The sequence below is a fragment of the Macrosteles quadrilineatus genome, unplaced genomic scaffold, assembly GCF_028750875.1.
Source record: "Macrosteles quadrilineatus isolate MER2022 unplaced genomic scaffold, UCM_ALF_1.0 Scaffold_8__2_contigs__length_117827958, whole genome shotgun sequence".
In the NCBI taxonomy this organism is placed as follows: Eukaryota; Metazoa; Arthropoda; class Insecta; order Hemiptera; family Cicadellidae; genus Macrosteles; species Macrosteles quadrilineatus.
In genome coordinates, this window is record NW_026542601.1 from 69462635 (window position 1) to 69750992 (window position 288358).

The following is a 288358-nucleotide window of genomic DNA, read 5'->3' on the forward strand; positions in this document are numbered from 1 at the left end:
AATAATATGACACGATGTAACCAAACAGCCAAAATCACCGTTGCATTTATGTTTAAATGAGTTTGTAAAGTAGCTCAAAGTGATTTGGGATTTTTTCTGTTTTACCGTTTTGTGATGTGAACGAATTAAAAAAAGAATAAGAATGTTGCAGTTTGAACATCTGAAATTTATGCTACCACTGAATTAATCTATGTTATAAGTGTTTCGATGGGTTTTTATATGCAATTTCTTTGTTCTTGGTACTGCCACAAACGAGGACGGAACCAGAAACTAAATCCCAAGATGCTGTAAAATTTTGAGATTTACTTAATGCAAAAGAACATTTTAGCAATCATTTCGTTAATAACACACAGAGTCCATATTTGAATACCTCCAAACTTGTTCCCGCGCAACTGCTACTTCCCGCGGTGGCGCGTTGCTTCGCCGTTGTTTTGTGCCAATCAGCGCAACCTCACGATGATTAACTATCATTATTTATGCACTTGGCACAAAGTGTATTTAATAAAAGTGTGCGGGGAGGGGCCAATTATGGCGGGTATTCATCTGTGTCGTGGTGATGAAGAGGGTAGGCGATTTATGGGGATGGGACGTGTGGTCTAGCCACCATCGCGGTGAAAAATGGAGGGAACTAGAGTCAGGTAGTCGTGAAAGTTAACGAATGTTGCCTCAGGGATGGCCAATATGTGAGAAAGCTTTCCGGATTTTCTAAAGAGACGGGTTGTACTTATAACTTTGATATTTCCTCAGAATTACGCTGGTTCGATCCTAAGAGATTCCAATAGTATTTATTTTAATTTTTTTAATCTAAAGCCAATCATGTGCGTCCCTACATAAAATCTGTACATTTGTAGTGTGGTTTTCACTTAGCATAACCTACGTCAACATAACTTTAAAACGATGACGAAATCGATTAACTTGAAAATTACATCTACAATACCTTATACACTGTAGTAAGTCCCTGCTTCTTGTAGTTGCTGACTTCATAAAAAAATGCATGAAATTTTGTGTTTTACTCATCAATCATCCATCGAACGTCCACCATTAGGACAGTGGAGGTGACCATGTATTTTGAAAGATAGCCCGACCCTGAGCTTTAAACCTCTTCCACATCACCAATGCATGTACTTAACACCAGTTATGTTTACATGACAGTTGAGATGGCCTTGAGTTAACGCTACTTTGTTTCAATACTGGAGCAGGAATGTAGCTTTTGGCTCACATCACAGGAAATGATAATGACGCTTTTTACCTGTTCATTCCCAACATCCCAACAGTACTGGCCTTCGAGCTTCACTTCCTCGGGCCAAACTCTGTCATCTAGTTGTCGTGTTGTCTTGGTATTGGGAAGTCAAAGTTGTATAATACAAATTACAACGAGTTCTTTAAATAACGTAGACAATGGTATTGTTCAATAACTGGACTTATGTATGTTTTCTTAGTGTAATTCGTAGAAATGTCTATATGGATTGAAAACGTACTAATTTTTTAACGAAGGTTTGAACAAAACCGCTTTATTATTATAATGCCCCTTAATATATGCAATTCTAAAAACAACATGTTGTGGGATATACAACATTCATATAAGTGCATGTAAATTGATTGACACCGAAAGTCGACGAAATCACGTAACTTCCTTTAAGTGAATTGAAAGTTGTCAATTACAGGTGGTGGAATAATTACTAACAATCATAACTAGACAGTGCTTCTAGAGGTCTGACATCTTCATCCTACGGACTAGAATTCCATTAACTAACACACACACACTAGTCCGGCTGATGAAGACATCTTTGGTCATTAAGCTTATGAAGCCATAACCGCTAATTATAATCATGAGACTTAGGAGTAGTCGGACCAGGATCAATAAGCCATCAGCTGATTGTTTAACGTTGCTATGCAAACAGCTGTTCTACTATTTGGCTCTAGGTCAACCGGTTATTAAAACAATTTGACGAAACACTTCCGTTGTATCAGAAAGTTCCCATAATTCGAGCCATATGTAGCAGCTGATTAATGTTTATCAACCATAGCTAATGTTTATTTGGCTTTGACATCATACTATAGAAAATGGTCATACAGAATGTTTTAAACAATTTAAAATAGAGTTGTCAATGTTTCAAATCAAGAGAATTATAGTTTACAAAACTGTATGTAATCAATTCTTTTTGTTATAACCCATACGATTGTAATAATTTCTATCCAGTGTAATAGGGCATAACTTCTAATTTAGGATCCAAACAATAGTAACAGATCCCTTACGGGTTTTCATAATTATATCAACCTTTTTAAGAGGTTGGCAACCCTTGTGCGTAGCATTGTAATATATTGTAGTTAACATTTATGGTGATTTAAGCGTCAGTAGACTGCAATCAATGAGTTTGGAAGGCTTGTAAATTTATTAATCCTAATAGCGTAATAGTGTGACGGAACAAGTTATTTTACCACCTTGGAACTTATATTCTCGTGATTTAAGTAACATTAATAAACAAGTAACATCTTTAGTTTCACATCACTACAACTAATTTACATTGCACTTCCACAACTTAATCGTTTTAAAATCGAACTATATTTCTAAACTAGTGTAAATTTTCCTTGTGTTCTTCCAAATACCATCATGCCCAGATAGTCCAGAACCTCGAGCAAGGTTACACATAAACATGGTAGGTAACGAACGTGTCCATACCTATTGCACATGACGCCGTCGACAGATCGCGTTGATATTGCGAATGTCCAAACTGCTCTTGACATCTAGGAATGCATCAAGTCAGATTGCAGATTGCAGAACTAACTATTGCAAATTGCAAGCCGTATTTGGATCCGTCTCTGCCACTATGAATGTTCAACTTGTTTATCTATCAGAATCTCCAGGACTGTCAGGTCGTGAACATAGTTGGTTTCTCAAGATGTTATCTTCAGCTGTGTTTGATAATTTGGGGTGAACAGTTACATTGGAGTATAGCACGTAATTCAGTCGATATTAAATATAAATGGGATTCGACTCATAAACAATTAGAAACTTTTTATTGTTTAAAGATTTGATACGTTAAAAGAATGGGTAGAAACCAATTTTATTTTAGTCTAGTAATCTGTTATGTTAACAATATGTTAAGTGGTGTAATGCAGTTTTTATGAAATTGAGACGAGGTCATGTAAATGTATCCAAAATTCATGTAAATGTATCCAAAATCCATGTAAATGAATCCTAAATCCTCATTCAATGGTTACGTCAAACATATCAGAGACTTAAAAGACACTGTAGTATTCAACACCATCTAAATTTGTCTGCTATTTTATAGATTTAAACAGGAGCGAAATAAAGTTTAATTTTAACGAAACCCACAAAAAAAGGTTAATCGTTTAGCAAACAGCACTATTAAAAATAAATAAACTTCAAACGTTCATTATCATGCATATCAACAGTTCACTCTTCGAGGAATAGCTCTAAAACCACATTATACATGTATACATTAAAAGTTGGTCGGAGCAAAAACACAACCAAATACAGTCTCATATCCTTGGTTTTGTCCCTCATCGACTCATATTTAACAGTAACGGGTCTCGAGGCAGTGTAGCGGTGCGCTACGAATTTCATTATTCAGCAGAAACAATCGCCCGCGATTATCTTTAGAAACGCCGCGTGAAATTCTCTCCCTCGCGGGTGGTCGAGCTTCAGTTGTAGAAACGTCAGTTTTAGGAGTGGTACTAGGGACGTAATGTGTATGAATTTATTTAGTCATTATACCCTTGATCATGATTTCTATTGCTTATACATCTATGTTTCCCCAAACTATTCTCTCAGTCACTACTAAAGGCATTCGAGTATAGCGTATATTGCTATCCAGTACTGAATAGTTCCCCGGAATATTAGAAGTGAATATTACATTTAGTCCTGTACAATAATGCTTACAAGGCCTGAGACATAGAACAGTAATTAGCAAGCAACTTAATAGAGACAAGTTAAAGGTTAGTTTAAAAGTCTGTAATTTTAACAAGTTTAATAAACGTAGTTCAAACCACGAACGCTATAAAATACAGTACATAAGTTGCTAATAAACGCATAAACTAAAGTAACAAGATACGATTTTTATTGTTACTTCATTAAATTGTTCATGAGCCGTTTTTAGTTCTATAGTAAAAGAATCAATCGGCTGCAAAATCATCGTTTTTGGGTAACTTCAAAAGAGAACAGAAAAAAACATATGGTGAATTTTTCCGTTTGCTAACCTTAAAATTTGTTTAGGGCACATGTTGCTTACTATTTGAACACACATGAATAGAATTACAATGATAAAACTACATGTAAGAAGGTATTTCTGGTTTTGTGTTTGCGTCCTAATAAGTAGGGAGGTAAGTGTGAAGCATTGCTGTGTAATTTAATTAGTGCATTGTGAAAACGCTCTAATTACACGTTTGTAAACAACAGTAATGTAAACATTGATGACACTTTTGTATAACCTCAAATTATGTGTTCTAATTTTGTAACGATTAGAAGGTTATTTCCACGACACTTAGCGAATGTGACTTTTTGGTACTAAATCGTATTTCCAAGCGAGGCGCGCGTACCAAAAGAGCCATTTTCGCTCCTAGCGATGATATATACTACAGGTGAGATTTTATGTCGCAGAAGTTTATTTAACCACTATTATAGTTAGAAATTTTGTTACCGAGAAAGTGCCCAGGTCACTACATCCCTTAATCCTTATAAACAAATGTTAATGCTGGGTATGAGATTTCCTGACACAAGGACAGCAAGTCACCAATCGAGGAATTTCCTATTTGCAAGACTAAAACTAATGGAATCCTCTTGACAATTGTTTGGAACATCTCCAGCCAAGTAGAGAAACTTGGAGAAAGTTCAGCCCCAGAGTACCGTGTACCGTGTACAGTGTCGGGTGTTGTGGGTGGTGCGACACGGACGTGTTGCATGCGACAACACGTGGCCAAACACGCGCACGCGCACGCGTCCTCATGATTTACTGTGGAAAGCGTCCGAGAAATTGTTAATTGAATTGAAACTTAGATTAATTCCCCGTGAACATTTTTACCGTGGGGAGAAAGGACCGTGTTCAGAATGTTGGGACACTCTACTTTGGGAAAGTATTAAACGAAAGTAGAACTCCTTAATTTTATGAGATGTCTATATTTCTCAGTTTGGTGTACCACACTATATATTGCAGAGGTTTACTGCATAGTCGTTTGAGAATCATAAATACTCGTAACATGTATGATAATTCTAATGCTAGAATTATTCCCGGATAAAACTTTTTTAATAAACTTCCTAAGTAGTAGGTAATAGCCGAGTTCACACATGCCTCCCCTCCGGTAATTAGTAATTACAATTAGTAATTACAATTAGTTTTTTTGTAATGAGTTTTTTTTTTTTTTGTAATGAGTATTTACAAAGTATTTACAATTAGTTTTTTTTTTTATGGGTAATGAGTAATTACAATTAGTTTTTTTAATGGGTAATGAGTATTTACAATTAGTTTTTTTTTTATGGGTAATGAGTATTTACAATTAGTTTTTTTTTATGGGTAATGAGTATTTACAATTAGTTTTTTTTTTTGTTAATGAGTATTTACAATTAGTTGTTTTGTTAATGAGTATTTACAATTAGTTTTTTTTAAGGTAATGAGTAATTGCAGTGTTTTTAGGTAATTAATATCTATTCTGCCTCACACATGCCTCCGCCTCCGCCTCAACCTCCGCCTCTGCCTCCGCCTCCGCCTCCGCCTCCGCCTCCGCCTCCACCTCCGCCTCCACCTCCGCCTCCACCTCCGAGGTGGTAATGATTAATTACAATTTGTTTTTTTTTCGACAATGTGTAATTACCAATTAATACACATGGCGTAAGTAGCGGAGGATACCCCTCACCACCAGTGTTGTGAACTTCTCACAAAGATAAAAGGGGATGCTTCCACAATCCCTCCCTTCGCCAACCTCGCCACATGTTTTAACATAATTTATGATGTCTAGACACGTGGAGTAGTGCGTAGGAATCAACAGAGAGGGTTCATCGCAGACACTATTACATCACTGTCTTAGCTAAGCTGAGATAGTATGGAATAGTTATAATTATTGGTTTTTTTTGTTTTTTTTTTGTTTTTTTATATTATTTATTTACAAAAATCTAAACTTATATAGTATACAAATAATCTTAAAACTAAGGAATTAGGTTTCATTTAATACAATTTCCGCTTCAGCCCGTTGTTGCAGCAGACATTCCACTGTGACCAGCTTTGCCATTAATTTATTTAGATGTGCCCATTCCTTGGGGCACCTCGGTTGAGCACACCATTTACAATTCAACTCCCACGAATCATCATCATGCTGGTTCTTGAGCTCCTCAGTTGTCATCTCTTGAAATTTTTTATTCATATCTTCAGCTTCCAACGCATTGGCGATATGAATTAGCTCCTGCTCGCTAATACCTCGAAGCTGATTCTCGAGGTATTCTGCCTCAATTGTATTGGCAATATCAATTAACTCCTGGTCGGTAAATAATGGTTCCTGGTCCGACATGTTGATCGAGCAGTGGTGATACTTTCTTGGCTAAAGGATGAATGAATAGTGAGATACGTTTGGATCAGCTCCAACCGAGACGTCCCAACGCTACCTATTGAGCAACTCTTGAACTAACAGTGAGGATTTAGTCAACCACTACAGACCACATATGTTGATATGACGAAGACAGTGGAGATACAACGTCGGAGGGACCACCAGCGCAGGTGTTGACTGTAACCACCTGTTAAGATAATATTTCATGTATGAGGGGAGTAACCCCGTCTGACACTCCCTAAGCATTGTTTGATGCGCATCATATCATACACATCTCTAATAATCAGCAATAAATATGTTTACGCATAATTTGCAAATACCAATTATTGTATTGTAAATGCGTGGTTGACAATTAATAATTTTTCAGTTAAAACATAATACAATGAGTATGCGTTACACGTATTTAGTGTTTATAAGTAACGAATAAGTACTATATGTAAGAAGGCTTATGAATAATTTATAAGGTTATTACTGCACCGGTATATTTAACTTGATTCAAATCATTGGGTTTATTTTTTAAACTCAATTATTTAAATCATACTCACAATGCCAATGTACATAATTTTCTATATACACATCACTTCTAACTATGTAATGATTCAAGTTATTTTTGTTTTCAATTTAATTTGTTCTGTAATAATTAATTATCGATTAGTACAAATGGCGTAAGTCCCCGTCCTTATTTTTTTTTTAAGTATTATCATGTATTAAAACGTGACAGGGTTTTTTTTTATTTCACGATTCTAAATCAACCACTTTACGGATTTTCATCATTTTTTGTGTTGAAAGAAAGATCATTTTTTTTAAACTAGAAAATGTTGAAACCATAATTTTAGTTTAGGGGTTCAGTTTGTTTTGTACATCAAGTTTTAATTTTCAAAAAGTCTAGCAGCCGACGCTAACATTCTAGACAATCTTTTGGTATAATACAATTTGTTTAACTTAACAGTTGTAAACATTCAGCGTTTTCGACACAAATTCAGTATTTGATTGAAAATGAACGGACATACGTAGAATTAACTTATTTATACTATGTGTAATGCTATAATCATCGATACGTTCATTTATTCGGTAAGATGATGAGAGTTTATTTAAATATACATAGTAAAATACTAGATGTTCTAACTTTTTTTAGCAGTCTTAAAAATATTTAGCTTGTTTTAGTGCAATATAATTTGTTATAACTAACAGCTGGTTGATTACAAAAATATTCAATAGAACTATGTGTGATTTTGTATTGATTATAGGAAACTAGCAGAGTACCCGTCCTTCGTACGGGGTTGGCATATAAGTATAAAATGCTTATTGCAGTTAAACTCAAGCTTTGCGTTTGCAATGAGGGAGGACACAGTTTGACAAAATTTGCTTCTTTAAATTTACAGTATTCTATAGTATTACACATCTACCATAGCCATAATGTTCTACCACTTCACCTAAACAATAGAGAAAAATAAATATTAAAAAATTCGCAAGATATCACAAATTATTCATTAAATTAAAAACATAAACATAACTTCCTACTTTGACAGTTAGTTTTCATTGTGTATTACAGTTTTTTTTTTGTTTTTTTTCTGCTTAGTTCAAATTAGCTGTTTTTATAAATGCAAAAAATATATAGTGCTGCACTCTGTTTGTAAATCTTATAAACTTTTAATGCTTTTGCATATCATAGAATCAACTTTTTAGTTGAAACAGCTGACTAAATTCTTTAATTTCCTTTAAATATGAATACTCATAAGGATAACATGACGAACTACAGAGCCACTGGGGCGGAGCTGAAAAGATTTTTGAGATAAGAATATGCCTATATGTTAATCGGGAATGTGAACTATCATCATGCCAAATTTCAGCCCAATCCGTCCAGTAGATAATGCGTGATTGAACTTCAAACAAACAAACACACAAACTTTCACATTTATAATATTAGTAAGATAAGTGAGATTCTATAACCATTGATGTATACGAATCGAAGCTCACGAATCTTCAAAAGAAAGCTTATGACAATTATTTTACTACTACTCGACCTTTTGAGGAAATTATGGGAAAATAACAGTGAAAACATGTTTTAATTCATATTGGCAGTTTTTTATTTACTATAAATTTTGAGCTGCTTAAACTATGCTTGAATTGGGAACAGAAATATTGATATAATTATATATAGTTTTAATGGACTATTCGATTCCCGTACACACTATTCGACGGTCCAACATCTCGTAATTATTATTTTGGAACTAACAGTGAGGTTATTTGGTCAATCACTACTTTCGGGCCAACAGTATTGATGTCACCATAATGTTTTTTTTTCGGTAATGAGTAATTAACGGTAATCTGTTTTCATGGTTACCTTCCTGTCAGATGTGATTAAATGATGACATCTAGACCACGCATAAATATGGATATACCACAGGTCTCCCTCTTTTCAAGAATCAAGAATCAAGAATCAAGAATTGTTATTTCCATAAAATGCAGTTACATTACTGGAAAACGTCAGTACAACTACAGCTCAAATAAAAACTAAAATAAAACAATGGTACAAGGTTTCTTACCAATATTGGGTTGTTTACTTCCCGCACACTTCGTCAAACGTGACTTATAGACTGCATCTGTTGACACACATATGTAGGGACTAGAGCTGATAAATAGCTAACAACACCTGCTACAAACAATTCATTCTCCATCACTCATTTCATCCCCACCAGATCTCGAATGTGAACTTCCAAACTGTTTAGTCCGCAACTGTTACTGATCAAGACAACATCAGCAATGTCGTTCACTTTTGAATTGAGATTTACCGAGGAAGACGACTTGTCGAATTTGAGTATGCTGGAAGAATTTGATTCAACATACGAGTCATGCTGGTTCCAGCATGGCTTTTTGAATCGGAGGATTTCCAGGTATATGAGACCGACGGAAAGGAGGATTGAGGTACTCTGGTACCTAATTGCCGAGGCAATTATTAGTGGCAGGGGTTATTTTATGAGAATCCGTCTGTTTGACCAGGTCTTTGAGGATTTGGAATTCGGAACGACATATGGAGAAGAAGATATGCTTAATTAGTAAAGTTCTTTACGAAAAAGAAATAAACCACATCCTTCCCCCTTCTTCTCCAATAATCGGCCTTTTTCAAGGCCACACAAGCTTTAGTGAGTTAAGTGCACCATAACAATCAAAATAGATGGTGCAATATAGTGCTATTTAGTTTTCGAGTTGGACCACCCACGTAGCTAGGTGGTGACGTCACCTTGTGAATACGTTATATCGTAGTAGTTGTTGATTTATCCGCAACAACACGCTCATTGGTCGACTCATCTATGGAATACAAGGTCTATATAATGCACCCATACTTGTTTAAATCTGACAAATCAACTTAACTTCGTATGAGTTAGCTCCTTTGGAAAACATTTTTGTCTACAAGTTATAAATTGGTCATTTATTAGATTCTGTTGTGTCGTTATACACCGACAAAAACCGAAGACTTTGGTTTGCAATACGAAAATTAAAAAGAACTTTTTCTAAACTAATATGATTTGTTTATTCTTAAACTATTCGTCTGTAAAAACATGAAGAAATAAGGGTTCACTTACATAATCCGTTACCAAAGACATCAGTGTCGAGTATAATTATTTATCTCATACGGCAACACCCTGTCGTAGATATCCATTACTTTAAAAAGATATAAAAAATCATCGCGGTCAATTGTATCATTGTTTGAAAGATTGGTATATCAATCGCATACTCCTCAGTGTTGTTTGCATACACATTCCTTTCACAGGGTAGGTAGACAATAAGAAGCGATTGTTGTATAATAACTTTATTCCTGAAAGACGAATATATACAAATAAGAATCCTTGTCCCTGGAACACTGTAGAGCTTAAAAGTGCGATGAAGGAAAGAGACAGTTGATATAAACGCTATATTAGAACTAAGGATCGCATAATTTGGGAAGAATACAGGGTGTTAAGAAATAGAATCAAACGTCAAATCAGGGATGCTAGAAATAGATATTTCGTGAATAAATTTGACTCTGAATCAACTAGCAAAAGTTTGTGGAAGATAGTGGAAAGTCAGGGAGCGGGTAAAGAGCCTAAAGATATATCCGATCCTGTGGTAGACTTAGAAGAATTGAACACGTATTTTTGTGGTATAGAAAACAATGTTAACCTTGAACTTATTCAATATTATAACTTACTGAGAGATAATGATAATTTATTTGGCTTTAACGAGATTGCTGTCGATTCTATTTCAAAGGTTATTAGTAATATTAAATCTAATTCCGTGGGTAGTGACGGTATTCACATTAAATTGATTAGAATTGTGTTTGATGAAATTAAACAACTACTATGTCATGTGTTTAATTTTTCTTAAACTAATTGTGTGTATCCAAGTCAATGGAAAAAGTCTTTATCCTACCATTACCTAAAGAGTCAAGAATTTTTAAACATTACAGACCTATCACCTATTTAATATATTATGTGTGTTAGGTAAAATAATTGATAAAGTTGTGTTTCAGCAAATCTCTAGTTATATTTGTGATAGTAATAAGTTGTACAAATACCAATCAGGCTATAGTTTGGTTCATTGTCAGAATGGAAGTGTAATCTCATTGGTGGACCCCAGTTCTCTACCTTGTCTGCAATGTTATTTTCTCTATACATCATTAAAATTTGTGATTAATTGGTTTTTACTAAATCTATGCTCTACGCAGATGATTTGCAATTGTATTTACATGCTCCTATTAAAAATATTAATAATGCTATTGATATGTTAAACACTGATTTGGACACTTAATTAGAGTGGTGCAATGGTCATGGCCTAAAACTAAATATAAATAAATATAATTTGAGGTACTAGCAGGCTATTGAACACAATAGATTTGGAAGTAGTCCCTAAAGTAATGATAGATAACAATGCTTTAGAGTATCAAACAACTTTTAAAAACTTGGGTTTAAGAATGATGAACAGCTTATCATGGTCCGAACAATCTAGTTACATACACAGAAAGGTATATCAGTGTTTATACCAGTTAAAGCGCATGTGCTTCAATCCCTCTGAAAAGTTAAGAAAAACTTTTATTTTAACATTGGTTTTTCCCATTTTTCAATTGTACTAGTGTAGCTTTTTGTGATATCAGTAATGCTCTGTTAACTAAACTTCAGAGAGTACAAAACGCTTGTATTAGATTTATTTTTAGATTACAATTACATGAACACGTGACAGAATATTATAAAAGATTAAATGTCCTGAAGGTTAAAGAGCGATTAGAATATAATACTCTCGTCTTAGCTCATAAAACAATTAAAAGACACGAACCAATGTATTTATTTGAGAATCATAGATTTATGAGGAATGTTCATCTTAGACGGACACGTTTTGGTGATAATATTTTACAATTTCCTAGACACAAGACAGTCATATATACTAATTCTTTCCGTGTTCAATCAATACGTTTGTTGAATTCCCTCAATGATGAAGTAAAAAATAGTATTAGTGACAAGATTTTCGCAAAAAGACTCAAAGCTAAACTCTTAGAAAGATATAGTTTGTAAGATGTTCAATATAAATATGTTTATAATAAGAATCGTGACAATTTGTTTTCCTTTTTTTGTAGGCCTATATAGTATACTAAACATTGTTGGGTTTCTTTTTATTTCACTGTCCAATTGTATAAAATAGTGTTGTTGTATTATAGCTACAACATATCATTAAACAACTTGTGAATTAAAATAAAATCGGCATTGTAATAAATATTTTATTGAGTGTAACCACAACAATGTATTGTGATGTGCTTTTCGTGCCTGTTGTGATGGAAGACTGGACCATCGAGGTCTAAATCACAGCAGGTGATATAAAGAAATGTCAAATGTCAAAATGTCTCTCTCTCTCTCCCTCCCTCCCCCCCTCTTTCTCTCTCTCTAATAGTAATATCTGAAGAGTGAATTTTGAATACGTAAAAAAATATTTAATTTTTTGACTTTTTTTATGCGGCTGCCGGCGGTGGCCTTGCGCGATAATACAACGCGTTACGCGTGCGGGTAACGCATTACGCGAAAAAGTAACGCGAAAAAGTAACGCGAAAGAGTAACGCGAAATGCTTAACGATTAAGACTTCCGCGAAACGCGCACGCGCGTAGGAGTAACGCAAAAGTGTATGTAAGACTTCCACGAAATGCATTTCACAAGCCCTCTATTTTGCTGTCCCACGCATCAATCACCTTGTCTAGACGACGTTAATCTCTTGACACATGTGGCAAGGGTAGGGGCGATGTAGACACCCCTTATCTCCTTGTGAGTTCCACATCACTGTGAATTCCGGATTAAAATTTATTTTGAAGTTTTTTTTTTACCATTTATTTTACTACATAATCTTAAAACGCTTAAGACTTCCACGAAACGCACCCGCGCGTAGGAGTAACGCTAATGTGTATGTAAGACTTCCGCGAAACGCATCTGCGCGTAAGAGTAACGCGAAATGCGTAAGAGTAACGCGTTACGCGAAATCCTTCAGAGAATCGAGCCCGCGCGTTTTAATGTATGACTTCCGCGAAACGCTTCACGCGAAAGAGTAACGCGAAAGAGTAACGCATTACCCTCACGCGTAACGCGTTGTATTATCGCGCAAGGCCACCGCCGGCAGCCGCATAAAAAAAGTCAAAAAATTAAATATTTTTTTACGTATTCAAAATTCACTCTTCAGATATTACTATTAGAGAGAGAGAAAGAGGGGGGAGGGAGGGAGAGAGAGAGAGACATTTTGACATTTGACATTTCTTTATATCACCTGCTGTGATTTAGACCTCGATGGTCCAGTCTTCCATCACAACAGGCACGAAAAGCACATCACAATACATTGTTGTGGTTACACTCAATAAAATATTTATTACAATGCCGATTTTATTTTAATTCACAAGTTGTTTAATGATATGTTGTAGCTATAATACAACAACACTATTTTATACAATTGGACAGTGAAATAAAAAGAAACCCAACAATGTTTAGTATACTATATAGGCCTACAAAAAAAGGAAAACAAATTGTCACGATTCTTATTATAAACATATTTATATTGAACATCTTACAAACTATATCTTTCTAAGAGTTTAGCTTTGAGTCTTTTTGCGAAAATCTTGTCACTAATACTATTTTTTACTTCATCATTGAGGGAATTCAACAAACGTATTGATTGAACACGGAAAGAATTAGTATATATGACTGTCTTGTGTCTAGGAAATTGTAAAATATTATCACCAAAACGTGTCCGTCTAAGATGAACATTCCTCATAAATCTATGATTCTCAAATAAATACATTGGTTCGTGTCTTTTAATTGTTTTATGAGCTAAGACGAGAGTATTATATTCTAATCGCTCTTTAACCTTCAGGACATTTAATCTTTTATAATATTCTGTCACGTGTTCATGTAATTGTAATCTAAAAATAAATCTAATACAAGCGTTTTGTACTCTCTGAAGTTTAGTTAACAGAGCATTACTGATATCACAAAAAGCTACACTAGTACAATTGAAAAATGGGAAAAACCAATGTTAAAATAAAAGTTTTTCTTAACTTTTCAGAGGGATTGAAGCACATGCGCTTTAACTGGTATAAACACTGATATACCTTTCTGTGTATGTAACTAGATTGTTCGGACCATGATAAGCTGTTCATCATTCTTAAACCCAAGTTTTTAAAAGTTGTTTGATACTCTAAAGCATTGTTATCTATCATTACTTTAGGGACTACTTCCAAATCTATTGTGTTCAATAGCCTGCTAGTACCTCAAATTATATTTATTTATATTTAGTTTTAGGCCATGACCATTGCACCACTCTAATTAAGTGTCCAAATCAGTGTTTAACATATCAATAGCATTATTAATATTTTTAATAGGAGCATGTAAATACAATTGCAAATCATCTGCGTAGAGCATAGATTTAGTAAAAACCAATTAATCACAAATTTTAATGATGTATAGAGAAAATAACATTGCAGACAAGGTAGAGAACTGGGGTCCACCAATGAGATTACACTTCCATTCTGACAATGAACCAAACTATAGCCTGATTGGTATTTGTACAACTTATTACTATCACAAATATAACTAGAGATTTGCTGAAACACAACTTTATCAATTATTTTACCTAACACACATAATATATTAAATAGGTGATAGGTCTGTAATGTTTAAAAATTCTTGACTCTTTAGGTAATGGTAGGATAAAGACTTTTTCCATTGACTTGGATACACACAATTAGTTTAAGAAAAATTAAACACATGACATAGTAGTTGTTTAATTTCATCAAACACAATTCTAATCAATTTAATGTGAATACCGTCACTACCCACGGAATTAGATTTAATATTACTAATAACCTTTGAAATAGAATCGACAGCAATCTCGTTAAAGCCAAATAAATTATCATTATCTCTCAGTAAGTTATAATATTGAATAAGTTCAAGGTTAACATTGTTTTCTATACCACAAAAATACGTGTTCAATTCTTCTAAGTCTACCACAGGATCGGATATATCTTTAGGCTCTTTACCCGCTCCCTGACTTTCCACTATCTTCCACAAACTTTTGCTAGTTGATTCAGAGTCAAATTTATTCACGAAATATCTATTTCTAGCATCCCTGATTTGACGTTTGATTCTATTTCTTAACACCCTGTATTCTTCCCAAATTATGCGATCCTTAGTTCTAATATAGCGTTTATATCAACTGTCTCTTTCCTTCATCGCACTTTTAAGCTCTACAGTGTTCCAGGGACAAGGATTCTTATTTGTATATATTCGTCTTTCAGGAATAAAGTTATTATACAACAATCGCTTCTTATTGTCTACCTACCCTGTGAAAGGAATGTGTATGCAAACAACACTGAGGAGTATGCGATTGATATACCAATCTTTCAAACAATGATACAATTGACCGCGATGATTTTTTATATCTTTTTAAAGTAATGGATATCTACGACAGGGTGTTGCCGTATGAGATAAATAATTATACTCGACACTGATGTCTTTGGTAACGGATTATGTAAGTGAACCCTTATTTCTTCATGTTTTTACAGACGAATAGTTTAAGAATAAACAAATCATATTAGTTTAGAAAAAGTTCTTTTTAATTTTCGTATTGCAAACCAAAGTCTTCGGTTTTTGTCGGTGTATAACGACACAACAGAATCTAATAAATGACCAATTTATAACTTGTAGACAAAAATGTTTTCCAAAGGAGCTAACTCATACGAAGTTAAGTTGATTTGTCAGATTTAAACAAGTATGGGTGCATTATATAGACCTTGTATTCCATAGATGATTCGACCAATGAGCGTGTTGTTGCGGATAAATCAACAACTACTACGATATAACGTATTCACAAGGTGACGTCACCACCTAGCTACGTGGGTGGTCCAACTCGAAAACTAAATAGCACTATATTGCACCATCTATTTTGATTGTTATGGTGCACTTAACTCACTAAAGCTTGTGTGGCCTTGAAAAAGGCCGATTATTGGAGAAGAAGGGGGAAGGATGTGGTTTATTTCTTTTTCGTAAAGAACTTTACTAATTAAGCATATCTTCTTCTCCATATGTCGTTCCGAATTCCAAATCCTCAAAGACCTGGTCAAACAGACGGATTCTCATAAAATAACCCCTGCCACTAATAATTGCCTCGGCAATTAGGTACCAGAGTACCTCAATCCTCCTTTCCGTCGGTCTCATATACCTGGAAATCCTCCGATTCAAAAAGCCATGCTGGAACCAGCATGACTCGTATGTTGAATCAAATTCTTCCAGCATACTCAAATTCGACAAGTCGTCTTCCTCGGTAAATCTCAATTCAAAAGTGAACGACATTGCTGATGTTGTCTTGATCAGTAACAGTTGCGGACTAAACAGTTTGGAAGTTCACATTCGAGATCTGGTGGGGATGAAATGAGTGATGGAGAATGAATTGTTTGTAGCAGGTGTTGTTAGCTATTTATCAGCTCTAGTCCCTACATATGTGTGTCAACAGATGCAGTCTATAAGTCACGTTTGACGAAGTGTGCGGGAAGTAAACAACCCAATATTGGTAAGAAACCTTGTACCATTGTTTTATTTTAGTTTTTATTTGAGCTGTAGTTGTACTGACGTTTTCCAGTAATGTAACTGCATTTTATGGAAATAACAATTCTTGATTCTTGATTCTTGATTCTTGAAAAGAGGGAGACCTGTGGTATATCCATATTTATGCGTGGTCTAGATGTCATCATTTAATCACATCTGATAGGAAGGTAACCATGAAAACAGATTACCGTTAATTACTCATTACCGAAAAAAAAAACATTATGGTGACATCAATACTGTTGGCCCGAAAGTAGTGATTGACCAAATAACCTCACTGTTAGTTCCAAAATAATAATTACGAGATGTTGGACCGTCGAATAGTGTGTACGGGAATCGAATAGTCCATTAAAACTATATATAATTATATCAATATTTCTGTTCCCAATTCAAGCATAGTTTAAGCAGCTCAAAATTTATAGTAAATAAAAAACTGCCAATATGAATTAAAACATGTTTTCACTGTTATTTTCCCATAATTTCCTCAAAAGGTCGAGTAGTAGTAAAATAATTGTCATAAGCTTTCTTTTGAAGATTCGTGAGCTTCGATTCGTATACATCAATGGTTATAGAATCTCACTTATCTTACTAATATTATAAATGTGAAAGTTTGTGTGTTTGTTTGTTTGAAGTTCAATCACGCATTATCTACTGGACGGATTGGGCTGAAATTTGGCATGATGATAGTTCACATTCCCGATTAACATATAGGCATATTCTTATCTCAAAAATCTTTTCAGCTCCGCCCCAGTGGCTCTGTAGTTCGTCATGTTATCCTTATGAGTATTCATATTTAAAGGAAATTAAAGAATTTAGTCAGCTGTTTCAACTAAAAAGTTGATTCTATGATATGCAAAAGCATTAAAAGTTTATAAGATTTACAAACAGAGTGCAGCACTATATATTTTTTGCATTTATAAAAACAGCTAATTTGAACTAAGCAGAAAAAAAACAAAAAAAAAACTGTAATACACAATGAAAACTAACTGTCAAAGTAGGAAGTTATGTTTATGTTTTTAATTTAATGAATAATTTGTGATATCTTGCGAATTTTTTAATATTTATTTTTCTCTATTGTTTAGGTGAAGTGGTAGAACATTATGGCTATGGTAGATGTGTAATACTATAGAATACTGTAAATTTAAAGAAGCAAATTTTGTCAAACTGTGTCCTCCCTCATTGCAAACGCAAAGCTTGAGTTTAACTGCAATAAGCATTTTATACTTATATGCCAACCCCGTACGAAGGACGGGTACTCTGCTAGTTTCCTATAATCAATACAAAATCACACATAGTTCTATTGAATATTTTTGTAATCAACCAGCTGTTAGTTATAACAAATTATATTGCACTAAAACAAGCTAAATATTTTTAAGACTGCTAAAAAAAGTTAGAACATCTAGTATTTTACTATGTATATTTAAATAAACTCTCATCATCTTACCGAATAAATGAACGTATCGATGATTATAGCATTACACATAGTATAAATAAGTTAATTCTACGTATGTCCGTTCATTTTCAATCAAATACTGAATTTGTGTCGAAAACGCTGAATGTTTACAACTGTTAAGTTAAACAAATTGTATTATACCAAAAGATTGTCTAGAATGTTAGCGTCGGCTGCTAGACTTTTTGAAAATTAAAACTTGATGTACAAAACAAACTGAACCCCTAAACTAAAATTATGGTTTCAACATTTTCTAGTTTAAAAAAAATGATCTTTCTTTCAACACAAAAAATGATGAAAATCCGTAAAGTGGTTGATTTAGAATCGTGAAATAAAAAAAAACCCTGTCACGTTTTAATACATGATAATACTTAAAAAAAAAATAAGGACGGGGACTTACGCCATTTGTACTAATCGATAATTAATTATTACAGAACAAATTAAATTGAAAACAAAAATAACTTGAATCATTACATAGTTAGAAGTGATGTGTATATAGAAAATTATGTACATTGGCATTGTGAGTATGATTTAAATAATTGAGTTTAAAAAATAAACCCAATGATTTGAATCAAGTTAAATATACCGGTGCAGTAATAACCTTATAAATTATTCATAAGCCTTCTTACATATAGTACTTATTCGTTACTTATAAACACTAAATACGTGTAACGCATACTCATTGTATTATGTTTTAACTGAAAAATTATTAATTGTCAACCACGCATTTACAATACAATAATTGGTATTTGCAAATTATGCGTAAACATATTTATTGCTGATTATTAGAGATGTGTATGATATGATGCGCATCAAACAATGCTTAGGGAGTGTCAGACGGGGTTACTCCCCTCATACATGAAATATTATCTTAACAGGTGGTTACAGTCAACACCTGCGCTGGTGGTCCCTCCGACGTTGTATCTCCACTGTCTTCGTCATATCAACATATGTGGTCTGTAGTGGTTGACTAAATCCTCACTGTTAGTTCAAGAGTTGCTCAATAGGTAGCGTTGGGACGTCTCGGTTGGAGCTGATCCAAACGTATCTCACTATTCATTCATCCTTTAGCCAAGAAAGTATCACCACTGCTCGATCAACATGTCGGACCAGGAACCATTATTTACCGACCAGGAGTTAATTGATATTGCCAATACAATTGAGGCAGAATACCTCGAGAATCAGCTTCGAGGTATTAGCGAGCAGGAGCTAATTCATATCGCCAATGCGTTGGAAGCTGAAGATATGAATAAAAAATTTCAAGAGATGACAACTGAGGAGCTCAAGAACCAGCATGATGATGATTCGTGGGAGTTGAATTGTAAATGGTGTGCTCAACCGAGGTGCCCCAAGGAATGGGCACATCTAAATAAATTAATGGCAAAGCTGGTCACAGTGGAATGTCTGCTGCAACAACGGGCTGAAGCGGAAATTGTATTAAATGAAACCTAATTCCTTAGTTTTAAGATTATTTGTATACTATATAAGTTTAGATTTTTGTAAATAAATAATATAAAAAAACAAAAAAAAAACAAAAAAAACCAATAATTATAACTATTCCATACTATCTCAGCTTAGCTAAGACAGTGATGTAATAGTGTCTGCGATGAACCCTCTCTGTTGATTCCTACGCACTACTCCACGTGTCTAGACATCATAAATTATGTTAAAACATGTGGCGAGGTTGGCGAAGGGAGGGATTGTGGAAGCATCCCCTTTTATCTTTGTGAGAAGTTCACAACACTGGTGGTGAGGGGTATCCTCCGCTACTTACGCCATGTGTATTAATTGGTAATTACACATTGTCGAAAAAAAAACAAATTGTAATTAATCATTACCACCTCGGAGGTGGAGGCGGAGGTGGAGGCGGAGGTGGAGGCGGAGGCGGAGGCGGAGGCGGAGGCGGAGGCAGAGGCGGAGGTTGAGGCGGAGGCGGAGGCATGTGTGAGGCAGAATAGATATTAATTACCTAAAAACACTGCAATTACTCATTACCTTAAAAAAAACTAATTGTAAATACTCATTAACAAAACAACTAATTGTAAATACTCATTAACAAAAAAAAAAACTAATTGTAAATACTCATTACCCATAAAAAAAAACTAATTGTAAATACTCATTACCCATAAAAAAAAACTAATTGTAAATACTCATTACCCATTAAAAAAACTAATTGTAATTACTCATTACCCATAAAAAAAAAAACTAATTGTAAATACTTTGTAAATACTCATTACAAAAAAAAAAAAATACTCATTACAAAAAAACTAATTGTAATTACTAATTGTAATTACTAATTACCGGAGGGGAGGCATGTGTGAACTCGGCTATTACCTACTACTTTCCTATAGTTAATAAAGTTCTACGTGTGTTCAACCCAAATGAAAATTAGTGTCACTTTTAGCTTCTGTAAATTATATTTGTATCACCAAATTGTACCTGTGATGTATACTTTTTTTGTCATACCGGATTCATTATTAATTTATAAAATATGTTCCAGTCTAGTGCTGGTAAATATTTTTTTCGTGCGTATATTACATGATTCATTAGTTATCCGATACTGAAATAATTCTCGTACCTAAAAAATATAGAGAAGCATAAAATTTGCCAAAAAATAAAGAAATGTAAAAAAATAATACTCCAATCATCCTCACTCCAAAAACACTAAAATCAGGAAGAACTGTTCCTGTCATTTAATAAATACACTGTATAAAGTAATATATATACATTGTATCACTGTTTCACCCTGTATTCTGCGATTGTATACTCATACTCTTATACACAGTCTAATAAGGAGGAGGGAGGGACTTTTACTGAAATACTTCTATTCCGAGACGCATCCCAAGGTGCAGCACTTAACACGACCCGCGGTCGTAATTGTTACCGTAAAGCTGACATCTCCGCAGCAAATCTCGGATACGACGGTTTTAACGTGTCAATACCGGACTGGATCGAGCTTGAAACAGAGCCAAACATCTCGGTCGTCAATCGTCCTCCCAACCGGATCTGTGGCTTACTGTACCTCTGTGTTTGGTTGGCGATAAATATTCAGTGAGGGCTAGTGTAGTACTGTACATCTGTCTTTAGTTGGCGATAAAAATGTAATAATGGCTAGTACTGTACCTCTGTGTTTGGTTGGCGATAAGTATTCAGTGAGGACCAATGTAGTACTGTACATCTGTCTTTAGTTGGCGATACAACTGTAATGATGGCTAGTAAATGTAGCTTTTGGTTTGGTTGTACGATAAATCAAACAAGCGATAACTTAATCACACTCCTACACACCCCAGGTTACACACCCCGACACCCCTATATAAGGTTAGGTTGCTGTAGTGAGGGCTAGTGTAGCCTACTACTGTACATCTGTCTTGGCACTGTATTTAAACGGTGGCAGTCAGTTGGGAAGTTGTGATAGTTGTGTACCGGTATCGTCTTTGTGATAATGTCACTCCTTGTTGGTTTTTAAAACTTTTGTGTTTGTAAGTAAGGAAAGGCTTATAGCATACTCTCTTGTTTGGTGGTATTTGGTAATGATAAGGTGATATAATGTACATCCATGTTTAGTTGGCGATAGCACCTCACGCTGATATATAACTTATGTCCACGAAATGTGATCGGCGACATTAAGTGAGAAGATTTATTTTTTTTGCTCCGACATTTCCTGCTACCGTCACCCAAATGTCTATTCGGAGTATTCCTTAATCACTTGCGAGAATGTATCAAACATCCAACAGCATGAAAGGACCGCGCCCAAGATGCGGCGGCACTTTCACTCTTGACACTCCGAAGTCCATCTTTGACGTCGCCGCCGTGTCTGTCTATCTCTGAGGGGATCGCCGTTCCCGCCAAACCGTCCGTTTGCCGCCAAAGTGAGCGTTAATCGCGCGTTATACACTTGTTGATCCCGTCATGCAACACTAGAGCGGCATCCACTGCTACCAGTTACCAGCACCAAGCACCAACGGACCTCAGTTTAATGTCAACTTACCGCCGGGGTTTATGGTTATGGCACATTTGAGTTTTTTGTCGGCCTCGGTGCATAGAGCTGCAGTTGCAGCGGCAGCCCCTCAGGGACCTGGAATTAAGTCAAATTTGTAGCTGGTTTAAAACTAGTATTGAGATTGTGAAAAGTGACATTCCCATATTTACACAACAACATAAAATATCCTACAAAAGTGTACAACCTAATTTTTAAACATATTTGTATTTACTATCATTTATTTAAGTGTAAGTCAATTAAGTGGCATACCATTAGTGTTAACCATAAACATTACATGTTAATCATCATTTACGTTATCTTCCAAATCAATTTTAAGTATTTTCTTTTAACTATTAATACTACAAAAATAGTCAAGAGAATACTAGATCAGGTATGATTCTTTAACATAAACAAATGATGTTACTAGCCCGAAAGTAAACATTTAACATTGCTTAAATAGTACGGTTTAAACCATATTCGGACCGGTTACGTCATTTCTTTATGTTTATGATCCATGCAGTTTTCTCAAATATTTGTGGGAGTAAACAAAAAACAAACAAAAAATAGACGTTCCATTGACTAAAGTGCAACACAGTACTATAACAAAATACGGTTGAGGTTATTTATTTTAAGTTTGACAACCAGTTTTTCACTATTATTTACTTGGTTTCAATTGCCACATTTACAAAGGGCAAATCTTGATATATTTTATAGCTCTAGTCTATATCAACAATGACATTCTTTTAAGTTGTTATTTGCCCATTTACTTCAGTAATTACACCCGCCTTGCCCCTAGGATGTGGTTTGATCAAATAAGGTTTTACAGGGGCATCAATCACCAAAGCACAATTATCCAAGATTGCCATCAAATAAGGCAAAGCTTAGGAAGGTTTTACGAGTAGTATGTTCACTTACGAATCAGATTTACAGTTGAGTTAGTACACATTAAACACATAATTAAAGATATAAATTTCCAATAATTGGTTTACTAGTTTACACTGCTTCGATCTACTTTGGTAAGACCTCGAGTTAGCTTCCTCGTTGATCAATGGTTTGAAAACTACTTTTTGATCTATAAGGGAAATTTTAAATCACACAGAGTTGGAGAAGCAATATGGTAAATAAATAAAATATATTACAATGCGTTTATTCGGGCTTTGGAGTTTAATATTGTTTATTGAATCAGTGATTCGATTAAAAAAGCTTAACAGCAGATTTGTCCTCACGGGAGAGGCTTGTGTGGTAACCAAAATATGTGTTTTTCATACTTAACGTTTTACAGTAATTTAAAAAAGCCAGGATATTCTAGCGACTCTCTGGTATCAAATATTCGAACATTTATTGTTTGCATTTGACCCATTTTTATAGCAAGTAGGATAACTAAATAATCCACACAATCTACAAAACCCTGAAATTATCCACGCCTTTTAATCTTGGCAGCAACAAAAATAGCGTATGACACAATACAAATTATATTCAAGGCGCAATCTCGCTCAGTTTCAACACGAAACTGTAGAAAAGGAGGGAAGACAATCTCAATAACTTTTTACTGCTAATAGAACAAAGCTCGGCGTTGTTCAATTTTGCGCGACACCGTCAACTGAGGTTAGATCAGCTCTATATCTATCAGCTGATTATATATGTAGATAATCAGCTGTATAAGGCCTGTGACTCACAGAGCCCTGGGCCTGCAAGCGGATTGGTTCATTTAATTACCCCTCCCTTATCCGGACACCCTGTCAACCTTGTGATCCGTGACACATTTGTACGGTTGACGAACACCATTGTTGACTCAAGGTCATTGCAGATAGATCTTGTGAAAACACTATTATACGGAATAAATGTGTATTAACAAATTTATTTATATCTAGGAATATTATTTAACCCTATTAAATGCCTACGTGTTTAATAGAATTAAATACAATTGATTATAATCAAATTAAATACAATTCCTGTATTCAATAGAAGATTATTAATCATTTCCCATCGGTTTTGTTAGCATTATCTGTAGCCTTTATAAAGCCTTGCCTTAGTATGCCTCTTTCTTTGTGAATAAGTTGTATTCTCGGAAAAGAAGACAAAAACTCTCCGATATAAATTGAAATATGAATACCTTCCGAACCTTAAGAAAGGTTAATCAGCGTTTTTGTGTGTTCTGATAGGACCATAAGATTTGTATCATCAATTATTTTCATTTTAATATTTGAGCATTGTAAGCATTAATGGTGATTTGTGAAAACACCATGAAACTATTTATTGCTATTCAGTTCGTGATTGCTCTTATTGTTTATTGTTTGTAAAACAAAAATCTATTCATCGTGATGACTGTGATGCTCAACATACTGTACTTCCCAAGTGTATTTCCATAATGTAAATGCACACAGTGATTTCCCGCGAAAACTAAATAAAATTGTACATAAAATGCATAACAATATACGACCTGCTAGTGTCAAAACCTCTAACTACACCTTAGTACTCTATGTAAAATCCAACAACTGGGTGCGTTACATCAAAACCATTCCACGCCCCACGAGTACGGTATTTGTAGTTAGAGTGACTTACGCCTCTTTCACACGACGCGGCGCGCGCCGTGCGGCGCCCGCCGGATCCGGCGTAGGGCTATGGGAGTATATGAGTCCTTTCACACTATGTCCGGCGCGCGCCGCGCGGCGAATTCGCCGCACGGCGCGCGAGTTACCGCCGGATGCACCTTGAGCCGGACGACAGCGCCGCGCGGCGTCCACGCCGGACAACTCGGTGAAGGTGCATTGGTTCTTATGGGAGCTTTCACACGGTGCGGCGCGCGCCGCACGGCCCAACCCCTACGCTGCCTCATTTTAGGCAAACTACCTGACCAAGAGGGTGCAACAGTTAATTAAGAAATTATATATCGTTGTATCGGAAAATAATATATTTAAAGTTATTACAAAACATACATTTTTATGTTAATCCCATGCAAATCGACCAACTTAAAGTATTAAAACAAAAATTTTCCTTTAATAAATAGAGGAGAATATTTAGTATTAAATTAATTATTTAAAAAATTAAATTAGTAATTTATACGTAATGAAACATTTTTTTTTTACTTCTAGAATACAATATTTTCAGATATGACGAATACTTATATATAATACGTGAAAGTGATTTCTACGAAATACTACTCCTCCGTTAATAATGAACGTATTTTTACAAACGATGTGTCAAAATTAAGTATTTGTTGTGTACACGCCCCCTTTCACCAATTCCTGTAGTTAAAGTCCTCGGGCTTTGCCCCTCAGGCCATCAAAATCCCAATGTATATATTTCCCAACAGACTAAAAATTGTGAAAGTTCTTGAACTCCCATACCGATTTGCATAGTTTAAGTTACATGATATGACTATTTATTTTTCCAAGATCTTTCACTGGGGAGATTCTTGGTCATGTCATTTACTTATATTATGCCTTTTACTAATTGTTCACAGTTGTACTGAACAGATTGTAAAATAAAATAAAGTTAAAAAAATCTTATGAAGACAAGATTTTGTTTAGTTAAACGGACGAATAATTTGTATTAATTACAGCTGTTCATAGTACACACATGATACACACAAGAGTTTTCGTTTTCAGTTTCGATAGATGGAGTGGAGTGAGCGTTCGTTTTCAGAGTGAGTTCGTTTCCAGTTTCGATAACTGGAGTGGAGTGATTGGTTACATTATCTTTGAGTTGACTCTCACACGTCAACAGAAATAGTGACAGTTATTCGTAAAAAAAACTCCTTTAATATTTTGCAATTGCTCAAATTCGAGCAACAGGTGCACTAGTTTATTATATTTAAAATTATCCTATTCATTTAATTTGAACTTTTAAGTGGAGTATTAATTTAAAAGCCACAACTGAACAGAAAATAATAAATATTTAGGAGGGCCGTACGGCGCGCGCCGCACGAAACCATACTAGTGTGAAGACACACGCTTGTCCGGCGCAGCGCCGCACGGCGGACGCCGCACGGCGCGCGCCGCTTCGTGTGAAAGAGGCGTTTACACCAACACCTACAGTAACCTGCAGATATATAGAGCGGTTATGGTCAAACACCCACGACGAACAATTGTCTATAATGGAGGCAGTAAACTGGACTTAAATATCTCTACATTGTCTGCAACCGACTGATTGAACGGTTACTGGCCTGTGTTTACGGTAAGCTGGATAGAAACAAGTGTCTTTATAGGACCACCTTGTGTATGGGACTGTAGGTGATTCTTGTACTTGGTATTTCACAAGGAATCGAATCGCTTGGACGACGCACCGGTGGAGAATATAACTGTTGTTATCGCAAGAAGGTACTTTACTAGTGTAAAATTTGGGTATTGCATTGAAACGTTTATGCAAACGATAAAATAGAATATTTCATCTCTAGAACGTGAAAAGACACTTTTTGCCGGTGGTATGAACAAAATGTTTCGTGACATTGCAAAAAACTAAGAGGAAAGCCTTCAAAACAATTTCCAACTTTTTTAAATTTTGCTAATGCAAACAAGCAGCTTTTTAGTAAGTGATTCAAAATGCAACAATAAGTTACAGCCGAAAAAACTATCGATTCATACTTTCCATACATGTTACTGTTTACAATTGAAATTTTCAACTGAGTTGATAATAACTTCTACTCCCTAGGGACTAAAAACTCTTTTTACAAACTAGGGAGAAAACGAGAAACTTTAGACCCGCAACGCGTGAATTAAAAACAGCTATTTTAGCAGCAGTCTGTCGAAAAGTCTGTTAAATCGTTTGTTTGTTTTATCTTTGATTTCAAAGATATTACGTGTGTAAATGAGTGTCTTTCAGAGTGAGCTAACGTCTTATTTTATTTGCCAACTAATGTCACTTTTTCATATTTCTTCCTCACTCTAGTTGTTTTTGTAACATTAAAATGTTAAATTTCATAACCAGGTATCCTTTACAAGTTTGAACAAGTTAAGAATAAGACAAGCTTGAACATAAACTATTACTCAAAATAAAGTAGGCCGGTTATCACCAGCTGTTTACTCATATCATTCCATTTCAGCGTTCAGCGTTCCAAAAAAACGTGTTAATACTTAAGTTTGAATTGCTCCTCTACCCTAGATATTTGATAGAGACATAAAGATTGTATAGTTTATAATAACAGTTATTAGGAAATGAATTTAACACGAAGGCAATGTTACTCTCAATACAATAGTTATACATTACATGTTTCCTATAGTAACTATAAAGCATATAAATAATTGTAATTTCATGTTTATACAGGTTAACTTGATGAAATTTTCTCTCTAACAAATCAAAACCACAATTAGATAGTTTCATATATCAGCAATTAACAAAATTAACATAATGAATTACAGTAAAATCTGAAAATAATTTATGATTGTGTTAACACGCAACAACAGGTCTATTGGTTAAGTAAGTCATAGTATTAATGATCAAATAACTGGGATGACAATAAACACAGCACCAGTTGATCGATTTTGCAGTGTTGGTACCGTATTATTTTTCTGACACTATTTTGTGTTGTTTGAGTAAAGTACTGGAGTGCGGGAAAGTAAAATCAGTGCGAAAAAGTTAAATGAGTGCGGAAAAGTAAGTAAATGCAGGAATCGGCTACTTTGCGTACTAAAATAAGTGTAGGAAGGTCCGCTTTGACAGGTAACTTTAAGAACAAAATATTAACGCGGTAGTTGGTCAATTTTAGTGTAAACGTAAATTATGTCCAATAACATTTTAGACGATCAAATATCCAGTGTTAAATATTTACTGGAATGTTACTTTATTTTAGATCCTGGTTTAATCTCGTAAAACCCATTGATACCATTTCCCTGCTAATACTGCAGGCGTTACAATATTAATAACTTTCTGACATATTCCATTACATTTTGGTTTACATTAAAATAAAATAAATAAACAAGGAAATAATCATCGTAAATTAGTCAACGCTGTAAAATATTAAAACGATTTACTGAAATGTATTATTATGTAACGCTTACAATGGAAAAATATCTGAGGATTTGTGGCTGTCATTAGTAAAATAACACAATAATAAATGTCGTAATTCTCAAAATACTTAAACAGCTATATAAACATTAAACTTTGTCCTTGACGGTATAATAGTTAATTCGTATAAAGTGTGACACTACTATAAAGGCGACGTTCTGTGTATTGAAGTGAAGAGTGTATGAAGGCGCGGCAGGCAATATGGCTACACGGGGAGATGTATCTCGATTGCCTATGTAGGTTGGTACGGCGCTGCGCAGCGCTACACTAGGTGCTATGAAGTTACTGACACAAGAGAAGAGTGTATGAAGGCGCGGCAGGCAATATGGCTACACGGGGAGATGTATCTCGATTGCCTATGTAGGTTGGTACGGCGCTGCGCAGCGCTACAAGTTACTGACACAAGTGAAGAGTGTATGAAGGCGCGGCAGGCAATATGGCTACACAGGGAGATGTATCTCGATTGCCTATGTAGGTTGGTACGGCGCTGCGCAGCGCTACAAGTTACTGACACAAGTGAAGAGTGTATGAAGGCGCGGCAGGCAATATGGCTACACAGGGAGATGTATCTCGATTGCCTATGTAGGTTAACGGCGCTGCGCAGCGCTACAAGTTACTGACACAAGTGAAGAGTGTATGAAGGTGCGGCAGGCAATACGGCTACACGGGGAGATGTATCTCGATTGCCTATGTAGGTTGGTACGGCGCTGCGCAGCGCTACACTAGGCGCTATGAAGTTAATGACACAAGTGAAGAGTGTATGAGGCCGCGGCAGGCAATATGGCTACACAGGGAGATGTATCTCGATTGCCTATGTAGGTTGGTACGGCGCTGCGCAGCGCTACAAGTTACTGACACAAGTGAAGAGTGTATGAAGGCGCGGCAGGCAATATGGCTACACGGGGAGATGTATCTCGATTGCCTATGTAGCTTGGTACGGCGCTGCGCAGCGCTACACTAGGCGCTATGAAGTTACTGACACAAGTGAAGAGTGTATGAAGGCGCGGCTTGCAATATGGCTACACGGGGAGATGTATCTCGATTGCCTATGTAGGTTGGTACGGCGCTGCGCAGCGCTACACTAGGCGCTATGAAGTTACTGACACAAGTGAAGAGTGTATGAAGGCACGGCAGGCAATATGGCTACACGGGGAGATGTATCTCGATTGCCTATGTAGGTTGGTACGGCGCTGCGCAGCGCTACACTAGGCGCTATGAAGTTACTGACACAAGTGAAGAGTGTATGAAGGCGCGGCTTGCAATATGGCTACACGGGGAGATGTATCTCGATTGCCTATGTAGGTTGGTACGGCGCTGCGCAGCGCTACACTAGGCGCTATGAAGTTACTGACACAAGTGAAGAGTGTATGAAGGCGCGGCAGGCAATATGGCTATACGGGGAGATGTATCTCGATTGCCTATGTAGGTTGGTACGGCGCTGCGCAGCGCTACACTAGGCGCTATGAAGTTACTGACACAAGTGAAGAGTGTATGAAGGCGCAGCAGGCAATATGGCTACACGGGGAGATGTATCTCGATTGCCTATGTAGGTTGGTACGGCGCTGCGCAGCGCTACACTAGGCGCTATGAAGTTACTGACACAAGTGAAGAGTGTATGAAGGCGCGGCAGGCAATATGGCTACACGGGGAGATGTATCTCGATTGCCTATGTAGGTTGGTATGGCGCTGCGCGGCGCTACACTAGGCGCTATGAAGTTACTGACACAAGTGAAGAGTGTATGAAGGCGCGGCAGGCAATATGGCTACACGGGGAGATGTATCTCGATTGCCTATGTAGGTTGGTACGGCGCTGCGCGGCGCTACACTAGGCGCTACAAGTTACTGACACAAGTGAAGAGTGTATGAAGGCGCGGCAGGCAATATGGCTACACGGGGAGATGTATCTCGATTGCCTATGTAGGTTGGTACGGCGCTGCACAGCGCTACACTAGGCGCTATGTAGTTACTGACACAAGTGAAGAGTGTATGAAGGCGCGGCAGGCAATATGGCTACACGGGGAGATGTATCTCGATTGCCTATGTAGGTTGGTACGGCGCTGTGCAGCGCTACAAGTTACTGACACAAGTGAAGAGTGTATGAAGGCGCGGCAGGCAATATGGCTACACGGGGAGATGTATCTCGATTGCCTATGTAGGTTGGTACGGCGCTGCACAGCGCTACACTAGGCGCTATGAAGTTACTGACACAAGTGAAGAGTGTATGAAGGCGCGGCAGGCAATATGGCTACACGGGGAGATGTATCTCGATTGCCTATGTAGGTTGGTACGGCGCTGCGCAGCGCTACACTAGGCGCTATGAAGTTACTGACACAAGTGAAGAGTGTATGAAGGCGCGGCAGGCAATATGGCTACACGGGGAGATGTATCTCGATTGCCTATGTAGGTTGGTACGGCGCTGCGCAGCACTACAAGTTACTGACACAAGTGAAGAGTGTATGAAGGCGCGGCAGGCAATATGGCTACACGGGGAGATGTATCTCGATTGCCTATGTAGGTTGGTACGGCGCTGCGCAGCGCTACACTAGGCCCTATGAAGTTACTGACAAAGTGAAGAGTGTATGAAGGCGCGGCAGGCAATATGGCTACACGGGGAGATGTATCTCGATTGCCTATGTAGGTTGGTACGGCGCTGCGCAGCGCTACACTAGGCCCTATGACGTTACTGACAAAGTGAAGAGTGTATGAAGGCGCGGCAGGCAATATGGCTACACGGGGAGATGTATCTCGATTGCCTATGTAGGTTGGTACGGCGCTGCACAGCACTACAAGTTACTGACACAAGTGAAGAGTGTATGAAGGCGCGGCAGGCAATATGGCTTCACGGGGAGATGTATATCGATTGCCTATGTAGGTTGGTACGGCGCTGCGCAGCGCTACACTAGGCGCTATGAAGTTACTGACACAAGTGAAGAGTGTATGAAGGCGCGGCAGGCAATATGGCTACACGGGGAGATGTATCTCGATTGCCTATGTAGGTTGGTACGGCGCTGCGCAGCGCTACACTAGGCGCTATGAAGTTACTGACACAAGTGAAGAGTGTATGAAGGCGCGGCAGGCAATATGGCTACACGGGGAGATGTATCTCGATTGCCTATGTAGGTTGGTACGGCGCTGCGCAGCGCTACACTAGGCGCTATGAAGTTACTGACACAAGTGAAGAGTGTATGAAGGCGCGGCAGGCAATATGGCTACACGGGGAGATGTATCTCGATTGCCTATGTAGGTTGGTACGGCGCTGCGCAGCGCTACACTAGGCACTATGAAGTTACTGACACAAGTGAAGAGTGTATGAAGGCGCGGCAGGCAATTTGGCTACACGGGGAGATGTATCTCGATTGCCTATGTAGCTTGGTACGGCGCTGCGCAGCGCTACACTAGGCGCTATGAAGTCACTGACACAAGTGAAGAGTGTATGAAGGCGCGGCAGGCAATATGGCTACACGGGGAGATGTATCTCGATTGCCTATGTAGCTTGGTACGGCGCTGCGCAGCGCTACACTAGGCGCTATGAAGTTACTGACACAAGTGAAGAGTGTATGAAGGCGCGGCAGGCAATATGGCTACACGGGGAGATGTATCTCGATTGCCTATGTAGCTTGGTACGGCGCTGCGCAGCGCTACACTAGGCGCTATGAAGTCACTGACACAAGTGAAGAGTGTATGAAGGCGCGGCAGGCAATATGGCTACACGGGGAGATGTATCTCGATTGCCTATGTAGCTTGGTACGGCGCTGCGCAGCGCTACACTAGGCGCTATGAAGTTACTGACACAAGTGAAGAGTGTATGAAGGCGCGGCAGGCAATATGGCTACACGGGGAGATGTATCTCGATTGCCTATGTAGCTTGGTACGGCGCTGCGCAGCGCTACACTAGGCGCTATGAAGTTACTGACACAAGTGAAGAGTGTATGAAGGCGCGGCAGGCAATATGGCTACACGGGGAGATGTATCTCGATTGCCTATGTAGCTTGGTACGGCGCTGCGCAGCGCTATACTAGGCGCTATGAAGTTACTGACACAAGTGAAGAGTGTATGAAGGCGCGGCAGGCAATATGGCTACACGGGGAGATGTATCTCGATTGCCTATGTAGCTTGGTACGGCGCTGCGCAGCGCTACACTAGGCGCTATGAAGTTACTGACACAAGTGAAGAGTGTATGAAGGCGCGGCAGGCAATATGGCTACACGGGGAGATGTATCTCGATTGCCTATGTAGCTTGGTACGGCGCTGCGCAGCGCTACACTAGGCGCTATGAAGTTACTGACACAAGTGAAGAGTGTATGAAGGCGCGGCAGGCAATATGGCTACACGGGGAGATGTATCTCGATTGCCTATGTAGCTTGGTACGGCGCTGCGCAGCGCTACACTAGGCGCTATGAAGTTACTGACACAATACTCAACGACAAGCCTTACGACCAAAAAGACACTTTCGTATTTTGATACCACGGCCTGCATATTTGGTAGCTAATAATGGACCTGTATTACAAAAAGACTAATTCGGTACGGTAATTGTATGAAAATGTAAATGTAGTTATAAGTATATTTGGTAAACAATTATATTTCGTGCATAGTCATATACCGTATAGAACTAAAGAGGGATGTTTTTGTCACATCTTCAATATTAGTGTGAGTGTTAAGAACTAATTAAATAATATATAAATAATAAAACTATTTTAATGCTTAAGAAAGTGTTATAATATGTGGTTCAAACGTTTTTTCCCGTTCGTCCTAGGTCATCATTTCAAGTAATTGTTTTTAATACTTATTAAATATACAACTTTTGATTAAATCTGAATTAATTGTAAAATTTACAAATTTTATTAACTTAGTACGTTATGTTTTTTTAATTCTTTAACAGCTGATGATTGCAAATTTATTTTTTAAATATTAATAAAATATTATCAATATTAAGCATAGTACAAAATTCGTAAAATAAAAGTATATATAAAAATTTATCGACACACTTTACTTATCTCTAGAGACTAAAAATTAACCCTCATCAACATATTTTTACACAGTAATAAAACAATAATACATTAGTTAAAAGCCATATAGAATATGGTTTATCCATTCGTCCGACGAAGTAGTGTATGGGGAAGATTATTACAAATGTACGATAAACCTAACAACTTCGATAGTGGACACAAGCCAGCCCGCACTGAGACTAAATGCAGTTTGCAGTATGTAGTGTCTAGTGGGTGGTCGGGGGTAAACAGCTGATTGTCTCTCTCTCTCTCTCTCTCTCTCTCTCTCCCCACCCCTTGGTCGATACGACCTTGCTGTCACAGGTAGATATCGATCGATTACCTCTGTCTCACCCTAGGATACTCCGTGAAACATTCTACCGCCCCTTTATACTGCTTGGAGAAAACTTAGATATCAAACATTTTTTTTTAGGTAAAATGTTTCAAAATTCACGTATTTTTTCATCATGGAATTTCCGATTACCTACCACTAACATACACATACGATGACAACCAAATACATTTAAAAATACTAATAAACCATAACGTAACGATTTAGGTTTACCTTGCATATGTGTTGTTCTCAATCGAATATAGGCCTAAATCCTAAAGGTGTAAACCAATTAGTAATCACCATTGTTAACACCTCGTGTATTTTGATGGTCCTCTTGTACATCTTAAATACTATTTATGTAAACTAAAAATCAATCCGAACCACTTCTCAAGTACAAGAATTTACTCTGATTTTAGAATACTATCGTTTACCTTCCACTAGTATAAACTAAACGTGTTAACAACGTAAGAACTTTACAATATTTTATATATGTAAAAATGTAAATTATTTTCAAACCGCTTCTTGAGTCAAGCACTCAAAGCCTTGGTTGGCTTTAAAAGTACTAACATTTCACGATATTTAACATTATCTTTAAAAAATGCAATTTAGCATTCATAATTCTAATTTATAGTCTGCCAAAAATGACCATTACACCCCAATTTCTCACGCCACTCATTCATTCATAGATGAAAGTACTTGCGACTGTATCAAGCCAATCGATCCCAGTCCAGCTGTCGGGCGCGGGGGTGGGAGAGTACCGTTGGGAGGTGGGAGGGGTGTGACGTCACAACGATGACGTACACGAGCCAGCCAATGAGCGCGTCGCGTGACGTCACAGCACGTCACGGATGGGCGAAAGGCGGTGTGTTTTATAATAGTGTCTGTCGGTCGGTCGCGCCGCTCCAGTACAGTGCGGACGCGCGTCGCGTGTAGTTGTCGTATAGTATTGTCGGCGTCGTATTTTCGTACCTACAGTGTCATCGTAGACCTGGAGTCGCCCTCGTCCTCCCCAGGTATGGATGTGTATGTGAAGTGCATCAATGTTGGAGTGCGATGTTGAGCCGTTGTTACAAGAGCGTCTGCGACAATCAACATCAAAGTTTCGACGACAACAACAATAGCAAACACTTCTGCTGTAAGTCGACTGTAGTGGTGACAACTAACGGTGGAGGATTACTAACACGCATGTACACAACTACTCAGATATAGAGTCGAAGGCAGATGTTTAGATTTTGTTTGGTAAATAAACATTCAAACAGTTAGAGAAATAGGCTACTATTAATTTAATGATTAAATATAAAGGTAAAAAAGTCAATCAAACCTTAGTGGCTAACCTATACTCAATAAAGTTATAAAACTGTATACAAGTCAAATAATTTTTTTCAGTAACGGGGATATAAATATAAATTTATTATGAACAAATTACTCTATTTTGTTTAGTAACCCAGTGGTCAACTAACTTAAATCTCAGAAACACTTACAATAGGAATAATATATGTTTTTACTTATTAAACTGTTACCTATAGTTCAAATAACAGTGACCAACTAAATCTCAAAAACCGATACAATACGAATTATATAAATTGTTTTACTTATAAAACTGTTACTTATAGTTCAAATAACAGTGACCAACTAAACCTCAGAAACCCATACAATACGAATTATCTAAAAATCTTAACTTATAAAACTGTTACTTATAGTTCAAATAACAGTGATCAACTAAATATCAAAAACCCATACAATACAAAATATACAACAATAGTATAATGGCATATAAGATGCAATGTCTCTGACCACGTCAAAAATACAGAGATGTCATTTCTCTATCATTCCCTACTATCGCCGAAATCGCTCAATACTACTATAGTAATAAAAATACTTACCAATTAAAATTTTGCATTTTATTATTTTATATGATTATATGAAAAAGCCTAAAATCTTACCGATGAAACATTTTATTACTGTACGTGAAAAATATGAATTTTAATATAACATACGGATTTTAATGAATACATAAAAAATATTCGATACTTTAGTTACTTTGTAAAATAATGAACATGTTAAATAATATTTTATTTTTTAATACTTCCTCAACACCTTAAATGAATTATAACTGGTCATAAGTACCTATCTAAATTAGCGGTGTATCTTTCTCTATAGTTTATCTGAGTTCATTATATTTGCGACAAATAGTTGTACGTACTTAATAGTAACAAATATTCATAATCCAAAAGGTACAATGACCAGTTAATAATTAACTGCAGTAAAAGATCCAATGTATAAATACATTGAACAATTGCATTGATATAACTTAAACAACATATTACGCGCATATATTAAATATTTTCGTGTGTTTAACTTGTTTAAGTAGTTTTAATAGAACTGATATTGTCAGTTTACGGATAATTTTAAAAATTATAATATTTTGTACTTAGATAAAAGAGTAATTTCATTATCATTATCTCTATAATAATCTTCCATCTTACAAATTGCATCAAAATGGCCAAAACATTCAATGAATTGCAGTAAATGTATGAATAATTTCTAAGTTATGGTAGTTTGTCTATCATATATGTTTTAGATTGATCACTATTCAAACATTCAACGAAGATTTTACCATTCCGATCTTTTCATTTGCTAGTTATCTAGCAAATAACATTTACTTTACTTGACGTAACATTTACTTTAACTGTTTAGTGATTAGTTTGGAATAATAAAATAGAAGTGTTTTCTAAGAAATCAACTTTCGTTTTTAAATTGATTCAAACCATCCATAAAACTAGACTTCTGATAATATAAAATTAACAATTAGTTATCGTTTCAGGGGGTTAAAAGACAATATCACTTTAGCCTTTAGTGCGCAACGTATTTTATTTTGTTATATATATCTGTAAAATCTTATTAAATTGATAAACTGGAACGAGTCTTTAAGTCATATAAGTAAATTTTCAGCTATACTAAATATCTGTAAGATTTTCTAACCAGTAAAAAGAATTTAATTGAACAAACATCAAACAAACATGTTTAATTGAATAACATCCAATTGATTTATTTGAATGAGGAAAACATGTTTTAACTCTACCCAAACCATAAAACTAACCACGTCTGGAGATTTCTTACCAAAAGGTCCACCAACATAATTCCAAATTATTTTAAGACAACCCATTAATTTTAACCTCTGATTTTAACTTACATTCGACACACACAGGTAAGCCCATTTACAAAATGTTAACATACATAAGTCTATTTTAACGACGGCATAAAATACAAAACGGTTTAGAGAATAGGCAAGAAGTCACGTGAATAGAATCACATGTTCTCTTGACGAGACAGTGGTGGCTTGTGACGTCAAATATGTGACGACAACCCTTGCTGACGTCACGGGGTGGGTCGATAAGGGTGGCTTGTGCGTCACTGAGTGGTCTGGTCCATATTGAAGGGGTGGTCGTGACGTCACTCGCTGGTACAGTCCAAGTTCAAGGGGTGGTCGGTTAGGGGAGGTTCTCTGACGTCACGGGTAATGACGTCAAATCGTCATGACGCCACCCTGTCCTAGACACTCGTTCATTCATATCGGCGACGTCGCTACGTAAGTCACTACACAGTTTCTTATTTTTACCGATATAAATATGTGTTCTTTCATGTTTATGTGTAAGGGTTTAACTAACTGTTGTCATTGATTTAACTGTCATATTACTGTATTCATCATAGACTTTCATTCTTATCTTGTCTATATCTAACATTTACCTATAATATTCCGTGTAACTAAGCTTTAAGGTTTCTATTGCAATTTTCTCAGTCACTTAACTCGTACTACGTAGCTTTTGCATTTCCTCCAAATCATATAAATCATATTCTCATTGTTTCATTCATATCTAGACTTTTCATGCGATTTGCATCCGTTTACCTCCCAAAGCTACATGAATGTGTTAAACAATTTCAACAACTTTTACCGCAATTTCTTTTAAAGTTGCATAGTTACGATCTAAAATGCGTCCGGGTAAAAAATACGGAATATTTTAACTTATACGCCTATAGTGTTTTGGTATAGTTTTTTTTCATACAAGTTTCGACTATCTAGTTCAACCGCGTAGTTGTTTGTACAATAAAATCAATAGTATTAATGTAGGAATGACAGTAAGATTGCCGCTTCCCTATGTCTGCTAGTTTCAAGAATATGAAATGAGCGTACAGTAATCAATTTCCTTAACACAACGTTCTTCACCCCCTGCCACCCTTAGTAGTTCCGCGATCCGCCACTCTCGTGTTGTAGCGCTAGTGTGCATCGTGGGCGCACCCTCTATAATTCCGCATTTTCAATTCAACATATCTTACTTTCCTCTTCCGGCTTTATTGATATTCCATAAATTTGAAATACTGTACGAGTACCATAATTCATGACATTTTAGCTAGACTTTAGTAACTTAGGTGATGGAGAAAAAACTAGTGATAGACAGTAGGTGAAAACAAATTTTCCTTTTGGTGTTGCTAACTTCATAAGGCATATTCATAAATCCGTTTAAAATATTTAAGTAAAATATAAACAATCTATTGTTAGGATCGGAATTTCTATCGCAAACTTTTAAATCGCGTGCAGAAATAATGAAAGGAAGTTTTCACTGATGGATGTATAGTGCTTATTTACGATTATAAGAATAATCATTTATAACCGCCATAAAAAGACTAGGTTCTCCACCCATCTCAATTGGTAATAAAAATAATACAGTAATAATAATAATTGCATTATATTCTTTAATCGTTTATCCGCATAAAGCATAGTGCTTTGTTTGTAGCAACAGACCTCATTGATACATGTGTTATACATCAATGTAGGAATAACTCACGAGTAGAGTATTATACATTGATGGTTTTATACTACGTGAAAATCTTAATGTATATCGCAAAATGAACCTGTTTGGATCAATTGGGATCAGGGAAGTTTCAATATTCCCATTTAGAGCTGCCAATTAACGTCTATAATTAATTCTAACTCGTTGCTCTATTTGGAATCAAAGATTCAGGATTATTAAATGGTTTTCACAACAATATTTAAATATGGACTACAGGATGAAAACAAGCTACGTAGAAAGTAATATAAATAGTTATCATTCGATGGGGAAATATTCAAACACTATATAACATTTTTTAAGTTCGTTTGACAACAATATTTTTAATTGCAATTTTATTTTTTTGTAATTTTGTAGAACTTAGTAATGATACTAGACACTAATACAGCCATACTGTAACTAAAATAATAAAAGATCGAATTAGTACGTAAGACTATAGGAAAGAAATTATAATAAACAAATTTACGATCAATTAGAGAGTAGATGATCTTATACATTAAAATCTATATAAACATAAACACATAAATATATAGTATGAATGTAAAATAAATGAAAGAAAATGTGACTTAGTTTGAAAGCTGTATCCCTTTGGCCAAGTAGAGAAAAGGTTTGGCTGACTGGCGTAAGTTAATTTATGGAACCCTATTTGGCTGACTATGCGTCTATTTTCAATCTCCAAGTACCAATAAAAACTGTTACAACAACTGTTTAGTGTGGATTATTTTTGTTTTAAGTAATCTAGCCTAATTTGTCCTTGCAAATACATACCTATTTCTGTAATAAAATCATTTGTAAATCTTGTATTGCATTCTAGTAGTTTTACTACATTAAGTTGTTTAGATTTATACATACAAAACGGTTGTTTTAACTGTCGATCAGGACCTTTGGCAATTTTTTAGTAATTGTATCAGTAGGCCAATGTAAATACACAGATCAAAAGTGGAAATTCGCGCATGTATTTGCAAATGTTCATTTGTTTAGGGAATCTTCAATTTAGTATTTTTTTACTTGGTAAAAGTAAATTCCCTCGTAGTAATATTTAACATGTCTTAATCGAGCTTAGTTTAAAACTAAAAATATATAAGAGTAGCATAAAATTTGATGTATCCTGAAATCTCTTACCGAATAGTTGTTAAGGTGTAATAAAAATTGACAACAAATTAAATGAAAGGAAGCACTTCGTATGAATAATTGAAAGGATAATAAAAATGCAACGCAAGTTTTCTTATCTGAAAATATGAAGATGCACTAAACTTACAATTTGCAACACAGTGCGAACTACAAGAGCCAAAATGACCGAGTAACGCGACGTAACGGGGCTGTTTTTGCTCCGTGACGCGGGATTTTGTGTTATGTAAACCAAACAACGCACGATCACAATAAGTGGCTCGTTTTGCTAATAAAACGTGATGACTTTGGTTTTTGTTGGACCGTTGGTCTTCCTCCACTTATATAATTACTAGCAGAGTGCCCGTCCTTCGTACGGGGTTGGCGTATAAAATGCTTGTTGCAGTTGTACTCGTGATTTGCGTTTGCAATGTGAGAGGGCAAAGGTTTCAGAAAATTTGGTTATTTTAATTTACGGTTTGCTATAGTTATAGCACATCTACCATAGCCATAATGTTCTACCACTGCACCTAAACAATAAAAAAGTGAAATTCTAATTTTTCACAGCTTTTTGTTGCTAGTTGGTTAAAAAAATTAATATCATAGAACCTTTGACTATTAGTACAACAGTATCCAATAGTCAATTATTGTCAATGATAGAACTAACTTGTTTAGTTGAAACAGCTGACAAAATTCTTTAACTCCTTTTGAATACTCATAAGACTAACATGGGAAACTCCAGAGCAACTAGGGCAGAGCCTAAAAGGATTTTTGAGATTAGAATGAGTATATATGTTAATCGGGATTGTGAGCTATCATCACACCAAATTTCAGCCCAATCCGACCAGTATTTCTCGCATTTACTAATTGTCACAAACATCCATCCATCCAAACTTCTTCACTTATAATATTAGTAAGATCACCAAGACTCAAACAGCTGCATTGGTGATGCGTTGCATTTATTTCCTTGCCGCAACTTAAAGTCAATCGTGGTGTGAGGTGAGGTTAACTTGGTTTTAATTGCAATTACATTCCAGACATTTACAATCTGTTGCCTATAGGTGTGTGATCAATAGTGTATTGCACCTGATTGTTGTTCCCGTTTTTAGCATGTCCAGTCAACATTTCTAACTACATAATGTCTTTAAAACTAGGTGAAAATGTGTATTTGAACTATCCCAAACCTTATAGTAAAAGTCAACAAGTTTCGGGTGTGCCACGGTCATTTATAAATGCAGCAAAAACCAGCGTGTATTATATATTACAACTAGTTATAACGCACACTATAATCTCACACTCAAAACGTGGGCAATATGGAAACGAACAGACGACAGTTTATCATTGACTGGACAACCGCAAAGTATTCACCGCATTTGCGTTCTACTTTTATTTGAGAACTAAGATTTATTTATTGCTATCACTTGCTATTTTATCACACGATTCTGCACCCAACTGTGCAAATCGAAACTGAAATAAATCCCTAGCAAATAATGTCACATTTTCCAAAACACCATTAAATAACACTAACGAAGAATCTAAAAAATAGTATCATTACCCTATCGGTTATTTTTAACTTTTTTTCTTTGATTCCTGTCCTATTTCACAGCAATTCAGCTACACCAGGAGCAAACATACGGAATGTTCAATAACATTTTTACATTTAATCAAAATGTTTCTTCGCAAACAACTTTTTTTATATGTTACCAAAGTTTTCCGTCACCTGTTCCATAGATAACTTCTTGTACCTCATCAACTGTAAATATTTACGTTATGTAACGGTGATTGTAGATAACAGTTTCGCCCAGACATTCCCTTATCAACCTACGTCATCGATAAGCGTCGTCGGTTGCCTGGATACGCACTCGTCTCTGGATATATCTGTGAGAATGAAGCTGTGACGTTGTGTGGGGGCGATGCAGTATTTATAGTCCTGACGTCACAGGGGTGACGCGCAGGTTATGACCACTCCCGCCAAAATCATCACCTGACCGCGGGAGTACTCGTCACGTCACCCGTCTGGAGTAATGCTCAAAGTATTTGTTATTCTGTTTTAACGCCTTTTAAACAGGGTTATTTTGATTTATAATTAAAAACAAATAATAATAGGTGTTTTGATTTTCAACCGAAAGAAAATGGCATTTTATAAAAAAATATTTATGTACCTTCGTGTTGATAATTACCCCGAATTTAACCCAGATATGTTTACTAAGGGGACTACAGTCTTTATCCGGTAGTAAATGCTACATTTGACAGATTCTTGTATAATTTGAAATGTTTTACTTTTTTGATGGCGCGAGCTATGACCGATTGTTTTAAATTTTAATAATTGGCTTATGAGGGTATTAAAATAATTGCGATGTTTATTTAATCTCATATGTATTATTTACTACACCAAAATTTTGAAAATAGCATTAAATGCTATTTTCAATAACTACATCTATTAACTACTTTCTTATTTTCTATAACTAGTTCTATAGAAGTAGTATAGAAGTTCTAGTTAATAGAAGTAGTTATAAATGAAAAGTACAACTATAGAAGTAGTTATAAATTAAAAAGAGCACTAATTGATTGAAAATTACGCAATTGGCACAGATACATTGGAGATGAAAAACAAAGCTAATTTTATTGTCTTCTATAATAAACAAACTTAAATAGAATGTTACAAAGAAAGTAAATCAATAGTTGTGCCCTCAATTCCACTCTGCGTTGAGTGAAAAATTCATCAAAGTAGTTAAAATACATTTCCTAAGAACAGATATTCACAAGCTGTTAGATTTCTGCATACGTAATACGAAATCATCTCCCTTTTTTCATAAATATATCGATTGACCAATATATTGATATATTTTGATTGATCAATATTTTTTATAAATATATTGATTGTATATTAAAGAGTTTTTATTAGCTCGCTTTCTTGTCCGGTACAATTTTGCAATCGATTTTAAACTTCCCTATGAGCTAGAGACCTGAAACTTGAAGCATAGGCTACCTCACAAACTGAATGACGATGCATTTTATTTTTGTATTAGAATGCAAAAAATGAACTGCATATTGCGACTGAAAGTGATAAAACTAGAAACCGCAAGAATGCAATCAGAACCACTCAGTGCAGGTCCATGTCGGTAAGTAGTCTGCGGTTCAGTTAGTTCACGCGGTCGCCGACAGGTCGCACTAGCTACTACGTCACTCTCCCTCTCCTACGATCCGATCAGCTGTTTATACGCTGCCCGTTTGAAAAACGTCCTAATCGATTACACACATTCCGTTTCTTTCAGCTCGTTTTTTTAGTTCCAGTTCCAAGGCGAGATTTAAATCTCGTGTGGACTTTAAATCGTCTGCTGCTACAATTAAAGACTCGACTCTACAGTTTATTCCTGGGGATTTGCATAAATCGGTTGGATAATTAACCAGATAGAGATGTCCTCGGGGACTACGACACTTTTATCCCTTAGTTAGGTATTTTTACTAACTGACTGGATTTCCAGTTCCTATAAAAGTTTTTGCTAATTTAATCAATTTTTAATTACGTACCACAGCACAATCCTGTACCCTGTATATAGTAAGATATATTTAATACGGTATACATGCTTTTACTTGGTTTGTCACCATACCGAGGCTTAATGCCAGTAATATAAAACAATTATTTTAAGTTGTTGTTAACATCTGAAATATATATTATACTGAAAACAACACACGCTGTAAGATTATGGACGGTTACCGTTAAAACTGAAATAGGTAGTCTAAATGTATAGACACCATAGTAAAAATAATGTTGTTGTTTCCCCTACCCCATGACAGCTTCCATAACACTTAGACCGTGTAGCCTAAACGACCATACAGCTCTAGAAGTCGTTTAGAGCAGTAAGATTAGTCGCAATATTCTATTAAACGTCCAAATAATAACAGGTTCCCCGGCGGTACTAGGTAATGGTAATAGGAACACGGTAATAGTCGGCCCATGGATAGCTTGTTGTGAATACATTATTCGATTGCAGAATCTTTCACATGAGATCGGGAAACGTTGAATTGTTTCGACCTCGATTTTGTAATTTATTCAATTTCAGCTTTTTGTACAGCTTGCTTTTTGTAGGGACAGTAATGTTTTCATAAATATGGATATAGCTTTGTCTGTAGGAGTAAAAGTCTCAATAGTAGTTGTTCAAAAAGCTTACACACTCTCGTCGACAGGGAAAAGGTTTTAGTTTATGAGTTTGTGTCACTTCCAACTAGGAAACTGTATTAAGTGAACAAAAACACTAGATATTGATAGAATCATAAACGTGCCCATTGTAAATGCACTTTAGAACAAAATCTTGATTTTTAGTACTGTATTATCACTTTAGGGGATTTAAATGAGTTGAACTACACATTTGAGCATATGAACTTTATACTCTAGGGTTTAAGTTGACGTCATCTGTCTAACAGTAATGGTAGAATGCAGCCACAAAAAGGAACGTACGAACTTAATTATCTCCAGGTGAACTTGCTTTTAATGACTTCTTACTTGTGATTGTAATTGCGAAAAAGCGTACACGCCGTTATATACATTTCGTGGTGGTTTATAGCGGGTACATATTTGTTTAAACTATAATTATGTGACAGATTGATTTTTTTACAATTCTTTTATTTCCATGCCTATTTTAATTATTTAGAAATTATTTGGGTAAAGAAAGATCGTATATGTGAGGTATTTCTTTTAACAACTAAAATAATTATCAATATATCTAACATAAGTAGGAATTAAATATATTTCAATCCAATGTATGTATAATAAAAGACAAGTCTGTATGTCACATGGACATATTTAAATTAGGAAATAAAGACATTGACAATTAGGACATTCTTATTAAAAAGGACACTATACATGAATTATGCCATATTTTCATACGATCATCAGTTTTTAAATATATTTTGCAGTCGATTCGTAGCCATGACCGTGGAAGCTTATACAGGATGATATTTTGCTGTCAATCAAGAAGAAAACTGTGTATTTAAAATCTTCCAGACCAATTAACTATAATTTGCTTTCCACACGTCCAATAAAATACTCCTTCATAGCAAAAGTGTTTTAAAAGTTTGCACTCTTGCGTAAATTTACCACAGTTAAAACTCAACTGAGCTGTGGCCATAATTTAAGACCCTCGACTGAGATTTGGTCACAGATATTACGCTTAACTGACCACTGGCCACAGTTTAAGTTCGTTAAGGGCGTCAACGTTTGACGTTTGACACAGCAGATCTCTATAACGAGTGAGCGCTGAACGCGCCACAATTTGACGCCATTCACGTCAACTTTCGCCAGTTGCGGTCTGCAACTGCAACCCACTGTTGCAACCACTAACATCGTGGGAGACGACACTACAGTATTGAAGTATTGAAATGTGGTTGCATCCATAGACAGACACAATGGCTGGTCTGGTAAAATGAGGCGAAAGTGGCTGTAAAACCTTATATTGCTGTAACGGACGTGTGGAATATTACGAAAGGTGTGAGAAATTATCTGTGACTCGGGTCAATCGTAACGTAAAATATATTTCATTGTTCAAGACAATTAAACAAGGCATTTAAATTTTCAATTAGTTCTATACAGCCTGGTTTCTCTTTTTTTGGTTTCAGGAAATTGAATGCGAGTAGGCAACAAACTTCACATTTTGAAAAAAGTAGCCTATATAAAAAAAATGTAAGGGAAATCAGTTTCAGTGGACTAACTGAAAAACTGGCAACGAATTGTGAGGTAGTACCAAATCTACTTATTTGGCTCGTATGATTTCGTATATTTCATACAGTTCAAGTCAACTGTGCCAGATTTATTGAAATCTGCTAGGGTGTGCTGTACAAGCACACAGTCTGTGGTACAATCTATGAACATTTGGCGTGATCTGAAAATTTAAAAACTATAAAAATCTGACTATTAGACTACTTTAAAGTAACCAAAATATAGTAGGCCAATCTGGGAAGGTATGTACTGTAGGGTTTACTCTGCACTCCAAATTGCTTCTAACAGTTTTACGACAAAGTATCAAACTTGAGCAAACTTTCCGAAACATCGTCGTCTGCATCTGTACGGCAGCAAACAACAGAAACAACCGGTAAGTTGCGAGAAAGTCGGCTCTCAAAATATCGCTTGCCTTATACGAGACTGGTCCTGTGTAAGCGTCGATCTCTGGCCTCGATGGCTCCGTCAGCTGATTTATAGGTCCATTGGAGCCCGAGAGTTCCCACTGAAAAACCGGGGAAGCGCCCGCGATTGTTATTCCAGGTGTAATTGAAGTGATGGACTGGCGTTTGACGAGTTGTGGTTTATTATGTGTGGCGACCGAGTGGTTTTTGACCGCACAAGTCTGCGTCTGAATGGTGATTCGTGTGAGTTTTTGGGTTAAAAATTTTAAAGTGCTGTATGATTTTGATCGTCTCGCTGTTGTTCCGATTTTGTGATTGAGATTTGGTTATCCTCCTTGATTACACTGTATGTTTCACTATCAAGTTGGGAGCGAGCTGGGCTCTGGTCCCCGACGTCCTGGGTGCAAATCCCGCCAATCACGAATAGGTTTTAATGGTTTTATCTAAGTGATAATGCTGCAACTCTCTAGGGCAAGCCTGAACTAATGTATAGTATGGTTTCAATCTAGAACATAGCCTACTAGGATTTTAAAGGTGGTAATTGGACAAATCACTAAAGCTTTATCAGTTAAAAACGACTACGTTAAGGGTTATCAATCCGGCGGTTCGCATCCTGGACCCTTCCGCACACATCTTCATCTACAGCACAGATTTACTACGAGAAAGGAATCCTGAGATGTGGATGCTCGGAGACGAAGGCTGATTGCGGACAATAACGCAGTAACGACCGAACCTTCCACCGGTCGTTGCGTCCAGAAGGTCGGAAACATGGCATAAAGACCGCAGGAGCCCATAAGTCCGCGAAGCTTGACGTAAACTGGCCGTTGAGTCTCTAATGGTTTGATTCATTTGTCGAAGAGTGCGGCTAACAAGCCGGGGATTGCGTCATTTAAATAATCCCCGGGATTAACTGTCGTTGAACGTCCAGGACACGCACGCACGCGCGCAACACGCACGGCCGCACAAATGAGTGAGATGTTATCTGTCAGAGGATTGGAACATCAGTTGGAGATGGCGAGAGAATGCCTGATCAGCTGGGTAAAAGAACACTAGTGAAGGATAGACCGGTCGACTGTGCTGAGTTACCTCGCTATTTTCATTCTCATTAGACTTCCGGCAAAAACTCGTCTGATTTGTTAACACAGGATCAGTGGAATCGTTGACTTCGAATGATCCTCGGTCGTGCTAGAATTAATTAGGTGACAATGTTTGAAGCATCCTAGTTTTTTTTTCTGTTTGATTTGTTTGATAATCCTATTAATCTAGAATAGTTTATGCATATGGATTATACATGCGCCAAGTTGTTGTTAGCACTGTTAAATCCACAAAACATGCTTCCATCTTAATCCGTCATCAGGCGATCCTTCCTCGTGATCGAAACATTGTAACAGTAGTGTTTTCTTTAAATTTACTTGTCAACTGATAAGAACAATGGGTCTGAAAGCGCGATTTTCTTGAAGAAATTACTTGCTATAACCAAATTTAACGACTTGCGAAAAGGACTATGCACAATAATAATCCTTCGAGTAGATGATGCAAATAAGGAAACCGATTACTGTCCACAAAAGCGTTACACGACTGACTACATGTTTTATTCACTAGAAAACATGATTTAATACTCAAATAAAAGTTTGAAATAGTGTATACATGAAATTCCCCGCTGTGTCTAGTTTCGATGTATAATCGTTTGGCAGTGGTTCAAGAATGCCAATGACGGATTCTCTAGCGGCTTGAAGTCTTAAACCATTCATAACCCTACAGAGTTGCAGTAATATAAAGAGCCTAATGAGCCTACAGAGTTGCTGTGTTCAGGCCCTCGCAAAAGTGAGGAAGGCTGTATAAAGCACTATACAGTATAAGGAAATAACATCCGTGCTAAATAGTACAAAATTATGCCCTAGCATGCCAAACATGTCAAATGCTTCCTTCTCAAAGGCCCAGCTGTGATACAGTCCGCATGTTTCGGTCACAATCCCAATACGGCGCTTCGTGCAGCAAACAGCTGATTAACAACAGGTCTCGCAGCCCGGTTGCGCAACCCTTACATAATTCACAGTCGAAACATTAGCCGCTGATTACTGTTATTCCACTAATGCAAATCACAGAGGTTAGGTTAAGTTTATGTGGCAAAAAGTGCTCGGAAGGTGGCTACTTGCGCAAAAACCGACGCATTAGCGATTGTTGGGTCTAAGTACCCGCGATGGCTTAGCCTAGACTATAGTTTTGATGGCGTGAGTAGAGTGAGATAGTCGGTCGCCGCTACTGTCTTACAATTATCGCTAATGGAACACACGCGGGAGTTATGGTTCCATAACACTGTGATTCTGGGCTCTTCCGGGGTTTCGTCTGGAGGCTTTTACATTTATTATGAATAGCGCTCAAAGTGTTTTGTCTGGCAGTGATTTGCCAGCGTTACGATTTCATTACGGTCCTGCCTATCATAACGTGTCGCCTCCTTAAAATGCAGTAGAACGTCCCTCAACACACACAGATCGGCCACACAAGTTGCCATCGATTCCAAATGTACGAAAAACGCCTCGAATGGTTACAATCCTTAAGCAGCAAGTATAATCAAGATACAACTAGTTCTCATGATACGCCGCAGTTTGAAAGTGTGAGGTACAACAGGTATATATAGTCAATGGTACAACTCAATCCCTCACCCACACACTGTCTTGGCCGCTTCGCCGCGGCGTACAAACTGATAGGAAATTATTGTTTGGCTTCATACAGTCATTGCATCGCTTGTTGGCATTCTGGCATATACGAGAACATTCGTTCTGGATACGACACTATTTGTTTTTCTTTAGTTCAGATCTACAACCCATTGAAAACGAGGCTCAGTTTTACATAACCTATTGGGAATGGATATTTGCCATTACAGGACCAGTGTTGAGGTATCTTGGGTAGATCTCGCTTGGAAAGTGTAGGCCTACATCTCTACAGTACACATAAACACCATTTGTATATAATGTGAGTTAAAAGTGAACAGTTAAGTTAATGTTTGACTGGCTCACGAGCTCGATACTCGACACACCACGTCAAAGGACTTGTTCTCCAGTATTGTATACAACTATCGCGTATGGCTACCCCATTTTTCAGTCACAAGGTCACGCCTAAGCGACTATTATTAAAGTAATAGTTGGCAATTTGATCCGTTGTGTCTGAGTTATTGCCGATCTCTCTGGTAATTTCAATGTTGATTCGCCAATTTAACGATAAATCTGTCTAATGACTTGCGTCGTGAACACGCCCGGCTCGGCTGCGAAATGGGAGAAAGCTGCTTTATTGTTGAAGTTTCCATACGAGAAATAACTCTATGGACGAAGGTGTGGAATCACGAAGAAATCGGAGGCGGCGTTAGCTACAACGTTGGTATGAATACAAAATCTGTACAAATTTGATTCTTTTTATAGCTAAGTTGTATAACTGATTTTGAACATTGAATTGGCTTCACGGTGTGCCCGTGAAGGAAGTTTATCTCCAATATCTAGTTTACTAGACATAATCACACTTATCTTTTTGTTAACTATATTACAACAGATATTTGTGCCTCATCTACTCTTAAGAGAACCTCTGGAACCACTTTATAGACTAAATATTTGTGAATCAATAGCAAAACGTTTGCAAGATGTGTTTTTGTATAATCAATACTATTACTATCTAATACACATATATTAAACGCATATACTCTAGAAACCCTCTGAGATACCCAATCTACACGAATACACAAGGTTGTTAAGCTCAATGGGGAAACAGTCTTTGCACAATCGCCGAAGCACAACTAAAACTTTATCAGAATGGCATAAAGTCACTGGATTTACTAGACAGTGTGAAGAGCAACTTTGATAAAGCTGAAGTCTTGAGTCGCCTTATTGCAGCTCCGATACACTCTTGGCCCAAGATTATCGAGAACTTAGCATAGGAACGACCCCTCCAGAGATACTACACCTGCTGGCGCTAGGTACACCTGTTGCACCTCGGATATCTGGATAAAAGGAGTTTGGCTACAAGACGACCATATGTAAATTTGAATGTCAACCCGTTTATCGATTCCTTGAGGGTCAAAGGCTAGTTTCCAAATCGACACAATAACTTATAAGATAGTGTGTGCTGTGTTACATTAATTTTATGTTATGTTTTCCTCTAGTGGATCCTAAAAAAAGGGGTTTACTCACATTGATACTTCAAAACTGAGTTCATTTCTTTTTCAACTCTATAACATTCAGATGAAAAATATTATGTTTGTGAGCTTATGTTCACCTCTAGTGGATAAAAAAATTGTTTTATTCACATTGATATTTCAAAACTGATTAAAGAAGTCCTTCCAAAGAGTCAGGTGCTCTTCGTCAGTAACAACGCTTTCAAACTCTTCTACGGATACTATCAAAACACGTTTGGACCGTTCCCATAAAAAAAAAATTATACATGCCACTGACGTGACACAAAAATAATGAATCTAGCCTACCTTTATCTCAAACTGTGCACAAAGAAAACGCAGAAAACAAAAGACAGTTCTTAACATTAGTTCTTAAAATTCTACAAGTTATGAAGTACCCTACCATAAAACATATATGGAAACTCACCAATTTATGAACGGCCTACATGAATCACAAGTCAACGTTTCAATGGGCAGTCCTCCATTTTTTAAATCTTTCACAAGTTAAGTCTAAGGATAATTTAATGAACCACCCAAGCATTGAGCTGTTTAAATTGAATTTCCTCTTAGATGCTTTACTGCCGCTAACAATGGGACCTCCACGGGGACCTGGTTATCGATCGGTCGATTTCGAAAGGATCGATTAATCGATGATCGGATTGGTGACTGGGGCCGGCGGAAAGTTATTGTCCTCGTGCTGTCCTCATATTACAACATAATTGCAGACTACAGACTACAGACTACGAACTGCGCCGGCAAGGCTGTGCCGCGATCGTGAGACCGCCCTGCCTCTGTGACATGTTTTACGTGAAAGATAAGTTTTGTGGCCAAAAAGTCCTGTTCATAATAATTTAATAAATGTTAAACCAAATATAACTAAAGTTTTAAACAATTATATAAATGTCAACCGTAGCAATCAAACGTTTGGTGGAATATCACTCGGTTTGTTTTAAACATCGGCATGTTTTATGGGATTTATAAAAAGTTAACAAATTATGTTTTTGGTCAAAGTGATGCATTGTAGGTAAACCCCACCAGGTAACCGATAGCCGAACTCAGATAGTGGCCATTCCACTCTGGACAGTCTGATTAACAATGTATGTCTCTGGCGTCCTCAAGAATGCATCAGAAAGTAGCACTGAAAATTGTTAAAACGACTGTATGGTGGTGAGGGAAATCAACACGTGCTATAATATATGAGAACCTAAAGCATTAACTCAGGTTAAATATAATCCTGGAATCTGCTCTTCACAGAAATATATAACAATCTAACGTGGGTCCAGCATAAACGCTAAAGTCAACATTAGCGACTGATTACGTAAAACCCTTTCATACGTAATACTAAATATTTTAGTTGGAAATAAATAAGCAGTGTCTGGTCTAAAACTTTCAGCTCTAGACAAATTTTCATGTTTATTGAATCACTATTCTATGGGCTGCTCAAATATGCATACGAACGATTTCATTAACTCCAGTTGAAGTAGTTGGCATATTCCACACATAATAATCCAGTAAGCAGTCTTTATAAACAACCATTGTACTATCGGGAACAGATATATTTGTAAATGTTCACCATAATTTACTCAATTTTACAAGTAGCCTTCTCTGTGGACATAATCCTACGATATAACGCCAGGCTGGTGCCATTACGCCAAGAGTAAGTTCTCTAATCTATGCATAAGGTTCAGCTAAGAGAACCTTGTGGAATAGCTGTCAGAACATTACCATTCAAGAGCTTTACAGATTCATACATAACGTCTCTATTGCAGCGTTGAAACTGTCACAGAACCAAGCACAAGCACTTATTACGGTGTTGTGTTTGTTACCGCGTTAGTGTTACGACAACGCAACAACTTTTCAACTGTAACACGACTGTTTTATATGTACGTGTCGAAGGATATATATTTAAAAAATCTGTATTTCCATTCTAAAGTATCTAAAGATAAACTTTCTAAAGAAACATCATAATGTGACCCATGTTTCCTCTTCCAATTTCTACTACTAAGATTTATAATTGTAAAAGCTAGCTTTACATTTAGACCAGACGGATTCATTTCGACTAGGAAATGTGTTCAATAATCCAAATCCAGTACATCGATATTTTACCTCTATCCTTATAGATGACCTACATCTCTACAGTACACATAAACACCATTTGTATATAATGTGAGACCACCACACAGAAGAATAGAAGAGAGGAGTAGAAGATATATGTGAGATGTTTCTACCTTACTGAATTTGTAGATTTAGTGTTTTGCAGTACAAAAGCCAATCTATAAGACATAAAGCATCACACCCTTCACTATTCAACTAGGATCTTCTAAAGCTCGTCAAAATATTAACAAGTCAATTGTCCCCTGGTGTGTCGATAGTGGAGATAACCAACCAAATCTAAAACTCTCGCTCAAATCTAAGTTTAAAACTCACCCTGCCACCGTGCGGAAAAACAACAATGCCTTGTAATGCTATAACTCGCCTGTTACAATGGTTATATACGTTGCATAGCAAAGATCAAGAGAAAAGGATACAAAAGTCCTATACAATACCCATTCAAGCATAATCTTTTACTAGCAAACTACTGGTTTTAACATTGATTATTGATAATACAGAACAGTTCCAAACGGCTCTAGCTGGAACCACCCTGAATGATGACAAGGTAATGGGGATCTAAGAACTCCTCCACCTAGTAGAATGCCTGTTAGGACAACATGTTCTCGAGTTGAGATGTTATGTTCAATGGATCTTGTTCCGGTCTGAACAGGTCATATCAAACGTGCTAACCCGCGTTACAAAGTTGACTGGGTGTCCAGAGTGCAGCGGGGGCTAATTAATGCAAATCTATCCAAGTGAAAATGTCGGAACGGGCATTACAATAATGCGTTGCACCGGTGATGCAGAGGGCAAGATAACTGCCATCGTAGTACACATTAGCATCCTGCAGCACTTACCTGGTATGGGCTCCTAGATAGCTACCTGGCAGTCGTAGAATACCAACCTATACTACACAGACGTAGAAACAATACCCAGAGGCGTGTTTTCAGTTGAGAGGGATATGGTTGTTTTCGATCCATTTTGTTGGGTAGTATGTGGTAAGAGCTTTGAGTGGGTCATGAAGTGTTTGAATACAACACATTTAGATAGTTAACTAGTGAAACTTCCTTGTTAAGTCACTTGAGCTTCTACTAAAACTTAACTGAAATCATATATTTAACCACTGAAATTATACGGAATTGAGTGGAAATTGTGTTGGGAATCCACATTGTAAAGATATATATAACTATTTTCAGAACAACTACTGTTATAAGACTCAACATTGCAGTCGAGTGTTTACTATTAGCATAAATCAAAGTAACGGTCTAAAAACGTGGTCAAAGAAACAACCGAATGATCTGGTTCAGAAAACAACTTAATGTCTGGTAAAGGTATCGACCAAATAGTTATTTGTGTAACTAGTGGTGAAAGTGGCACTTTGCTGCACACGAGAGCAATGTTTACGCACGAGCCGCAGGCGAGTGTGGAATGATCTCGAGTGCAGCAAAGGCCTTTTTCACTCGTGTTACACATTATATTTTTCCTACAGTCACTATAAAGCATATAAATAATTAGTCTTTCAAACACTATGCAACACGTTTTTAGGTTCAGCTGGCAACACAAATGGTGCCCTAGAGAAAGTAGTACCCGCGGTCCATATCACTCCGCTATTTTTCCTCGGCAAGAAATGTGCTCCGCGTTTTGAGAATATAGTTCCGTATGTTTTTGTAATTTGAAGTGGTTTCCGCGCCTAAAAAAATGCTTAAAAGGTATTTTCTTGTTTATTAAGATCGTAGGAAGGTTTTAAAAACGTTTAAAAGAAAAGTCTAGAAAGTTCAGAAATACCGAAACTATAAACACGAAATGACAGGTTAAATCGTAGTTATAATAGTCAATCAGCTGCTCATAGTATAATTATCTTTAAGTGTTGCCAACCTATTTCCAAGCTACACGGATTACGTGCATAATGGAACCACGCTGTTTTGTGTTGTTTCGTTGGAGTCCTGATGTGCGGCAAAGTATAAACCGTACGGCAAAGTATAAACCGTACGGCAAAGTATAAATATGCAGCAATTAGCAGCTTTCTGTACTATAAACAGTACAAGGAAGCCAACTTTGTCGGGTGACTGTAGGAAAAATATATTACACTAAATACTAAATGGTCTGGTAAAAGTAAAAATAAAACAATCTGATACACGGAAATCCAAACAGCAAATCACCAAAATGCCTGGCAAAGGTAACTATTAAAATTTCTAGTCCTGGTAACAGGCATATAGTAGGCTATTATACATGAAAACGTAAGGTGTTGGTTGGCATTCCATCAGGCGGCTCCAGCTCTTGTAATGGTAACGAACTTGAGATCTGGTAACGGCAAGTCTACTATATCTGGTAACGACCGCTGAGTCAAGGTGTTGGTTGGCATTCCATCAGGCGGCTGCAGCTCTTGTAATGGTAACGAACTTGAGATCTGGTAACGGCAAGTCTACTATATCTGGTAACGACCGCTGAGTCAAGGTGTTGGTTGGCATTCCATCAGGCGGCTGCAGCTCTTGTAATGGTAACGTACTTGAGATCTGGTAACGGCAAGTCTACTATATCTGGTAACGACCGCTGAGTCAAGGTGTTGGTTGGCATTCCATCAGGCGGCTCCAGCTCTTGTAATGGTAACGAACTTGAGATCTGGTAACGGCAAGTCTACTATATCTGGTAACGACCGCTGAGGCAAGGTGTTGGTTGGCATTCCATCAGGCGGCTGCAGCTCGTGTAATAGCAACGAACTTGAGATCTGGTAACGGCAAGTCTACTATATCTGGTAACGACCGTTGAGTCAAGGTGTTGGTTGGCATTCCATCAGGCGGCTGCAGCTCTTGTAATGGTAACGAACTTGAGATCTGGTAACGGCAAGTCTACTATATCTGGTAACGACCGTTGAGTCAAGGTGTTGGTTGGCATTCCATCAGGCGGCTGTAGCTCTTGTAATGGTAACGAACTTGAGATCTGGTAACGGCAAGTCTACTATATCTGGTAACGACCGCTGAGGCAAGGTGTTGGTTGGCATTCCATCAGGCGGCTGCAGCTCTTGTAATGGTAACGAACTTGAGATCTGGTAACGGCAAGTCTACTATATCTGGTAACGACCGCTGAGGCAAGGTGTTGGTTGGCATTCCATCAGGCGGCTGCAGCTCTTGTAATTAACGCAATTATCTTTGGTATTTTAAACCTGACGGGAGAGCTGATTGGCGATAGAGAAAGAAAGATGAGAACACACTCGCATTGACAAGTGATGTGGAATGAATTATGGGATTGCAGAACAAAACCAGCCACATTGTATTGGTGGACATTTAAGGCGATCCTTGTACAATAACATTCCTTTATATTGTAAATGTGAATCATTATTTTTTAATTTTATAAACAAAATGCTCGTTAGATTTACGAATTTAGATGGACACAAGTACTTTTACCAGTTTTTTTTTACTTTTTTGGGAACGAATTCCTTTCAATGCACTAATAGTAGTATAGTAGACATTTTTTGTTGAGTTGCATAGCAGGACCCCATTGTCCTTTGTCACAGTTCCACTTTTGTACGTAAACTTTCTCAATACATATTATATGTATATTTTAAGATACGTTTTCGCACACTAAAACCACTCCCTCTTTGCCAATAACAATAACAATACTCCAAATACAAGTTTGGGTTACTTTTATGTAACTAATACTATTGTTCTAACGCATTGCTAACCATCTAGACGATTACAATAAATATTTTAGTTTTCAAAAGCATGTAATCAATCACTTCCCTATCATCTCCCATTTCACAATCACCTGTGTATTAACACGAAGGCTCAACCTAGGACCTAACATGGTCAGAACAGCTCAGACAAGACTGTTATTTATAATTAATTCTCCCCCCTCAGATCTTGCAGTGTAACATCGATTAACTTACCTTCCTACCGGTCGTGTTATACGCAATTAACGTGTTGTATGGACTAATCATAAATTGGATTCACTTGATGACGGTGTAAACATCACATACGGTACCACTAGAGCTGTACAGAATACTGGTACAGTATGTTACGGGTTATTTAGATGATTATATTAGCTTTTCTGTAAATAATAGGACGCCTGTAATACCTGTAATACTGTAATACTAAATAATGGCAATACTTGGATACTGGAAATGCGGTAAACATTTCCACAAGGTCTTCCGATCTTAGTATTTTTGCGCTGAGTTTATGGAAGGGTATTCATGGATTAATTTCTTCAGCGTTCCTTGTTTATTTCCTGCAAAAATGTTGTTTTGAGATATGCAGTTGTTGGAGAACACTAGCGTTTGTTAACCATGCGAAAGAAAAACTACGCTTTCGCTTTTCTGACTGTGTAGAAAACTTCAAATACGGTAATCTGCTAATCTTTATAAGAAATAACCCCTATTAACATAATATTGTTGGGTTCATTTCCTCATCTGCCGTCCGAATTACTAAACTTAGGTTACCACAAAGCATTCTGATCATCGGCCTATGCATTTGATACGGCAAAGTAATTATTTCCTATGAACAAAATGTAGTTGAATTCTTAACAACATTTAGTCCTCCATTAATACATGGTTAAGCCTGTAAGGAGTGTAGTTACAATGTAATATCCTTATAAAAACCAATTTGAAAAGCAAATGTAGAATATCCCATTGAGTAAAACATTAGTTTTGACACGTGGTTAGTGTAGTCGGTGGACTATTCCCAATCTGAAATGCATCGCTCTATCAGCTGTCTGTAAGTTCTCCCGCCACTTTATGCTAATTTGGCGCGAATGTATCACAAGTCATCCATAATGAAACAATAACGTCTTGTCAAGGTTGTATCAACAAATCGGGATCCGGTCCGATCCATCATCTTTGGGGGGGGGGGGGGGGAGAACCCCGGGGGGCCAGTGGGCGAAATTCGGATCCCCTTAGCAATGCTGTGCTTATGTCTGTCTTGATGCTAAATTGCTCATCTATTCTAAAATCAACTCTTGTAACGAGTATCAAAATAGTATTTTAATCGAAAATATCACGAATACTTGAAAATATACTTCACAATTTTTGTTAAAGAATAAATATGAGTAAGACATTATTTAGTTGTAACATTTTAAATTGCATTATTTTTTTACTATACTAGACTTCAACAACTGGCAAATGCTGATGATTCAAACGCAAGGTAGTACGGATGGTCCTAATTGATAAGACTTATCGATTAATTAAAAACAATTTGCCTTTGATGAAACAGCGCAAGTTTTTTATGGTCACTTACTGTTTGCTATACAAATTCTTTTGTCAGCCGCATCACTGTCTTTGTACACCAAATTGATAAATGCGACACAATTTCTCAACATATTTTAGCTCTGCAGTTGCGTTGGTCGTCTTGTCAAATTAAATAAATTATCAGAAAACTCCCAAGCTGTAAAGATAGTACGCTGTCAGGCGGCTTGCTAATCAAAAATTGAATAAAAAAATAGCTAACAGTGGGAGTCAAAATCGTCTTTTGCCACCCAAATCTTGGAGAGTGCATTTATACAAGTTAACAGATCGCATTTAGGTCCATTTGATAGTTCAGTACCTCGCGTGTAACTTGAAAAGTGACGAATGATACAGTATAGTTGTAGGCAATATTTATATTCCACATACAAAGGTCCCTCTAAAGGCCTCTGGCCCGCCATCTTGAGAATCGCATGTTTTCCGAGATGAAGTTGTGTTCAACGTTGGAGGGGCGAAGGCCAACTTGTACAAGAGGAAAAAACGCGACTTGGACAGTTATGGACTTCGGTTCAATGTATCTGGAATCTATAACGGCGATGTGCGATTCTTGGCAAGACTAAAGGCGACGCTTTGAATTATAAGGTTATAACTATGGTTATGTCCTTGACGGTAATTGCCGAGAATCTACTTCGGGTGAAGAATAAATAAACTGAATAAAAGTGTATACTGTACACATAACGGCCATCGTCGTTACGAATTACAAAATATTTTGAGTTGGATTATGTATACATTTGGTCTTGTATAATGTCTATAATTTTGTATATCTACTATTTCTTTTAGAAATTACTTTCCATATACTGTTCGCCTCAGTTAGGGTTCGCACTTGATGTTAAACTAATAGTGTTGGGTTTTATTACATAACTAAATTAACTATCAAATCAATGGTATAAATGAAAACATACGTTCAAAATATAGCTTTTCACTGATGAACGAGATTTCAATAGTTGAAAAAGAATTTCTTTTTATTACAACAGTCTTACAAAATACTACGTATATTCAGAATATCTCATTACAGTATGCAAAAGGGAAAAAATGTCAATTTTATGAACGTGCACACCAAATAATTTTTGGAGCGAGTGTACCTAGGAAGTCCATTGAAACTGTACTTGTATCGATTGACCACCCTATATACTGTATTGTAAATTTAATAATATTTCCACTATTGTACTTTAACATTGATATTTTAACACAGTTTCATAAAAAAGGAAAGGTATGTTATCTGAAACTGATTTATTTGATAAATTTACGCCAACAGCCAGCATTTAAATAACGGTATTTATTTAAGTGTTACTAATTTAACACGTCTAATTTCAAACGTGTTATGAAACCATTTCAAAAGCGATAATGTTTTCGTCCACTGCAATCACTGTGACAGATGCGATTATAATAGCAACTGATGAGAATTTGATTAACTTCAAACGTTATTTTAAACACATTAGGGACTGTACTTGAAAATTACAAGTGAGTGTGTTTTTAAGGACATAACCAGTGGTTCGGTAAGGCGATAAGTGCTACGATTATTTCAAATTTGGTTTTTAACATTACATTTTCAAAGGTTACGCGTAAGAGGCAGTTTATTTGATTGTAGGCCCTACCTTTATTTTTGTGTAACTTTCCAGAAATTATAGTAGTAGGCACTTCAGTAAAAAGTATTTCTTTTGTAGTTTCGTCTGTTTTTAAAACATTATATGTAGACTATAAGTAAATACGCGTATGTAAGCATATCATTCATTTTTATAGCACGTAGAGAGCCCTTTTCATAAGCTCGTGATCCAAAATACTTCTAATATACTAAATTCTTAACGATCTTTAACTATCCAATTCCATATGCAGTAGGGTACCAATTGAATCGTGGCGAATAACATTTCTTTGGACATTTAGTAAGTGGATTTGACACTATATTATGAAATTTATATCCATACAAAGACCAAAAGATAAAAAAAACATCCGTAGAATCTAAAAGTGCAAAACTCAATGCTTAATAACTTTTCTATATTTACTCCCCAAGTCCCCCCCCCAAATCGTAAAAAGTCGCACGATAAAACCAAGGCCTTCCTCATTACGGCCAACAGTCGCTCCTATTTACTTTTGCCCAAACAAGATCTGTTATCCTTTTCGTTCCGGTACCGCACAAACCAGCACAATCGTGTCCTGCGATGATTGCGATTGCAGACCAATGACCTTGGCTTGGCCGAGATCAGCTGGTCCTGCCATAAATCCAGCTGATCACAACCTCGACGTTCATTAATTTGATTTCTACCGGTAATCTCTGTAAGCGCCTTCTAACTGAATGGGCTTTAATTATAGCCCGGATACCATCGCCTGATGCCCCTCGTATTATTTGAGCGCGAAAAAACTTGATCGAACTGTTCGACACGTTTTTGCTGGTGGATTTGACAGTATTGAACACTTAGTTTGGAAATAACCAATGTCTTTATCGACAAAGTGATTTTGAGCGTACTAATTTGTGTGGATGCCACTTCAGCTAGAAGATAACAGATACATTGTATCAACTCTCGGTTGGTGTAGAAATCTGAACTGATTTGTTTAATTGTGCACTTAGTGATGAGACGTTTATTAAATATACATCAAGAATTATTTTTAAATAATTTATTCTTTCTAGAGTGACAATTAAATGTTTCTACCGCTCTATTCCCTCTACATTCGCGCCAGCAAAACAACGTAACCTGTTGAAAAAAATACAATTAGATTTTAGATATTTTAAGAATAAATTAAGTAAACACCAAGTAGGCCAAAATGTAAAACATATTTTTTAAATACCCTACGAGTTTTAGGCAAAAAACCCAATAACATAGTCCTTAAATTAAATGTGAGTTACCAATGTAAATAAAGTCTAAAATACTTCAAATAAAGTAAAATGTTGCTATATTTTATTTCTTGCTACATAGTTTAGTAGAGAACATTCTTATACACAGACGAATTATTAAATTGTGTGTATTCGGTATAAGAATCAATGTATTTAGATCATCTCCAATCAACATAGTAAAAAAAGAAAATACAAACATCTAATATATTTCATAAACGTCTGATTTGAGTTAACGAATTACAAATTACAGATCGGAACCAGTTCGATCCAGGAAGGTGTCGAAATTGGGAAATTGATTACACCAAACGTAAAAACCAGATTTATTCGATCTACGTGTTTATTACTGAGTGACGTTCGAGGTTAGGTTGTAGAGTGGTTGATTTAATTCCACATTTAACAGGTTGCGCTGAGGCTTGTTGATATAAAATTATAAATCAATTAAAATGTGTTATAAATGAGACGGTAGATCATTCTAAATACCAGATTGATCTAGAAATGCTTGTATGATAGCGGAGATTACATTATGATGAATAAGTTCGCAGTTTCCTCGCGACTTCTCATTACCTATAATGATAGATTATGAGGTTTAGTTGTCGTAATGGAAACTTAACTGGAGCACTTTCGCATTCCATCGCGTCAAGTTCTGTATAAAGTGTAGAGACAATATACAGTCAACGGTAATACAACGTGTTATTAGGAGTAGCCTACTCCTACTGCAGATCAGCAAATTCGAATATTTTGTGACGTTTACCCACCAAATAACTATTCTTAAATGAGGAACACCACAAAACTTAAGTACTTGCGTCATGTATTAACAGATCAAAGTCTTTCTCGTCAACATGCAGTATTGTGCTAAAAAAAGAAAATAAATATTACTATTTTGTCACCTTGAAATCAGAACAACTATGAATATTTTGTAAACGTTCCAGACACACATTTAGACCTTTCATCGTAATTTAAAGGCAACTTTAGAACCTCCAAATTCCAATCTACAAGCAACATGTTTGAGAGCCCCAAAAGGTTTCCTCACCGCTGTTTGAGTCTATGGTCAAACCCCAACCCATGTCTATCTACCAATGGATGTTAGGCTAAAGTTATGTATCTTTATTCCCACCTCTCGGTATTAATTGTCAGCCAGTCTCTGTTCAGAAGCCTCGCTGTCCCCCATTACAGTAATGGCCCCCTTCCATGACCCCCCTCCCCCCCCTTACCACTTGATTTACTCTGTCCCATTTCCAGACGACCAATTATATCCAACTGTCTCCCTAGCCATTATAGCCAGGGAAAGGAATGTTTGCGAATGCTTTTGATAGACTGATTTCTTCCTCTTTTTTGATTGAAAAGCAATGGGTAAAACTACACCGGTCGGTAGGAATTTTCCTTCAAGCCAAGTTAACTTGATATGTTTAGAATTTGTCATCTCAGTAACACAAGCTAAATGGTTTAAAAGCACATAATCGGAACTGACGAAGGAGACTAACAAAACAAAACTCCAGAAAAATGTGTGGGTCAGAAGACTGACAAGTAGTTTATGCACAGAGTTTATATTTTCATGTCACGGTAATAAACACATAACAGAAGAAATGTTCTGCCCCTTTTGAACTAAATTACAATCCCCCTGAATAAAACGAAATGAATAAAGTAATACTTAAAATTTATGGGTTCATACCGATACCATTTGTTATTGCACATCAAAATTGTATTTTTTTTTTCACATACGTGGGTAAAAGCCACATAATTAATCATTCTAGATAGTTTAATCAAGGTTAAGGGTTCATAGGTAGACATATGAAATTCTGAAACCACTCTCTTCTATCTATCTCTTGAAAATGCTTAGACGTTCATATTAGCTAATCATATTTCAATTTGCTCATTGGACTTAGTTAAACAAAATTCCTTTAAATACGTTTTTTCTATACTGACAAACTGCACATAAATACTAAATCATTTGCTTATGCTCATAAGGGTGACTACCATACCGTAGAAACTAATCAACTATAGTATAGATAGAGGGGTCATTAATTATCGTACAACTAGGAACTCTCTAGCGGCAGAGACGCTCTGCGCAGGCGTTGTGACGAAGCACACGAAGAGGTCGTCCAATCGTGGCTATTAATCTTTACTAGCAGCTCACACGCACACACACAAACACGCACACTACACGTAACACACACGCGAGAGGACAAACTGGTCCATGATACTGTACTTAGGGAAGGTCAATGAAAACCGTAAAAAATTAATTTTCTTCTCATATGTATTTGTAGGGTATAGGAAAACTTGGATTGCTAACTTCTGGCAAATGATTTGGCTTGAAAATGCATTGTCGTATGTAATTTATACTATCTTATAAGTGAGGCTGCAGATCTTGCTTATCAGAGTACACAATAAAAATGAAATGTGTACAAATAAAAAGTTGTTTTTCTGATCCAGCACACAAAATAGCATTGGCAATTTATGTTTACTCAGTTGCAAAATCAGGGACCGCGCCGACCAATGTAAATTTCCTTGCAAGATTAGGAAAGAGTCATTTGAAGCTTGTGCTGTGTTTGCCGTGGAACTGTCTTGCTAAAAATACGCCTTTTCCACACCATAAGGACGTCTGCTGTTGTATGGGTTTTAAACACGCATGTTTTGTTTATTGATCCATCTAGAAAGATGGAAATTTGCCAAGAACCATGGTGATTTTTAGACTAACCATATGAAAAATACAACTCAACTGCAAATGTGCGTTGAATCTTCGTCCAATACATGATGACCTTTGAACAGAGTTGATTGTGAATTTTAAATCCCTCCCTTTATCATTGCATAACCCCTAACCTCGTAACAGCAACCATTGCTTCAGAACTGCCTGTCAAAATAAGCAAGATCCTCAAGAAACAAGAATAGTCATCCTCTTCTTGCAAACCCTAACATACGTGAAAAGGTGGTAACATTTTCACAGTTTATTATAACATTTCCTTCATGATTAACACATTAACGTTTCCTAAAGAAATGAAAAATCTATTAAACACGTTTTATTCTTTGGCACTCTCATATGGGATAGTAGCGTAAAAGAATATGAGTATCGTAATGTTATCATCAATTATAGTTTAAACTTATTCGTGGTGTTAAAAATGTTATTTTGACAAATTTTAGTCAAAGAATTTCGAACATCACGTGCAAGTTTAAACTTGACTCGTCTTTATGTGGTTTAACTATACAAGTTCAGCAGAAAACGAGGTGACCTCATCGATAATGGTTACCAGAGTCAAAACTGTACATGATAAAAGCCACCTTAAACCAAACCCACAAACCCCACCTGAAAATAACAGATTATTAATTTCTATTTAATAAACTCCCATCAATTAATCTAAATTCCAATCTCGCCAACGATAAGCATTCAAGCAGCAATCACAGAAACCGGTTTCGAATAAAAATCTCAATTGATAAACTAGTTCTCCTAGACAATCAATTTAGAATAGCACAAACGTTTAAACAATAAACAATATAAATGTCCGTGTTGAAACGGCAGCGCGGATACCATTGAGTTTAACTACTGCTACAAAGTGCACATACACCTGCGCTGCTATTTTATATATGATCACAATGATGAAATTAACAGTACATAATAACACCAGTCGCACTTGCTCCATATAGCAACGGGAACAGTCGAGCAGGCTAGCAAATAGATAGTGACGGCGGATCGTTTATATAAACAATGTCGATAATACCGTCTGTCCATAAACAAGCTTTTTACACCGACTCGAATTGCTCAATGGACTTAACCGAGGTTTATGTTTTGTGGGGTGAAGTAACCGTTTATCTATTTGTTTGCGAGCTTCTTTGTGCGAATGGTTAGAAGTCCGTTTCAAACAACATCGAATCAATGTCCTACAATACTGTCACGCCATTGTGTCAAGTGTAAGGTGATGATGAATGGATGAAATACAAAGAAAGGTTGGACGTAAACGCTCCATCATCTACTAACACTTGCTAGGATCGCCGGTAATACAATGACACTCTTCTCAGGTTCGAATCAAATGTACATCAATTAAGGTTTGATCCCATTATACTCCGGTTGGAAGTGAGAATTGTGAAAAATGAACACCTTAAATCGTCCTGACAAGTCACAAACCACTTTCACCTACTAATGCTTCTATGACGCGCGCCTGCAACGAAGGAAAACCGCATAACCACAATGAAGCGGTTAGATCGAAGACGCGACCTCATTGACACCGTAACGAGAAAAGAAACGGTCCGAACACAGAACCCTGAGGTACTCCAGGAGACGGTGCCTGCAGACGGTTGTTACAAGGTCGACTTGGCGATTTTCTCAAATATGCGGGAAATTTACTGACTTCTCGTGAACCAGTTGATGGCTGGCAGTGTTGATTATGTCTGGTTTAACTCTTGGATTTCTTTATAAAGTCGTAGGGATCTCTGGGAGATTGATAGTGTTGTTCTTCAAACTACGAGTACGAAATCGTGTAGTTTCCAATTTTTGGAGGTGATGTCACTGCAAGGTCGCTTACTTGTTTGTAAAATTCCACTTCTTCGCGTAGGTTACGTGTATTTTTGTTAATGGTAAATATGGAAGGCTTTGTAGTTGTGAAAAAAATTTTTTTGTTCATTTACGATGGCTTATGATTATGAAGCTAAAAGCCAAAGGGAAGATAGAAACATGTAAATCATCAAACACTAGTAAACTGCTAAAGTTTAAATCTATATTCAATAATCAGCTATAATTTCCCTCGTATTCAATTGCGTTATATTTATTCATTCCGGCTTATAACAACCTGATAAATATTTAACAGTAGTTATCTCGCCGTAAACCCTAGCGGATGCTAATTCAACATCGTATTTCCATCTGGCACCAGGAAACACGGCTAAACTTCAGACTCGAACTTGGAACATCTGTAGAGCGGTTCGGGACATAAAACCACACAATAACAACACCGCGAGGCGTTTAGCATAGAGATGGACAGAGAGGGAAAGTGGCGGTGATCGTCAGACAGAGTAAATCAGACGATTTGCATGGAGGGCGAGGCCGAAGATTCCCCATAAATATCCGTGAACAGCTTAGAGATAATAAAAGCCCAGAGTGGCTCACACAACCCGCCTTCTGCTATCCTCCCACCGGGCTGGTCCAAGGTCCCAGCTGGTCTGGTCGTTGTCAATGGGGTCGGAGTGTAGTACAAAACATCCTCCGTGATATACCCGATATATAACTAAAATATATTTTCTAGGAATCGTTTTCAAATTAATTATTTACTTATGTACATTCAACGAAGATGAACTCTCTTATTCTTGTTGAGAGGCAGATTACACAATGCGCAATCTTACTGTTGAAATTTCACTCCATGCTTTCCATTCAAACTAGGATAATGTTTTCAAGTTGAATATTCAACAGTGTCTATATTATAGCCATAAGTCAGTGAACGCGACATTAGTATTCATGTCCAGCGCCTGCAGAACAATTAAACAGCCGGACTGAGTTACGCCTCTTTCACACGACGCGGCGCGCGCCGTGCGGCGCCCGCCGGATCCGGCGTAGGGCTATGGGAGTATATGAGTCCTTTCACACTATGTCCGGCGCGCGCCGCGCGGCGAATTCGCCGCACGGCGCGCGAGTTACCGCCGGATGCACCTTGAGCCGGACGACAGCGCCGCGCGGCGTCTACGCCGGACAACTCGGTGAAGGTGCATTGGTTCTTATGGGAGCTTTCACACGGTGCGGCGCGCGCCGCACGGCCCAACCCCTACGCTGCCTCATTTTAGGCAAACTACCTGACCAAGAGGGTGCAACAGTTAATTAAGAAATTATATATCGTTGTATCGGAAAATAATATTTTTAAAGTTATTACAAAACATACATTTTTATGTTAATCCCATGCAAATCGACCAACTTAAAGTATTAAAACAAAGATGTTCCTTTAATAACTAGAGGATAATATTTAGTATTAAATTAATAATTTAGTAATTTATACGTAATGAAACATTTTTTTAACTTCTAGAATACAATATTTTCAGATATGACGAATACTTATATACAGGGTGTTTCAGTAAAGCGTAGCGGGCTATGCAGATTCAGATTCTACATGCAAAAATAAGTCGAAAATGTAGAATAACTTTTTTCGATTTCGGCTTAGTTTGGCCGTAATCCGCCATTTTGTATTTTTTTGAAAATAATTAATAACTCAAAAACCCTTGGAGATACTTTTATGAAACTTGGTACAAACTTTAATTCTACAGGTATAAACATTCTCCGAAAATATCTTTGATCAGGCTCATCAAATTTCAAAATGGCGACCATTTAAAATTTTTGTTTTAATGGCCGGTTTTCATTGTATTTACTTAAAAAAATTTAAATGGCCGCCATTTTGAAATTTGTTGAGTCTGATCAAAGATATTTTCGGAGAATGTTTATACCTGTAGAAATAAAGTTTGTACCAAGTTTCATAAAAATATCTCCAAGGGTTTTTGAGTTATTAATTATTTTCAAAAAAATACAAAATGGCGGATTATGGCCAAACTAAGCCGAAATCAAAAAAAAAGTTGTTCTACATTTTCGACTTATTTTTGCATGTAGAATCTGAATCTGCATAGCCCGCTACGCTTTACTGAAACACCCTGTATAATACGTGAAGGTGATTTCTACGAAATACTACTCCTCCGTTAATAATGAACAGATTTTTACAAACGATGTGTCAAAATTAAGTATTTGTTGCGTACACGCCCCCTTTCACCAATTCCTGTAGTAAAAGTCCTCGGGCTCTGCCCCTCAGCCCATCAAAATCCCAATGTATATCTTATGAAGACAAGATTTTGTTTAGTTAAACGGACGAATAATTTGTATTAATTACAGCTGTTCATAGTACACACATGATACACACAAGAGTTTTAAAATAATAAATATTTAGGAGTGCCGTACGGCGCGCGCCGCACGAAACCGTACTAGTGTGAAGACACACGCTTGTCCGGCGCAGCGCCGCGCGGCGGACGCCGTACGGCGCGCGCCGCTTCGTGTGAAAGAGGCGTTTTGGTGGTAAAACAGGACGGCTCGTATTTGCATAAAAACCGCGTGCAGTAGCGACAAATTTAAATTCGCTGTTGGTAATCTAAATTGAAAAATAACACAAATACGCGTGAACCACGAGTCAGGTAACGCGTTGCTGTTTTCCGGGTGTTCGTTAAGGCACAATTACCTTGCGGACTCGTGCAATCCCCAGTGCATAATAAACCCGCGCAATTTGCGAAATCGGGTGCAAAATCGGTGGGTAAAAAGTGTGGCCGGATCGCGCTCCGAAGGAAATTGCTTTTCGTTAAAATCCGGTCCAAGTACGTTGTTTAGTGGTATTAATTAACGGATGCCCGTGGCGACGGATGTTTGGGCTGACGTCCGGTGGCGGCGTGCGTGTTCCGGCGTGCTAATTACTACACGAGCGTGTCATTATCGTTTACACCGGACTACCGGATTGAGACGCGTGTTAACTTGTCGTCACAGTTACACAGCTACGGCTGCTTGAACATGGTTTATATGGGGTAAACCTGTCACCCGCCGCTCTCCCCACCACAGCTAATCTATTTAGACTTGTAAAAATTACCAAATATTAATTATTTGTAGTGTTTAATAAGTCATTGATTAAAATTATGTTAACGCTGAAATCGTTGAAATACTGATTGAATAGCCCTACTAATCTGACATTCATTGTTCTAGACTTGTCTTGACCTTTCTTATCACCAATATTCGATACCACTTTCGACATAGAATAGGATAGTTTAACATGTAATTTTGCGAGTTTGTTTCGATGGGATATTTGACAATACACATATAAAAGATAGTTATTCATAAGAACGATTCTAGTATTTGCATTTACAATCCAAACACAGCACATGAAGACATGATTGAATATGAAATAAGCCCAAACTTTAACCTTTTCTTTCAAACACAAGCCCTGATAGAAATAGGGCTCCATGCAAGAAAAGCATCGGAGCAAAAACACGTTGCAACACCATGATGGAATAGGACTGGTTTGGCTTAGATACTTCCGGCCTACTACACGGACCGGCTTCATTGCAGATTGGGTTTCGCTAATAGTAGAATTTATCAACAATAAAATCACTCAAAGTGTAACTTTGTTTTATTTATCCATACAAACTTAAACTCATGTTTTTCGTCTCTCTCTTTCTTTCTACTTCAAATCATCAGAACTTGTCCACACTTCTTCACCATCACGATTTCAGTTCCTCCGACTTTCTTCCCTCAGTTAAAGGGATCGGAGATGTTAACTCCAAGTTGTACGTTTTCCAGGCGAAGTTAAATCCCGAGTCATGCTTGAACTTCGGGTTCTCGCCACAGTTTCTCCGTGGCTCGACGATGATGAAATCACAGATAAAAGTATGGATTCAGGTATGAAAAGCGAAAGTGCAAGTTTTTAACTCTAGTTGTTTTTAAATTACCTCTATTTGTCTGGTTGTTTTTTATCTAATTTTTTTCTTACTGTATACTTTTTATATCATTTTTACTCGTCACACATACATACTTCGTACATTCGTATGCATTTTTTATACATGGTCATACCTTTAAGAAAATAGGATTTCAATAGTAAATCTGTTCAGCAGATCCAAACGATCAGTTTAAGAAATAATCTTGGTCTGCAAACCATTACAAACCCTTGATCAAACCTACCAACCTAGCAGCGTTTAACCCGTCTAGGTCACCAATCCTGACCCCAGCCCATGTATGGCAGACACTTCCACTTCCCTGTCCATTCAAGCTCACAAAACGTATAATCAACTATTGGCAACGCTTAAGCGCGCTTTGTTTCAGATACCATTCTTCATTTATTGCTCGGGAATAAAAAAAGACATTAAAAACAGATCAGTATCTCTGTGTCTCTAACAATCGCCAATCAGGAGCAATTAATACACGCTGGACTAATGACGCATTCATGTACTACTACTACAGTGTTGACTGTTTGGTGCTCTGATTGGCCAGGATGTGTTTAATTAGATTAATGATACAGATTAATGATGGGGGTTGGGACCCATTTACAACTTTTTAGATATTTTAACCACAGGTAATATACATTATTGTGTGCAACGGTAAATTTGTGGAGTAATTGGACCTCGGCTCGATCGGACGTCACCTTCTGAAACATTAAAAAAAATGCCTCTATGTTTTTACTCCTCCAACTGCACACGAATACTGTATAGCTTTATAATTCCTCATTTGTTATGCCCAAGCTTCACATCCGAAGACGCTAGCCTCTAGCACGGAACTGTCGTAGGCCCTCACAGTCTTAAGGCTAGTCACATGTTCACTTAGATAAAATCCATCCATGATAAGCGTGATTTAAACCCACGACCTCGGGGGTTAGGTAAGGTTAGGTTACTTATTTATATTCTTACTAGTTATAGTATCTAGGTTACACTTCATCCATACATATTAAATAGACATAATGCGAACATACCAACCATACATTGTGCCTCTAAAATAACTTTTCGTTTCGCTAAGTTTCAAACAGAACTAGAAGATCTCCCAACACCCCACTAATTTGATTTACCGGGCGAGGTGTGGATGATCTGAGCCAATTAAGCTCACGACCGTTGTATTCCCGTCCAGCAGACCATGGCGACCACGTGATAAGACGGTCGTGATGACGTCTCGACCCTATAAACCAGCTGCTTCCTACAGACCCTGCAAGGCTTTCACCCAAAACCCCCAAGTTCCCAGGGACTTTCTCCAATAAACTTGATCCCGTCCGTGAGATGCTCAGATGTGCGGACGGATATGATATGTGCTTTATGGTCGGTAATCTCGCCCGTGCCATTCGTCTTGATGAAGAATGGCTCGTGGTTTGGCTAGGCACGTTTCGGGCTTTTGGTTTCTCCGAAGTGGGAATTTTGTTCGCCGCAAAGAAATCGAGGAAATCCTCACTATGTTATGATCTTATGGACTGGTAAATGTAGAAGTATTTTGCGGGTTAGAAACTTAAACTAAGATATAACTTTTTCTAAGGTATAAGATCGGAATATCTAAAACCCCATGCGTTTTACTTATAGCCATAACGTGTTCATATCCAAAACTATAGACTACGTGCCTGGTAAATAATTTAAGATACCAATTATGTTCCTGTATAACCATTAATTACAACTCTATTGAACTAAAGTTACTATTTGTTTGTTTTAGTACTGATAAACATTTTTGTAAAAGCGTCCCTCTTCTTGCCGAAAATGTCTCGATCTTGCATGTACCCGACTCAGGGGTCTGTGTAACTAGGAAATAGTTGCCCGGTTGTAAAGCATCACTACTTATACAGCAGGCAATGTAATTTCACCGCAAAAACTGTAGAATCTGAATCACGATAAATGCAACAAACAAGCAGCATTCTTCTTCTATCCATTACATCCTTGTAGCCAGATAATGTCCCCGGTGGAGATTTAATCGCGTCAATCGCTCCTCGGCAATAATTCTCCGGTGCAAACACATTCAGGACATTACAAACAAGTGCTATCCATCGGTCCAGATGGTAGGAGAACTGATTGTGTTGCGCCTCACGGACTGTGCAAGCGCGCAACCACGCATGATTCACCTTTGACGGCGATTTCCTATGTTGAGACATCTCAACTCAGCGCGCCATTGGTAACACTACTAGCTTCTCAAGGACGCCTATGGTGTATGATTTGCAGATCAAAGGATTTCAGTTTTCCTCAAGGACCGTTTGGCTATGATAGGTATAGCCCGAACGAAAAATCTTGTTCGGATTTCCAGTTTTATCTTTTGCCAAATATTTATTTAAAAAAAGGTACCAACTGATTTACCACCTATATAAAAATACTAAACTTATAAAGATACTAAACTTATATTAGTTATGAACGTCTCCAATCTATAAGTTTCTTCAGGCATGGATGGAAGACTGACCAAAGTCCAGTAGAATAACAAGCTGACCTCCTCAGTCTGCTGCTCAACAGCTGATTCTAGACACTAGACACACTGACATACAGTAACGACGAGAAAGTCCACCCGTCCCACACGGTCTAATTGTGGCCCCGTGTCATTCGTTTCTCCCGGGAATATGCAATGAGATGATTATGGAAATTTGTTGCCGCCGATGCGGAAAGGGGAAATCAAAATCGCACGGTCAAACTTGTGATAGGGTATACAGGAGTTGCAGGTTATTGGTATGATTGAGAACTTAAAGGTTTCAAAATGAACGTTTTGAAATCGTTAGAGTGTTTAGATGGGCAAACCCTAGTCTTTGATCACCGATTTACAACTAGATTGATAGGGGCAGCTCAACTAGTCCTTGCTGAGGTAACGCTGTTTGCTAACACTATACTGAGGTATTAAACCTTATGTGACATGTGTTTACTACACACTACGTGGGTTAGCCACCCTAGTTAACAGTATGGTAATACCATCTTTAATGTGTCATAAATTCTAGCTCGAATGATTCCCCAAGTCGTTGACCGTTTAGACGAGCGATTTCACCTCGTGCCCGCAAGATGGTGCAGTTTCAGCCCCATTCCCATTCCTGCACCTACCCCGTATGTAGTTTGTAGTTTATGTCCTCATCAATCGTTTATTTGTCATTTGGCTACGCAGCTTGTGTCATGTTTCACCCTACTCTGGTTTAATGAAAGATCATTAATAGCTGTTCGTTTGTCGAGCCTTAGGTAAGTTTAGTCCTTCTCTGCCATAGCTATATCTTCTCCTCTGTAACATTCAACAATGATTTTACTGACAAAGATTTTAGGTAACAGCTGGCTCATGGACTGAAGTGGCAATCCTAATTTCATAGGTTTTTCCAACTCACGATCTACTAACTTTACACCTCATTTCTCCAGGCTGAACCTCCGTTTACCTTTTTCCTATACATCCTCAGGCACGTTGGCAGAGTCTTCTCGCAGGTGTTAGACTCAAATCACTATCCTTGGAGTAAACGCTATCTCATTGATATTAGAGATAGTAGCCTAGCCTGGGGAAGGTAACACTTGCCGTAACCACCGCTCTAGCGAGGTATTCAATAACTGTTTGTGCCATTGCCATTGTAACAAGCTACGGCAAGCCTGTGGCGAAGATGGCAGATTGCCCCTCAAGTAACGCCCTACTCCCTGCGGCTTATAATGAATTCCGCCTGACACAGAATGAAGCCAAGTGCTCTTTACAAAAGGGTTAACATTTTTTTTTTTAACTTACATTACTTTAGGTCCCCGTGGTTCTTTTGTTTTGACATTTTGAAATTGGTCAACTGACTTGGTCAACTTTGAAGTTGTGATTTTCATGCAATTAGGGTTAGTATACTTAACGTTAATTAGGGGAAATGACTAAAAATTCTTCGTCCGGTTTTTCAGACTTCCTAAACATTGATAATGAATGACGTTTTACATAAATAGTTTATACATATATTTGCCAAACAATGTTAAGTTATATTCATGTTTGCAGATTTAATTTAAAAACTGAAACACATGATTTGTTGAAAAACTTTTATAAATCCGTACGATTTAATCTGTACAGCAATTATTTCATTGCAGATTGTACTATTTTATAAACACAATAATGGTTGTCTTGTCTTATTAAACTGGTCTATAAACTACAAACAACGTATGGTTCTGTAAACCTATAGGAAATCTAACAGGCTCTTACTCCTACAGCCAATCTTACTGACTCAACTGCCAATAAAGGTGGTCATAACAACTCCCTAATCAAATGAACCTGTTACGCTCCACAAACACGTTACCCGTTACACGTTACACGTTGCAACGTTGCAACATAACCATCACAGTCACAGTAACATTGTCGTTACATCGCGAGCTTTCCTCGTTCCAATCCGCGTCGCCGCTATCTCAGCGGATCTGGCTCGACCATTACCCTATCATCAGCTGTACAATTAGCGATGTAGGTTACCGTACACCCTGTACAAGGGCTGTTATCTACGGTGTATCACTGTCTTACTGCCTCCCCCGTGATTGACCTCTGTAATAGAAGTCAATGTGGCAACCTACCTTGTAATGTTCAGCCATAAGCTAATCTTGATGGTGGAAGAATGAGACATGGAACTCAACTATGTGAATTAAACTTGTCGATCAAGAGTTTGCTATTTGATTAGCGGAATCAGCGGGTTCTGGTCACGAAAAAAAATAATAATCACTTAACATCATAACTTTACTCTCAGTCCAGAGTCGAGACAGAAAAATTACGAGAACAGAGATATTCCTATAGCGATACACGTCATGAAAGACGGAATCACTAATACAATTCGTGCTTGTACTGTATAGTTACTATACAAACATTTCTCACTTAAGTAAGAAACCGTTCTAGTTTGTGATCGGTCGCTATCAAAAATCTAAGTTTAGTAGACAAGACGGGTATTTGATTTCTTGTTTAGATAATTCTCTCGCCGTCAGAAGCTCAATGGAGCGATACACTGAGATTGAGCTCCTTCTTATGACGGCATTTGGGTGTATTTCATAAGATTTGATTTTACGTGTATTGTTTTTGAATAGGTAAATATACTATATAAACAATACGATGGTTGTCTCAACAGAAAAATCCAATAATAGTTCATTAACAATATTAAATCTTTGGGAGGTTGTAGGCCAACACTTCCATTTAATGTAGAATTTCTATATTATTTTGGTTAAGCTGTCGTAGACACAATATTTTTATTTGATTTCCTAAAATCGTTGCTCGATAATGTATTATTTCAGTAAATTACTAAAGTACTCTCCAAAATGTTGGGGACACTTGTGAATCATTTCCAGCAAAATGTGCCGCATAAATTACTAGTAAATGATTTCGAAGCTATTTAGGAACTCCAAATGGACAAGCAGGGTAACGAGTTTGCAGCAGGTTTTACCGCAACCATAACAAGTCAGGTCAAAGTTGAAACTTGTAAAAGTTGCCTACGGCGACATAGACAGGAATGTTTCACATACCACAGTTAATTTAATGGAATTTATATATCGTAGAAATGTGTCAATAAAACACTAGACAGTAAATAATGTGTCGTCAAATAAAATTAAATGTCGTAAACATATACATTCACTATTAGATATCAGTATGTACTTTCAGTGAGTATAAAAGTCATATGTACTTTCAGTGAGTATAAAAGTCAGGTGCACTAGTGATACTTTCTACCTGCAGAAAACGTCGAGTCCGTTCAAGGAAATGAATAAATAGGGGATTGTGTAAATCTATTAAGTTTGTTTAGTGTAGTTTGAAAGGAGTTTATACATTACTATAAAAATATCCAGGAAATAATATTTGCACATTGCACAATAATTTTATATGTGTTTTTAGATGTGAGGACAATCTTATTGAGTGCAAACTTGTGAGAGATTTTATATTGTAGAGACCTTGTTGAGATTTGTGGAGTAACTCTACTTGCAACTGTTTACAACTGAGTTACTGTTTTACAACTTTAAATAATGTTTTTTGTAAAAAGTAAATTTTTAGATATTCATTAAAGTAGTACTGAGGAAGTTAAACTATAATATTTGTGCATCATGAAATTATATTCTCATTCCTTTTATAATAAAATAAAAGGCAATGTGATAGTTCTTTGAAGATAATACCGTTCTAATTGCTCAAAGAACAGCTTACCAATCACTTATGCCCTGAGGTCACAATTCTTAACACAAATACGGTACAAATCTTTCGTTCCGCCATTCTCACGATTATCAGTCAATAAATAAATCACACGCATTGTGTCGAATCATATCTGCGGGCGGCGTAATGTATGTATTTTAGCCGCAAACAATTTAGCATTTCACAACCTCTACATTGCTCTGTGTATCCGCTTGGCAGCTTTGCAGTTGTGCCAACTTAACGGAAACGTGTTGTTATTTATTGGCCGGAGATTCTCATTTGATAAATGTCGATTATCTGTCACGCTGATAATTGTAGTTGGTAACACTGATCTGATAGTGAGTAACGGATCAATTAAGGAAATTGCTCACCAGGAAGTTATAAGCTGTGTTAACACTGGTCTCGACTACGGAAAAGGGGTTTGTTCAGATATTGGCTTTTACGCGCTGCATATTATTTAACGATTATATGTTATATTCGGTAAAACCAACATTTTGCCGAAGCCTCTCACCAAATAGCTTACTATCGAAACGCCAATTAGTCCTCCATCCCCATCTTTGAAAGTGCGAACCAAATTGGCGAATAAAGAAAACCGGTCCAAACACAGAGCCCTGCAGGACACCAACGCTAAGGAGCCGCGCTAAGGACAAATTGTGCCATTTCCGATAAGGATCAGTGTTGGATCTCTATAAGGCTCTCGCCACCTATGGCACCGCAATCACTGATTTATTTTGTTATGCAACCAGTGCAACTGTTATAATTAACGGAGACAATGTAACGGGCTTGAAGAAGGTTGAGAGGCAAGCGTAAATCATCCAGTGTGTGGGATTGTGGTCAGTGAACACGTGGTCTATGACGTCATCTAGTGTGTCATTCTGGGATTGCTTTATACCGATATGCAGAAGTTTCTATTGGGCAATAAGTGACAAACGCCTTTTACTTGTACGCAAATCACGTTGAGCCAGTTGTAATAGTTTTACCACATGTATATGCGTTGGTTTATGCGGGTGCTTCAAAGATACTCTAAGGCTGAAGATATTAATTGAAAAAGTTAAAGCTATTGCATGATCATAGCGAGTTTGAAAAAATATTAATTGATAGATTGCCTATTTGGATTTTGATCATAAAATATGATTGAATCATACAGTTTCATACTAAATCAAATATGCTAACAAACCAAACCTTTAAGTTACATCGTGTGTAGTTTTACTTAAAAGTTATGTTAACCTTTTAAAAGCCGTATGTCTTTCTTACATTACCCTTCTTGTTTAAAAGGCAGGTAATTGAATTTTAAAGATTTACATAGCTTTTAACGAAGCAATATGATGTCTTGCTTGACTAAGATGGTCTATTGATGCAATTGTGGTTTTGATAGTGACTACTTACGTTCTGTTAAGAATATTTTTAATCGCCAGGTTTCAATATTGTCAATCCGTAGGTTAGCTCTGTACTTATTATGATTAGCACACTAAATGCATTGTAATATAATATTAGGCCTCAAAAATAGATAAAAACAATCCCTTAATTATTTTCAAATAAAAATTGTTCTGAAGTAGCTAATGTTGGTTGAATAATAAGTTACTTGATTATCATTATCTAGATGTTAATTTCCCTATACAACTTTGCTGAATACAATTGATATATTACTGGCCGAGGAACAATTTCCGAGCCAAACTTCCCGAGATCCGAAAGAAACCTGTAAAGGAAAATCTCAAACGACAATTTTTAAGGATTAGAAATAAAAATTGCTAAAACATCCATAAGTTCAGAACGTATTTCGGTAGTAAAAGCATTAACCGCAGCTAAACTGGCAGAGTGTCTCGTGAACAGCTTGAGTAATCGGTTTGCCCCAATTAATTAACCTTCGTCTCTTAGCTGTGGTCGCCATGATAGATGTCTGTGAGATGCAAATGCCCTGCGCTACAATAGATCACGGGTAATTGCCGGCAACCAGGCAAGGAGATCAGCTGGTACCCGAGTCACCTGATCGCTTAAATCAGCTGGTTGTCAATTGTTTGCCACGCTCCGTAATTAGCTTTGAGTCGTCATGATATATTGTCGAGTTGAGTTTTACAGGTTTTACGCAAGAATGCAATAATTTAAATAGAACGTTTGGTACAGCAGGTTTGAAACAGCAAAGAATTTGTTTACTGGCAGTCAACTGTAAAACTATACGTGCTTGGTTCACATTTGCTTCGCTCTACAATTTCCGTTTCAGAAAATATTTTCCAAAATTAAATGTGACCACTCCGACTCGTACAATTAGAACAATAGGGATGACTTTTCAATCTCATATTGTAATCCAAGCCTCAACAGCGGGGGTTATTTTGACTTAATTAATTTGCACTTGTCACGCCCCATAAGTTGTCCGCCATGTTGTTATGTTGGTGGCGCGCGCAATACGCTGGGGACCGACGTCCCCCATATAAACCCCCGCGCCGCGGCGCCTCTAAGAGGAGATGATCAACCCTACTTCCGGTAAGTCATAAGTTTGAGTTCTCCTGGTTTAAAAATATTTCTTTCCATCTAAAACACAATATTTTGATTTGGCTTTGTAAGCAAATTATAATTCTTCTCACTTATTTTTAGCGGGTGTTAGCTTTTTTCAGACTGGTTTTAATATAAATACAGAGAAGTTTAATAAACCAGTTTCTTAACTAGTAAACCTGTATAGTTTAGTATTATAAATAAAATGTGTAGATAATTATTATATATATTTTTTTATTTAAAAAAAGACAATAACAGTTTTAAGATAACAACTAAGTGTCTAATGTTATAACGAAGTACGTACGTTGTGTGAACTCTTATTCAGTTTTCAAATCCTCAGAATAATAGAGTTAATGGTTTTCTTACAACGTCTTAACTTTCAAAACTGCCTCAAAACGTGTGTCTTTAGTATAGGGATGAACATTTCGCGATTACTGGAAAGATATCCTGATTTACTTAATGATTTTATGGATACTGTACATAGTTAACCATCTTCATTTTTAAGAAACTTTTACCATGTAAAAATCAAACTTTTGAATATAGGCCCGTAGTTAAATGAGCATCATAGTATAGATGTGTGGTCATTTGATCAGTGCTGCATTTGTGGGGTTTTTATTTTTCTTATTTACCTATTATTTTCCAAATGGATTATTTTGATTAAAATATTGATATATTCCTAAGAAAATACCAAAAATAGTAAATATTTTTATCATCTTCATCACCTTTTATCATCTTTCATACCAGTTCAATTATAAAATATTAATTTCCACCAGTTTAAATGTGTGTTTCTAAAGCTATTTTTGTGACTGTAATCTTTGCTCACTCTCATCTACTCACAGAAAGCTTTTAGGAATATTAACAAAAAGAGCAATAAAACGTAAACTTATTTTATAAAAGTACCAAATTGTAGATGAAGAGACTTCATCAACATTAAGTTACTTATTGAGTGTTCTAAACTTGTTCTTACCACTGTGGATTTTTTGTCTAGATTTATTTGTGATCGGAAACACACATAGTTTATTTTATTATTGCAACAAGGAAATTACATCCAAAGATACGAAAGATTACATCCTATTTTGAAAAAAAATCATATTCGCATCGCTAAAAGTAACCCACCAAGGAGGCTTCTGTATCAACGTGATCGCAATATTTAAAAGATTCACCTTGAACACGATTGGTGATTTTATCTTAGTTGAAAACCCATTAACTTCAGATCGGTGCGAAATCTGTTTATTAGCGCGCTAAACCAAGGCGTGATCTTCGTAAATATTGGAATAGATAATAAAGATGCAAATGATAAGAGAAATCCGCTTTTGATAAATGGCTCTATTGCGCGGCAACTTTCACACTGAGTAGAGACTGAACGATCCATCCTCATTCTGCGAAGAAACGTGGAGTTTAGGAAGTATTGAGTAGGTCTAGTGGAACATTGCACAAGGCAAAAATATTGCAAAGGGAGAAAATACCACACTTAATTGACAATTGTGTATCACTTCCATCTTGGATTTCTTACCATCATTTACGTAGAATGATAATACTGAATGTTCTTCAGCTCTTCGTTTTTACATCATGAGACTATACATTGAGTCCGACACATCCTATATGTTGTATCGTGTAGTGATTCGATAGTTAAACTTGATTAAAATAATGGGATTTTGCATCCGATCGATATTTTAAGTGTTTATAAAAAGTAGACGTTTGCGAAAACCTAGAGACCTACAGAAGATTGTATTGGTGATTCTAATTGGTACTACAAAAAATTATATCTTAAATTCTTCATACACACTCTAAAACTTTTTATGAATACAAACTGTACTTTTATTTACTGAAATAACTTATCCCTTGTATCAAACACAAGATCAATCTAAGTAGAATCTTATTTGCACAAAGAAGACAAAAGAACAACCCGACAACGCTTGCAGTTTCCCTTTCAGCCACAATTCAGGTTAGGAGTTGCAAGACAATTTTACGGTCAATCTTCTCGGTGATTACCATTCCTGCCTGGCGACTCAAGCAGATGCTGAGATGCTAAAACCGTCTGCAGCAAAAAGTGGTCACCTTCGTGTCAACCGCGTAAAAATCCAAATTAGACCTATAAATCCTCCTTCTTAAATTCGGATTTGCTAATTTGTCACGCCTTAGAAGGCGACAAGGGTTGGGTCTGGTAGTTTGCGATAAATGTTCAAGGTCTGGATCACTTGGGTGGTCCACACTTATCAGGGGTTTAACACCTCGTCAACTGTGTATTGCTGAACATTACTGCGAAGTTGGTCACTCTGGTTTAAATGGTCCAGGTAATCTCACAATGAGGATAAATAAAAAATATTGCGATTAAAGGATTATTCTTTAATTTTGTTTCTTCGTAGTTATAATGTTTTTATGTAAGGAGGGCTTTGTGTTATTTTGTTTTGTTTATACTATTTACCCAACATATACGTCGTAAATTTTGAAATAGTGATCTTTTGTTGAGGAAACCCTAGTGTCGTGTCGTTGACGAGCTCGAGCGTCCTTCAGTTCTTGCAGTTGTGTGTCGTAGCTGTTGTACTGATTTTGTCGTGTTGTTCCCATGTCCGGAGGAGGCCCCCCAGTGACGTGTTGTTGACGCGCTCAGGCCCCCCTCAGCATATACAGTTTTTGCTATGTGTTGTACGGTACTGATGTTGTCGTGTTGTTCCCAGGTCCGGAGGAGGCCCCCAGTGACGTGTTGTTGACGCGCTCAGGCCTCTTAAGCATATACAGTTTATGCTGTGTTGTTGTTGTACTGATGTTGTCGTGTTGTTCCCAGGTCCGGAGGAGGCCCCCAGTGACGTGTTGTTGACGCGCTCAGGCCCCCCTCAGCACCCCGCCTCACCAAGTATGCTGCTGCTGCACACACAGGTACGACACAAATGTATGTTTCATTTTGAGTTTTATTTATTTTACATATTATATTTCGTTATATTTCTTCAAGATGTACTATGTTGTGTCTTTAACTAACGGGCGTGTGTTTCCTTGTCTTATTTTCTTCTTCCATAACACGTTATCGAATGCTTAATATAACAAATAATATCCTGATTTATAATACATTTAATTGGTTTACATTGTGCTAGATGCTTTGGTAGTTTCTTAAAAAATTATGGTAACTTATTTCAGAATGTTAAAGAAATTGTTATTTCCCTAACCGACATTGAAATTACCCAAGGAAACCCTGAACGTAAATCAAAACGTCACACAAATCCATTTGTAAAAGTATCCAAGTTGTATTGTAAGTTCTTTCCAACTATTATAAAAAAAACTTTAATGTTAAAAAAATTGTTTACGTTATTATCCTCGAATTGTAAACATCTTTTAATTTGGCTTAAATTGAATAAACTTTTGAAACCAGTGAAGGTTTTTGGAAAACCCCAATAACAGAGCGTTGGATTATTTTATTTTGTTTTTACTATTTGTTATTTATTGTCGTAATAAGTTCTTGGTTCAAATCATCATATCCTTTGCTGTTACATTATGTAGTTTTGCTACATTTACTGTCAGTTTGTTTGTACCAATACGGCTACAAAACCCGATTACCCTACTTAGAATCAGACCCTCACAATATTTAGTTTACGGTACAACTCAACACCAAACATCAGCGAGCAGTGGCCGCGTTCTCACCGCTGTTGCGCTGTCAAAGGATGAAATGCAGAAATGAGGGCGGCAAAAAGTTGCGCCCGTAACGAGTCTGACGGCCGGGGCGGATAATCAACCAGTATTGTAGCGAGTCTATTGCACCTTATGTAAATATACATGTAAATGTAGTGGTAAATGTCAGTAAAAACTAATTATGTTTTATATTAATTATATAAATTATAATTATATTTTATTCTCTAAATTATAAGTAACCCTCTAAAATGTATTCTTTGTACACTATAGTAAGCTTTTAATGAACCACCCTCTCGGACCCTGGATTTCCTTTTTTAGTAGTCAAAGAAAATTATTTTCAATAATTTTAACATAAAAACGTTATCACCAGGCATTAATTTTCGAAAATTTTTTATTTCAACTGTAAAACTGATATATCACTTTAAGTTAAAGAAACACAACTGATTCAGCAGTCATCGCTATAATTTAAACACCAAAACGCTTTCACCATTAAATCGGATGCTGTTTTGTTCAATTTTATTATTTGTTTGGTCCTGAAATACTTCCGCCTCAATAATAACCGATAATTTCTGCTGTAATGTTTGGTTTGTATCACATTTCTCCTCGTACGACGCAGAATGCAGTGTGGGAGGCGCATAAACAACTGTCAGTTTACTCTCCAATCTGGCTTTTCTGACTTTTCAATATGATTTACTTACATACCCTACTGTCAGTTACGCTTTACAGGGAAATATTATAACAGGGAACCTTGTCATGTCATGTTTGTTTGTTTTTCGGAAAGTAACAACTCATCGCTGTTCAATTAATCAGCGTTTGCAAGTTAATGTATTGCAGTTGAATTTCATATAATTCATCCAATATCATAAACACGCTGAGATACATTTTTTACACTGTCACATTTTAAAATTATTTGGTAAGAGACCGTTGTAGCCTCAACTCGTTGTTAAAAAGCCCATCTCATGTATTTTTAATGGCAATTTTTACAAGGCAAAGATACATTTTAATAGTAACGGTAAAGAAAATAGCTCGTGTTTTGGACGAACGGTAGCTTTAAAATATTGTACAAATGTATTTTCAAGGGTGATTGAACTATCCTAGCACATATAATTGAAAATAATTCCTTTGGAAATTTGTAATACTACCGGCATTGTATTTAATCAATACTGGCCTAATCAATGTTATTGTAATTTTCCATTTACAACGAGAGCCTAAGATTTTAGCAACAACTACTAACTATGGTGTTCTACTGTTATTCTAAAAACTATTTAAGATATATTTCCACTAACTCGTTCTGTTTTCGTTTCCAGACTGATGTTTTTCTTATACAAAAGTATAATAAAATTGAATGAAATTTACCTGTTAAATACTATAATAAGAGATCCTATATTATTACAAGTTTACAAGTTTCTATCGCCCGACCACTGATGTGCTCTTGTTTGCCGTTATACACTACCTACTTGTACCGAGTCCATCCAACCCACTCTCTGACCAATGGGTACACGATGTAGGCGCAGCCACACTTCTCATCTACATAAGCGAACGCGCTAATATCGTTGTATATAAATAGCCTTTACTGGCAGTCATTACTTTAATATCTGGTCTATTTGCATCAGACGTCTACAGCCAAGCATTTACGTCGGAATTGTTGCATATAATTATACCCGAGTGATCTTATGTTGCTTTTGATTGATTTTAATTCAAACATGTCGATGTTGATAAAATTCAAATATACAGTAGGAACACAGAAGTCGATACATTGCAATTTTTAAAAAATTCTTCTGCTTCTTCAATAAAAAAATTTATTGTTTCTTCTAAATAGAATTACCAACTAAATTCTTTCGTACGTAGGTATTAAATTCTGGGCGACCACATTACCAAAATATTCGTAAAAAACGTATACAAGAGGACTTAAATGCGTGGTATAGCTGAAGTAAAGCTATCACCAATTACTAAATAGTAAATTAGAAAAATATAGTTTTTAAATATCTATTTGAAAATGTGAAAAATACTTTTACGACACCCTATGCCATTTTATTTTTATTTGAAACATTTATTCCAAATTTCCCCATTGAAATTCTATTTCTAATTTTTTTTCTTTCAAAATTTTGCCGAAACATAAACTCGACAATGGTGATGAGAATCAGTTTAACCAGCCACTTCACCCTAACTACATTAATATCTGTAGGGATGATAGTTTGCTTCACGCCTCAATGTTTTGATTGAAATGATTTATCCGAAGGGTGGTGTCGGCTTACACCCCAACATATGGGACCCGTTAGCGCTGTTTTGATGGCCCCTCCCCTCCCCTTATCAAACCAATATTGTTTCTTATTGTCCCCGATTTTACCAACCTGTTACGATCTTTGGTTTTACGTTCAGATTAAACGCTCCCCTAGTTATGGATTGTGTTTCCAAACTGTTCGCTCAATGTTATATATCGTCATGTTGGTAATCACTGTTGACGATGCTGTTTATGTTTGTGTTCATTTAGAATTTGGGAATTAGATTTTTGTAAAATGAGGGTATCTAAGTTTCCTGATTATTCTTCCCAATGTTCATAACTCAGTGATTCCTGTAGCTTTATCAATACTTTTTTCCCACCTTCACATCCTAGAGTGTTAGGGAACCTTTTTACATTACTCCAGGCTAGGTGATTGGCGAGATTTGATCCCGGAACCTTGGGGACGAAAGTTCCGTGCACTACCACTAACTGCACTAATGCAATTGCTCAAGATATACCGAGGACAACTCAAATTATTTCTCTATCATATCCTCTGACCTAACACAACGTCTCACGTCCAAGCAACTCCTCACCAGCTTGCCCAACACCTCCGCCCTATCATAACATCTAATCCGACCAATCTGTACTGGACACTGGTCAGTTTATTTCACGCATCCATCTCATCGTTGCAACACCGGTCAAACCAGATATTCGTGATCTGACCACGAGATGGATGGTCGTGTCGTGGTGGTGACGCGAGCCCACTTTGCATAGCTTTTAATGTGCTCCAACTGACACAGTTATCATCCGCCTCGCCCTCGTGTCTCCATTTGTACACGATGATGTTGTCAAAATAGACCTTCGGATTAGCAAAGCTCATTCATCAGTTTTGTCCAGAGTAGGTTTTCTTGTCGGTCGTTTTTGTGTGAAAGATCGCTGTGGGTATGGTGTGGATATTGCTGTTGATAGTTCTAAATTGCAAATATGACAGTTTATATGTTGATGAACGGATTGAGGAACATTAAATGAGCTCTGGTTGCATCAGCAATCAATGACAGGTTCCTTAAAAATTAATCTTGAAATTAATTTCAAGTATCAAGTGATCAAGTATTTTATTGAAATAATAGGGAACATAGATTACAATAGACCTCGTAGAATAATAAATTAAATGCTTGTAAATATATATTTACCACACTCAAATTACATTAAACCTCTCAATTTAAAACAGTGCTTAACAAATAATATCACAGTTCATTAGAAGGTATAAACGCATGAAGAAAGATAAAAAAAATCATATTAATTATTTATCAAGTTCCACATCAGATGAAAAGACTTGGGGCGATTAGTTTGTGTTTATAATTAATTTTTACGTACTCTTGGAACGAAATATATTAGTGATTTTATCAAAATTGAAAATAAAATAACAAACATAAATTTTTATTTTGAACAAATCTTAGACAGTCATCAAAGTTAAACACTAGGTTGAGTGAAAGTATATAGTATAAACGTCGTTCCACGTTTTACTGGGGACTTTGATCCTAGTCCAATTAGCACTTCCCGGTGCTTAAATTTAAAGTCAAGTATCAGATATAATAATTTAAAGTTAACTCGACTACTTTTTATTCAACACTGTAGGCCTAATGATGTTTCCGGTTGTCCACTGATGACCGGAGTGCGGTGGTGGAATCAGATGGGAATGGAGTGAAGAAGGACGAATATAGCGAGATTGAAGGGGTTCCCGAGGGACCCATAGCATTGTGCAAGTAATCAGTGGCGTCATGGCTCGCTGAGCAAGCAGGCAAATGTCAGCGCCTTCTAGGCGTCACACCCCCGTACCTCCCCCATACTACCCCAAACATTATAGAACACTCACGTTACACCGCACGTGGACTTGCTTCATGTTGTTCAGCTGAGATCTTAGAAATTAAAGTTTTTCAGATGACGAAGTAGGGTTTCGATGGAATGCGAAATAAAAATTTGGTGTATCGGAGCTTATACATTTTACCGGTGTCCTCCAAGTATAACATTTTTCCGTTACAACTCAACAAAAGTATACATGTAAAGGACCAAAATTACAATATTATTTTTTTTATATAAAAATACGTATGATATTAATATGATTGATTATATACGTTCTATCTACGTTCTATTCTATACGTTCTATCCCTTAAGGGCCGGCGCGCACTATCCCGACCACGACCACGACCACGACTCCGACTGGTCGGATACGACCAGTTTTATAATAGGAATAAATGGAACAGCGCGCACTGGTCGACTGGTCGGACCCTGGTCGGGCCCTGGTCGCACGACCAAAATTTTCCAGTTTGGTCGGGCCCGACCCGCTGGTCGTTGCAGCCAAAAATAGCACACAATGTAATGGGACGACGCGCACTACCCCCGACTTGCCTCCGACCCGACCAGTACACCACTCAACTCAACCCCCAGTATTCCTAGACCAATCAAACGGTGAGCACTAGTTTTTTACGCCGTTCTGTGAAGTGACTCATTTGACAAAATGTCGCAGGATTTTGACACTTTTGAAACCTGTCTTCATATTGACTTAGCTCTTCATAAAATTTTGCAAAATGCCCTTTCAGACCTGACAGTTTACATTGGATGTACCCAGTATAATTTCTTCTTCCGCTTAACGTACTTACGATGCAAATGCACCATAACAACTACTTCTTCAACAATCATCACTGAAGTTTGTAAAACATGCGTTGCCTTGGTCGGGTCGTGGTCGGGTCGTGCTCTAGTCGCATGGTGAATGACAACCACTTGTCGGGCGTTTGGTCGTGGTCGTGGTCGTGGTCGGGATAGTGCGCGCCCGGCCTAACTCTAATTCAAATGAAATTATACCTTCCGTTGTGAACTTTCACCAGAAGAAACTGGATTGTTTAAAAAATTAAAACATCACTTCTTACATCAAAAATTGAATATGAGACATTTCCCATTAATATTTACAAGGCACAAATGGCGAGCAGGGAGGTAAGTGAATTGGCAAAAAAACTCATCAATTGACTAAAAAAACCCCATGCCTTTTAGCCACCGCACTAAAAAACGCTCAAAGAGGTTCTTTTCAAGTAGCCTAACATGACTAGGAAGTCTGTTTAACATCTTCAATGCCAAGTCCGGGAATTGCTTTGAATTCGTCACCAGCTTGCACCTCGAAATGTCCAGTTTCGATCTGCTTTTTCGATAGTGGTTTCTGGCGCTGAATTTCGCTGAATTTCTGGTGAATTTCGCTTCTGGCGGTGAAGGAGTTTGAAGGCGCCAAGATGTAGTTGGAAGGTATTCCCAAATTCCTGCGTGCCGCCAAAGAAGCAGTCTATAGCTGATGTGAGCATGGAACAGGCATGATAAATCAGCGGCTTTATGAAATTATATTTCTCCGAGACTGCAGAGTTGTAACTGAATTTTAGACTCATTGAGTTAAGTTGTAACATGTTACACTGGAACCATCACGATTGGTGATCAACTCATCGAGGTTTTACCGAGAAGAGTGGTGTCGTCTGCGAACATTAGGACCCTACTCAACGCTTAGGTCGTTGATGTGTAAGATCAACAGTAGGGGACCCAGCACTGAGCCTTCCGGCACCCCATAGGGCACCAGTTGAGTCGCCGATGTCGAGCCGTTAATCGCAACACACTGCATCTTTCCATTCATGTAGGACTCCAACATACTAAGTGGCGTGCCACAAAGACCATAGTGTCGAAGTTTATCCAACAGAAGGTTATGTGAAACGTGATCAAAGGCCTTTGTTAAATCACACAATGTCAGAACAATGGAATCTCTATTTTCAAAGGCATCTGAGACTTGTTGACAAGGCCCATAGCCTAACATGACTAGGAACATAACTGCTGATGTGGTAGACTTCCCCGACCTGAGCCCATGTTGAGTGCTAGACAAAAGGCTATTTCCTGCAAAAACCCTACAAGGAGTTTTTTCATGATTTTTTCCAATTATTTTGCCTAAAACAGGGATTATCGATATCGGCCTGCAGCTACTTATTTCATCCGGGTCTCCTTTGCTAAGAACTTAAACAATTACCCTTTTACAGTTTTCAGCTTTAATGTTGTTTGATATACTAAAGAAAATGTGTGTTGTCCAAATATTAAGTTGTCTTATGAAGATTTAAGAGAAGCAAAACGTGTTATCGCACTACTCAAATATGTATTGTACGATTTTAATTAACTTTCGTTCTATAAATGCAAACATATTTTAAATACACAAGATGCATTTTTAACACCCTACTACCTTCGAATCGCTATTTTTCTACTATTTCTTTCTACTATTTTTTCGTAAGCTAATCTCCGTTTATACAGGTCAGCGGGCTGCCACCGAACTCGTTTTTAAATTATTCCGACCCAGAATTGATTATTCGACTCGAAGGACGCTCCGATATGTCACGCCCATCGCAGTGATATCTTCTAATTGTGCAGGGGCAGAGGTGGAGGTACAACATTCTGCACTCGCTACCGTCCTACATGCAAACAAACACACGCACAAACATGCTACGTACATACGTTACTGTACTTCGCGGAAAAATCCAGAAGTCTGTGTTGAGCTATGAAATTATTTAGTAATCTGGTCATTCGTGCCGAATTAAATATGGTCGTCGTTATAATCATAGTTGTAGAAAGTGCATATAACTCTTATTATTGTTTACCTAGCTTTAACAAATAGCCTATGTATAACTGGCTCAATCAGCACACAAACCTGGATGCCTTCATTTTGAAATTGCGATAAATGTACCTACACTTAAGAATTATCATTGTTCGCACAATTTTCTGATAAACCTGTTTCGTTATTCTGTATGTCACTCAGTCAAGAAACTACAATAGTTGAAAGGTCATATCTCAATAATTATAAAATATAGGGGTATTGTGAAAAACAATTGTAACAGTAAGCAATTTTTACAAGACACTTGGAATTCAGAGAGCATTTGCGAGCCGGTCAAAAAACTACAAAACCTAATTCCAAATTACTAGTAATCTTAATATTATCTAATTAATCTCAAGGAACCCCCAATCAAGCACGCGTTGTACAATGGCAAATGGCAATAAGTTGAACTATCAAACTTGACAGTAACACAAAGTACGTTTACCGGTTTGAGAATTATTTCGAAGGTCTCCGCCGTCACACGTCAGAGTCATTTCACAGTGGCTATTAAAGCGACCGCAACATTCGCTGTTTGTTTGACCCAAATCTGCAAAAAAACTTGATGGATGAATTTCCAAGATTGCGCCAATTATGACCTGTTGGCGCTCAAGTGCATTTCTTGGAAGACAAGTTTTGTTGATTGCTGTTTCCAATTAACTTGAAGGTCTGGGTTGGATTGTATAGAATATGTCTTCCTGCATTCCTTTTATTTAGATAAAATGTTATTTAGACACATTGAAAAGTATAATTTTATAAAATTAAGTGTAAACTAGGATCTCTCATACAAATAACACACTATTGTAACTGTAAGTACAAATACGTGTTATGATATGGTAACAACTTGTGACATAACGAAGTGTAGACAACGATAGACTTTTGGTTAAAAGAAATGTGTATTACAACATAAGGAATTAGATGTATAAATAAGACTTTGCTTTCTGGTTCAGCTCACCACATATTCGCACCTCAACAACTTTTTGAAACCCATACGAAGAAATATTATGATTGAATTAAAGCCAACACACGGACATAATGAAATCCCTAGCACAAAGAGTCAGAAAACTAAGACTGTTTATATTGTATCCAGAGAATACATCTATGAACAGTGTATTTGAACGTTTCACAACACAGCTCGCCACAATTACTTTCTATGCAAACATTAAGTGTTAATAGTGTTTATCTGAGCAAAGCAGGCAATGGACCGAGTCATGCCTCAGGAGAGTAACACTGACATAACCTCACAATGTCCCGTTTCATCACACATGTTGCCGAATTCCGTGATTTTCACGGTCGGTTAAGTCTCGATTACAGTCATCCCAACCTAAATTAGCATCCCGCTTCGCTACAGACGTTGGAGCATGGTTAGAGCACAGGAGCAATGGTGAAGTGAGTTGGTGACTGTAGTAGCAGTAGCAGTCGGTCTAATAAAGTACTGTCGGTCCGTTTGTCCCTAATGCCCTCATAAACTTTGTCAATATTACAATTATCAGTGAAAGCAAACCTTTTACCGCCGCCGGCCGCCGATTTCAATTTGGGGCCTCCATCGCGCTCGGTCACTGATACTGCATTACATTTTAGTCAGCCGGTTCTCGTGACTTGGATAAGTTTCTGAACAAATCCTATTTTGTGTAACATACATGGAAATAAAAATACCCTCGCCGCAGCAAACCTTCTCAGACTAAGCGAATTTCCATTTACCTGACTGGATTTCTACTAAATTATTCCCTTAAAATTTTCAGATTTGTTTGCTGCTATAAGGAAGAAAATAGGGGTTTTTTATTGAAATATTGATAGCTTAGTATGAAGTAAACTAAATTTCAAAATTTCACTAAAATATGTCCATAGAAAAGCTCGCTACAACAGTTTATTTTATTCTCCATAAGAATAACATGATTATTTAAAATTTTTAACTTTTTTGGGATTTTTTCGGTACCCGTTAAACATACAACAATGCTTCAATATGCTAAATTATTTGTTGTTTTGAGCTCAACAAAATGGTTTGGAAAGAAATGGTAGAATTTTATGTTTACAGGTTAAAAAATCGAAAGGCCCATTTTAACACTATAAAACCCCCCATAAACCCCTGTTCCCATAGTCCGATCATGCTGGTTCGCGAACTAGGTGGCTAGATGTAGGCTAAGTTTACACATTTATACCAAATTTCATCAAAATCGGATCATTTTTGTTCGAGTTATCGCACTAACGAACCCCACATCTATATACATAAATTTGAACGGATGGTGTTTTTGGCCTCTGGGGACCTCAAAACGAAAAAGTAAATCGGTCCCGGGTCTAGGTCTTACCATGAGACCTACGGTGATAGCTTAAATTTGCAATTTTTTTTTTTTTTTTTTTTTTTTTTGTAAATGACAACCACAGTATAAAATCGTTAAAAACGTAAAATGTGTGACTTAGGCCTACTCCACTACCGCGTCAAAAACAACCACCACTAGTCAATATACATATAAATACAAAATTACTCTTCTTTGTCACTTCACATGTAAATGTTGTGCTACTAGGCTTGATCTATAAAAATCTTGGATTCATGTTAACAGCATTACACTAAACACTTGTTGATGTGTTACTAGACTAGTAATTCTTTTGAAATATGTAAACGCGTCAAATTTGAACCACACTTTCTGTGTAAAATATCTTCCCTATCAGAAATTGTATCAGGTACACAGCACCTTTCCTTAAACTCGATCCCTGAACACAATTGAGTCACTGCTAAAATATTGCTTTAAAATAATTAATGATCTATCTCTGCAGTATCTCATTACTTGTCCGCCTGTCCGAGTCGCACTTAGACATAAAAATTAGTTGCATCATCACCTCAAGCCAGTGTGCCGACTTTCAGCTTTCTACGTCGCCGACCCCCCCCCCCCCCCTCTCCCCCGCATCAATCTGACATGCCCATGATCTCACAACTTGTCCTATTATCATACTTTGTTTCCACACGAAGATTTCTCACACACTAAGTCATAGTGGGAAAAATTGCGAGTCTCAAACACTTTTTATTGTTCAGTGCGCCGGTCATTGAAGTTCTTACTCTATACAAACGTAATATTGTGTTGATGAATGTTACAAGTTATTCAATTAACAAAATCTTTGGGAAATGAGCACCTATGTCAGTATTTGATATATTTAATCGATGGGAAATGAAACACTATATTAAAGATCTGTAACTAATAAATAAAACAAAACAATAACATTTTACGTCTATGAGCTGCTATTTTGTGATTTAAGCCTGACCAGTTTTTTTTTTTTTTTTTTTTTTTTTTTTTTTTTTTTTTTTGTTCATTTATGGTTATTTTTCTTATTTATTTTTGTAGGATTTCAAATGAAAGGTTCACAGTGGGTTCGAAGAAAGTGGTAAACGCAGTAATAATAAATCTTACCAATTTGTCTAAATAAAAATAAAATAAAAATTAACAATAGTTTCGAAACTTAAAAAATATTATTATTTTAAGATTATTTATATAAGATTATTTATATAAGATTATTATTATAACATTATTTTCGTTTAAACAAATATTTGAGCTAAACGCTGCTTCAATCAGGGAGGAAATAACCATTATTGGTATCTAATGAATTCTGGAAATGAAGGCAAATCATCGACTCGACCGGATTTCACAAGGAAATTAATTTCTACGCCCAGTAAATTAATAAGCAGCAAATTAGATCACTCTGATTAAAGAACAACACTTTCTGAGCGGTCTTTCCGATGGAGTGAATCATAATTAATCGATTTCTGCTATCGATCGAGATTAGGATCGATTGATCGAAAAATCTATCAAACGATTCCTTTGGTGATTTTCTCGTCTAGAGTTGCATTCCTTTTATTCAGATTAATCAGAAAAACAGATTGATAAAGGTTGTGTAGAATTTACCAGTTTAATTGCTGTGATCGGTAAAAATTAAAACGAACTATGTTTAACCATTGACTGATATTCAAAGGTTTAACATAATTAAATGGAGAAGGGCTTTATTTTTAAAGTATAATACACAAAGTAACCCCAAACTACACTTACAGAAACAATAATTAAAGTAGCCATCTGTCCTGTTAGTTTTTAAGTCTGTACACATAAAACTGGTGTAGCTAAAATGGTAATTGCATGCTGATGTACTATAATAAATACTGTATACACAATTTTTAAGCTTATGGTATTTAACAAATGGAAATTAACATTAGGGCCTATATTAATGAAAAGGTAATGTAATATTGTATATTGTATTAATTGTGGACTCTTGTCATAAACCGCAAAAATTGTTTTAAAAATCCCCCCGATATCTGCGATTTCAAAAATTACCCACAAAATTATTTAAACCAATAAATAAATCACCCCGGTGCTGCCACAATTGATACCACATTAATGTTACATCAGGGAGTTTGCGTGTCCCCCCCCCCTCCCCATGTAAGGGGGCGGAGCGTCGTCGCGTCGACTCGCGCGTCCCGACGCCACCGCCAACCAACGCGGGCAGCGTCGTCACACTGCATTAACCTCCGCACAGCCTATAGCGTCGCTCCGCCAGGCCATTGTTACTGTAATTACCCCGTGTGTGATTACCCTGTTAATTAATTGTGTTTCCATTAGCAAATGTCATGTTTGTTGGGCCATTACCTGTTTCGGTGTTTTTGTTTTAGAAAACCAAAGGAGTTTTGTTTGTGGTTTATGTTCGGTGAGATGTATGTGTTGTTCATTGTCCGTCTCTAGGCTATCGATATTGTACTCGCTTTGACTGTTTACAATATGACTCTAACAAAAATATTTTTAACGCGAATGAAAGTTTTCACGTTAAAAAACGTATTTAGTTTCTCCTCGGTCTCAAGTATGGCACAAGAAACACAGAATTTTTGATTTTTTCCACTTGATTTGTTCACTAACTGCGTATCTTTAAATCTATTCAGATTAGTTTGAAGACCGATTTCTTCTCATTTATCATATTTGTAATGTAAATAAGTAAAACATTAGGATTCCCGGATTGAAACAAAGTCCATAAACATAAATGTGTCTTTAGCTCAACTGATTTTAACCATTATTTGTTTAATTTTGGTTTCTTATAGCGGTGTTGTTCCCGAGTAATTGAACTTATTTTAATACAGTTGCCGATTTATACAAATTCGTGATATGAAATTTTAATTTTTGTATGTTACAGCCTATTTGAATAAGGATCTTGTTATTTGCTAAAATATTTGTTTTATGTTAATCAAAACTATATCCTACCGTGTTTCGTAATGAAAGAAAAGAGAAAAGACATAAGAGTGAGGTTAAGCAATTAAGTCAATATTTGAGAGCGTTAATTGACATTTATGTTTTAATTAGTAACCCCTGATAGTCATATTGTGTTAAGATAAAAAGTATTTGTAATTAGAGTCAAAGTGTCTACATAGTTTTACACTTTCTCATTCATATTCGCATTAAACTCCGTACCAAGGAATGTTTAGTTACTACGATGATTTAACTGATTTAGTTTTTTTCAACTATCCCAACAAGATTTCTCGACTTATGTTTGAATGTTTGTTCCGCAGACACCGTTTGGAGCGTCCAGTTTTGCTGAGTTGTTGTCGGCGCCGTATCCCGACCCGGAGGAAGCCACCGCGTCGCTGCCAGAAGACCTCGACCCCTTCCAGGACGTGGCGCTGGAGGCTGCGCCCCTGCCTAGCTTCCAGGAGACTTACGGTTTCAAGATGGATGACGAGTGTTACACTCCCGCGGTCCCCGCGGCGTACCACCACCACCACGCGGCACCTCACACACCACACTCTCAACCACAGGTAGCTATGAAATAATATTGTCAAGTAGTTGAAAAAATAAGCCCTAGCGTGATTTTGAAGGGATCTTAAAACGTCTAAGCTAACTAAGACATGTGACAATATTGATCAACAGTGATACATACATAATTGAAGTAGATAAAACCTGTGTTTGAATATTGTTAAGTGTTACTTTAATATAATTCTACACTTCTATCCGTTTTATTTGACAGTAACCTTCGCTCTATGCTATGCAATGTATAAATTTGTTTTATAACATAAGTATGTATCACGCAAATATAACAATTCCAAAGGAGGTATCAGTAATACCATGATTCGATATTTTCCAAAAGTACACTTTTGAAAACGTCTTTCTAATAAATCGTAAGCATTTTTACCGTTTTCACAATCAGTTGTTTGGATTTGAGTTAATCACTGGATGTGTACATTATGTTCTCATAAGGAGTAAGTTCCCAAACCAATGTTCCATTGGACGGATGATGGTTGTTCCTTCTGTGCAGTTCAGTCAAACAATCAAACTACTGTAAAATGAAAAATATTTTAATCATATTCTAGTTATTTAACAGATTAGTATATTGCGGACATTTTCCATGACTGTTAGAAAAAATGAAAGTTTCTGCGACTTTTCGGGATTTGGAATCTACCCGTCCTCAGCTGAGAAAGTAGTTTGTTGTTTTATTTTTGGTTTTGTGTTTCACTCCTATAATGTTCTGTGAGTGGCTACTATTTTACTTCATCTGGGTTCGTGTATAGTACAATTGTAATGTTTTGTTGTTTCCCTCCTGGGGGCCGTATTAGATGCCAGATCCCAACAGGTGGAAACTTTGTTTTTTTACTAATTTAATTGTGACGGATGTTTGTAGCCTGTTAGAAGATAATGTAAACTCGCCATCAGCAAAAAATGAGCTTATAAAGTTACTCGTGTTTCAGTACGAGTACCACCAGCCTCACTACTCGTCGCCAGCTACCCCTTACTACCCGTCACAACCCGCCACCGCCTTCGAGCCAACGCAGCACCCCCAGGACTACCTGAGTCACTCCCTACCGCACTTCCCCTCGCCTGCTGCCGAGCTCGCCGTCAACACCGCCCTAGGACCTCGCCAGAGACGGGCATCCCTGCCTCTGCAACGGTCTGAGTCCACCAGGTAACAACACTTGCAATACTACTGTACTTGTGTTGTGTGGCGACAGCTGAACACACGGTTGCTATGACAACGTTTTGTTTTCTCAATCGATAGGGTAAAGGTCGTGGCGTGATTGACGGATAACGAATCGTGGTGTATCTTTTAGGCAAGATTTCACCAGTCAAAATACAGTGCATCGGTGCTAAAGTCTCAAATATGTTTAACATGTTTCGCAGTTTTGCTAGAAGATGAAAAACCCTGCAAATTCGTTTGAAGTTTGAAAAAAAAGTTTAGAACTCTTACTGAGTGATTACAGATTTTAAAATTGAAATGGCCCTGAAGGAAACCAAGAGCAGATTATGTACAAAAAAGTCACGAACCGCATTCTCAAGACCAAAACTTGGGCTGATGCAATATTTAAAAATGATAATTCTTTACAACATATATTTACGGCATTTGCTCTAGGATGTTAAAGCTCAGGCATGAAACTCAGGAAAGTTTTATAAGACCGATTTTTAAGCTACATTTCCATTTAAATTAGTCTAATGTCTTCTTGTGAACAATAGTCTCTTTTGTTTGGAGAATGAAACAAATGTACATAATAAACAAGGATCAGCAATAAGCAATCAGTTAATCCTCAAACATCCACAAAAAATTCAATTACAAGAAAGAATGTTAAATCTTTTTAGCTTTAAAAAAACCCCCCAAGATTTAGTAAACTGGTCAAAATTGAAACGTCTCAGTATTTTATTTAATTACAAATTCCGTTATACATATTAGTCAATCCCCTACTTTACTAAATCGCGTTTTTCAACTACTTAAGATACCGATCGCAAACCGAAAGTCCGAACATTAAGTGATTATGTTATTAACCGCAATTTTACACAAAAACTGATCGTCAAGAATGTTTTGCACAATCTAAATAAACCGCCCAGAGCCGAGACGGTAACCAGAATCTTGTTAAGAGTCATGAGCAATCTGCGGTGGGAATTACGAGGGAATTGCAACAATTACATTCCGCCTGAGACCGCAGTCGAATATTGTTTAGTAATAATAATGTTTAGAAATGTTATTGTTTCCCTCATAAATGGGTTCCAAAACATTAACTCAATAACACAAAATGTTGAGACTTCGCTGCTCGCACACGGAACACAGAATAAATAAACAACTTCCACGTTTTAATTGCACGTCCAAGCAATCAAGTGCAAGTGTGGCTAATGTAAGCTTGATAAAGTCCTCAATTAAAATTAATCGGTGGATGTCAGAATTGTTTATTGCTGCAGATCGGACGTCTTGCGCCCCACCCATAATCAAGAATTACGCGAGGTCCTTATTAACGATGTAATTCTTTAGGTTTAAAATTATTTAGGCTTCAAATTCAACTTGTAACGGCGTATTGTGAATATACTGGAAACCGTTGAAACATGAATCATCTATTTAATAAGTGGCATATATTAATAAATGAACACATAATGTGTATTTTGTCCATTGTTGTAAGATGTAAACAATCTTTTATTTTCATAATTGGAGTAGACCAGCTACAAAGTGCCACCTCAGACAACTTTGGCTGTGGATATTTTCTAGTTCCAATCTTTGTAGGCTCGTTTTGCTACATTCTAAAGGCGTTACACCTAACCTTGTTTCCTAAAAATAGTTCTGGACTTTTTGTGTGGCAAATTGCTCAAAAGCTTTTGTATTATTAATTATTGTTTCATGACGATAACGCGATGCAGAATAGTAACTGTACGTAGCTTTAGAAAATAACCTTCCGCATTATATTTCAGGACAAAGTGTTGACCTGTATCTAGTTTACGAAATAATTATTTCAACAAATGACATTTCAATCAGGGTTAACCCCAAGGTACTTTTAAGACGTATACTTCAATACTTTTCAATTTGGTACACGTAAAATTAAACCTCTGCACCAAAATTTAATCCTATGTGGTTGTAATTGCTTAACGAACCAAATTTCCCAAAGCTCTGCTCTGTTGTCTTCCAAAAATACAATGCTTATGAACCAGATAATATTCCCCATTGATAAATTAGCCAATTGGCAACCTTATTGAGATGTCGGCTGTGTAAAACAATAGTAATAAATGATCTGGACATTTTTCTAACCATAAAAACAAAATTCTATATTAATATTGGTTCTGTTTCTAGTAGCCGGAATAACTTATGTCTACGCTTTAACTATTTAAAATTTTTGCATTAACGTGACTTAAATGTTTAAACAAATAGTATAACTGAGATCAGTTACATGGAGAAATGGAGAAAATCAAGCACTATACAGTAGATTTCAAACTTACCCTCTTTTAAATAAAACATATCCCAAGATCACTTCTGCGCGGCATGGCGGGAGTTTGACACATTTCTATCAGCTGTTTCGTCATTGTTGCTAAGCAACGCTTGTTTATGGGTTTGGGGGCGTACCATAGCCCAACACAGTTATGCAAATTCCCATGATGTATGCTACAATTTACATACACATTTGTACATATTATACATGCCGGGCTGTGTGTGTGGTCGTATATTTTACATTTATTTGCTGTTAAGATATTTATACGACTTGATGGTACCTGTATTATATCTTAACTAGTTTAGTATTACGGTCTATATTGCATACGTTTACTGGTAATTTTAGCACCGTCCGATTTACGAGCCCGCTTTTGAACTGTATTCAATTTGTATTCAAATTGTATAGTGTTAATATAGTATGTGTTAACAAAATCCAAACAATTTGGAATCGCACGGTTTTGAGATTTTTAAAATCGTGTTGGTTCGTAGAAAGTGTTTTACTAATGCAGAATATTTACCGAACTTAGGCTTACTGTAAAGATTGTATTTTCATATTTATCATGAGATTGTATTACATTTGATCAAATTGTACAGTTTGACCAGTCAATAGCTTAAAAGCTATGATGCATAATCAAATATGTCCCTTTCTTACATGTATAAAACATCGACTTTTAAATAAATAGTTAATGTGGACTTAAATCAACATACTTTTATGTAACTAATAAGTTGATTACTCATTATACGATATTTATCATAGAAACCTCTCTTAAAATCAAATTGCTTAATAGACTCCAGTTAATTATATTTAATACAATTACGTTTATACAAATTGAACTACATAACAAATACCAAACCCTTCCAATAAATTCAAACATAATCATAACAAAATAACACAACATAAAACTGCATTGAAAGAAAAATATAAAGAGGAAAAGCCCTAAGAGAAAATAGTCGCAACCATCTTTTATTTTCAAATAAAAAGCCCACCTGTGCCGGAAGAAGGTTTTTACGTTTTCTTCCAAATCATTTAAAAACCATTGGCAGCATCAAATTTTTAAAAAAGAATGTAAAAATTATCTTACAGAAATCGCTCCTTACTCCATTAAAGAGGTGTTTCCTCACCTGATTTTATTGGTTGTTTCTAAGTATTGTACAAATTGTAATTTTAGCTTATAACTGAATTTACTAGGTTAGTAATGTAACACTATTCAATGTACAATGTACAATTATTGAACAAAAGATATTGAAATTAAATTAAAAATAGGCCTACACTGTCTCGACTGAGGACCTTACCAGCAACCTGATAATGATTTTAATTACAACGTAGCTCCTACTGACCTTGGCGTCTCTCTCGGGGGCAGAGTGATGAATATATTAAAATTCTTGCGCGTAATTTCATTTTAAGTCGCGTTACACGCTAATTCTACACGTATTTTAGTGTCTTGCACGCTATCATTAGAGGGATTGCGCCGCGCCGGTTGGTGAACATAATATAGCACAACAGGCAAATCTTGCTAAATCTGGCTCAGCTGGAAACTGAGTTTGTACATTGTACACCAAGACAGTATTTTTATGAATAAAATGTTGACAAATATTTACAAATATATTTATAGCATTATTGACAAACTAACATGAGTGTCAGGGAAGGAAAGCTGCTTGCCTATAAAATATCAGTAGTTTAGGAACGCTAATGCAACAGGAATAGAACATGTCCAGGTTTTATCAAATACAGCTAGTTTCCAAAAACACAAAAAGACCTCTACCTCTTTCGATGGCCTCATTTACCCAAATTTGAAAAGGCTAACCATTTCGATAAAGCATTTCGTAAGGTCAACAAAATAACCCGACTCAAAAATCAACCCGCCAATTCTAGAATCACTTTGCTCTTATCGGTGCAAGAGTATAGCGAATGTCGATGCAAAACTGTCTTTACAAAAGGAAATCCGCGTGAAAAACAACAATAGCCTTTGATTTGAACAGTTTATGTCTTTCAAATACTCGTAATCCCTTATATATTACGTGTAAGAGCTCCAGGTTTCACGTTTTACAACGCCGCCGTCCTTGTAGGGTGCCAACACACACACACACACACACACGGGCCTCAATGGACGGAGACTTTAACGATATCCCACAAAATGTGAGTCGGGTCATTGCAAGATCGTAAAGTGTTTACGACTCGGTTTTTTGGATATTTCCCGGATGATGCATGATTATAGTGCCAATGTGGACGCCGATTCCGGACTGAAAGATAAAGAAGTTGCGATACAATAAAACTTGTTTTGAAGGACCTAATTGACTTGGCAATTGCAACGGTCATTTATTATTACTGGATTCGATAATGTGTTATTACTTTAAACTCTAGAATGATTTTAGTCATGTTTGTATTTAAGTGGAATTTAATATGTGTAGGATTTATCCAAACCAAGATAATTTCTGACGTATATTTCGTCTCAGCAATTAAAAGATTATTGCAATCAGTTTGCGCGATCAGTGAACAAAGCCCATTTGCAAGATAGTTCTATAATTATGTCCATCATCACTTATCATAGCCTACACTTGAGAAACTTACGGGATTCATACTGGAAAGAAGAAATAAGTTAACATTGAGCAGAATAAATTTAAAAGATCGGTTTAGTATTTCCCGAGACTCGATGTTCGACAGATTGCTCTGTGGTTCTACCTAGCCGTTCTAAAACTATTATAGACTAAATAACACAAGTAGACGTCTCATCTCATTGTAAAATCTTAAGCATGTTTTAGTCCGGCTCATGTTAGTTAAGTTACGTATTGGTGTCGGTGAAATTTAATTTCTCTTTTATAGTTTGGTGCTAACACTAACCAGAGTTAATCGCCAATCACTACACCCACTAACAAACTATCTCGGCATTTATTACTTTGGGCAATTAAACATTTCTGATTCTGATTTCTGCCCTAAACTCAAGGTCGTGGTATATTTACAGCAGCAGCGAGTCTCCCAAGCCACGACTTCCAGTGACCGCCTCGTGTCCGCCGACCTCTGTGTCGTCCTCCGCCTCGTCGTCCCCCACATGTGAAGGTCCTCGCCCTCCCCACCTCACCACTGGCCCTACACCTCCCTCGCCATCACAACTGTGTGCCGTCTGTGGCGACACTGCAGCATGTCAACACTACGGGGTCCGCACCTGCGAGGGCTGCAAAGGTACAACCACCCGATATATAATGAGGAATTAGTTTTATTAATTTGTGGAGCATTTATATTTACAGACTGTGATATAAGGCAAGGTGCGTAATTGTTTATTTCCTGTTATGAAAACTATACTCTCTGCGGGCAAACCCAAGATGGCTGTCAGCTTCCATGGACTCCCTTGGAGAACAATTCAAAACTACAACAAACATTTATAATCTCACAGTATACTAGATATTACAATTATAATCAATTTGGTGTTTGAACAAAATTATTTTTGGACGATAAATAATTCTTCAGCAGATGTTTGAAATCATCCAAGATGGCCACTAGCCTCCAAGGACTCTTATGGTAAAACTGTTTAAGATACAACTTGCTTATAGGACTCTTAAAAATCTTGTATGTATCGGTTGGTAAATTTTACAGACCTGGTGTTGTAACTTTCTTCTTCATTGGTATTTTCAAACTTCTAAAATGGAAACCCCCGATTTTGTCTTTACCATTACGACCTGTTGGAAAGCGACATTAATTAATCAGTTGAACTACCTTTTAGGTTTCTTCAAGCGAACGGTTCAGAAGGGATCCAAGTACGTGTGTTTGGCTGAGAAGGCCTGCCCGGTTGACAAAAGACGGCGGAACCGCTGTCAGTTCTGTCGCTTCCAGAAGTGTCTCGTCGTGGGGATGGTCAAGGAGGTGGTGCGGACGGACTCCCTGAAGGGTCGCCGTGGCAGACTACCCTCCAAGCCTAAGAGTCCGCAGGAGTCTCCGCCCTCGCCTCCGGTGTCGCTGATCACCGCTCTGGTCCGAGCACATGTAGACACCAGTCCTGACCTGTCCACACTAGACTACTCCCAGGTGAGATATACACTTAAATTATCTGTCGGTTATGTAAATGATTTCCTGATATCTCTGAGAGCACATGGCATCCATAGGAGATATCTCCTCCTTTTCTATCCTACACCAATGTCTTCAATTCCCTCCACATTTTCCTCTCTTCTTTGACATGTTTTACCGTTCGTCTCCATGTTTGTCAGGGTGTACCTCAACCTCATTTTCTAGTGTCTTGAAAACTCTAAGTTATCCCTTTCAATAGTGTCATCTAGTTTCCTCAAGGTATGTTTCAGCCGTCAACATTTTCTCTCGTATCGTATCTGCAGTTTTATTTCGGCTTGGCCCGTCGTTCGTCGTTTGAGATGTTGTCTGGTCAGTAAATGTCCCTTGTACGTCAAAGGCATTTATTGATGAATACCCGCAGACACGAAGCAATAGCAGTCGTTGCTTTCCACGTTTCACTAATATCCAACATAGATGTGAATGAAACTAACATGGAAATTATGTCGAAATTAATATGGAACATTGATTGTCCGTAGTCGGTCTTGAAGATGTGGAGCTTGGCCTTCTCTCATATGTTGCGATTGCACCACGCAGGTCTGGATAAATTTTAGTCCAACAGTGAGTGCTATTAAGTTTAAGAATTGACTGTCCGACGGAGCGTGGAGACGGTTTATTCACGAAAACGATATAATTTCCATGGCTATTTTGTTAACATGAAAGTAAAATAATACGTAAAAGAAGCCCAATGCCGGTTTTGTGACAACTGTGTGTCTATGACTCAAACGGCCCTGATTTCTGAGTTATTCCTCAGCATAGATTCCTGTTTTACCTTACCATAGTCCTATTAACATACCTGTCAAACTGGTATCTCCTTTTTGGACACTAGGATATCACAGTACAGCGGACGAAATCTTTGAAGAAGAATATCTGCTATACAAGTTGAATTGTTTCTAAAGCAAGAGAACTAGTACGGTACTTCAAAAATTAGTAACTTACTTGTCAACAACTTGGACTTAACAACTTCACACCGCCAGTGCCAAGAAAGGTGTTAAAATTTCAGCAAATAAATCCATCAAGGGAAAACTTATTTCCACGTTTCAACCAGACCCTCTGACACTTATTATAAATGTCCGTTTACCGCGTAACAGATGACAGTATAAATCTAAACGCCGTCGACAAGCGAAACATACAGGACTGGTCTAGTCGAGCCGCGGGCAAAAATCAGAACACACGTTAATAATATATTATGCCTTCGCGAAGTATTGTCAACATAAATTATTCATGGCAAACATAATTTGCCCTAAGTTAATGATCGGCGCCACGGGCTCGCTGACATAATGAGTGTAAATCAACAGGCATTATCGGATTTTCTGGGTAATCAATATTAATCGAGATTTAATTACTAACATGAATTTTTATTGCGTTTACTTAGACAGTAGTCCGATTCAATTTGCATTTCAAATTTCGATTGATTTTCATATTTTGTTGCACGACGACTATAATAAGTTTCTGTCATTGACCGAATTGACCACCCAATTGTTTTCCACTTTCAGAAAAGAAATTGTGAGCGAGTTTCGTTTGTATATACAGGGTGTCCCGGAACTCTCTACCAATATTTTAGGGCATTGCTCCTGGGTAAGAAACATGCCTAAATATCATATTTAAATTGTCCGGAAGTCCTTAGTTACTCACACAGCCGCCATTTAGTTTTTTTCAGTTATTAATTTTTTTTCTAAAGACTGGTTTAACATACCGGTATGAAATGGAAACTTTGCACAAACATTTATGACAAATAGGCAAAGCTACAAAAAATTAGGACAATTTTTCAAATTCTTAAAACAAAATGGCGGCCATTTAAAATTTTGTTTCTTAATTAACTCAAAAACCGTTGATTTTACAAAACTTTTTAATGACCGCCATTTTGTTTTGTGAATTTGAAAAATCGTCATAATTTTTTTGTAGCTTTGTCTAGTTGTCATAAATGTTTGTGCAAAGTTTCCATTTCGTATGTTAAACCAGTCTTTAGAAAAAATTTATAGGCCTAACTGAAAAGAAATGGCTGCTGTGTGAGTAACTAAGGACTTCCGGACAATTTAAGTATGGTATTTAGGTATGTTTCTTACCCAGGAGCAATGCCCTAAAATATTGGTAGAGAGTTCCGGGACACTCGGTATATTGCATTCAATTGAAAGCTACGATTTCTGTACATTTAGTAATTATATTTTACCTACCGTTTTGTAAACTAACCGCTTCAGTTCAGTTCTTAGAATAATTGAATATATTTACATAATAGCGTTGCTTAGCCTACTTACTTAACAACAACATTGTTTTTTTTTTTTTTTCTTTTTACTTAACCCATTGGAGACTGAATATTCTTTGGCATAGCATGACCATCAGACCCCTGTTAAAAGTGGTGAATTTGTAAGGTTAGTACGTGATATACAAAAAAATTAAGCAAGGATAAAAAATATGTTATTTTGATGTGCTAGAGTTTTATAATTGCCATACATGTATACCGTATTAATTTCCTTACGTGGAAATATAACATATATTTGTGTATCCTATCTCTAATACTTTTATTATTATTATTTTTGTAAATTACGACAAATATGGAAATGACGTCATTTTTCACTATCTAACCAAAAATAAAAGTCAAGATATTTTCCTGTTGTAATTAAATTATTACTTGACTTTTTTACTAATTTAACACTAATTAGTTACTAATTTTTACTAATTTAAATTAACAATTATAAACAATAAAACTAGGTAGTGAAAAGAAAAAAATAATAACAACAATGGAATCTTACCATAAACGAGTTATCCATTGCACTCGATTCAAGTTGGCTGAGGCACATAAATCTAGGATCATTACTGGAGGAGTTTGTCTATTCCACTCGAAAATACACGGTCAAACGTACTTTTTAAGGTCCCGCCATTTAGAAAACAATTAAATAAAAACTTAACAATACACATACAATCACTTGTTTCGTATAAGTAATGTCTCGAACGCATCAAAACAATACAACTACTATTAAGTCATCTGTTTTACAGGACTACCAACACTACAATATTGTAAAACAGATGCGAATTTGTCATAGAGTCTCAAAGATAACATTTCGGTTTCGGAAAGAACAACTTAGATATATAAATATTCATATAGTATTTAGTAAGTTATACTGTAACAAATTTATACGAAATCAAAATGTGACGCAAATTATTTTTGGGAAAACAAAACTTTGTAGTGTATTTTTGTCAGTAGGGCCTAATATATTTTTGTTTTGAAAGTAAAAGTCTTTATTTACGATAAAAAACACTAATTTAACTTATTTACGTGACATTTATTTACTGTAGATAAAAAAAGTCAAGTCGTCATCACGAGAAAGTCTCGTGAAAAGTCTCCAATGGGCAACACGGACCAATGAAGGATTGAAAAAAAAAACGTAAAATTAATTGTAATGGTTCGAACTTCAACTAATCAGCTGTTCAGGCCAATTTAATTGTTGAGTGGTGCAATTCATGTTCAGTACAGTTACAATGTTTCGTTACATCACTGTCAATGGCAATGAGAGGTTATAAAACGAAACCATAACCTCTCTTTATATAGAAGTTATGAGTAGTGATTTTTAGTAAAAACACACGTAGCTAAAGTAGTGTACGCAACTCGCGTAAAAAGTCTTAAACGCAATCGTTGCGTAAACTACTGTAGTTAATGTCCACAGCGCTACTAAATAGGACTTTACATTTTACAAGACAAGACGTCATATTGTTCCTACAAATGATTGCTAATTAAGCTGCGCCTGAAATTTGACAACGCAAGAGCTGCTCAGTAATGCGTTTAACGTAGGCTACCATTTGTTTATTTAAGGCACTGAGACGTTTTTTGACAGTGGCAATTCTGTATCTGTAATTGTATTTACTCCTAATCAACCCACTTGATCTAATTGAGGTTTTAATGTAAAGTAGCGATTAACAGAAACAATTTTGGTATGGGAATTGGAAAACAGTAGTGAAAATTTAATATAAGATACTGTACAAGGTTTGGTGATGGTGAGAATAAATCATAATGGAATACATAATAACACAGTATATCAAATTATCAATCAATTGATAATATAACTATATAATATAAATATTTGATATAGGATAAATAAGCAACAAATACAGGGTATAAAAAGTCCCGGGACGGTTAAAATATTTAAAAATGTAATAAAGATATAGCTTTAAAACCTGGTAAGCTGGTACATAGTTACCGGCATTAACACCGGTTTAACACATGATTCATGTAATACCTCTTCAGGGTGACGGCCCACTAGGAGTCAGAAGAACATTTTAAGTAAGCATAGGTTGATTTTAATAGCCTTGGATATGCACACCAAATTAAGGGTTTTTACTAGTAGAATACAATGCTGCAAAATGAAATCAAACTGATAGCCGAGTCAAAAATGGGTAAATGGCAGCCGTTCAAAAATTCAAAATGGCAGATTCAAGAAATCTTTGGCCGCTGCCATTTTTTACTCTGTTGTTCTTTTGAGTTCAAATTTTAAGCATTGATTATATTTTACTAATGATGTGCATATCGAACTATGCATACGTTTATGAATTTCTTCCAAATTCTAGCATATTCCCCCGTTCGGGTTTTTTTTCTTCTGGTTCTTGGGGGGCCCTGAAGAAGTAGATCATTTCTGAATAATGCGTTAAAATTATCTTAGGGCTTCAGAACTTCTATCTTTATTACTTTTTGAAATATTCAACTGCCCGGTAGCCTACTTTTTCAACCCTGTATGATTTATTGCTGGACACGCTTTTAATTTGTTATGATTTCTGGTGAAAACCCATCCCTGATAACTCTCCCTACTCTACTACTGCAGGTTAAGTAGGTAGTGTGTCTCATTTTATGCATTATCCTAGACTCACCTCTGTGCGGAAACTTAAAAACGACTTTGTAAAGAGATTCCACCGACTCACTCTTACCTGTTTTGTTTGCAGTATAGAGAACCCAACCCGATGGAGCCTCCAATCACGGAAGCTGAGAAGATCCTGCAATTCTACAACCTCTTGACCACTTCAGTAGATGTGATCCGTCACTTTGCTGACAAGATCCCTGGCTTCGGAGACCTCTGCCGAGAAGACCAGGAACTGCTCTTCCAGTCAGCAAGTCTAGAACTTTTTGTCCTCCGCCTAGCTTACAGGTTGGTATCCGTGTGATGTTCCCCCGGAACCTTTTTACATTAGTCCAGGATGGGTCTAAAGGATTTGGGAATTACCACTTAGATCAAACCTATTGGTCATTGGCGGGATTTGAATCAGGACCTTGTGGACCAAAGTCCTGCAGTCTAACAGGAGCCTGGCCTACCACTACCAGCTTGCAACCTAAATTAGTATTAAAAATACTGAACAAAGGAGCGTCTTCAGCGCTGAGTTAAAATTTGTATCTTGATCAAGTTTTGTTTCTGATTGAATAGATATATGTTCAGACTATGACCATTGACTATCGGATGACTATGAAGAGTATCATCCTTCCAGAAGAAACACAAGTTGTATTATTCCACAAAGACTTAGTACCACAGTTTAATTAATTGTATATTCTTCAATTTTTGATATTTATTTGTAACTCAATATTAGGCTATAATATCATAGACTAAGCAACACAAGGGAGTGTGTTTTATCTGTGATAATATTATTATTAATACCTAAATTCACTTTGAGGATTTAATGTCTTGTCCTTCAAAAGTGAATGTGTAATCTGTCAATACCCTTGTAGGTTTAATGAGTATGTTTTATCTATGGTTTAATCAAAGCAGTCTGTTCTAAAATATGAAAATATGCAATACGAGTTTACATTTTTTCAATTACTACAGTATTTACTACTCTCAAATTTCATTTACTACTATCAATTCCCTAGTGGAAGAGATCAATATATATCAATACAAAAATTGTATATTGATACGTATGTGTATTTGGGCCAATACACATCAATACATATCAATACAAGTAAATAGGATCCGAGTCATTAGCTTGTTTGAAAATAATTTGTAGCTTGTTAAAAAACAATTTTTAATTTGTTTCAAAACATTAAATTATATCAACTATGCACTAAAAATAAAATAAAAATAAAAAAGTAAAAAATTCTTGGCAAAAAGTTCACCCGGTCCCGAGATTTGAACCGGGGACTCCAGCATGGAAACTGATTTTCTTAGCCACTACACCACGGACGCTTCATGTTAGACTGAGTAATGATTGCCATTTTGAATGGGAGAAGCTGTATTAGGCCTCACAATTTAACTAAAAGATTTTTCAATGGCATGTGTGTCATTTCAACCATGTATATGCTTTAACATGTTTCAAAACTGTTTTATCACCAGTTAAAACTGTTTTCATGCTACTTGGGTGATATGAATAGTGTCAATACAATTTATTTTTATTGATTTCTAGAAATAAGGAACTCAATAATGAATTTGTGAGGGATTTTTATCCCTAACAATAACCCAATAAGCAAAAAAATTGTTAAAAGTTGTCGAAAGCTGTATTACAATAATTGTTGTATAACAATTTTAAAACATTTTGATTTAAACTTCATATTACAACAATTTTGATATAAGATTGAAACAATTTTAAAATTGTTTAACAATACGTTTTTTGGAGTTGAAAAAAATAAGTTCCAATACGAGCTGTAACTGTTTTACAACAATTTTAAAATTTTTTTACAACCACTTTTTTGAAGTTTAAGAAAATCAGTTTTAATACAAGTTGTAAACTGTTTTACAACAATAATTTTAATGTTTAGCAATCATAGTTTTTGGCAGTTTAAAAAAAAGGTTTAATACAAGCTGTAACTAACTGTTTTACAATAATTTTAAAATTATATATTTTTAAATTACCTATATTGAGTTTTAGGTACCTCAGCTAAAGCCTATGACCTAGAACTAGAGTTTTTCCTTTTTTCAAAAAATAACATTTTTATTACTGTTTATTTCACAAAGTTTACATTGGTATTGTGTATAATCCCCAATATTCATATGTGATAGAGATATTTTGCATTTTATTTACCCGTATTGATGTCTATTGATTTATATTTATATCTAACATATTCAAAAAATATTCTCCATTGATATCAATGAACGATTTGTTTGCTCTAATGATCTATATTGATATATTTTAAGTTTATAGATGTCTAGTGATATGTATTGACTAAGTTTTCAGTGATGTCTATATTTGTTTGTATTTACTTGTAATGATATCCATGAACATCCTATTGATATCACTAAGCATCTAGTGATATCAATAGATTTTTTCTATTGATTTCTATTGATGTCTTCCACTAGGGTTACCCCCTTCAATTTCCTGGTAAATTTCCCTTTGAGGAGTAAAAGTTAAGAAGTTGAAAACCAATCCTGTAACCCAGTTACTAATTATTTGGCTGCTAATCAGAAACATTCCTACAACAGATAGGATTTAACCCTTTCAGTGCTAGGCCAATAATTCGTATTTCGTAAATTTTTTTTTAATTTTGATTTTAATACAATAAATATGAGAGATAAAAGATAATAATTCTAATAAATATAATGAATAAAATTTTGCCGTTCCCATACAATAAATATAATTTTAAAATTCATCAGGCGTTAAAATGCACAAAAGGCCCATTAGCAAGTTTTTAATTTTTGAAATCATTACTGCTGCTAAGTGAAAGTGTTATGTGATCCCATTTCAACAAAATAACACGAGTCATTTGATCATTTAATTTTATATTGCAGAACACGAGCCACAGACACCAAGTTGACGTTCTGTAATGGCGTGGTGCTGGACAAGCAGCAATGCCAACGCAGTTTCGGAGACTGGCTACACGCCATCCTAGACTTCTGTCAATCACTGCACGCCATGGAGATAGATATCTCTGCATTTGCCTGTCTCTGCGCACTCACTTTGATAACAGGTATGAACTACTCTCGGCAAAACAGGTTGTTCCAGAGATGGTTCAGGGAATAGTTCCTTTGCTAGGCTGGGTTTGTCTTTGTGATCCCCTAGGATGGTTCTGCTGAATTGGTAAATTAGTTTCAAAAATAATCATTCAATGTTTCTTTTGATTAAAAATAATAATGAACCTTCTTACACTTCCTAAAAAATGTTTTTCCCCTATTTGCAGGTGCTCAAAAGTGGTCCCTTTGAGGTCTGAATACATCCACTTTTGTTATAAATATTACACTTTAGTCTTCTTATTATTTCTTAACTCCTTATTGTTATTACAAATTTTGGCAGGTAAATTGTTTCTGCCCCGAAAATTAACATCACGTAGTAGGGATCGAGATTAATAATATTGTAATATCCAATATATCCAATACAAAGATCTGTTTGATTTATTTTTATCATTTAGTTTGGGTAACCTTATAATCTTATCAGTTTTTCTAAGAACAATTAATTTGATCACACACATGTTATCTAACAAAATACTGTTAATATTGTCTGAATATTGCTTTATAGGCCTGTTTTCTAATAAAAGAGTTTACACAACTCATTCTCCATCAACAAACATTGTTGACAAAAGAGAAACCTAGATCTTGTTACCTAATTTCAACTATTTTACAGTATATAGGAATAGGTATATTGCCTACCAAGTTTTGCGTTGTCTAAATCATTTCAGAGAAACATGGATCTTAAAACGCAGTTTTAACCATTTTGTGTAGAAAATAAAGGTATATTCCCTAATAAGGGTAACATTGTCTAACCCCAAATCATGTTTACAGAGAGACACGGACTAAGAGAACCCCATAAGGTAGAACAGCTCCAAATGAAGATCATCAGTTCTCTGAGGGATCATGTCACTTACAACGCTGAGGCTCAACGCAAGATGCACTACTTCTCCCGACTACTCGGTAAACTTCCCGAGCTGCGATCTCTCAGTGTACAAGGGCTTCAGAGGATCTTCTATCTGAAACTAGAAGATCTCGTCCCGGCTCCTCCTCTCATTGAGAACATGTTTGTGGCGAGTTTGCCGTTTTGAACTGTTCAAGAACTCGCTCAGTGAATCTCATGAGTCGGAGCTTTCCCAACTCCAAAGTGGACTTTCAAATACTTTGTTGAACTTTTCAAGCATTTATCCCGTGATTCTTGGTTCTAGTTTACGTTGCCACTGTACAGCTGGACTGTAGTTTTCTGTGGCGAGACCAGTTTTCGGTTCTCGGCTTTGGATGTTGACGCACAGTTTTGTTTCCAGTCTTACTGACTTGACCCTATGTGTCTTTTGGTGTGATTGTTAAAGCAAAATATTTGTGAAAACATTCTACATTTGATGCATTTCTTAAACTTTAGCAGTAGCTATTGTTAACCTAAAAATTTATAATACAAAAAAAGACTACACAAATATTTTGTTTTGAACTTGCTAGTAAGATAAGGTATGTGATATTTATCAATATTATAACCTGTAATGTTTATGTCATCTTTCAAATTTATATACAATTTTTAAATGGTCTATCCCAATGGAATACAAACATACCCTTGTTATATTCCCTTCCTAAATTGGCCTGTCAAGAAGTGATACAAATCCCAAAAAAACTATTTTTATAAAGAAGTTAAAGTTTAATATGATTATTTTCTAATAATACTCAATTGTATTTTTTTAACATCTATATCACAAAATGATTTGAAAATCATATTATAGCATATTAAGTCCTTAAACATATTGCAAAATCAATTGCTACAGATATCATGAAAATTTGGTGTTCCTACAAGCATAATCATATTTTTAAGTCCATATTATAAATTTTAACTATGTTAATTTATTTACTATATCTCAGCAAGTATGTCAATTTAAAACAAAGAATATTGTACAATTTGTAAACATTGCAAGTTTTGTTAAACCAAAGACAAAAAGAGCACTTACTCGCTTGTCTATGGTTTGAGTTACGGCCCACCAACATTCGTTCAGCCGTTGAAATTATTTATAAGTTTGAACTGTTCTTAGATTACCCATTAGCAGGGGTATTTTCGTTGAGTAATATTTACTCTTGTTACTTACTTATAGTTTACTATTTATTGTATTACTCACCACGAATATTGAAACTAGTTTTAAGGTGGTGGAAGGAGGACTGAGCCGGAACAGTTTTAGTTAATCAAACGAGATGCCTTGATGAGAGATGGTACAAATAGTGACAGTGACTGAGCGCAATACTCGTCGGTGGCCTTGTCTCTAGTTTAGTGTGCGTCAGGCCTGTGAAGTTACCACGTCAGAGCGTTCTGTGATCGGCCGTCCTTCAGAGTTTATTTTCACACTCTAGTGGTGACGTCATCGCATCTTTTGTACAGATTTATAAATGACATTTGTTTGTAATTTTGATTTTTACATGTTTTTTATTTAATATTTTATAAATGTTTTCATCGATTTAGAGAGTTTGAGTTACCATTAATGCCATAAGAACAGATTTTAATATAAAGGATAGTTAAGGGTACTTTTATAAAGACAATTGAGACTGATCGGTAAGGCGGGACGGGCATGAAGGATATCCGATATCTCCGACCATATCTATTGTGCTGCACTTGTTATGTTGTATTCGAGCGAATATTTGTATGTTTCTACTGCCTTGGATAGTTATTGTCGATGCCTTTGGATTTCCTCATTCTAAACTTGTTTTGGCTTACCAGTTAGAAATTGTTTTGACAGTTTATGTTGCCAGTGCAGACATCATGTTGTACATGTCTTACTGTCGAGGACTCATGTTGTTTTACCTTTACCAATTAGTAGCCCAGTTCTGTTGATCATTTGTGTGCTATATGTCTCAATGTGCTATGTCTTATCGCACTTTATTTTACAGCTGTTTCTTGCCATTATTTCTGTGTGAATCACAATTTATGATTGCCAATACATACTGTCTGTTTATTTTTACCCACTCTCAGTAACAGTATTAATATTTTAAAAAGACGCAGCTTCACAGAAAATATTGAATGATTTAATTACACAAATTAAAACATTATCAAGCTGTTTTGAGTTATGTCCAATCGAGAGTAGAAAACTCTTGTTTTATCTAGGAAACACCCATGGACGTAATACCTTCCTCAAAATATGTAATACTAATAAATGTAATAAATTATTACAACTACAAAAAAATTCCTATCTGTATTTATTTTGTCCAGTTTTAATGAGATGTACAAAACAAAGAAATATTTATTAAGATAAACTTAATATAGGCAGGCTAGTACATATTTTTGATTTGAAAACTTATTTTGGAACATCAAACACAGCTGCTTAAGAATACATGCAACTTATTTTGGTTTTAAGTTTAATCTACAACACTATTATGCAAATATACAAATAATTACTTCTTGCTTCTGTTAGTGGCACATATGACAAGTGCAATAAATGCCATTGCTATATAAGCAAGATGTTAAATAGGTATTCATACGAGCTGGTCTCAGAGAATTACAAATGAAGATGATCATCCGGGATCCTATCTGGAACATCATGTTAGACCAAACTGATCTTTTGGCACAGGTCGTAATATACAAGTAAATAGGGGGACAGCTCACTTACTCTACAGATCATAGTGTCTATGTGCCAAGCGTACGAATTATTTTATAATTCATGAATCGGCTCGTAGTGTATACAAGCCAAAATACAGAATTAATATAAATTAAGAAAATGGCGGGTTTAAGGTAATGGGTGTACACTCACTACGAGCCTGAGACGGGGGAAATATTATGGCTTGCCTACACTACAGCTCATCATATCTACAAGTCGCGCGGATGGGATCGTGAAACTGAAGTCATATAGCCCGGCTTCGACTGCTTCGAGTGCCCAGAAATGTATATTGCAACATCTTTTTACATAACAAGTAATGTTAGGTTATGCTAGGTTATACAGCGGGTCATACATTTCCCGCCATTTTCAATGAAGCGCTGCAAACCACGAGACGAGTAGACATGTTGCACTGCAGTTTAAGTGAGCCGTCTACTATTTTTGTGATATTTATTATGAAATAGGCTCATTGTATTTATACGAGCATACATCTATAATTTATATAAATTAAGTATTTTAGCTTGTATACACTTCAAGCTGATTCTTGAATTATAAAATAATTTGTTCGCTTTGCACTATCATATGTATAGTAGGTGAACCCTCTTCATTTATTTAATATTTTCGATAGGCTCGTAGTGTATATAGGCCTTTAGTGCAGGTGAAACTTCAATATTATTTTACGAGGCTCGTATACACTATGATCTGTAGAGTAAATGAGCCAAGTATTTAATAAATAAATATTTGGAGGCTCATAGTGTCTATGGTTTGTAGTGTATGTGAACCCTAAGCGTAATAATATGTTAAATTTTCTACCAATCATCCTCCAGGACTGAAAGTATCTTTAAAATTAACCATCCATTAGACATTTTTAGTCCAAACAAATGTTCCGTCTAACACAACTTGGCTATAACCAAAGTTACGTCCAGAAACAAAATTTGCCACACATTTGAAAGCTGAGGTGAAGGAAATTTAGAGATCACATAGTGAAGCCTGAAGTATTTTATTAGTTTTAAAGAAACATTTCACTTAGGATGTGCCTATTTGGGTAACTTACCTTAAACTATTGATAAAGAAACATTTAACTAAACCCTGTTACATTAATAAGCCTATTAAAATTGGTTTCGTTTTTAGTTATGGTAATGATAGAGGATTTTGTAACCGTCTCAATTCATAGAAACACACTATGATTTTAGAACCCCCCTTCTTTAAAAAAATTATCCCAAGAGAGAAAATAAACCAATAGTTCTACTAACAGATCAAATCACATTAAAGAAGGCAAAAAAACCAAAATGTAGAAAAATAATGTGCATGGAAGAATCAGATACTTCAGTTGATAACGACTACCAATTCATAAAGTACTCCACACATACTTGCTTTCTTAAAAAAAACTTTAAAAATAAAAGGCACACAAATAATAATGTGCAGACTAATACTTATTGAGAACAACATAATGTTTCACATTAATAGTAACTAGTAAACACGTTGCTCGAAATCGAGCAATTGCAAAGAAGTAAAGTAGTTATTATTATTTTAAAACAAATAAAAGTCATCATAATTTCCGATGAGTTTAAAAGACTTTGTATTCATGGTGGAAGGAAAAAACATAGGTGTGCTATTCCCATCATATTCTGACGTCACTTGGATTGCAAACAAAAGATCACCTGATTATAACTGTCAAATTAGTACATGTATTTGTTTTGATTTGGTTTTTATTTTGTAATGTGTGTTCTTATAAAAACAATAACAATCAAATAAAAAAAAATACAAACTAATTTGACAGTTACAATCAGGTGATCTTTAGTTTGCAATCCAAGAGACTACAGCTGATCAAAATGTAAACAATTATGTTCTTCATAAGGATAACATGGGAACTTTAACAGCCACTGGGGCAGAGCCCAAGGAACTTTTTCAAAAATGTAAGGTCAGTTTGCAAATCTAAGCGACACGCTCTTTTCAATGAGAGGTCAATGGATAAAATCGGTTAAGAAATGGTGGAGGAGTTCAACCGACAAAGTTTCATGTAGAGTATTAATTATATGGATACCAATTTTTAATTTTTACAAAACAATTTGCTTGGCAGTAACAAAAAGAATAATTTCTTTATATATGCTTTTATATAAAATCACGGCATTGAAACAATAAAAATGAAGTGGCCATACATCAGTACGGTAAATTATTTACTGCTATAATAAAATCTGGGGTCTCAAAGGATTTTAGTTTATAAAGAAAATCAAGTTTAACATGAAAATTATAGTTAAAAAAATATTTACTCACTAGCAGCGTATGTGAGGTAACGGTCTAATAGACAACACTCTAAAAATTATCACTATTTTGACACAATGAAGTTACACCTCCATTATCTTTTATTACCTTAAAGATGGTTAAAGTAAAATTTATTATTGATTGATTGAACTTATACCACCACATATGTTCATTTTGACTTAATTACATGTTATAAGTCTTACAAAATGTATGGCTATGTCTTGGCTACTCAGACAATATGAATTTTTTCCCTCTAACTTCCCATGCCACATAACACTGCATCCCAAAACCCAAAGAAGAGCAGAAAGATGCTTCTCCTCTTAACTGAGGCACTGTTTATTTATTCAAATGAAATAAATGATTTGATTTGAACTTTTAAAATGGAGTCAGGATCCCAACCAAGCACACTGTACTGCTATAGGTTAACATTAAAAAAATTAATTTGCTCAGTAAAGACTTTTGTGGTTAATGTGAGAAGGGACTCTCAACACATAAACTGAATTTTTGAGCTAGACCGGATAAAAATGTGAGTTGGCTTGTAATCAAATATTTGCTTTGTAGAAGAAGGTCGTCAGTAAATTTATTTACTGATATAAAACGTTTTGTGGCATGGCAGAAATATCTTTAACTCAACAAATGAATTTTGGGACCTGAAAGAGTTGACTGCTATAGGCTATACCATTTCAAAATCGTCAAGAGCAGCTTCAATAAGAATTGTTGTTTTTTTTTACCAAGGGTTATTTATACTGTTTATTTTTTTACTTAGATTTTAGATATTTAAATTATATTTTGACTGCTCCCTTCAAAATTTCGTTTTTTATATGTATTATTTCATTCCTTTCATTAAGGCAAACCCAAGTTTTACAACAGAGAGACCCCTTTTTAAAAGCTTAGTTTTTTAAATTTTTTTTTTGTTGTTACGACGGGATATATTTCAGAAAAAGATTGGTTTAGAACAGTCTTGAAGTCTGGCTAGGCACTGAAAAGAATGTTTTATATTAACAATAGTTAAAGAATTACATAAGTTGACTTTTACCTGTTTTGGAGTAAGGATACAATGACAGTTTTGTAACCTTAAGTTTATGGACCGATCAGTACCTCGAGAAGGATCTACTTACTTTACATTCAAATTAACAAGTTGTCAGGTAGGAAGTAAATCAGGAAATAGAATAGAATGTTTCTTTTAAAACGTCAAAGGTGTCTTATCTTTTAAGTTTAAATACCTCTTATAAAATGGTTTGATGGATGCCAGTTATAATATTAACCTTTATTAAATATTATATGAATAATTTAATGAAAAAAATAAAATAAAAAAGTTGTCAGCTTCTTCAGTTAAAATTATGTTAAAATTAATGTTAATTAATTCATTAAAAATAATGTTACAATTAAAACCTTTTCTTCGACAATATATTTACTAACATATTTTGTTGTTAGATGAAAAATATACATAACAATTTTTTGTTTAATAAAATTTTTCTATAAAACTGATGTTGGTTAACTTTAACAGTAGGCCTATAGACAGTCGATGCCACTAAACAAAATGTTTTGCTTCAATTTTAATTATAATAGTTACCTACTTTAAGTATAATTAAATGTTTTTTAAAAGTCTTAAAGAATTATAATTTTTGTGAGTTATTGTGATTTGTGAAAAGTAAAAAATGATAAGCTACATAATTTATATGTATTATTAAAACATAACACATAATCGAGATAATGCTTAATCAAAATATGTAACTGAACACAAGTTTTCAATTAACAACAGTGATTGTGAGCAAATTACAATCTCTAGTCAGTAAAAATAACTTACATTCAACTTAAACCTATTTTATATTTACACATGCAAACTAACTACAATCTCACTAGACGATTTCTTATGTTGTCGGTTTCAGTGAGAATGATAATTTCGGTCTTGAATTGTTTTTTCCTAATATTTTCTTCTGTTCTTCCTTTATCCTCTTTTCATGCTCTTTCTTTAACCTTTGACGCTCTTCTTCCATTTTTCTATGTTCTTCAACCATAGCCAATCTTTCTTCAGCCTATAACAAGTATTGATGAAAATTTGGCTGGTATAAATTTAACTAAAAGTCTTAAATATTGTCTTATTGACAAAATTTAAATTACATTAAACAAAAATACATATAAACTGAGATGAACTTTGAACCTCATGCACTTACAGTAAACCTATAAACAAAAATGTATAAACCAAAAAAGTTATTTATTACCAATTAAGACGAGGACACAGCTGGGTGTATTGTACTCAAAAATATCAGAGAATGGTAACAAAACCTCACGAGATGTTCTCGATTTTACTGTGACTGCAGAAGAGTTCACAATTTCGCTGTGATTGTGAACATTGTTAATGATTTCACCGTGAAGACCGATGATAATATTGATTTTGTTAAGACCACATTTCGATTGGACATTCCAATCATCTTCAGACCCAATAGGCGAATGACAAGAATCTTGAATGGCGTCCTTACTTATATAATACTTTCCTATTGGCTACCGGAAGCACCGGCCAATACGTTTGAAATATAAGTACAACTGGAGTCAAAATTTACTTGTTCAATAATCAGTTTATTTTTATTTTTACATTATTTTTATAAATATACAATTCTTCTCAAGTATTCATCATTTATCCTTTATTACAATTCTTTAAAATACATAGACAATTCTGCATTTTTCTTAATGAGTGGCCATTTTGTAACAGGTGTTGTGCAAAATTTGATCTTTGCGGTATGTTGTTCCTCCACGCAGATATGTGGTTGTTGAAGTGGTTAACGAAGTTCACAGTCTGCCCAATGTAGAAGCTATCACAATCGTTACAATTGATTTTGTAGATGCCCGAAGCGTCGAATTTGTTACAATCTTCTATTTTAGGATGCAGAATTTTACTCATGGTGTTCTGAGTCCTGTAGGCTATTGAGAGAGGATTGAAAGAGGAAAACACCAGATATGTCACATTTAGCTGCACAGGGACTACAACCACGGCCTCCTTTAACTACAGGCCGCGGCCAGCGAGAATTGGCAACGTCGCACCGAGCAGTAACTCCCGGCCGTTTCACCATTACGGTAGTACGAAACTAGTGGTCGCGGTTTAAATATACTGCATTTTTATACCCTTACAATTGAGATAAAATTTTGAAATTTGGTACAGAGCTAGGGAATAAACTCTTCATGCCAATGGTATGGTTTTGAAAATTAAAATTTCACTTGGTAGTATATATAAATGTTTTTAAAATTAACACATTAGAAAAAGTTAGGTAAAAAAGTAAAGTGAAAAAGTTAGTCGCCTACTAAAATTTTTGTTTGTTGGTCAGAGAAGTTTCGTCTGTGAGAAAGTTGTAGATAGGCTTAATTAAATATACTTCTCTGTTTGTATTTAACTTTTCTTTCTATCATGCTTAGTTTTGTTAAAATTTTGGGTTAAACAGAGCAACCAAGCCTCAGTTTAATGTCGTGGCGCGGCGAGTAGTGCTGCCCACAAGGTGTAGTGTAGTATTGCGTAGCTAATAATTAATTTATGCCAACTGAATTATTTCAAGCAAGTTGATATGCCGATATGCCTTTTAGTTATCCTAAAGAATATTACTTTTGTATGAAACAGTGCTTTAATACACATTCCCAACCAGTACTAGTACAGAAGTTATAACTGAAAGCTCTACTTGTGTTTCTTACATTTTCCCGTAGTAAGTAATATTATTACAGCCAACAGCACAGCATTGAATGCATTTTGAAGACAGGTTAACTATTTACTACAATCCAACCAACAAGTGTATACGTACACGGTGCACACTGCACGACTTAATGTCTTCATAATTAAATACGGTAGCCTAAAACAGAAATGCCCTTTTCCTTTAGTTTTAATAATTTTGCTGTAGTTTATTATGAATTTTAATATGTGGTTTATTTACATGTGGTTTTTATTGCGCTACCATTAATAACTAATCCATTGATAATATTCTTGCAACAGACAATCGGAAGGCAGAGCTAGCGGAACTTTTAGCTTAGCGCTCATCAACCAATAGCGGAGTGGCGACCACCATCTTGATAGTTAGGTGGAATTAGCGAATAACTAAAATTAGCGACGACCTAAAATAGAAGATTGTAACAAATTCGACACTTCGGGCATTTAAAAAATCAATTATAACGATTGTGATAACTTCTACATTGGGCAGACTGTGAACTTTGTTAACCACTTTAACAACCACATATCTGCGTGGAGGAACAACAAACCGCAAAGATCAAATGTCGCACAACACCTGTTACAAAATGGCCTTTCATTAGAAAAATGGAGGATAGTCTATGTATTTTAAAGAATTGTAAAATATAAAATGTAATGAATACTTGGGAAGAATTGTATTTTTTTAAGGAAGAATTTAAAATAGAAATAAAATAAGCTGATTAATGAACAACTAAATTTTGACTCCAGTTTTACTTATAAAAATGAATTGGCCGGTGCTTCCAATAGGATATAAGAAAAGACGCTATTCAAGATTCTTGTCATTTGTAACTCCCGGTTTTCTATGAATTTTGGTTCTGTGGCCACCCTGTATTCAGTTGGATTTTTTTTACAAAAAGATTAGAAAAAATTTGTAGACTAGCTTTACATAGGACAGCATTCACCGTAATCATAATCGTTTGTGCAGAAATCTTTCCCATTGGGAGCCAAGTTTCACAGTCTTAATGAGTCATTATCGATGTGAGTCTAAACTAAGCTAATCCAAAGCTATCAACACAAACTCACCAGTTTTCTCTGAGCTTCTTCCATTTTTCGGTTGTTTTCAGCCAAAATCTGTTCCAGCTCCTCCCTCTTTTTTCTTTCTTCCTCCTAAAACCAAAGAAAACGATGTGAATAAAAAAGTTTAAATTGAAAGAAAGCATCCATCATGAGTCAGACAGACGCTTCCGCTAGACCGAGTCATTCATCTACTCTAGTTTGACGGACAATTTTACTTTAGTTAGGAGAAATCTGTTTAGGAAAAAATGTATTTTGAATCTAAAGGATATTTATGACTCGTTCTAATTGATATATGTACAACACTAATAATAACAGTTCACATATAAATAGAAGCGAACACGAAGAAAAGTCGAAGATGCTGTAACAATAAAACACAATAAATAACATGTGTGGTAAACATAAGTTATCATAGATAGGTAAAACCACGACATTGGCTAACAAATGTTGCTGAAGTTTTTACAGCAGCTAATTGTAACATTTAAAACTCAGGCATCTCATATACTAGTCACAAAACTCAATTTTTTAAAGATGATTATCGAACTTAAATGCTATAATGTTTTACTCAATGAATTATACTGTTGGATCTTCGTTAAATCTTAAATCCTTTTCAAAACTGAACCAAAACTATGTTGATTAGCTTAGTTTTTTTTTATAAAAAAGAGGTTGGTGACCATTTTTAACTTTACATTTGCCCGTCCACATAGACTACAAATCTGTGCGTGGAACGTATCCAGCAAAGCAAGGGATGAGCCGGTACAGTACGAAGGTGAACAGTACTGATAAATTTTAGTGGCAGCGACCAGGATCCGAACCCACGACATCGCTGCCTTGGGCCCGAAGTCCGTGACGCTACCAACTGAGCCACCGACTCACCAACCACTCACCACTTACTAACCCAACAAATCAGCAGTTGTATATGTGAGGTTAAATCAAGCTCAAGTCTTTTAGAAATAAAATCAACCCCACAACCCTCTTAATACCAGCATCAAAACCATAAAAATATTAAATGTAAGAAATTCTGTGTGAGGAACAGAAATTATAAATAAAAATAATGAGAGCTAATGATTGATATGCTGTCTTACTGTAAATTAGAGTACCCTCTAGATAAAACTGTTTTTTTTTGTTTTGTTTTTTTGTCGGCTCTCTGTATGTGTGATGCCAGACAATTTTAGATTATATTACATTTGTCACTTGTTAGCCAATGTGTTAAAATAATAAGGGGGTACTTATAATTTCAAAAGATATTACTCAAAATTTAACTGTTTATGAGTTTTGTGACCCTTCTCATATTTTGAAATCTGAGCTTAGATTATACAATAAAAGTCTCAATTGTTTAAGAGGAATTATAATAATGAACATGGCTTTAAGTTTTGACTAAAATAAAACCAATAAATTTTGTAAAGGAATAGCAAAAAACCATTTATAAAGGGTTTCAAAACATGTCTAATATACTGTAACTTAGTTTGGGTGATCATAACAAGTAGGGTCTTAAAAAATTGTAAATTGGTGCATGAACCAAAAAAATACAATAACCGGTCCCACCATCTTATTTTGAAAACACTTTCTAGATATATGAAACTTAACAATTGAAAACAAATAACAATCAAGCTATCAAGTATTTAGATTATATACAAGACATTCTATTGTAGGCTATATGATTGTCATTGAGAATCCTATACCTATTGCGGTTTAATAGGTGATAGGAAATCAAAAATAAATTTTATTGAAAAACAGATCTTTTAAACCTAATGTAGGTCATCTCCTATTATCTAAACAAAAGCTTATCATATTCCATGAATTAATAAGAAACAAAATTTATAAAAATTAAATATTCAATCTGGAAAACAAGGCTTTAGAAAATATTTCAGGAGTTAGGGCTACTTAATCTTTAATCCATCCTCCTCTTGTTCAACTTACCAAATGATATTAATTATTTATCAACACTCAGTTGTGACTTTTTGGAAATGAAAACTAACTCCAAACTATTTTGCTAAGAATGGCAATATGTTTTAAAATCTTTAGGAAGTTTAGCAACTTTTCACAACTACTGTTAAATTAACTGTTATAGATGTGCATTTTTTGATTGATTTTTTTAGGTATGTGACAAGGGAGAGGAAAAATTAAAACAAAATCATTAATGAAAACTAAACACTTCTAAAGTTTATGTTTGGATATGAAGAGCTGAAATGTGACCATTCGTTTTTAAAATAATGGTTTACTTTGTGATATAAAGTTACTAGAATTGTTCTAAATGTTATTTAAACAAAGTAGGCTACCTAGTCCTATTTCTGATTGAAAAAGAAGCAGAGAAAAATTCTTAAAAGACTCATTTCTTGTCATGGGATAAAAGTTCACATAAATTATTAAAAATTACCCGTTCAACTAAAAAAAACTCTGTACTGCTTTAACCCTAAGGACTATTCTGTACAAGCGTATCTTGTGTTATTGATGCTATATTCTCCCAGATTAAGATATAATGTTTTATGGAGGAAAAACATTTGTCTGGAAATTTGCTGTAGGTACATATTTTGGTCAACTCAAGGATATTACTGTTGCAACTGTAGAAATAAATGTAAAATCTGTGAAACGCCCATACAGAATAAACCCCACCCTTGATACAACACAAACTAACTAAATCTACACTTACCACCTCGGAGTACAGAACAAAGCCACTCCTGTAAATATCGACCAACAAAAGAAACCATATTTAAGTAAGTAAGTAGTAATGATACATACATCACAGCTATACCTTGCCGAGTCGTACCTTCCCCGTAGTGCCTCTGCTGCTAACCTCCGTCCCTGCGAGTGTCTTGAGTCGGCCACTGCTGCACGCGGAGATGCTTTACGCATCCCCATTCATTACTTAAATACTAACACATTCAAGCTCCGCCCTGGAGGGGGCTTTGCTTTGAAAACATTAAAATAGGTACTGCAATTCCTCAAAATATAGACTTAATGTGAAAACTATTTTGAAAATCTGAATTTATTGAGCAAGATTAAAAGACTTTCGAATAATTTAACCAAACGTTGTGATTTTACAAGCTTTTAAAATACTTCTCGATATCTCAACGTTGTATGTCTAAAAAATTGACTCTTTGTCCAGATTAAATAATTTTGGAATGAAGTTATTTAACTTAACAGGCAACCTGAAATTACCAGTGCCAAAGGCAAATCAAAGTATTAAATTAAAATAAACGTTAAAAGATGTTTTATTCCAGCGATGCACTGATTTTGATTTTTTATTTGAATATCATTATGATGGATTTGTTGACAGCTAACCAGATAAAACAAAATCTTGATTGCATAAGAACAAACTGAACTAAATAACAATAACAAACCTTAATATGTAAAACAATCAAACCAAACTTGTAGACCACAATTTCAATTCATTACGGAAGGACCTGTTAGTAGTTGTGCATTATACCATTTGTGGTTTATGTAAATAAATGAAATTGCAAGTACAGTACCGGTAGTTGTTGGAAATGAATATGAGTTTTTCTTACACAAATGTATTAAATAGCAAGATGATAGAAGAATGCGAAAGCAAATTAATTAAATCAATTGCATGATCTGGCAGCAATTATAGGTAATAAAATATAGGAGCTAAATTTATATGAAATAAACATTTGTATTATTCTGTTATCAAGTTATGTTGGCCAACACAGTTATTTATACCAGGTTTAAAAATACCAATCTGTAAAGCATATTTATGCAAGGTGTGAAAGAAGGTAGATCTTCAAAAATAATAATCAACAGAGAATTAAACCAACACCAATCTGAGTGCTCAAAAATAATAAATATTGATTGGCAAAAGGTGTTCGGGAAAACTTAAAGATTTATTACTATACACCTTGAATAACATCAAACAAATTTGTCTCGATATTGCTAGAGCAAAAAGAATCACAATCTTTTTACGTACTACAAATTGGTAATACGATTTAGGTAGACTCACTAATTGTCTTTTCGCTGATTAAGTCACAGTCTTTACATTAGCTGATGGTTTTAAAAGTGGTTGGAGAGCAAAATATAGTTCAAAGAAGAGCACGAACAGGAAAAATACATTTATTTGTAAGGTAAAAAAAAATAAATTACATTTATTTATTGTTGTCAACAACCTTAATTGTATCTAAAATGTTCTCTTTTTCAAAGTCCACTTTTTATCAACAACAGTTCATGTCCACAAAATTCTAAAGTAAATGATTTTAAAAGGCAAGAATGTATGGCAGCAAAGAAAAGTTGACTGCAAATTGAATAATTGTCTTGCGGTATACAGTACGTACACTTCATTGCTTGAGCTTAAACACACAACGCAAAAAAATTAAGAAATAAGAACAAGATAAAATGAAGATTTTGTAACACATTCTGATTCAAAAAATCAAGAATTGGCCTAGGTTGTAATAGATTTAAAAAAATTATCAAGAGTCTTTTATCCACTGAAAAGTGGTTACACCTTATCAAAAGAGATTGGCTTTATGTTATATTTTAATGTAAAAACAAATAATATCAACTAGACTAACTTGTATTACTTAAGCCATACAACAAACAAAATAGAGAGAAAATTTAAAACCACTTAAAACTTAAAACATTTCAAACTATCTTTGCAATCAACTTTCAACATTACTGACAAATACCACTCTAGCCTCTTAAAATAAATTATAGATTGTTCCCAAAATGAATGAATTCCTACCTCTCTTTTCTTTTCTTCTTCCAATAAAATCTGTCTTCTCTTTTCCATTTCTTCCATCATTTCCTTCTCCATAATCTTTTTCGCCTCCTCGACTCTTCGTAACACATCTGCTTCTATTTCCTCTTTCCTCTTTTCGAGTTCTTCTTCCACTCTTTTTTGAACCATGACTTCTATTCTTCGAGCTGTCTCTTCCTCTACCAGTTTCTGTTCGATCTCTCGTTGCCTCCTACAAACCAACATCTATGATTAGCATTTTATCTCTTTAAGATACAAATTGGTATGGTATAAACAACATATGGCAAAACCTATTTATAATCATTATTAAATACATTCGGTATAAAAGATTATGTAAACCCATATATGACATGACGGGGGACACAAGTGAAGTTGGAGTTCTAAGAGGCCGCCAACCTCTTAAAAAAAATAAATAAATAAATAAAAAAATAAGTAGGCTGACTGGTTAAGTGGAAACAAACTTTTTAAATTCATCTACTCTTTTAGAGAGCCTTAATGACAAAACATTATAATAATGAATACATGGGATGGTTAAACTTCTCACTAAATAATTTACTAATCAACAAAATATAGACAGTTTTTATTTCTCTACCCTAATTTATTTATTTTTTGTTAAGAATGCATTTGGATTATTTTGTTACCTTTGCCTTTCCATTTCTGCCAAACGTTCCACTTCGTCCATTTTTCTATCGTGGTATTTTTTCTTGTGCAGCTTTGTTGTGTCGATGGAAGCATCTGAACTACTACTAGATGAGGAGTGGGATCTTTTCCTGAAACAGAAACAATGAAAATAAGATTTAAGTTGCTTTATTTTTCACACAAGGTTTACAGTAGGCCTACCTACATGATTGTGATATTTCACGATAAACATACGGGCTAATATGATAGCAGTAAATATATATACCATATCATATAGCCTTGTGCAAACTAAAACCTGTGAAATGAAAACTTATGTTAAAAATTATTCATTAACATAAAATATAAAATTAACATTTTGCTTGGTTAGAAGGAAAGCTTGGTTTCAGTTTCATTCACTTTTGGAACAATAATACTCCACTAAAAAAACTCATTGGTTAAGTACAATCTTAAGTAAACAGTTATTTTAGCTATAGTAAGTTGATTTTTAAGCTTGAGGGAAAATTTTTAAAATATAAAAAGAAAAAACCTGTCATTCTGCAGATGAAATTCCATTGAAAATAGCAGTGAAAATATTCGAGTGAAATAACTTTTTGATAGTAACACAATCACCAACTGCCTGAGTGGAGAATGGAACAAAAGCAAATTTATTGTAGTTCTACAGTTAGTTCTTTACTGCTCGTTTTAATGGAAATGATAAGATAAAACATGAGAAAATAAATTGATAACTTAACATCTTACCAACTTTCACATAAGTTACAAACTCAATGACACTATTCCAGACTAAAACGAACTCCTGCTAATTTTTTTAACTAGAATTTATTTTTTAAGCGTTAGCAAATATAAGTTACACATTTTTAAAGGTAGGCTGCATCTTTAAAGCCATTTTTCAAGGTTTTACCAAATCATTTAAACATTTTAAAAAATTTTCAAAATTTGTCTTTAAATCTAATAAGTAAATAAATTATGTTTTCCTACAGTTACCTAACAATCTACATGTTCTCTCACTGATTTGAGAAAGCAAAGTGACCAATTCGCTCATCAGTGAGACAATGTTAACATTGTCGCACTCTAATTACTTTGTCTCACTCCAGATTTACAACGTGAAGGCACGAAATAGTGAGCGCGTAACATGCAGACAAGGTCGTATGCGTGCGAAATACGTTGGCAGCACTGGCTTTAAATCAGCTGGAATGTCATATTAAAAGTTCACTTCTGTGTAAAAATATGTTACGTTTCTTTACAAATTTATTTGTTCTATGGTAACTGTAGGAAAAATATAATGTGCAACTCGAGTGCAAAGTGTAATTGCCTCACTCGAGAAACCATTCCTCACACGCCTACGGCTCGTGAGTAAGTATTTCTCTCGAGTGAGTCAATTGCTCACTTTGCTCACTAATTGCACAAATAACTATTTACCACTGTAGGCTATTATAAAATTTACTGACTGGTATAATTCCGACAATTTAATGTTTAAATGCTTTTATAGTTTAGTATCAGCAGCTTAAAGCATAGCTTAATAAGCTTGTTTTAACCAAATTTTATAAAATTTGGCTGGTTAATAAAAAAAAAAATGCTAATTTAATTGCTTATTGCTTGACAATTAATTGTTAACCCTAGATCTGGTGGTAATTTTATTCACCAGTGGCGGGTATATTTTGGCCCTTTTGTGGTGGCCAATAATATATGACATGACTTCCAACTTACCATTTACACGAACAGAATTTGCTATACACCTTGAATAACATCAAACAAATTTGCCTCGATATTGCTAGAGCAAAAAGAATCACAATCTTTTTACGTACTACAAATTGGTAATACGATTTAGATAGACTCAATATAAAATGTGTATATAACTTATTGTCTTTTCGCTGATTAAGTCACAGTATTTACATTAGCTGATGGTTTTAAAAGTGGTTGGAGAGCAAAATATAGTTCAAAGAAGAACTATAGATTTCACGAACATTTATTTTTATGGGGTTTTACGAGGCATGTTTTTTTAAGTAAGTACCGTTTTTAAATTTCTCCGTTCCAACACTGGGATTGGCAATTTCGACATTTGCGCTGTGTGTGGGCATCTATTGGTAAGACCTAGCCGGAAATTCGAGAAAAATCGGCTGTGTTTACATCCGGTTTCGAGCATTCAAAATGGTGCCGCCAATTGAGACTGCCGCCGACTGTGAATTGCAAGCTGTAAATAGATTTTGAAGTGCTTAAGGTGTGAAAGCTATTGAATATCATCGACAGATTAGTGAAATGTATGGCGAGAACATTATGAGTGACGGAATGGTACGCAAGTAGGTAAGGGCATTTTAAGAAGGCCCCACCAACGTTCATGATGAGCAAGGCACTGGGTACGGGAACAGTAATGACGCCGCCCAGTGCGTTACTCATCATGAACGTTAGTGGGGCCGTATTTAAATGCCTTTATCCACTTCCGTACCATCATGGTACTCGTAATGTTATCGCCATACATTTCACTAATCTGACGATGATATTCAATAGCTTTCACACCTTAAGCACTTCAAAATCTATTTACAGCTTGCAATTCACAGTCGGCGGCAGTCTCAATTGGCGGCACCATTTTGAATGCTTGAAACCGGATGTAAACACGGCTGATTATTCTCAAATTTCCAGCTAGGTCTTACCAATAGATGCCCAAACACAGCGCAAATGTCAAAAATGCCAATCGCAGTGCAGGAACGGAGAAATTTAAAAACGGTACTTACTTAAAAAACATGCCTAGTATATAGCCACAGAACATTTATTTGTGAATATAAGTACACGCATATATAGGGCCTATATATATTTTCTGTCTCAGTGATAAATGGAATAATATAAAAATAATTTTTTCTTAGCAATGCGTTTAGGCGTAGTAGCAAAAGAATTTTTGGATTATGCAAATTATAAATTTCAAAATCAACCCACAAGAAAACCACAAAATATTTTGCATTTTTTTCTAAATGTAAAGGTTGTTTAAAATATGATTCCCTACGTATTAATATTAATGTTTTTTAAATACTCATAAATAAAATTATTTAAAAAAAATTTTTTTGTCACTTAGGAAATAAAAGATGCATCAACCGAAAATAAAATGATTCTGTACAATAGGAAATAGAAGATCTTTCTGAAAATATATAGTTATACAGGGTGATTGATATAAGTGTGCCAGCCGTTTTATTCGAAAACCATAAGAGATATCAAAAAAAGTTAAATGGTAAGTCCCTTGGATTTTTTATTAAAAAAATTGTAGTAAAGTCGAAAAAATTATTTTAGCCGCCATTTTTCCAATATGGCCACCAACTTTGATTTTTCTTATGGAACACCCTGTATTTTATGATGTATTCTGGTAGAAAATGTAATTTTAAGACGAATTTATTCTTGTAATTTTTTTCATAAACCTAACCGTTTCAAAGATAATAATGGTTTAATTTGTGAAATTTTGAATGGTTTTCGAACAGCTGGCATGATTGCTTGGGCCTTTATCGAAACTCTTTCTCATGCAGAAATTTCAAAACTTTAACCATTATTATCTTTGAAACGGTTAGGTTTATGAAAAAAATCACAAGAATAAAATCGTCTTAAAATTACATTTTCTACCAGAATACATCATAAAATACAGGGTGTTCCATAAGAAAAATCAAAGTTGGCGGCCATATTGGAAAAATGGCGGCTAAAATAATTTTTTTGACTTGACTTCAATTTTTTTAATAAAAAATACAAGGCACTTACCATTTAACTTTTTTTGATATCTCTTATAGTTTTTGTATAAAACGGCTGGCACACTTATATCAATCACCCTGTATGTATGTAGTTGAATTCTAACATTTCTGAGTAATTTACATCAGAATGTAAAATTTTGAAGATTTTTTTTACAAAAACATAATTTTTATGACATTTTTGAAACCAATTAACATTTTTACAATCAACCTCGTAGATTGAGAGGGAATTGTAGGGAATTTATTTTAGTTTCAGAATATGTACTAATATTGTAGGTATACAATTTAATTGACAATCGCCAAAAACAGCTGTTTATTGTAGTCAGGTGACCAAAACTTTCCACCTCCAAAATCTATTTTGAACCCTCTAGTTTTTCAAACTAAGCTATGTTTCTCGCTACATAATACTTACTCAATAATGTTTTACACATGAAAATGAATCCTAAGAATCTCATCTTTCTAATGGTATAAGATTTATTGGGTTTTAAAATGGTTTTAATATTTTAATAATAGAAAAACCCGACCCATGTCGTCTTGGTCGATAAACGACGAGCACCACTGAGAACTCACGTTTTAGTGGTCGAAAATCGACCAGCGCCATATGTAGGGTTAAAGCATTGACATGAAAACATTAGACCCTTTGCCTTCTTGTGGCCAGCAGTCAGCTTGTCATTGTTCACCCAGCACCGTGCCTCTCAGGTTGTACGGCCGCTGGCCATTGTGGTTTCTCTGTTAGGTTGGTCACCATTCTGCCAACCCAGCTACAGCAGCTTGTATCGAGTATTTTTTTTTTTTATAAGGGTAAGTTTTACACATTGAAAAAAAAAATAAATTCAAATAAGTCCAATATTATTATATTTTATTGAAAGCTACCGGTAATGAAATAATAAATACAATTAAAATTAAAATTTGCTGTTTTAAGTTCATACTTAATAAAACACTAGCAGTCATACCCGTGCTTCGCAACGGGAAGAGAAAGCTAAGAATAATTATGTTCCATAGGATTTGCTGATGTAGATAAACTTTTAGTGATCCACTAAAAAAATTAAATGGCTACCCCGTTTCCCAAACATTTTTTGGGGGGAAATAAACCAAACACAATAGAATTTTGTTGACAAATTTAGAAAAAAAGAAAGTCAATATAACTCTGAAAAAAATCATACTTTGACAGTTCTCATTTTGTATCCCAGCTTTTTGTTGCTGCTTGGTTCAAATTAGCTGATGTCATCAATTTAAGCAATTAATAATGCTGCACCCTGTTGGTAAACCTTAAAACATTTTAATGCTATTGGATATCACAGAATCAAATTGTTTAGTTAAAACAGCTGTTAAGATTCTTTAGTTCCATTTAAATATGAGTAGGTACTCATAAGGTTAACATGGGAAACTTCAGTGCCAATGGGGCGGAGCCCTTTTGACGGATCTGTGCCAAACTTCACACAAACCATCCTTAAATGAAGCTTAATAATGCCTGAAAGTTTCATGGCAACGGTGTCCGAGCTCATATCGTTCAAATATATTTAGCCTATATATACAAACTTCCTCTTTCATAAAAATAGGCCTATAGATTGAATATTACAAATGGACAAAAGAATTACTGTTGCTATGGAAACAATATCCAATTGCACTTTCTTATAACAGATTAACCTTCCAGTAGGCCTACACACACGGCTAATAGTTACACCAGTAGCCTGTGTATATTGGTAATCCAAATATAGATACAAATAGATATAGGCCCTAGATAAATTTCAAAATAAATACAAATATTTCAAATTGAATATGTCGTTTTGAAAACCAATCAGTCAATCGCTGGCCTGTTCTTCATCCTCTAGAAAGATGACACGCCTAACTTTACACCCTCGTAGCTCACGGCCAACTGACGCTAAGACAGTCAAAACACCACCATTGTCCTTGGAAAGGTACGGTAAGTTAGTGGGGGAAGGTAGATGGGGCGTCATTCGCTTGGGGATTCACTTATTTCGGTGCGCTTTTTCGAAAATGTGTGGCCTCTGAGTCCGCGGCGTGTGTACTGGAGGGTTGATCCAAAAACCTGTTCCAGTCATCCTACATACAGGTTACAGAATAAATAATCTTTTATCCTGGTAAATATTCTTTTATCCTGGAAGAACTTTCCTAAAATGGCTTAGAGACCCCAAAGGGTTACATTTGGTAGGGACCAACCACAATATAGGTACTGTGTGTCCCACAAAGGGGTTAAAACGTTTGATTTTATATTACGTTCCCATTCATGCACCGAACTTTTTTAAACTTTACATTGTTTACAAAGTAGGTTCTAAAAATATTCTGGAAAAATTTCAACTCCCTAACCTTAGTAGAAACAAAATGGCGGCATATTGAAAAACAATATTTTAATATTTATAATGGTTTAAATACCTGCATTCAGTAATCCATTATGCTGCTTGTGGCAACTATAGTTTCGGTTCACAGGGAACCATCTTCAGGCCGTACAAGGCGTCGTTATTCACTTCCATATATGAAGGTCGTCATAAGTACATAAAACACGAACACACGAAAACATACATTGACACGAACATTTAACATTAAAAATACCGAGTACTCGGGAACACGAGACAGGTGACGCGACCGGGTGGAAGTTGTATAGTTGTTAAGTTGTTACAACTTCCACCCGGTCGCGTCACCTGTCTCGTGTTCCCGAGTACTCGGTATTTTTAATGTTAAATGTTCGTGTCAATGTATGTTTTCGTGTGTTCGTGTTTTATGTACTTATGACGACCTTCATATATGGAAGTGAATAACGACGCCTTGTACGGCCTGAAGATGGTTCCCTGTGAACCGAAACTATAGTTGCCACAAGCAGCATAATGGATTACTGAATGCAGGTATTTAAACCATTATAAATATTCAAACGTAATCCGGAGGCTAACAACTCTTAAAAACAATATTTTAAAAACATTAAAAAATGTATTTTTGGTTTTATAAAATATTGTTATTGTTAGGCCTACTTTCCAGGGCAATAAGACTTTTAAATAAAAAAACTAGAACAAAGCCAATCAACATTACAATCAAACAGCTGTTCTTCAACAATGAGCGTTAGAACCGCAACGTAGTAAACAAATCAGATAATAAATCATGAAAATAGTTTTTATAGGAATCAAATTGGTAAATTTTTCAATATGCCGCCATTTTGTTTCTACTAAGGTTAGGGAGTTGAATTTTTTCCAGAATATTTTTAGAACCTACTTTGTAAACTGTGTAAAGTTTAAAAAAGTTTGGTGCATGAATGGGCACGTAATATAAAATCAAACGTTTAAACCCCTTCGTAGGACACCCAGTATAAGTGGCCAAAACATTTACAGATCATGCACAAAAGTAGTACGGTAGGCTAAGTTATAAAGGCCTTTAACTTAATGAACGTTTTAGAGAGCTTTGAAATTTATAAAGCCACAAAAAATTCACCACAGGATGTTTTGAATGAAAATATAAATTTTGGCTCAAGTAGGCCTATTATTAAGTTATTTGAAAGTCGGTTATAGAAACCATATCAGTTAAAGTACTGGTAACTGCAAGCACTATCAGCTGACACACTCCCACCCTACGGTCAATGTCACCAACGGGGCAACAGCTTAGTTGTGTTTGTCGTATCAATAAGTTAGCCTAAGTTATATTGTCTTGTCAATTAATAGTCGAATAGGCCTAGTCTTTTAACGAGTGGTATTATTCACTAATGTATTCCGTAGTAAACACTAAACCTTCCTCTGTTTTTCGAATGAAGTAATACTTAAGCTTAGAGCTAGACCTCTTATTGGGGAAAACAATCCCCGGCAGATGCAATAAAAATTGGATGATAATAATTGCCGCTGCCGTACTTAACGAAACAATCGCCATGAACATCTCGCTAAAAAGACTCTTGGTAAGGACTTCTCGCTTCTCGGTTCTCTAGATGAGATACGAGAGAAGCGTGCTGAAACGAAACAATCGTCACAAGCATCTCGATAAAACCTCTCGGTAAGAACCTCTTGCTAAGCAAAAATACAATCAAATCGAGAGTTTCAAGCAATCGAAACGTTTCGATTGTAACATCTCGCAATCGCGCATCCCTACTGCAGGCCTATGTAACTTACTCTCCCTAGTAGGCGTACTAGTACTAGTAGGCTATTATATCTATCTCTAGGCTATTAGGCCTAGGTAAGAGGTAATTTAGCCTACCTTGTTAGCGGTATTTGTATGTAACTTAGCTGAAATGAAATTAAAGCTAGCAGATGCTTACCTAGTTTTTGAGCTTCTTTCTCTAGTTTTATCACCATGCTTGTGTGAACTTCGTTCACGAGATTTTGACCTCTTGTGAGAATGTTTATTTTTATGATGTCGCCTTCTAGGAGATTTACTTCTAGACCGTGAACGCCCCATGAAGGAAATGGTAGTTCAGGAAACCTCTATAAGTTAGACGAAACCAGGGAGTAACCAATAAAATAATTAAAACTTCCAACTAACTTTTGATATAGTTCCACGTTGTAAAGGTATGCGGACTTAATGTGCCACTATTATACTTAAACAAAACTTTAAAATGTCACCAAGAAGACCAAGTTTGATAATACATTAACTCAACTCTCCTCCTGAAGAGTGGAGACTGGAGAGAAGAATCAATTCGTCCGCTGTCTATAATGTGGGGCACACGGGAGGGACTAAGGCTAACATATATTGTAGTGTCAGCGTTCGCCGCTAGAACCGCTAATATGAAAAATTTTAAATTTTTTTTTAATTTTAAGTTTTAAAATTAACTTTCCCCGTGTGCCCATTCCCTGTCAATGCTATGTCCCCTTCCTTGTCGTCTCGTCCATGGTGGAAGTCATGGGTCATGGTCTCGTCAGTCGTCGTCACCCAGTCACCCTAACCACAGAAAACGTACAGTACGTTTTCTGTGCCCTAACGCTCTTAAGTTCTTTTTCTTTATCTTCTCCGTTCTCCATGACAGTACAGTAATACAGAATTTCAGTTCAGTGTTGCCACCCTGGACCCATGAAAGCTCCCCACCTGACTAAGAAAAAAATTCCCAATTCATCCCCAGCTAAAGCAAAAATCCTCCAATTAGTTTTCCTCTATCCAACCACCAAATTCTACAAAAATCCCTTTTAACTAGCAATTATACCCAATTCCAAAAAGGGGCCTAGTATGAACCCGTCCGTCACTAACGGTGATGATTCTTAAGGCCCATTTCTGCATCTTGAGAATCTCCACTGTGCCTGGTGAACGTCCCCACAAAAGCAGTCCATATATGTGACATGGCAATGGAATAAGGCAAAGTAGACCATTTTAAGGTAGTCCTCTTTCACAAACGATCTCAGCTTTAGAAGAAGGGCGCAGACACGAGAGACTCTATTTATAGTCTGGTCGATGTGCTGATCCCAACCTTAGCCTATTGTTCAATACAATACCCAAAAGCTTTACCTATTTGGTTCTGCTCTACGGGAGGAATGTAACCCAGACTGCAAACCATCCTCTCTGGGTCTTGTTGAGGTTAAGCTGGAAACGGTTTGCTACAAACCATTCCATACTACGACAATGTCAAGAATCTTGGTATATCTTTCAACTCTTCACTTTCTTGGGACGTAGCAGTTACGGACACACGAAAAAAGGTTTTTGCCTCCATACATTCATTGAAAAGATTACAGAATTTTTTACCACAACACACTAAACTACATTTGATCAAATAATCACTTGTACTAACCCACTTCAATTACTGCAACTTATTGATCAATGACTTGACTGCGACTCAGGCGGGTATGCTCCAGCGCGCTGGCGGTCACAGAATTATTGTTTGAGATTTGTCTATGGTCTGCGACGTATGGAGCATATCACGCCATACTACCTTGAGGCACACATCCTGAAATTAAATGATCAAAGATTCGTTAAAATTTTGTCATTGGTTTTTTCAATTTTGAAAACAGGCTCCCCAAAATATTTCAAATCCGATTTTAAATTTGTGTCTCAGGGTAGTTTACGAATGTCTCGTTATTCTTCGATCACATTGCGTATACCTCATCATGTGACCACAGCTTATGGCAGGGCTTTTGTTTTTACCACGTGTCGTCTGTGGAACGGCCTACCCCTACACATTAAGACCCTTGAAAAACGTTCCCAGTTTGTGTCGGCACTGAAAAAGCTCTATTTTGAGAAGATCGTCTCGGCTGGCGTGTCCTAGGGCTACTGTTGCCTTGCGCGTTTGCTGATGCGTGTATGCGAGAGTGTGTGAATGTGTTTTTCTATTTGTTAATTTTTTATGTTTTTTTTAGATATGTATAGGTACTTGAATTGTTAAATATTTTATGTTTAATTAGATTAAGTTATCCCTATGTCACATTATTTTTGTTATATTTTTAATGTCAGGTTAAGTGTAAGAAAGGGCCATGTGGCCCTAACTTTGCCTGAAAAAATAAAGGATATTTCATTTCAAACCAGGCTGAAGCATTTCGCAGTCGAAGCTCCATATCTTCATTTATTTCCCGAAGATTTAAACCAGATAACATTAGGGTGATGTCGTCCGCAAAAAGAAGGATACCGCCATCATAATTCAGGTCATTCATTATAATTATGAATAAAAGTGGTCCCAGAATGGATCCTTGAGGAGCTCCATGTTCTAGCCTGCAAGAGGAGGAGGCACCTGCCAAAGTCACCAGCTGTGTACGATGACGATCTAGAAGGTAGGATCGAAGAGTAGATAGCACGACTCCGTCCAGCTCGTAGAAGTAGAGCTTCTTCAGGCACCTCATGAGACACAGTGTTGAAGGCACGGCTCAGATCAAAGAAAGAGAGTAAGCGCAGTAGGGGATCGATGGTATTCAAACGCAGCACTGACTCAAAAAGATCGAATTATCTCGAGCTGGCAAAACCTCATTTTCGGCCCTAGGTTAGAATTTGATGGTTGGATGGGGGGACAGTTGCCAGATGGGGACTTAGATTTTTATGGCTTGGCGGATAGTTGGATGATTTTCGCTTTAGCTGCGGGGATAAAAATACTACACATTTGATATGGAGTGAATAAATAAATAATGTATGTACGGTATGTTAGTGGTAATTATTCCTACGTCGTGAATAGTCGCAAAAGTGAGATTTTTGGGCCAAAATTACCTAAAATTTACGCTAAATCCGAAAATGACGTTTTTGTTTTTCGGAAAAGACCGGAAATCACAAAAAACGGAAAAATGGAAAAAAGTTTGTCAGCAAAATACGTTGTGTTGGTACTCAAAATGACGGGGAAATTGTGTAGATTAATATACAAAACATTAAAAGATCCGATGAAAACACCGGAAGTATGACGGAAAACGGAATAATCGGTTAGGTTAGGCTTGGTTAGGTTAGGTTTGGTTAGGTTAGGTTGGTTTAGGTCATTATGGAAAACATCTCTCTTTTACGACTAGTCACGACATGGGAATAATTGAACTAATAATAACTAAGAATAACTGAACGGATGGTGTTTCTACCCACTGGGGACCTCAAAACGAAATAGTAAATCGGTCCTGGGTCCAGGTCTTACCATTAGACCTACTGTAATAGCTTATTACAGTAGATATGTGAAATTCGCTAAACATATTTGAATACATTAATCCATAGTAAATAAACTGTATCAGCATTCTGACACATACTTTCTCCCATAATCTTGTCAACGACCTTTATCATGGGCCATTTTAGAAAAAAAATTAGATTTTTCCTTCATTTTATGTGGTTTTTATGGGAAAACCCCCATTAAAAATCAAAATTTCGAAAAATCAAAAAACGCCTGGAGTGGAGATAGATGAACCATAATAGATGTATCCACTCAAAATTCAAACTCGAAAATGTTGACGAAAACGGAGAAAGTAGCCTAACGTGATCACGTGATCAATGTTCATGAGTATAGTATTCAGTTTTCACTCCACCTCCCACACCACCTCGTCTGTTTGTCTGCATCAGATCAGTGCATCATCTCCTCCCTCAAGCCTAGCTCTTATAATCTTATAGCTCAGTCAGTGAGCTCTTCTACCTAGCTCGACCTCTGTCAAATATCAAATAACAAAATAACAGAATTAGTCTAACCTAACCTGTCGCTGCGGTAGTTGTTTATTTATTTTATGATTATTAGTTGTATCTGTGTGTGGTTATATAATCAATCATCGTCATTAGTGTCCAGTAGTCAATATCTAATAGTATTGATTAAGATGGATATAACTTGTGAATTTAAGCACTAAAGTTAGTAACTTAGCAGGCATAACTTACCCTTTTCATTGCTATTTATAACTCTTAAAGTGTTCTAAAGGCTGGAAATTCATATTTATTTGTAAATTATTTATAACATGAAACACCTCAGAAGACCTATTTCAATATTTAATTGCCTTAAAATGAATAATTTATTCGGGACTACCACTGTAACACCTAGGTCTAGGACAATAAATATAATGGTTCATCAAATCAAATTCAGACAGTTTCATGCCACAATCCAATCGATAAGAATCACCAATAAATTTATGATGGGATATACCTGTAAGACTCTTGTTTCAAACAGCTCGAAAAATGTGAATCAACTTTCAAAGATATTCCAGTGTTCAGAGGAAGAAGTAGTCAATCTCTTTTTAAATTACAACCTGGAAAATTTAAATGTCTATGAATTACAAAACTGTTATGAAATATTACAAACCTATGGCTTAAACACAGTCACTATCAAAGAAAACATATGGATTTTATTCTTCAACATACGTAAGTAACTTAAATGAATTTTGTAATTTTTAGGTTATCTCCATGGTGGAAGATTTTCCTTTCACCATGGGTTTTCTCCATCTAAGTTATCTATCTATCTATATTATTAATACGCTACATGAAATTTTGTCAACAAAAAGGTTTTTTTGTTTTAAGATTTAACCCCACACCGTACCAAAATGTTCGTCAAGGTGTGTAGATTTGCAAACTGGCCTTACATTTTTGGAAAAGTCCCTTGGGCTCTGCCCCAGTGGCTTTTAAAGTTCCCATGTTATCCTTTTGAAGAATATATTTGTTTACATTATGATTAGCTGGATAATTTAACCCTCCGAGCGTCACTCGTCAAAAAAATCGACGCGCGACACACTTTGTGTAGTGTCACGCGTCGATTTTTCGACGCACGAACATCGTTTACGGCGAAGGCTCTATGACTGACTGAATCGGATTGAACTGGATCGAGTTAGGTATCGTTCTTTTTGTTATATTCTACGCTTTCTCCAGAGGTCTGTCTCTAAGCGCTTTATGTTCTCCGAGCCGATCGTAATTGTAGCAGACAGCTGACGTGCGTTTGTAAACAGCTAGGTTACCCTCGGACCGATGACTGATGTGTTTTATTACGTTTATCATTGTTTTAGTGTTAAAAATCAAAAGTAGTGATATACGTGGTGCATTATAAGAAGATTTAAGTGATTTTGAAGGGCTGGTTGATGATCCTGAAGAAGTAGGTAGTGATATTGATGTAAATTATCAGCCAGATTCCTAGCTATGGTTAGGCTATGCATTCTTAGCTAAACGCTATGTACTGAAATCTGTTTTTTGCCCATAACTTATTTATTTGCAAATCTACTTCCTTATATTATTATATATTTGTAATCCTCATAAAATTTAGAACAAAGTGGCTATATTCAAATATTTATAGGCCTATAATTTATACAATTTCATTGAGCGCGAACTTATTTTTTTTTTGAAAGTTTTCCAAAATATTTTTTTTTACCTAAAACTTTTTTTTTATACAAATGTTTCTTATGTTTTATGTATAATATTGAAGCCCATGATTTTCCAAACAAAATGGTATATAGAACAGTAGAATTAACATGGTTTTAAGCTTCTCAGATCCGTTTTAATAAAACCTTGCAAATGCGCCAAAAATAGGCGGACATTAAGGCCTAAACTATGGACACCCGGAGGGTTAAGTTAATTGCTACAAACATTTACTGACTTATTGAAATGAAATATTTACTACTAGGTGAAACCCGTTGAAATTGACGGTTACTTTCAAGGCTTACATTAATTCATCTAACTGCGATAAATTTGGTGAAATATACATATTTTAAGCATTTAGCATTGTATAAAGAGTAATAAGTGTAAAAAAAATAATGATATTAATTTCGTTAGTTTCCGAATTTGGTTAATCATTCAATGATTAAAATATTTCCCATACCGTACGTGATCGGAGTTATTATTAGTATGTTGTATGATATCTCTTCCTTATCCTTTGGAAGAACATATTGGTGGGTCTTTTGTAGTTAAACACTTCTGTGATTTCATCAGTGTAATATGATTTTATTTGAAAAGAAAATATTTTTTGGGAAGACATATTCTAACTTCAAAGGGAGGTATATCCGTTACAGTGTAAGTTTGATTTTTCCTTTGTCACGTGGCGTCAGTTCATATCGTACTTCTGTGCCAATCAATGAACCCTTTAGCATAGTTTTGAGAAATTGATTGTGGGGTTACTGTTGAGGCTGGAATTCCTTGACATGGGGGATGTCAGTTAGTTGTCTCAGCCTTATCAATAACATAAAGTTGTCAAAATAATCTCTCTATGGAATGTTAGGTGTAGTGGAATACTTGAAGTGAAGTTGGCGGCTTCATTGGCAACAAATAATGCAAATGACATAGCAATGGGACATTTCCAAAATACAAAAATAATGTAAATTGGCTGTTACGTATATATTGACATTTACATAATGTTAATCAACGTATCTTATAAAGGATTATGTGATCTAGTTTAAAAGAAATATGACCTTTCTGTCATGACAGTAGCTGCTTAAATAGTATTTTCTCTTTGTACCATATTTTACAGCCAAAATGTCGTGTTATTTTCAATAATGTTACCATCCCAGTGCGCCAAAGTCCGTAATATAGACAGGTGCAAATATAATTTGTCGAGATGGGTACCATTTTGGGCAAGGTTTCTATGTTTGGATGTTATTAGGTAAGAGCAGATATTTCTACATAAATATTTGATATGTGTAGAATAATACGATAAAATGTAGGCATAAGTGGTGAAAAAGGCAGACACCAACCCGTACAATAGATATAAGATAGTTCAATAAGAAATAATTTAAGAATTGCTGTGATAAAAGGATTTTCCACTGATTTTGTAATGGACCGTTATATTGCAAAACATGACATGATAAAGAGGAAAATTAATTTTAAAATCTGAAAATAACATTGCAAATACTTATTTGGTAGAATTCAGTAACTCCCAATAAATATGTGTGGTAAGTATTATTCACATGGCCAAAATGTAAACAACTCTGTGGAGGGATCTTTAAAGGCTTCTGGGACAGAGCCTAAGTGATTTTGCTTAGTTTTTCTTTTGATAACTCATCTACAGACCAAGACCTTTCTTTGGACACCTCTACCAAGTTTCTACGCCCAGCCGTTCTCTCAAATTAGTGGGGACAAAGTTTCCAATTAAATATTTAGATTCCCCCATGTTAATTTTAAGGGAGAAACTCCAACTTTGATGACCTGTAGGGCAAAGCCCGAGGATTTTTACTACAGGAATTGGTGAAAGGGGCGTCTACACAAAAAATACTAAATTTTGACACGTTGTTTGTAAAAATCCGTCCATTATTAACGGAGGAGTAGTGTTTTGTAGAAATCACCTTCACGTATTATATATAAGGACTAGGAAACCCGTGCGGCTCAATGAGCCGCATAGTATGAAACATAACACAGAGGAAAATGTTATGCTTAAATTTGATTAATTCTAGTACATCTTAGAGTTGTTTAAACACTGGTTAGAAACTAATTTTAAATATCTCTATTTGTGTCCTCAAGGTTCATCTACATTATTTCTGCTCTCAGTTTTAACTGATAACTTCTAATGAGTGCTAAACTATCTGCTTTAATTTGAGTTAATATGTTGCAACAAAGTTTTTCCAGCATTGAGAATTGAAGAAAACTGTTGAATTAATGATAACATGTGTTAAGTAATTTAAGTTGGGTCATTTTAGTTCTTTCATTTGAGACATCCCCCTAATCAAACAAATTTTCTCCGTAGAGAATCCTGAAAAGTGGGGTGATATCAACCATTTCATGTGCTCCATTTTTTACCCACAAACTCTGGATTACCAACTGGACAGCCATAATCTGCTTTGAATAGGCTAAAGCAGCAACACCATTAAAAGTTGGTTAACATATTTTAACGGGTTATCTGTCAGTCATAGGTATACTAGCTGTACCCGTGGGCTTTGCCCCGTTTAACTTCATATGTGAGCTCGTTCGCATGGCTTAATCACGTCCTGGTTGAAGTTCGTTCGCTACGCTCACTCACCTTTAGGTTGGAGCGCGTTCGCTGCGCTCACACGTCCTGGTTGAAGTTCGTTCGCTGCGCTCACTTGCCTTCAGGTTAGCTCGTTCGCTACGCTAACTCGCCTCCGGGTTGAAGTTCGTTCGCTTTGCTCACTCATCTTTTGGTTTAAAATTAGCTGTTGTCAAATATTTAAAAAAAATAATAGTGTTGCACTCTGTTGGTAATCCTTGTAACTTTAATGCTATTGAACATCATAGAACAGAACCAACTTGTTTAATTGAAACAGCTGTTAAGATTCATTTATTCCATTTAAATATGAGTACTCATTAGGTTAACATGGGAAACTCCAGAGCCACTGGGGCAGAGCCCAAGAGTCCGATCAGAATAAAAACCACTTAGTTTTCCTATTTAATGCCTAAAGTACCAAATTTCAGCCTCCTAGGTAGTGGGAGAATTAGTGATGAGTGAGTGAGTGAGTCAGTCAGTCAGTGAGGGCTTTGACTTTTATATATATAGATGCCCCACATCAGAACGCGCTCACGTTGTTCAGTGGAGTTTGAGTATTGAGTATTATTAGTGTTACTAAATAAAGGATTTTTTTAAATAAAAAAATTAATTTTGTTGCAGATAAACTTACTTCACGGCTAGAGCTCTTGGTCAAGTGGAGGTTCAACGATATCAACAATGCAGTCAGATTGTTACAGCTTCCTTTTAGAACTTTTAAAAGATACACGTTTCAAACTGTAAGAGACTTTGACTATTTGAACGGCCAAAATAGAATGACTTACTTCTCATCATTTACCAAGGTAGGCTCTAGTCCACAATGACTTCATTGAAAATAAATTTTAGGTAGGTACACTCGGCGGGGCCCTCAACAAGGCTGAGGGGGTGTTTCCCACCTGCTGAAAACAGCTAGTCCTGTGCTAGTACGGAAAGGGAAGGGAACCTGATCCTTTTACAGACCTCTCTGTATGTTGGACAAGTCCTCAAGAACCTGAAAGTAGCGAAAAGTCAGTCTTGGTTGTTTATTTCCCGCGTCCATCCAGATGTCTGCGAGGAAGGTTGTTGAGTCTTATATAAAGGCCGGTGGAATTGAATCTTTTGAGTTCTGTGATTTAATAACTATAAGTCTTTTAAAGTTGGAATTCCTGAAAAACGTTGGGAATATGTGTTCTGGGTAGAGTTCTGGCCCAAGGGCACCCTAACAAAAGAGTACACAGTGAACAAGAGGACAACCAATACAATGGTTTGGTTTTTTAGGGAGACAACACCAAAAAACCACAGTTCGGTAAATAAGTGTTTAATTAATATACTCCAACAGAACATGCAGAATAACAGTCATAATTTCAGATGACTTTAAAATAGTTGACTCAAAGATTATAAAAATACTCACGATGTACATAACAGTTTGATATAATAAAAATTTCTTGTATATATCTTATCATTTTTCAAAAGCTGGTCTCTTTTTTTAGTGTTTTCTACAAATGTTTCCCACTCATAGCCGCTGTTAGGCTGTCCATAATAACGACTTTAAATAAATAAAAAAAACCTTATTTCTATTTCTTCTACTTGGTGGTTTTCTATGACTTTCCTATGTTTCCATAGTTTGCAAATCGGCTCTTTCAATGATTGCTCAAGAAATACAGCACAGTATTAATTCAGTTTTCTTTTTAGTATATCAAAATGTCCAGGCTTTCTCGCTTAATTCCATTGTATTACGCCAACCCAAATTCAAATAGTAAATATTTCATTTTAACCAAGTCAGTAAATGTTTGTAGCATACGTTTCCTTAAATTGCAACTAAAATATTAACAGCAATAAATTATTCAGCTGAGCATAATGTGTGAACAAATATGTTCTTCATAAGGATAACATGGGAACTTAGAAAGCCACTTGGTAAGAGCCCAAGGGACTTTAAAAAAATGTCAGGTCAGTTAGCAAAACTACACACTTAGACGAACATTTATATATGGAGTTAAATCTTAAAACAAAAAAGCCTTATTGTTCACAAAGTTTCATGTAGCATATTAATAATATAGATATCACTTGATGCTTTTGATTTTTTTCAGTGCAAGGAAAAAGATGCCAGTGACCTCTTCTTTAACTATCGTTTCATGATGACAATAAATTTAGATTGTTTCACAAGAATTCTAGAGGTGACAAGAGGTAAAATAATTGTTATGGACACTTTCTCTTTTTATTTTATTTTGAATTCTCCAAAACAGAATACAAATCCCATTTACATTGCAGCTTTATCCTAGTTTATACCGTACACAATTGAGAACATGCTATGAGTTCATGAAATTGAATATAGCCTTTAAAAAAATACTCTTTTAAAATACAATAACTAAAATGCCCAGAAAAATTGGAGTAACACAGAAATATCCCGCCACAGCAAACCTGCAGACTAAGCTAATTTCCATTTGCCTGACGTGATTTTCACTAAAATATCTCCCTAAAAAGTCACATTTATTGTCCATTTCAATAACATTAGTTTAACAAGTATACTTAGGTTTGCTGCTACCGGGAAGGTAATAAGGTGTTATTATAGTTTAATGTTTATAGTACCTATAGTAAAAAATAAATACATTTTCTAAATTTGATCAAAATGTGTTTATAAACAAGCAAATTACAACAGTTTACTGGTTCTCCATAAGAATAACATGGGAATTTTAAATTAACAGTTCTTTAAATTTTCCGCGTAACCATTTATTGTTCAAAAAAACTTTAGGATACTAAATTATTTGTTTTTTCAAGATCTATAAAACGGTCTTTAAGTATCAAAAATGAGAAAAACCAATCCTACCCCATAAAGCCCGGTTCCCATAGTCCGATCATGCTTATTCCCAAACACGTTTGAATAAATGTAGGCTTAATCGTTATATATAAATTTGAAAGGATGGTGTTATAGTTTTTGGCCTCTGGAGACATCAGAACAAAAAATCAGTCCTGGCTCCCAGGTCTTACGAGACCTACGGTAATAGCTCATATGGGAAATTCTCTAAAAAATCTAAATTTAAGTCTCTCTCTTCTCTTTTATTAATTATAAAGATGTAGGATAGCAATTACAACATAGCATACTTTACTTTAAAATTACTAAGCTTTTTAATTAAATTTTGTTTGTGGTGACAAAAAATGTAGCCTATATAACTTTTTAAAATATTTTTCCTTTTAGTATTTATTTTTTGATAGGAGTAATATTTATTATTTAAATATAAAATAAAACATAGTTGTATCAATGGTAATACAGTGAAACCTTGATAACAAGACCCTCGATAACAAGTCACCCTTGATAACCAGTGTCATTTTCAAACTCCCTAGAATTTATTTTACCTTTTAATTACATGTTATTGTAAACCTCGATAAGAAGTCAACATTGATAACAAGTCCTATTTGATAATCCCCATGAGAGTCTTGTTATCAAGGTTCTACTTTACTTGGTTTCAAACTAATCATCATAGTTTATTACAGATGTTGGTATATTAACAGAAGATTTACTGAGTGACCCTTGGTTGTTCAAATATCACCCCCAAGTAATTATGAAAAGAGTACAATTCCTGAATGCGATTAATGCTACAGAAAAATGTAAAGTTATTAAACCATGGATGCTACGATGCCCGCAGTCAGTAGTCAACAGGTAAATTTTATAAAATTGAGATAAAATAAAATTACAAGTCATGCGTAAAAGCCAAATTTTTAATCCAGCAAATCTACAAAGATTTGGATTAAGATTCGATATTGTAAAATCATTAAAGTGGTATTTAGCTATACCTGTACTACAATCTGCGCTTTGGCTCAAGGCAGTAACCAAAATGGTATTAATCCTTCAGGGGTGTAAATAATGTAGCCTACATAGTTTTTTATATTTTATTATTAACAAATAAAACACAATCTATCAGACTAGTTCTGTCAAAGATGAAGAATTCAAGTATACAAGTAAGTAGGTGACCTAGATTTAATAACATGGGATATGACTCACAGAGTTTTTTTCCAAGAGTAAAATCGTAGACTAACAGTGATATCTTAGAAATAAATAGATACACAGCTTAGATTAATGAAATAACCATATATTAAAAACTTGGTACGCTTCAAAAAGTACACAAATAATAATAAAGCAAAATACAAAAGGTGACACATGGAACTAAACCCCGGGAAATCTGGACGCAAGAGGTATCTGTGTTTCGCAACCCATAACATTTTGATTGGATGTAAGTGGCAATGGAGAGAATTTTTTGAAGTGAAGTTAGGTGAAGCCTGCTTCTAGATGGGCATTAGCCAGACCTTCAGGGCTATTTGATTTATTATACATTGGTACCAGATTTTCCGTTTACTTTTTATTCCTCCTTTGTTGTAGATGACCCAGATTTTGGCTTTTGCTAAGGCATAACCATGTCCATCATGGCCTTTGATTTATCCATCTCTCGATGTCGTCAAAGATTAACACATTTAGAACTCGAACAAACAATAAAGAGATACAACAGGAAATAACCACTAGTCCTTAATATTTAATAAGTACTGAAAAAATCCAAGTAACAGTTCAAATTGCAGAATGTTCCCTTTTCTCACCATGGTTTATATTTCACAAATATGCCAGTTCATTTTTACATTTTAGACGATTTTCATTAAATTTCCTTAAGCAAAATAAATTTGAATTCCTATCATTATTGAACTCCTGTTATTTGTTGTGGTTTCTAGTAGGCCTATATAGTATTACTTAGTGATTCCTATGCTTTTTACCTTGGTTTCTGAATGTTGTTTATGATTCTGTTTACAGATATTTTGAGTTGAGGGACGAAAACATAGCTGCATTAGGTTCGTACACTAACCTCAAAGATCTCCTGACCAACGAACTGGAACTGAGTGATGTTGAAGTTGAGGGAATGTTAATGAAACATCCACCCCTCGCTAAGATCAGCTACTCCAAGGCCAAGGAGATGATCGACTTCCTCAAGTCACAAGGATTCTCATCAAAAATGATTTGCCAAGTGCCACGGGTCTTGTGTCACAAGCAGGCTACGTTATTGGTGAGTTGCAAGTTAAAACTCTTTCTGTTACGGTTTAGCTTTCTTGTCAAGTTTTATATTCTTCTGTAACGTCAAACAAATTAAACGGAAAGTGTCTGATGTAATGGTTTGGATCACAATCCACCACCAAGGAAATAGGCTGTGGGCATACTTATGTTGATTTTTATTTAATAAGTTTGTGTGCTTTTTAATATTGATACTGAATTTATTTAGGGAGTAGAAGCTGAAACATATTTCACTAAAGAAAGAATAAAACTATGAAAGTCTCCATTTGTGAACTGTGGGTACAAAACTGCTCATTTGTTTAAGCTGGATATATGCTCATTCTACAATGTTAAAATGAGAAGATATTCTATGCATCCATGGTTGTATAGTCCTACATTAAATTATTCACTTTACTTAATATGGTTAGGGGGGTTTTGTACAATTTTAGAAATCAAATGAAGATTTTGTACAATTAGCGATTCAAAATCTTTTGGACCCGTAGGAGCTGTGGGTGGCTTGAATGAAGCCCATCCTTTAAAGTCTATATTCAGCACCAAAGCCGTACAACAGCAATATTGTGTCAAACCTTAATTACGAAGTAATCTTTTATGTTCTTAGTTTCACACCATGTTACAGTATAGTTCCACTATACTATAATACAGTATGAGTAAAGTTTGCGCACAATGATTAAAAAACGGCTCCTACGATTTCTTTCAATTGCAATGCTATTGGGGGAGAATTGCTTATATAATACATTCGCATTGTATGATGTATGATATGACCAACCAAAGGGATAATAATTACGACTGTTCAAAAACATTAACTGTTTTACCGCAAAACATTATACACTGATATTGAACTAAACATCTAAAGGAAAGGCCAAGGACGTTTTATAGTTTTTGACGATGCGCCGCACAAATTGATGCGTTATTACACCAACCCCTAATTATAGTTGCGACGTCCCGCGATCCCAGTGACTTGATGCAATACAACAGAAAACAGATATTATGTATCATGAGTTTTATATTGATGGAAGCTTATTGTAGACATTTTATAGATTGCTCGTCCACATGAAAAAGTTTGTAAGGTAAATTAAGGATGAGTGGATGTCTAACAAAAACGAATTGACTTTACAACTTAATTAATCTTAGTAAGACTGAAAATATTTTAGGCTTATAAGCTCTATTTTTTACCTCTTAATTAAACACCTCAAACATCTCGGTCCCCTGGTACTTGTGTTTTGATCAAACAATGTCACATTTTACATTACTACAACAGAAACAAATGACTTAAAACTTGTCAGATAATGAACATTAACTGAAAACAATGTTTTGACACTTGAGATGATATATCAATCACCAAACAAAAATTCCCCCTCCCCACCCCTCAGTGCTTGGGGTGTTGATAATGGCCGTCACTGCCCTTCCACAGGCACTGCATTCCAAAGCAACTGGACTTTGACTTTCTCTTTCCCCACCCCCCCACGTTGTTTGTCTTCAAGGGCGCTAACCTCTCACGGCCGCATGCAACCCTCACTGGTCACTAGAAATAAATAACCCGTATTTGAGATGCTTCCGCATAATTGAGAAAGCTAGTTAAAAATTCTAACTAGTTAGAAGTTATTAGTTAGTCCCGTAAAAAGTAACTGATATAAGTTATAAGTTAGTTAGTTTAAAAACTAACGAATAAAATATAAGTTAGCCAAAAAACTAACGAATATTGCTATTCGTTATTCCCAAGTATGCCAATAAGCACAACTAGCTGTTGGATAACTTAAAAGCTGCATTCATAATAATTTGTTCAAGTACAAGTCTAGGTGTTGAATATCAGTATAAAATAAATGCCCAATGCTTGAGAATGATTAAGATTTTTGTTTTCAGGCAAGATTGTTGGAACTAAAAAAGATCAACCCAAGAATGTTGAGCCTTCAAAATCTCTGTAGGAATAAAAAAGACTATCACGCTTTTATAATCAAGGTGCAGAATACTCATTCTTGAAATAGAAGATGTCCAGGTATGTAAATTGAATTATTAAAGTCAGTACGATTGGTTTATCCAATACAGTAGAACTCTTCATATCTGACCATGACGGAACAGGACAATGGTCGAATCGGATATCAAGAGGAGCACAACTTGTGGCAACACCGGTATTTATTTATTTATTACATGTCATTACATCATTTGACAGGACATAGTGTCATATGCAGGATAATACTAAAACTAAGAATAAGAAATAACAAAAATTCATTTTCATTATTTTTTGTTAATTTAGTTCTCTGAAACTGATTGGAAAGATAAGATGAAATAAATGAATTTCTTTGCCTTTAATACCAATTTTTTTTGTGGTGATGAACCCAATCAAACGCCTGGGACAGATCACAGAGAACACCAGCTGCTCTCTGAGATCCATCCAGAGCCTGTGTGATGCAGTTAACCATTCTTGCCATTGATGTTTGACAACTGTGCCCTTTTCGAAAACCAAATTGAGTATTGTTTATGATGTTGTTACTTTCTAAATAAGATCTTAATTGAATATCAATAGCTTTTACAAATATTTTTGAAAAACATGGAAGTAATGCGATAGGACGGTAATTGTCTAGGTTGTTTTTGTCGTTTTTCTTAAACTAGTGTCCCTGTTGCTCGAAATCGAGCAATTGCTAAGTATTACAGGCGTTATTTTAAAACTAATAACAGTCATAATTGTTGATAACTTTAAAAGATACGACTCAAAGATTATGGAATACTCAAGATGTACATAACAGATCGATATAATCAACCTTTCTTGTAAATATCTTATAATTTTTCAAAAGCTGATTTTGTTTTTTAGTGTTTTCTACAAATAGCCTTACTCATAGTCGCATTAGGTCGTCCATAATAACAATTATAAAAAAAAAAAAAAAAAAAACACATAACATATTTCTATTTCTTCCCCTTGGTGATGTTCTATGATTTTCCTATGTTTCCATAGTTTGAAAATCGTCTCTTTCAATGATTACTAAGAAATGCAGCACAGTGTTAATTCAGTTTTCTTTTTAATATATCAATTTATCCAGTTTGTAGCAAACTAACTGTAAATTAGCAAACTTATTGACTGTTTACAATTAACATATGTCCTTCTTCTCACTTTTAATTTCTGACAACAGCTGGAGTTTCATAACAATTTTGTTGCCCATGTTAATCTTATGGAGAAATACGAAACTTTATAGGGCCCAGGGCCTCACCCTCTAATTATTTCCCTAAAAAGAAAGTTTCCTGCACAACTTCACGTTACGCTCTTTCCAATGGCACCAAGAACATGTAAATCGGTTCAGTAGATTCGGAGGAGTAATTGTCACAAAAAACCTGCTTGTGTATTAAATAAGTATAGATAATGGTCTAATTTCAGAATATTCGCCTCCTGCGATTACGGACACACCCGTGTGCATATCTTATGGTCTCTGCGACACCGTTAATTGCCACCCCCGACCGGCAACACCTGTGGACATGTCTTGCAGTCACTTGGCAAAATCGGTAATGATATCCCAGGCACGTGGCAACACCCGTTGGCACATCTAACGGTCTCTGCGACAGTGGTGATTGTTTGCCGCGATTATGGCAATATCCGCGATAGGCCTTTTTTTTAGTCAACCTAACACCTCCCCCATGCCCTTCATTATATTGAATTTTAGCCTCCTGATCACATCTAAATACTAAATAATTGGTGTAAATACCTGCATTTATGTGATCAGCGTGTTGCTAAATTGCAACTGGTTTCGACTCACAAAGGAGTAATTGTCGGGCCAGTACAACAGATGTCTTCTTGCTTTATTCGAAGGTCGTCAATTCATAATAAATAAATACATTTAACACGCACACGTACATAAACATAAAAACGAAGGGTAATACTATAACGGTAACGGGACAAGACGTGATCGGGCGGGGGTTATGTCTAGACTGCCGGTTAGGACCAGCGTTAAATTGGACAGCCAAAACATCATCGACAAGAATTCATTTCAATCAAATTACATTTACGATACTGCAATCAAGATACTAGCACAAGGGACAGTTGTGGATGATGTTATCAGCTGATCGGGAAATCCAGGCACAACGTCATCACTGACCACGCTGATCCTGACCGGCAGTCTATAAATAATCCCCGCCCGATCACGTTGTGTCCCATTACCGTTATAGTATTACCCTTCGTTTTTAACCCTAAATGTTTGTTTTTATGTTCATGTACGTGTGTGTGTTAAATATATTTATTTATTTTGAATTGACGACCTTCGAATGAAGCAAGAAGACATCTGTTGTACTGGCCCGACGATGACTCCTTTGTGAGTCGAAACCGGTTGCAATTTAGCAACAAGTTGATAACATAATGCAGGTATTTACACCAATTATTTAGTAACACGCTCTGCGTTTTCGCCTCAGACAGAAAACAATTACATGGTTGGACAGTAGGTTGGATATCCCGAGGAGTTGGTTATGCCGAGGTCAGATATGAGGACTCTACTGTACATCTGTTTACTAATCGACTGTAATAAAACCGTTACAAATAGACTAGAACTAAATGAGCCGAGGTGTTTTTTTCTGCTTCAGACCTATGGCTCATAAATGAACCCAACCATTAGCTAGTTTATGATTATGACTTGTTGATTATATTTAACTTTCTTTATATTTGATTAATTTTCAACTTAAAAGATCCATTTATACACACATCATTCAGTCCAGTCAGAGTTCTGTCTCAGTTTTATTTGCAATTACTCAGTCAATTGTAAGTTGGTTTCAGTCAGTCGTCCAACACTTTATTTACAGTGACCTATTATTTACAGTCAAGCATTTTTTTCCATTGAAACACAGTGTTCTATCAATTTTTCATCTTCCATCTTGATGATTGTTTTAAACAATACTTAAAATATAAACACAAAATAAACAAAATTTAATGTCATAGATAGGTGGTACATTATATGACCGTCAGGCGCCCAAACAACCCCAAAATATGGGTGGGTATCTACCCATATCTGATAGAAATATGTGTGGGTATTGTATGGACGCCGGCAGAGTGACCAACGGACCTGCATCGGATAAGTGTGGATATAAAAAAGAAAATAAAAATAATAAATTTCTTGACTGTGATGTGACTGAACTGTGACATGCCGAAAATGATGTGTGAAAATACCTTGATTCAACATGTTGGTCTACAAAAAGAATGAAGACTACATCATTTGCTACAGAATTTTCATTCTTCTATGGGAGTACAGATATTATATTATGATTATTATGTACAAGGATAGGGATCAGCTAGCTTACCTGGTAGACAGAGTCCAGATTAGCCTTGATTACACACAAAACACATGACACAACACAGAAAAACTTAATATTTCGTCCCAGTTTGGGACTTCATCAGAAGGGAGAAGAAAGAAATGATATTATGTAAGTTTCTTAGATTGCCCAAGAGAGCAGCCCCATTTTGGACTGGGAATTCCAATACATCCATAAGAATTTGTATAACCGGTTGGACCATGGTATATACTGTAATACATACTGGTAATACCATTGGGATCTGTGCAGCTAATTTTTGAACCAATATTTAGCCAAAGTACTGTCACTATTTTTTGTTATTTGATGCTTTTATAATAAAGTTTCATGAAATTTTTTTGTTTGTTAAAAAAAGCAAAATTGTCGTTTGTGTCTAGACATCTTTTATACTATTTTACCTTTTGGTTAATTGAGCCTGATGGCCAAACTGACTGCTTCAATTCAATCACCGTTGTGACATCTTATTTACTGTCACTTTTTTTATATTCATACTATTTTAACTTGAAGGTCAAGGGTATTAAGTAAAAGCAGAGAGAAAAAGAATTAAATATAGACAGTCAGCTGTGCTGCGGTTACCATAGGTTCTGCCATACATCGCTGGGAGCCCCATGTAGTTACGGCGTACGCGCTACGTAACTAAACGACACTTCCAGCGGTGTGCACTAGAACCTATGGTAACCGCAGCATGGCTGACAGTCTATACTTAATTCGTTTTGTCTATGGAAAAAGTAACTATTAATTGATCAATAATTTAATGCCTTATGTTTGGTTATAGATGCTGAATCAACTGTTTACTGAGTTGCTTTTCGTTTGGCAGTAATGTGTTCCGACATAGAGTTGAGGTGAATAAACAGAACAGCTGCCGCTACACGGGATTGTAGATCCAACTGACTGAGATCATGAGCCCACTCCACACGGCCCCAGTGACCGCACTGCAACACACGGAGGGCTATGGTTAAAATTGCTACACACTGTATGTGCAATTTTCAACATTTATTTTATCACAATTATGTAATTTTTTTATACCCAATATATTTTTTATTGTTTTTTTTTCAGAAAATGATCATAAATACCAAGCTGTATAGTTAATTTTTTACAATTTGAATGAGTTGTTTTTGCCCATTAAATATGAATTGTTAATTATAGTGAGTTGTTTAAACCTTTTAATCCCTTTGTTTATATTTTAAAAGTTCAAAAACAACAAAAACAACCTTAATCATAGATTGGAAACTTTTTCTTCTATAGAGTGTAGTGATTTACCTCTCACTAATATATTAGTCTAAGTATTAAGCTGTGCAACTTATCGAGTTTAGTGTTGAGCGAAGCAGAACGTTTGCACGCAAGTGCGTTGGCTTGTGCTTTCTTTTACGTATTTCATAAATCCTAGAATGACTACCCTATCAACATTTTATGCACTGTAAAATAGAAAGACGGGTGATGAAATCCTATGTGGTTATTTTTCTCTCCTTTAGAAAGACGGAAAAATTGTGCAGTATGACATTGGTAAAGCTAGAGGACTCAACAAGGTTAATCCACGGTCATTTAAAATGGCTAAAAAGCTAAAATAATAAAATATGATCCCGGGATCGGCTAAGACAAATCCCAAAATCCTGGGATTGGACTAAATCCCCGGGATTGAGACTAGGGAGATCCAATAAATATTTCGCAATCATACCTGAAACTCCTCCTCCAGCCTGGTCAGTAACACAGCCTTCTCTACAGAGATCCTTCGTTCAACACAAGCATGTGTCAAGATGGCGGACTTGAGTGCTTCTATGGCAAACAGGAAACCTACACAAATTAGGATGGCGCATTATAAACTAATATAATTTGAAAACAATTCTGTCTCTAAAGGAACAGATTTAAATGCCTGCAGCCACCCTTGTCGTACCAATGTGTATCTTCTGAGAACTCCCTAGTAAGTCCCTACACCAGCACTTGCGCACATTTTGAAAAATGTATTTATGTGACAGGCACATTGGTGTGTTCCCATCATAAAAGTCTAATCTAATCTTATGTTACACTTTTCTCCATACAAGAGAAAAGTGTATGTAGTTAACTGTTAGCTGTTCTGTTAATTGGACATACATCTCATTGGGGGTTAACCACTTAAACTGAAAAAGTCTCATCACTGAATGTGATTCATACTTGGGCGGATTTACTTTACTATTGTTAATGGCTATTATTATAACAATACTGAGCATTGCTTAGATGTGAGGGACTCGTTAAATTTATGAAACTAAAGTAGTTTAAACAAGTTTTAATGCTATTTGAAGGTTAAAATACTGATTAAATTTATTTCTTTGTTTTTACAGCCAAAATAAACAGTAATGAAAAATGAAACTGAATCAGCCATTACCATTCCAGTACTGTTTATTTTGGCTAAAATAGCCTCCTGTATTTATTTTATAAAACTGTGTTAAAAAATATTTTTTTTTTTAGATTCAAAAGTTCTTCTTTTTCGTCTTTGGATAATTATTAATTTTTTTTAAAATTATTAATTAATAATTATTCGTAATTTGATGATTATTATCATACTAATACTAAAAGATCATTGTTGATGATCTTTTGATTCGAGATTGTCATATAGCGATTAAAATGCATTCGGTTGTAAATAATCAAAACATTCATTGTTATTATCCAAACATTCATTGTTGTATTGTTATTATTTTTGCGTTGTTTCCCGTACACCACTGGTGAGTGACACGATGGACAAAGTTAGTAGGCCTAACGATTCGTATCGAAATATAAAAGAAAAAGCCCAGGAAAATATTTTATAGTAGGGCCTACTGGTGTACGTTTCTATTGTTAAGTGCGTTTAGTATTTTAATAAAATTATTTAAGAGAACAGTAGGGTTTTGATTTAGTTACGTATAAATAAAGGTTATAAATAAAAGGAATTCAAGGTAAATTTAGGGTTATCATATTTACACGAAAGAAAATTTTGAGGTTATGAAGACACAGTACATCAATTTTACTTTTGTTTTTATTTAAACCTAAAATTGTTGGCAGTATGACAAAAAATAAAGTTCGTCACTCGGGTCAAAAGTGTCTTTTTAATACTCGCTCAATTCCCAGCCTCGGCAGTTAAACTGGAGCTCGTATTAAAAAGATCCACTTTTGATCCGTGATGAAATATACTATTAGGATCAAGATTCTAGTTCTAGCCATAATAAAGCAATTATGACTTTTCCTTTATTACCCATGACTCAGATATTATATTTCTTCCTTGTGATATGAGTTACCATGTATGGCAGCAAAGTTGTAAGACATGAGGTGCCTCTGTATCTGAGCCTTGATGTCATCAGAGACTTGCGGAGGTCCGATGTTGTGTGTCGCAGCTATCGTCACTCCAAACCTTTGACAGAACCAGTCTATGTGGGGCTGCCACTCATTCTGCTGGATTGAATACAAATTCTCATCCTCCTGTAACATATTGAGTCTACTCAAGTAAAATCTATTTCCTCTCATCTTTTATTACTAGATGGATCTATTGATATTGGTGGATGGTTTTAAAACGGCTTAAACTGTGACACATTATACCTCACTAATACTTGGAGTTCCAAATCTTCCCAGTTAAATTAAATACAACACCCATTATTTTTTTGTTTTGGGGATATTATAGCTTGAGTAATATAATAACCATGTCAAATGCAGCTATCGTATACCATAGTACTAATAAAAATCTAGAATCCTGTAATATTACATACTATTAAGGGTCTCCGTTGAAGGTATCTAACCCCTTACACCAAGCAAGCATCTAAGAGTGGTGCGTACTTTACTTCCTCCATCACTATTCTAGTCTGTTTCCACTTCTATGAAACAATTAGTGTGTTCAAAACCTTATAAAGGAAAATCTCCGTTTCCGACAAGTATGACCACCTTCTGTGATTAGGTTTCTCTGGGTCTACGGCATCAACTGCTATTGACGTTCATTGTCAGTTTATACCAAAAGTGGAGTTCTTAGGCATAGAAAATGTACGTAAGGGGCTAAATGAGTTCGGATGTCATAAAAATCCCCACGAAGTTGACCAAACGGCGGTCGTTCACCGGTCTTTTTTTGATGCAGTGACCAAAAGGAGTTGAGGTGATCTTGCATGCGGATCGCGGTGTGACTTAACAACGGATGGTTGAAATGATATCAAACATCTTGCGACTATCAAGGACATAGGGGAAATCTCGTAGTCACATCGACCAGTAAGCTAAGTTTTCTTGCCTTGTAGTCTAACACTGTCGGGATAGAAACTGATGCACATGCTGATGTTGTGCAAATAAATGTGTACATTATTCTGCAAAATATAGTCCATTCGTTTGGCTATGATACCCAGTGGATTAGGGACCTTCTCAGAACTCAACTCACCCTCTGGACCCGCTCGTCGGGCTGGCCAGAGACAAACAGTGACTCACCCACTGTCTCACAGTCCCGCAGATCTGTCACTTTTTTGTTTTAGTTCAATTAAATTTTTCTTTATTAATTTGAGTTATACATGAAATTCAAAAATAGGGAGCCCAAACACGATGTGGATACTTAATATCTATGATATGAACGTAGTACAATTACTCTGTATCGTCATCAGCTTAGTCCGACTTTCAGATCGTAGATATTTGGTATCCACATCATGTTTGGACTCATTATTTTTGGAATTTCATGTAGAACTCAAATATACATAGAACAATTTTTTTTTTTTTTTTACTTAAAAAAAGTTACAGATCTGTGGGATTGTGACAGTAGGTAGGTAAACTGGTACTTACGTATTATACGGAGGCCACTTATTTTACAGCGCGCTGCGGCGGTTGGGTTAAGTTGGGTTATCATAAATATGTTTGTAGAACTTTCCTAGTTTCGTTATGAATCGAACTATACGAGATGAGTCATAAAAACTTATGATAACCCAACCTAACCTAACCGCCGCAGCGCGCTGTAAAATAAGTGGCCTCCGTATAATACGTAAGTACCGGTAAACTTTTTATCAATGGCCAGCTTGGCGAGCGAGTCTGAAGGGTGAGTCAAGTTCTGAGAAGGTTCCTAATCCGCTGGGTATCATAGCCAAACGGACGGACTATACCAAAGCAACCAATGCACATAACGTCTTGAACACTTTGCTGCATACACTTCCTTTAATTGGCCAATAGGGGTTAATCTCCTTCTCACAGAAACCTAATCACAACAATCAATCATGATTCATACTTGGCGGAAGCATCGTTTTTGGCCACTATGAGGAGAATAGGCCTAATCGTCAGGCCGGCTAGAATAGTAGTGCACGAAGTGAAGAACACGGCAACTGTGTTAGATTTGAGCTAGCTTGCTTGGTCTCAACAGTAAATTGTTGAAGATCCTAATTAGACAATCCCCGTAGTAGGATGTTAAGATTTTGAGAGATATAATATTAAAGGGTGCACTGAAATGCAATATATACAAACCAAGATAATAAATAGATAAACCTAAATAATGAGTTCTGATAGAAAGATCGGCTGTAGAACTGTGTTAAACAATGGTCTTTATCGGTTAATGTATTTTTAAAGGAACAAGAAGTTGGATTTTTAAACTAAGCATTTTAATAAAAGTTATAGTTACATTTGCATTATTTCTTTAAAAATTTGACCTAAGTGAACTGTTAACTATATATTATAAAATTTGCTACTTTTCATCTTTATCTTGTTTACAATTTTTTTTTATGAGTTCAAAAGCTTTAAAAATTGCCGGAACAAATAAGCTTTTAGAAAATGAATTGAATATGTAACCAAATTATTTAATTTTCAATTTTGTCTTCAAAAATTTTCTGGATCCATGTTTTTTCCAGATCTATAGAGAAAAGAACATTTCTATTCACTCTGGAAAACTTTCCTTCGAGTGATGTTGGCTGCAATTGAGTAATCCAAATTATTGGCGATATCATTTAGTTTTAAATCTGAAAAATGAAGTCAAGTGCTGTGCCTACCTTGGAGTGAAAGAGTATGGTATCTGTCTCCAGGTAGGATAAAATGCCTTGGACTATGTCAAACTTTGTGAGGTTGTTTGGGTTGTCGATTACAGTGCTGCACAAGGCTGTCTGAAACACAGATAAGGTCCTACAAAAAATTATGTAAACAATAATCGTAAACTACAAGCACTAATTTTAACAACTAAATTGTGTCATTTGTAGTGTTATGTTGGGATGTGGGTGTATGTGTGTGGATGTAGTGTGGAAAAGTGAGCCTAGTTTAAGCATGCTGAATCTGCAACCAAATGATTTCCATGAAAGACGTGTTGGGGACCAGAGGACAGAGATCTTTTACCCAGACCGGAAGCTTGCATTGCCAGCGTTGATTTATCCTTCCTAATACAACTAATTTAGGCTACTTAAACTATCCTTCCAAAACTTGTGAGCTAGAAAATGACAATATATGAGATGATTTGGTTGTGAATGTACTACTTAAATCAGAAATAACTATGAATGTACTGGGATAAACTGTGGAAGCCTACTGGGGGAAACGTGTTACCCTTTTCATGTTGAAAATGGTCACCGGCAATTAATTAATTAATTCCTACATTACCAATGTCGGGGTGACCCTTTTAGGTCTCACACTTTAGTTTGCTAACTAGCCTGACATTACTATTTAATTAATATCTAACGTATACTGTATAATAAGCCTAGGGACTTAGCCATTTATGTAGGGTTGCAGATGATCCAATTTTCAGTGACAGTTCCTTGAGAAGTCGTGAAGAAGTAGGAAGAGAATTAGAAAAATAGGTGGGGGAAAGTGTTTCTGCCACGCTAAGCGCTGACACTATAAGAAATATAGCGTGCCGCTATGCGTCACACTTTAATTTTTGTGTTTGTCTACGCCAGTGGCAAGGGGTCTGTTCAAACCCTGGTCTCGATACTATCTAACGTAAACCTCTTGTTAGAAACCATCAATAATTAATAGCCCAACGATAAATGGCATCTGGGTCTGGTAACAATCTTGCTTGGAAGTGAACCAGCGACGTTCAGATTTGAAGGCGAGCTCTATAACAATTTGACTACTTAGACAATTAAGGAATGTATTTCTCATTCAGCTTATGGTGTACATAACTCATAAGTAAGCGTTGTATTTTAGGCTGGTGACAAGTTTTTTTAAACAGTAATCTTGTTTCAATGCAGGTTATTCTATGGTAATAATCTTAATACAGTAGAAATTAATTACCATTCAGATCCACTGGTACCGTACCATATTAGGATGATCAATAATTTAAATAGTTGGGTTTGGTCCAAAATTTGGGGTATTTCATAGCAAAAAGGCCGAGTATAACTGAGCTGTTACCATTGCGATTGCAGAACAAATGTGCAAGTATTTCAGGATTGAAAGCTTTTGACGTGATTGTTGAGGACAATGATGATTTTGTACGACCTTGGGATATGACGATGAAAAGTATTTAGGTACACAAGCACGGGAGATATTCAAGATTTTGCCGCAATCACAGAGATAATTATGTCTACTTGACCGCAGGAGATATTCGGGGTTTTGCTGAGATCACAGAAAACCAAGGAGATTTTGGTCTGTGACCGCAGAAAACGATGATGACATCTACACGACCAAGGGAAACTTTCAAGATATAAAGCCGCGATCATGGCTTCTTCCTTCATTAATAATGATTCTTATTACTATAGTTTTTTTAAGGATTTTTAAAAATCTTTCTGTAAGTGATTCAGATAGTCGGAGTTCTACTGTCATATCCCTGAGTCTATCTTGACAACATCTGATTTAATAAATATGTCATTTCAAATAATGGTCAAGACATATGTTTATTGATTACTTTTTACATTTAATTTGATTAATTTATTCACGGCATTGAACCAGTTAACAAAATGATAACATAATTCAGTACAAGCATTTTACAATGAACAAGATGACAAGCTACAAGCGGATTTAAAATTTTAAAAATCAACAACTTAATTATTAACCATCAGTTACAAGATTTAACACACTGAAAAAAATATATATGATCGACAATTTTAAAGAAATTGAGGGCAACAAAAGAGAGATAAGAACAAAACAATCCAAAAGACCGGCAAAGAGCCAAAAAGAGACTTTAAAACACAATGAAACCAAAAAAACTGCAGGCATTAATTGTTAGCGGTTAGCATTATTCAGTTGATCATTAGAAATTATACAAAGGGGTTTACTTTATAGTTACCTATTTATTAAATTATATTAGGCCCCTACATGTTTTCTAGTGCGTGCATTTATTAGTAGAAAGTATACTAGGCCACCAATTTTGAGTCACAATAATTATTTGGCGATGAAGGAAAAACAGAGTTATACATGTTTCAACCATTGACTATTGGATAAGTTACTGAAGTTGTATCAATAGTCAAAGATCTAACTAAATCTTTCAGAAGTTGTGCTCAAATCATAAATTTGTAGGCTAAATATTGATTCTAAACATTCTTTTTATCAAACAGGAAAGACTTAAAACTCATGTTAAAAGGAATTAACTTAACTGCATGTCTTTAACGGCTCTAAAAATGTTATAGCTTACCGTACCAAACTTTTGTTACTGTAGCTAGATAGACTTATTGCTTAACCTACCATACTGTTGTCAACTCCTCTATGGTGCATAAGGAGCTTCAAGAATAATTATTTTCAGTACTTACCAGATGCATGTTGCTGCGCTGAATCTCTTCTTTTTGGGAGTCCCATTCTGTAGCAATAGCCAAAGCAAGAGCCTCATTGTCCACTTTCAGAATAGCTCCCTTTGGTGTTTTGAGTTTTCTTTGATCCAGTGTGATCTCAAATTGTCCATCACCACGTAATATACTGGTCTTCCTGTAGAACCTTTTAGGAAGAGCTGAAAATAAAATAAATAAATAAAATCTTTATTTAGCCAGCGTACATCAGATACAAAGTTCTATTTTATGCAAACTTTTGTCAAATACAAGTAGGCCTAAATAAAAATACAACAATCTTAGAGAGAAATAAAACTACGAAAACACACTTAGGCTACAGTATATTTAACATTCTCTTTGAATGCCTGAAGGCTACTTTTTTTGTTTTACTGTTGAATATGCTACCAACTGCTGTCAAAACTACTTAAACTTAGGTCTATAAAAATATGGTTTGGATTAGACTAGCCTATAAACTGTAGGTCTCTTGGCTGCCATTGACTTTGGCTGTATGGTCTATTAATTACAGTCCTGTTTAAGGAACACATTTTGGCGTTAGTCAGTAACAAGACTAACTTATAAGATCGTGCCACTCATCTACATACATAGGCCTACTTGGCTTAAAATACCTACCTTCGTATGGTCACCATTTCAACTGAAAGTAGGCCTATTAAAGTAAGGAAATATGGGAGGATGGCTTATTATTTTTTTTTCTTTTGCTTCCAACGGTCCAAACAAAAAAAATTACAATTATTTTTACAATACATATTCAATGTTAATATATCTAAGGGTCAAGCCAAACATGCAATGGGACCTCTGATAACTACTTAATAGAAAACCTGAGCGAATGTAGACTAACAATGATAAATCTTTGTATAGGTCGGCCGATTAGAAAACGACCTGCGTGAAATTTTTAGCTCATGTAGGGGATGTAACGGCGAGGGAGGGTATGTTCCCCCTCTCCGCCAATGGCCGTTTTCACACTGCACGACACGACACCGACACGGCGCTGCCCCGGTGTCGTGGGAGTTGGAATCCTGTGTTACCAAACGGAAGTGCTTACACTATGATATAATTCATGATGCTCAAATATTGATGCAATTTAGGCTATACAATATTTTTTGCAGGACCTATTTTCTCAAGTTATGAAGAACGTTATTGTTTACATTTTGATCAGCTGTATAATTTAATTTGATTAGCTGTGTTTGGGAAGGTTGGGGGTGGGGTGGCAGCGGAGTGGAGGAAGAGCCATAGTCTGTCTCACTCCCACAGCTCAGTATCTCTCTCTCTCGCACCAATGCTACGAGGAGGACGCTTTCTAACCGGCCGACCTATAATAATTAACATTGAATAAAATTGTGTAACCAAAAAGGATAACAAAAACAATAGCAAAAAATGCAATAACAACAATAAAAAATAACAACAGTAACAAATACTAGGTGGCGTTCGCAGACGCATCCACAAAATTGAGCGGAATCATCAAGGGTTCATATTATATTGTTTTTGTCATACTGCAGTAAAAAAAGTAGTTTTTAATGTATGCGTTGCGGGTCTAAAGTAGCATTTTTAATACTTAGAGAGTAAAAATCGTGTTTAGCATCTATGGAGTAAAAATCAGCTTTTGTCAACTCAGTTGTAAATTAGATTGTAAACGATTGCTTTATATCGAAAATATGTAGGCTATCGATTCGTGCTTCGTAATCATTTTAACATACAGTCTACAGTCTCTTCCCGTAGCATTTTAGCATTGCAGATATATTAATCCATTCCCAAACTCAACACTGCTCACCTTTACTACTTCCTTCACCACACCCTACGTCGTGGACCTGTTTCCCTCTCTTCCCATAGCATTTTAGAATTGCAGATACTAATTGCCAAAGACAGTTCCCAACTCTGCACTGCTAGCCTTACTACTTCCTTCACCATTTACTACATCATAGACCTGTTTCCTTCCTTTCTCATAGCATTTAAGTATTCCAGATTCATTTATCTAACTGCCCAAACGGTTCCCCCACTCTGCACTGCCAGCCTTTACTACTTCCTTCACCTCTTCCTACGTCGCGGATCTGTTTCCCTCTCCTCCCATAGCATTTTAAGATTGTAGATACCTAAATCTAATCTTCATAAACAGATCCCACACTCCGAACAACTCGCTTTACTACTTCCTTCACCACTTTCTACATCGCGGACCTGTTTCCCTCACTTTCCGTAGCATTTAAGGATTGCAGATACCTTAATCTAATCATCATAAACAGTTCCCACACTCCGGACAGCTCGCCTTGACTACTTCCTTCACCACTTCCTACGTCGCGGACCTGTTTTCCTCCCTTCCCATAGAATTTTATTAATGCAGATACCATAATCTAATCGTCATAAACAGTTTCCACACTCCAGACTGCTCGCCTTTGCTACTTCCTTCACCACTTCCTACGTCACGGACCTGTTTTCCTCCCTTCCCATAGAATTTTGGGAATGCAGATACCTTAATCTAATCGTCATAAACAGTTTCCATACTCCAGACTGCTCACCTTTACTACTTCCTTAACGACTTCATACGTCACGGACCTCAAGCTAGTGTCGTCATTTGATTATATTTATGATCCATACCGTTTCTGTTCTAATATCTGTGGAATAACGCTATCAGCTATTTCTTTTACTGCATTCAAAAGTCAACAGCTGATCATATGTCTTTGTTTATGTGTCAAATACTGCTTCCATCAGGATTACATTGAAACTTTGAGACCCAGTGGGGCGGATTCCTGAGAGACTTTTTTAACGCCATATAGAAGTTGGCACTCACCGATATGGTCTTTATCACCATGCAAAATTTGAAAACGATTGATTCAGCCATCTAGGAGTTTGCATATTACGAAATGCATAAGAGTCGACGTATAAGAGCTTCGCTTGCTCCGCTCAACAATGACAATAATATATACAATAATAATAAACTACAATAGAAATAAATAACAATAGTATAAATAAATAACTTAAACTGATAACTTATATTAACTTAGGCTATTTATTTGAACTTGATATTCGAAAACAATTAATTTGGTATCAGACCCCCTAAGTACTGTAGGTACTTTTAAGTTGACTTTAATATCAACACTTAGGGAAATACTAAAAGGAAGCAAGGGAATCGTTGGTGATAACAACTAGGGCCTAGGCCTAACTTAATATGCTTACCGTACCTTAATAACTCAAACAAGTGCAGTTTTAAACATTACTTTTAAAATACAGTAGACTCCCTCTTATCCGGACACCTTTTAACCGGACATCGGTTTATCCGCACTACACTCGGCGGAAATGACATCTCTTTAACCGGACAATTTTTATCAGCACATTGGTTTATCCGGACTAGATCGGCAGGAAGTTGGCAGTACTGAAACGTCTGTTCTCGTGGGAAAGATTTGAGACCAGTGATCACGTGTCTTAATACGATGATCTCCTAAATTTTAGTCAAATATCACAGTAAACAGTCCATTTTAACGAGTTTTTGGGAACGTCGGTTTAACCGGAAAACCCGTTATCCGGACTGGCCTCGGTCCCGAGTAGTCCGGATAAGAGGGAGTCTACTGTAATTAGTTATAATCTTTTTGATGCAATCCATCCTATGATTAACTTACTGGTCATGGGTAGACTTCTGTATCTGTTGGTACAAACAACCGAATGAAAATCTATATAATTAATACGCTACATGAAACTTTGTCGGTTGAACTCCTCCGCCATTTCTTAACCGATTTTATCCGTTGACGTCTCATTGGAAAGAGCGTGTCGCGTAGATTTGCAAACTGGCCTTACATTTTTTAAAAAGCCCCTTGGACTTTGCCCCAGTGGCTGTTAAAGTTCCCATGTTATCCTTATGAAGAACATAATTGTTTACATTTTGATCAGCTGTATAATTTAATTGCTGTTATTTATTTTTCAATCCTATGAAACGCATTGCTTACATTTATTTACTATTTGAGTTTGTGTAAACATAACCCCCAAGATGGATCGTGTTAGTATGGTTTTATCTTAAATTTGTGTATTTATCGTTGTTTTGTATCGCTATGACGGATCGTGTTAGCATGATTGTAACTTAAGTTTTTGCATTTATCGTTGTTTTGTGTAGCTATAATTTGTTTATTTGTTGTTTTTTTTTCTTTTAAATGCCTCCGACGTGACGACAACGAAACATAGACAGGAGGCGTAATCATGATAACGACCGCAGCTACAGAACAGTGGCGCATAGTAGACTTAAAGCTTAAAGTCAGCATCTGACCCTGGACAATCTCAACTATTAGGTTACAAATGCGCCCTAACACTACCCCAAAATGACTTTTCGTTCTCAATTGGCCCTCTATCAATGACCTGTGTTGCCTGTACAGCGAGGCATTTTGAGAAGGAGAAAACCGGCCGGAATGCTTTAGGTTTATCAATAACGAAGATAAACACACCGCAGATACAGAGAGTTACACACCGGTGTCTTTGAGTTGACTCTTTTAAACTCATTGTAAATATCATCAGAAATCAGAAATCAGAAAATCTTTATTGTTTCATATTTTTTACAAGCTTTTACACAGAGTACTTAAGAATAACTTAGATTAACTAACTCACACACTTATTTATAACTATGAAACAATTCATCCCTAGGTCAAAGACCTGTTTGGGATGTTCTATTACGAAAAAACACATATAAAAACAGCTCAAAAGATGGGACTGTTATTCGTTTTGAAATGACTCCTGTAATACTTTGGAATTGCTCGAATTCGAGCAACATGTACACTAGTATTGATTATTCGATTATGTCATTCGATATATCGTTTGGTTAGTTCTTATACCTAACTAACCAAACGATATAAATATTCTATATTTTCATTCGGTTGTTTGTGCCAACAGATACGGGAGTCTACCCCTGGTCATTTATGAAGAGTGAAGAATGAAGTTAACAGTAAGGCTAATGACATAAGTCACCTAGTAGCCTATGCAGACTCAGTTTACCCAACAGTGCCTATTATTAGTTAACTTAATATCGATTTATCCACAAAACTACATTAATAATGAGAAACAATAACGTCTTTAATAATGAGAAACAATAAGATATAGTCCTATTAAAATATTTATTTACCTGGATGGTTCCTTTCAACTGTCAAATGTATTTTCCTGCTTAAATAAGGAACGTTTACTAATTTTACAAACTGAGACTGGCAAAATGAATGAGAACAATTCGCACCAACTTGGTGTATCAAACCCAAAGAACTAATTTTGCGAAACATACTCATTCCATCTACAACTTATAGGGTTTGCTTTATTTATTTGGGTTTAATTGTTTGCTTCAAAACATATCTTTATCTTTATAACCTATCTGATGTATCACTAGTAACTCCAATAAAATATAGTACCTTCTGTATCAAATAGTCAATGATACCATCATAATAGTAGTAGCAATAGCAAGGCGTTATTTTGTCGTCTGTTAACTTTGTACTTTTTTGAAAACAGCTGTTAAATGTTTTTTAGGTAATCAGAAAACTCTTGACAACAATCGAATCGATAGTTTCAATCGATATTAGCATAGCCAGCCCAGTTAAGAAACTGTGCCCCGTGAAACTGCGCAGTGCGCTCGCGCTGCAGTTTAGCATCTCAGCTGATATCATCTCTCTGACGAGACAATATGGATTTGGATATGAATAGTTGCTAGGTATGCGCCGTTGCGACTATCGAGCGGAGCTGGAGCAGCTCCGATGATTCTCTTAACAGCTCCTCGCTCCTTCTCAGCTCACAAGTAACGATGCTCCCGGGGCGGCCAGAAGCTGACGTCATTTACACAGCACGACGCTGAGTGGCTGAGTAGCTTTAGCTCTCCAAAACACTGATCCAGCTCGGTGAATTATTATTCTGATTCGGTAATCTAAGACTCCAAATCATGATCGTGATTCGTCTGGGTCAGACCTAGAGAGCATTTATTTATTTAGCAAGGCAATCGGAGTAACCGGAGCGGTAGCCACAGCTGGAGCTGTTTGTGGGGCTAGCTCCGCAACAGGAGCTGGAGCTATTTATTGGAGCGGCTCTGCTCCCGGAGCTACTAAGGAACACCTCTAGTTGCGACCATCGATTTAAATAACTACTTACTTATAGTAGTTATATATCGATGGTTGCGACTGCGTGCGAGCGAGACTGGAGTCTAAACCTTCGCTGTATCATCGCGATGTTGTCCCCTGGCACTGTGGAGGGGTCGCCGGAATTTTATCTCCCTGGAATTTTACCCCCTGAGTAAAGCTGACGTCACTATGACGTAGTAACCTGAGTGGCCAAAAGTTTGTTCTTGGCCGGAATTTTACCCCCGCGGATTTGGAAGTCTAATGAAAATAGCCAGAGCGTGATTAATTATATTAGATAGTTTCTTTAATATTTCAAAAGACTGTATTGATAAGGCACAGCAACATTTCTAAAGTTTACAACAGCTGACTTAGTTTTGCTAATGATTTATTGTGAGTGAAAAAAACTGAAGATGAATGGATTCGTGATTAAATATAAAGAAGAGTTTAATTTAAAGATATTTAAATTTAATAATTAGTATTTTTGCAACATCAAAATTGAAATTTAAAATGTCAATAATAAATTAAAAGATGTGTAATTAAGTGAGATGAAGGTAAATTTAGTAAATCATGTACCTATGTCAAAGTTTTACTCAAAAATTTGGTCAGTTTTTCTCATATCAGCCTACACAAGATTTAAAATAATCAAAACCAAAATGGTGGTATCCACTACTTACCAGATTTAAAAGTCATAACTTAAACGTTTCTATTAAGAACATAAAAGTTGAATTTTGTTTCTAAAAGCGTTGGCGGATGTGTAACTATTATATGCAAGAGATAAAGATTAAAATGTTTCTATTTTGTGTCCTCTTCCGTTGCAAAGCACGGGTACAACAGCTAGTTAGTGATAAAAACCGGAATTTTACCCCCTGTCCATATAACTAGCGTTTAGACAACTGAAGATGTACGGGCCGGATTTTTACCCCCGGAATTTTACCCCCTGCCGATTTAAGAAATAGAATTATCGATTTTCTCATTTCTGTTTTTAATTAATTGTAAACATTTCATTATTTAGTAGCCTATCTTTATTTATTTATTTTGTAAAGAAATGTTCGAATCAATTATCATTCAGTTGATTGTTTATACGTCATATTAACCAACTGTTGGCTTCAAAGATAGAATCCTAATATATACTAGAATCTCAAAATTAAAATTAAAAACCTGTTCGATTAGTTAATGTTACAAAAAAATAATATAGGCTACTTAATAATAAAATGTTTACTATTAAATTTAAACAGAATGAAGATAATCAATAATTCTCCCTAATTTATATATCTGGCCAGGGGGTAAAATTCCGGGGATAAAAATCCGGGCCGTACACTCTAGTCTTTTATAATTTAATGTGTTCTGATAAATTCACAACCGTGAAAATATGTGTTTAATTCTGCGTTTGAATCCATCGAGCTGATGTCGCGAAACTCAAAAGTTCGCAGCCGGAATTTTACCCCCTGGTTTGTGTCGTCACGTTTGCCCAGGGGGTAAAATTCCAGGGGGATCAAAATCCGCTACCCCCTGCGGAGTGAGGGGAAATGATTCTCCCTCCATCCCCCCTCTAGACGGCGTCCAAACAAGCCTGCGTTGTTTTACATACATAACCTATGCTGCAGTTTTTCAATAAGGACGAAAATGAGAGTTAATAAGGACGAAATGAAAAATCAAATTAAACTGTCATAAACCAACCTAACCAACCAAACTTGCTGATTATATAAAAGAGATATAAAATAAAAATCGAATGAAGGTTTAAACTTACAAACCGGAAAAAAGTTCTTTTCATAAAATAAAATTAGAAATGCCTCAAATTCAATTTTTTAATTTCTTAATTATAGAATTGAACTGTCATAACCGATAACCTCACCAAACTAACCAAACTTGCTGATAATGAAAAAATCAAATGAAGGTTTACTAATCGAAAAAAAATATTCTAAACCTATAATAGCTCAAATACAGATTTATAATGTTTTAATCATGAAATTTAAGTATCATGACCTAACCATAAAAGCCTCAAATTCAATTTTTTAATTTCTTAATTATAAAATTAAACTGTCATAACCGATAATTTCACCAAACTAACCAAACTTGAGGATAATGAAAAAAATCGAATGAAGGTTTACTAATCGAAAAAAAAATATTCTAAACCTATAATAGCTCAAATACAATTTTATAATGTTTTAATCATGAAATTAAAGTGTCATGACCTAACCGGGTATCGTAGCGGGGTCATTTTGTCCGTACCTATTAAAAAACTGCAGTGGAAATAAAAAAATGTGCTTCCCCCACTGGCCCACTCCTCAGTGCCAGGGGACAACATCGTGATGATATAGCGAAGGTTTAGTAGACTCCAATAGTCCAATGCGAGCGAGGCCGAGGGCCGAGGCCACAATCTGAAACTGACCTGAAATACCAATTGAACAGCTGATTAATATTGACCTTGAACAGTGTTATTGACTTCGATCTGTTTTGTTTTGTTTAGCCGTTTAGCCCCGAGTCCGAGTGGGCAACCCCAGCTCCAAAGCATAGCAGCCAGAGCCAGCACCATTATCATCATCACATCACACACAACACAGAACACAACTAACTATTGTAACCACCTCTACAACAACTCTATTCTCTGGAAATTCTCTCCTCATTCACAACTTTACAGGAGCGGCTACCTTCAGATTTCAAGGTTACTTAGAGATTTTCGTTCAAGGTTGGGTTTTATCAACATATAATATTAATTTATTTTGATATTTTATGCAGGACAAATTTAAGGTAGGCCTAACTTACTTAGGCTAACCTAAATCCATAGATAAAGTAGTATAATCTTAATTAATATTAGCCTACTTCAACTAAAATACAGTAACTTAATTATGTCTTGGCCTCGCTTATCATAACAATCAGGTTCACGATACATTTTAGATATTTTAACAATCCATCACTGACAGTTTTATTTTGTAAACAAAAACTGGTCCAATGAATGGTCTATAGGCCTATGTATCAATTTGATGACACAATTGAAAGTAAAACTACCAAACAATAACATAAAACTGGGGTACAGTTTCTTAACTGGGCTATGCTAATATTGATTGAAACTATCGATTCAATTAGTAAACCTTCATGCGATTTTTTCACCATCAGCAAGTTTGGTTGGTTAGGTTATGATAGTTTTATTTTATAATAGATGTATTTATAAATATCAATTATTAATCAATTATTTACAATTCGATAGTTTCAATCAATATTAGCATAGCCCAGTTAACACGTACGCTGCGGGCCATCAAATGGCAGGCGTAGCATCAGCGCGGCGCAGCCCGCAGCGTCGAACAAACCCGATTGCCGGGTGTTTGGCTCTCATATTTTGGTATGACGAATAGCAAATAACGTGCGGTGATGTGCTGTTTTATAACAAGAGTCGACGTAGTTTGCTAAACACTCACATATAGCAGCACTGCTTGGAACGTAGCCGGTCCCATCGTATTGCCAATTGGAGGGAGAAAGACGGGACAACAAGTTGATTTTTAAGTTTGCCAGACGGGGCTTTATGGGGAAATTTTACTACCAACCTACAACACAACAAAAAGCAAGTCACCCACTACACGCTAACGTGGAATTGGTCTGCCTTCGACCGACGCTAGAGCAAAAACGATGATATACGAAAGGCATTGCCGAGCGTATCCGATCGGTTACGGCAGCGTCTGAACAGCGCTCGGCCCGTATCCGATCGGATACGCCCGCAGTGAACGTGTTAAGAAACTGTACCCAAGAGAATAGGAAAAAGAGAAAAAGAAATATAATTAATCTTGGGTAGGCTACACTTCCATATCTGTTGGCACAAACTTGTTTAATTCGATACCGTATGGTATATTGTTTGGTTAGTTAGGTTAGGTTAACCTTACCTAACTAACCAAACGAAATATCGATTGATATTTTCATTCGGTAGTTTGTGCCAACAGATATGGAAGTGTAGCCTTAATCTTACTTATCTAACTTGGTCTACCTAAGTTATTGGGCTCAGGTTTGTTCAGACATTGTTCGGTCTGGATAGTTAAACTGGCCCATTTTCATTAAGCCCTACCATTGACAGTAGCGAACTGGGGGACTGAATGTAATTACATCATTATTAGGTTCTTAAACAGATTACTTATCGGTAATACACATAACCAACGATGTAAAAGAAAACTACTAAGTTAAATTGCACTCTAGTGGCACTGTGGTCGCTGTTTTCGGTCTAGCTCCCCCCACTCCCGACTGGCAGAAGCCGACGCAGCCCATACATTCACCATTATAAAACGCGACCTGTTCAGATTCTGCTCTGTTTAAATAGGTATATACAGATAAAATATTACTAAAGCATTTCAACCTCTTTCTAGGCTACTAATCAAAGCTTTACGTAGCCTATGTTTTGTTTATTGCAGAAAATAACCCATTTGAACTCTCTAAAAAAAACTAACTTACACATTCACTATAAACTCAATTTAACTTCAGGTAAGTTAGTGACCTATTTTGTATGATACATTGTCATTACACAGTGAAAGAAAATACCCCCGCCGCAGCAAACCTGCAGACTTAGCGAATTTCCATTAGTCAAAGTCAAAGTCATCTTTATTGTCACACTAGCAGAGTACCCGTCCTTCGTACGGGAGTGGCATATAAGTATAAAATGATTAGTACAGTTATACTCAAGCTTAGCGTTTGCAATGAGGGAGGACAAAGTATGATACAATTTGCTTCTTTAAATTTACGGTATACTATAGTATTACACATCTTCTACCATAGCCATAATGTTCTACCACTTCACCCAAACAATAGAAAAAAATAAATTATTAAAGATTCACAAAATATCACAAATTATTCGTGAAATTAAAAACATAAACATAACTGTAAACAGACAGTTCTCATTATGTATCACAGTTTTTTGTTGCTGCTTAGTTCAAATTAGCTGTTTTCATAAATGAAAAAAAAATAATAGTGCTGCATCCTGTCGGTAAATCTTATAACTTTTAATGCCTTTGCATATCATAAAGTCAATGATATCATAGAACCAACCTTTTTAGTTGAAACAGCTGACTAAATGCTTTAATTCCATTTAAATATGAGTACTCATAAGGTTAACATGGGAAACTCTAGAGCCACTGGGGCGGAGCCCGAAAGGATTTTTGAGATAAAAATATGCCTATGTTAATCGGGAATGTGAGCTATCATCATGCCAAATTTGAGCCCAATCCATCCAGTAATTAATGCGTGATTGAACTTCAAACACACAAACAAACAAACAAACACACAAACTTTCACATTTATAATATTTTAGTAAGATGCCTATATGTTAATCGGGAATGTGAGCTATCATCATGCCAAATTGTAGCCCAATCCATCCAGTAATTAATGCGTGATTGAACTTCAAACACACAAACAAACAAACAAACACACAAACTTTCACATTTATAATATTAGTAAGATAAAGTTTTTTTAAAATTTTTTTATTAGCCTGATTGGATTTAAAACCACTAAAATGCGTCCCTAAAAATATAACATTTATTCCCTAGGTATTTTTAAATAGAATAAGTTTAACGAGTATGTTTGCTGCAACAGGGAGGGTATGAAGGTGTTTTTTTTTTGTTTTTTGTAAAATGTTTATAGTTTAGTAAGAAATGAATTTATTTTCCAAATTCGATCAAAATATGTTCATAAACAAGCAAACTACAAGTCGACTTATTCTCCATAAGAATAACATGAGAATTTTAAATTTACAATTTTTTTGAATTCTAATCAATTTAATCATGAATTAAATAATTTGTTTTTTAAGCTCTACAAAATGGTTTGGAAAGAAATTGTCAAATTTTGTGTTTTAGGGTCAAAAGTGGGAAAAACCTATTTTTACCCCATAACACCCCCCATAAACCCCCGTTCCCATAGTCCGATCATGCTGGTTCACGAACTCGTTTGAGTAAATGTAGGTTTACACGTTTGTACCAAATTTAATCAAAATCGGATCATTTTTGCTTGAGTTATCGTGCTAACGGACACATACCGTATATATATGTAGGCCTATATGAATTTGAACAGATGGTGTTTTTGGCCTCTAGGGACCAGGTCCAGGTCTTACCATGAGTACTACGGTAATAGCTTATTCCCTATATGGGAAATTTGCTAAAAGGTAGGCCTATCGCGTTTACGATATGTAGGCCTATTTGTATTTGCTATCCTTTATTTGACATTACTTTGAAACTAGCAATATCATCATTTGTCTAAAAACATCTAAAACCGAGTTTAGTGAATGTGCAGTTTTAAAGAGTTCAAATAGGTTAATTTAGCTTATTTCCTGCAAGAGAAACAAAACAAAACAAAAACATAAAGTTTTCAATACTGTAGTAGGCCTAAGTTAACACGTTCAGTGCGGAATACCTTCAAACAGGCGCTCAATAATGGCGGCGAGGCCCGGGCGAAGCCCCGCAGCGCAACTGAATTGGTGAACGCAATTGGCATTAAAATATTTCAGTCTGACGAATAAAAAAAGAGCAGCGGTGATTGTGCTGTGTTAGCCCGAGAGTGGACGTAGTTCACTGAAACACCCAAAGGTAGCAGCACTGCCTGGATTCGTAGCCAGTGTCTTTGTAAAGTGGCTCGAAAAGAGAAAATTGCCGGAACCGGGACAAAAGTATTGCTAGACGGGATTTTACGGGAAATTTTAGTACCAACCTACACCAGACTAAAGCTACATAATCTAAGCTACAGGCTGGCAACGATTATAACGTTCCCCGGCAATGGCTGAGCTCACACTAAACTAACGTGGAGAGAGTGGCATGACGTCAGCTTTAGCTGATGTCCGCCACCAGTGCTAGTGTCGGACATCATCTATTGATGATGCCCGCACTCAACGTGTTAAAAAGAGTTTGACATGCGTTAGCTTTTTATCTCCAGGCTATATATTTCAACAGAGTAGCAACTAAAAATGTGAATTTCATAATGGTGAGTGTATAGGCTTCTGCCATTAGGGAGTGGGGGAAGCTAGACGGCACGGCCAACACTGAGCCAGCGAACCATGAGTTGTGTAAGTTATATCGTTAGGAGTACCCACACCTAACAATTACAAACATATAATTGTAAATAGCCTGCGGTAACTTAAGTTATCACTAAAATCTATTAGCCTAGAACTTGGTGTAAACAAATTAATTAACCTAACTTAGTATGAAAAAATTAACTAGCCTAATTGTAATAATCATTTTAACTCTGCTAACTTTATCCTCTTCTAAAATTGTGTTTTTCTTAAATTATTTTCATGGTTTTATTAGTAACGAATATTTTTTTTTTTACTAGTTAAGTTACAAGTTATAAGGTAATTAGCTATATGACCCACTAAGTTAACAGTAAAATTAATCACATAAAAATTTACCAGAAAGCATATTTTAAGGGATTTCCACTGGATGACAGTGGCGCCGGACTTATACAGGGGGATCTGGGTAACCCCCAGAAAAGTTTTGCACAGGCTAAATTAAAGTGAAAATCACACCTTTCTATGTATCTTTTTAATTAATTTTCCGATTATATTTGCTTATAAATAGTCCTTATAGGTAATCTCACTTAAATATGTATTCTAGAACGTTGTAACAGGCCAAAAGGCTCCCTTCACGACCTCTTGGGCCAAAATCATTGTCAATTTCAAAAGTGGACTACTTCAAACCTCAAACAATTTGTGAACACAAACATGTTTAAATAAAAAAATCATAACCTTAATTATTATTGTTACCGGTACAGATAATTACAGATTTATGTAGGCCCTGTCATAAAATAAAAAGCAGAAATCTTTTAACTATTGTTTCCAAAATTGCATTGTTCGCTCTAGAATTCTGTACATAAATGGGAAAGAAAAACAATTACAATTTTAAGCTACGTTAGTTAAGAAAAGTGCTCAGTTTAAGATTGGATCATGGTGCTGGAAACGACTTTAAACGTAAAGTGCTAGTTTAAATGTAACATTTACATTTCAAAGAGCATTGTACATAAATGTTATACCTTCACTTTTTTTTTTTTCTTTTAAGGGAGAGGAGGTAAAAATGCTTTTACGCACACAGGTAGCCAGCCTGTAGTGTGAGACTCCTGAGCTTGTCAGACTACTCACTAAAAAACCCCCTCTACTATGTTGGACACAGACCTGGGATTGTTTGTCACATTACTTCAGGTCAGGTCAACGTGTGACCTAAGCCCTCAGGGCTCGCGCCGTTTCTGGCATTCAATATCTTTATGACCTAGACTGCATCTAGGTCAAGCTCTAGCTTCTTTGTGCGGAGAATATCCTGGACGAAATGTGACATACAGGTCCAATTGTCCTCACCCTCCGTCATCATCGGAATGACCGTGTCTACCAACAACTGCCCTACATGTTGTTCAGCCTCCAGGCGGGAACCTTCCCAACGCTGGCAGCGGAAGAAGGTGTGCTCCGCGTCGTCGGGAGTGCCTGGGCAGTAGATGCAATCGGGTGACACGGCTTTGCCCATCCTGAACAGGTACGACCGAAAAAACCCGTGACCTGTCAGAAACTGGGTCAGGTAATAGTCCACCTCACCATACCGTCGGTCAACCCATGGTTGGACTTGCTGAATCAGTCTCCTGGTCCAGCGTCCCCGCGACTCCTGTTCCCAGCTCTCCTGCCAGAGCTGGTAGGTGCGGTTGCGCTCCTCCATTTTTGTGTGGTCCTCTCCACGCCGCTGATAAATCGCTTTCCTCTCCGCCGCCAAAAGTTTGATGGGGATTACTCCAGCAACCACCAAGATGGCAGGTTCAGACACTGTTCGGTAGGCGGATGCTACCCTGAGTGCTGCCTGACGCTGCACTCTGGAAAGCCGCATCCTATACACCTCCTTATTGAGCGCGTCTGCCCACACCTCCGCACCATACAGGAGCACAAACTGAACTGTAGACATCAACAGCCTTCTGCGACTGGAACGAGGACCTCCGACATTGGCCATTAACCGGCTAAGAGAAGAGATCACCTTAGCAGCCTTGTCCGCCGTTCGGAATATCTGGTCCCGCCAGCTAAGCTTAGAGTCCACCATGACACCAAGATACTTGGCGGCACGAACGGACTGGACTTCGACGTCCCCCACCCTCAACGGCACAATGGTGTCAATCCGCTTTTTGGTCAGAACCACGATCTCGGTTTTGTTCAGCGCGAGTGAGAGACCGTGATCTGCCATCCATGCGTTTATAGTTCGCATGACTCGGTTTAATTTTAGCTGGGCCAGCTCAACACTACGAGCAGCTATTAAAGCTGCAATGTCATCTGCGTACCCAACTAAAACGGTTTCTTCAGGCATTTCAGACCTAAGGAGGCTGTCGTAGGCAACGTTCCAGAGGTCCGGGCCGAGTATGGAACCTTGGGCAGCACCAGAAGTGACACTCATCGTCCGCGGGCCTTCTGTAGTATCATACATGAGGAGGCGGAACCGGAGGTAATCCTCTATAATGCGCATGAGGTATGCCGGGACGTGGAAGTTGTTCTCCAGAGCGTCCAGCATATCGCACCATCTTGCAGAATTAAATGCATTTCGCACATCGAGTGTAACGAGCAGCACAACCCTACGAGAGTAGTGATTAAAATCCTCAGCTCTCATCACGGCTTGCTTCACCTCCTCAATAGCGTCAACCGTTGATCGCCTCTTCCTGAAGCCGTATTGGCGAGGGCTCAGGTCCCCCGCAGCAACCACGGCTGAATTCAGTCGGGAACGGATCAACTTCTCTAGGACTTTCCCAGCCGTATCCAACATGCAAAGGGGTCTGTAAGAGGACGGCAATTCTGGGTCTCCTTTCCCCTTCCCTACGAGCACGAGCCTAGCTTTTTTCCAGCATAACGGAAATACCCCCTCTGCCAGGCAGGCGTTGTACATGCTCAGAAGAATCAGGGGATTGATTGAAAAAACCTTCTTAAGAGCCTCGCCAGGTACCCCATCAGGTCCAGGAGCCTTGTTGTTTTTTAGGGATGAAACGGCAGTCTCCAGCTCCTCATGAGTGAAGAGTGGGACATCGTCCATCATCTCAAACTCACGCAGTGGGCGCAGAATATGTTCCGGAAAAAGGGATTTGACGACCCTCTCCATAGCGGCCCCCTCCATGACGGAAGGTGGAGAGCGAGTGGTGAGTTTTTGGGTTACTAGTTTGTAACCCAGGCCCCACGGGTCGGAATCGACATCATCCCTTAGTGTTTTCCAGCAATTGTGTTTGCTCCGGTTGATGGCCCGGCGGAGAGACTTCCTCGCCACCTTGTAGCTCTCCAGCTTACGGCGTCTATCCAAGGGTGCCCTGGCCCTGGTAGCGAGTCGTCTAGCTCTCAAAGCAGCTCGGCGCAAATCCGCGATCTCTGCAGTCTACCAGTATACGGGTCTCCTATCGCAACGGAGTCTCTTGCGGGGCATTGACTCATCACAAGCCGAGGCAATCAGCCCCATCATCGATGTAACTATAGCCTCTGCATGAGCCATGCCAGGTGCGGCAGGCACCGCTGGCACTCCCCGCAGGATGGCCTCGGTGAATTTAGCCACGTCCAGTTTTTTGGTGTTCCACCAAACGGGGAGATGCAGCAACTTGTCTCGGGAGGCGATCTAAGACATTGAAAATAATGTATTGATGGTCGCTGGCCGTATAATCCTCCAAGACTCTCCAGGCTGTGATCCTTGGCAGAAGAGACTCAGATGCGAGGGTTATGTCTGGGATCGTTCCCCTCATCCCGGGTCGCCGGAACGTTGGCGTGTTGCCCTCGTTGATTACAACGAGTCCGGCCCTGGCAGCAAAGTCCAGGATGTACTTCCCATGGGAATTAGTGAGGGTCAGTCCCCACTCGACGGCCCTAGCATTGAAATCACCAGCCATGACCACATGCCCTGTGGTGTCCTGCACGCTCTCTTCCAAGCGGTCTATCTTCTCGCGGAAGTCATGGATAGCCTCGTTAGGGGTGAGGTAGACACTGTAATAGGTGACGTCCTTGCACCGAACCCAAACAAATCCACGGCCCTTTCCATGACCCCGCACTTGCACTTGAGCTGTATTACGCACCCAGAAAGCAGCAGTACCAAGACTTATACCTTCACTTGTGAGATTGTAAAATAAAACAATTCTTTTGTAGTTTTTATAAATGTTTTATTGCACACAACATACAATTGTCAGGAAATACTCAAAGTTAGAAATGGCAGTTCAATTGTTGATCACTTGTTTACTTAACGGAAGCTGAGAATACTCTAAAATATTTTCACAAATTTTTAAATACTTTTTAAATTCCAATACATTGAAAATGTGAATCATAAAAAAAAATGCCGGCACCACCCATAGCCACTGGGCGACAAAATTTCAGCAATGAGTTATTTTACGCCCTGCCAGAAAGTGTCTACCTTAAATGTAAAATTGTATCCCACTTTAACTCAATGCTTTGAAATGAAATGAAATGAAATGAAAATCATTTATTTATACAGGCAAAGTTAGGGCCACATGGCCCTTTCTTACACTTAACCTGTACTTTAAAACATAATATAAATATTTTAACATAATCAGCTTATACAATAAAACAAAACAGAAATCATAGATACAGAAACTTTTATCAAAAATCAGTAAATTTTAAAAATACTTACACCCACACACTCACTCACACATACATACAAGTCAGCGACCGCCATGCGCACAGGCCCCTACGACAAACTTGCTTAGGCCTATATCAGACATTTGATCTTTTACTATATATCAGACTGTTACATGTATTCATTCCACCACCTTGTAGATGAAGTATTGTGATATTGGCATTGCTGTGATAAGATAAATGCATTTGCATGGTGACAACAGTAACTTACTTAGCATCATATAGGAGGCTGGTGTTAAGGTGAAAAAAACCTCTGGGAACATCAAAACAAAAAAAGTAAATCGGTCTCGTGTCCAGGTCTTACCATGAGACCTACAGTAATAGGATATTCCCAAGGCTATAACTTATGGGAAATTCTCTAAAAGGTATTAGGCTTGAATATGTAATTGGATAAGCATAACTAAAGAATTGAAGCCATGAAAAATATTTTTATCATTGTAGATGGAACGTCCCCAACTAGATTGGCAGATTCATAAGACCAGTCTAATATCTCGATTTAAGGAGCTCCATCTTCAGAGTCATTGGTCAGACTGTGCCTTCAGAGCAGGAGATGAACAAACAGAGGTAATACAAAAAATATTAGCTTCATCAAATAGGCTAATTGTGTATCCAATGTATATTCATTTGATTTATACGTAGTACCATCTTCCTCTTTTCTCCACACTCACTTTTCTCTTTTTGGTTTTGTATCTAGCCTAACTGAAAGAGCTGACATAAACTAACCAAAAAGTATTAAGTTAGCCTATATTTTTTAAATAATAAGTTATCTAATGCTAGAAGTTAAATATTATTATTGTTATATGCTCCTTTAATTTCTTTGTATTAGAATAGGGTTGCGATTTGTTTTATCGAGGTCGCAATTATTATTCAATAAATTATTTAAAAACACGAGTTTACTAACCATAACAAAACACATTTAGCAGCTCAGTTGATGTTTCAGATTCTGAGAGCTCACAAGTTGGTGCTGGCTGCTAGTTCTCCTGTGTTTGAAGCATTGTTTTATGGCACATTGGCAGAAAAGAGTGAAATCATCAACGTACCTGATCTTGAGCCGCAAACTTTCCGTCTTCTTTTGAAGTAAGTAAAAAAAACTTGAATTGTAAATGGTTTATTGTATCATCTATGTTTGTTATTCAGTTGACAAAATAGGCATCTTAACACCATCTATGGTTCTAATGTTACTGACTTGTTTCCGTGTTTAGTCTACTGCCGTAACCGGATCTGATCAGTTACCACTATGTCAGCGCTTTTCTTGTTAACTACGTGTTATGTTGTACTTATTCTAATCTTTTGATGTGTTGCCTGCGTAGACAATGTTGCAGTTGCAACAAAACTAGTCAGTTCAAGGGCTACAATATGGATTGTTATGTTATTCTGTTACTGTATTCTTGTTTTTTAAAACTTTTGTGTTACTTTTTCACCTAGCACCGAACAGCGACTCGCCAAATTGCAAGTAGTGTGAATAGGTGTTTGTCTATTTGGCAAGCAGCAAACATTCGTGGTCGTGTTTTCCCATTCATTCTCGTTATTTTTGCACACATCAAAGTGAACAAATATTTTTGCTATTCCCCAAATGAACAGTTGCTCGGAAAACAACACATGTGTGTAGACATCTACTCGTTACTCGGCGAATAGCAAGACAACTAGATTGCCGAACGTAATGTATTTTGTGCTTTGCGAATGGCGCATGTCTGGAGCGGGCTTTAGAGTAACCATTTCAAAACTCGGTTCCAAATTTGGTAGGAACGAAGGTGATACACATACAGTAGAACGTCGATAATTTGTATATAAAAAATCTAGAACGTCAATAATCCAGATTTGTCTTTAGAAAAAATACAATTTTGTACTGTCTTCTGCAAAAAATAACCACTAAAGTTACCACAGTTCAAAAGCCTGACAAACATTTTTTTAAAGCTCAAGTTTGTAATGTCATGTGAATTTACCATGCACTGAACACATGTTCAAAATTAAATAAGACAAAGTGCTTTAACATAAAAAAATGTTAGACCCTTTACTGTACCTATAGTAAAAATATATATAATTTTTAAAAGTTTTGTACTCAAATAGTGTGTGCTGGCTCTTCCTTTTTTAAGATAATTCCGGATAATTTGACAACCCGGATGGGGTCCGGTCCCAATCAATTCTGATTATTGACGTTCACTCATCACTGTAATGAAGCATTGTAAACTATACATATTTACCGACATTTACCCCAGTTCAATAAGATTTCTGATGTCAACATGGTATCTTACCTGTGTTTTAGATACATCTACTGTGACAGTACAGAGTTAGACTGTATAGACACTGCAGGACAACTGTTGTATGCAGCTAAGAAGTACATGATTCCACACTTAGCTAGAGTGTGCCTAGACTACCTACTGGATCACCTGTTCATCAATAATTTATGGGACATTTTGGCGATTGCAGAAGAATTGCACGAAGAGGAACTACTCTCTTCTTGCCTCAAGGTGAATTTATTTTTTTAATAATTTTCTTTTAAATACGCCATACATTGAGGATATGTAACCAAATTAATCAGAAAAATACCTGATACTTGTATAGTTGATACAAATAAAAATCAAGTCCATTATTTTTTATGTAATAATGTAATCTTTCTCTTAGTATTACAAATAAAGTTGATTGATCAAACTTGGCAAATGTATTGATTTTATACTAAGCTATAATTATTTTACTTAAAAACACACTTTATTAGTTTCATTGTAGCAGCAAACCTAGGTGCTCGTTAAACCTAATGTTATTTAAGTAGATCAATTATTGAAAATCAATTCAGCCATACAAATTCGTTTGACGGTAGGTTTGCTGCGGCGGGGGTATTTTCAATGATAAGTAATTTATTTCACTCTTGATTCCTGAGGATTGGACTCTTGGTAACCCAAATAGGCTTGTATGTTACAGACGGCCATGAAACTACAGCCAGTTTATTGGGGTTTTTTTTCGATCTCTAATGTAACTGACCAAATTGAATTAGGTAATCAAAGATATATTTATAGCTTTTCACCACATCCAAATGGTTGCAATAATGTTGAAGGACAGAAGGTTCATTTTTGTGTAAATCAGCTGAATATCCAGACTTAACAGCTGATATAATCGTTTAACAGGTGATGTGCCAGTACCCTGGTGATATGTGGGTCAACCCTGATGAGAACATTGGTCTGGTGACATTGAGTCGTCTGCTAGACCAGCCCAGTATCAACCTACTGGAGGCGGAGTTGTATCAGCTGATTGCAGACTGGGCGTCAGCTCAGTGCTCTATAAGAGAAATCTCGCCGTCCGCCGCAAACAAACGAACGGTTGTCAACCAAGCAGGACTTCTTAGCAAAGTGAGCAAATAATGTCCAATGTATTATATCTTAGTAACAACTGTCTTTGATTTTCAATTTAAATAGAATAGTTTTTGTCCTTTGGTAAAGTAAACAAATTAAACTTTTTGTTACAGAAAAATTACGTCCAATAACACAATAAGATATTTAAAGACACGTCTTCAACATATGCCTATACATTTTTTCCACATAAAAAAAATCACGATCAGCAAATTTGCAAAATGGGTCAATTAAATCTTAGATGTAATTCTTTTGTATTCATTATCTTCATCATCAATGAACGTTTGCATTAAGAACCACCCTCTACAAGTATACTACCGACTCCTGACATCCTCCTTACCTTAATTTTAGGCAACAATTCCAAACTTTCCTTTCATCTAGCTTTGGTTTAAAAGATACACATCTTCCTAACTGAGCTATTGGTGTAAATGCATGAAATAACGTCTTTATGTTTATAGTTGCTCATGGAAATTGGTACTACAACTAGCAATATTGATGGTGAGATTTCTTGTTAATTTTCTCTCACTTAAAAGTCCTACTCTAGGGGAAAATATCAGTGCCACGTTGTGTCGTCTTTTTGTGTATCAATATCCCCCTGGACGTATTTTCTCACACCAACTTGCTGATTTTTTCCAAAAATTGTCCTTAACAGGAGCACTACCAGCCGTTGCTCTCATGTAGAGATTCCAGTTGTAACGGGGAAATTTGGGGCATTAAGTATTAGTTAATAACTATTCCTATATTACAAAATAAACTACAGATGCCTCGGATGAACTCACAGAGAAGATTCAACCCTATAGTTATACAAAATTTTACCTGGTGACATTTAAGATCTCAGGTGCTAAAAATATGAACCACATCGAGTTATCAATAGATTTATTTATTAGATGACCAATCAATTCCGAGTAATAGACGAGTATGATATAAAACAATATTTAATTACGATGGTTAAAAGTTTGTCACGAGTCATGTTTCACAAAGATGATTAGTATGTTCAAAAGGTTCTGCTTTCACACACATAATCAAAACAAGTTCACAGATATCGTGGATGAATCGTGACACTTTAATAAATTAATGTAATTTGTTATTTCAAATAACGGATACATAATGTATTATTAAATTTACAGAATGAATGATAAATCTTGGATATTAATTAATGAGACATATGCCTCCCTGATATTCTACACTCACTAACTTCCACATATACACCAGACGAAACTTTTGATCGATATACATTGGTGGTACAACACTGAATGACCGTGGTCACCTTTAAGAGAAGTTCCTGTCCACACACTCTTTATGTAGAGTCTCCAGACACCTGGTAAATGTGTTAATATAACTGGTCAATGTGTTATCTTTCATACATCTTGAGTTACTCTTTATACTTGCAGGTTCGTTTCCTCACCCTGTCTCTCACGGAGCTATCCGACGTTGTGGAACCATCTGGACTGTTGAGTGAAGAGGAGATCAGGTCGATTAAAACATGCATCAACAACAACAGCCTTGACAACATCAGTTTGCCTGTTGGGTTCAACACAACTCGAGAGATGCGGAAGCGCTTCATGTCAGTCTCTTGTCGCTGTTTGCGACACATCTTGACAAAGCGTAAGAGGTACATGTACTCGGGGACAATCAAATGCAAAGTGAGCTCGGACACCAAAGTGATGGTTACTGGCTTTGAGGTGTTCACTCGTATAGCAACTACGGCTGACTACATTATGGGCCGAGGATCAGTCAGTCATTATCCGGAAGATCTAGTCGTAACTGTTTGTGACGAAGAAGGGAATGTGATCAATCGGACCGAGTGGAGCGGAACGACAGCTTTCTTCAACGTCACACAAGAAGTGAGGCTGTCCCAGCCGGTGTGGTTTATGCCGAGGCACGTTTACATCGTAACATTTGAGTTATCTGCGGGACAGTATCCGTTGAGCGATTTATCGAATATTGCGTTCACAAAGACTGTTTGCTTTCGGTTCAGCCAGTGTGAGCCGTCTTTTGATGACGAGAGAGCTTGCCAAGACATTGATGTTAGTTTTATCAGTGGTGTTATTTTTAACAGGTAAATGAATCACTATAAGTGATAACAGGGTAAGTGTGATACTTGTGCTTTAATAAGACTAATATGTTCAATGTATCGTTTGTTAGAGTTAAGTTTGTTTAAAATTAACTAGGGATGGACGGGATTGAATTTTTAGTTCGGGACGGGACGGGACGGGATTTTTATTTCCTTCCCGATTTTCGGGACGGGACGGGACGGGATTTTTTTCTGTGCATAAAAAGAAAGTACTGTATTGCAGTTACCAAAAAAGACATACGAAATCAATTTTTACCATTGTGGCACTGATCTATAAAAACCAAAAAATGGGTAACAATTTACAGGTACCTATAGAAACTTGTGACTCGCGGGTCACGAGGTGATTGTCTGTATGACTCACGGTCATGGCGCGATCGTCGTCATGACTCGCGGTCACGGCGCGATTGTCAGTATGACTTCGCGGTCACGGGGTTATCGTCGGTATGACTCCACGGTCACGGCGCGATCGTCGTCACGACTCGCGGTCACGGCACGATCGTCGGTATGACTTGCGGTCACGGCGCGATCGTCGGTATGACTCCGCGGTCACGGGGTTATCGTCGGTATGACTCCACGGTCACGGCGCGATCATCGTCATGACTCGCGGTCACGACGCGATCGTCGGTATGACTCGCGGTCACGGCGCGATCGTCAGCATGACTCGCTGTCACGGGGTTATCGTCGGTATGACTCCACGGTCACGGCGCGATCGTCGTCATGACTCGCGGTCAAAACGCGATCGTCGGTATGACTCGCGGTCACGGCGCGATCGTCGGTAGGACTCCGCGGTCACGGCGCGATCGTCGGTAGGACTCCGTGGTCACGGAGCGATCGTCGGTATGACTCGCGGTCACGGCGCGATCGTCGGTAGGACTCCGCGGTCACGGCCCGATGTCGGTATGACTCGCGGTCACGGCGCGGTCGTCGGTAGGACTCCGCGGTCACGGCGTAATCGTCGAAATGACTTCGTCTCCTGCGTTCGCGGACCTATCGCTCGCAATAACGGCGTTATCGGCACTCGCGAAGCGGAAAAATCGCCGACGATCGGACCAAATCCCGTCCCGAAAAATTCCCGAGTCAAATGTAATCCCGTCCCGATAATCGGGACCCGTCCATCCCTAAAATTAACTTTGAAGCCAAAGTATGTGTAGCTTTTAGTTGCTTTATCATGGATTATTTAAACTTGACGGTGTTAAATCATGTTTGTTTTGTAATTTTCTAAGTAATTTTAACATTACACGAGTCAGTATGCCTGGCCTTAATGGGTAGAATGTCCGGATTAAAAATAAAAACACAAAGAATTGCACATAGGGCTAGGAATCAGACTACTTCAATACACCAGAAACTCACTATGCAATTTTGTAAATACACATTTGTGTATATTTATGTCAATAATTATGAGCCGAACTATACATGTTAAAGATGATTTCAGAAATGTGAAGTCTACTACTTTGGATCCAGTATTAGAGCCTGTGCTCGGTTCTCTAAATCATATTGATTTCAGCCAAAATGTAAATTAATACTATTACTATTTAGTACCGGTACTGTACAAAACTGATTAACTAATTCTTGATGACCATCTTGTACTTTACATACTTATAATAGTGAATACTTTTAAAAAAGTTGAGAGAGGGTTTGCTAGTTATGATTCAATTTTAAATTTAATGTTACTATTTAATTAACTCAATAAGGCGCCTCAGACAAGTTTAGTATACAATTTTAGTCTTGTTAATTTATCTACAAAATAATACTTTTTATAAAAAATATCCTCTGTTTCAATGCATACCTTATTCCTTATCTTATTTTTTTTAGATGTTACCACTGTTTTAATACTGTTTTCATAGCCCAACCAAATCCAAAAAATCTTGCTATAAAAAATATAACATAAAAAAAACATAAGATATATTAGTAAACCCCAAACATATAGGTACTCAATAAAAAAACATAACTGATTGCATTCTCAATCAAGTTATTCCATTCAAAATTTGACTTTTTTCCCTTTTTCAAACATTTTACTTAACTTAATCAATTTGAATGTTTCTATGTCAAATGTCTAAGATCCTCTGGATCATAAAACTATTTCTGTTGAGCCCCCCTGCCCCTTCCCTTAATTTTTATAGATTACTTATCTTAAGTCTTGTGAATTTTACAGGTAAGCCCATCATTATTAAAGTAATCTTGCACTTAGTTAAAATATAGAGAAATCATGGGTGCTCTATGCAATTGAGTCAAGTAACGTAATGTTGCCCTAGAGTAAAACTTTTACTAAATTTTGAGAAAAATATAAAGAACATTTGCGGAGAATATTTTAGCTTATTACATTACTAATTATGGTAAAAACGTACCTTGTCAGACAATCCGTGACATCCTTAAAAATGAATTATAATTATTACATTAGTCGACACAGTTTAAATTATTATTAATATTAATGCTGAGGTACACTTTTTTTAACCAGGTTTTATTGTTAAAATACCCCCGCCGCAGCAAACCTGCAGACTAAGCGAACTTCAACTTGTCTGATTACATTTTTGATTTTTACTAAAATATTTCCATAAATAAGACATATTTATTCCCAATTTAAATAACATTAGATTTAACGAGTGCTTAGGTTTGCTGCTACGGGGAAGGTAAACAGTGTTTTTTGACCGAACGTCAATAGTATAGGATGAAATAAATAAATTTGCCAAATTTGATCAAAATATATCCATTAACAAGTCAACTACAACAGTTTTCATTTTCTCCATAAGAATAACATGGGAATTTTAAATTTGCCTTTTTTTGAATTTTCTTTGTAACCCTTAGGCATACAACAATGCTTCAATATACTAAATTATTTCTTTTTTCAAGCTCTACAAAATGGTTGGGGAAGAAATTCAAAAATTTTATCAGTTTAGGGTCAAAAAAGGGAAAACCCCATTTTTACCCCATAAAACCCCCTATAAACCCCCGTTCCCATGGTCCGATCATGCTGGTTCGCGAACTCGTTCAAATAAATGTAGGCGGATAATTTTTGTTCAAGTTATCGTGCTAACAGACATATATATATAAACATATAAATATATATGAATTTGAACGGATGGTGTTTTTGGCCTCTGGGGACCTTAAAACAAAAAAGGAAATCGGTCCCGGGTCCAGGTCTTACCATGAGACCTACGGTAATACTGTAGCTTATTCCCTATATGAGAAATTCGCTAAAAGAAAAGATCAACTGACCCTTGTCTTTTTTGGACTTATTAGTGGTGTAAATACAGGGTGTTATAAGTCAAGGGCAAAAGTAAGAGATAAATAAATTTGATAAATCAGTTAGGTATATATTTACCATGTAGTGTTTACAGTTAAAGATTGCTTACATTATTTTTTATTGATTGACCTTTTTTTATTTCTAATCTGCAGATTAAAAGAGTATTATACTAATGTAAAACTTATTTAAAAATGGGATATAGTTCAGTTAGCCTGCAGAGAAAATTAGTCAGAGTCCCAGAAACTAATAGATGGATACACAAACTTCACAAAACATAACAGAAAGATTATCCTAAAACATGTAATTTAATTTGGTATTTCATTACAAAATTAGAGCATTAAAACAAATTAACATAGGCTTCTTCTCCCACCAGATATATCACTAATGTTTACCTGTGCTATAATGGGCCACGTTAAGCTTACAGTGAAATTGCATTTGTCTTGTAATTTCATAAGAATATTCAACTTTACAATCCATTCATACATTGAATTAGTCATTACATAAAATATTTCTATAGGCCTATATTGCATAATTCTGTTTAGTAAGTGTTTATAGTTCAATTATGTTTCAATAACAAATTGCTAGAGACTATACATCTGCGTTTTGCATATTGCACAGTGACCACAAATATATTATTGCAATGTTTGTTTCTTAACTACACCTCTGAGGGTTTGTGTGCTTTGTTGTTCAATCGAAACTGCATCAGCTCACCAGCCAAGGCTACATGTCCCAGTGCCAATGTTACATTCAGTAGAGTAAATCCTCTCTGGTTCTCACAGTTCATCAAAACTTGCAACATTTCCTGCTCATCCGACTTCTTTAACTTGTTAAGTACTTTTAACACTTTAAAATCTCCCTTCTTGGCTAGCTTGAAACATTTATAAATCAGACTAAACAACTGACTAAGTTGATCACTCTCTTTTACAAGGATTTTTACTGTTCGATTTTTGGGCAGTTTTTTACATCGGTAATCGAAACAAGCTCCGTTTTGTAAAAGCACCTTACACATTTGCAAGTTTTTCTTTTCAACGGCTACATAAAGAGGTGTTTGTCCTATTACGTTGATTTTGTTCACCGCCAACCCGTGTTCTAAAAGAGTTTTAGCAATGCTATGACTACCACTGGCTGCGACATAATGTAAAGTAGATGGTATTTTTACACTGCTGCCTTTAGGCTCTGCACCCATCTGAATAGCGTTTACTACGGAATCTAATCTATTGTTTTTTATTCCATCCATGAAGTCAGCCTGGACTGAGAGGAGTTTTTTATCTCTCGGGTCGGGGTTGTACCATAGCATCTCTTTCATCTTGCCTGGTTTCAGCTCCGGTAGGTCGTATGGACATCCGTGTCGCCAGAACGCCCTCACCATGTCAGGATTGTGTTTGGCCATGGCACAGTGATACGGAGATAGTCCGTGGTGATCTCTGTAGTTGTAGTCTCCTCCTCGATCTAAACACATACTTATCAACTCAGCACACTGGAATGCTTTAACACAGCAGATGTACTCAAATCTGTTGCCACTCCCGGTGACATTGATCCATCCATCTCCATGTACTTCTGCTCCCTCCCGTAACAGTAGTTTACAGAGTTCAGTATTTTCCCCGCATATGGCACCGTCCAAAGGAGTTCTACCTATGATGTCCTTGACATTGACATCAGCTCCTCTGCCTATTAATGCTTTTGCGATTTTCAATTGTACAGCTTTTAATGTCTCCCCTTGGTATTTGAGTCCGATGTAAGATGCAGTGACATGCAAGGCTGTCTCCCCGGAGCGACAATTTCTATCGTTGACGTTTGCACCTCTTGCTATTAGGAGCATTACTATATCGACGTTTAAATAGTTTATAGCAAATTGTAAGGGTGGAACAATTTCTTCTTCGACCCATCCTTCTTGCAAATTCGCTCCTAAATCAAGCAGAAGCTCCACCATCTTGATGTGTTCAAACCTGATTGCGAGGAACAATGGACAAAGCGCAGAATTCCTACTGTTCAGACTCGCACCCTTGTCCACCAGGAGCTTGACAATCTCGACGAAGTTACTTCTGATAGCAATACCCAGTGCGGTTTCACGAGAAGCGTTTGAATGGTTGAAATCCAATGGATACTTGATCAAAGTTTTAATAGCTTCAAGGTTGTTCTCTAATACTGCACATTGTATTGCAGTCATTCTTTCCTTCTTCATGACTAGAGCATTCACAGGAAACCCTGCAGCTATGATTACATCGATCATATGAGGAGGTAGCTTCGTATGAATCACCCAAAAGAGAGGATAAGTGTTTTTGTCCTTGTTAAGCAAGTTGACATTTGCTCCAAACTCTATAAGAAGTTCTGCAATGTCTGAATGTTTAAAGTGCAAAGCCAAACTGAGTGGATGCAGGCGGAAATACTTTTCAGATTCTCCATTAAGTGAGTGTCCGTCCTCAACTAGCAGACGACAGAGATGGTAGTTTCCGCTTTGGATTGCCAATGTAAGTGGAGTTGCATTACCATTGAATACTTTGTACTGTACAACTATGTGTGGGATGTTGACCTTGGCAGAATCTGGGATGTCTCCAGAAAGTTTCAAAACTTGTTCAATGTCCCCTCTTTTGAATGCTGTAAGAAGGCCACCTTTTCCGTCGTTCCTAAAAAATACAATATATTGTATAGATCAAGTATAATTAAGTAATGTAGCTACAGCTATGAAATTATGGCCAATTTTGCGACCAATCCTTAAAGTTTCAAGTACAGTAGAAGCTCTTTAATCCGAACTAATTGGGACCGGGGGTAGTTTGGACTATTGAATAGTTTGGATTACAGAACATATTGTTGTCTTTACATAACAATAGCTTAGCTAAAAGGTGGTTAAAATGGATCGTAATTGTTACGGGAAAAGTAAAAAAATAGTTTATAAAGTAAAATACAGTGTTTATATAATACATTACTGTAGTAATCATAGTGAATAAACAGTACCGTACATTAAATACAGTATACAATATAGAACTTCTGTACTGTGTATAGAGTACAGCAATGAGGTGTTCGGATTAGTGGATGTTCGGATTAAAGAGGTTCAACTGTACATACAAATATTTTTTTCAATCACAGTTGACAACTACCAAAACCACTTTTGTCGACAAATTCTCTCCTAAGGCACTTCTCAATAAGCAAAAATAATTGTTGGATACGAAACTTAAAGGAACCAAATAGTTCTCTGTCTAACCTATAAGTGCCTGAAACACCTCTGATTTAAAGAGCCCTGTACTTTTTTTGCATATGCTTTCACATTCACACTCTTAGTCATGTATTTGTTATAAATGGTCTCGGGTCTTGAGGCAAGGACAAGCTGTCATAGGACAACAGGACGCTGGGTTGGCCTTGCAGGTAAAACCCATAAGTCACACATCTCTGAATACAACATTTAAAAGTGTAAATGTAATCAATAATTTGAAAATTCAATTTATTTCTTATCTTGGAAAAAACATTGGCCTTCTGCATTCTAAGTCATCATAAGACAAAAGATTGTGTTTCTGTCCCATGTTAATAGGCGGTCTTGAATTATGAACCGACAGTTCAATTCTACCGAGTAACGGGACAGACATACGATTGTTTGTCTTATGAGATAACCTAGAATACAGAATTCTTAGGAAACGAATTAATCATTTTATAAAATTATTCATTACACATTTTCACTTTTAAGTGGTGTGTTCAGTAAAGCAAGACATGGGATATACTTGCAGTGTTGGCCCAGTTTTTGTCCTGTTCCTGTCTTCTGAAGGGATTTAAGGTATACAAATTCGCCAAAGGGATAATAACGCTAACCCTATGACCTAATAAATGATCTCAAAATAATTCTGACATTGAGATAGCATTTCTACAAGGTTCTAGAAGCTGAAACTAATATAACTTGCATACCTTAGTCATGATAAACAATTTTATAAGAACAATTATTTAAAATGTTGTACTGTCAATCACAAAGATGAAGTAGTCTGCATTAAGGGTTAAGTTTACATTCAAACAACAAAGAAACTAATCTTAGCTGAGTCAGCCTACTTTATTATAATCTTATCAGGTAAACAAAACTTATCTTTCAATTGATAAGGCTGAGTAAATAAATTAAAACATCAATCTTCACATTTTTAGTTTAGTATCAACACCGTATTCTTTTAGTCATTTCCCTCTATGTAATGTTTGTCTGTGGAGTAAAGGAAGTAAAGGCCAAGTTATCAGCTGAGGACGAGAAGATTATCTGAGAATGGCTTAAGTTGTTATAGTATAAGAATCAACACAATTTTATAACTCTAATGATTACAAGGATGCATTTTAAAGTGACCTTGCCCCAACATGAAATAGAGGGTTGTGAGAATGTCCCCAAATTAAAGACCTTAGAATTAAAGAGGATACAATTTGGTCTTCCTGGCAAATAATTGTTGGTTAACAATGGTTAGTTTTAAAGAGCTATTTCAGTTCATAGGAATCCACGATCCACAACTGTTCCTGGTGTTTTGTGATGTTTCATTCCAGGGAGCCTAAACCGCACTGGACTGAGGCTGTTCTAGGACCATCTCTTGGCAAATTTCCTATACCCTAGGTCTCATGGTAAGACCTGGACCCAGGACTGATATACTTTTTTGTTTTGATGTCCCCGGAGGCCAAAACATCACCATCCGTTCAAATTCATATATGTTTCCATTTGCTCCTTTAACTTATTTGACAAAATTTGGTACAAACAACAAACGCCTCAATCTACTTTTATTCTACGGAGTTTGAAAACCAGCACGATTGGACTTTGGGAACTGGGTTTAATAATGAATACCGTATTGGGTGAAAATATTCGTTATTCCTAATTTTGGTCCTCAAAACATAGAATTTCATCTAATCTAGCAACATTTCACCAAAAAATCACACCTTATTACTTTCTCTTTGGCAGCAAACCTAAGTAAAGTACTTGTTAATCCTAATGTTATTTGGTTTAAAAGGGAATAAATGTGACATTATCAAAGAAAATATTGAAGAGAAAATCCAATAAGGATGAAAATTTGCTTAATCTTCAGGTTTGCTGCTGAGGGGTGTTTACGTTATTTTACTGTATTTATAAAATCCATCTCTAAAATAATGGTTGATTATTCTGATTTCTGTTTTTTTATATTTTTGAGTTAGTCAATGGTTGAAATAAAAGAGCTATTTCAGTTTACAGAGATCTCAAACTGTCGGTTTTAACGTTCCGATAACTCATGACTGTAGGAAGATAAAGAGTATTGTTCCTGATACAGAACAGTTATCTCACTTAATTATTACCCTCAATTAATAACCATTCAATAAACTGAGGCATTATGTGCTGACTCACTTTTCACCATTTCATAGTTCCAACTACAGTAGTAATCGTCTGGATAGCTAGACACTATGCCAGTGGTCACCTATAAATTTAAAGGTTGCTGGTCCCATAAGGCCAATTATGGACCAATATGTTTTATAATTGGGCAATCAATTAATGATGCTCTCTAACAAAAGGTTGGCATTAGATATTATTTAAACACTAGGTGAAACACGTCGAAATCGACGGTTACTTTCAAGGCTTACGCTAATTCATCTTTAACTGCGATAAATTGAGTGAAATTATACATATTTTGAGCATTTAGCATTGTTTAAAGAGTAATACGTGTAAAAGCAATAATGATATTAATTGCGTTAGTTACCAAATATGGTTGATCATTCAATGAATAAAATATTTCCCATACCGTACTTCATCTGAGTTATTATTAGTATGTTAACTGGTATCTCTTCTTTTGGAAGAACTTTAAATAGTATTAAAATCATATTGGTGGATCTTTTGTAGTTAAAAACTTCCACGATTTCATCAGTGTAATAGATTAATCTAATATTTTATTTGAGAAAAAATATCTGTTTGTTGAGAAGACACGTTCTAACTTCAAAGGGAGGTCCATCCGTTACGGTGTAAGTTTGATTTTTCCTTCGTCACGTCTCGTCAGTTCATATCGTACTTCTGAGTCAATGAATAACCCTCTAACATAGGTTTGAGAAATTGGTTGTGGGGTTACTGTTAAAGCTAATAAGACACTTCTGCACTTGTATTATTTTGTATCGTATTACACAATCGAAGATTTTTCCAATGATAGTAAACATGTATGACAATAATATTATGATCTTATGTTGATCTGTCTAGAATAATACGATAAAATTATTTGTTTTTTTAAGCTCTACAAAATGGTTTGGAAAGAAATTGCTAAATTTTATGTTTTTTGGGTCAAAAATGGGAAAAACCTATTTTTACCCCATAAAACCCCCCGTAAACCCCCGTTACCATAGTCCGATCATGCTGGTTCGCGAACTCATTCAAGTTTATCCCGCCTTACACCTTCATACCAAATTTTATCAAAATCGGACAAAAATTACTCAAGTTATCGTGCGGATGGACACATATATATATATATACATATATAAAAATTTAAACGAATGGTGTTTTTGGGCTCTGGGGACATCAAAATGGAAAAGTAAATCGGTCTCGGGCCTAGGTCTTACCATGAGACCTACGGTAATAGCTACTTCCCTATAGGGAAATTCGCTAAAAGTATTATCTACATGGCCAAAATGTAAACAAATCTGTGGAGGGATCTTTAAAGGCTTCTGATGCAGAGCCCTAATGGAATTTACTTCGTTTTTCTTTTGAGATCTCATCTACAGACCAAGACCTTTCTTTTGACACCCCTACCAAGTTTCTACGCCCAGCCGTTCTCTCAAATTAGTGGAGAAAAAGTTTCCAATTAAATATTTAGATTCCCCCATGTTAATCTTATGGGAGAAATCCCAACTTTGATGGAAGGTCCTGCCCAAACTAATAAAGATTTCAAAAAATGAAAAACACTTTGCAAAACTACAGATCAGGGCAATTTTTTTGACACTTTAATCATTAAAATCGGTCCAAAAATGAGGGAGGAGTTCTGTTTACAAAAATCGGCTTAGCGTATTATATATATAGATGTTTGCCACCAAGACTGACTTTTGAATATGTGTAATAAGTTACATACGTTAGTCCATCTTCAGCTTTAAATTAGTCTACGGATGACTATATTCGGGTCAAAGACCCATTATCAAATCCTTGTCAACGTAAAATTGGAGTTAGTCATAAATAAATCCGACGGAAGTCTTCATCAAAACGTAAATACAGTTCACAATTAAAACACAATTTAAATACATTTAAAAGACGGTAGGCCGGGCCACATTAATACACAGGACAAACCGACACAGGTTGTACGGCGGACACGACAGAACTATCCGGAGGCAGTGATGAAGGCCTTATGACAAATGCAGAGTTTTTGTCACAGTTTCGTCAACCATCATACAAAACTGTTGAAGTTTTTATGCTGCTGTAAGGATTGTAAACATTTTAGAACACCCTGAATTTAGTTGAACTAAACTAGTGCCCCTTTTGTTTCCATACAGACATAGCCTCATGACAACAAACCTGCACACCACACAAATTTCCAACTTCTTTACTGAATTTTTAACATTTAACTCCCTCTGGTTGGATTAGGACCACATGAACAAATAATTTCTAACATCAAGAGTTTCAACATAATACCGCCTTGTTAAGTATTTTAAATTCACATCTATTACTGAAGGGCATCAAATAGACTTGAGATCATAGAACATTTAGCACCCAGTGGTGGTTCCAGGACCTTGTCAATGGGGAGCTACCTGGGGGTATCCTACGACCCCCAAGAAATAAGGGGGGGGGGCTCAGGGGTCGTCCCCTGAAAATTTTGTGTTTTAAAGCCATTTGGTGACTTCAAAAAGCGATATTTTCTAAAGTAATTTTTAACATCTAGAACTGCAACAAAAACCTCTGTTACGTTTTTTAGGACAAAATGTATGTTTACATATTTATTGTTCCAGGGTCCAATGGGAGGGGCTTTGGTCTTTGTACCCTCCCCCCCTCATTGCCCCCGCTGAGCACAACAAGTGTTTTCCTTCTTAATTTACAATAACATTTCTAAGAGGCATGACTGCAACCAGACATCATGTTGAGAGAGAATTAAAAAGATATTACCTAAATGGGTCATTATAATAATTTTTCAAATAAAATATTATAAATCTCACAAATACCAATCTGCTTTTTTTATCACAAAACAGATATTAACAATTTCATTATTTCAAATTCTAATATCTGATTATATTTTAATGTGCTTATCCTTTCCTACTTTGACTAGGAATTTAAAGCAGGTTGTCAATAGCAAAATAACCCTTCCATTTATTTAACTACTCAATCATATATTGATAAATATTTCTAAATTTAAAAGCTCGCTTAGTTAATATACATTATAACTACAATGCCAGTACCTTACCTGCTCATTTTTATTGGATGAATTAACTATCACATAAGAAAAAATTCATTGAGTCTTTGTCATTTTCATGAATCACAACATTACAACTTCTTCCACCCTTCACCTCCACTCTTCCACTGGACTAGACTGAGCCGACGTCCACACGACACAACACTAGGATTAGGTTATATCTGGAACTGGAACTATTTGAAAGCTATGACTAAGGGCGATATCATTGACTAATGACTATTTACACTATTCGACATCAATGTTCGATGTGTCTCAATCTCAATTCACTGAAGAAACATCGACGGTACAAGAGATCGATGGTTTTGCCATCGATTGTCAGCTGTCGATGTTTCTCTAACATCGATATCCATGGTTTGGATTAGACAGTGGTTTACATCAATTAAATTTTACACCTGTTACCACAGACTAATAGCATTAACAAGTTGTTTATGCACAGCTCAGCAGACGACAGGATTTTGGAAACAAACAATTAATCAGCCATTACACAACATGCTATTATATATTGACGTAATTTATTTGTTTCAAATATGCGTTATTTTATAGTTTTATATCCAGGGGTGCCCACAAGGGGGGGCCGTGACGCAGACTGCGTCATTGAAATTCTTGGGGGGGGCTGAAAAATTCAATTGGGGGGGGGGGGCTAAAGTTAGTTGCAACAGTGTTCAATGTGACGACAATCCAAAATACATTACGAAGTCGCCAGATAGAAAGTCGATTAATTAATGACAATAGTTATATTATTGAATTAAATTAGTTAAAATAGGATTTTAGGATAGTTTAGGATTCGTGTAGAAAGTTATTATTTAAGATTAGCAAGACGTGAGATCTGGAGCGCACGGGATGGCTCAACTGCTGTGATAGGTAAGATAACGCGTGGTACAGACACGTCCAGCTACACCGCGACTAAACACAGCAGGACGCTTTGTTGACATAAAGCTCGTTAAAATACAATCAAGTAGCAAGTAGCATAGGCTACAATACTTTACACTATTGTGTAGATACTCGATTACCTGAGTTAATAGTGAGAGGGGGGGAATGAAAAATACGGTTAATCCAATATAGTATAAAAACAGATGACAAACTCATTAAAACACTGTAAACAGCCATTAACGTCACGATTTACATTTTTATAAACGAAATTCAATATTGCACAATCATTATTATTGTAAATTTCAAATCATTTATCTTTGTTCAGTTGTACAAACGGCAACGTTTAAAATTGTAGCTAACTCAAACTCAACTAATCAAACATTGCATGCAAACATTGCATTGCTATAAATAACGTAAATATTAAAGGAACCTTTAGAAAGTGTTATAAGGTACTGCTCATGATAGACAGAGGCTACCGATAGGTGCTGTATCACAGCATAGGAATTGATAGATAAGTAATAAAAAAGTGTAAATTATATTTAGAGATAATTAAAACACTCTTAAAAAAGGATGTAACGAGAACAATATTGTTGTTCTCTTTCTTTGTTCTTGTTCTTTAATAGGTTTCTCTTCAATTCATACACAAATTCAACAAGTCGTCATATTTAGGCCTACTCATTGGCCAATCACAGCCTTACTAAAGTTACCATGGTTATCACTCAATCACAGTGTACTAAGCATTATATCGTCATCGTTCCCCAGCTGTTGGACCTGAAATCTGTTGTAACATAGTGCACAGCAGACAGAAGTGTATAACGGAGCAGACGATTGTTGGCGCAAGCGTTGTTTCCATTTCATTTTCATCAAAGGAGCTGTGATGTTTCTAAAGGGAGGGAGATAGGATCGTTACACTGAGCTATAATTCTAACTGGAGGTAGCACTGAATGTCAAAGATGCGTGTCGCCAGCCGCCATGTTTGCGTGAGGTGGGTGTCCATAAGAAGCCATATTATTGCTATAACTATTATTATACTTGGCTTAAAATACCTACTTTGTATGTTCGCCATTTCAAAGAAAATTATTAAAGTATTAAAAGTATTCAAGTATGACAAAAATACTCACTGCTATACCAACCTAGTTATAAGAAGCCATGTTATTGCTATGGTAAGAAAACTTACTGCTATACCAACCTAACAAAATCAGCGACTCGCTTTTGACAGACTTCTGCCATGGCAGTGCTACCTCCAGTGCTCCAGTTATAATTTTAGCTCAGTGGATCGTTATATCGAGAAAGACGCTGACAATTCGTTAAGCAGAGGTTACGAACGCTATATAGATATTCTAGCAATAAAAAAAAATCCTTTAATTGATGTGACTTATAATACTCTAATTTTATTTATATAGGAAGATAAGTTTTCCAGTCCTGTACAACACTGATTCACGGTCTTTTCCCTGTAATCAAAATTCAAGTACAACTTGATACACACAGAATCTCCGGTTTCCGACCTGGATGATGGCTAGTTATTTAATTTAATTTACAGTTACATATTAGTACTCGTGATAAATCAAACCCGTTATGTAAGCCAAAGCCACATGGTTATTAATCTCACTTGGTTTTGGATTTGCTTACAAACGTGATCGGAAATGGTTAGGGCCTACACAGTATTCTTAAAGAACTTATGTAAAAATATCAGTGACAGCTAGGAAAAGGAATCTTTATCAAAACAGCTGTTCGTAATTTCATATATGACGTGTTATCTTAACAGATTATTAGCATTTCATAAATTAATGACGTATGTATTAAACATGGAGAAAATAAACTAGAAAAATCACACAAAATTGTGTTTTTGATCGTCCGTTATTTTATTTCCAAAATAGTGAGGCCATATTTTAATGGCTATAAGGACTCTCTCGCCAATCCTGTGGATACAATTAAACCATTAGAATCATAATCGGTACTCTAGTTTTCTTTAGAGTAGGCCATGGTGGAAGGAAAGAGTAGGCCATGAGTAGGCTGCATAAAATGCCTTCTGGGCCGTGACAGACGGACATAAATTGAGATAAGACATGTTTCAACTTCTTCAATGTATAAAACATAAATAACCCAAAATATGTATAATTCTGAGCAATGTACAGACAAAACTATAACTTTATTGATATAGATTACCTGGGTTTGAATTTTAAAACTTCTTTTATAGTTTTACAAATAGTGCTGGGCGGGGGAATAATGTTTCTCATTTGTTGTGTACATTATTTATGGGGGGGGCTGTTGCTCAATTGGGGGGGGGGGGTGCGTCATGAGTCTAGGGGGGGATGGGCACCCCTGTTATATCACGTATAACAACGTGTAATTGTATTGTAACTCGCAAAATTAAATTATCCTACATAGTAGAAGATAAGGCTGATTTCCATCCAATTTGGTATACTTTTTTTATAATTTATTTTTGCTAAATTAAAAAGGTCTAACCAATTTATTGCTAGCCCAAACACTATGCAAGGAAATATATAACAATATTCACTTTGATATGTTCACTATGATGTGTTCAATATGTTCACTTTTTTAATTTAGCTTCAAATTAACAGTATTGACATAATTGGATGGAAATTAGCCAACGTACTATGTAGTAATTTTGCCAGTTACAATGCAATACAAGAAAGTAAAGTAATACGTATCGCTTAATTATCGATGTTTTGGGTCGATAGTTTATTAATTTCGATATAGCCATGTCGATGTTGGTATCGATGTTACGACTCGATGTCCACTTGAGCAAAACAACTAGAGATAAGGTTCGTCAACACATTAACAAATAATTTGTCTATTTCCCCCACTCTACAACTTTCTCCCTTCCCTTCTAATCCTAGTATTCTTCTTAGTCAGTGACAGTGTGCAAGGTAAGTTTAGCGTGGTGGTTGTTGGTTGGTTGCAATGGTTGCATCTTGGTGACCCAGTTTCAAAACTGCATACTCCACCATTGTTGCGTTGAACTCTTGAACTACACAACACAACTATAAACACGCAATAGCAAGTGGAAATTCAAGTTTGTCACCGAAATGTGTAGGCCCTACTGTTATGCTGTCTGCATGCTATATCAGTACCAAGACATGTTTCACGCATCATCCAGAGAATATTATCTTGATAACACCTTTACTGCTCGTGTGCTCGATAACGGGCTATTTAGTTTTATGTAGGTTTTTTTATTCTTTTGCTTAGCGAAAATAATAAATTCTATACATTAACAGGAATTTTTAGGTTACTGTATTTTGTAGATTATGATGAAGAGAATCCGGAAATGATTTTGTATTTACTTAAGTAGTTGCATCAATTGTAGAAGTACATCAATCGGTTATTCTTCCTCTTCGTCTCAGTTTTGCAAAGTGACTACATACTTCCCGAGGTGAACTAACCGTATTTGATGAATAGTATCTTGAGTTTTACAGTATATTTTATAAACTAACATAGACACTTTTCTCATCTCCTACGTTCCACGCATCAAATTGACAGCTTAAAGCTCTCTTTGTATTTGATTTCTGAAGGCAAAGTTCATATCAATGGCAAAATAGTGTACACTTACTGTACAACATCATGGCGTTGTCTTGCTTGCTGGTAATCGGAAAATCACCTGTTAGATCCTGAAATGAGTCAGTAACGTTATCGTTGTGGTTAGCAATTGGGTCTAGCAGTTCTTGATCATTGGGCTTGAAATATGATCCTGACTCGAAACAGCTGATCTTAGTCAGTAATTCAAAGTTACAAAGATCATCCAAGGCCAAACTAAAAACTTTTTAGTTTTTTTAGTGTGGCCTTGGATCATCTCACTTGTTTCTACATTCACATTGCACTTTATAGTTGTCGACGGATCTTGTGTATGAAAAACATATGAGTTTAAAACGATTTTATTTAGAAACGTGTTAAAACGTCCCTCAATAAAAAAAAAACTGTAATTTATACTAAAGCGCCTTCAAATATAGAAAACATAAGGGTCAAACTGCTGGAGTGAAAGAACTTACAAGGAAGTATTACCCACCGCAGAATAAGTCGTAGCCTATTACGTCTAAGTTCCACTCCAACGACCAACAGGGGATTGTCCCATAGTTTAAAATTATTAGTGTCTAATACAACAAGTACTTAGCCGAGCGTTTGTTTGCAGCACAAGGTAGGCTACAAATAAATAATTCGTCCACGTTTTAATCTTTGTAATCAATTATCTTCTTCAACTAGCATTGACCTAAAATAAGTTTAAACTCGTTCAACCACTGAATCATGTTTATACAAATAAAAATCTAAAGCCTGTTGTACTGTTGAATGAACTGGTATTTGTCAGGCGACTAAATTTTAACGGAAAAGGTTCATCTTCAAACTCTTATTTCGTATTGGAATAAATCCTCTTCATCACCGCAGCAATGAAGAGTCGTCACAAACTTAATTGTGTTGAATTTTTACGTGTTCGTATAAGACTTACACAAATTATAATATCTGAAAGGCGGATGAGTGGTGTAACCGGTAGATGGCGCGTCAATGACTCGGACAAAGACACACACAGATGTTTTGTACTTTTTTTAATTTTTACATTTAAATAAGATTTTATTACAAAATAAAATTAATTTTACAGTTGGATTTCTCCATATATAAGTCTAAATAATATATTAGGGGCGGTGGTGGGGATATTCACATGGAGGGGTGGGTGTGGGTGAGCCTACAGACGGATGCCGGGGTTGCGCGAGCGGACAAAGTTGAGGAGTTCATCGCTGTCTTCACACACGAAGGGCTTCAGATGGTGACAAGCAACATCGTGCCATTTCACTCCGTCCTGGTAGAAGTTGTTCAGAATTGCCAAGCAAGATTCGTCGTTACCCTGAAATGAGGATCCAGAGTCAATGTGGTTTCAAAATGGAACACATCAGGTTTTTCTTTTCATCAAAGTTGTGTAAAATATTAGATTCAAAGAAAAGAATGTTGTCATCCAACACGGTGATCACTGAAATAGTATCCCTATAGACCATCAAGAATTTTGATCACCTTAGCTCAAACTGAAGAGATAACGATAAGAATATCGTTAACCTCTGAAAATAGTAACCCTATAGAACACAATAAAGGACCAGCTGGAAATAAAATTAATACAATTCGTCTCGCGCACAGGTTTTGCGTGTATAGGCTAGGCATCTTAGGAAAATTAACGGAAAGTTTAGGTACAGTCCTAATCACACCTTTTCTTTATATTTTTTGGGTCGCTGAACACGAATATGAGGTTTGCTGACAGATATTATGCCCGGAACATTGTTTTTTTGACGAAAAAAGACTAAATTCGGGTATTTTTTTAGGTTTTTGGGCTAAATCTTGGTGTAAATGGGTTTTCTGAAAATACCCGGGTTTGTAAAATTAAAGAGCATAAAATTTACTACAAGTTTCATACATAACACTTGTTTCTACGACAAACCGTTACGTCACTAGAGCACACTAAAAATAGGTAAAAATACCAAAAATGTAAATAAACGCTAAAACGTGCCGTTTTACATTTAGTCAGAGAAATATAGGATATGACTTAAAAAAATTGCAAGAAAACGTTTTATGGTTTTCTTTTGTAGTGTTGTGTCTGCAGAGTGACATACTAAAAGTTGCCAAAAATTGGTCCACAGGAAACCACCTAAAATCACGATAAAAAATGGCGGATTTCCCAACATTGGTCAAGTTTGAAAAAAAAGATACCACATGCATTCTTTGTTTAAAATTCTTTGAGATATTGAATTGGGACGGCCACCGATGTTTATTGGGTGGTTAGTCCTTCATTTCAATAGCAAACTCATTTTTGGCCGCCATTTTGGATCCGCCATATTGGATATAAATAAAAATATGTAAAAGTAATGATAACGTTGTGACACATCATTACAAACGAAATTTTCACGCTGATGTCAATGCCAAAATCCGTTTTTAAATATCTTTTTACGTTTTGAAGATATAGGTATTCAAACGAAAACTCTTCCCCATACATTTCTTATGGACGTATCGTACTTCCGTAGATTTTTTAAGATAATTTTTCTTACATCTCCAGTTCTGATCAACGCTTGCAGTTCAGTCAGCCTTTAAATATTCTGTGATGTAAGGGCTTTCATTTGACCTATTGATCATTAAAATTGAACGAGTTAGAGACGAGCTACAATCCTCAAAACAATATTAAATTTAACTTTTTTTATTAAAAGATTTATATCTTGAGTCGATTTTGAATTACTTAGTAAATGTTTGGCTTTAATTTTATTAATCACTATATAAATCACTATATAAAATCTTACAAATCTAAAATGAGTCGTGGACTTTCATTTAACATTAAATTATTTTTATTTATAAATTTGTCTTTAGTTTAAGACATATATACCCAATTATAAATAACAATCAATAAGTAATCTTTAGCTAAAATAAAACTCAATACTTTGACGAATTATTTAAGATCATAAAGAGTTTTGGAAGTTATTTATAATTGGGGATATATGTATTTAACTAAAGACAAATTTCAAAATAAAAATTATTTTATGTTAAATGAAGGCACACGGCTCATTTTAAAGTTGTCAGATTTTATTAAATGATTAATCAAATTAAAGCCAATCATTAAATGAGTAATTTGAGACCACAAATAACTTGGTGATGTATTAACAATCCGAGATATAAATCTTTGAATAAAAAAAGATTTATAAAAAGTTAAATTTAATATTGTTTTGAGGATCGTAGCTCGTCTCTAACTCGTTCAATTTGAATGATCAATAGGTCAAATGAAAGCCCTTATATCACAGAATATTTAAAGGCTGACTGAACTGCAAGCTTTGATCAGAACTGGAGATGTAAGAAAAATTATCTTAAAAAATCTACGGAAGTACGATACGTCCATAAAAAAAGTATGGGGAAGAGTTTTCGTTTGAATATATCTTCAAAACGTAAAAAGATATTTAAAAACGGATTTCGGCATTGACATCAGCGTGAAAATCTAGTTTGTAATGATGTGTCACAACGTTATCATTACTTTTACATATTTTTATTTATATCCAATATGGTGGATCCAAGATGGCGGCCAAAAATGAGTTTGCTATTGAAATGAAGTACTAACCACCCAATAAACATCGGTGGCCGTCCCAGTTCAATATCTCAAAGAATTTTAAACAAAGAATGCATGTGGTATCTTTTTTTTCAAACTTGACCAATGTTGGGAAAAGCCGCCATTTTTTATCGTGATTTTAGGAGGTTTCCTGTGGACCGATTTTTGGCAACTTTTAGTATGTCACTCTGCAGACCCAACACTACAAAAGAAAACCATAAAACGTTTTCTTGCAATTTTTTTAAGGTCATATCCTATATTTCTCTGACTAAATGTAAAACGGCACGTTTTAGCGTTTATTTACATTTTTGGTATTTTTACCTATTTTTAGTGTGCTCTAGTGACGTAACGGTTTGTCGTAGAAACAAGTGTTATGTATGAAACTTGTAGTAAATTTTATGCTCTTTAATTTTACAAACCCGGGTATTTTCAGAAAACCCATTTACACCAAGATTTAGCCCCAAAACAAAAAAAAATACCTGAATTTTGACTTTTTTCGTCAAAAAAACAATGTTCCGGGCATAATATCTGTCAGCAAACCTCATATTCGTATTCAACGACCCAAAAAACATAAAGAACAATGGAGATTAGGACTGTACCTAAACTTTCCGCTAACTGCCACTTTTATTCCTAATATGCCTAGCCTAGTATGCGGGATTATTTTTTCGTATTCCAAACATTGTATAAAGATCGTCAATTATTTTGAAAATAAAGATAGTAATAATATTAATATTTACCTGAGGAGCCTCCCTGTTGTCAGGCTGTGCTTGTCCGTAGCCACCAGTAGCGCTCCAGTCGCCTGTGTTTCTCTGTGTCGTTGGGCCGATCTTAGCGCCACTGCCTGACCAGAACCATCCGTTCACATTGGGAGGTTGCAGATCAGGACGGTCGCAACCAGCAAAGTTACACTTGCGACCAGAGGTCCAAATGTACCTCACATTACCTGAAAAACATCACACTCATCTTAGAATTTATAGTCAATGAAGCAATGCGTATGTTAAAGCAGCCTTCAAAATGTCGTCTGCTAAGCCCGCAGTGCATTATTGTGTAGGACTTGCGTTAGCTTTTGTGCAGGCGTTTCGAAACTTGTAATTCACTATTGTCAACTTGGGCTAGGTGTGATAGGCTACTTGTAAAACTATCGATTATTCCAGCTTTGTTCGCACTCATAACCGAAAAAATTGGACATTTTCAACGCTACAACACTCTTCCACCTTCGTTACCCGTTATCACATTTGAAACCTATTTATACAAAAGACGTGAGAGTATTAGGGTTTTTTTTCTGAAATTGAGAGGCATTTTAGTAATGAGTTCAATGACGTTGACTTAGTTAAACCAAAGATTACATATGTTAAACGTATTGTAACCTGTAATTAATATTATAGATCGTAAGAAAAAAACAACATACAGTATAAAATAATTTTTAAGAAATAAAATACCGTACTCCAATTGATACTTAATTGTATTACTTTCCGACTGATTCGTATTATTATAATTTATTATTATTTACATTTGTTCCAGAAAATTATTTTGTTTATTATTATTCCTCCCATAAAAATCAAAACTAACTACTATCACAACATTTTTGATTGCTCAGCGAGGACTAAACCTACACCTACCTCTGGTTATCCTCTGTTTGACAAACTCGTTCTCCTGGGGAGTTTCCAGACTGACGGCGTCCATACAATGTCTTCTGCAGATGTTTCTGGAGTCCAGCCAGTCGACCTCCAGGTTCCTGGTGGGTCCGTGTTCCCAACTGAAGAAGTAGCTGTGTGCGACGCCACGTGCGTCCCTGTATGTGGCGTGTCTTACTCCTGCAACGCGAGAAATGCTGGTTGGTGGACATTTTGGTATTCATACATTCAGAGAATTTCATTAGAACGTTCACAATCACTGTCTTTGTATTCTTGTATGTGTAGAAAGTGTGCATCTATAACTCGGAATCTCGACATACAAACGTCCAGAGAAATGTGTAGAATTATTAAGACGGTTCTTTGATTGCTGATCTGACCGATGATTCAGACAAAAGGGATGCGGGGGTGGGAAGATATAATAAAATGATATACCTAGCTCAAGAGGGCTGTGGCAATTCGTGGACTAAGGGTTTCATCGGTTATGTATAAATATTTTAACACGATAGTAGGTATACGATGGATTCTATGTTACGTAACAAATAGAGAAATGTAAAGGTATCGGTGGACAGTTTGTATTCAATACTCAAAGATCTTCACCTTATTTGGAAGGTTATTTGGTTAGGTTTGCATTTCAAACTCCAATTTCATACACGTGGTGGAGTCAAATGTTATCCTCACTTGCAGTTCAAACCCAAAGGTTTTCGTTCGTATTTGCATTTCAAACTCCGATTTCATACACGGGGCTCATGCAAGCAACACAACAATACGGGTCTCTTATGCAACAATGTAACAAGTGTAGGAAGACCCTGGGCTCTGTACAGTGTACAGAACATCTGTCATTGGCCTTGTCGTCAGTTCCGGTGGCGCGGGTATTCAAAGTGGTCCGTAAACATTCAGAACACATCCCACAGTTTTGTTCCGAAGTCCTTCGCCACTAAAGACTGCATTTACACATCGGACATAGCAGCTCGTTAGTGGCGCGGCCGTGAGGTCACCGGACCGATCCTTAACATTCACAAGTAAATGAGTGTTTTGATTGTATACGTGTTGTATTGCGAACAGTTTGCGTTGTCTGGTGGATAAAGCGAGTGGTTGTTACAAAGGTCTACGACGCGCTTATTTTCATCATTTGGACCAACTATACTTGTGGGTAATAAACCGACATTCGCTTGGAAACTACCATAATTGACTATTCGATAATGTTGTACCAACAGTCAAAGCTACCATACTTGTACATAACCTGTCAACCTGTATTCATTTTAACGTTTACTAGCTGTGTACCCGTTCTACGGACGGGATCTTTTAGTCAGTTGAAACCTTCTTATAATCAGAACAGCAGTTGGTTTGCTTATTTTAATGTGCAATTTTCCAGACAAAACTTCGTATACAGCACTGTTTTAGGGTATTTTTACTGGTTATCAAAACCCAAGTGGAATTTGATACACACGCACAGAATCTCCAGTTAACGACCAAAATAATGCCTAGAAATTTAATTTCATCTACAGTTACAGTACACGTTATTGCACTTACGGTTGATTAAATCCATTATTTGAGGCACAACGTTTTTAATCTCACTTGGTTTTTTATTTTCTTACAAAATGTGATCGGAAATGGTTGCAGTATTTGTAAACATATCCAGTGACAGATAGAAAAAATAATCTTTATCGAAACAGTTGTTCGTTATTTCATAGATGTCGTATTCTCCAAACAGATTATTAGTATTTCATAAATGACGTATGAGGTTAACATTTGGAGAAACAAAAATCGCACGAAATTGCGGTTTTGAGCGTCCGTCATTTTATTACAAAAGTAGTGAGGTCATATTTTAATGGCTAAAGACACTCTCGCAAATCCAGTTAATACAAAAAGACTCTTTTTATCCCTATCGATGCTTTCGTTTTTCAGGAGAAGGCCGCGTAAAATGCCTACTGGACCGAGACATACAGACAGAAATTGAGATAAGACTTGTTTCGGCTTCTTTAATGTATAAAACGTAAAAATAACCAACTAATATATAATTCTGAGGAATGTACAGACAAACCTCTAATTTTATTTATATAGATTATAACTATAAAAAAGTCTTAATAATCTGACACAGCACCGAACCCTTTATAGACCTACCTAAATCTAATCCAATAGTGATAAATCACCTACTATTATCCAAAGTGTGTACTTAACTTTTAATAGTCTTACGCAAAAACCTGGAGCCATTGTCTATGATAACGCTGAAGGGAAATTAATTAAATCAGCTGATTCCAACGAATAGATAACCGACTCTTCTGTGTGAGTCTTGATAAACATTAAAAGTTAAAACAAACGTTTTAAGTCATTCAATAGAGTTGCTCAGTGTATTTCTATATAAACAGTAAAATGCTCTATACACGTTTTAAATATAACAAAGAGCAACTCTTCTTATCAGTAGTAGTACAAAGTCCTTATAATAATTGGTTTTACTGGACTTGTGACACTCACTGTTGGCGCAGCTCCTGGGATCTGGTAGTGCTAGTCTTCTCTGTGCGACGACGGCGACAGCGCCGAGCACCAGCAATGTTAATACCCTTAGCATATTCTGTAACAAACAAATACGAGGGATTAATATGTATAGCCCATTTAAATATTATATAAATAATTATCTATTATTTTAGAGGCCACGCATATTTTGCACCGGATCTCCTCCTATATTTTGCAACAAATATTTATGAATTTTCCTTAAAATCGCTTATTACACGACGAATTGACGATAAATAGCGGATTAAAATACTCTTCCATTTCCCGCAAAATATCACAAAATCAAAAAATTAAATACGCAAGTAAACACAAATTCAGAACGTAAGTTTGTCCCATGAATCCAACGTTAAATCCTTACTTCCTCTGAATACCGAGTAACTGTTCCCACAATCTCGACAAATCGTGTTAGGCTCTAAACGTTGCCGAGGAATTTGGGCGTTCAAGTACTTGAGCCACCGTAATTACAGACTACGTTCCCCGTAGGAAGAAAGAAGAGGCAGGTGTAAATAGAGAAGAAGCAGAGGAAAGATGAGTAAAGAGAGGGATAGGAGGGGAAGGGGAATGCAACGGTGTATCGGAGAAGGATGACGTGATGCCCCAGATTTGAGAGGATCGGCTCTCGAATGAACTTACAGGTTGTATTGCGGTAACTAGACCGACAGTCTGGCGTTTCAAATAATATTCTTTGAAGTCAACAATAGCTGGTTAGCCATCTTAAAAGCTCAATTCCGAGTCTCAAGAAAGAGTTTTAGGTTTCTCTAACCAACTTAAAATGTTAGGGTCGTGCCTTTGTTCTCCTTAAAAACTATTGAAGGAAATCTCAAACCAATTGCTACTTTTTATGTGGACAACAAGATCTACCGACCCCTATAACAAAAAGCCTATAGTCTACGACAAGTTTTCTCCGGACCACTGGGGAGGGTTGGGTCTGATAATCCGTTACACTTACACTTATCTATAACACTAGCCTATGTCTACCTCAAAATATAAGGTACGTAGGGATCACGTTTTGAAAGTTTTCGATGTCTAATTCATAGTTTGGAACCAAGCCTCCTAAGGTATTTTTTTTTTATATCTACAATGAGTTTCACGAGTTTTACGCAATTAGATATGTTACAAAAACATTTTTTCTACGTTAAAGATAGATTTCAGCCATTTTCTCGCTAGAAAGAATGAGTTAATATCCTTGGAACAGCGTTCTAATTGAAAAATACCAGGATTCTACGATATGGGACCCCCCATTCAAATAGAAAAGGAGGAAGGCCTAGTTTGTAAGTATACATGTTTCTTTCCGACCCTTTTTACACGGTCGCATACCATAAGTTAAATTACTCAATCAAGTGTACTGATATTTCCGTCAGGACATGACTAACAGGTCATGATAACCCCCTACTTGTCTCGTTTCACCGCTGACGACAACGTTATCACATCAGCAGCTATTGCAGCTGATTGCGCCTCAGCCAACTTGCTACACAAGGTTTAGAACCGTTGCCATGCAACTAGCGATGTACACAGAGTAATTTGAGCGGTTACCTCTAACGCAACACTATACTCTATGCACTTCACTTCATCTCATGTCGCATTGTAACACGTTAGCTCGTACTCTGTGTAATCTGGTTATTGCTGTTATGACGCAATAGTAAGAGTATCTGTCATTTCATTTTCTACGCTAGAATGAAACCAGTTCCTATCGTTATCTGATAGGAATTGAGCATTGATTATATTCGCGTCCTACAGTACTGGTTTTGATTGCACTATTATGACATTATTTGCATGGTGTTTGTAAGTTATTAATCTTCTGGTATGATTGCTCCCTGCTACTAGAATTGTAGGTTAAACAACGTAGTCTATACACCAAACAATTGGACAAAGTCTACGTATCAATAGATATTGGTCATGTGTTTAATTCACTTGGCGTTTGGGATATTCAAACATAATGTTCCATTATCTGTTTATAAAAGCATGCCCTGCCAATTTTCAAAACCATTCGGAGATCCTAGCATATATATCACACATATATTGCAAAAACTATATTGCAAATACTTTAAGTATAATTATTGAACGATTGTGGTACAAATCATTATAAGTGACTCAACCAAGGAACAAATATTAAACCCATGCCTGGATCAGTCCGGAGACCTATAAAGTGTCTGCCCATGTAAACGCTAGTGTCCACCATTAAAAGTTTTGAAATAATATGTTGAGTGAAATTGAAGAAATCCAATCAAAATTTACAACACGACTTTTTGCCCAAACGGGATGGAAAGTATGTACAAAGGACACCAACTCTCAAAGTAGCATAATTCGTTAAGTTTGGGTAAAAAAATCTTCGTAATATCTCATCTGTACATAGTTTATCGTCGTATTCGAACATTTTTCCCTTCTAAACGAACAAGTGTTTTGTTGAAAGTTAATTGATTTGTTTCAGTTTTCATCACAACTGCATGCTAATTTTACATTGAAATTGAATGTGAAACAAGAAAAGAAGAAAATGATGACATAAGTATAGACATAGAAAAATTGTATTCCAAATCATTCAAAGCGACCCAATCAATGAACAATTCTAAAAACTGTTGATGAATCAGTCCAAAGACCTACTACTGTGGAGTATCGTGCGTAGAACGTAGGTTTCATGACGTTGCATTCTGCATTGTACGCGTGAGACGCGAGAGAGGTGCCTTGACCGTTGCATTGCAACACTACGTTGTGTCATCGTCTGTGCATTGTGTAGCATCATGCAACATCGCCAGCTACTGTGAGCCGAGATCGCTTCATTAAAGCAATTAAGGCGACGGTTAAATCTGATGATACGTGAATTTCCAAAGTGGAAAGGTCAAACGGTGCACGTTCTTTCTCTTTCCCACTCATTTTTGCGTTTAAAAGAAAGTAGAGTACGGTGTCCTATCATATTACCTTTTTCATCATACTGTCCGGTATAAGCAGTTTTTGGATCTCTTAATCGTCCGAAAATCATAGTTTTGGGGTATCTTCAGGGAAAAGAAAAACATATTATGGTAAATTTTTTTGTTCGCTAACCTCAAAGTTTTATAAGTAGACCAACAATATGGAAACACTGCCAATCATTCGATATTTTAAGTTATGTTTGTAAACAACAGAAGTGTAAAAATTAAAGACGAATTTGTATAACCTCAAATTATGTGGTATAATTTTTTAACGGTTTTTAGAAGGTTTTAGAAGGTTATTTCCACAGTACGATGAAAATAGTTGTTCATCACACGGAGCGAAAGTGTATTTTTGGTATTTAATCGTATTTCCAAACTCGGCTGCGCCACACTTGTAAAACACGATTGCGAAACAAAAAGAGACACTTTCGCTCCTAGTGATGAAATGTACTATTGTTTTAAAATATTGTGAATGATTTTGGTAACAGATGTTTATCCAACAGTTTATTTGACACCCAAATCATGTTAGAATTTTAAGAAAGTCTGCAGAATTTTATTGAACCTCTGATATACGTTGTTTTCAAATTATAGTTGTTAGCACTCAAATTCACAATTAATACAGGTTGAACATTAAATTTTAGTGTCTTGTCACACACTTGAAATGTACATAATTATTTAACCTAATTTATTGGGAAATATCACTTACTACTTCCATTCAATATGTATTCAGCATCGCTTTAACTTTTTACTATCACTACACTATACTTACTTCAGTAATTATAAAAGTCCGCTAGGTAAAGGAAAGCGTGTTGCATCCTTAATAGTGTTTGACCCACGAGCCCAGTCTCAATTGAACATAAATTGGCTGTACCTTATTGTGTATATAAGGGGGTTTCGAAGCTATATATAAAATATTGTATAGAAAGTCCATATGGACTATACTCTGTAGGCTACTAAAAGTCAAGCGATGATTTAATGTTAACGTTGCTGCTCATAACCTTGAAAATTATATTCTGATGTTTATAAACATTTCAGATTATTTCCTAAGTAACTAGTAAGTAGTTAGTTAAATGTTCGCAAGAGTGACATCACTCACGACTCAATGTCGCGACTAACACAACTAACTCGTGACGTAGTCTACCTTCTCAACGGGATGTGCTCAGTGATCGCGTTGCATCGCTGATCTGAAATGTAACTTGAGACGTTTTCAAGTCAATGATACCGTATGTAACTTTACTTGCAGTGAAATAACACTTTCCAATTTATTACGTTTACCTATAATACTACATACACAGAGGTGGAAAGGGACGCTCCACCTCCCTGCCTGAAGTAGCTCTGTGTGCCTGAAGTATTACTGATTTTCTTTTGTTGTTCTACATTGGCCAAACAGAAACTACACCAGCGACTTCAGTGCGTCCGACCACTCAAGTCTCCGGTAACAACACTAAACTAGTTCGTAATGCACAGTGTTGTGTAGATACAAACTTTAGACAGCAAATATTTTGTAGATTTTACAACTGACACTGCAGCGTTTTTTACCAAACAAAACATGAAAACTCCTCCACTGTTAATTTTTACACCCAACTGAAAAGAAGTAAGTGAGATACTAAAAACCTACTTGCGAATCAACAATTATTGTGGGTGGTTAGGGAGAAAAAGAGATAAATGTGACCCTAAAAGGTCCTCTGGTCTTATTAAACGTAGGTCTTGGGTAGATAAAGAGGTTATATTCAAGAATATGGTATTTTACCCTGATAAAAACGCATTACACACAAAAACATCCCTTCCGCTAGTTTTAGAAACTCAGTTTACAGGGAAATTACTGCCACAGAGATTCACTTTTTTAGGACAAACAAAACAACCTCATATGATGGCTAAATAAATGAGCTTCTTTTGTCTGGAAACAGTGACTTTGTGTACTTGTAATTTGGTTTCCGTTTATAAAAAGAATACACCATGTGCAGTGTACACGTCCGGAAGATTTGGTAAAATATCCAAATGTTTACACAAACCTGCAAATATAGTTTCGATCTTAAAGCATAGAAAAGGTACTATTAAACATAACACCCTCTGCACCAGATTCTGCTCAATATTGTTACACAAGTAAACAGTTACTTTTTGTCACTGTTAGATAACAGATTACTTCCGCGGCGGAACCGTTGTTGTTCCGGCACCGTGACAATATAACCGGTGACGGGGGAAAGCGATGTTACAATAACACTGTCAGGGTAGATCTAGATGTTTATCTTGAGACTTGTAATGCTCATACTTATTGTGGCGTAATGCTGCATAGAGCGAGCATTGAGATTCAAATGTAACATTATAAATTCAAAGTCACCATCACTATTACTACTGTAACTTTCTGATTTCGTAAACCGGATCTGAAGTGACGGATTCACCAAAGGTTTCTGAGTAGAAATGAACACTCAAGCCTTCGAGATCCATAATGAAGGACTTACAGTGCTTCTTTAATTGTGGAGGTTAGGACTATTTATAATGAACCGGTCAAGCCGGTAAGTAGAATATTGTGGCCTACTACAAGCAATATGAATTTGTTTACTGACCTGAGATTTGAGTAGTAAGATTAGTTTTTATTGAATTTTTATACCATTATACACCTTAATGAAAATGTAACTATTTGGTGTTGTAACTCATCATACTAAAGTGGTTCATGATGTTTTAAATCATAAGTGCAATGCATAATTTATTTAAAGACTTACCTAAGAAAGCGTTATTTTTTTTTAATAATAAGAAGTGTTACACACATATAACCCATTATAGTCTCGAATACACGTAATTCAGCATTTCTCGTAGGCGTCGTACCGTAACCAAGCGGAAAACTACCGTGTCTGAACGTTATAGCGGATAAACTGTACATGCTACTGGGCGTAACGTACACGCACCGGTCATGATACAAACGTTAACCAAGTCTGGCAGGTGTCTGCGGTACATGCTACTGGCGTAACGTACACGCACCGGTCATACAAACGTTAACCAAGTCTGGCAGGTGTCTGCGGTACATGCTACTGGGCGTAACGTACACGCATCGGTCATACACATGTTAGTCAAGTCTGGTAGGTGTCTGCGGTACATGCTACTGGGCGTAACGTACACGCACCGGTCATACAAACGTTGGTCAAGTCTGGCAGGTGTCTGCGGTACATGCTACTGGGCGTAAAGTACACGCATCGGTCATACAAACGTTAGTCAAGTCTGGTAGGTGTCTGCGGTACATGCTACTGGGCGTAACGTACACACATCGGTCATACAAACGTTAGTCAAGTCTGGCAGGTGTCTGCAGTACATGCTACTGGGCGTAACGTACACGCATCGGTCATACAAACGTTAGTCAAGCCTGGCAGGTGTCTGCGGTACATGCTACTGGGCGTAACGTACACGCATCGGTCATACAAACGTTAGTCAAGCCTGGCAGGTGTCTGCGGTACATGCTACTGGGCGTAACGTACACGCATCGGTCATACAAACGTTTGTCAAGTCTGGCAGGTGTCTGCGGTACTACCTACTGTCTAATCAACTGCTTTGGACAATGTCAGGCCACGAGCGGTTCAACCTTACACTGGAATAGCATACCAATGCTTAATATTGGATTGTATACGTTGTCTTGGGTTGTATATCCTATCTATACTCTTGGAAGTTGTTTGGACATGGTAATACGAGTAAAAAACCAAAAATAATAAAAAATATTCTACGCCCAAACACTTAACTCCGTCCACGTCCATCAACAGACGATGGACTTCAAACGCGATTTACGACTGAGATCACAGAAATCTTATCACAAAATGCGATTCTGACTTGATCAGAGCGTCCGTTTAAACTATACCGAGACTAATCGTTCTGTAGGGGTCGGGTGGCTCGAAGAGAAGAAGGTGAAGTAAGAAACACGTATGTCAACCTTAAATTACGGACAATCGACATTTCGAATTTATTTGTTTCACCGTATTTCGAAACTGTACACCAAAGCACCTGAGAACATGTAATTTCTTTTTAATCGTTCATTACGTCACGGTAGTCAGGTTTTAACATCACAGTCCATTTTCCTATCTGCCGATAAATGCCATGACAAAGAAAATCGCTTCTAATTATACTGTAACCAACCTGTAACTCTTTCACTACTCATTAGCCTTTCCATTTTCAGGCACCACTTTCTAACGCAACTATATACTTAGATTTAGCAATAAGTTATCAGGAAAGGTCAGCAAGAGGAAAACAAGACGTATTTATCGGGTGTCGAAACGAAGAATGTGGCTTGAACGAAATTACGGAGACGGTGGAGAAGAAAAGAAAAATACTTATTGGTGATATTCAAAATAACTGGAATTTGTCACCATAATTCTGACCTACGCCGAGATACCACCGTGCAAAATAACCGACGACTTATTACACTTATTATTATTATGGTACTTATTACACGACTTATTATTATTATAGTACGTGGTTAGCAAAATAAAAAAAATGAAGGGGGTGTTTTCACTTAATATGAAAGGGATGGGTATTGGGTAAACACCAACCTTTGGATTACCAGACGAAATAAAGAAGTGTGGCCTACGTACAACTACAAAGCATTAATAATCCTAAGATTGATGATTTACAGGGATAACATTTTCACATTTTAGGAATGAAGGTTGAAGACTGCCGTTAAAAAAGTAGTGTGTATCAAGTGAAACTGATTGAAAAAAATATGTTTTAAGCAATAAAGACAAGTTTTAACAGTACGTGCATTCTTTGTGATATTTTTACATATACATTTGTACTAATCTTTTGTGGACACCCTGTATGTGTGTGAGAGAGGAGATATGCTGGAGGCTGTGTCCCACATACAAGTCAGTGATCTCTGCTTGACACGGTTAAATCTCTCTGTCAATGGCACGGATGGTACACGGCCCAGGTGTCTGTTCCGGGTACAGTATCGGGGTTACCGTCCACCAAACTGGGTAAACGACACGGTACGGAAAAGAGTTTGTCATTATCATTATGATATGGAACGCCAGGGCCGGATTTAGCATTTTTGCGCCCTTAGGCCCAAATAATTTTCCGCCCCTAGCACAGAAAACAGTAGTATGTTTTCTGTGCCCTAGTCTGGTCACAGTTACTTTCCTTCAAACCTTTATTAAAAACTACCTATATCATGCCCATAGGCCTAAGTTAATTGCTTGAATACCACTCCTCGTCGGAATCATTGTAAGTTTTTTGTTTTTATTGACTTGTTTAGCCTTAACAAAATGCCGTCTTAAACACTGTTAGCAATTTTATGCTTTTAATAAATGCTCAAGTTTGTGGCCGTGGGACTAAAACAAAACAACTCAAACCACCGAGAATTCCTGAAAAAAACATGGCCATTGATTCAAATTCCAGGCCCAAAAACCTGAACTCCATACAGTACGTGATACCATAGATTAAACATAATCCTTTAGTAGATTTGTCATAATTTTGGATTAGCTGAAAACAATTCTTGTTATTTAAGGAGTATGTTTTATCTGTGTTTAAACATAGTTTATCAAAAATAAAACGATCTAATCATCAACAATAGGTCGTTTCCCGTTTATATTACAAGAAATTAAAACACACATCCTAGAACTAACCCTAAAATAATAGAAACAAAATTACGTTAAAACTAACGTCCAGTATCACCAACATGAACTAGACATGAAAATATTTTGAATTAACAATGTCATAAGAGGTCGACTTGAGTTATATTTAATCTATGGCCATACTGCATCTAGGTTATATTTCCAAAGCAAAACAGAGCAATATTCCGGCCAACCATACCGATCCTTAGGTCTGAGGAGAAAATGACAGCATTAATGGTGCTTTGGAGGGTATTGAATGTTTCTAAAATCTAATGCAAACTGAGATTAATATTTTTCGTTAATTTTAAACTTAAATTCATCGTTGTTTTAATATTCAACACGTATTATATATTTTAACTTGATCCTGCAGATTGTTGTAAACTAATCAAAAGACTAGTTAATAACTTTTGTTTTGTGAAGTGAGGGTGGTAACAATGTCTAGCACGCATGCGCCCCTAATCACTCTGATCAGTAGTGCCAAGCCTGAGCCTGAGCCAGCATAGTGGCCCAGTGCAGTGACAATACGATACGTACCCCTTGGGCGCTCGTCAACGTCAACATCCCTACAGCCTACTCCCGTATAACCAATGTTCGTTAGTAATTTTGTAACGAAATTGATGCGTAGTTCTGAAAAATATTTTAAATTTTATAACAATAATTTCTTTTTATGAACTTCAGAAGTTTTTTTTATCAACTATGACTATTTATGTTTATTTTTAGATAGCCTATAAAAAAATTCCTCTTGGCCGTGCGCCCTCTGGGACCTTGCGCCCATAGGCCCGGGCCTACCGGGCCTATTGGGAAATCCGGCCCTGTGGAACGCCCCCAAAATATGAGTGTAAAATGTAAGCTGGTCTGTGTAATTTTGTTACTGAGTAAGATCAGCTGTTTCATCAGTCAAGATCATAATAAATATATCATAATAATACACCATTATGATATATTTAAAGCCACCCACTAAACTTATGCGACCTCTGAATAGTCATCAGCTGGGTGTATTGTGAAGATATTTCTATGTTTACAATTGGGGTTTAGGGTGACTCGAACTACCACCGAATTTCGTAGACCACTCTTGAATGTAAACTCTAGTAAAAAATTGATATTTAATTAAATGCGCCCTGATGGCCTTAAATTTGAACTAATCCGGTCAATTACTGTTAAACATTGAACATTAATTCAATAACACTGTTGCCCAAACAGCCAGTTCAACAAGTTTAAATGGGCTCTTACGAGGACCATAAATATAAATTTTAATCATACTCTATTCCTTCGTCTCAAAGTGTGACAGAATTCAACAATTTACTGCTAAAAACTAAATATTATTTAGAAAATATTCCGTCTCATGAAAAAGTGTTTTTCCCTTGTTAACATGTTTTTTCTGTGTTTTCCGAATACTCTATTTCCTATTGTAAAGGGATATTCAACTAGTCAACAAATTATATTGATTTCACAGTTTGAAATGTTTTTAATCATTCGTGGTTTTTTGCAACATTTTAGCGAATTTCCCTATAGGGAAGTAGCTATTACCGTAGGTGGCACGGTAAGACCTAGACCCGGGACCGATTTACTTTTTCATTTTGATGTCCCCAGAGGCCAAAAACACCATTCGTTCAAATTTTTATATATGTATATATATATATATATATATATATAGGCCTATAGATTTATATATATATATATACGTCCGTGAACGCGATAACTTGAGTAATTTTGGTCCGATTTTGATGAAATTTGGTTTAAATGTGTAAAGGGAGATAAACTTGAATGAGTTCGCGAACCAGCATGATCGGACCATGGGAACGGGGCTTTACGAGGGGTTTTATGGGGTAAAAATTGGTTTTTCTCACTTTTGACCCTCAAAACACAAAATTTCCCAATTTCTCTTTAGACCTTTTTAAAGAGCTTAAAAAAACAAATAATTTAGTATATAAAAGTATTTTTGTTCGGTTATTAGTAACGGAGAAAATTTAAAAAATTGTAAATTTAAAATTCCCATGTTATTCTTATGGAGAATATTGTCAAATGTTGTAGTTTGCTTGTTTATGGATATATTTTGATCAAACTTGGCAAATTTATTTATTTTGTACTAAGCTATCAATATTTTACTCAATAACACACTTTATTAGTTTCCTTGTAGCAGCAAACCTAGGTACTCGTTAAACCTAATGTTATTAAAATATATTTAACTGAAAATCAATTCAGACAAATGGAAATTCGCTTAGTCGGCAGGTTTGCTGCGGCGGGGGTATTTTTTATTAAAATTAATACCATTTGAGTGTCCTTTATACATACTGATTAATGTCAATTGTTTTCTGGTAAAATATACAGTTGGTGTTCAAAGTATGCTGGTGTTCTCGATCCAATGTAGGAGGTCCTCGACAAATCTTCTGGCCAGAACAATACGGGAGAGTTGTGATAAAAGAAAGCTGCCAGGAGGGGCTAATAAATTAGTGATCGTGAAAGCGGCCTTTCTGCACCGTTGTAGGTCGCCCCTGCGGTACTTCCATCATCCTTCAACAGGACGTATCCATATACCCTTTCACCGCTAAAACTGCAAACGGTCCTTGTCCACTCAAGTGCATTACGATATGCTTTTCTAGCTCATCTAGTTAAGTGTACAAATAAAAAGAAATAGCCAAAATCAAATTTTTTCATTTTTATCACACATCTTAAAGCTAAAGTATTCCACTTTAGAGATAGAGTAAGTTGTGTTTAGTTGAGTTTAAGTTGAAAGTGCAGTAAGTTGAAAGTGCAGTAAGTTGAGTTGAGTTGAAGTTGAAGTTGAAAGTGCAGTAAGTTGATTTGAGATGAAGTTGAGACAGTAAGTTGAGTTGAGATAAAGTTCAGTAGTACAGGAAGTTAAGTCGAGAGTGCAGTAAGTTGAGTTGAGTTGAAGTTCAGTAGTACCTACAGGAAGTTAAGTTGAGAGTGCAGTAAGTTGAGTTGAGTTGAAGTTGAGAGTGCAGTAAGCTGAGTTGAGTTGAAGTTGAGACAGTAAGTTGAGTTGAGTTGAAGTTGAGACAGTAAGTTGAGTTGAGATGAAGTTATTAACGCAACCAAGAACGTGAATATTGCTGGTTGTCTACAAAGAAACTATTAAAGTTCATTGAAGAAATTGAAAAAATCGAAGGAAGGAACGAAAAAATAATCAAGATGAATAACTTCCGCGTGTTAATAAAGAAACAGTACACAGTTCAGAAAGTAAATTCAAGCAAAGTTCGCTAACGTGTAAAACTTAAGAAAGTGTTCATTATATGTGGAACACCGAACATTCAAACATAAATGGATCCGTGAGTTTAAAGCAATACATATTTACAAATTGTATTATTTTGCCGTTGATCGTTATTATTTGTCCCCCACTCAGTTTTCTAGACCGGAGCCGAGTGGGCTTGGCGGTGTTTATGGTGCACGACCTAGCCTGCAGTGACATCACGGTGACACGGTGACACAGAAGTGATTGTCACTAACCGGCTGATGGTGATCTCCTTGACGAATCACCCATTGTCATCACTGAAGCAAGCACGGACGTGTTGGTGATCAAACGTTAGCACTAAATTTGATTTGTATGTATGGATCGTTACAACGCATCCGGAACATTGGCAGTATTTCAATAAGTTGAGTTCAGTAAGTTGAGTTGAGTTAAAGTTCAGTAGTGCAGTAAGTTGAATTGAGTTGAGTTGAAGTTAAGTAGTGCAGTAAGTTAAGTTTAGTTGAAGTTGAATAGTGCAGTAAATTATGTTGAGCTCTGATGAAGTTCAGTAGTGCATTAAGTTAAGTTGAGTTGAGTTGAAGTTCAGAGTGCAGTAAGATAAGTTGAGTTGAGATGAAGTTGGGTTGTACCGTTCCAACCCAATGAGTCAATGGTTAAGCTATGGTCATTCGCTATTTATTTTAGTATTACAGTTAAATACTGAAGTTTTGCTTGTATTTGACATACACTGTATAAACATTGATCATAAAATCACAAACCATGGCTAGAAACAGGATCATGAGTCTAGATTCTATAAAATGTGTTGCAACGTAGACATTTTAAGCGATTTAACAATGTTTGTATCAAGTTTTTCTAGCCAAGAACCATATAAATATTAACGAAACAAATTACGAATAAGTAATATGTGTTTTACATTATGGACAGCAAAACAATTTAAATTTTAAATACTGTACAGGGAAAACCCACCTTCTTGTCTACCCACCTTTGTTTAGTATCGTTCGTCTATGAAAATTTTTAAATCTTTGATTACGTAACGCTTTTCTCCACTTTACTTCTCAGTTGTTACAACAGTCACGTTGAAGTATTCGTCACAAGAACCGTAACTTGACCGTTGTGCTGAATACCGACGGTAGCACTACTGAAGAAGAGGTATCTTTAGCAATTCAAATACACCGGGAAAGATGTGTAAAACCACACTTTTGCAACGTTTCTCGCACCTGAATATATCCGATCAAACTAAACCTGTTGTGCAAAAAATATAATAAGCAATTATTTCAAACGTCCCAAATTTGTATAAATATGATTAATCAACAAATTTTGCAATAAGGTGTTATAATTGAAAAATGTTAAGTACCTGTAAAATGATCATACGTGGAGGGAAAAAGTGTTATTGCTTAGCCGTGTGCAACGAATTCAACATGAAAACGATCACAGAGTAAACTATTTGCAACATGACCGCCCCAGATTATTGTTGCAAGTAAAATACCAAACTACAACGATGATTCTGTAGATATATATTTTGAAGCCCTCGCCTAAATTATGGGCGTATATTGGGAATCATCTAAATATATATAATGCATGTGTATAGTGAGAATTGTATCGTGTATAATGTATAGTCCATGTATTCTAGGGTAGCGGACATCAGACGGAAAGTGTGATACTTTCTAAAGAGGCCGACATTCGACACTTGGCACTCGGAACTTGTAAGTCAATACTGGGGCGAATACAGATGAGATCCGGCATCGCTCAGGCATGCCACCACGTCGCTGACCCACCGGGTTCAATACTAGCTCTAACTGTAAACAATATTGGGAAACAGCTTGTTCGATAAAACCAAAGATCCTATTTTAGACGCTCATCTTGAGCTATTTACCGATTAAATAGTATGTTGAGTGAATCAAAATAATGTATTGAATGATTACCTATTTGTTTCAGCTGTTATTTATTTTACACGTGTTTTTAAAAAGGCCATACATCTAGATATATTTAGTCAAATAAGAGCTTTTTGTTTTACTACATATTTTACCTATTGAAAAAAAAAATAGAGGAGGTACTCCATAAATATAAATTAAAACTACAAGATCTAGACATTTCAATGTGTTTAACCAACGACTGCATTTATTTGGTCAATCAATTCTAAAACGGACTAATTAGAAAGTAAAGAGTGGAAGGAAAAGGAAATTCCCCTTGTCAATAGCTATACACAGATCGAATAAGGACAAAACCATCATTATTCATTACGTGCACTTATCGAGGATGTTACTCGGTAGCAGTACCTGAAAACTCAAGGAACGTCTGTATTTGTTTAACCATATTCAAATAATACTCGAGGTATAAAGAAATTGCCAATCACTATTTCATACCTTCACAGCTAAAGGTTTTCTAACGACAATGCAAGTTGTCCAATGCTGCGGGTTAGAATGCATTGTTGCAACATACTGTTTAACATAGCGGTGTAACGGACTTGGCAGATTATGTTACCGCCCGTATCTACAGTCGATATTATTGCAACGTCCGAAATTTTAAATATATTGTTACGTCATCGCACATATTAATTGAATACGATTATTAAGATAAAATATATGTTTAAAGAATAAAGATAAATGATGACCTAAGTAATAACATAATAATAAGTTAATAGAAGTAAACATTTTGGAAGGTATTTGTATTTTTTAACTATTTGATTATTGTTAATCACTGTATTTAAAGTGGTTTCATTGCAAGGAAGTAATGCCATAGTTAGCAATCGATTTCGATCGGTTATCATCAAGTCCAATCGTATACCAGAATATAGTCGTTTTGACATATTTTATTTTATTTTTTAAATAAGGTGACATACGTATAAATAAACATATAATAGGTGTATCAACCGGGAAGGCGTATGTATTTATACTTGTAGTTTTAGTGCTTACAAGCAAAATGCTTGTTTAGAAGTTATTTTGAACTCTTTAAGTCATTATGAAATTACGATCCTATTTAATGATTTTAAAATGACAAACACTATCCAATATTAAACTTGTTTTATACTTATTTGATATTAAGTACGGAACAGAAATATGACATTAGTGTCACTTATGCAACTACTTAAGTTATAAAAACTGTTATTGCGACATTACTGAAACAATCAAAAATATAAAAGAATAAAATCCGAAACAAACAAAATCTGTAAACATGTTTTTCTTAAATTCAAAATAAGCTTAATTACATAATATTTTCCGACTAGAGACGAAATCTGCGACGTGGATTTGACTGTTTACCTTGCAAGGTCTTCGGCCGCTTGTGAAAGTCTTGGCAAAGTTTGATGACTCTTGGTGTATTTGAGTAACGCCAAATGTCTGTTTGCCATTAATTAATTAAAATAATCTTCTGTAATAATGTTAACTAAGCTTGGCTCTGTAATAGAATCTATACACTGTATGAGATGTATGTAGGCAATGTTAAAAGGGATTATAATCTTAGAGAAGAATTTAAAACTTATAAATATTTATCAATCTTCTTCATGAACTTGTACTTTGAAATCGTATAAACATTAGTAAGTAGTGCAATGCTACTTGAATCACGACACTACTTGAAATACGAGTTTCGGCCATTTTGGTTCATAAAATGTATTAATGAAATATTTCGTTCTACCACACTATTGTTAAACCACCAATTATTCGACTGACGATTTTTAACTGTATTGCAATCATTCTTGTTTAAATTAAATATTTAAAACAATTCAATGCAAATAAATCCTCATTTTGCGTTAAAGCAAATACTACTAACTATGTTTGGACAGGTATACAGTAGTTCCTATGTTATCTTATAAGAATTAGAATTCTTGTGTCCTAGAATTATAATGCAGATAATTGATGCAAGCTGATCAACAATGCAGTATGCTGATGCTTATCAAACATGTTTTCATAAAAAAAGCTCTCCTGGAATTCTTCGGTGACGTGCAATTTTTAAAATATATGGTAATTTTATTATTTGTAATAAATGATTTATGGTAAGATTTATAGTACTAGTACTAATATAATATTAAAGGAAACTTTATGAAAATGTATACGTTTTAAAGTTATTCTAATAAGTTGTTAAGCTTTTAATTACGCAGTTTTTAATACAGACATGCAGAGAAAACTGTTATTTATAGTTTATGAAACAATTTTTGATGGTACAATATCTTAAAATTTTTGTTTAGTGATAAATTAACTGCTGATCTCAGTCAAGTATTTACAGAATCAATAATTTATAGAAATGATTTTATACACTAATCTCTGTTACGGTACTTCGTAATCACTCTAAGGGGTTATCTTTGGATATCTACTGATTGACGAATTAATTTACATTACGATTTCTAACAATAATATTTTTCATTAAATTTGGTATTGGTTTTAATTTGTACATTGTCCATTCACTGTTTGGCGGAAATTATTGTGCATAATCTATTTTCATATTAGAGTATAAATAATGTTTCATGAGTGTGTAAAATTAATCAATTTGGGGAAGGTTTGGTATACTGTTTAGTAGTATTTAGTTAAGTATGGTTTCTTTTAGCTTAAGAAATTCAACTTAGACCAAACAAAAATTCAAATTTTAACAATTTCAATGACAAAAATGTATTTTTTTAAGTAAACAGTACTGGTAGACGTTTTAGTAGATTTTAGGTAAGTATGATTTCTTTTAGTTTATACAATTTAACGTAACGTAGACCAAAAATAAAAATAAAACCAAACACTCTCTACAAAAAGATGTATTTTTTACTGTACACTTTTTTTAGTATACTAGACATGAAATAAATTTACCAACGAATTACTAAAATTAACCTACAAAAAATAATAAAATTCACAACATTTTGTAGGCCGAAATTCCAGGAGACTTAGAAACTAAAGTATGTTTGCACTTGCACCAATCACCTGCACCTGAGTTGCTGGTCCTAAACACTGCACTAGTCACTACACTGAAGACACTGACACCAACCTGTGTTTAGCTCGCAGTCCTTCGACGGAGTGTTCGCCGGTTCTCTCCACCTCGCCTCATATACTGGCCTACATCCATGCAGCTCAACCTTCGCCCTTCCTTTCGTTTTCATCCCTCCTTCTTGTTCCGTCTCATCCTCATCATAGACTCTTCGCTCTACAGTATGGACGTTTGCGTAACTCATTGTTTGACTGAGAAGTGTCTAGACGTTGGCCAAAAGAATTGGTTCTACGCGAGTTTTAATCTGCTCAGTTTGATTAATTTTGAGTATAGTCTCGTATTTTGTTTCCTCTTGTTCCGTATTCTTCTACACACATTCATCTAACATGGCTTGCTAACTATGTGAGGAGAGTGATCTAGGAATGCTTAGCATTGTGAAGATGTTAGGAGTCTGGGCTACCAGGAATGATTTTTCATCCTCTTACTTTTTACGTCTCGTCTTCTAAGAAGCTACATTATTCGTTTTACAGTAAGGACACCTTGCGTGCCCCGGAAGTATGTGACTGGATAACAGCGTCTGGATGATGCGGGTTTCTAAATCATTTATAATCTTTTCCCCCTTCACCCCTTCTTCTATGTCTCGTCTCATCCTAGACTCTTCATTCTTCATATTGGTGATCTTTGCGAAACCCAGTGTTTTAATTTATAGCCTAATACTGTCCTACGTACACGAGAGATTGCGAATAAGAATTGGTGTAAAGTCTTCTTGATTATCAGACAAGTTGGTCATTCTTCTTCTTATGCTAGCGCTTGGCCTTCCTTGTTTAGCGCATTGTTTGACTGCTAGACCCCGATAACTGTAGTCTTATAAAATACCTTTGGATGCCTTAGTACTCAAAATAATTACTTAGCCTATGCATGTTCTTGTTCCGTCTCATCCTAGACGCTAAGGTCGTTCGGGTTGGGTCACTTTTACTTCTTCTTACTCATCATAGTACTTATCATTACTTATCATTTGATTTTATAGTTTAAGAGTATCCAAGAGATTGCAAACTAGAATTGGCACAAAATCTTGGTTGTCGAAAGAAATCCCCGTTAATCACCTCCTCCTTTAAATCATCTGGTTCCCTTCTATCCTAAGTTCCACTACAATCTTTGTGCAGCGGATAACTTGACTGTGTTGGCGAAAGAGTTTATGTTAGTGATGTGGGACATTGTAAGGAATCATTTTTAGTAGAATGTATTCCCACCACATCTTATACACTCTTCACAGTATGAGTGCCATCGCTGAGCTCAATGATTTGATTGAGATATAATCAAACTTGTGACACTTAAGTTTAAGTTTAATGAAGCTAAGTTAAATCATTCTGTACAACTTTTCACACATCATTACCTGTGTCCACTCCCTCATTTTATTTTCATATGGCAAATGTACAATTTTTATCTGCCAATTGTTTCATACTTAAAAACAGCATATAATGCAATATACATAGTTCCTTTTCGCTGTATTAAAGCCATTCATGGGGAAACCGTTTGATTGACTTTTTGCATCTCGTTGATTGAAGATGTTCTCAAAGAGAAAAATTCTTGTTGATTTGTAAAATCGTGTAAATGTCATAAAGGCAGCTAACTTTTACCAGAGATTTTCGCCTGTAAATTAACTTATCCCAGAGAAAAAAACCACACTAAATAGTTATAAATAATTTTACAGACACAAGGAAACCTAAATCTCCACAAAATGGTGACAAAAACCTCTTTAGGAAAATAACCGGCAAATAAAAGTAACCGGTTTCTCAAAAAATTAAACTGCTAGACAGACGACGACCAGCGGCGACAATAAAACCAGATTTTATTCGGAGAAATTGGAAAGTGGTGAACAAATATTGACAAGGCGTGAGGCTTTGAACACGGATGTGGAGTCGGAGGTCGTGGGGAGACGGAGGCATGAACATGAGGCATGAGGCATGAGACGTGATCAATGACAATCACCTGGAACAAATTGCGGAGTTCTATTCTTACAGCATGAGTTGTACGCGGAGGCTGTTCATGTTTGACTGAAAATAAGTTTTTTGCCTTCTTCGATTAGTTCTCAATCCACATGTTTGTATTTCAGTCAGTTTGTTTGGCTAGTAATTACATCATAGACAAAAAGCATTAAATATAGACTGTCAGCCGTGCTGCGGTTACCATGGTTACCATAGGTTCTGGCGCACACCACCGGAAGCGCCAGTAGGGTAAAAATGAGAGAGCTAGCACCACCGTGTTATTAAACGGCTGAGAGAACTGGCACGGGGAGAACGTACATGGGTGAGAGAGCTGGCACGGTGAGAGAGCTGGCACACGGTGTCGGAAGTTTTCGTCGGCGTGTCGGGGTGGACGGTTGAGAGAGCTGGCACCGCGGAGGCTGGCACACGGGAAAGGTGTCGGAGGTGTGTCGGTTTGGAAGGGTGTTTGTTACCTGATGTCGGGCGTACGACAAGATGTATTATAAATATTTTTATTTAAAACTCGATTTTTAAGGTGGTAACGTTTGACTGACAAACGCTTCTCGCTTCTGCCATTTAGTGTTGAGTGTAGATAGTTTTCCAAATGTGTGGAGTAAATAGAATGTTAAATTGTTAGCCTTATGTAAGAAATAATGGATAAATAATAATATCTTAATAAATTAATTTAAAAACACTTATGGTGGACTTAAAAGCGCTTTTATGGCATGTCATTTAACGATGACGTTGTTTACCATGAAAACAATTTGTTTAATAAGGATATTTGTACATTTATATCTGAAATTCATTTATATCATAAAACTACTGTTTGTATATTTAAATAAATATTTAGCGCTGAGCTGATAATTATCCTTGATGATGCAAGGCTTATCGTGGCGTGCAAAAACTCTTGATAGGGATTATCATGGATGCAGCATTAGTTTATCAAAACATAATAATTTGCGTAACCATTACAAAGTGCAGCGTTGCAGCGTGTGTGTTTAATGACTTCCGACTGATAACGTAAATACCACGTGTGGAGGTTAAGGTCAAAGACGTCATATCTTATCAGTATATATATAGATATATAATTCGCGCACACAAAATCATTATCATCATGTCTTCCTCCAACGCGCTGACCACACCCTCCACCTGGGACGTTTCCATCGTCGAGGGATCAGGCCTGGAGAGTCTTGAAGACCTCTACATTATCTTGAAGGCAGTGTTCCCTCAACCTAATGTTCAGGTAGGAAAAAAATAAAAATATTATTGATAAAAAACTTTAGATTTATAAACGTTATACTTTATATCTTTAAAATGTTTTCAACCAAATTCACCTAAGATTCAATAGTGATGATATGTTATATCACTATCTGATAAATACACTGTATATTAAACTTATTTGCAAGTAATAATACCCTAAATTAAATAATCATACTTATGAATTAAATTATCAATGTCAATTTCTATTTTTATATCTACATTTTGAATTATGATTATTTCAAAAATGATTGCCCAAAAAACTAAATTGTCATTGTATGGAACAAGAAGGCTTTAATTTATCGTTTCATGTTCATCATTATTTTCTTTGTTAATTAATGTTTAGGTTGATTAATTATTTTTTTACCTATAAATTAAACTTATGACTAAACCTATAACTAAACTTTGATATATTTCTAGATAAGGTACAGAAGATAACAGCACTTAATTTATTTTAACACACGTTTAAAAAATATTATAAATTAATTTTATTTTACATGTTTGTTTAAGTTTGAACGGAGGGATGACCAAACATACAGAGTACGGCTGCCGTATTGTGTGAAGCTCACATCGCTCCAGGCCAGGTTTGGGGAGTATGCTGGGGCAGTGACAATAATCTCCGCTGCGGCAGACCTCACGTTGGCTCAAACCAGACGCCTGGCTGAGCTGCGCTCGAAGATCATCAATAGTAAGAGATAGTGAAAAACCATCAATTACTATAGTACAATTCATCGTAGGGACTAGCCAATTATAGAAAAATACATTTTATAATTTGAATAAGAAATACTCCATATCATTGTCAAATATAAATTACTATTCTATTGTAATCTGTTAACGATGCAAAACTATCTTGCAACGATTAAACTCAAATTTTGTAAACCATGTAATACGTGGTACAGAGAATCTGACAATCACCCTGCAAGTAACACTCATTTTAAAAATACATTGGGCTATTTGCCAATTATTGAGACCGAGTCTGCTGCAAAATGTAGGCTTAAAACCTATTACTTAACAAATGGTGAAGGATACATCGATATAGGTAATTTTTTAAAATATCACACGAAACCTTTGATTATTTCAAAAATTCAAGAACACCTTCTTAAGTCGAAAACTCTGAAATGTAATATTATTTTAAAATGTATCTATGCAAGAACTGAAGGAGAAGAAGATGAAATCAAAGAACTGTCATTTAAGACTGCAAACGAGCCCATACTACTAGGTACAGATCTAAACACGTATTGTAAAAACGCTTTTGATAAACTTTTAACAGAACAATCAGAACACCAAGGTAAAGGTTCAGGATGGAGTCTAAAGAGTATTATAGGGCTGGAACTAAGAATTAATAAATACTATCCATTAAGAGGATGTAAACATATATCCTTACCAGCTTTCATTGCAAACAAGAAAGCTGTTGTAAATGTAAAGAATCAGGATGATTATTGCTTCAAGTATAGTATATGGGCGAAAAATGTACCTCGTAATCCACAAAGAGTCCGCAATTATATTGATAATGCAGAAATGAATGCAGCGTATGACTGGGACTGTATTAACTATCCTGTAAAACTTAAGTCAATACCTAAATTTGAACAGATAAACAATATGTCTATAAATATATTTGGAATAGAAAAGAAACACAATAGTGAGGAATATATTGTATATCCTATTAAAGTAACAAAACAAGAAAAAGATGATCACCGTGATTTATTACTATTGAAAAATGAAACAACATCTCACTATGTGTGGATTAAAAACTTTGATAAATTAGTAAGCGCGCAAACCTCTAACCACAACGGAAGAAAATTTGTTTGTAAATCATGTTTAATCCATTTTAATGATAAACCTACCTTCGATGTACATAAACAGCTATGTAACAATCATGAACCTGTTGCTGTAGAAATGCCTAATGAAGATAATTGTAAACTTAAATTTAAAAATTTCAAACACCAACAACAAGTCCCGTACATTGTATATGCTGATTTTGAAAGTATATTAATACAAAAAAGTCCATGTAATAATTGCAATTCTTTTACCTGTAAAAATCCCAATGAATGTTGTATTAACTGTTTCCGAGTCAACTGTAAAAATTTGAATCAATGCTGTTTGAACTGTAAAAGACCGAATTGTAAGAACTCCCACACCTGCAAAACTAAACATGCTACGCAAAATCAATCTACCTCTTCAACTGTTGACTATCAAAAGCACTACCCATCAAGTTTTTGTTATTATGTTGTTTCAAGTAATGGTGAAAAATCAGAACCAGTCCTTTTTCGCGGAGAAAATGCTGTGAAGGTATTTTGCCAAAAGATCAGAGATGAAGCTCTTAAAGTGTACGAGACGTACAAAAATAAGTTGCCTATGGAGTTAACGGATGAAGAAGTGGACATGTTTGAACGTTCATCTTGCTGTCACATATGTGAAGAACAGTTTACTGCCGATAATTTAAGGGTTAGAGATCACGACCCTAATACAGGGAAATTTAGAGGTGCAAGTCATTCAAATTGTAACTTGTCATATCAAAATCCACACTTTTTGCCCGTAGTCTTGCACAATATGTCAAATTATGACCTCCATTTTATTATTAAAAGTCTCGATTATGATGAAATGGAAATAAAGGTAATCCCTAATACAGAAGAACGGTATATCTCTTTATCAAAGAAAGTTGCTGCTAGATTTGAAATTCGTTTTCTTGATTCGTACAAATTTATGTCTAGAAGTCTTGATGAACTAGTCAAAAATCTTGACAAAAATCAATTCAATGAAACACTTTCTTATTTCGGTTATGATAAACTTAATATTGTTACAAAAAAAGGCTGTTTTCCCTACGAATACATAGATGGCTGGGAAAAATTTAATGAGACTAGCTTGCCTTCTATTGATCAGTTTTACAGCTCTCTAAATAAGTCAGAAGTTGCTGTAGAAGATTATAATAGGGCTGTTGAGGTTTGGAACAAATTTAACTGTCAAACCTTAGGAGAATTTTCTGATATCTACCTTAAGACTGATGTGTTACTATTAAGCGATGTATTTGAAAATTTCCGAAAAGTTTGTAAATCCAATTATGGTTTGGACCCAGGTTGGTATTTCACAGCTCCTGGCCTTTCGTTCGACGCGTGTCTTAAATTGACTAAAGTTGAAATCGATTTGTTAACAAGCTATGAACAGTACATGTTCATAGAAGCTGGTATTCGTGGTGGTATTTCTATGTGCACTAAACGTTACTGCGAGGCATCAAATAAGTATTTAGTTTCAGAAACAAATCTTGACTCGGAATCACAACCTGGTGTCAAACCTATGGATCAGGGACTCTGGACAGTTGATAATTCAAACTTTATATTATTCCTAGATATAAATAACCTTTATGGGGCTGCAATGGGAGAAAGTTTACCGTTAAAGGACTTTAAATGGTTAACCCCTGTTGAAATTGATGAAGTAAAAAATAAAATTAATGATATTGGTGAAAATGATGAAGTAGGGTTTATACTTGAGGTAGATCTAGATTATCCGGCACATCTACATGAACAACACAACGACTTACCATTTTGCGCCCAAAGAAAAGTACCACCAGGTAGTAAACATTCAAAATTGTTAACAACTTTAGAACCTAAACGTAATTACATAATTCACAGCCAAGCGTTAAAACAGGCCGTAGAGCATGGATTGGTTTTGGTTAAAATCCATAGAGGTATGAAATTTGTTCAGTCTAAGTGGTTGTATGGATACATCGAAAAAAACACAACATTTAGAAAAAATGCGCAAAATGAGTTTGAAAAGGAGTTTTTCAAACTCATGAACAATTCGGTTTATGGCAAATGTATGGAAAACGTAAGAAACAGAATGAATATGGAAATAGTTTGTAGCACTAAAAGGCTCGATAAGCTTATTGCTAAGCCTAATTTTCGTGATAGAACTATATTTACAGAAAAACTGATAGCAGTTCATCTAAATAAAACTAAAGTAAATTTTAACAAACCCATTGCAGTAGGTATGGCTATTCTTGAACTAAGCAAAATCGTAATGTATAGATATTTTTATGATATTTTTCCTCGTGTATTTGGTCAAGGAAATGTAGAACTATTATATACAGATACGGATAGTTACCTTATAAATGTAAACTCAGTTGACGTATATAAGCAAATCAAGGAGAATATACATTACTTTGACACTAGTGAGTACCCAATAACACACGCTTGTTTCTCTCTCGATAATAAGAAAAGACTTGGTGTTATGAAAGATGAAACTTTATCAGTTCCCCTAAAGAAATTCATTGGTCTTAGGACAAAGCTATATACTACTCTTAGTAAGAATTATGATTGTAAGAAACGTGCTAAGGGTGTAAAGAAAAGTGTTGTTAAAAATGAAATAACTTTTCAGGACTACGAGAGAGCTTTGTTTTGTAATCAAAACCAGTACAAAGAAATGAATATAATTAGGAGTAGGAAACATGATGTATACACAACGAAAGTACGAAAACTAGCGTTATCGTCTCATGATGATAAAAGATTTGTATTAAATGATAATATCCATACCATGGCATATGGCCATTACAAACTAATTGAGAATAAAAAAAGGAAAATTGATTTACACAAAGAACTGATTGCAAAAAAAGCTAAAATGACCAATGATTCTTGTTAAGCTCAAATTATTTGTTAGATTTGTATGTAAGTTAATTTAGTTTTTTACTTTTCAGATAATGTTTTTTTGGAAACTGTACCGGTCAGGTACGAACAACTTTCTGTTGACGAGGGCTTCCTTAATATGCCTGAATACGAGAACATGGGTCGGGTTGCTATACCTCTGCACGCATTTTTCCCTTCCTGTATTTACACTATAACCTTAAATCCTGGAGAAAGAAAAACCATATCTGCGGGTATAAAAATTAGAATACCTGAAGGTTATGAAGGACAAATTCGACCGGTAGCATGGCAAGCGGAAACTTTCGGGGTGACAGTTTTAGACTCTCCAGCGTCTATTGACTCCAACCATACAGACGTAGTCAGGGTTAACCTAATAAATCATGGAAACGAGCCGTTCAGCATTAATTACTGTAGTCACATCGCAGATCTTGTCCTAATAAAGGTTGCTAGGGTGTGTTGGGTCTTAAACGGTGGTTCCGAAGATCACGATGATCCGGACTGTAAATTAGAGGAAATAATTGTTGACAATCATGTGTCTGTCATTGTAAGAAGGGACATTATCTAGTTACAAATAAATCAAGTAATTTGAGCTTTACAGTAAATTTATGTAAATAGTGGAATAATAGAAAGTATTATGACTGTAATGAAAAAAACTGTAAACTTAACTTATCTATTTAGTTTGATTGTTTATGTTTTTAATTACTGTAACCATTGAATCTTCAAATTAATACATAGATTTTTTTTCATAATTTTGTAAGTGTAACAATTATATTTGACATTTGTTATGTATATTTGTAATTTTGATATGTTTGTAAATAAATATAAATTATTTTGACATACAATCTGTGTTCAGTGTTATTTATTACCTACCTTGTTTCAGATTAATTTATCTCCCTTTCATTTATCTGATATAAATATATATTTATACACAATTAAATATTACGTCATGAATAAAAACATAGTTATATCAATCAAAATAAGAGAATAGCATCATTTGATGTTTGACTTTCAAGACGATGAAACCAAGTATCGACAAGTTTGGAGGTTATATAGGTTTTACTTCCAAAGAAAACGTTGTAGTAGGACCTTCAGGAATAGGTTTCAAGCTAACTGATAAACAAAATTTTAATATTGAAAACAAAAGGTTAACAAACGTAGGGGAAGCTGTCGATTCTAGTGATGCCGTTACTTTAAATTATATTTCATCAAAATGTCTATTGTTAGAGGATAAACAAGTTAATTTAAGAAAGAGAAAAATTGTTAATGTCAATGATCCTGAATCAGACATGGATGTTGTTAATAAGAGGTACTTTCAAAATAGTATGGACAAAGAACTACGAGATACTATTAAGTTTGATAGAAAGAAATTTATTATTGATTGCGAAAATCATAATATTAAAAATATATCAAACCCTGTAGATGGAAAAGATGCAATATCTCTCGATTATTTCAAAAGCAATACTTTAATGTATGAAAATGGCAATTTTAATGCTAAAAGAATGAGAATTAACAATATTGGAGATCCTACCGAGTTAACGGATGTAGTTTCTAAACAATACATCGAAAATTATGTTAATTCACAGATTAATTTAAAATGTGTGACTTTTGGTATCAATGATGAAATTAATATGAAGAATAAACGATTGAGCTTTTTTAAAATTGAAAAAGATCCAACCGATGACTCTGATGCAATAAATAAACTTTATCTAGATAAAGAATTAGTTAGGGTAAATCAAATAATTAGCAAGACGGTGGAATCCTTCATTAAACCAGAAAAGGAGAATTAAACTTTAAAAAGTTTATAATTAATATAAATGAAGCCATAAATAATTATTCTCCCATTACTTTAGGTCAGGCAAGAACACTCATGCAGAAGTATTTATACATTGATGACAAAAGTGAAGTAAATATCAATAATTCAATAATAACAAATGTCAAAAAGCCAATTGAAAGACATGATGTTGCAAACAAAGAATATGTAGATGAAACAGTACGAAGCAACAATACAACTTTAGTTGAAGTGGTACTGAGGGAAATGATAAAGGATTATATTAAACCTGATATGAATGGTGTCATAGATTTAAAAAAGTATAATATTCAATTGGTTGTCAAAGCGAGCGAGAATGAAAATTCACCTGTGACTCGTAAACAATTAGATGCTTTCAAAAACAGGATAAACTCTGATATGTCACGTATTGATGAAAAGCTTAAGGTTTTTTATCCAGCTTCTTCGTTGACTGCAAGGTCCCGAAATAGAGAAGGTAAGCCCATATCAGATGTCATGAGTGCAATGATAAATGACTTAGCTTATCTTAGGTCTGAAATAAAAACCTTGAAAGAAAGTAAATCAACAGAAGATGATGATAAAGACGACTTTTGGGATAGGGTAGGTAAGTTGAATAGCAAGTAGGACTGGTCATCAGTATGGTTCTGAGCTTCAAACGAGGTGGAGGTCTAATTAATAAGCTTATTGATAACCTACCTTTTGAGGCACATCTGTTGGGTGGATACCAATTTTGTGGGGCTGGTACTAAATTGGAGAAACGTCTGGCAAGGGGCGACAAAGGGATCAATCCACTTGATAGTTACTGCAAGGAACACGATATAGCATACGCTCAGAACAAGGATTTAACGAGTAGACACAAAGCTGACAGGCTGCTGGCCGATAGGGCGTGGACGAGAGTATCGGCTCCGGACGCTAAACTCGGTGAAAAGGTAAACGCTTTTTTAGTAACGAACGCTATGAAAGCAAAACTTAAACTCGGTGCTGGTATGAAGAAATCGAAGTCAGAAAGTGTTACAAAGAAAAGGCAGAAAAGGAGTCCGAAACATGACAGTAAGAATGGAAATACACAGAAGAAACACCTCAAGGATGCTATACTGGCGGCTAAAAACGAACTTAAAAAGAGTAAAAGCAAAGAACTTAAGGTATTGGTTCCTGCAGCGTTGAAAGCTGCAAGAAATGCGATGAGGGGTGGTAAAAAGGATCAAATAAAAAAACCTAGAATCATACCCATACCCAAATCTGGAGGAGCGTTACCGTTCCTGTTGCCATTATTTGCCGGACTGTCTGCCATCGGAAGTCTGGCCGGCGGAGCTACCTCAGTGTATAAAGCCATAAACGAAGTTAACAGAGCAAGAAAGGAAAATGTAAGTGACGTTAAGATTAAAACAGGAAAAGGATTGTATTTGAGACCATACAAACAAGGGATGGGTATTTTTTTAGATCAAACGCACTAACCAATCTGGATTTGGAAAGGTATGCTAAACGATTGAAAATACCTTACTTTAGAGGAGTATTCTCTAAGGATAAACTGCCTTTGCATCCATGGAATAAAGAAGCGATAATCATAAACTTAGACGATGATGATGGGCCCGGGACTCATTGGGTCGCTTTACGTAAAGATGGATCACATGCAAAGTATTACGACAGTTTTGGGAACCTCAAACCACCAATGGAAGTTATACATTATTTAAAAAACTGTATTATTTTGTATAACTATGTTAGGGATCAAAATTTTAACACTGAAATATGTGGACAGTTGTGTTTGAAATTTCTGTCTGATTGTAATTAAAATATTCTCCAATAACTATCTCAGTCATTATTTGACCATCGTACAAGCAACATGTCTCACCTATTTGTAATTTCGGGAAATAGTTCACTCTTAAGCTGTGAAATATTCCCCAAAATTGAACTAGAAAATGATCGAGATTACGTGTTAGGGTTCATCAATTTTGAAACATTTAATTCAATTCCAAATGTTGAGGAAGGGTGTAATATGTTTTATTATCTTACCGATAAAAATGAAGAGGTGGGTATAGAAATACCTACTGGATCATATGAAGTTAAAGATTTGCAAAAGTATTTACGAAAGGTTCTTGGAGATAAGAGAGGTGAAACAGAAACTGACATCGATACTAGCTTATCATACAAAAATGCGTATCCCATTAATCATGATGTACTGATAACAATTCAACCAAACAATAATACGTTAAAAAGTGAGATAAAGTGTTCCAAAGACATCGACTTCACTCCTTCAGACTCAATAGGTCCTTTATTAGGTTTCAAAAATAGAAAATTAAACAAGTTTTTCACTCATGTGTCGGATGGAACGGTAAACGTCTTAAAAGTCAATACTATAAACGTGGAGTGTAATATAATTACGTCTTCGTTTGTAAATAGTAATCCAAGTCATGTGATACATACATTCTTTCCCACTGTTCCACCAGGATTTAAAATAGTTGAAACTCCCGCCAATATAATCTATCTTCCAATCAACACAAGGACGATTGATAACATATCCCTTAAAATAACTGATCAAAATGGTAAACCTATCAATTTCCGTGAAGAAACCATCACAGTAACATTACATCTTAAACGTTTGTAATCATGCCTATGATCTTCACCCCAGTTAAGAACATACCGTATTTGAAAACCGTGAACATTTCTACACCGGACACCGTGAAGAGAGGTTCTCTTTCTAAGAGTAATAGAGACTTTTTAGTATCATTAGGCTTAAAAATTAAACATGGCTGGTAGTATATTACAAGTAAGAGAGCAAATTTACTTTGACGAATCGATAAATAAAATAGAAGTACACGCACATCAACCATATGCTAATTCTTCATTCAACAATAATGATGAAATTAGAATACCAATCCAACATCAAGATATCTATACGTATCCCTGCAACAGTACTCTCTACATCGAGGGGGTGGTTAAATCAACAAATACAAAATTCATTAATAACGGATATGCTTATTTATTTGATGAAATACGATACGAAATCGGTGGAGTTGAAATAGATAGGGTGAAAAACGTTGGAATTACAAGTACAATGAAAGGTTATCTGTCTTTTAATGATAGTGACATTAAAATGTTAACTAATGCAGGCTGGACGAGTGAAAAAGGTAGTTTATTGACTCTCAAAGAAGACAGTACAAATAAAGGTACTTTCTATTTTAATGTCTGCATTCCTCTTAAGATTTTAATTGGGTTCGCTGAGGATTATAATAAAATTATATTAAACGTTAAACAGGAACTTATACTTATAAGATCAAGAACTGACCTAAATGCTATGCTTGGTGAGGTTAAGACTGAAACAGGAGCTGCAGGTACAAGTACAAGTATCGAGCCAACGATGGACATTAACATCAAGAAAATTCAATGGAGAGTTCCCTACGTATTCCCATCAGATCAAGAAAAACTATCTTTACTCAAAGTTATTGAAAAAAATCAATCAATTTTCATCAATTTTAGAACATGGGAGCTTTATGAATATCCTTTATTACCACAATCAAATAGACAGACATGGAATGTAAAAACATCAACTCAGTTGGAAAAACCACGATATGTTGTATTAGCATTTCAAACGGACAGATCAAACAATATCAAAAAAAATGTCAGCGAATTTGATATATGTGACGTTTCAAATGTAAAACTTTATTTGAATTCAGAGTGTTACCCGTATGACGATATGAACCTTGATCAGTCCAAGAATCAGCTAGCGATTCTTTATGAAATGTATGTAAAATTTCAAGAAAACTACTATTTTAAAAAGGGCGAACCCCTATTCACATATAGTGAATTTGTAACACATGCTCCGTTAATTGTAATCGATTGTTCCAGACAAAACGAATCCATAAAATCAGGACCAGTGGATATAAGATTAGAGTTTGAATCGAAAAGTACAATCGCAGCTAAAACTACAGCATATTGTTTAATATTACACGATCGTGTCGTTGAATACAACCCGATGACAAGTTTGGTAAAAAAGTTAGTATGAGGTGAAAAAAGGAAAACAAAAGGTCAGGAACAAGGTCAAGGGTTAGTAGGTTGAGATTAAACAAGTTGTAACGTGATAATTCACAATTTTTATTCCAGTTGCTAACAAGATGTCGAACAGAACAGTCGTATGTGATATCCAAGGGTTCCGTGGACTAAAAAATGAGTTCATCGTGAAGGAAGCAGCTTTTCTCACAACTTCAGGTAGTAAAGTGCAATCGATTATTTTCAAACCACCTTTTCCATATACAGCGTTACCTGAAACACAACAAAAGGTTGCAACATGGGTTAAGCAATTCTGTCATGGAATTGACTGGAATGACGGTTACACTCCATATTTCGAAATGAAGAATATTTTTAACAGGATATTAGGATCTTACGATGTTGTATTAGTCAAAGGTATGGAAAAAAAGATTTTTATTGAAAATACTTTATCGAATAAAACTGTGTCCGTGCGGGATATGGATGAAATTTGTTGTCCAAGAATCAACGATCTGAGAAAACAGATGAGCTTTAGAAAGTGTTTTTACCATTCTCGAACGACTGATCAATGTGCAAGTGAAAATGTTAGACTGTTGTTACACTGGTATATAAACAAGGTTGAAAAGAAATCCACATTATTGGAGATCGAAGACAAAACAGTTGACAAGATTGGAGAAATTATTGATAAATTCAATACGCTTGATAAATACGGTAACAGAACTTTAGCCAATTTAAAAATACAAGAAATATCTTACCTACCGAAAGAGTATTTTGTACATCACGTGTCCCCGAGTGACCTATGGCACGTGTGGGACCTTCTCCCAGATCACAAAAAAGATAAGCTAAAGGATATAATTTACTGCTATGAACATTACAACTCCTCAGGTGCGGGTACAGATCACATCGACGGAAAACCTCAGAGAAAAGAAAATTGTGCAAGATGTACGCAATCGAATTAGAGCTTTTTATTCAAAGTAATCCACAAATCGTTCAACATTTTAACGGAATATTTCACGCTGAAGGTAGAATACCTTCATACATCAACTATCCCTCATCATATATATTCAATACTGGAGACCGATGGGTAGCCGTTTACATTGACGAATTTCATCGGGGTGAATATTTTGATAGTTTCGGTTTACCTCCACCTTACAAAATATTTCTCTTCATTCAAAATGCTACTGAAAAATGGAGTTACAATCGACATCGAATACAGAGTGAATCATCAGACTACAGTGGATACTACACTTTGATGTATCTGATCCATCGATCTTCTGGGCAAGACATTGAGGGGTTTACATCATTATTTTCAGACTGCACAGACGAGGAGAAAGATAAGCGTATCGGTGATCTGTTTTCAAAAAGCTTTAATAGTTCAAAAATTAAGTCAGTAAAACTTGCTGTAGAAAAAATGAAATCTTTATATCATAGGATGGAAAATAGAACCATGTGGAAATAAAATAGTTTTCATTTATATTTTTTCGTTTATTATTTATATTCCCTTGTGTACTACTTATAAGATTACATAAGAATTTAAGAATGCCGATCAATCTCATTTCTGCATAGAACGTGGTAAGAGAAGGTTATCTCATAATAATGAAGGTGATTAATCAAAAACAAAAATTAAACATTGAAAGTTTTGATTTAAAACCGGTTGATAATAGACGAAGACATAGTGGGCTCCTTCCAAATCAAATCAGATGTTTAATTACAGGACCATCATCTTGTGGGAAAACTGCTGTGATGTTAAGCCTAATTACAGATCCTAATGGATTAAAATTTGAAAACATATATGTTTACTCAAAGTCCTTATATCAACCAAAATACCAGTTTTTGGAAAACGTTTTAAAAAATGTAAAAGGAATTGGTTATTATAAATTCTCTGAAAATGAAGAAGTAATTCAACCTTCTGAGGCTAAGAAACACTCGGTGTTTGTGTTTGATGATATAATATGTGATAAGCAAAACAACGTAAGTGCATTTTTTAGTATGGGTCGACACAAAGACGTGGATTGTTTTTATCTTTGTCAATCTTATTCCAGAATTCCGAAGCAGTTAATTAGAGATAATGCTAATATGATAATTGTTTTTAAACAGGATAATAATAATCTTAAACATGTTTATAACAATCATATTAATCCCGACTTAACATTTACGGAATTTGTAGATATGTGTCAAATTTGTTGGAATAAAAAATTTGGATTTTTCGTAATCGATAAAGAAAGTGATCTGAACAATGGTAGATATCGCAATGGGTTCGATAAATTTTTTATAAGGTAATATTGTATGTGATACCACACAGTCTTCATCCAACTTCGAAAGGAAATGGATGTTAAAAAGGAGTTAATCAAAACAAGTAATACGGTAAGAAAAAAATATTTAGCACTGAAACGAGGTATTGTGGATGAAGAAGAAATATTCAAAAAGAAATTTAAACCTATCGTCGATCCTATTAGTGAAATAGTAAAAAATATTGAAGAGAAAAAGAAAAAAAAGAGTGACAAGAATTCATCAATTCTTGATAGTGAACAAACTCCGTCGTCATCACTTAAAGTTATGAATGAAAGCAAACCTTCACAAATTCAAACCAATGAATCATTATCAGAAGAATCGGATTCCAATAGTGAACATGATGAAAACGAAGAAAATTTTAACGATTATATCAATAAATCTATTAACGATAGTAAAAATGAAATGGATCATACGTATGGTGTATATTTAGGTGATAATGATGAATGGATGATTGGAAATAGTAAAATTAACTACGATCCATCTGATAGTTTCATTAAAATAAAAGGTCAAAAATTTAAACCAACAATTGGTTTGTTGGAACTTATGTTTAAGAAGAAACCAAATAAGACACTTATCACTAAAGATGATCTGAATTCTTTTAAAGATATATTACTGCTTACAAATGCTCATTTAGTGAGACATTCTGATGGAGAGAAGGTTCAAGCTACAAATACATTTAAATACAGAAACTATATAAAAAATATTTTTAAGAAAGGGAGTGGGTTAAAAACTCCCTATTTAAAATTGGATACTTATCCATGTGCTCCAGACTATGTGCATTATGATAATATAAATGAAATTGTGGACAGGCTGCGATTATTGAAATTATCAGAGATTTCAGGTAATACTAGTCACAATAACGAAGTTATAAATATAATATCAGAGCTCAGAGATAAAGGAGTTATAGAGTAACTAATATTATGGGTATAAAAGAAGATATTGCTAACGAGTTACATAAGTCGGTAAGAAAGAATTTTCCTCGACGAAAGGTAGTTGTGAAAGGGTTTGACGACCTTTGGCAGTGTGATTTAATTGATATGACAAAATATTACAAGGTCAATAAGGGATTCAAGTATATAATCACAGTAATTGACGTTTTTTCAAAATATGCTTGGTCAAGACCTCTCAAAACTAAAACCAGTAAAGAGGTTACTTTTGCAATGGAAAACATATTAAAACAGGGAAGGGTTCCAAAAAATTTACAATCCGATTTAGGAACAGAATTCTACAATTCCGAGTTTAAAAAGTTGATGGGTGATTATAAAATTAACCACTATTCTACCTACAGCATTTTAAAGTCGAGCGTAATAGAAAGATTTAATCGCACGTTAAAAAATTTTATGTGGAAAAAATTTACAATTAATGGTACTTACAATTGGATCGACATACTAGACCAACTAATGGACTTCTACAATACAAAGAAACATTCGACTATAAAAATGAAGCCGTGTGACGTATCAAAGAAGAATGAAATGGAATTACTAAAGACCATTTATTCATATAAACAACCCAAACTACGAATGATACCTAAGTTTGAAATTAACGACTACGTCCGCATTAGCAAATATAAAGGGGAATTCGCCAAGGGATATACTCCGAATTATTCCACAGAAATATTTCGCATCACGCAAGTAGTTCCGACAGAACCCGTCACTTACAAGTTGGTAGATGCCGAGAACCAACCCATTGCCGGAGGATTCTATCAAGAAGAGCTAACTAAGGTTAAACATAAAGACGTTTACTTAGTCGAAAAGATTCTCAAGAAGAAGGATGATAAAGTGTTTGTAAAATGGCTTGGTTTTCCTTCGTCCAAAAACTCCTGGATTCAAAAAGATAATATTGTTTAACATGATATATAATAGACATTTTTTATACTGTAGTACTACTGCTTATTGTGAATAAATATATACTAAACTCAAAAACATTTCTTTTATTACATATATAAATTACAATTAAATATAGTAAAAAGAAATTATCCTAATATACTTACCTTCGTCAGTCCCGAACCCGGTCCCGTGGCGTCGAAGCCCGAGACGATAACCGCTCGTCAACCTGAAACATGACCTACACAACCTACCTCGTATCGATATCAGTATAAAGACTTGCTTCAGATTGTAAACAAATAATTGGTATATAAATTAGACATCTTATCTGTTGTTTGACTCAAATGAATTGATGATGCACTCGCAGTTATCACTATCGCATGTTTTCTGCAACGTCACGATAAGCCACGATGCAAATCCATTAAGCGCTTATCTAAATACTATACAATCTGTAAATTGTTTAACTTATTTTAAAATACAACATATGTCAGTCCTAAGATTTTTTAAACAGATGAAACTAATATTTTATATATATATTTTTTTAATCACATGGTAGTTTTTAAAATATAAGTTTCGAACACAAATTCCCAAACAAAATATGTCACATATTTGTGGAAACAACCTCAACGTTAAATGATATACGAGCGCATGCCATAAAATCGCTTGCGATTCCACCATAATCGTTTTTAAATTAATCTATATAAACATATTATTTATCCATTATTCCTTACATCAGGCTAACAATTAAACACTCTATTTACTCCACGCATTTGGAAAACTATCTACACTCAACACTAATTGACAAAAGCGACAAGCGTTTGCGAGTTAATCATCACCACCTTAAAAATCAAAATGTTAATTTAAATATTTATAATACATCTTGTCACACCTGTACCCTCCACGGTGTCAGCTCTCTCGTCCGTCCACCACGACACACCACCGACACCTTTCCCGTGTGCCAGCCTCCGCGGTGCCAGCTCTCTCAACCGTCCACCCCGACACGCCGACGGAAACTTTCGACACCGTGTGCCAGCTCTCTCACCGTGCCAGCTCTCTCACCCATGTACGTTCTCCCCGTGCCAGTTCTCTCAGCCGTTTAATAACACGGTGGTGCTAGCTCTCTCATTTTTACCCTACTAGCGCCGTGTAGCTACTTAGCGCGTACACCGTAACTACATGGCGCTTCCAGCGGTGTGTGCCAGAACCTATGGTAACCGCAGCACAGCTGACGGTCTATATTTAATGCTTTTTGTCTATGGTATTTACCATTATCTGTTTTAAATTGTAGACCTAACTGTGTAATTATGATCTGTATTGACAATATCTTGAATTTGGAGACCCTTCAGCCCTTTAACTTTAAGGGTGATGTCATTTTAACCATCACACTATGGTATCAAGTAACTTTATCAAGTAGTACTTTTCTCCCTTAGTCTCTAACTTTCAATATGGGCTTTTTAAGCGTTGCAAAATCCAACATCAAGTTTTTTTTTATGGGCTTTTTAAATACCCATGGTAATTCAATATAGATGTACCGCCTTTTTTATTAAAGTATGTAAACTTTATACATGCATCAAGCAGGCCTTCAGTGAACGTATCTCAACACGAGCCTAGCTAAGGGAGAGTGAAAAGTGTTGGGTGATAATGGTAATAGTTTTCTTTAATCAATGATGTTTTTGCTTTGCTTCACGTTGAAATTAAGAAGACGTTAACTATCCATTTTGACTTCCGAGAACCCCCCATGATGGTTTAATATCTAGAGGTATGTCTTTAAATCAAGGAATGCTAAACCATTGAACTCAGTCATCCAGAAGGAATATGGTTGCCGCTGCACAATATGGACGTATTGTTTCTACAAAATAATAAAGTAAATAAATGTGAGTGAATTCGTGTGTCAAAACAAAGAGTGGGATTTCCTTCACATAGGCTATGCAGATCCTGGTGGATATTCCCAGCTGGTACCTGATGATCTGTCATGTGTTCTTTTTCTCCTCTCGTCTAGTCAGTCAGCTGTCAGCTGTCAGTGACAAGGTCGTACTGAATAAGACTTTGGTCAATGGTCTAGCCAGTACATTACCGTAATGACTTCTTCGAAATACCTGACTAAATGGCAGAACAAGGTATTACAGAGTTATATTTATAGAACTAATTGTTGGTTTTCTATTATTATACATGTCATGTTATAGTGCTGTACAGCACGTACCAAACCAAACCACTCGAGTATAGAATGCATTTATGCATTTTTCAACGTAGTATTGTATTAATGTTCAAAAATGTTGCATTAAATCATTGGAAATTTAGGAGATAAAATATTTTGGCATACTACTTATGTTTATATTTATATTAGTCCTATATTATACTATCTTTTGTATCACAGAAAACTTCTATTATTTAAAATATGATTTTTCGATATCATCCTTAGTCCAGTTAAAATATATAAATTAATGACCCAACCTCCGAAAAAATCCGAGAGTTTTGAAACTTTACACTCATATTTCTAGGTACCTAGGGTAGATTCTACCAAAAGTCCACATAGATATGAAGCGAGCTCTAGCGGCAATTAGCAAAAACACCTTTCTCAAACTGTTGGGGTGAGAAAAATGGTGCAAACTAAAGTAGGTATTTCGTTAAAAAAAACGCCATATTTTAGCGCCCTATAACTCGGTAACCATTAGGAATAAAATAAAATTGTAAACATCATTTTTGTTAAAAATTTATTGATATTTCAGTTGGTAAATAATCTTTTTTAACTCCGACCGACGGTTCTCGAGATTTTAGCCAAAAACCAAAAAAGGTACTCCATTTTCGCTAATTGTCGCTAGAGCTCGCTTCATATTTATGGGGACTTTTGGTATAATCTTCCCTAGGTATCTAAAAATAAGTGTGCAAAGTTTCAAAACTTTCGGAGGTTGGGTCAACAGTTTATATATTTTGACTAGACAAATAGTTTGCATGTAAAATTGATGACGAGTAAAATCGGACAACAATTTTACCGTATTGTTTAAACCTCTTTACCATTTATCGTTGTTGGATTTGTAGGGCGAATAGTTGATTAAATACACATAACAGGTGTTTTGATGGAGCCATCCCCTAAAAACGCAATAATACAACCAAAGTCCTCCTTTCGTTTCATCGACAATTTTAAAAGAATTTGATCTAAAGTACAATCTATATTCATCCCCGTTCTACTGAGTGTGATGCAAATTACAAATATTTGTAAAGACAATTATCCAATTTGAATCTTTTGCCCGGACATGAGTGATATTTGGTGACTACTCGGTTGTGTGGGAAAATGTCCCCCGGATCCTGGTTTCACCTTGTAGGATGTACTGTAATGCCATTGATGCCAAGGCCCGACATGTCTTGCATGAAGCCTAACCTCAGCATCTCAACTCCTAGACGCTACACAACCAATCGTAAGTGTGACAGCGGTGCAGACAAGTCATACATTTTTATCATTTTTGCGAAATTAACAAATACAAAACAACTTTCCATTCGTTTTTCTAAATTACCGAACATTACAATAATTTTGTGTGGGTGCCAAACAGTTATAGAGATCTCCTTCAAATCCGAAGGGCATTGGTCCAATTCCAAAAATATCGCTATCAGACCCAGATTTTTGAGCTATCCATCAACAATTATTGATGATGCTAATCAAACGATGAATGTTTAATGAAACTATAGAAAACCTATAGAATAAAATCTGTGGATACTATACACCAAAATGCAGTTTAGATATATTATCATGCGAAATTTTCTTCATCTCTCGATTAGTAGGCTATAGTAAAATCAATTTATAAAAATAGACATAAAGATCCGTAGATATACAGTATTCCTAAATACAATTTAGACATACTGTACAGTCGAACGAAATTTTTTTCCCTCTCGATTAGCAAAGGAATGCTATTTTCGGTATCAAACTCTAGGAATGTCTATGAAATATCAATATTGGATATCGTTACAGACGGTTGCCCGTGTGTACAATGTACTTTCCCCTAGGGCTTCGGTGGTAGACCAACAGACCAATCAGATTCGTGACTCCGACCATCTGCCAACCGCAGCTCTCAGCTCTCTCAACATTTTCATCCTCTTTTTACTAAATTTCTGTAGAAGAAAGTTCCAGTTATGTACATTTCCGGAAAGTTATTAGGTGGCTAGAACAGTTCAAACTAAGTGTGGTACAATGAAGTCTGGTTTTCCTAGCTGCCGAATTCGGCTGCCACCAACTCAACGCACAAGGGTCACCGTGGGGGGGGGGTACAATTCCAGGGGGTACAGTTCCAGGGGGGTACAATTCCAGGGGGGTACAGTTGTGGGGGTACGATTCCAGTGGTGTATAATTCCGGCGACCTGGGGACCTGGGTCAGGTACAAGCGTTTTCCTAGCGACCGAATTCGGCAAGGAAACTGAGTGCGTGAAAAACTCGCACGTAATTCCGTAGCCATTTTAGGCAGACGAATCTGGCAGCTAGGAAACCTCTCGTTTAGGACTACATGACATTAACGGTCGTATAGGTGTCCTCTTAAACTAAAGACACAACGTTGAGATATGATTTACTATATTGATGTCTTTTGTGTGATTTTGAGCCACTGACATTTTTTACATTTTTTTTAAACCGACCAACCCCAGGTCTTGTTTTTTTCTTAACGTCAACTTTTTGCTAGATTCATTAATTTATAGCACAATGACCAATGGCATGAGGATCGATCGAGTTTAGCTTCGAACCAGCAACCTTCAGATTTGAAGGTGAGAACTAACCAACCACTCGGCCACACCTAAAGGGTAAGGTACCAGCAATGTTGAGTTTATTTTACCTACAAAATATAATGTACACCGCTAACAGTGTGCAAGTACATTCAGTAATCCAAACCCTAAGGTTAATTATAGAACTAGAAACAAGAATTTACTTTCAACTGACGTTTTTACATACATGTTGAGTTCCGTAAAAATGTATGTTACGTTCTGAAAAATTAAAAAATACATCTTTAAAATTGCAGTTTAATATTAACTTTGGGCATTTCATTAATTTTTCATCCAGCATAATTGCAGGAGATTGTTTGTGAAGCTGAGTGACAATGGGTTTCTCTCGTGTCAACACCGAACATCACTACAGGGTGTGTCAGGCATGCGACCAAGAGTTGTGGCACGGTTTAGGAGTTAAGTAAATTTACATCTAATAAAAACTCTCTACCACTCGCTTTCCACTTATTTACCTAATCCTTATTTATTTGTGTAACCCGCTTCACAATAGGACCTGTCTGTGTATATGCATAATGTTTTAAGTTTTCTGTAATTTTTTTGTGTATAAGCATAGTTGAAGTAATATAAATATGGTGTAAAATAATATAAATAAAATAATATGGTAAAATAATAATAAAATAATATAAGTAAAATAATATGGTGTTTATTCATTCTATAATATAAGTATGTTTTTTACTAAAACAGTATAATTTTTAATAGATAAATTTTGAAGGTGTGTAGAAAGTTTATCCTTTCAGAGGTCGCATTGGTTTTTAAAACGGGAGAGGGCTCACCTGGAGGTTACTTCCAGGTAAATAAAAACAAACATTTATGAAGTAAAATTTGTATTTTAGTGCACAAATTAAGTTTTATTTTTAATTTTAAACATCCAAAATGTGTTAAGTGAACTCTTAATTACAAAATAATTTAATTAGATTTTATAAATATAAAATTAAACTATTCTATCAAATGTTTTAACATAAAAGTATATGAAGAAATCTTTTACAAGAATATATTCAATAAGTTAATTTTAATTTTACCTTATAATGCGGTTCTAGATTATAACACTCACAATACCTGATGTTATAAGTACGGTAATTTAAAAAGTATAAATAGATATATTCAAGAGAATATCCAAACTTATATTAATTTTACACTTAAGTGTGTATAATCAGTGATGGTGCATAACAATGGAGTATTCAGCCATCCTTCGCAAATTCCTAGGTTTCTAGAACCAGACGCCGAGTAGGTCAAACGATTATACAGCTTTTTAGGCTGTATAATATTTATTTGTGTAACTAGTGTGCGAAGTGTATACTATAAAGCATATAAATAGTCAGACATTCAAACACCAAACAATACGTTTTAGGTAGGTTAAGTTGTTGTATTAATAGTCAAAGGTTAAATCCAAGGGTTGAACAGAATGGGAAACAACTGCACCCTACCTACCTACCCTACCTACGACTACGATATGGTCCAATGATATATCTTTAAGTGTTGCTAACTTATTTTTAAGATTTACACGTATCACGTGCCTAATAAAAGAACACTGTTTTTTTGGTGTTTGGTTGGAATGCTGGAGTGCGGCAAAAGTAAGTAAATACACGAATTAGTTACTTTTCGTGCTATAATTAGTACAAGAAAGCCCGCTTTGTCAGGACACTGTAGGGGAAAAACTTTTATTGAGCGGAGCGAGCGAAGCTCTTATACGTCGACTTTTATGCATTTCGTAATACGCAAACTCCTCCTAGACGGCTGAATCAATCGTTTTCAAATTTTGCATGGTGATAAAGACCATATCGGTGAGTGCCAACATCTATATGGCGTTAAAAAAGTCTCTCAGGAATCCGTAGAAAAATGAAACTGAAAATCACATTTTCTTAACATTAGTCTTATGGGTTGCTAGGTAACCATGTTGGCTGAATTAAATAACAAGTAAAAAGTAAACAAAAGATTTGAAGTTTTAGTATGTGTTCATAATAAGCCAAGTACCCACAGTATACTAGGAAATTACAAATACAGTACAAAAGGAAAAACATCACTTGTTAATATTGAGCAAAGATTATACTTAAGATTACTCGATACATTGTAGTCAAGGGTAGCAGTGCGAAGTCTAGGATCTGTTTATGACGAATACATTAAGGTATCTGCAATCCTAAAATGCTATGGGAAGGGAAGGAAACAGGTCCGTGACGTAGGAAGTAGTGAAGGAAGTAGTAAAGGCAATCATAAAATGCTATGGGAATAGAGGGAAACAGGTCCGTGACGTAGGAAGTGATATGAAGGAAGTAGTGAATGCGAGCAGTCCGGAGTGTGGGACTGTTTATGACGATAAGATTAGGGTATCTGCAATCCTAAAATGCTATGGGAAGGGAGGAAATTAGGTCCGCGACGTAGGAAGTGGTGAAGGAAGTAGTCAAGGCGAGTAGTCCGGAGTGCGGGAACTGTTTATGACGATTAGATTAAGGTATATGCAATCTTTAAGTGCAATGGGAAGGGAGGGAAACAGGTCCGCGACGTAGGAAGTGGTGAAGGAAGTAGTCAAGGCGAGCTGTCCGGAGTGTTGGAACTATTATGACGATTAGATAAGGGTATGGGCAATCAAAAATGCTATGGGAAAGGGAGGGAAACAGGCCCGTGACGTAGGAAGTGGTGAAGGAAGTAGTCAAAGCGAGCTGTCCGGAGTGTGGGAACTGTTTATGACGATAAGATAAGGGTATGGGCAATCCTAAAATGCTATGGGAAGGGAGGGAAAGAGGTCCGCGACGTAAGAAGTGGTGAAGGAAGTAGTCAAGGCGAGCTGTCAGGAGAGAGGGAACTGTTTATGATGATTAGATTAAGGTATTTGCAATCCTAAAATGCTATGGAAAGGGAGAAAAATAGGTCCGCGACGTAGGAAGGGGTGAAGGAAGTAGTCTAGGCGAGTTGTCCGGAGTGTTGGAAATGTTTATGACAATTAGATTAAGGTATCAGCAAACCTAAAATGCTACGGGAAGGGAGGAAAACAGGTCCGCGACGTAGGAAGTGATGAAGGAAGTAGTCAAGGTGAGCTGTCCGGAGTGTGGGAACTGTTTATGACGATTAGATAAAGGTATTTGCAATCCTAAAATGCTATGGGAAGGGAGGGAAACAAGTCCGCGACGTAGGAAGTGGTGAAGGAAGTAGTCAAGGCGAGTAGTCCGGAGTGTGGGAACTGTTTATGATGATTAGATTAAGGTACTGTATCTGCAATCTTTAAATGCAATGGAATGGAGGGAAACAGGTCCATGACGTAGGAAATTGTGTAGGATGTAGATGTGTGGATTTATGTATCTCCAATACTACGGTGCTTTCAGAGTGAACTAATGATTTTCCCCGAGCAAAGCTCGGTCCCCAGTTACTATAATCAAATGACGACACTAGCTTGAGGTTCGTGACGTATGAAGAGGTTAAGGAAGTAGTAATGGTGAACAGTCTGGAGTGTGGAAACTGTTTATGACGATTAGATTAGGGTATCTGCAATCCTAAAATGCTATGGGAAGGGAGGAAAACAGGTCCGCGACGTAGGAAGTGGTGAAGGAAGTAGTCAAGGCGAGTAGTCCGGAGTGCGGGAACTGTTTATGACGATTAGATTAAGGTATCTGCAATCTTTAAGTGCAATGGGAAGGGAGGGAAACAGGTCCGCGACGTAGGAAGTGGTGAAGGAAGTAGTCAAGGCGAGCTGTCCGGAGTGTTGGAAGTATTATGACGATTAGATAAGGGTATGGGCAATCAAAAATGCTATGGGAAAGGGAGGGAAACAGGCCCGTGACGTAGGAAGTGGTGAAGGAAGTAGTCAAAGCGAGCTGTCCGGAGTGTGGGAACTGTTTATGACGATAAGATAAGGGTATCTGCAATCCTAAAATGCTATGGGAAGGGAGGGAAAGAGGTCCGCGACGTAAGAAGTGGTGAAGGAAGTAGTAAAGGCGAGCTGTTTGGAGTGTGGGATCTGTTTATGACGATTAGATTCAGGTATCTGCAATCTTAAAATGCTATGGGAAGAGAGGGAAACAGATCCGCGACGTAGGAACAGGTGAAGGAAGTAGTAAGGCTAACAGCGCAGAGTGTGGGAACTGTCTTTGGCAATTACATTAATGTATCTGCAATGCTAAAATGCTACGGGAAGAGACTGTAGACTGTAATATGTTAAAAATGATTACGAAGCACAAATCAATACATATTTTCGATACATGCAATCGTTTACAATCGAAATTTACAACTGAGTTGACAACAGCTGATTTTTACTCCATAGAGGCTAAAAACGATTTTTACTCCCTAAATATTAAAAATGCTACTTTAGACCCGCAGCGCATGCATGAAAAAATACTGTTTTTACTGCAGTAAGACAAAAACAATATAATATGAACCCTTGATGACTCCGCTCAATTTTGTGGATGCCTCTGCGAACGCCACCTAGTTACTCTAATTTGTGCTACGTCTGACTTGCCACTAGGCCAAGCAGAATAGGGCGAAGCGATTTGTACAAAATATATTTATACAACAAGAATTGTTTTTTTAAATTTTTTTTTTAATATAATAACTTCCCACAATAATTGCGGCCTACAATGGTGATGAACTTGTGTTTGCGGAAGACGTTCACGATTTCTCCACGATGCGAGGAAGTTGTACTTGGGGCGGAGCCAGGACCCTAATACCCTAAATCCAGAACTGTCTTTGTAAATACTCTATCGTGGATTATAAGCGGGCATGGATCATAGATACGTCCGACTTCCAGGATGGGTGGAAGACGAATGAATTGATTGTGTTGGCATTTGTCACAAGGATTATGCAGCTCAGTGCTGAATAGATTTTGTATGATCTGTACTAAATAAATAAATCTAATGATTAAATTTACAAAGACCTAGTAACCAAAACGCAATATATCGAGTTGGGCTGAGGTTAAACTCGTTGTCTTCAAATACTTCCGACTTTTTATAGTACTATAGAATTCTGTATAAAGTACCATTATATCAAAACGTCAAGAGTTTACACAGCAGCCATGCGATATAACAGTATACGAGTAAAATATGGTACCAAACTTAAACATCCTCTAGGTCAATGTATTCTCGAAACGTTCTAACTTGCCCTAGATGGTCCATATTTCGTGATGTCGCCAGTATACGCGGCCAGATTTAATCAAGAGCAGAAGCGTTGAGAAATTTCCTCGTTGGCCAAGCTATTCTCGTCGTGTCTCAACTTCAGTTTTGGCGGAAATCGCTGATCGCTGACCGAGGAATATCTGTTGTTTGCGTGGGAAACACTGGGATTGCTCCTGTTGTAATGTTGAAGGGAAACTCAAAACGTTCATCGACGGAATGCTAGCGTACGATTACATAAAACCAAACTTAGTCAGACACTCTGCACATCTTACAACACAAGTTCACTGCGCTTTGATGCAACTGTGCGTCTCCCACAAAACTAGTAAATTGGCATTTCGAGGTAATTGTCCGAGTGCGTTCACATTCACAAGGCCTGGCGTAAGTCGCAGATGAGCCAATTAGAAAGGCGCCATTGTTTGTGAAAATCTCCTGTATCGACCGATAACGTTAAGTAACCGACAATGTACAACATTTTTGTATTGATTCGGTGACACACTTTCTCCCTGATCGATCCTACAATTGTACGAATGTTATTGTGGAATTGGACATGTCACTGTTGATAAGGCACAGGCAATCTATGATATAACTTGGAGATTGGAAAATAGACGTACGTTTCCTACTGTATTGTCTATTTTACAAGGTGTTACGGGTCGTTTTCATCTATAGTTTGTATGTTTGTATATTTGTATGTTTGTCCTTTATGGACTCCAAAACCGCTCGACAGATTGTAATGAAACTTTCAGGCATTATTAAGCATTATTCAAGGATGGTTTGTGTGAAGTTTGGTGCAGATCCGTCAATAGGGCTCCGCCCCAGTGGCTCTGGAGTTTCCCATGTTAACCTTATGAGTACTCATATTTAAATGGAACTAGCTGGCCCGACAGACGTTGTCCTGTCCTATTGTGGTTTTATGTCACATGCTCGTTCATTTTCAAGATGAGCTCGTTCGCATGGCTCAATCACGTCCTGGTTGAAGTTCGTTCGCTACGCTCACTCACCTTTAGGTTGGAGCTCGTTCGCTGCGCTCACTTGCCTTCAGGTTAGCTCGTTCGCTACGCTAACTCACCTCCAGGTTGAAGTTCGTTCGCTACGCTCACTCACATTTTGGTTGCAAATTAGCTGTTCACATAAATTAAAAATAAATATAGTGCTGCACCCTGTTGGTAAACCTATTAACTTTTTAATGCTATTGAACATCACAGAATCAAATTGTTTAGTTGCACCAGCTGTTAAGATTCTTTAATTCCATTTAAATATGAGTACTCATAAGGTTAACATGGGAATCTCCAGAGCCACTGGGGCGGAGCCCTATTGACGGATCTGCACCAAACTTCACACAAACCATCCTTGAATAATACTTAATAATGCCTGAAAGTTTCATTACAATCTGTCGAGCGGTTTTGGAGTCCATAAAGGACAAACATACAAATATACAAACATACAAATATACAAACATACATTGGATTTTATATATATAGATTAAAGAATCTTAACAGCTGGTGCAACTAAACAATTTGATTCTGTGATGTTCAATAGCATTAAAAAGTTAATAGGTTTACCAACAGGGTGCAGCCCTATATTTATTTTTAATTTATGAGAACAGCTAATTTGCAACCAAAAGGTGAGTGAGCGTAGCGAACGAACTTCAACCTGGAGGCGAGTTAGCGTAGCGAACGAGCTAACCTGAAGGCAAGTGAGCGCAGCGAACGAGCTCCAACCTAAAGGTGAGTGAGCGTAGCGAACGAACTTCAACCAGGACGTGATTGAGCCATGCGAACGAGCTCATCTTGAAAATGAACGAGCATGTGACATAAAACCACAATAGGACAGGACGACGTCTGTCGGGCCAGCTAGTTTATTCATACTGGTCACTTAAAAGAGAAATGGAAGCATGATAAATGGTATTTTTCCACCATTTATCTCCCACCATTTACGGTGGTGTTTACGTAAAAATTGTTTCTAGCATTAAAATTTGGAGAATATTATTGGGATAATTGATTTGTCCATTTACTTAAGATATCACTTGTATCACTAAAAAATGTTCCAGAATATGACATAATACAGGATGAACAACTTAATTATTTTGTCTTCTTTGGTCTCTCAGAAACCATTCGATACAGAGAAAGCTTTCAACTTTAAAACTCAACTATGCTTTTATATGAAATAATAAAGAATGCATTTCATGTTTGTATAGAAGGCCGCAATATTGTTATTATATTGTGTTGCCTTCATAACATATCGACTTCGAAATTCACCAATATTTTCCCACCTGTGTTTGCAATACGTACTCTTAATATTGCGGATAGTTTCTTAACGGATTTGTACAAATCAACAAAGGTTGGATGAAACCAAACAATAAATACTTTATTTAAAATGTTACGTTATGCGTACAATTTTTTTAATGATTCACACCACAAAAAACTAGATAATGGTCCATTTTTTACAAATATTTTCTCAATTTTTGTTCTGCATTTTTATTTTTCCTTTTAAAAGAATTATTTTGTATATAAACGCTATTTAATTCCCACAAAATATAATCAAGGGGTCTTTTTGGAAGGTGGAAAATTGTATAATAATCGTGTGGTTGGAAATTACACGCAACACGGAACGGTAATGTAGACAGATTATCTTAGGAAAATTAGATAATTACGAGGCGTAATGTTGTGAACTGCAGAATGAAAGTCGAATCAATCATTCATACGGGTGGAGGCTTTCTCGGCACGAACATTCGCACATTTGGATGTCACTTTCACACTGACACTGACGACACTTTCTTGGGCTTCCCTCCTGTGTCCCGTGGTACGTGACATATGCGTTCCTCGGTGCGTGAGCGGTTGTAGATGGTATGTATGAATATGCACAGTAGCACAATGGGTGGTGGAACTAGTGGTAGGCTTGAATCCATGCAAGAATAATGTGCAATATGATATGTGCATTGATAAACAATCTTTGCAACATTAGAAGTGTGCTATGTTTACGGGATGAAAACAAACCGTGTTTACACTCGAATGGGATCAATCGATGAACCGACTTTCTTAGCATGTATAATGAAATACGAGCAATTATGGCATTGTTGTTAGAAATTAACTATTCCATTATGTTCTACACATTATTCTCATATGTACGAACATTCAATCAAGAATAAATGCTAGACCGACTTATTATTGTTGTTTATGTTCCTCCAACAAATTTTAGTTGGACAAGTATGTGCGAAAATTGGTTACCATAAAAATATTAAACAACTGAGCCTGATTTGTCGAAGATTAACCCTTGAGTCTTGAGGCTCTTGTTAGTTTTGTTAATATATAGATACAATTGCAGTGAATTCTAAAGGTATCTAAATACAAATTAAACTAGTATTTGAACATGACCTAACATGTTCAATGTTCATCTCGTGTAAGACTCATGAAATCTCCCTATTACTAAATGTTATATTTGATCAAGTATTACGTTCCCAGTATAATCTGAGAAAGCGTGAGCTGAACCTGGTAACGGGCTTTAACGGGGTAATCATTGGGGTTTGTCATTTTTGACCCTCAAATTAAAATTTCCAAATTTCTCTCTAAAACAGTTTAAAGAGCTTAAAAAACAAATAATTTAGTATATTGAAGTGTGGATTCTACAGTATGTGGGGAGAGTTCTGAGCCTTTCAATCCAGGCGTCTCTCAAAACACACGCTGGGAAATGTTGACAGTTCAAGAGATAAGAGGAAAACTAACAATCAAATTATTGACAACACAGGTGGAAAACGTTCCAAAATACCTATAACATGAATATCATAAAGCAACAATCACAGGAAGATCATCATAGTGGAAAACCCAGCCTTTTCAGAATCATTTTCATGAAATGTAAACTCTTCCATAATTAATATCCTAATACTGATGCTTGGTCATACTGTAAGTAAATTATGGAAACACTCGTCATATTCGCAAGTGGACATCTGTAACTGTTATTGTTAACTCAATAAAGAGCAAACGATCGATCTTCATATAATACTGGCATTCTTTACCTTGTGTGTAAAAGGTTATTAATTTCACGAGTCGTATTCCATACAAATACAGCATTACTCATAAACGTTGCTTTCTGTGATCAGCACGGATCTTCTAGACATGTATTTAACAACGTAACTATCACATAAAAATCACACCTCTTCATGAAACTTATAGTAAAACCAAATGTTATCTAAGTCCAATTATTGAAATAAATAATGTAAACTCTTACCTTAGCAATCCTTCTTATGGTTGTCCGATATTAATTTCGAACCCGTAGGTCCATCTTCAGTCGGAAGTTTAGGTTAGACCAAATGCTTATTATAAACCTAAACTTCCGACTGAAGATGGATCTACGGGTTCGTAATTAATATCGGACAACCATAATAAGGATTGTTAAGGTAAGAGTTTACATTATCTATTTGATTATATGTATAAGCAATCCAGAGGCTGAAATGATTGATAACTCCAATTATTGAATTGACATTTTGGCCAAACTTAAAGCCAAGAGACAAAGTCTGACACAAATGTCTAAATCTTCAACGCTTCTGTGTCTGATTACAACACGTCTTGCCTAATTACGACCGATATGTGACTACTAATTCCATGCAGGATTAATCTCGGAGGACTATCCTTTGATTGTCGAATCTTGTAGAGTATGTTCCATTCACGATCTAGACCTGCAGGTGACTTGATGCTAATCTCAGTTCTAAAGGCTTTGCATGATGAATAACAGTGACTGTTGATTCTCCTGTATCCTACTACTGGGTGGGAGTTGCTCCTATGCCTCTGCCCACTCAATCTAGTGAACGTATCCAGGATGTCCTGCGTCCTCTTCCTTAAAGTCTCTACTCACTTCCTCACCTTTATAACGTATCAGGAGAGAAATTAACTTTCTTTTGTCAACTGTGTTGGACGCCCAACTGATCTGATTAATATTAAGTTTGAACATAGATTAAATGAGTAGACACCTATACTCTTTTAATCTATGGTTTTAGGTTTTAGCACTGGACAGTGGCGCAGAAATCTCCAAAGTGTTTGTATTTCATATGAATAAACCAGATGCTAGTTCAAAGGAATGATACTCAGTATTAACCTTGTAATAATATTAAGAAGTTTTACAAGTGAGGGTTCCACCCGCCGGCTGGTTACCCCGTAAATATGTTACCTCGTGGCATTCGAGTTGGAAAAAACTTTATAATATTCACAAAGATCCAACCTATGCACTGGATGAACTGAAATTTCGTAATTGATTCTTTAAGTATTTACAAAATCATTTGGAAAATCCGTAAATTTGTATTTTAAATAACTTCTTGATCAGCATTGTACGTGTTATTAAATTTACGGAAAGTAAATAAAAGAAACGTCTTATAACACTTAAAACATATATTTACGCTTATACTGTTACTCACAAGACGGTAAATATACAAAAACGATGGTAAGTGGTGATCGATTTCGATTGGACCCTCCAATCATCCTCCAATCATTGGATCATGATCATGATCATTGGGATGATTGGAGTGTCCAATCGAAATCGATCACCACTTACCATCGTTTTTGTATATTTACCGTCTTGTGAGTAACAGTATAAGCGTAAATATATGTTTTAAGTGTTATAAGACGTTTCTTTTATTTACTTTCCTTAATTTGTATTTTCACATGTGATTTTAACTTCTAAATAGTAATTAAAAATTAATTTTCCCCAACCATTGCAAGCTCTGTTACTTTAAGAGCACAAAAAACACAATCGTCGGGAACAAATTAGTTTTAGAATGTTAAAAGCTTGTGCAATAAAGGCATGTTCAATCCCGAACTATATTTCAACCCATATAATCCGCCATCTTGAATTGCAATTCAGGCTGGCGGGTAGAACCCGGACTTTGGGCCGGTTTCGGAGCTCGGGACTAACGCTATTCCTGGACTAAAATCCAGTTCAAACCAGTTTTTATTCTAGGACTAAAAAATCGGGTTTCGGAGCTCCAGGATTACGCTAGTCAACGACTAAGTCTATTCCGAGAGTTACATAGTCCCTGAATTACTCTCATGGGTTTCGGAGTCACGGGCTACTTAATCCTCGAATTAAATGTTATTCGATCGGGTTTCGGAGCCAAATATATAATCCACAACTGGGCAACAAAGACTAACTCGAGGAATAAATATGAGCAATTTTTAGTCCAGGTGGAGGGCAGGATTAAGGGGCGGACTAACTTAACTTTTGGCGTAAGTACTCAATTTGTGAAGTTGTATCTATATAGATGTCAAATTCTTAATCGGCATAAAATTTACTGGCAATTTCATTCCTCTTGATATTTTTCCTTAAAATTTTATTTTTCTCTTAAGTATATATGCAAAATCATCTTTGAATGAAACCCGTTTATCTACAATTTATGCTCAAGACTATAATAGGCCAAACGGTCCCTAAAATTAATATTATAAGGTACTAAACGTAGATTTTAAAATAATAATATAACGAAGACAGAAAGAAAAACTTAACTGTATGAAAAAAATAATATAGGGCCCATCAAATCTAAATACGTATTTAATACGCGGTACATAATGTTACATAGGGTTACATGCATTTAAATGGTCCATTTTAACGAGTTTTTGGGGACGTTGGTTTAACCGGAAACCCCGTTATTCGGACTGGCCTCGGCGGGGCGATGTCTACTTGTACCGGCGTCTAGTTGTACCTGCTGCATTTTGGTGACAGGCGTCTAGTTGTACCCCGTCCAAAGCTGTAGAGACAACTTGACGATGGTGCGGACGTCTAGTTGTCTCTACGTCTAGTTGTCTCTACGTCTAGTTGTACCTCTTAAAAATCTACAGGTACAACTAGTCGGGAACGTCACCGTCTACTTGTACCTCATACGTCTGCGTCTACTTGTACCTACGACTACTTGTACCTACGACTACTTGTACCTACGACTACTTGTACCTACGACTACTTGTACCTACGACTAGTTGTACCTACGCCTACTTGTACCTACGTCTAGTTGTACCTGCGGCTAGTTGTATCTCCCCTTCAACTTGTCACCGGTTTAAGAGATTAATTTTATTTCTTTAAAAATCATACAATCTTACAACAATTTATTATAAACAACTTGCTACAAAAGCCAGGAAAATTTGGCTTGTCTGCAGCTCATTGAGAAACCCCTGTTCTTGACAACAACGTACTTGTGTCCCTTGGTCAGTCCTTTTCCATATTACACTTTGGTTTCCCTTATTTCTTGTCAAGATCTGCTATCATTGTTTTTTCCACTTAAACTCTACTTCTTAGGTTTATACACAAAACTTTTATCATCTGACCACCAAACCCCACCAAATTTCGATTTAAAAGACACAGCAGACATAGCTCAGCACGATAATTCACCAACTTCTATGACCACTGCTCAAGACGAACTGACATCTTGCATATCTGGCATTTACTTATACCTACGGGAGGGATGGGGGTGAGATGTATTTCCACGAAACGTCCCCGCGCCGGGAATGCAGTGTATGGCATGTTTCTTTTCCATCTACCTTTCAGTAAACTAAGACAATTGTAAAACTGGAGCCTTACAGGGAGGGCTGGAACTGCACTCACGGTCAGTCCCTGGTCCTAATCCAACTACGGAACTGCACTCACGGTCACTTTGAGCCTTTCTGGAGGTACTGAAACTGCACTCACGGTCAGTTTTTAATTAGCCTATATCACATTGTGCAACACCATGATTGAATTGATTAAAACTTATTAAATTAGTTGAAATATATTGAAAAGTTTTGATTAAATTAATCTAAACGTCAAAAAATAAACTTACTACTGACATTGTGAAAAATACACATATATATGTGCACAGAAAATTCTAGCATAGTATTTACGATAACATGATAGGCTATATTCTTATTATAACGAAGCTTCTTTTGTAAAGGTTAGGTTAGGTTAGGTTAGTTATTGTTGTATTTATTGGGACAGACACTAAAACGTGTATTAAATATAAGTATTGGATAAAGTAAGACAGAGGACGGAATAAACAGATGACTAAGGGGCTAGCGAAGCGTTCAGCCGTGAAAGACCGATTTTTGACCGTGAGTGCAGTTCCAAATGGCTTAGGCGGGCTACCCTTCCCGTGTCGTAACACTTCGGCCCAAGTAACACTTCGGCCCAGTAACATTTCGGCCCGAAACCCTCAGATGTGGCCTACGGTCCAACTCTCTACCTGCCCACTAGTAACACTTCGTCCCAACAAAATATTTGACAGGTTAGGTTAGGTTAGGTTAGGTTAGGTTAGGTTAGGTTAGGTTAGGTGAGGTGAGGTTAGGTTAGGTAAGATTCCACCGATTCTCCGTCATGTGAGGTCAGAGGATGCAAGGGGTGACGGTTGGGCGACATTCCACCAGGGTGGTTGCAAAGTATACAGATCATGTACTTCTTACTACCTGAACTGCGTTCCTCAACCCTTGTCAATTTTTCGCTGGGCCGAAATGTTACTCCATTAGCTTATTTAATCATCTGTAAAAGCGAGTGGGACGAAGTGATACTGTTTTTCTAAGAAATTTGAGTTTGGCCGAAATGTTACTGGGCCGAAGTGTTACTACATCACCCTTCCAACCCTTGTAAATTCCTTTGACCGTGAGTGCAGCTAGTTGTCAGCCAAATTACATATCCTTAACAAACAAAGTGTTTTATTTAAATAATATTACTAAGGGCCTGGTTATAGTTAGTAACTGGTGTTGAAATATTAAAACATTGTGCATACTCCTAAGCCAAGCCGAGATCAAACATCACAATGAATTCTAGGTCTAAACATTGACAACACATATAAAAATAAGTCACATAATAAGGAAAAGTAATGTAAAGGTATATCTTATAAAAATAAATTATATTAAAAAAATAAATATAGCGTATTCCAAATACACATTAGTATATAGTATACACATTCACAATTCAACAAAGCTGGTTTGAAAACTAAATAGGCATATAATATTGCGCATAACCGAACCAGTCCCTAAAAAGTTCAAATACAAAACAAATTATTATAATATTTAAACAAACTCAGAATCAAATTATCTATGTCAGGTTAGAAATCCCAGTACAATATATATTTTGTACAAAAACAGTTTGTTATTAGTCTTTCTTTGCTTTTGTTGACGTTATTTTTAATAAATAATTTATATTACTCCAGAGGTTTAACTCTACTACTAAAGGCAGCAAACATGTTTGTGAATAAATATTGGTTTACTAGCTTTGGTCTTGTGTTTGATGATAATGATGATAAAAAGGCTTCCCTGATTGAAAGATTGGAAATCGTCTTCGTCAAAAATGAAAAGGCAAATAAAGGTGTGTTGAGATAAGCTTAGTTCTTGGTCAAAACCGCTAAATTAGCATCCCTACGAAGTTATTATTTCTACGTTTATGCTCCTTTTGGAAAGGTTTAACAAAATTAGTGTAAAGTAAAAGCATCCCATTGACCAAACGTATCGCTAGATTTGTTTCTGATCAACATAAAAACTACTTTTAGCCTAGTGTAAGATTATGTGGTGGTATTCCTCCTAAAGGTGCGATTGATTTTAAATATTCTATCAAAAAGGGGTCTATTCAACGGCTGATTCCTAACTATTTTGCGACTGGTTAGGTTTCCATTACCCAGTTAAAAAACAATTAATTACTTTTCATCAGAATCTTCGACATGCATATTTTTGGTTGGTTTTAAGAAACGGAAACTACCTCTAGGTTTTACTGTTATATATGGATGCTTCCTTTACCACCGTACATGCTGGGCTATATTATTTGAACCTTTTTTGCAGTACCTGGTTAAAATCTCCTCTAAAAAATTATGTGTTTCCGCCCATTGGAACTTGTCATAGTACTTACTTGATGATTAATGAACAAATATATTGCCTGTCCTGAACGAACCTATTTCATCTTTATTCCCAGGTTGATTTCCAAGAGTGGCCGTTGAGGTTTATCCCTTTATACAATAATTGATTAAACACCACAATAAATTAATCTAAAATTAAAATTGGTAAAATAAAATATAAAAAATTGAATAAATCTTGAACATATGTTTTGAAATTAAAACAAAGCAAAAGTTTTCCATTAAATCCTGAATCGTTTATTTTTTAGTCAATGTGGTTATTTCATGTTAAACATTCCTTCAACACAAAAATAACCTTCAAGTTATAAGAAAAAACTTCATTATTTTTTCAGCTATTCTAAGTTAAATTCCTTTGATTTGAGCCATCTCCGATGATTCTACTACTTATCACGTGTTTAACTAATTTACAAAAAAATACACACGTTTGTAAATTGCACAGTTAAATAATGATTTCAACATTGTAAGACTAACTAAAAAGTCTGAATTATTATAAGTAAGGTTATTCGTGGTTTTATATTGTGTACAGTAGGCTACATTGCAGAATTGGCTGGCAAATAAGTAGTCCAAAGGTAATATATTTAATTATTACTAGAGGTTAAAATACCTTATAATCCGTCAGTGTGATCAAAAAGTCACACTGACGTATTATAAGGTATTTTAACCTCTAGTAATAATTTAGATATTGTGGGAGGAAAAAACAACAAAAATGAAGTAACATATTGCTTACTGGCTTGATGATGAATCACAATCAGCTGTATTGAAGTAAACAAAAATCAGCAGCAAATGACTTCCAATGCTATTCTTATGGAGAATATTTTACGTTATATATAATTTTGTGTTAACATTTCACTATTTTTCCCGCCGTCACGGGATCAAGACCTTTAATTTGAGCCCTCTCCCGTCGTTCTACGATTTCCCAGTCTCTCACCACAATTTTGACGCAAAGAATCGGCTTACGTAATTAATATATAGATAGAATAGATAGAGTGTAGATGTAACAGTCGCTCATACATTACTAGACAAATTTTACTTAAGCCAAATTCAAGTCTGGAAATGTATGAAGCGGCCTTTTGGTCTTTTCAGTTGTATTCCTATATTCTGTTCTTACCATGTACATTCTTAGCGGCCACTATTTACATCAACGTTATTAGTAATGTACAATATTTACAGTTTCTTAATTACAATTAATTATTTATCGCTCAATTCTGTTAGGTTTGAAGGTTTAACTAACCTGTTTTACATAGCTAAATGTAGTAACCAGCCAACGCGGAATACAACGTCGCAATCCCTTGTTAAATATCTTTAACTGTAAAAGTTATAGTAACATATAAATACTATTTTTAACATACACAAATCTGGGTTTCAATCAATGTTGCTTCAGATAATAACGTTGAGCTACCATTAAACATTATTAGTTTTAGGAGACACTTTATTTTGGCTACGTTATGATTTCTGGTCGCTATCTTATGCTGGACCAAAGGATCGAAAGAATACGCAAACAATACCGGTATCATTACAATAGAGACATAGCTCCGTGTTTAAAGCGATATTATACCTCCACAAACTTGGGTAGTAACTATATTTAACTAAGTTTGTTAAGACCAAAAGAACTGACTAATGTAAATAGTTTTAATTTAGAAACTGTACTATTGTAGATTACTAATAACGTTAATTGTAATAGTAGCCGCTAAGTATTTACATAATCAGAACTGTAAATATGAATAAAACCGTCAAGGCCGAAAGACCGCTTATACATTTCCATACGTGACAATTCTGTCTAGTGTATGAGCGGCTGTTAACATCCAACAATCACATAAGACCAAGTTACATATACATTTATTTATCTAGATAGTAATTTAAAAGCGGTATATTTTTATTACTACTTAATATAGTTAGTAAGTTTTATTTAATCAGTGAGAACTGATTGGTTGCTTTAGTCAAATGTTAGTCAAATAGTCAACACCTAGCCGTGGTTCTTGTTGGTGTACGCAAACTTCGCTTGTCAAATTCCACTGACACAAGGGTCAGGCCTTGTCTCACCCTCGTCAAACATCAACCTGGCGGGTTGTACGCAGTCTTCGCTAAATTCCAGCTGTACGCAAACTTCGCGACACCACTTGGTAGAGGTGTCCAAAGAAAGGTATGTATTGGTCTGTAGATAAGTTATCAAAAGAAAAACTAAGCAAAATCCCTTAGGACTCTGCCCTAGAAGCCTTTAAAGATCCCTCCACAGAGTTGTTTACATTTTGGCCATGTGAATCATACTTTTTAATGAAACAGCTGTTTATTTTTAAATTGTATTTCAAACAACGGAGTTAATGTTATTTTATTATTTTAAAATTGTTTTTCTTATTTTTCAGCCATGTTTTGCAATGTAACATTCCATTACGAAATCAGTGCAAAATCCTTTTATCACAGCAATTCATAAATTATTTCTTATTGAACTATCTTATATCTATTGTACTGGATGGTGTCTGCCTTTTTCACCACTTTTGCCTACATTTTATCATATTATTCTACACATATCAAATATTTATGTACAAATATCTGCTCTTATCATGTCCAATAAAATCCAAACATAGAAACATTGCCTAAAATGGTACCTATCTTGACAAATTATTTGCACCTGCCTATATTACGAACTTTGGCGCACTGGGTTGGTAACATTATTGAAAATAACACGACATGTTGGCTGTAAGATATGGTACAGAGAGAAAATACTATTTATGCAGCTACTGTCATGACAGAAAGGTCATATTCCATTTAAACTAGATCACATAATCCTTTATAAAATACGTTGATTAACAATATTTAAACGTCAATGTATACGTAACAGCCAATTTACAGTATTTTTTGTTTTTGGAAATGTCCCATTGCTATGTCATTTGCATTATTTGCTGCCAATAAAGTCAAAAGGCCGTATGAAATAGGAGGCCCCTAACAGTTCAAGAATAAAATCCAACTTCACTTCAAGTATTACACTACACCTAACATTCCGTAGAGAGATTATATTGACAACTTTATGTTATTGATAAAGCTGAGACAACTAACTGACATCCCCCATGTCAAGAAATTCCAGCTTCAACAGTAACCTCAAAATAAATTTCTCAAAAGTAAGCTAGAGGGTGCATTCGTTGGCACAGAAGTAAGATATTCGAACTGACGCGACGTGACGAAGGAAAAATCAAACTTACACTGTAACGGATATACCTCCCTTTGAATATGTCCTCCCAAAAAAAGTTTTCTTTTCAAATAAAATCATATTACACTGATGAAATCACGGAAGTGTTTAACTACAAAAGATCCACCAATACGATTTTAATACTATTTAGAGGTTCTTCAAAAGGAAGAGATACCGGATGACATACTAATAATAACTCCGATGACGTACGGTAAGGGGAATATTTTATTCATTGAATGATCAACCGAATTTGGCGACTAACGCAATTAATATCAATATTGTTTTTACACTTATTATTCTTTAAACAATGCTAAATGCTCAAAATATGTAGCCTATATTTTATCCAATTTAACGCAGTTAGGTGAATTAACGTAATCCTTGAAAGTAACCGTCGATTTCGACAAGTTTCACCTAGTTACTATTAAATAGTATTAGTTAATATATCGATGTTCACATGACCGGATGAGTCATCAGCTCTATCCCTAGTCCGTCGGTCATTATCCCTCGAGGCACCGGCCGATGGACCAGGGAACAGCTATGATTTACACTATCACCCTCTACTACGACATTTTTTTTAGGTAAACATTCCAACGCTCATGATGACATCGAACACTCATGCATATTTCTATATAGGCCTAGCCAGTCCAAAACCTGAATACACTGTAGGTATGAATCAGACCGCTTATATCATAAACAACTAAATATTAAGGCTAGTTTCCTAACCAGAGAACACACAAGAATGGCACTTTACAAGACATTTTATACCAAGCCTTCATAAACTAAGAGTATTTCATAAGTTACGTTGCCTGTGTAGATTTCGACTTAAAATCTGTATAAAATCAGTAATGGATTGAAAATCTAAGTGTTATTTACGTTTTGTTTGCACTATAATGTAGTGTACCTGTTTCTCGAAATCGACTAATTTTTAAGCTATGTGTATTACCAGGAATTATTTCAAAACTAATAAATAAATAACGTCTTTGTTGGGCAACGTACATCAGATTATAGATCTGTTTTACATTAAAACTTTTGTCATTCAAGGAGTTTAAAATACTCAACTAAAAGCTTATGTTATTAATAAAAAAATCACACTGTTCATAACAGTTTGATATAATCAACATTTTTTTGAAAATGTTTAATACTATGAGTGAAACAATATTCAGGTTGATTGGAGGCCAATCACTTTCTCGCAACTACGCGATAGAGGGCTGACCCAACACCCCAATAACTGGAATGGATTGTTGTGAAAGGAAACTCTAAGAATTTGCAAATGAAGTCCATTCTGAGTAACGTGTGGGGATTAACGGGACATTCTGTACGCTGTTTACAAAATATTTCCTTTGCCTTTCCAAGTACTGAATCTATATGGTTTTGCTTATATTAAACAATAAGTCAAATACGTTGTAGCAGATGTCTTTAGCTGCATTTTACAACAGGTATTTCGTTCACCTTTCTCAGAAATAGCTGTTCATGGCGTGTTGCTGAATCAACAATAAGGTATATTGTGTTATTGTCCTAATAAACACGAGAGACATTCGCCTATCTTTATGGTCGAATTATATAAATAACATTGAACTGATTAATTTAACAAATGATCATTGTTAATTTATTGTAACAATTAGGCTATTTATGTATTGTACATTTATGTTTTATGTTTTACATTTATGTTTTATATGTTTGTTTTGTGCTGTATTTATGTTTTAGTATATATATACTGTTTAAATATTTATTTATTCAATCAATGTCCTGACTAATCAATACACAACCTAAACTATATTAAATAGAGATTTGATCATATTGTCATAGCATCTCTTTATAAGAAATCTGTCCGGAGTATGTGCAATTTTGGTTTATTAAACTTATTGGTAAATTGGTGTAAGATTGTTTTAGGTTTATTCGTAATCCGGACGCATACGAAGTTGAAGCTTTTGCTTTGGTATTAACAGTCAAGTAAAATAAATAAATAATTAAAATAAATAAATAATTAAATAATCTAATAAATTTAAGAAAATGGGTTATTTGTTTGGCTCTGCTACCCGACCATTTTTATTATTGAGGTCTCAAATTAAAGGTATGCACGCACAGATTCGCCATCAAGCATCGGCGTATATTTTTCTATTATCTCACTCGGCTTATACGTAAACGAAATTGCTCCCCATGTTTTTCTTATGGGAGTTAAATTTGGTTTTCATGATTTTCTTCGTTAGGCTAAACAAATCATGTTAACAATTTAATTTTTGAGTTGTTCTAAAACTTATAACGTAGTTTTCTAAAGTTATCTGTTGTGGCTGCCTAGAAATAATCGGACGTTTGTTTCTCCTTTGAAAATGTATTGATAATTATAGTAGTGGTAGTTAATTATGTTACAAGACTATGACAAATTGCCAATTATTGAGTTAATTATTGGTCCCCACGCACAGGCTTCGCATATGTAGGCTCTGTCGATTTTCAGAAATTACGTTCATTCTGTATCTATTATTCTTTTGTTATGAATTCCTTTTGATTTTATTTATTTGATTTAATTTTACCATGGTATTTTTGCGGACAAACTCCATTAAAAATATAGCACGGGTCGAGGTTAATTTAACAACTTAAAACTAATTCATTCAACAATAGTTTACCTGAAAACTATTTTACTAATATTTGTTTAAAGTTTTACAGAATACACTTACACATGATGCTATTGTATGTTTTTATTTATACATGATATAGGTACTTACAACAAAACTTGTGAATTTTTGTGTTTATTTATACATTTATTGTATGGCAACAACGTAAACTTAAAGATAGGAGCGAGTGTATGCAATTCCAAGATAGAGTTTAGTATTCACCGATCCTACGATAGTTTAAGAGTATATTTCGTACCTGGGGCCGAAAATGACTTTTTTCAGCTCGGGATCATTTTTAAGTTCGAGACGAAGATGAAATCGGTCCGTGGTACGATTGCTGTTTTTCACCAAACTATACAAAACTGAGAAAATATATCAATAATGTAGGCAAGCATGTTTCTTTACAACCTTTTTATCAGCTCGTGAACATCACACAGAAAATATCCGCATATCGGTGGAAATGTATTTTCCTGTCGATCTACAGAATGCCTTTATAAATTAAAATAGGCTAAAAAGACATAAAAAAAGAATTACAAATATTTAAAACTAACATGGGTTTAACGGGTTGCTATGCTGGTGACGAAATAACAACTAATTATGAAAATAAAATCAAAACAAATGGAACATATTCCAATCACATTTATTATTTACAGTGTATGTTAAATGGAGAAGTATGTGTAGTACATTGCATAGTTTTTGTCGAGTTTTCAACCGCTGGACCTCAACTTCATTGTACACTTCATTGTTCATTGATCACTGGGAAATCCATTGTAAACTATAAGATATGCACACTAATCAATGCAAATACTTTAAGGTTATGTGAAAAAATATTTAAAGGAATCAGCAAAAATAGTAATACATAATTGCTGGGCAGCGGTCTATTGCAATTCATTAGGGATATACTGCTTGTATATTTAATGATATATATAAATGTTTTAATTAAGTAAGCGATTTTCGGTACTAGGGCTGGGAAATTTTAATCACAACTATAGCTGCCATTTCGACCCTGGACAGCAATGCGTAGCTTTCAGCCTCCAATTAACGTCTGTAAAACTACTAAAACAACGTATTGCGGTGAAAAATATTTGCCAATCATACTCAATCGACTCGGAACACTGCAGTTCCTGATTTAATTAAGGGTATTATTAAAAAGTACTCGTGCAGTAATCAATTAAACAGGGTAACGAATTGAAGGATAGATACAACTAGACTATAAGGACGCAAAATACGCGTAGGTACAACTAGACGTAGGGACTACTAGACGGAGGGACCACTAGTCGTAGAGACTACTAGTCGTAGGGACTACTAGTCGTAGGGACAACTGGTCGCATCCGTACAAGCTAGGTGATACTACTTGTCGGTGGGATACACGTCTAGTTGTACCTACGTCTACTTGTACCTACGTCTAGTTGTACCTCCTAAAAATCTGCAGGTACAACTAGTCGGGTGAGCCACCGTCTACTTGTCCCTCCGTCTAGTTGTACCTACGACTAGTTGTCCCTAGGCCTCGAGGTACAAGTAGACGGAGGGACAACGAGACGGAGGGACAACGAGACGCGGTCCCGCCTCGGCACTGAGGAGTCAGGATAGTCTACTGTAATGCAGTATTTTACTAAGGAATACTTTTAACCAAAATTAACAGTATGCCTAACGAAAAAAGACTTCTGTATTAGTATTATTTTCAATTGAAACTCATATCTAGTATAATAATTTGGAATTTGGTTAAATAACAAATATTTCAGCCGTGAGCTAACTCGGATAACCTGGAGTCTCAGATAACCGGAGCTCAGATGATCGGAAGTTAACTGAAGTTGCTTGGACACCTACTTAATCTATACTACATATTGTACTTCCAGATGAATTGTTAAAATACAAAACAATCAGAGAACACAAATACATTCTAAGCAGATAAATTATAACTATGCCTACTCTTAGAGCGTTAAACCAACAAATTGTTGTAATAATGATAATTTTTTACGGTTGATTTGCATTCAAAGAATAATAAAATATTTCCCTTTATTTTTTTATCATCATACAGTATTCATTTCAAAATAATTGTAAGACCTTAAATAGACAACTATTGGGGTTTGCATTAGGATTACAAAAGTCGCAACCAATCTCTAATATCTCAAATGCCTACAGTTTTTAGATTCTCATAAAAAATAACTTGGACAAAGTAAAGGCATAGGCTAACACATTTGACACCTTATTCTTCAATCGGGAAGTTTTTTTTTTATCAAACTTAACAGCAATAAATAAACCTTCAGGTTTTTTTTTTGTAAATGATGGTTCACATAACTGGGTTTTTTATTTCGGCATACGTTTTTGAACACGATATCTTCTTTTAGTTACCATCTTCAGTGAAACTCAAGGAATCATTATCCCAACTGATAAGTGATTAGAACCAGACTAGAGAGTAGACACTAATGTAGCTATGAGCGCTGACCGTGAACAACTTTGGCAGGTATCGTCTTAAATTCGTCTGTCCGCTGCCCCTACCACCACTCAAAAACTAAAATTCCCCGTGATTCCTACCTTAGCCTAGAATAAGTAGTCCAGAAGTTGGCGAATAAAGTTAGTCGTCGAATAGACTAGTCTGCGGACTAGGGAGTTAGTTCGCGAGCTCTGAAACCCGATTTTTTATTCGATGACTAACTTTATTCACTGATTAAGTAACTCCAGGATTACGTATTCCCGAGCTCGGAAACCCGCCCAACAATTGTATTTAAAGTTGTAATATTTTGACTCTTGCTACCATTAACTCGATTATAATAGCAGATTAAAAGTATTAGGTAGTAGTTGTATAGTGCCGATTCTAAAACATGAGGGAAGTACGAATGAAAGAGGTACGAGAGGCCCAGGCAGGGTTGGCCGACGTATACATGAGGTCAATCAGGGTTATCAGGTGGAGCGCGTATCAGTTGGAGAGTATCAGTTGGACGAGAGTATCAGTTGGACGAGAGTTTCAGTTGGACGAGAGTTTTGGTTGGACGAGAGTATTAGTTGGACGAGAGTTTCGGTTGGACGAGAGTTTTGGTTGGACGAGAGTTTTGGTTGGACGAGAGTATCAGTTGGTCGAGAGTAATCAATAATCAATTGGACGAGAGTTTCGGTTGGACGAGAGTTTTGGTTGGACGAGAGTATCAGTTGGACGAGAGTATCAGTTGGACGAGAGTTTCAGTTGGACGAGAGTTTTGGTTGAACGAGAGTATTAGTTGGACGAGAGTTTAGGTTGGACGAGAGTTTTTGTTGGACGAGAGTATCAGTTGGACGAGAGTATCAGTTGGTCGAGAGTATCAGGGTTAGCACTAGCAATTACCCGGCGCGTGTTGTTGCTCTAACAACTATTATCAACTATCGATAAGGGTTTTTACTTTTTATTTATATATATTTAATTCAGTAGTGGAGAATTTAAACGTTTTTTGAGTGCACAGGTGTGCTGCGATTGGGGTTTAATATATTTGGACTTATCTAAAAGTAAAATAGTTTTCTGTGCTGCATTCTCTGGAAATATTGTGGAACTATTCCAAATGATGAATAATACAGAATGTTGTGATTATAGAATACAACAGTTGGTGAAGGTAAACATCTGCTTTTAAATTATATTTATTTGTAAACATTGTAGTTCCAAAAGTCTGTGGTCCAAAATTTCTAAGAACTGTGAGGATTTCCCACGAGGAAATTGTATATATAACTACGTACGATATATCATGATATATCATGAGCTCATTTTCAAACATGCTTTTGAAAATTAATTTTTAATCTTAATATTTTCAAAACAGTTATTTTCTCCTCTAGCCATTCTTTTTTACTGAAAGTTATAACTCAATACCTTAACATATCAATAGTTATAACACACATACCAGAGCCTGCTATCTCGCAAGGTCAGAGGTCAACACTGATATCCCGCCCCTCATAATACGACGCTAATCAGTTTACCAATGATATAGGTCAATTTTCATTGTTGCAGATTTTATTGTTGCAGACAGCAAAAGAATTAAAATGTTGCTATTACATTTCTAAATATTATATTAAAAAAAATACTATAGACACCTTTTTATTTAATTCTTTCTTAAAATTATGATACTACTGTATTAAGCAGTCACTGAACTAGTTGAACAAAATATATCGGTACAAATTGGTTTTTTAGTATGGACGCTTTAAGTATGGTGTCCGGAAATATGGGGACAAATAGGATTGTGAGCCGAGGGGGAGGCAAACAGAGGCTTTATTAGCTCTGAGAACAATTCTTTAAATCGACTAATTATCTTATCGTAGTTGTATGTAGGCTTATGTCTCTAGTGGTACTTAAATCTGAGTGTATATCCCCTTCAATTTGTCGCCTTGTTTAAACAAATACGTTTGTAGAACTTATAAAAATAACAAATTTAGTATACTGAAGTGTCTTTGTAAGGTTATTAGTCATGGAATAAATTTAAATAATAATCAATTTAAATTATTATTCAAGCACATATATAGCTTTAAAAATATAACATTTATAAAAATACAAAAAAAAAGTTGTATTAATTGTAGTATGAAAAAGGGTTTAATCCAGTGGTGTATCCAGCCAGGGAGTCGTGAACTACATTTTCGTTGATATATGGCAAGATATTCAATCTTGATCAGTGCTGTATTTTCCCCAAAAAGCAGAAATTGTCTTCTTAAAGAGTTCCTAACAAAAATGACAGCAAATCATAAATTAAGATAAAATACCACGTAAAAATAACCAGACATACTATAATCCATTGCAGTATGGAAAAAAAATACAATTTTGATAAAGATTATAGTATGTACAAAATTATAAGTATATTCAAATTTTAAACTTGTAATGGTTAATTACGTCAGCATATCTTAACAATGTGTCAATATATTTTATTCAGTGATATTATTGCATAGAAGAATTTTACATTTTTCCATAATATATAGTGACTTTATCCAAAATATGTAAAAACAGAATCTAGCAAACCTAGGTGATTAGGCCTGAATCAATTAGTATATCACCCCTATTTGTTCCTAACTTTCCGGGTCCCCAAGTTTTCCTGTCCGCATCTTTCCTAAACTATTTTCCCATCGGTTTCACCCTAATTTACTTTTGGAGTTTTGACTGATAAGAATTTGATGAAGTTGTGACTTTGCTACTCTCTCTGGAACAATCTACATAATGTTTTTATATATAAAAAAATACTATTCCTGTTCTATCTCCTTTCACAAAACACTTCCAATAAAATTTTACATCGTTACAGGATATTTTTCTCATAGCTCTATTGAAAAGAAGTTGATTGTGTATTTTAAAGTAGCATTATGCAACACGATATCCTTTATTTTGTAACATGATGTGCTGTGTCACTGTCACAACATGCTCTTGAAATGATATTAGGCTACGGCATTGTTGAGTTTTGTTGTTCTTTTTTCCTTATTTCCTAGACTACCGATATTACATTTGAATTTTTTACCTCAGTTCATAGAAGATAGTTGTGGGAAGCTAGTCTCATCAAGCTGTAGTACATTATTAGATGTTTTATAAAAAGAATGCAACCATTAGACATTCTATCCTCGTGTTAAATTTGTAGCCAAATATTTTATCAAAATTGTCGTATCGTAGTTTGATGTGAGCCACCAACAGATTGCGCTGATCTAAGTTACTGAATTCTTTTAAATACACAAACTTTCTTATTAAGTCTAACCAAGGATATTCCTTATGGTTAGCAATAGAGAAACTATGATCCATCAACCTGGTCAGCAACAAAAAATAAGGTAAACAATAGAATTGTATACACTAGCACATTCTGTGGCTGGCTCACACAGCTACGTCATTTTTTTAAATAAATACATCCATCACAGCAAACCTGCAGACTAAGCGAATTTCCATTTGCCTGATTGGATTTTCAATTAAATCTATTTAAATAGCGGTATGTTAAACAAATATCGAGGTTTTCTGCTACACAGGGAAGGCAATAAAGTTTTTTTTGTTGTAGAAGATTAATAGCTTTGTATAAAATAAGTTAATTTGCCAAGTTTAATCAAAATACATAACCAATTAAACCTCAACTTACTTACGTACAAGCTTTACGTATTCTCCACAAAAATAGTATGGTAATTTTAAATTTAAGATTTTTTTTTATTTTGTTGTTGTCCAAAAACCGTAAAAACCCTGCAATATACTAAATTATTTGTTTTTTAGCTCTAAAAATGGTACTAGGGGGAATTGGAAATGTATTTTGTTTTGAGGGTCAAAAATAGAAAAAAATCTAATTTTTACCCTATAAGACCCCTCCGTAAAACCGTGGTCCAATCATGTGACCAACTCTATCAAATCAAATCAAATCATAATCTCTTTATTCCTGAATAAATTTTACATGTAATACAAATTGTGTATTTACAGGAAAAATAATTCCCAAGTAAACTATTCGTCTGTGTTCAAGTTTATCCCGCCTTATACCCCCAGTTTCATAAAAAATGGACAAATATTAAAATTTTTGTTTATAGACGTTTTTATACGTGACGATTTATAACGTGAAGTCATAACGTTTACGGACATATCTAAAACATATATAAAACCTCTGGGGATATCAAAATGAAAAAGTAAATTGTTCTCAGGCCCAGATCTTGCTATAAGGCCTATGGCAATAGCTACTTCCCTGTAGGGAAATGCGCTAAAAAAGGTCCATATAATTGGGATCTCTTTTTCAGTAACCGATAGTCATTGATGCAACTCATCATTACGAAGAAAAAACATAATATTTTGTTTTGAAATAAGCAAATGCTTAAACGAAAATTTGATCAGCCATTACAAATCTTCTCTTGGTCAAAATCTGTTGGGAATTGGATGAGTAAACTAGGATACAAGTTTTCTATGATCCCTGTATTAATCGACTTTTAACGAAAGCGATCACCATTTTACATCTTTTTACAACAGATAGTCTAACGGTAACAGCTAATACAAAAAGTAAAGTTTTACAATAGAAAATTTCCAATGATTTTAATAAAGTTACGGCTTTCATTTAGTGCGCGTTTTGGCAGTACTGTAATGACTCCTAAAATTTAATAAAGTGTGTACTTTAAGCACTTGAACCTATTTTTTTAAACATATTTTATTCATTTATTACTTTTGGTTTGATAAAATATGCTTTCATTTAATGAAATACAGTGTTTAGTAAACTTGGTTTAATGGGGACTGTCTGGTTTTAAGATGCTAACATGAGGAAGTAGTAGAACTAGTAGAGGCAAGAAGATTTTTTACAGTTTTGACTTTAAATTAATTGATTTTACTTGAAACCCGTTTTAGGTAGAAAATAGCTTTAAGTACAAAATTTGAGGATAATAATTTTGTTTTGCACTCACAATTTTCCATCAAAAATTTATCATCCAAGCATTGGTTCAGCTTTTATAGACCAAAATATTATATTAGATTATATATTATATATACAGTATATATATATTATAGATTATATATATATTAGACCAGGCTTATATTAGATTTTCATCTTAAATTGCTTTAATTTGCTTGAGATTGTAAACCAATAATTATTGACGTATAAATTAGATATCCAAACTGTTATCTGACTCAAATTAATTGATGATGCACGCGTAGCTATCACTATCGCAAGTTTTTTGTGATACCACGATAAGGCTTGCTCGCAAATATCCACTCAGAGTTAACATTCAATTTTTATACAGTACTTGTACTTTAAGTATAAACGGTTTAACTTGTATATATGAAATACAATCTAACAATATGTGTTTATCCTGAGCATTTCTTTTTAACGACACTAATATTTGCTATTTTTAATATCACACAGTAGTTTTAAACTACTGTTTATAGTGTTTATATACTGTGGATAAACTATTATTTAACCAATTATTTTGACACCCGCCTAAAAAATTAACACGATTTACTCCTTATTATTGTTTTTGTCAAAGTTTTCGAGCTTAAGTTTTGAGTGGATATACCCATTATGAGTCCCCTTAACCCCAAAAAGGAGGTTTTTAAGTGATATCTGTGTGTGATCGTCTGTTTGTGTGGATGAGTACAGAGCTACAAACTACACTTGTAGTCCAATTTTTATGATATTTTTTATGTAGTTACTAATCCGTGGTATCTCTAGGCTTTATTCATTTTTTTTAGTTTGAAATTTTAATGGGGATTTTTCTATATATATATATATATATATATATATATATATATATATATATAAACATAAAATAACGGAAAAAACAGATTTTCTCGAAAATGGCCTGAACGATTTTGATAACAGTTTACTATGTTGTAGTCCTTTAGATTTTGAACAAAATGGTAAACATCACATTTCCGTAAAATTACGATTTATTGCGAAAATTATGAAAAGTTATTGTAAGTTATGTTATTTTTCCATATAAAATCCTATAAAATCACAAAAATCGGATTTTGGAAAAACCCTGGTTTTGATTACATTTTATGTGTTATGGTCCTTACAGTTCTAATAAATAATGCAATCCCTATTACTGTAATTGCGGTTCAAAAGTTATTGCAACTTTTGTGATTTTTTCTACAAAATTATCAGAGTTACTCCCACTGCTTACCTATGAAAAAAGTTGTTGACAAGCTTATGGGAGAAAGTATACGCCAGATTGCTGATACTGTTTATTTATTAAAACATAATAGTTGAGTTTATGTCTTTTATTCAACATTTAAATTGTACTTAAGTGTATTTATTATTATAAATTATTCGATTTCAAAAATGTCCAGAAATATCAGGAAAATGAAAGTAGATAATAATAACTTTGAATCGTTGATTAGAAATGAACATCATGTACCTAATGATGTACTGACTGATCAGCTTCTATAGAGATTTGATCGCTATATACACTATTCTCTGCTGAATAGAATCTTTGGTTTAGGTTTGCCAATGAATATAACCCGCATGTATCAGCAAATATTGATAAGGACAACACAGTTTTATTACTGACTGTTTTTTTGAGGATGTATTGCGTGAAATGTCTATATTTGGGAGGTGTTGAGCAAACACCAAACACTAACAGACATATTTACTCACGATTATGAAAATAAACTTGATTAGGAGCATATATAGAAAAATTCCAAAATGTCAGTACCTGCTTTTTAAATGATCATGAACATATACGTCCTATGGATCATCATGAATGAAAGAACTAAATTAACAAGTGCCGGTGAGGATTAGTGGAAAGCTCTGTTACTACGTCAAAGTTCTCACCTGCAACAGAGTACTTCTTTTTTTTGGAGAAGTCCCCATTAGAGATAGGCACTTGAATCGCTCTAGTGGGGCGAACAACCAAAAAAGAAAAAAAAAACAACAATTCTTTACTGGAGATTAACAGCATCTCTAGACAAAACTTTCACTTCAATCTGAGCAAATATTGTCATATTGGTTTGTCATATCTGGTTTATTGCAAAATCTGGTTCATTGTCATATTTTGTTTATTGTCACATTGGAGATTGTAAATAAGTATCTGCTCTTTTGCAATCCAGAATAGTATAAAATCAGCACCATAACCATTTTAACATATTGAGCGTATGTTTACAATAATCAATTATAACAAGTCTGTAAATCTATATTTTGTTTTCTAACTGAATTTCTATCAAATTCTATTTAGAAAAGTTGTATTATGAACTGTAGAAAATAAAACTCTCTTTAATATTATGTAATATGTCATTGCAATTGAACAGAGAAAAGTATTTCAATAACAAAAATTCCTTTTTCCAAGTTATGTATAATCAATCTTCAATATACTCTGAAATCTTCTTAGGGTATCTTGAATTTTTTTGACATAATCAATATAGCTGTTGAGTTAGTTTTTATATTCATGAAATGGCTTAAAACACTTTTCTTGGCTTTAAAATGTCTTATGTTTTTAAAATAAAATGTAAAACCACTAATATAATGGGGAAACTCAAAATATATTTGACAGGCACATTTTCAAAATACTTTTACTATCATAATGTGGAAAAACCCGTTTACATTTATAAATAAGTTTTAGAAACACTTCCTAAGATATTGTATAAAACACATTTAGCAACAAAATTGGGGCCTTATGATATGAATATTTTTTATGTCAATGATCATCAATGATAATTTTTAAGTGATATTGGTTATTTAAAAACAAAGAAGCAAACAATTAATTTTTTAATCCAAATCCAAAGCTGCATTGATTTCAATATTTATTACTTCCCTCTTTGGTACATTATAATGTCCCCACGGAAGTGTTTCTATACCGTCTTCACAAATATACCGTTTATCATCATGTGGAGATAAAGCCTTTTTACACTGGGTAATTGAATATAAGTCATGATGCTTACTTCTTATAACATTCATTGTTTTGTATTTTTCTTCATGGTCAAATAAGCACTTCTTGTAATCATCAATTGTGAGTTCGTTTTTTACAACAGATTTTTTTATTCCTTTTGATTTTTTCCCGGTTTTATTTTCCTCGTCTTCATATGCGTACATTTTTGATCTTAACCCAACAAATTCTCTCATAACAACACCTGCCAGTTCATCTTTCCATTTTCCAATAACCTTTTTATTTACACGAGGCATACCGTAGGGATTGTCCACTTTGTAGTCACTAGTGTCAAAATGATCAATCATGTTTTTCATATCATCATATATATTATTTGTCTTCATGTTATAGGTGCAACTGTCCGTGTCTACATACTGTAATCTTGCATTATCACCATATTTACGTCGGATAACGTTGTAGTGGAAATCATAAACAGCAATCTTGGAGATGTCCAATATTGACATACCAACATAAATTGGTTTGTTAAAGTATAATCTCGTCTTAGCCATATGTACAGCCGCCAATCGTTCAGCAAAAATTGTTACCGATTTAAAGCTAGGTCTCGCTACGAGTTTATCGATTTGTTTATCATGTGTAGCCAGACGTATATCTACGTGTTTCCGTATATTTTCCATTGTCTTGCCAAAAACACTGTTATTCATGAGCTTATAAAAGTCCTTCTCAAAATCGTTGGTGGCTTTCGTTCGCATGTCTGTGTTCAGATCTATATACTCTTTTAACCACGCCGACTGATGAAACTCGATGCCTCGGTGTATCTTCTTAAGCTTCATTCCCAATGAAAGGTAAAGCTGCAAATTTTGATAATGTACCACGTACTTTTCTTTATCATACAATGTAGTTAATAGCTTTTTCTGATTGGATCCAGGAGGACAGATGTTTTCAGGCGCTAATGGAAGGTCTTTATGTGTATCATGTAGCTCCTTAGGATACTCTAGATCGACTTCAAAAATATAACCAATATGTGCCTCGTCACTTATCATGCTATTATTTTTGATTTCTTCTTCAATATGACACAATTGTGCACTATCACACCATTTAAAACCGCTTTTAGGCATACGCTTTGACATTCCCCAACCATATAGGTTGTTAACATCTAGGTAAATAAGGTATTCATTAGGCTTTTCAGGGTCATAAGATTTTAAATATTTGTTATTCGCCTTGGCGTATCTGTGAGAGCACTGAGAGATTCCACCACGAATCCCTTTTGTGATCATCAGTTCCATGTCAGTATCAGTCAGTAATTCAAGGTTAACACCGGTTTTTTTCAACATGGCATCCCAAGCTAATCCGGGAGATGTGAAATACCACGCAGGATCCAGTTTATAAGTGTTCATGCAAACGTCGCGAAAGTTTTCCATAACGTCAGCTAATAACAAAGTGTCGGTTTTATTGTATAATAATGTATATTCTTTCATGCTTTGGACGTTAAAGCTGTTCCACACTTTACAGGCATGCTCGTAGTCTTGGTCTTCAACATGTGATTTATTCAATATATTATAAAAAGATTCCTTAGGAGGTAGAGTCTTCTGGCCAAATTTGTCCATACTATCCATAAAATCATAGGGAAATATTCCCTTTCTCAAAACCAAGTCTAATTTGTCTTTATCAAAATATTTCGACGTGTGGGTAAACTTTTCTTTTGCGAGGTTCTTTGTCAAACTATCTAGGCTTGAGGCCATGAATCTAAATGAGTCCAAAAATCTCAAGTTGACGCCATTTTCTACTTTGAGTTCAAAAGATATGTAGCGTTCTTCATTTGTGGCCAAGACTGCAATTTTATCCTGTTCAAAGCCTAATAGTTTAATAAACAGATGTGCATCATAGTTGCTCAGGTTGTGGATAAATATCGGTATAAAGTGAGGCTTTTTGAAGTTCAAATTACAAGAATTATGCGCAACACCTCTGAATTTTCCGGATAAATGATTATGATCAAGAACACGTTTATCCGTTTTATTTCCTTTAAACTCTTTTCCACAAATATGACAGCAAGTACTGTTTTCAATCACTGTTATATCATCCTCTGTTAATACCATCGGTTTAGCAGCTTCTTTACTGTACAAGTGCTGCAAGTCTTTAGACATTTTAACAACGGTTTCCACAAAAACTTTCGATGTATCAGGGCCTAAACTCTCGTGATATAAATCAAACGGAACATCATAACTATCCGCAGTTGTTATGTATAAAGCAAAACTAGCAACCTCGTGCGATTGGTATTTTTTAGTATAAGATTTCTTATGATATTCACAGGATTTTTTAGTACAAGGTTTATAAGTACACATTTTCTTTGGATGTTCTACTTCATCTGATATCGGTTTCAATATGCACTCAAAATCCGCATAGCCCACAAACGGAACTTTCATTTGTCTATATTGATTTTTGAAAAATACACTCGGGGGGATCCCGTGTTCATTTTCTTGCGGCATTACAATTTTAACAGGCTCGTGGCTGATACAGTATTCTCGGTGTTTAATAAGTGTTGGTTCACTTTCAAATTCCGTCAAACAACGATTACATATCAAAGAGTTGATTTCGTCATTTATCGGTTCTTTGCAGATATTTTTATGTTCATTTAATAAGTCTTCAGTACCAAAGGATTGTTGACAGCGATTACAAATAAATTTTTTGTGTCCATGTTTTGATAACTGACTACCTACTAACCTGCTCATACTTTTAATCCAACAATAATGGGTGTTTTTATTTTCATCTTTCAAATATAAGAGATTTACATGACGCCCCTGTTTTTCATTATTTGTTATATATAAAGGGTAAATATCGTATACATTTTTTATCTTGTTTTTTCTTTGTTTCTTTGGATAATCTTCAAAGTCATCTCTTTCTTTAATATCTCCCATATAATCACAAGCATAAATATTAACAGATACCCCGGATCTTTTTTCAAATTTTGATAAAACACTCGCCGATATAGGGACAGGGAAATGAATATCTTTTAATACATCATCAAATTCATGTTCGTATTGTTTATATTTACTCTGTCTATTAGGATTGTCACTAACAGGGTGTAGCGCTGCTAGAATTGACCACAGAAAACATTTTTGATCTGTATTTTTTACGTTAACTATAGCTTTCTTCTCTGCAATCTCTCTTGGTAGGGGTATATAGCTAGAACCCCCACGAAGTGGTTTATAGCTGTGTATATGAATTTCCAGCTCATCGATGCTATGTAGCGTCCAGCCAGAACCACGACCTTGAAATTCTTCCATTTCCTTTAATAACGTGTCTTTAGTAAAGTCGTAATAACCTGATACATCCGTGCTCAAAAGGATTGGTGAATATTTAGTTTTAAAATTAAACTCTTCAATTACTTCCGCTTTTTTATAATCCAAATACAATACCATTCGTGTTTTTACTTCAGCCTCATCCTGATGTTCCTTGATTTTTTTAACAACAATTTGCTTTAACCAATTCAAAAACAGACCCGGATCTTTCATATTATATTTATTTTCTATGGTATAGACATTTAAACGCCCGTTGAACGCAGTTCGTGAAAGTTCTATTTCTTTTTCTTCGGGTGGAGGTATAGATGCACCAGTAGACGGTCCTTTTACAAGGTTAACAATGGTGTTCATCGCTAAAAAAGCCGCGCCATGTAATATATTAAAAACTGATCTTTTGTCCTGCGTTGGTTGAATATCAAGCCGTGGTCGCCGTGAAGGGGTTGGCCCGTCATCATCAATGACACCACCACCACGCTTTGTAACTAGTTTAGTTTCTGTGTGCATTTTTAAATGATAACTCATGTTTGAGTTCCTAATCAATTTATCACACTGGGGACATTTTCGTTTATAGTCAATACTGGCCTTTTTTCTAGGAGTTTGGATGTCAATATTAGTTTCATCAGACGAAGCATCATCAATTAAAGGCCGTTTTTGTTTTACAACATCAATTCCACTTGTACTCAGTCTTGATAAATCTGAAGTTTGTTCCTGTTTCATGCATGTTTCCAAATGCCGTTTGAAATTATGACTCGTGATTGATTTATTACAACCATCACACATCTTCATTTTATATCGAGTATTAGCTCTTTTCGGATTGTTTCGACATATTTTTTCATGATGGGATATATTTGATTTGGAAATGATCTTCTTACAGAAACAGCATAGGATCTTAATTGACTCCATGTCACACATCTATAATATAAAATTAAAAAGGCATTAACGATATATATATTATATTTTTTTAACAATCGATCTATACTATTATAAAGGAGTGTCTGTCTGGGTGCGTGTGTGTTCGTACACGCTAAACGCAAAAGTTACTGGACAGACTGGGCTCAAAGTAAAAACAAATAAAGCTCAGCTCCGATGATACTTACAGTACCATTCCCGCCACGATACTGAACTAGAATTCTGCGCCGTGGGCTTTTAAAGTTCTGATACAACCACCAGACAGACCGCGATATCAGTTAAATCCGGACCATGGCATTCAAAGTGCCATCATTGACTATAAATCCTTAAGGATTTATAGTCAATGGTGCCATTTTGTTTGGAGGAAGCTAATGTTACAGCATACACGCACTCATTTATACGTCTTGCCGTTAAATAAGGTTCATCTAAAATTAATTTCACATATACAGTTTTTTTTTTGTCCGCATGAGCTTTAAATTAATGATAAACATGTTTTTTTTTTTGTTTTACAAAATTAAGAATTTTGTTTTATCATTATAAAAAAATAAGTTAACTTAAAAAGATACCATGCTAAAACTAGTTTTAATTTTAAAGAAAATATTATTTACTTGCTGCGAAACGGTAACAGACTGAAAAATGTTTGTTCAACAGTTTTTTTTTTCAAATTGTATGCAGAAAACGGCAAGGCTGTTCACGGATTGGACTAATATGTGGGTATAACACATGATTTAATGAATGGTCACAGTGCCTAACAATAATTGTTACAACCAACACTATTACTCTTGTACGATAACGTGTGTGTATTTTGCTGGAGTTACCATAGTTCATATTAAATCATGAAAAACGTTCCATCTGCCATCTGTCTTGTCCTACCAATCTATAAATAATTATTATACCCTAATTTATTTATTTGCTATTAAAAAAACCCCTACCGCAGCAAACCTGCCGACTAAGCAAATTTCCATACGTCTGAATCGATTTTTAATTAAATCTCTTTAAATAACATTAGGTTTAATGAGTACCTACGTTTGCTGCTACAAGGAAACTAATAAAGTGTATTTGTTTGTTGAATATTATTAGCTTAGTATAAAATAAATAAATTTGCCAAGTTTGATCAAAATATACCCACAAGCAAGCAAACTACATTTTACAATATACTCCATAAGAATGACATGGGAATTTTAAATTTAAAATTTTTAGAATTTTCTCCGTTACCAATAACCCAAAAAAACACTTTGATAAAATAAATATTTTTTTAAGCTCCTTAAAAAGGTTTAGGGAAAAATTTTTAAATTTTGGGTTTGTAGGTAAAAAATGAAAAAAACAATGTTTACCCAATGACCCAAAAAAAATTAACAAATAAATGAAAAATAAACCACGTTCCCATGGTCTAAACATGCTCGTTCGTGAACTTATTCATGTTTATTCTACCATACATCTTTAAACCAAATGTCATCGAAATCGGACAAAAATTACAAGTTATCGCCTTCATGGGCGTATATATATATACATATATATGTATATATATAACTATATATATATAAACAAATGGTGTTTTTGGCCTCTGGAGACATCAAAATGAAAAACATAAATCGGCCCCTGGCCTAGGTCTTTCCGTGCCACCCACAATAATAGCTACTTCCCTATAGGGAAATTCGCTAAATACTCATTTATTTAAAAAATTAACAACTCGAAATCAACAGATCACTTCATTCAGTAGTTGGTAATACAAAAACCTATATCCTTTTTAATATAAATACAGAGTTTAGTCTTATCAGACCATTATCGTATAGATAGATTACAACACTATCAAAATATGCTTGATCGAAATCTCTCATTGTTCACATTGGTGGCAACGTTTGATAAGACCATAGTCTAGTTGAATCTTCTCTAAGCTTCCAGAGTTCTAAAAATATTTGTGCATTTTTTTAACAATACGAAAGAGGGTTTCTGGGCTATGAAAAATAATTACTCAATTTGTAATGTACAAAAATATATTTTAAATTCATTTTACTTTGTTTTAGAACACCATGTGTTTTATTTTCAATCTTATAAGAGGACATCCCCTGTCTGTCATGTTAAGCTTATGAAACGCCTGACATTCAACATCACCACTCTTTGGTAATGCCAATTCTACCACGCCATGGTATGGCGTTTAAGGTTACCGTGGTTGTAAGGTGAGATTTAAAAGGAAATATTGATTAGTCCTCAAGGCAACAAAGAACAAAAACCCTCGATGTCTAAATGTAAACAAGCATAACTTTTAAAAATGCATTTGATCTCATAATTTTTCGTAGCTGATTCAAACACGTTAAATAAGGTAATAATAATATTGTATATGGAATAAGCCAATAATAAAAAAAAAATATTCATTGATGTAGGAAATTAGCAGAATTCTATAACCGTTGCCATATCAAACTTGGCTCTAATTCTAAATTTTGAACTATGCTTATGAGAGTATTTTTCTGGATATATGTTATGGAAACGTTGTAATAACTTTTAGTTTATAGTAAAAAGTAGTCAACATGTGTTTTGATTAGAACTATCCCCACTTCAATATTAATCTAGGACTCTGACCCATGGCCTTTCAAAAACCTCAGGTGACAGATTTAAAGGTAAATATTTGATTATAACATCCATGGTAACAAAAAACAAACCCACAATCAAATAAATTCCTCACCTGTTAAAGTCACCTGTTAAAGTTGCCTTCCTTGCACAGATTATAGTACAATTTAACGCACAGTTGTTTATTTTGGCGCACCCCAGTACTCCAACCAACAACACAAACATCACGCTTTTATTATGAAAATAATCGGTGTAGGCTTTAAAATAAGTTGGCAACACTTAAAAAGATATTACGGCTACGATCGTAACTAACTATACTGGCTGTACAGGGTTTCCAATTTCTTTTAACGTTTGTATTTAACCTAACCTAAAAACTTGTAGTACAGTTTTTGAAAAAAAACTAATATTATTTATATGATTATATATAGTAAATGTAGGAAAAATATAATGTGTAAAGTCACAAAGTCCGTAAAATAGAACCATTAATTACTACCAATAGCCTACTACTACCAACTATCAATAGCCTAAAATAGAACTTAGCTGATACTATTAGATACTAATAATAATCTAAGTTAGAACTTAGAATATGAAAGAAACTAACTCTAGTTATACTTACTAAGAGAAGCAAAGCACTATTACTGATGATACTCTAGTCCAACTGATACCCTCTCGGCCTGATAACACTGATTGACCTCATGTATATTATTATCACATGATTTTATTGTAATCAGACGAGTTCAAATTACATCTCCATTGAGCAGAATTTACTACAAAATGAATAACCAATACCTTGGTTGCCGGAAGTAGGTAATGCACCTAGGTAATGCAAATAGCCAGTCTATTTATGTAAACAAAATATACCCATTGGATACTTTGGATTCCCCTTGGACATTAGACATTGGAATAAGACATTACATTCACGTGTACCAATAATGTATTATTGAGTTTGGATACTGCATGCCGACAATTCGTGATTCAAATGCACCATTGAGTTTGGGTACTGCAAGTAGAATTCTTATTTATGTGAAACAGAAGTACCATTGACTTTGAAAAAGTATTGTTTTATTATGCTAGCTCCACTCAAAACAAATATATATATGTAAAAAAGAACTATGTATGTATGTATATATGTATGAACCTTATGGACTCCAAAACCACTCGACAGATTGTAATGAAACTTCCAGGCATTACTTAGCATTATTCAAGGATGGTTTGTGTGAAGTTTGGAGCAGATCCGTCAAAAGGGCTCCACCCCAGAGGATTTTAAGGGGTCCAATGACAGACTTTTGGAACTACAATGTTTACAAATAAATATAATTTAAAAGCAGATGTTTACCTTCACCAACTGTTGTTTTCTATAATCACAACATTCTGTATTATTCATCATTTGGAACAGTGCCACAATATTTCCAGAGAATGCAGCACAGAAAACTATTTTACTTTTAGATAAGTCCAAATATATTAAACCCCAATCACATCACACCTGTGCACTCAACAACGTTTTAATTCTCCCCTACTGAATTAAATATATATAAATAATACCACCGCCGCAGCAAACCTGCCGTCTAAGCGAATTTCCATTTGGCTGGATTGATTTTCAATTGATCTATTTAAATTACATTAGGTTTAACGAGTACCTAGGTTTGCTGCTACAAGAAAACTAATAAAGTGTGTGTTTTAAGTAAAATAATTATTGCTTAGTATAAAATGAATATATTTGCCAAATTTGATCAAAATATATCCATAGACAAGCAAACTACAACATTTTACAATATTCTCCATAAGAATAACATGGGAATTTTAAATTTACCATTTTTTTTTCTCCGTAACCAATAACCGTACAAAAACACTTTGATATACTGAATTGTTTGTTTTTTAAAGTTTTTTAAGAAGGTTTAGAGAAAAATTGGGAAATTTTGTGTTTTGAGGGTCAAAAGTGAGAAAACCCAATTTTTACCCCATAAAACCCCCCCATAAAACCCTGTTCCCATGGTCCGATCATGCTGGATCACGAACTCATTTAAGTTTATCCCGCCTTACACCTTCAAACCAAATTTCATCAAAATCAGATAAAAATTACTCAAGTTATCATGTTCACGGACACATATATATACACATTCATAAAAATTTGAACGAATGGTGTTTTTTGGCCTCTGGAGACACCAAAATGAAAAAGTAAATAGGTCCCGGGCCTATGTCTTACCATGAGACCTACAGTAATAGCTACTTCCCTATAGGGAAATTCACTAAAAAGTAAAAACCCTTATCGACAGTTGATAATAGTTGTTAGTGCAACAACACGCGCCGGGTAATTGCTAGTGCTAACCCTGATACTCTCGACCAACTGATACTCTCGTCCAATCGATACTCTCGTCCAACCAAAACTCTCGTCCAACCAAAACTCTCTTCCAACCTAAACTCTCGTCCAATTGATTATTGATTACTCTCGACCAACTGATACTCTCGTCCAACCAAAACTCTCGTCCAACCGAAACTCTCGTCGAACCGAAACTCTCGACCAACTGATACTCTCGTCCAACCAAAACTCTCGTCCAACCAAAACTCTCGTCCAACCGAAACTCTCGTCCAACTAATACTCTCGTCCAACCAAAACTCTCGTCCAACTGAAACTCTCGTCCAACTGATACTCTCGTCCAACTGATACTCTCCAACTGATACGCGCTCCACCTGATAACCCTGATTGACCTCATGTATACGTCGGCCAACCCTGCCTGGGCCTCTCGTACCTCTTTCATTCGTACTTCCCTCATGTTTTAGAATCGGCACTATACAACTACTTTAGGTTTAATCAAAACATCTTCTTAGGAGAACCCTTTTCAACCGCGATATTGCTTATCTCCACCCCTCTTAAGTTGCAGGCTTACCAATATAATGTGGATTGTATATCAACACCTGTAAATCTACAGTGAGAGCCCGATATTCTATTTTTATCCCAGGAAGTCTCACATGCGACATTTATACACTCGAAGTGTCTTCTCCTTGGTTACCTCAGATGTCATCAGAAGGTTACCGAGTTACGGAGATGGCAGTCGTAGATCAGACTGAATGCACGTAGTTACTTTGACAAACCGAAAGTAATTTGAAACGGTTAGTTATGATAAAATGGATGAGTTCCCAGTACAAATTGTGCTGGTTTTCGTCTTTATGAAAAGGAATATGTGTTATATTGGTCAATATATTTAAGGCAAATTAACACTAAAACGTGGTTTAGTTTATTTTTTTATTTACTTAACTGTCTTAACTTTAATTTACGTTTTTGTTCAGGATTATATTACATAGAACATGTTTTACATGGTGTACAGCCACCTCGTTAGATACCACCTATAGTCTAGTATATTTTGTTATGATCTTTATGTCAATTACCATGGGATATTTTAAAAAGTTTTTATTAGCTCGCTTTCTTGTCCGGTACAAAATTTGCAATCAATTTTATACTAACTTCTCGATGAGCTAGGGACTTGAAACTTGAAACATGGCTCACAAATGGAAGACAATGCAATATTATATCATTTAATTTTCATATTTACCTTGGGCTACGCCCCATGGGCTTGTTTTTATTCATTCGCTTTCTTGCAAATTTTGATACTTCCCGATCAGCTAGAGACTTGAAACTTGAAACATAGCTCACAAATGGATGACAATGCAATATGATATCGTTTAATTTTCATATTTCCCTTCGGCTACACCCCTTGGGCTTGTTTTTGTTGGCTCGCTTTCCTACAAATTTTGATATCAATTTTATACGAAGTTCCTGATTAGCTAGAGACTTGAAATTTGAAACATAGCTCACAAATGGATGACAATGCAATATTATATAATTTAATTTTCATAATTCCCTTGGGCTACGCCCCATAGGCTTCCAAATTTTCCGTGTTTACATTTTGAAAGAATGTAAATATTAATTAATATAAGTCAGCTGTAAATACTTAAATTTGACAGTTCGAAGAGCAGAGGTTAAGAGGTACAGGTTATGCTTCCAAGGGATTCTTTATTCAAACAAACATTTCAAAATAAAGATAAACAATCTGATTGCAGATATAAAGGTTTTTGTTAATAATGTCAATTGTTATTTATTTAATCTTCTATAAAGTAAACAATAAGATTGATATATTTATAGTTAGTATTAATGTACGTGGCTAGTTAGTATTAATAGGTAGGCCATACATTCAATATAATACATAATTATATGAAAACAAACTCAAATAAACCTTAGATTTCCTACATGCGTCTGTCTTAATCTGATATTGATGCTTGAAATAGATTTAACATCCACACACATTAAAAACTAAAAAGTAGAAAATAATTTACAAATAAAAAACTTTTTTAAAACAAAACGTTTTTTATTCCATGGTAATTTATTCGTATAGTGTAACCTAAAAAAGTAGAAAATAATTTAAAAATAAAAAACTTGTTTAAAACAAAACGTTTTTTATTCCGTGGTATTTGATTCTAGTGTAACCTAGTGTTTATACAAAACTACTCGCACGGATATTACTGGAAGATGTCTTCTAGTTTGGGAATAAATGCTCTGTAACCAAAAATTGTGATTGGTCGTTTCTTAATTGTGTAGGCACCTCTTCTTACTATTATAAAACAAATTCATTACCTACCGATTTCAAGATCTGATCAAGAAACCTCTCCACAGACTAGTCTAGCTTGACCCAGTCATTGATCTATTTTATCGATAGTATATTAATCTGTTTTGGGATTAATGTATTTAGTCACTACTATTTTAAATCAAGTAAAAATACATAACACTGGCAGAAATAAATACAAAAATACACTTCAAACAGAAACAAACGGGATCATTTTTAGAATTTTCCCAAGCTATTTTCCCCATAAGGAAGACATACCTATAAGCTTGTATGTGCATTCTCTGATTCAATAAGATAAACTCCTGAATTTCTTATAGTTAAATTATTCATGTGTATTTGTTGATTTATTGGGCTTTCTGGTATAAAACAGCTTATCTTAGTCTGTAACAAAGCTAGACGGATCACCCATTTCGCACTCGCCCTTTATTCATTAAGCACGCAGCATTTCCTTGTTGGTAATTCCAATTATGAATGGTTCAGCGAGGAGTGCGGGTCAAGCACTGGGAGAGAGTAACCGTGGGAGAAAGTGACCAGAGATGTAAATGAGAAGTGTAAAGTGTAAGCGACCTCGGCTCAGAGACAGAGGTTTCTCTAGTGTTAACTGATAAGAGATCCTTGGAAAAGAACAGTGGCGGTTGTCGATAGTTCGACAATTGACGGTAGGAAAGACTGGACGACTGAAAGATTTCAACTAACAGCGGCACCCTTATTGTAAACTGTAGATAAAACTGTTGTAATCAGTAACTGTTAAAGTAAAAGTTTAGAACTGCCAATATATTAACTTAACAAGCTAAAAGACATTAGG

General features: G+C 35.8%; 8 protein-coding genes across 12 annotated transcripts; 4 read left to right on the plus strand and 4 right to left on the minus strand.

The window, feature by feature from the left end:
- The first annotated feature begins 34329 nt into the window (after positions 1 to 34329).
- LOC129000932 (probable nuclear hormone receptor HR38) lies at positions 34330 to 111390 on the plus strand. 3 transcript variants are annotated; one of them, XM_054428019.1, is made up of 9 exons: positions 34330 to 34545; positions 79636 to 79727; positions 92886 to 93131; positions 94059 to 94273; positions 99508 to 99725; positions 100264 to 100565; positions 105531 to 105733; positions 108296 to 108474; positions 109283 to 111390. In XM_054428019.1, exons 1-9 carry the CDS (start codon positions 34464 to 34466, stop codon positions 109537 to 109539), a joined length of 1794 nt encoding a protein of 597 aa, XP_054283994.1. In that variant the 5' UTR covers positions 34330 to 34463; the 3' UTR covers positions 109540 to 111390. The 3 variants fall into 3 exon arrangements, with proteins under 3 accessions (XP_054283994.1, XP_054283995.1, XP_054283996.1); XM_054428020.1 differs by having other exon boundaries at positions 99511 to 99725; XM_054428021.1 differs by having other exon boundaries at positions 34519 to 34545; positions 79636 to 79740.
- Positions 111391 to 113031: 1641 nt separating this feature from the next.
- LOC128999431 (UPF0430 protein CG31712-like) lies at positions 113032 to 132651 on the minus strand. The gene is made up of 5 exons (XM_054425952.1): positions 132357 to 132651; positions 124394 to 124522; positions 123738 to 123963; positions 119057 to 119140; positions 113032 to 116345 (listed from the first exon to the last, which is right to left on the minus strand). Exons 1-5 carry the CDS (start codon positions 132494 to 132496, stop codon positions 116181 to 116183), a joined length of 744 nt encoding a protein of 247 aa, XP_054281927.1. The 5' UTR covers positions 132497 to 132651; the 3' UTR covers positions 113032 to 116180.
- Positions 132652 to 136189: 3538 nt separating this feature from the next.
- Positions 136190 to 151694, plus strand: LOC129000047 (transcription termination factor, mitochondrial-like). The gene is made up of 7 exons (XM_054426901.1): positions 136190 to 136816; positions 140991 to 141169; positions 142433 to 142529; positions 143835 to 144000; positions 145138 to 145387; positions 147253 to 147385; positions 151445 to 151694. The coding sequence occupies exons 1-6, from the start codon at positions 136417 to 136419 to the stop codon at positions 147367 to 147369; spliced, it is 1209 nt and encodes a 402-aa protein (XP_054282876.1). The 5' UTR covers positions 136190 to 136416; the 3' UTR covers positions 147370 to 147385; positions 151445 to 151694.
- On the minus strand, positions 151405 to 164668 carry LOC129000048 (ATP synthase mitochondrial F1 complex assembly factor 2-like). The gene is made up of 6 exons (XM_054426902.1): positions 164407 to 164668; positions 159288 to 159481; positions 156609 to 156719; positions 153915 to 154095; positions 152345 to 152460; positions 151405 to 151601 (listed from the first exon to the last, which is right to left on the minus strand). The coding sequence occupies exons 1-6, from the start codon at positions 164558 to 164560 to the stop codon at positions 151461 to 151463; spliced, it is 897 nt and encodes a 298-aa protein (XP_054282877.1). The 5' UTR covers positions 164561 to 164668; the 3' UTR covers positions 151405 to 151460.
- A 3252-nt stretch (positions 164669 to 167920) lies between these two features.
- LOC129001674 (BTB/POZ domain-containing protein 6-B-like) lies at positions 167921 to 182494 on the plus strand. 3 transcript variants are annotated; one of them, XM_054429056.1, is made up of 6 exons: positions 167921 to 168038; positions 177411 to 177533; positions 177910 to 178046; positions 179233 to 179437; positions 180089 to 180310; positions 181702 to 182494. In XM_054429056.1, the coding sequence occupies exons 2-6, from the start codon at positions 177411 to 177413 to the stop codon at positions 182371 to 182373; spliced, it is 1359 nt and encodes a 452-aa protein (XP_054285031.1). In that variant the 5' UTR covers positions 167921 to 168038; the 3' UTR covers positions 182374 to 182494. The 3 variants fall into 3 exon arrangements, with proteins under 3 accessions (XP_054285031.1, XP_054285032.1, XP_054285030.1); XM_054429057.1 differs by having other exon boundaries at positions 167929 to 168062; XM_054429055.1 differs by having other exon boundaries at positions 167993 to 168124.
- Positions 182495 to 185709: 3215 nt separating this feature from the next.
- On the minus strand, positions 185710 to 194055 carry LOC128999979 (ankyrin-1-like). The gene is made up of 2 exons (XM_054426806.1): positions 193965 to 194055; positions 185710 to 188249 (listed from the first exon to the last, which is right to left on the minus strand). Exons 1-2 carry the CDS (start codon positions 193970 to 193972, stop codon positions 186281 to 186283), a joined length of 1977 nt encoding a protein of 658 aa, XP_054282781.1. The 5' UTR covers positions 193973 to 194055; the 3' UTR covers positions 185710 to 186280.
- Positions 194056 to 199445: 5390 nt separating this feature from the next.
- On the minus strand, positions 199446 to 222785 carry LOC128999732 (uncharacterized). The gene is made up of 5 exons (XM_054426384.1): positions 222725 to 222785; positions 206028 to 206124; positions 203541 to 203735; positions 202659 to 202864; positions 199446 to 199695 (listed from the first exon to the last, which is right to left on the minus strand). Exons 2-5 carry the CDS (start codon positions 206119 to 206121, stop codon positions 199537 to 199539), a joined length of 654 nt encoding a protein of 217 aa, XP_054282359.1. The 5' UTR covers positions 206122 to 206124; positions 222725 to 222785; the 3' UTR covers positions 199446 to 199536.
- Positions 222786 to 225737: 2952 nt separating this feature from the next.
- Positions 225738 to 226809, plus strand: LOC128999211 (uncharacterized). The gene is made up of 2 exons (XM_054425601.1): positions 225738 to 225892; positions 226417 to 226809. The coding sequence occupies exons 1-2, from the start codon at positions 225764 to 225766 to the stop codon at positions 226603 to 226605; spliced, it is 318 nt and encodes a 105-aa protein (XP_054281576.1). The 5' UTR covers positions 225738 to 225763; the 3' UTR covers positions 226606 to 226809.
- The last annotated feature ends 61549 nt before the right edge of the window (positions 226810 to 288358 follow it).

Bases quoted from the DNA above. Each gene is read 5' to 3' on its own strand.
- LOC129000932 (XM_054428019.1), top strand. From the start codon at position 34,464: ATGTTGAGCCGTTGTTACAAGAGCGTCTGCGACAATCAACATCAAAGT. The intron at 94,274-99,507 runs GTAACAACACTT...GTATATTTACAG, and splicing joins CAACGGTCTGAGTCCACCAG to CAGCAGCGAGTCTCCCAAGC. The intron at 105,734-108,295 runs GTTGGTATCCGT...TTTATATTGCAG, and splicing joins GTCCTCCGCCTAGCTTACAG to AACACGAGCCACAGACACCA.
- LOC128999211 (XM_054425601.1), top strand. From the start codon at position 225,764: ATGTCTTCCTCCAACGCGCTGACCACACCCTCCACCTGGGACGTTTCC. The intron at 225,893-226,416 runs GTAGGAAAAAAA...TGTTTGTTTAAG, and splicing joins TCCCTCAACCTAATGTTCAG to TTTGAACGGAGGGATGACCA.
- LOC129000048 (XM_054426902.1), bottom strand. From the start codon at position 164,560: ATGAGTATGTTTCGCAAAATTAGTTCTTTGGGTTTGATACACCAAGTT. The intron at 156,720-159,287 runs GTAAGTACTGAA...TCTGTGTTTCAG, and splicing joins AGCGCAGCAACATGCATCTG to ACAGCCTTGTGCAGCACTGT. The intron at 152,461-153,914 runs GTAACTCATATC...TAATTTGTGTAG, and splicing joins CAACTTTGCTGCCATACATG to GTTTCCTGTTTGCCATAGAA.
- LOC128999732 (XM_054426384.1), bottom strand. From the start codon at position 206,121: ATGCTAAGGGTATTAACATTGCTGGTGCTCGGCGCTGTCGCCGTCGTC. The intron at 203,736-206,027 runs GTGAGTGTCACA...CTCGCGTTGCAG, and splicing joins TCCCAGGAGCTGCGCCAACA to GAGTAAGACACGCCACATAC. The intron at 202,865-203,540 runs GTAGGTGTAGGT...GATGTTTTTCAG, and splicing joins CAAACAGAGGATAACCAGAG to GTAATGTGAGGTACATTTGG.
- LOC129000047 (XM_054426901.1), top strand. From the start codon at position 136,417: ATGAAACACCTCAGAAGACCTATTTCAATATTTAATTGCCTTAAAATG. The intron at 141,170-142,432 runs GTAGGCTCTAGT...GATTTTTTTCAG, and splicing joins ACTTCTCATCATTTACCAAG to TGCAAGGAAAAAGATGCCAG. The intron at 144,001-145,137 runs GTAAATTTTATA...TTCTGTTTACAG, and splicing joins CCGCAGTCAGTAGTCAACAG to ATATTTTGAGTTGAGGGACG.
- LOC128999431 (XM_054425952.1), bottom strand. From the start codon at position 132,496: ATGGGGCGTTCACGGTCTAGAAGTAAATCTCCTAGAAGGCGACATCAT. The intron at 124,523-132,356 runs GTAAGCATCTGC...TTTCTGTTTCAG, and splicing joins GAAAGAAGCTCAAAAACTAG to GAAAAGATCCCACTCCTCAT. The intron at 116,346-119,056 runs GTGAGTTTGTGT...TACTTGTTATAG, and splicing joins AAGAAGCTCAGAGAAAACTG to GCTGAAGAAAGATTGGCTAT.
- LOC129001674 (XM_054429055.1), top strand. The intron at 178,047-179,232 runs GTAAGTAAAAAA...CCTGTGTTTTAG, and splicing joins ACTTTCCGTCTTCTTTTGAA to ATACATCTACTGTGACAGTA. The intron at 180,311-181,701 runs GTGAGCAAATAA...TTATACTTGCAG, and splicing joins AAGCAGGACTTCTTAGCAAA to GTTCGTTTCCTCACCCTGTC.